Source organism: Aquarana catesbeiana, linkage group LG06 (genome assembly GCF_042186555.1).
Source record: "Aquarana catesbeiana isolate 2022-GZ linkage group LG06, ASM4218655v1, whole genome shotgun sequence".
Taxonomy (NCBI): Eukaryota; Metazoa; Chordata; class Amphibia; order Anura; family Ranidae; genus Aquarana; species Aquarana catesbeiana.
The window spans coordinates 75772682-76061039 of record NC_133329.1 but is presented as its reverse complement, the minus strand read 5'-3'; the positions used below and the strand labels follow the sequence as shown (position 1 = coordinate 76061039).

The 288358-nt window shown below is 43.3% G+C and overlaps 9 protein-coding genes, 1 long non-coding RNA gene and 1 pseudogene across 14 annotated transcripts; all 11 read right to left on the bottom strand.

Moving 5' to 3' along the window:
• Positions 1-17205: 17205 nt before the first annotated feature.
• Positions 17206-19877, bottom strand: LOC141148637 (E3 ubiquitin-protein ligase TRIM39-like). Its single transcript, XM_073636261.1, has one exon. The coding sequence runs from the start codon at positions 19760-19762 to the stop codon at positions 18176-18178; it is 1587 nt and encodes a 528-aa protein (XP_073492362.1). The 5' UTR covers positions 19763-19877; the 3' UTR covers positions 17206-18175.
• A 24384-nt stretch (positions 19878-44261) lies between these two features.
• LOC141148636 (E3 ubiquitin/ISG15 ligase TRIM25-like) lies at positions 44262-46638 on the bottom strand. The gene has a single exon (XM_073636260.1). It carries the CDS (start codon positions 46499-46501, stop codon positions 44945-44947), a length of 1557 nt encoding a protein of 518 aa, XP_073492361.1. The 5' UTR covers positions 46502-46638; the 3' UTR covers positions 44262-44944.
• A 16448-nt stretch (positions 46639-63086) lies between these two features.
• Positions 63087-67124, bottom strand: LOC141148635 (E3 ubiquitin/ISG15 ligase TRIM25-like). Its single transcript, XM_073636258.1, has one exon. The coding sequence runs from the start codon at positions 67038-67040 to the stop codon at positions 65490-65492; it is 1551 nt and encodes a 516-aa protein (XP_073492359.1). The 5' UTR covers positions 67041-67124; the 3' UTR covers positions 63087-65489.
• Positions 67125-77116: 9992 nt separating this feature from the next.
• Positions 77117-242719, bottom strand: LOC141148634 (uncharacterized). The gene is made up of 4 exons (XR_012245237.1): positions 242650-242719; positions 240419-240539; positions 77316-77432; positions 77117-77196 (listed from the first exon to the last, which is right to left on the bottom strand). It is a non-coding gene; the product is annotated as an uncharacterized lncRNA (long non-coding RNA).
• On the bottom strand, positions 80328-84813 carry LOC141148632 (E3 ubiquitin-protein ligase TRIM39-like). Its single transcript, XM_073636255.1, has one exon. The coding sequence runs from the start codon at positions 84625-84627 to the stop codon at positions 83071-83073; it is 1557 nt and encodes a 518-aa protein (XP_073492356.1). The 5' UTR covers positions 84628-84813; the 3' UTR covers positions 80328-83070.
• Positions 126205-128353, bottom strand: LOC141147626 (E3 ubiquitin-protein ligase TRIM39-like). The gene has a single exon (XM_073634855.1). It carries the CDS (start codon positions 128218-128220, stop codon positions 126670-126672), a length of 1551 nt encoding a protein of 516 aa, XP_073490956.1. The 5' UTR covers positions 128221-128353; the 3' UTR covers positions 126205-126669.
• LOC141147625 (E3 ubiquitin/ISG15 ligase TRIM25-like) lies at positions 156268-158542 on the bottom strand (annotated as a pseudogene).
• On the bottom strand, positions 188747-190748 carry LOC141147624 (E3 ubiquitin-protein ligase TRIM39-like). The gene has a single exon (XM_073634854.1). It carries the CDS (start codon positions 190683-190685, stop codon positions 189129-189131), a length of 1557 nt encoding a protein of 518 aa, XP_073490955.1. The 5' UTR covers positions 190686-190748; the 3' UTR covers positions 188747-189128.
• LOC141148629 (E3 ubiquitin-protein ligase TRIM39-like) lies at positions 212255-214728 on the bottom strand. Its single transcript, XM_073636248.1, has one exon. It carries the CDS (start codon positions 214503-214505, stop codon positions 212949-212951), a length of 1557 nt encoding a protein of 518 aa, XP_073492349.1. The 5' UTR covers positions 214506-214728; the 3' UTR covers positions 212255-212948.
• A 4992-nt stretch (positions 242720-247711) lies between the features above and the next one.
• On the bottom strand, positions 247712-267474 carry LOC141148633 (tripartite motif-containing protein 75-like). Of its 2 annotated transcripts, none has more exons than XM_073636257.1 (2): positions 267342-267474; positions 247712-252526 (listed from the first exon to the last, which is right to left on the bottom strand). In XM_073636257.1, exon 2 carries the CDS (start codon positions 252523-252525, stop codon positions 250999-251001), a length of 1527 nt encoding a protein of 508 aa, XP_073492358.1. In that variant the 5' UTR covers position 252526; positions 267342-267474; the 3' UTR covers positions 247712-250998. The 2 variants fall into 2 exon arrangements, with proteins under 2 accessions (XP_073492358.1, XP_073492357.1); XM_073636256.1 differs by lacking the exon at positions 267342-267474 and adding an exon at positions 256719-257406.
• On the bottom strand, positions 266044-282975 carry LOC141148631 (E3 ubiquitin/ISG15 ligase TRIM25-like). 4 transcript variants are annotated; one of them, XM_073636250.1, is made up of 4 exons: positions 282798-282975; positions 281677-281919; positions 280265-280494; positions 266044-268654 (listed from the first exon to the last, which is right to left on the bottom strand). In XM_073636250.1, the coding sequence occupies exons 3-4, from the start codon at positions 280300-280302 to the stop codon at positions 266962-266964; spliced, it is 1731 nt and encodes a 576-aa protein (XP_073492351.1). In that variant the 5' UTR covers positions 280303-280494; positions 281677-281919; positions 282798-282975; the 3' UTR covers positions 266044-266961. The 4 variants fall into 4 exon arrangements, with proteins under 4 accessions (XP_073492351.1, XP_073492353.1, XP_073492354.1 ...); XM_073636252.1 differs by lacking the exon at positions 281677-281919; XM_073636253.1 differs by lacking the exons at positions 280265-280494; positions 281677-281919.
• Positions 282976-288358: the final 5383 nt, after the last annotated feature.

The following is a 288358-nucleotide window of genomic DNA, read 5'->3' as shown; positions in this document are numbered from 1 at the left end:
GTCCTTTCAGCAGGGAGTTAAAAGCACTTGTTAACATGGGTGTCAAAATGTGTGAGAATTGCCTATAATAGATCGCCGAAAACCCATCGAGATGAACATCCATTTTCAAGCATTTTGATGCATTTTACTGCACATTTATGTGTAAACAGGCACTAAAGTTTGTGTATTAGAAATTTTCCAGCTTACTGGGTAATTTTGGTGCAACTCTTTTGCTTGAACTTTCTCTTTCCACCTTCCTTTATATTCCTTTTTTTTTCTTTTACAAAAGTTGACTTTCTGAAGATTACATAAATACCCAATAGTTTTATTACTCATTTATCAAACATAAAGTCCCTGTAGGTACCTTTTATTGGGTGCAGATGGAGCAAAAAGATAACAGCTTGTAGCCAGGATTGGTGGCTTAGCTGGGTTACACAGTACCAAGGACAATTTTACTTTCAGTTACATCTTTGTTTTATTGCCACTCTGGTAATAAATGATTTTTAGTGCAGTGAACTCTGATAACACAATAACAGGCAATGCTTTGAAGAACACGTACAGCTCATTGTAACCTGTCAGTAAAACACCTGAACAATCCTACACTACCTAAAGCTGAACTCCGGGTATGGAACTTATTGTTTTGAACTTATTGTGAGTAGAGGAGAGTCGATCAGCTGCTCCTCTGACAGGGGGGGTCTGCGCTGATTGATTATCAGCGCAGCCCCCTCCAAAGATGCCCACCCAGGACCACCAGGGACGCCACCAGGACCACCAGGGATGCCCACCACTTGTGACCACCAGGAATGCCACCCATGGCCACCAGGGATGCCAATCAGTGCCCACAATTGATGCCAATCAGCACCCATCACTAGTGCCTGCCAATCAGCGATGCCCATCAGTGCCATCTATAAGTGTACATAAGTGCCCATCCGTGCCCATCAGTGCCACCTATGAGTGCCGACTATCAGTGCCCATCAGTGCTATCTTTTAGTGCCCATCAGTGTTGCCTATCAGTGCCACCTATGCATGCCCATCAGTGCCGCCTATCAATGCTTATCAGTGCTGCATATCAATACCACATATCTGTGCCCATCAGTGCAGCATATTGTTGCCACCTCATTGGTGCCACCACATCGGTGCCCATCAGTGCCACCTTATCAGTGCCCGTCAGTGCAGCCCCATCCGTGTCCGTCAACGAAGGAGAAAACTTACTTATTTACATATTTACAAAGTTTTGTAACAAAAACGGAAAAAAAATGTTTCTCAAAATTTTCAGTCTTTTTTTATTTGTTTAGAAGAAAATAAAAATCCCAAAGCAACAGCGCTGAAAGCTGAAAATTGCCTTGGGCGGGAAGGAGGGAAAGTACCCAGTATTGAAGTGGTTAAAAAGCGGTGGTGCATTTAACAATTTAAGTAAACCAGCATGTTGTATAGTTGTGGTAAAGATGCAGCAACGGTGCAGTAAAGATGCAGTCAAAGTGCAGTATAGGTGCAGTGTAGACAGGTTGATATAACTGTGGTATAGGATTGGCAAGGGTGCAGTATAGGTTTGGTAGAAATGCGGTATGGGTTGGGTGCACTTGGTGTCCTGCTCCCAGTGGCTCAGTCTCTGCTAGCCGTATTAATAATGGACAGATAGCCCTCTTACCAGTTCCCAAGATGCTGCTGTGGATGCTCGCTGCAGAAGGGGACCCCCTCAGTCTCTCCCCAGAATCCTCTGGTGATCATTGGTGGGAAGGAAAGAGTGAATGGATGCTCCAATCTCCTGGCAGTGGTGCAGGAGTTGCATAGTTGCCAACATTGAAAAAAAAATATGTGGGACACTTTTTTGGCTGTAGGCGGAGCCGATCAATAATTAGGAGGCGGGGCATTCATTTGTAGGTGTGGTCTAGAAAAAAGTAATAGTTGCGGCGCGCAAAATGGGCGTGGCTTACGTGGAAAGTGGGCGTGGCTTACGTAGAAAGTGGGCGTGGCTTGCAAGAACAGTGGGTGTGGCTTGCATGAAAGTGGACGTGGCTTAAATTGGCGTGGCTCAAGAGGGTGTGGTTAGAGTCTGAGATGAATGAGGGATGGAGAGGGAGAGGGAAAGGGGGAGAGGGAGAGGGGGAGAGAGGAATGACGGGACAGCAGCCCCAGGTCCTACACAACAATAGAAATATGTGTATTCTAGAAAGTTTAACAATCAGCAGATAAAGATACTCCAAACACCTGGTGTTAACGCTTCAATCATCCTGGCACCATGGTTGTTATGGTGTCAGGATAATTGAAGCGCATTATTTCTATTATTACATTGTAATATAAAATTAAATCATTCAACTCACCATAATGCCGAATCAGTGGGATCCCTGAGCGTGTCACTAGCCACGTCACCTGCCACCAGCAGAGTCTGTCCTTGCATCAGGTGCCCCCGGCAGAGTCTGTCCTTGCATCAGGTGCCCCCGGCAGAGTCTGTCCTTGCATCAGGTGCCCCCGCCAGTGCAGCCCCCCCTCAGTTAGTGCAGCCTCCCCCCCCTCAGTGCAGCCCCCCTCAGTTAGTGCAGCCCCCCCTCAGTGCAGCCCCCCTCAGTTAGTGCAGCCCCCCTCAGTGCAGCCGCCCCTCAGTTAGTGCAGCCCCCCCTCAGTTAATGCAGCCCCCCCTCAGTTAATGCAGCCCCCCCTCAGTTAATGCAGCCCCCCTTCAGTTAGTGCAGCCCCCCCTCAGTGCAGCCCCCCTCAGTTAGTGCAGCCTCCCCCCCTCAGTGCAGCCCCCCCAGTTAGTGCAGCCTCCCCCCCTCAGTGCAGCCCCCCCCTCAGTTAGTGCAGCCCCCCCTCAGTTAGTGCAGCCCCCCTCAGTGCAGCCTCCCCTCAGTTAGTGCAGCCTCCCCCTCAGTGCAGCCCCCCCTCAGTGCAGCCCCCCTCAGTTAGTGCAGCCCCCCCTCAGTGCAGCCCCCCTCAGTTAGTGCAGCCTCCCCCCCTCAGTTATTGCAGCCCCCCCTCAGTGCAGCCCCCCCTCAATGCAGCCCGGCCCCCGCTCAGTGGAGGAGTGGCCGGTGTTCTGCCGAGAAAGTTCCCCTCTGCAATGGCGGACCCCCTGTACTGCGCAGGCGCAGCGCTTGCGCAGTACGGGGCTGGGGAACTTTCAGGAAGACACGGCGCCGGCGCCGTGTCTTCTGCTCGCTTCAGTGGAGAGGGGAGGGGCCGTGCAGCCAAAGAAGCCGCTTCATTGGCTGCACGGATCGAGCCCCCTTCCCCTCTCCACTCAACACTAGAGGTAGATAGAGCGGCGGCGGCCGCCGCCATTTTGCTGGAGCCCGCTGCTCCAAAAAAAAAAAAAAAACAACATTCCCGATTTTCCTTATGGAAAATCCCGATTCGGGACACTCTCCAATCGGGACGAGGGTCCCAAAATCGGGATTGTCCCGGGAAAATCGGGACTGTTGGCAACTATGGAGTTGTGATGTTGGCGGTGCGGTGCTGCGTAGTGAAAAGGTAGCTTAGTGTGCTGTCTCAATGGCAGCATTTATAGAAATAGATGCATTTGTAAGCCACGTACAGGCTTGGAACGCTAGACATCCCATATGCCAATGCCTCTCCAAAAACAAAAATGTGTTTGTCTCTAAATTTGACGTCATGGCTATTGAAGCCAGGGTGTTGAAGGATCGTGGCATCTCGGGACCAGTGGTATCTACCCTAGTGAATGCTAGAAAAGCTGTCACTAGGAAGATCTATTGTAAGGTCTGGAAGACTTATATTGCACTAGAAATTTTCCAGCTTGTATTTTTAGTACAACTTTTTTGCCTGAACTTTTTCTTTCCTCCTTCCTTTATATTCCTTTTTTTTTTTTTCTTTTACAAAGGTTGACTGTTATCTGAAGATTATATGAGTGCCACATTGTTTTATTACTCATTTATCACACATAAAGTCCATGTAGGTACCTTTTATTGGGAGTGGGGGAGCAAAAAGATAACAGCTTGTAGCCAGGATTGGTGGCCTAGCTGGGTTAGACAACACCAAGGACACTTTTACTTTCAGTTCTTAGTTTTATTGCCACTCTGGTAATAAATGATTTTTAGTGCAGTGAACTCAGATAACATAATAACAGGCAATGCTTTGAAGAACATGTACAGTTCATTGTAACCTGTCAGTTAAACACCTGAACAATCCTTCACTACCTAAAGCTGAACCCTAAAGGGTATGTAGTTTTTTTTTTACCAGCTTGGACCAATGTAAGTATGCATATGCCATATCTGTGGGACCGGTGTGGAAGTGGTAGTAGTCATATTCTCTGATTGGATGAGGTGGAGATAGCGACATCACTGCCCTGCCTCTCTACCTCATTCAATCAAAGATCGCTATGTATTGATTCAAAAAAATGCAAGAAGTTCTGTGAATTGCAGAAATGCCCCCCTGTGGATATTATGCAGAATTGCAGCCACACAGCAAGACCTGCTGTTATCCATATAATAGCAGCAACCACTCCAGTCATTCTCCACTTCCACAGCAGTTCAACTTATTTTGGACCAACATTGACCAATGTAACAATGGAAAAACCTGGACCTTTTTAAAACAGATGCAAAAAGAGGTTTCAAAAAACTTCTTTAAATGCTGAAATTTCCAGTAACAACCCTTGTAATGTTTGTTAAGGTTTTTTTTGTTATCCAAGTCATAGCTCAGCTAGTCGTAGTTAGTCATATTCAACTGGACTTGTTCTGTAATGTTCCGCTTTGAAACATATCATGACACCATGGTGAGCCAGTACTGGGAATCTGGTTAAAGTTGAGGGTCGCATGGATTCCACTCAATATCTGATTATATCAGATTCTTGTCACAAAGTTGAAGTTACGCCGGGGCTGGATATTTCAACAAGACAATGACCCAAAACACTGTTCAAAATCTACTTGGGCATTTATGCAGAGGAACAAGTACAATGTCCTGGAATGGCCACCCCAGTCCCCAGACCTGATTATCATTGAACATCTGTTGGGTGATTTGAAGCGGGCTGTCCATGCTCGGCAACCATCAAACCTAATGCCGCGTACACACGGTCGGACTTTTCGTCTACAAAAGTCCAACGGACGCTGACGGACTAAAGCTGGCTGGTAATCCGATCGTGTGTGGGCTTCTCCGGACTTTCAACGGACTTTTTCAGCCTCAAATCCGACGGACTTTAGATTTGAAACATGCTTCAAATCTTTCCGACGGACTCGAGTCCGGTCGAAAAATCCGCTCGTCTGTATGCTAGTCTGACGGACAAAAACCCACGCTAGGGCAGCTATTGGCTACTGGCTATCAACTTCCTTATTTTAGTCCGGTGTACATCATCACGTAAGAATTTGACGGACTTTTGTGTGATCGTGTGTAGGCAAGTCTGTTCGTTAGAAAGTCCGCCGCAAGTCCGTCGAAAGTCTGTCGGACAGGCTGTCGGACTTTTGTAGCTGAAAAGTCCGACCGTGTGTACGCGGCATAACTGAACTGGAGATGTTTTGTAAGGAGGAATGGCCCAAAATACATTCATCTAGAATCCAGACACTCATTACAGGCTATAGGAAGCATCTAGAGCAGTGATTCTCAACCTGGGGGTCGTATGATGATTTGCCAGGGGTCACCGAATCCTGCGCTGTTCCTGAAGCCCGCACCGCTCTCCCAGTCTTTTTGCGGCCGCCCAGCAGGGCTGATCCCTGGAGCCCATGGCTGCTCAGCAGGGCTGATCCCTGGAGCCCACGGCGACCCAGCAGGGCTGATCCCTGGAGCCCATGGCCGCCCAGCAGGGCTGATCCCTGGAGCCCACGGCCGCCCACTTAGCCTCTTCGCAGTTGCCCATTCAGTTCACCCCATGGCTGGGGGGAGAGACTAGAGGTCAGCTGACTGGTGAGGAATGTTAGGTGGGAGGGGCTGGAGGAGACCCTAACTCCTGATTTCGGCATAGGTGTCACTGCTACGAGACATCACAAAGTCGGAGCCACAGAGAAGCTGGAGACACAGTGAGTAACACTACCTGTGATTATAGTTGCCATTAAAAGTCCCCACTAGAGTTCTCAGAACAGCAGATGACCTTGATCACGAGCACGTAAACTGGCTGATCAGAACTTCCCCCAGCACTGCCACTGATCCCCCCCCACCACCACCACCACCACCAAGGAGTAAGAGAAGGAAAAAAAATAGAGAATACATGGAAGGGAGAGGAAAAGAGGGAGAGGAACAAAGAAAAAGGGATAGAAATAATAAGAGAAAGAATAAGAGAAAGAACAAGAAAGACGGATGGGGGAGACAAAAAAAAGAAATTTGGGATAGAGACAGATAAAAGGGAAAGAAGGGAAAGAAAGGAGAACAAAGAGAAAGAGTGGCACATCCTAAAATGTACCATAAAAGATTTTAATACTGTACGAGTGGAAGGGACTCAGGGAGCGCTAAATGTGCGTGGATTAGGGGCGCAAATTACTTGTCTTGCCTTGGGTGCTGACAACCCACGCTACGAAAATAATTTTATGGTTAGGGGTCCCCACAACTTGGTAAATTTTATCAAGGGGTCACGGCACTAGGAAAGTTGAGAGCCACTGCTCTAGAAGCTGTTATTTCTGCTAAAGTAGGCTCTACTAAATATTGATGTGATTTTTCTGTTGGGGTGCCCACATTTATGCACCTGTCTAATTTCATTTTGATGCATATTGCGCATTTTCTGTTAATCCAATAAACCTCATTTCACTACTGAAATATTACTGTGTCATTCAGTTATTTGATAGATCAAAATGAAATTGCTGATCCAAATACCAAAATATTTATAAATGACAATCATGGAAATTGTCAGGGGTTCCTAAACTTTTGCATTTGACTGTACTGTATATACTATTAGAAGAGATATACTGTATATACTATTAGAGGATATATATACTGTATATACTATTAGAGGATATATACTGTATATACTATTAGAGGATATATACTGTATATACTATTAGAGGATATATACTGTATATACTATTAGAGGGTGAATCTGGTAAATATCAGACTAATGGGGCGTACACACGGTCGGACTTTTCGTCTACAAAAGTCCAACGTACGCCGACGGACTAAAGCTGGCTGGTAATCCGACCGTGTGTGGTCTCCATCGGACTTCCGACGGACCGTTTCGGCCGGAAATCCGACATACTTTAGATTTGAAACTTGCTTCAAATCTTACGTCGTAACTCCGCCGGACTCAGTTCCTGATGGAAAGCCCGTTCGTCTGTATGCTGGTCCGACGGACCAGATACGACGGAGGAGCAGGTTACTGCATCTTGCGCTCGCTGCAATAGGAAAAACAAATTTTTACATTGCGGCGAGCGCGGGGGGCATCCCAGGCCCTTAGGTCTGGTATGGAACTTTAAGGGGAACCCCCTACGCCGAAAAACCGGCGTGGGGGTCCCCCCAAAATCCATACCAGACCCGATCCGAGCACGCAGCCCGGCCGGTCAGGAAAGGGGGTGGGGACGAGCGAGCACCCCCCCTCCTGAACCGTACCAGGCCACATGCCCTCAACATGGGGGGTGCTTTGGGGGAGGGGGCGCCTTGCGGTGCCCCCCCACCACAAAGCACCTTGTCCCCATGCTGATGAGGACAAGGGCCTCTTCCCGACAACCCTGGCCGTTGGTTGTCGGGGTCTGCGGGCGGGGGGCTTATCGGAATCCGGGAGCCCCCTATAATAAGAGGGCCCCCAGATCCCGGCCCCCCCACCCTATGTGAATGAGTATGGGGTACATGGTACCCCTACCCATTCACCTAGGGAAAAAGTGTAAATAATAAAACACAACACAGGTTTTTAAAATATTTTATTAAACAGCTCCGGGGGGGATCTTGCTCCGGCTTCGACCATGCCCCCTAAAACGTCACAGTCCCAGCATGCCCAGGGACTGTGACATCATATGGGGGCGGGGTCTCCGCCTATATAAGTCACAACGGAGCCCTCAGAGACCAGTCCAGCCGGAGAGAGCGTTGTGTCAACATCTGGGGAAGAGAAGAGAAGCCCAGAAGCCCAGAAGCCCGGACCTCCGCTGGCTAAAGAGCTACCTGAAGACAGCGGAGGGGCCGGCCGAAGACCTGGAACACCGGGAGAAGAGGCCGGAGAGAGCGTCATGTCAACATCTGGAGAAGAGAAGACAAGAAGTCTGGACCTCCGCTGGCAATAGAGCTACCTGAAGACAGCGGAGGGGCCGGCCGAAGAACCAACCGGACGCCGGGAGAAGAGGAACCGGAGGGACCCCCGAAGCCGGAGCAAGATCCCCCCCGGAGCTGTTTAATAAAATATTTTAAAAACCTGTGTTGTGTTTTATTATTTACACTTTTTCCCTAGGTGAATGGGTAGGGGTACCATGTACCCCATACTCATTCACATAGGGTGGGGGGGCCGGGATCTGGGGGCCCTCTTATTATAGGGGGCTCCCGGATTCCGATAAGCCCCCCGCCCGCAGACCCCGACAACCAACGGCCAGGGTTGTCGGGAAGAGGCCCTTGTCCTCATCAGCATGGGGACAAGGTGCTTTGTGGTGGTGGGGGCACCGCAAGGCGCCCCCTCCCCCAAAGCACCCCCCATGTTGAGGGCATGTGGCCTGGTACAGTTCAGGAGGGGGGGGCGCTCGCTCATCCCCACCCCCTTTCCTGACCGGCCGGGCTGCGTGCTCGGATCGGGGTCTGGTATGGATTTTGGGGGGACCCCCACGCCGGTTTTTCGGCGTAGGGGGTTCCCCTTAAAGTTCCATACCAGACCTAAGGGCCTGAGATGCCTGCGACGGGGCTCGCAAGGTTTCAATCTCGCCAAAAAAAGCGGCGAGATTGAATTCCTTTTCTAGTCCCGTCGTACCCGAGTCACGTTCAAAATGAACGGACTTGTCCGTGTGTGGGAAAGTCCGTTCATTCTGAAAGTCCGGCGGAAGTCTGGCGGGAAGACCGGATTCCGGAAAGTCCGGCCGTGTGTAGGCAAGTCTGGCCGTTCAGAAAGTCCGGCGGTAGTCCGCCGGAAGTCTGGCGGCAAGTACGTCGGACCTAGCTTTCCAGAAAGTCCGACTGTGTGTACGCCCCATAAGAGATCACATTTTTTTATTTAAAAATACAATGTCTTCCTTAAAAAAAATGTAATTTTAAGAACGTTCGTTCAATTTTCTAATCGTTAGTGGGGTCAAATCACATTCATTTTCAACCACAGTGACGGGAAAATGTGGAAATACGGTAATAGAAAACTTCTTGGTCAAAGGAATTTTCAGACAGTGTACGTGGTTTTCGTTCAGAAATTAAATTTTTTTTAAAAACAGAAATTTTCAACAACATTCTTTCATTCAGCGAATGTACAAAGATTTTTCGTCTGAATATACTAGTCTGAAAATTGATCCATGTGGCCAGCGTAAGGCTCGGTTCACACCTATGCAGTTTGCTTTTGACCTTGACTGCTGTTTTTGCAGTGCTTTTTGCTGTGCGTTTTGATTTTTGCGAACGTGATTTTGTTGTGATTTGCGTTTTTGCATTGTTTTTGGCCAATTTGTTGTTGGGCAGATTAAAAAACACAAATTGCTGCAGAAAACGCATAACATGCTTTTCTGCATCTTCTCCATTGAGGTATATTGAACCAAAAAAGCACCCTTTCCAAATACACAGCGGCTAAAAAAAGCATAGATGTGAACGTCTCTCATAGGAAACCTTGTAAATAAACTGTAGTGTGTTTCTGCAAAAAGCACCAAAAAACACATAGATGTGAGAACCAGGTCTAAGACGTTTAGTAACATAATGGGGTTAAAAAAACTAAAATTAGCCCTTTATAGCACAAAAAAAAGCAGATAATCACTACTGTAAGGGGTTCATTTTTTTACTGTAGAACTGTGAAAGTAATATTTACAGTAGCGATTATTTGCTCTTTTTGTACTATAAAGGGCTCATTTTAGTTTTTTTTTTTAACCCCATTATGTTACTGGCCGATTAATCGATTATGAAAATAGTAATCAATTAATTTCATAATCGATTAGTTGTCGATTAGTCAATTAGTTGTTTCAGCCCTAGAACCCCCCCCCCCCACACCAAAATTTTAAAAAAAAAGGCATGCCCCCCCCCCCAAATTCCATACCAGACCTTTATCAGAGCATACAGCCAGCCCGGCAGGTCAGGAAAGGGAGGGGACGAGCGAACGCCCCTCCTGAAATTAACCAGGCCGCATGCCCTCAACATGGGAGGGATGGGTGCTTTGGGGCAGGGGGGCTCTGCGCCCCCCCAAAGCACCTTGCCCCCATGTTGATGGGGACAAGGGCCTCTTCCCGACAACCCTGGCAGGTGGTTGTTGGAGTCTGCAGGCGGGGGACTTATCAGAATCTGGAAGCCCCCTTTAACTAGGGGCTTTCTTTCATGCCATCCATTGTGTACAATTGTGTTACTAGCTGTGATTTGTCAATCTGATCACATGGTACAGACAGGGCCAATCACAGCCCATCTGTACCATGTGATTAGCTTTGACCAATCACAGCTAATCACAACAAAACAAACAGAATTAATCAGTTTCATTTCGTAAAATGCTTGCTTATAGCAATGTAATTCAATGTAAATCCTGATCACATCCCCAGTAATACAATGTTACATTTTTTTAAAATTTTTGTACTATCACCAGTCAGTGTCTCTGATCACCACCACATCAGTTATATGATGACACTGTACTGCACTGGTGACAGTATGTAAAAAAGAAAAAAGTGAAATTATTTTTTCTTCATTTTCCAAAAAATTACAACTTCAAAAAAACTTGCCATAAATACTACTAAATACCTTGGACTGTCTATTATCCAAAATGGGGTCAATTTGGGGGTATCTGTACTGTCCTGGTGTTTTACGGCCTTTAAGAAATAAGATCGGCTAATACATCAGGACTGATCAATTTTCAGATATATACCACAGTTTGTAGACTCTCTAACTTTCCTGTAGACTAATTAATATACACTGATTTGGGTTATTTTCACCAACCAAATGTAGCAGAATACATTTTGGCCTAAATATATGAAGAACAATTATTTATTTGCTAAATTTTATAACAGAAACAAAGAAGAACATGTTTTTTTTTCTAAATTTTCAGTCTTTTTTCGTTAATGTAGCAAAATATAAAAAGCCCAGTGGTAATTAGATACCAACCAAAAGAAATCCCCAACAGTTTGCGCAGCGCTGTACGGCAGCACAGAAGGAACAAGGCTCTCTCTCATCCCGGATTGCAGAGATTAACCATGGCTTCTACTGTGACCCCCTGTGCCGGATTTACACATTGTTACATGTGAGTGCTTTTAATGCTTATTGTCATTAAATATTGCAGTCTTACTAAGAGGCGCCTGTTGCTGTTTTTTCTGTTTTTCTTATTGACACTTTTTCCCTAGGTGAATGGGTAGGGGTACCATGTACCCCATACTCATTCACATAGGGTGGGGGGCCGGGATCTGGGGGCCCTCTTATTAAAGGGGGCTCCCGGATTCCGATAAGCCCCCAGCCCGCAGACCCCAACAACCAATGTCCAGGGTTGTCGGGAAGAGGCCCTTGTCCTCATCAACATGGGGACAAGGTGCTTTGGGGTGGGGGGTCCGCAGGGTGTTCCCTCCCCAAAAGCACCCACCCCCCCATGTTGAGGGCATGTGGTCTGGTACGGTTCAGGAGGGGGGCGTGGTGCTCGCCCGTCCCCACCCCCTTTCCTGACCGACCGGGCTGCGTGTTCGGATAAGGGTCTGGTATGGATTTTGGGGGTGACCCCACAACGTTTTTTTGGCGCAGGGGGTTCCCCTTAAAATCCATACCAGACCTAAGGGCCTGGTATGCCCCTGAGGGGAAACCCACTCCGGTTTTTTATTTAAAATTTGGCATGGAGTTCCCCCTCAAGATTTATACCAAACAGTGCCGGGGATCCAAGTCGGATTCCCGTTCAATACGAGTCGGTACCCTGTCGGGTTGCCATGGAAATGGCAAACCGCAGCTAAACGCAACTGCAGCTAATTGCACTGTGCAATTGCAGCTGATCGCAGTGCCTGGAGTCTTGAATTTCACAGAAAAAAAAACATGCTTTTAACTGCGGCAGAATAGCCGTCCATGTGAAAGGCGCCTTATTGTAAAGATGAATGGGCATGCACAGAAAAAAAGGCATTAAAAAGAAACCTTGATCCTTACAATTAAGCACTTATGTGCAAAACTCATCAGTATCCGGCAGTGTTTTGTCTACCAATTGTTTTCATTCTTTCATGAAATCTGGTAAATAATTTTTGTACTGGCTTCTTCTTCTTTGTACTCATATTTTATATGTATATATGTTATATGTGTTTTGTGCTTACTTACAGTTTTAAGCTTACTTCCAGTGTGCCATTTTGTCACCTGTTTGGCATGAGTGCTCACTAGACCACATAAAACACTCCGTACTAGTATAGTCTTTACCCTCTTCCTGCTAAATTATACCTGTACATCATTTTGCTGAAGTGGTTGTACCGGGGTGATGCCCGTGGTACCGTTTTTTAGAGCTGGCGGACGGCTTTCTAGTAATAACAACCGATGCAGCTAAGCAGCCACTCAGCTGTTATTAAAAGGAGCAGAAGGGGATAACCCCCCCCTACTGCTGCCTTACGCTGCTCCCGCCCCACTGGGAGACCCAAGCCACCAGCGGGCACAGCTGGCCGGAGTCCCGAACAAAGCTGGATTTGGCTTCCGGTTTACTCGGCAGCCAACGGTGATTAAAAAAAAAAAAATTACAGTATTCAAAAACGCAGATCTTGGCATTTTGAATACTTTTAAGTGCAGAGGAGGGGTTTTTGGGTCTTTTAGACCCAAGATCCCTCCATAAATAGTACCTGTCACTGCCTATTACTGTCACAAGGAATGTTTACATTACAATAAAAGTGATCTGAATTTTTTTTTTAAAGGGACAGTTTAAAAAAAATAAATAAATACATAAAATGAAGGGAAAAAAAATGTTTAAAGCACCCCATCCCTCCGTGCTCGCGCGCCAAGGATAATGTAAGTCAAATGTAAACAGTGTTCAAACCACACATGTGAGATATCGTCATGATCGTTAGAGTAAGAGCAATAATAATGGTGTATTAGAGATCCGCGCTTAGGAGATTAAAGGGTTGCAGCCTCCCCCTGATTAGTTCCCACTGGGACCTATTTGAAAAAAGAGGAGTCCCTTGTTTCTTTTTCCCGGGAGGAGAGGACTGATTGGTGCAGATAAGGAAACGGGGGTGCCCAGGTCTGGAGCATATGCCGGGGGCCCTGAACCGGACTGCTGATGCGAGCTAACGGAGGTGCGGAGTACTAGGTGGGACATCCAAGGGGATCATCCATCCAAAGCCACCCACTCTATGCCTACTACCCCTGTAGGGGTGACTACTTCTGGTGAGTGGGGAAACACTGGGGGAGCACCTGAAGTCACCAGATTCTATGAGCACAGAAGTCACCGTTTTTTCCCTATTTTTCCTTCTCTGGATTGCACATGGTGGGCAAGATACCCTTGAAATCCCGGCTTGGACTTTGAATATACACTCTTTATGAGCTAATTAGATTTTCGATTATATAATTGTACATATATACACGTATTTTTTGGTTTAAGTTATAGCATTTGTTACACAATTAACCTCACCAGGATAAGAGGGAATTGGACTATACATATATAATTTTTGGACACTTAAACATTTACCTACACTGTGGTTTGCAATAAGGGTGTATGCACTGCAAAAAATTTTTGTGATATAGTTTATTGTATGCCTATATTATTTTCACGCACTTATATATCACCTATTTAAATACCTGTTCATTTTATATAGATTTGCACCTAAGATTGTGTATAGATGCACTGGGCTGTGCATTAATTATTTATTTATTTTAATATAAACTTATAAACTGCGTCACTACAGGGTAGCGCCATATCCCCATTTTTCCTTATTTAAGAGCAATAATAAGACCTCCTCTGTAACTCTAAACTGGTAATCGTTAATTTTTAAAGCGGCGCCTATGTACCGTAGTTTGTTGCCATTCCACGAGTGCGCGCTTTTTTAAAGCATGACATGTTAGGTACCTATTTACACGCCGTAATATCATCTTTCACATTATACAAAAAAAAATACAAAATCTTTACTGTTTATTTTTTTTAAAAATTAATTGAAGTGTCTTTTTTCCCAAAGAATTACATTTGAAAGAACGCTGCGCAAATTCAGTGTGACATAAAATATTGCAACGAATCTCTAGGGTTTCTCCTAAAAATAATTATATAATGTTTGGGGGGTTCTAAGTAATTTTCTAGCAAAAAATACAGATTGTAACTTGTAAACAACAAATGTCAGAAATAGGCCTGGTATTGAAGTGGTTAATGCAGGTTGTTGACAGGTGCAGTTAGCTTGCCTGCCATTAGGTGGCTCTGTTCCCAATATAGTGTGGTAAAAGGAATTACTGAACCAGATCTTGCAAAATGAAATATTTTTGTCATTAATATTCATTGTTTTAAGGTAACTTAGTCCTGGGAATTGTTTTATCGCTCGTTCACACCAGTGCAATTTGTTGTGCGTTTTGACAGTTCAAAATCGCATGACAAGTCAAACCCCATTGCCGGCAATGGAACTTTTCATATCGTTGCCACTCAAGTCGCAACAACTTTGAAAAAGGTTCCTGTTTTGCTTTGCATCTAGCTATTACATGTTCTTGTGGTAAAACCAAGGAAGCTTAGACTTCTGTAGTGTATCAATGCTTTACTAAGCAGGAAAAAATGCAGTTACAACTGTAGATTACACAATACAACACAACTCATAGCTTACAAAAATATGCCTACATATATAAGCATGTACAATATGTACGCATGAAGTAAACTAAACAGTTACTCAATTTAGGGTTTATAGATGTAATGTCCTTCATGGTTCCTTGCTCAGTCCAACTCAAAAGTGTCTCCAAAGTTATCCAGCCATGTGTTACTCCATCGTCCTTCCAAACACATCTTCTGTCCGAACACCAACTTCCTGCCTACCAACTTCCTCTGCTCAGCTCCAAAACCTATACACCTACTTTATTTACATAGAATCAGGGCTTTTTTTCTCAGACAATAGGTGCAGGAACTCCCCTTTTCCAAGTCACCCCTTTTCCCCGCCCCTACCCACCTCCGAGCACCGTCCCTTGGTTCAATCCCCTACCCACTTCTCAGTACCACCCCTTTTAGACAATACAAGACCAAGTATCATTTTGTGGTGCTAAGTAATTTGTATGGAATTTGGTAATGATATCAAGATCCCCTTCAGCCAGCAACAATAGATCCCCCTAACAACAATGTACCACCCACAACAAAATCCCCCCCCCCCAGCACTAATAGACTCCCGGCAGCATCAACAGATCTCCGCACAGCCAGCATTAATAGACTCTCTGTCAGCCATCAACAATAGACTCTCCTTCAGCAACAACTGACCCCCCCAGCAACATAAGACCCACCCCTAGCAACAATAGGTCCCCCACCAGCAACAATAGACCTCCTCAGCAACAATAGACCCTCCTGCAAAAATAGATCCCCTCCAGCTAGAATAGATCCCCCAGCAGTGAGCATCAATACCCTGCAGCACACCCCAGCACCCCTTGCCATTACATGCAGTCAGTCCAGGAGGTGCCGGAAATGCATTCCCCGCGTTCCCGCTGAAAAAAAGCCCTGCATAGAATTAAATTAAAATTACTGCGCTTATCAGACAAAAAGAGCAAGTGAACAAGTGAACAAGTGAATGGATGAAACATAAATATGTTTGTTTTTTTAGAAAACACAGCTGCAACTTCCTGTGAGATATGCACAAAATAAACAACTTTCTATATTAAGTTGCGCTATGCTCTCATGTGAGTGAATACTAGCAATAAACCTTAATAATGCTAGACTTTATATATAAAGTGACTCCGTACATAAATAAAAATTGACTGATTAATTGATTAGATCATGTTTTAAATAGTCCACTGTTTTAAGGTGATTTTCAAACGTGAAATGAACACACGATGCACCCAAGAGCTGTGGTTAAAAGAGATAAAGAGATAAAGACCTCCACCTCTGCACACACACTGCCGCTTACCGACTCCAAATGATCTACTATTACAGGAAATCACACTCGCTTGTGGCTTAATACCCAACCTGGGCCTTTTTAGAGATGTAACAATAATCCCAGCGTCTTCACGGAATGTAATCTTTCAGGGGCACGTGTTGCCCATTGATCCCCCAAAAGACATAAAAGCTTCCATAGTGTAAAATCCTAGGTTACTTTATTTAAATAAGAAAGTATTGCACTTACAATTGAAACAAAGATTGCAGTATAAATGAGCCGGCCGGCTCTCAATAGCAGCCTATCACTCCGGGACCTGCGTGAACGCGGTGACGTCAGCATGTCGCTCCTCCATACGCGTTTCATCACACGTGACGTCGTCCTGGGGCCTGTTGAATGCCACTATGGGTCCCACGATGGCTGTATTCAGAGCTCGCTCACCATCAGTCTTATTCACACAAAAAAGGAAACATGTTTTTTTTTTTTTTTTAAAGTGCAAAAATAAAAAATAAAAGGTAAAATAAATAAGAAAAATAAAATTTTTAAACGTGTCCCGTCCCACCGAGCTCACGTGCAGAAGCAAACGCATACGTGAGTAGCACCTGCATATGAAACCGGTGTTCAAACCACACATGTGAGGTATCGCCGGGATCGGTAGAGCGAGAGCAATAATTCTAGCCCTAGACCTCATCTGTAACTCAAAACATGCAACCTTTACAATTTTTTAAACATCGCCTACGGAGATTTTTAATGGTAAAAGTTTGTCGCCATTCCACAAGTGGGCGCAATTTTGAAGCGTGACATGTTGGGTATCAATTTACTCGGCGTAACATTATCTTTCACAATATAAAAAAAATTGGGCTAACTTTACTGTTGTCTTATTTTTTAATTCAAAAAAGTGTATTTTTTTCAAAAAAGTGCGCTTGTAAGACAGCTGCGCAATACGGTGTGACAGAAAGTATTGCAACGACCGCCATTTTATTCTCTAGGGTGTTAGAAAATAAATGTATAATGTTTGGGGCTTCTAAGTAATTTTGTAGCAAAAAAACTGTTTTTAACTTGTAAAGAACACATCTCAAAAAGAGGCTCGGTCCTTAAGTGGTTAAAACAGTGGACGTTTGAAAATCACCTTAAAACAGTGGACTAGTTAAAACATGATCTAATCAATTAATCAATCAATTTTTATTTATGTCACTTTATATATATAATTTTGCATTATTAAGGTCTATTGCTAGTATTCACTCACATGAGAGCATAGCGCAACTTAATATAGAATGTGGTTTATTTACATATCAATGAAGGGGAAGAGCCTCTGTAAACATATGCTCTTAAATAATATATCTAACATCATATTATTGCAAAGTCACTATACAAATGGCCATAGCAACACAGTTCCTGCACTACTTTTTTGCAATTTCATTGCGACTTACATTGACTTCTGTTAAATGAAGTCGCAAGCTGCAATGAAATTGAAGGTCCAAATCGCACTGATTGTGAGATTTCAAAGCTGCAGGGCTTAAAGTAACTTAGTCCTGGGAATTAAAATGTAACAGCAAGCCAACCTACATTGGCAAGTGGTGCCTCCTATCTTCACTATGGCAGCAAAAGTATCTTCAGTCTGGCCCCATTCTCAAATGTAGGGGTCCACAGGTGGAACCACAGTACTTAGCAGGGGATAAGGAATGTGACTTTCCCAGATGGATTTTGAATGTTGAGAATAAAGATAAGAGGCACCATGTGCCAGTGGATTATACTGGCCATACATCAGTAGAACACCATATGAAAACTTTAATTTTTGGGAATGTTCATTTTGATTTTCTAACAAGGAAAACATTTGAAGATGCATGATGGCAATTTTTTCTTGAACTACAAAGTTCTAACTGTGCATGTGGTTTTTTGTCAGGAAAAATCACACCTATTGTATTAAAACCTGTTTAATTCTTCTGGAATTCTATTCAAATAGCATCTCTGGATGAAATTTTAAGGGCTTTCAAGTTTAATTAGTTGACCCCATGATGGCAAGTCGGAATGTTCTCATGAGAATTTTTGGAAGAACATTCATATGAAATTCTATTAGTGTATGACCAGCTTTATTCCTCTTCTGTTGCAGGTTGGCTATCTGTTACATTTTCATTACCTGACTATTCCTGAGTCATTTTAAGGGATAGCCTTTCTGTGAAGACATCATGTTATTATGGATTTTAGTTTATAATTCTAAGTGAGGAATTGTTCTGTACAGAAAATGTGGCATACAGAGGCTCAGTGAAGGTGGTGGTGAAGGTGTGTAAGTGTCTAATGGAGTCACTTTGCTGATAGAAGGACAGATGACCAGAATCATAATCCAAATAGACCCCAACAACCCTCACAGGAGCATGTAACGTTAGCTCTTTATGCATATTTCTATGGGCTACCACAAGCTGATCTGCTAAATATAGAGACCAAAACTTGTTGCTACAACAAACGCCAGATGCAGTTTCTTCTTCCTTCCTCTCTATACTTTGACCAACCACCCCTACCAGCCAATCTTTCCTTCCGTTCACGTTCACTTCCCAGTAATGTTTTCCCGATGAAAAACTGCATGTACTTAGCACCTGAAGTGTCTCTGCGAATCTTTCTGGACCATCTGGTCTGTTCTGAGAGACCTCAGTATGAGTGACCGACTTGAGATCCTGAGATATAATAAGAAAATTATTAGCAGTATTAATGTCAAGAAAGATGTCTGACTTCTTCATCACTGGAAATTTTCTCTGTAGCCCGGGTTTCATCACACTTTTAGTTAAGTGAAGAAGTCCTCTGTGTAACAACAATGAGATAATCGCTTCATCCAGACTCCCAACCTCTTTTATATCACTGGCAATGTCACCACTGTTCTGTATGGAGTGATCACTCCCTGGGTCTTTTCTAAGGACAATTATTGGGTCTTGGATGTCACACAAGTCCTTTAATTGAGTGATCCTTCTGGACAGTCCATCCTTCTGTGTCTCCAGGTGCTGGATTAGTTTAGCCACAGACTGTGAGATCTGCTCCACCTGTCTGGAGATCTCAGTAAGGACTCCAGACTTTACATCATCAAACTTTTTTCCAATGACCCTAAATGACTCAATGAATCTCTCAGTGACAACAGCTGCTTTTCTTGTTTCTTCTGCCATATGAATTTGTAGATTTTGGATTCTCCTCTTAGTTTCTTCTCTCTCGGAGATCAGTTTCTCGGCTGTATTCCTCAGAATTGTTTTTTTCTTCTCAGAAGCCTCCAATGGAAGCTCCACCTGGTGTCCTCTGTGGGCTCCAGCCACCCAGCAGGACATACAGATACAGGTACCATCCATCGTACAATAATATTCCAGGATTTTTTTGTGCACAGAACATTTTCTGTCCGCAGACAAAGCAGTGGGTTCGGTTAAAAGGTGATCAACTGACTTGGATTTGACATGGGCCAGGAGATGTACTTCACACATGGAGGTCTCACATGACACGCATGTTTTAAACGCTGGTACAGAAGACTCAGTGCAGTAAGTACAGAAGATCTCTTGCTTTTCTTGCTTGCGTTGGATAGATTGGAAAATCTCAACAATGTTACAAAGCTTTCTGTTCTTCTCCAACACAGGGCACTCCACATACTCCTTTCTGCATTCCGGACAAGAATAAACGCCAACCTCTTCCTGATTATCCAGAGCACTTGCAATACAGAGCTTGCAGAAGATGTGCCCACATCTCAGCGATATGGGCTCCGTATAGAGGTTCAGGCAGATGGAACACTTCAGTTCCTCTCTGAGGTCAGCAAACTCCATTCTGGATAAAAAAATTCAACTTCTGAAGAAGCTTGGTGCAAAGGAAAAACAGTAAATACAGTGAACAGTGACCAGTCTCCTAGACAGAGCTGAAAACGAAAGTAGTTATAGGAATGCTTGACAGGAAATGAGCTTAACCGTTTGTTTGACTTCAGACACAAACTTCAGTGCAGTAATTCCACCACAATGACATCTAATGGAGGACTAATAGAACTAAAGCCATTGTCCACATGATTGTGTTTAACATGGCGTTCCGCTTGAAGGACACTTAAAAGTTGACTTTAGACTGTTTTGAAAAGAGAGCCAAGAATAATGGCAACAAAATGCATTGTTAAAGTGGTACTTAACCCAAATGATAAAAATAAAAATCTTTTTCTTTTTTTAATTAATGAGTTTTTATTGTGAAAGATGTGGCACTCTGACAGTAATAATAACATTTACATGGTTCGACTATAACCTCCAAAAATATAACATGCCCTCTTGTCCAACAATTGCAAAGCATAAAGTTAAACGATTGTATAGTAATTAAATATTTACCATCAAGGCCATATTTGCCAAACTTTAAAACGAAACCAAAATAATGAGAATAAGAAACAATATGATAAAAATAAAAATCTTTTATGGTTCAATACATTTTTATTAAAATATAAAACAACAATACAGGGGAAAAAAGATGTATATAGAGACATTTATACTATAGTAGCTATGAATATACATTATATGCTTATCATGCTATCAATTGTGGCACCCTCTACTGTGTGCTACTAGAGTGGGAGTAGGCAAACTATGCTCTGACTCATGCTTAGCCTGTGAGTCTGTAATGTAGGGAAGGGTTATTAGAGTTTAGACCAGCATGACTCATACAGACAGCTCTCTGGTGACCCCCCCCCCCCCGATCTAGAAAGTTGGAGAACGTTCTGGAAACTAGTGGACGGAGGTTAGGAGGGGCTGTTCTGCATATTTAGGGGCCCTTAGCCAATCCCCAGGAGTTGGACCTGGCAGGGGAATAAGTAAGCCCTTAAATAGACAAGAGTCACGCTGGGTGGGGAGTCGGGTGGAAAATGGAGATGGTGAAGAGGCAGCCAGGTGGGCCAGCATTTCCTGCAGTGGTAGAGCTAGGGCCAGTAAGAGTTCCTAGCCCATAAGGGGCATTTTCTAAGCTAACAAGAGACTGTTAGTTTCAGGTTCGGGTGACAGGTCCTCTGGCAGTGAGAGGGTCAGTATTCTGGCTACCTCTGTAGCGGTGGCTCCCCTAAAAGTGCCTTCTGCTCTGTTCAGCAGGGGATCTGTGAACTGATCCCCTGCTGATTGGAATGGAATCCACACAGAATCTGCCCAGTGTGAAAGGGGTCTTACTGTTATTCCCCTATACCGGGTCATTCGTTTTCTTAAGCTGGCCATACACTGTTTACATTTTCATCCAGTTGCTGAGGAAGATTTGCTTAGCAAGTGGCCCCCTTCTGCCTGACATCCTTTGATCTAAAAAGCCAGGTGGAATACTGTCAGCCGAACTGTGGCTTTATCCAATCAAATGCAGCCACTGTTGGGGTGTTCTGACAGCAACAGATGTAGTAGGAGATCTGTCCATCCTTGCTATATAGCAGTGGTCTCCAAAGTGCGGCTCGGGGGACAGATGTGACCCTTTGCTTGCCTTTATCTGGCCTTGCTAAGAATGAACTGCCCAGGTAAGAGACAGGTAATCATTAGTTATAACAAACTGTGGATTTCAATCATAAATTAGCACGGTGCTGTTTATGGACCTTATCAATGTAAAGGATTTAGCCAGATTGAAGAATTATTCTAGAACTGTAGATAAGTGTGTGGATTGAGTTAGAAAAAAAAAACAAGACAGTCAATTAATATATATAAGAAAGCTATTTTTCTATAACAAACATGTTTTGTCTAGTAAATTATCATCCATCATGAGGTGAATAAACTCTTTTGTATGTAGAATGTACCAAGGATTTCCAATCGTAATCCAGAATTATTTTCACTACATGTAAACATACAATCAATAACCTAATGATTTCCCCATTGTGGTGGTTCAAAATGTTGGTATCCACTCATATAAAACCAGGTGTCACCCATAGTCCACTAAAGATGGAATTTCCTAAATTCAATATGAGAATGTTTCTTTCCTTGTCCGACATTGGGGCTCGGTTCACACTGGGAACGGCCGCGGATCGCACAGGAACGCTGTGCGTCCCTGTTCTCAGTTTCAGGGACAAATTAGGGCTGAATCTTTGCCTGAATCCGGCCCTGAAATGGAGCCAAAGACACACAGCATTTCTGTGCAAGACGATCCGCAGCCGCAACGGAGATATGTGAACCGGCTCCATAGATAGCCGGTCACATTCTCCTGCTATGCGAATTGGATGCGGGGAAAACCTACATCTAATTCGCATAGGTGTGAACCCAGCCTAAAAGAAACCTTTCCCCACATTTTTCCTTCTGCAGTGAGTGATTATCACTTGCCTGATGAAGGGGCCCCTGGCAGTTCTGAAATATTGGCCTTTGCTATAAAACATTCTGAACCAATGTCATTAAAAGCGGTTCTTATTGCAGAAGATTGAGGTGTGCTGGCAATATTTTTCATCTGTTTTTCAGTGAACGGTCCACCAGTTGCTCAAGCACTCAGCAATTGGGTGTATACTGATCTAGTATGTGACAGAAATATCTCTCATGACCAGTTCCTGGCCCAAAGTCTATTCAGAATGAAAAACAAAAAAACAAAAAAAGTTTATTGAGCACAAAGCATAGAGCAACAATGCCAAACAATACATTGCACATTTTTACACACAGATATCCAATGCTACCAACATTATTTATCTAAAAACAAAAAGAATACTCAATGTTGCAAACAATAAAGGTGCACTCATGCGCCATCATGAATTACAATAACCAGTACCTCAATGTTTTCCTTGGCCTAAGACATCCTCATCCTGCATTAATTCTGGGCAACCTATCCATTATCAGTATAAAATATGTTGATGTGCTTATTAAACGCTCCCCATCTATTGGAGTGGTGCTTGTGTAGAAATTCCTAAACCATAAAAAATACCCCAATATCACAATTAGTAAAGTGAATAAGTGCAAATAAACATATCAATCAATAAAGTGAATAAATGCAAATGAATGCACCAAAAGACATATAGGGGAACACTTATCCCTAAATATATGTAGATAAAAGAAAAAACAATAAATGGTGTCTGTTTGTATTAATCCAGCTGAGGTCTAAATGTCCAATCCAATGCCTTTGATGAACTTGCTTATATTTCAATTATCACAGATCACAGTTGCATGATGGATTACATTTGCAAGGTGATTATTCACATAAAGATAAAAGAAAAACCTTCACTGTGCAGTGTTTTTAAATGCTGAACTGAACAATCAGTGTAATCCACTCACATATTCATAGTAGCTGAATCGCTTTTGTTACAATGGTCACTCAGCTTCACCGCTCGTACAGCTATCGCTGTGTTTGCCAAACACTATGCGATGACGTCACTGACTCCTCCTCCCCACGCGTATCGTCACATGCCACGTGATTTTCTCAAGGGTAGTCATGTGACCGGCCAAGCTTCCTATTTAAGCTATGGACGGTGTGTTAGTTGCCATAGTGATATCGGTAAATAAGCAAGTCATCATTCCATTAAACCTGCATTACAGCAATACTTATTTTTAGTAATAAATTACACAATATAACTTTTAATAATAAAACTTTGTAAGACACAAGTTAAAATCAAATTTGGAATTAAGAAACATTATTCACTAAAAGGATCTATTTAACACAAACTTCAGGCTCCCCCCTATGGTCAAACATGGTATTTATATCCAAAAAAAAATAATAGATGAAGATAATCCATAGTGCTATACCCTCCAGTCATGAGTATTGAGTATAACATTATGAACGAGAAGCATGCATAGATAAGTATAATTAAACCCCAAATAAATTTGAACTGGTTAAAATACACACATCACAGCCTTCCAATTATGATTATATAAAAACTTTATGATATTAGACCCATAATACCATTGCCTCCTGTAATGAGCCATGGGAAAAACCCACACTTAAAATAAATATATTTAAAAACCAAAGAGATAAAATTTAAAACCTAAAAATCTGAAATAAAACAATTCAAATCAAAATCAATATTCAAGCCCCTCAGCGATAAAGTGCACATTTCGAAGATCCATCTGGATTCGCTTTTACTTAATTCTCTGATCTTATTACTACCCCTCCAGTGGGGTTTGTACTTATCAATAGCCCATAATTTTATGTGAGTAGGATCTTTATTATGATGTAGTACAAAATGACGGGATACACTGTGTGTGGGGTAGCCACTTTTAATATTTTGTATATGTTCCCGTATGCGTTTCCATATAGTTCTTCCTATATACTGCAGTAAACATGTACATTGTCACACATACACCACCCCTTCTGTCCTACAAGAAATAAAATCCTTGATTACATGCTCTTTGTTGGTACTTGTGGAGATAAAATTTGTACATTTTTGACCATTAAGGTTTGTATTCCTGCAATCGTAACACCTTCTGCAGGGATAAAAACCTTTTCCCTGCCCTGAAAAAAAGTTAGGTCATTAGACCTCTTAGGTGGATCTGGGATATTTTTTGCAACTAAGTCCCTCAGAGTTGGAGCCCTCCAATAAGTAAAACGTGGTTTCTCAGGTAAAATGGATTGCAATTGTCTGTCAGCTAAAATAAGTGACCAATGCCTTTTGATAATCTGTTCAATTTGTTTATGTTGTGTATTAAAATTCATGATTAAGGGAATTTCTTGGTGATGTTTGGACTCCTTTACTTTATCCTGTATAAGTTTCTCCTGTGGAATTTCATATACTTCCTGTAATTTGTCTTCTATAAAGTTTTTGTTATATCCTTTACCTGTAAATTTATTTCCGATGATTTTTGCTTGTTCCAAATAATCATTTTGGCTGGAGCAGTTCCTTCTCAGACGTATCAACTGGCCTTTAGGTATGTTAATAAGCCAGGGCTCATGGTGACAACTGTCTACCGGTATATAACTGTTCCTTTCCACAAGTTTAAAGAAGGTTTTTGTAGTTAGTATTCCCTCTTCTTGACATATTTCCAAAACAAGGAAGTGAACCTTTTCATTGCTAATTTCATAGGTAAGTTTAATATTTTTCTGATTATTATTTAACTTTTCAAAAAATTGTACCAAACTATTTTCATCCCCTTCCATATGACTATACAGTCATCTATAAACCTTCTGTAAAGAATCAAATCATCAGGGAGGTCAGCATATATAGCCTGTTCCTCCCACTTCGCCATAAATATATTTGCAACACTTGGTGCATACTTAGCACCCATCCCAATGCCATTCAATTGCCTATAATATTCATTATTGTTCGAAAAATAATTGTGTTGCAAGCCAAAAGCCAAACACCTCAGAATAAATCTCTTTTTTTTCAAGATCAAATTAGTAAACTTATCCAGAGCCCATTTAGTAGATTGAATGGCTTCATCATGATCTATTATCGTATACAGCGATGACGCATCTGCTGTGGCCATTAAATACTTATGTTGGGGTGCCAAATCTGTTTCGTTTAATATCTGAATAAGGTGCTTTGTATCTCTCAAGTACACACATGTTTGTGGCACTAAAGGCTGTATGAATTTATCTACATATTCTCCCAGTCTGGAGTCTATAGATTGTATTCCATTAATTATAATTATAGGCCTTCCTGGAGGATTTAATGGATTCTTGTGGATCTTTGGTACTGTATATATATATAATGAGCACCCTGCACACCTCAGGTACCAAATATTTCTCTTCCTTCTTTGTTAGAATATTCTTCATACTTCCTTTTAATATAAGTTCACGTAACTCTTCTTTATATTGCCTTGTTGGATTACCCTTCAATTTTATGTAGGTACTAGTATCACTTAATTGGTCTATTAACTCCTTATTATAATAATCTTTTGAGAAAACAACAATTGCTCCCCCTTCAGCGGGTCTAATTATGACTTGTTTGTTTTCCTCCAATTCCCTAATTCTTCTTTTGATAGCTTGGGGCTCATGTATTTTTTAATTTTCAGTTTCTCGAGGACCACCCTGTTGAAAACTCTATATGCTCAATATTATGAACCGGCGGATTGAATAACGATTAATTTCTCAGTTGACTATGTACAATTTTTTCTGATATATCCGATCTTCCATTTTGAATATTTGGGGTCTTGTTGAGCATGTATTTTTTATATTTAATCTCCTTGTATATTTCTGAATATCAACATACACTTCAAATTTATTAAGATTCTGTTTAGGGGCATACTTCAATCCTCTATCTAATGTCAGCATTTCTGATCTTGTTAATTCTATTCCACTCAAATTGAGGATGCCTTCCCCTACTATTCTTTTTCTTTTGGACCTTCCGTCCTCCACGGCATCCTCGTTTGAGTTTGGACTTATTGCATCTAACATTTTGTCGTGCCTTGGTGGAGTTCGTTCGTTCCGACGTTGGTCTAAAAAAGAATGTGGCTGTTCATCATCTCGATAGTCTCTTAAGGCCTCATACCTATTTTGAGTAGGGATCGGACTTCTTCTGGAGTCATACTGATATTGATTATAATGGTTATGATTTTGTTGGCCATATTTTTGATATTGAGGATAGTCTCTATCATCTCTTCCTTCTGTCCAATCCTGATTTTGGTAATTATAGTTCCTATGATTCTCATGACCATAATTGCCTGAATTTCCATAATTACAATACGGCGGATTTGGATGTTTCTGATTGTTTCTATTTCCATTCTTCCAAAATGGCTTTCTTGGTGATATACTCTTATTCTTATTCCTCCACCAAGGTTTGGGTGTTCTTGGGCCATTATTTTCATCCCTAAATACTCTACCCTGTTGATTAGGGGTCTCTCTATAATATCTTGGTTCTTCAAGTGACCTAAATCTTCTTTCAGGTGATTTATATGCTTGGTCCCTTCTTGGGCTTACAATTCTAACCTCCCTTTCAGGTGATGAAGAAATAGAGCCTCCCTTGCCTTCTTTTAAATTAAGTTGCCATTTGAAAGTTTGTTCCAATTTATAGTCATTTGTGTCTCTTAAATACTTCCTTTTTTCCTTTGCTTTAATTCACTATCCTTCTGTTCCAATACTTTAATTAACTGTTTCGTTAGTACTCCACTTTCTAATGCTACTTTACAATCTGTGATTTTTTGATTAATTAATGCTAATTTCCTTTGTTTCCTTTTTAATACAAAATGCAACACCTCCAAACACTTCTCATTAAAAAACTTATACCGAGGGGCGTGACTGGAAGATGACCTAGATGGACACCTGATCTCCCTGCTCTCTAAGCCCGCAGCGTAAAAGGTACATTTGGGGATGATCCACTGCAAATTTATGGGCAGATCAAGAACCACCCGCTCCTCTAAGCCCAGGGGCACATCACAACCTCCTCCGGGCACTTCCATGGACCTCTGTTCCTTCTTTCTCCAGCCCGACAGAGAGGACAATATGGCTCTGGACGCCGCCACACTCCCGGAGCTCCACACAGACATCTCCGCCTGTCTCTACTCAGCATCGGATCTCTACAGGTCTTCCGCTGGAAGCCACAGATCTCCTGGAGCCAGCCCTGCAGAACGGAGCAGTGAGTCTCCCTATCCGCCTGGACTCTCAGGCAATTCAGCCACGTGGGCTGCAGCCCGCCATGCCGGACATCTCCAGCCAGCACTACACACAGTGCTCTGAAGCATTTCTGAGGCTGCTGAGAACAGCCTCGGATCCCTCTGTGCATGGGTCGGATCCTGCATCCCCATCCCGTCGGATTTCTCCCAGGAATAACCGGCCCTTCCAGGCCCTGCATATCCCCCCAGCAGAGTACACTCAGAACCAATGGATACTCCTGGGAGCTCTTGGGCCATGGCTGTCGCCTCTCCCCCTCCCAAAGCACAGAGACTGTCTCGTTCACAGGACCCCAGTATGTCCAGGCAGCAACTGGCTCCAACACCCTCATATGCGCAAAAGGCCAGCTCCCCGGCCACTCTCCCACCAGAGACTTGTAATGTGAGGCCTCCCCAACAAATACAGGGCTCACTGTGGTCGGACCCATGGGACCCTCCAGTAGCCGGACCCCATTTACCCCCTGAGGTGGTTACTTCAAATCCCTATTCTCTACCGTCCGGTCCACCATCACCACTCCAGCAATATGGTCCTGCACAGGCACCCCCTTTGCCCCCCAGTGGCATGCCTATTTACAAGCAATGCCAACTAAAGAGGACTTTAAGCAGTTAATAGAGGATGTGAAATCCACATGTCGCTCAGAAATCCAGGTACTCCAAACCGGCTCTAAACACTTGGCAGATAGAGTGGAAATGGCTGAGTAAGAAATCCAGGAAACAAAACTGGCCATTCATAGGACCCAACTCCAGGGGGCAGACCACCGATCACTGCTTAGAGACATGCAAGGACATGTAGAGGACCTGGACAACAGGGGGCTCTGAAACAACATCCGTGTGAGAGGAACCAGAGGGATCCGAGGACCTGCAATAAACTCTGCAAACCGTTTTCAATAATTTACTCTGTGAGCCATCCACAAAACACATAGAAATGGATGGAGCCCACCGAGCCCTGCGACCCAAAGGAGCCACCTCAAAACCTAGAGATGTTATCTGCAGAATTAGCTCCTTTCCCCTTAAAGAGGAAATTATGAGACAGGCTCGTCTGACATGCAAAGTGACTTTTGATGGAGTTCAGATACAACTATATCCTGACCTCTCCTGGATTACCCTGCAAAAACGCAGACTCCTCCAACCTCTGCTACACACACTGCAGGAAGAAGCCATCCCCTACCGCTGGGGCTTCCCTTTAAGCCTCACCATGAAACACCAAGGCAAATCCGCCATTTTGAGATATCCAGAAGATCTTCGCACTTTCTGTAACACTTTGGAGATACAAATTCCACAACTACCAGATTAGGACTTAGTGGCCACAACTCCGACGCCACCCACAGTCTGGCAGAAAGTGCCCACTTCCAATCGACCTCGGAACCCGGATGCCTCTCGCAAGCCCGCCAAGCACAAGAGCCGCTGAGCCATGCTAAATGCATTCCCAAGTGTCAGAGAGGTTACCTGGTTGGGCGTCGTTGCGTTCCGAGGCGCGTTGGTGCGTGCATTCCTGTGGGTGCTCGGGCGTCTTCCTCTATGGGCACTGGTGTTGGTGATCCGGCTGGCTATGGTGTGCGTAATGGTGCCCGGGCGCGCGTTTGCGTTAGCGTGGGTCCGCCCATGGGCGCTGTTATGCGTGTGCCTGGTGGTCGGGCGCAGGCGGGTGCGCGGGCGCCTGTGCATACTGGCGCGCACACGTGCGCGGTGTTTGGCGCCAATCAGCCTATTTAGGCTTCCCTCTCTCTCTGCCTGATCAACAGCTCCTGTGTCTAAGTTCCCGTTACCTGCTCCTTGCTCCTAAGTTCCTGTGTTCTGATCTGTTGACGACCCGGCTTGCCTATTGGACTCTCCTGACTTCCACCTGCATCTGACCCCGGCTTGTTTGACCCCGCTTCTGCCTGCTCCTCTTGTACCTCCGCTGCCCGCCTGTTGCCGAACCCTGCCTGTGTGTGACCAGTCTGTAAGCTCCTGCTCAGCATTTGTTGCCTGTGCTTCTGACTACCATCTGCTGTTTAAGGATTTCCTGTTTCCGGAATCCAGACTCCTGCACAGGCTCTCATACCACTCCGCACTCGTGGGCTTCCTGTCTGCTCTATCAGGGGCCGCGAGTCGGATACGTAAGGGAGCCTACCCTCTGCCCAAGCGGACTCACCGGTCTGGTAAGTGAGAGGCCTGACAGTATCAGGCAGCCATGACCGAGTCCGGGCAGGGGGCCTCCCTCATTGGTGAACTTTGTAGGCACCTAGCGGGCCTTACCCAAGCAGTTAAAAGCCTGCAAGAAGGCTACACCAGATTAGAGGGCCAGGTCCAAGCCCTCTCAGCAGCTCCTCCCCCTCAGGGAGCATCGTCTGCCGGAATATCCTCAACACCCTCTGTAGTAATGCTTCCCCTGGAGCTCAGGGTACCCACACTTGAAAAGTTTACTGGTGAACGTTGCAAATACTGGGCTTTCTGTAACGCCTGTGAGCTCTATTTTGCTTTACAACCCCGCACGTTTTCTCTGGATGCCACAAAGGTGGGATTTGTCATAGCACTACTGTCTGGCGAGCCTCAGACTTGGGCTCATCATCTACTGGAGCAGAAGTCTAGGTCCTTGGATACCCTGGATGCTTTTTTCCTAACGATGTCACAGTTATACGAGGACCCCCAACTAACTGCTACTGATGAGGCAGCCTTGCACTCCCTGCAGCAAGGTCGCAGAGCGGCCGAAGACTATGCAGTTGAGTTCCGACACTGGAGCTCTGATACAGAGTGGAACGATGCTGCCTTGCGTCATCAATTTCGGCTGGGGTTGTCTGATCCCCTTAAAGATGAGCTGGCATGTGTTGGGATACTGCAGACTCTGGATGAACTCATCAACCTATCCATTCAGATTGACCGTTGCCTGAGAGAGAGAGACGCTCTGAGAGATCCTCTAGTCACCCTCGTCCCATTTGGATGCTCCCCAAGGTTTCCAGTTCCCCCAACCAATTTCCTCCTGTCTCCTCTACTCCAGTCACAGAAGCGCCAGAACCCATGCAACTTGGTCTGCTCCGGCCATCCCTTACCCCGGAAGAAAAGATGCGCAGACGTACTCACAATTTATGACTGTACTGCGGAGAACAAGGACATTTTGTGAGGGCCTGCCCCAACAAGATACGTAAGTGCCTGACGTCTTCTTCTTCTTTATGTGCACCTGTCTTGCCCAAATCTGTTAACCATTTGACACTCTCTGTTATGTTACAGCTTCCCGGAAAGAACATCCCGGTGTCGGTCATTATTGACTCTGGAGCATGCAGTGGTTTCATTGACCAGACCTTCGTTAACAATCATGGCATCCCTCTTGAACCTAAGGCCCAGGGACTTGCAGTATTCTTAGCAGATGGCTCTACCCTCAGTTCTGGTCCAGTCACCCTTGAGACCGTCCCTCTATTGGCCACCATAGGCCCGGAACACCAGGAACTCTTACGCTTGGATGTCATCTCCTCTCCTCTCTTTCCAATCATCCTAGGAATGCCCTGGCTGCAGGCACACAACCCCAGCATTGACTGGTCTACGGGAAAGATTCAATTTCTATCTAATTACTGCAGGCAACACTGCTTACATGGAACACCCGTGACACCCTCTCAGTGTCTTTGCTTGGACTCTGATACCAAGCTTTGCTAATCCCTTCCCGAGGCCTACCGGGACTTCCAGGAGGGGACAGAGACCCTTCCGGTACACAGGCCTTACAATTACCCAATAGAACTCTTACCTGGAACCGAAGTTCCCTTTGGGAGGATTTTCCCATTAACTGAGCAGGAGCTGGGCACTCTGAAAATTTATATTGATGAGAACTTAAAGAAAGGGTTCATTCGCCCCTCCACGTCTCCAGCGGGTGCAGGCATCTTCTTCGTGGAGAAGAAGGATCATTCCCTACGCCCCTGTATCGACTACCGGGAATTAAACAAAATCACTATCAAGAACAGATACCCGTTACCTTTAGTATCTGAATTATTTCAAAGACTGGGAACCGCAACAGTTCTCCGCGGAGCGTACAACTTAATTCGCATAAGAGAAGGGGATGAGTGGAAGACGGCTTTTCGTACTCGATTTGGGCACTTCGAGTACCTCGTCCTGTGTAACGCACCAGCTTCCAACACTTCATCAATGACGTCTTCCGTGACTTCCTGGACCTCTATGTCATAGTCTATCTGGATGATTGCCTGATTTTCTCCGCTTCTCTGATTGACCACCGCAGGCATGTACGAAATGTTCTCACCCGACTTAGGCAACATGGGCTCTACGCCAAACTCGAAAAATGCGAGTTTGAGCTTCGATGTATTCAGTTCCTGGGCCTGGTCATCTCTCCTGAGGGTATCAAGATGGATCCCCAAAAGGTATCTGCTATCCTGGACTGGCCTGCACCTGTAGATAAGAAAGGGGTACAACGCTTTATTGGTTTTGCCAATTTCTATAGGAAATTCATAAAGGGTTCTCCTTGATAATCGCTCCCATTACTGAGCTCACCAGGCAAGGAAGCCGGTTCTGCTGGACTCCTAAGGCACAGTTGGCCTTCGAGGAACTCAAAGCTCTGTTTACCTCAGCCACCATTCTTAAGCATCCCAACCCAGCTCTACCGTTTGTGTTAGAAGTTGACGCATCTGAAATTGCGGTAGGAGCCGTGCTCTCGCAACGACAAGGCACCAAAGCCCTTCTGTACCCTGTGGGGTTTTTCTCACGTAAACATTCATCTTCTGAGAGGAATTACGATGTGGGAGATCGAGAACTTCTGGCTATTAAAGCGGCTTTAGAGGAATGGCGTTATCTTCTGGAGGGTGCTGCTTATCCCATCCTGGTCTACACGGACCATAAAAACTTAGAATACCTGAGAACAGCTAAGAGGCTAAAACCAGATGGGCATTTTTTTTTTCTCGATTTCAGTACCACATCACCTTCAGACCCGGATCCAAGAATATTAAGTCTGATGCACTTTCCCATATGTTCCATGATTCAGAAGAAACCTTACCTCCAGATACCATCCTCCCTTCTGGGAATTTCCTGCTTCTACAAGAAGATCTAGTCTCTCAAATCAGACAGTCCTCTATGGGGATGACTCTACCTGCTGGGGCCTGTGCCAAGGATGGCCTGTTTTGGCATGAAAACAAGATTGTGGTCCCTGAAGAACTAAGGGTACAGGTATTGGAACTTTGTCATGATCATAAACTGGCTGGACATTTTGGCACACGAAAAACAAGTGATTTGGTACAACGTACCTTCTGGTGGCCTCACCTTATTAGGGATTGTAAAATGTACGTTGATTCTTGCAATGGTTGCGCCAGAAGCAAGAACAGCCGGGCTAGAGCTTGGGGACTATTGAAACCTCTTCCAGTCCCAGAGAGACCTTGGAGCATGATTTCAATGGACTTTATCTTTGAACTCCCCCAATCAGAAGGCTTTTCCTCCATCTTTGTTGTGGTAGACAGATTATCTAAGATGGCCCATTTCCTCCCAATGAAGGGTACCCCATCGGCTACGGAGACAGCCAGTATTTTCATTAAGGAAATTGTCAGGTTGCATGGAGTTCCAAAGAATATAGTTTCTGACCGTGGTGTCCAGTTCACCTCCAGATTCTGGAAGGCCTTTTGTGGCTCCTTGGAAATCGAATTGGCGTTCTCCTCAGCCTATCATCCCCAGTCAAATGGGCAAACTGAGAGAACGAATCAAACTCTGGAGCAATATCTCCGCTGTTTTTCTGCTTTTTCCCAGGATGATTGGGCCTCCCTACTCCCTATCGCGGAGTTTTCATACAACAACTCCTTGCATTCAGCTACCAACCAGACTCCATTCTATGCCAACTATGGCTTTCATCTGTCCTTTTTGCCTGAGTGCTCTGTTCCTGCAGTAGCCGAAACCTTGAATTTCTTCTCAGTAAACAACAGACTATTACAGGATACCATGGCCAAGGCCCAAGAATGTTACAAGAAAATGTTCGATAAAAAGAGGCATGGAGAACTTGTTTTGGAACCCGGCAACCGAGTATGGTTATCTACCGCCAATCTGAAATTGGCTTGTCTGTCTAAGAAATTAGGCCCTAAGTTCTTGGGTCCCTTCCTGGTAAGGAGGAAAATTAACAACATCGCTTACGAACTTGACCTGCCTAACTCTCTGAAGGTGCACCCGGTCTTCCACGTGTCCCTCTTGAAGCCGGTTACCCCCAATTCTTTTGTTGGCTGTAGTGTCGGTCCACCCAAACCTATTCTTGTTGACAACAAGGAGGAGTTCGAAGTGGAAGCAATCCTAGAATGCAGAAGGAGGCGCAATCAAACTCAATACCTCATAAAGTGGAAAGGATATGGCCCTGAAGATAACTCATGGGAGCCAGAAAACAATTTGCATGCCAGAGAACTCTTGCAAGCATTCAAAGATTCGCATGCCTCCAAGTTAGCCCGGTTGGGCATCAGGTGTCTGCCCTTGAGGAGGGGGCACTGTCAGAGAGGTTACCTGGTTGGGCGTCGTTGCGCGCCGGGGCATGTTGGTGCGCGCGTTCCTGTGGGTGCTCGGGCGTCTGCCTCTATGGGCACTGGTGTTGGTGATCCGGCTGGCCATGATGTGCGTGATGGTGCCCGGGCACACGCGCGCGTTTGCGTTAACGCGCGTCTGCCTATGGGCGCTGTTATGCATGTGCCTGGTGGTGCTGGTGTGCGCGCCGCTGTCCGGGGGCGCCAATCAGCCTATTTAGGCTTCCCTCTCTCTCTGCTGCCTGATCAACAGCTCCTGTGTCTAAGTTCCCGTTACCTGCTCCTTGCTCCTAAGTTCCTGTGTTCTGATCTGTTGACGACCCGGCTTGCCTATTGGACTCTCCTGACTTCCGCCTGCATCTGACCCCGGCTTGTTTGACCCTGCTTCTGCCTGCTCCTCTTGTACCTCCGCTGCCCACCTGTTGCCGAACCCTGCCTGTGTGTGACCAGTCTGTAAGCTCCTGCTCAGCATCTGTTGCCTGTGCTTCTGACTACCATCTGCTGTTTAAAGACTTCCTGTTTCCGGAATCCAGACTCCTGCACAGGCTCTCATACCACTCCGCACTCGCGGGCTTCCTGTCTGCTCTATCAGGGGCCGCGAGTCGGATACGTAAGGGAGCCTACCCTCTGCCCAAGCGGACTTACCGGTCTGGTAAGTGAGAGGCCTGACACCAAGTCATCACAAGATTTGAACATTTCGACTCAGCAGATGTATCTGCCCAGGACGGTTTTGTCTTTGATAATATCAGCCTTGAGTCCCCCAGGTTGCCCCAATGTTAATTCCTAGTTTACTATAAGGGCATGTTTTAGATGAGCTCTGAGATTGTTGGCCTTCCATCACTCACCCGCCACCCCCTCTCGGTATATAGTTTAGAGCTATATATAGTTCACTAGTTTTTTCTAACCAGTTGCAGACTCCCAGGTGTCCCTTCCCGGCCAACTCCTTTGGAGTGGTGGCGGAGGGGTACTTGGGAATCCGTTCTAACCTAGGTTCATTGGCCTATCAAGGTTTAATAACAATGTATGCCTTTTTTGTCATCTTATGCTAACTAATTCCCTCTTTCTATTCCAGCACCCTTTCTTCTTCTTCTTCCCCAGTCATCATTCAGTGTGCAAAACAATCTGCATAGAATATCCTGGTCTCCTCCCGGGGAATGCCTGCTCCCGGACCTTGGCCTCAGAATCCTTTACGGCTCCATCAGGTAAGCACACGTGCCCACACCTGTTCCCAACATTATGGCTAGGATCTTATCCTTAAATGTACATGGCCTAAACTCCAATAAAAAAAAACATCTGGCACTAAGGGAGTTCAGACAATCAGGAGCTGATGTTATAATGGTCCAAGAGACCCACTTCGATAGAGGGGGCTCATTCGCATTCGCGTCCAAATAATACTCCCAAATCTTTATCTCATTGGGTGTCCATAAAAAAGCTGGGGTAGCCATACTCATTAAGCGAGGATCCCCCTTCATTTGCTTGACCCAGCATTGCAACCCCATGGTCACTTTATTATATTACAGGGACTGTGGCAAACACAAGAAGTTACATTCTGTACTCTATATGCACCAAATGCTAAACAGCACAGCTTTCTGGCCAAGGTATATGCCCGTATCTTTCAATTAAACCCTGGGGTTCTGGTGGTGGGGGGGATTTGAACCTCACTCAATCTGCAACTGAGGATCGTCATGTGGTGGGCCCCCGGGCGTCCTCACCTCGGGTCCTTAGGGACTCGTGGTTATTCTGACAAATCTCCAGACGATAAGCGCTCTTTGATGCGTGGCGGGCTCTCCACCCAGGCGATCCGCAGTATACAATCTACTCTGCCCACCACATACATTCCCGCATTGACTATTTTTGTGTTAATAACCCTACACTCAAAATAACACACACAGCACAAATACTTCCTATCACTTGGTCAGACCATGCCCCTAACCTGCTTACGCTGGACTTAGGCACCCCCCAATCGTAGGCCCTACAATTGGAGACTAAATACATTCCATCTCCAACATCAACCCACTCAAGTAGAATTAAGCTCCACTCTCAAACACTATTTCCTAGAGAACTCCACCCCGGAAGTTTCTCTCCCCACGCTATGGGAAGCCCATAAGGCAGTCCTCCGGGGTAAATGTATAGCACTGTCTTCAGCAATGAAGAAAGATGCTCTAGCCGCGAAAGTACATGTAGAACGAGAACTCCAGCTGCTTGAATGCAAGCTCCAAAACACCCCCACATTACCCCTCCTTAAAAAGATAACCAAACTGCGTACAACCCTTAATGACCTAGCCCTAGCCTGCGTAGAAAAGGCACTGACCAGACTGAAACAACTGTTCTATGATAAAGGCAATAAAGCACATTCCCTTTTAGCTAACAAGCTACGCGAACATTCCCACATGCAGTCACTACATCAGATGAAGAACAAATCGGGACAACTGCTATCCCACCCCACGGAGATTGCCCACATCTTCGCAGACTTTTACAAAGACCTCTATAACAATCCAGACATTCCCAGTAACCCCCCCTCCCTGGACCTATCCCAGAAGATGCGCGAATATTTGGAACCCAGTGGAATCCCCCAGCTTCAGCCCTCTAACCTGCTGTCCCTTAACACGCAGATCACTGATGAAGAGATAGAACTGACTATTAAATCCCTACCGTCTCACAAAGCCCCAGGCCCAGATGGGTGTCCCTATGAATACTATAAAATATTTCTCTCTCTTCTGCTCCCCCACCTGCGCAAACTATTTAATGCCTTTCTTCACGCCACCCCCATTCCACCAGACATGCAGCGCTCCTTTATTACCCTAATTCCTAAACCGGACAAGGATCCTTCCTTATGCGCTAATTATAGTCCCATCGCCTTACTAAATTCTGAGATAAACAGGATAATTACCACCGCTCTAGGTGATCGGGTTCAAGCTTCCCGTCCTCCGCTATGTGGATGATTGTGAGAGCCCCAGGTGCCGGCAATTGCTATTCCAATGGTATGTGTGTGATGGAAAAATCTGGACAGCCGCACTCCGGATTAGAAAAGTGAAAAATAAAATCCTCTTTATTGAAAAAGTAATAACATGATTAAAATCCGTACATGGCTTTGTTGAGTAAGCGCTCTATGGGAGCGTGAAACGCGTTAGCGGTTATGCTGCATTATCCCAACAAAGCCATGTACGGATTTTAATCATGTTATTACTTTTTCAATAAAGAGGATTTTATTTTTCACTTTTCTAATCCGGAGTGCGGCTGTCCAGATTTTTCCATTACTAAATTCTGACCTTAAAATTTTCATTAAACTACTCTCAACGCGCCTGAACACGATTCTCCCCTCTTTGGTCCATAAAGACCAAGTGGGCTTTGTCCCACTTTGACAAGCGGGCGACAACACCAGAAAAGTGATAGATTTGGTGGACGTGGCGAACAGGGAAAATTCGCCATCCTTGCCACTTAGCCTGGATACCGAGAAAGCCTTTGATCGATTAGGATGGCCTTTCCTGTTCGCCACGTTACACCACATGGGATTCCGGGGACCCTTTATGCAGGCAATCAGGCATCTATACTCCAATCCCTCCTCTCAAGTTAGGACCCCCTTTGTACTTTCCATATCTTTTTCAGTGGCAAATGGCACCAGACAGGGGTGCCCACTTTCACCCCTGTTATTTGCGCTTTGCGCTGAACCCCTTGCCGCTTCTATCCGGAGCAATCCAGATATACGGGGCATATCAGTTAGAGGTAGAGAGTTTAAAATCTCCCTTTTCGCCGACGACATCATTCTCACACTGACCCCCAGCCTCATACTACCCTCCCGATCCTGCATGCGAAACTAGAACGTTTCCGTGCCCTCTCGGGATATAAAAGCAACGCGTCAAAGTCAGAGGCATTGCCTATTACCATCCCCGAAGCAGAAGTCACACTTTTAAAAACCAATTTCCTTTACAGTTGGAAAACAAATGCCCTGAAGTACTTGGGGACCCACATCACCCCAAAATTTTCTACCCTATACCAAGAAAACTTCCCCCCCCTTTTCTGCTCAATTAGATCCCTACTGCTCCAATGGAAAAAACATCATATCTCCCTGTTAGGACGGATAGCTTCAGTTAAAATGACCATCCTCCCGAAACTGCTATATCTTTTCCAAACATTACCCATACCAGTCCAGTACAAACATTTGAAAAAGCTTCAATCAGATCTATTCCAATTTATCTGGAATTACAAAAGGCATAGGATACCAAGATCGGTGCTGATATCGGCACGTAGTGAAGGGGGCCTTGCATTCCCCAATATTATTAAGTACTATCAAGCAGCTCAGTTACTAGCAATTGCCCCGTGGTTTACCTACAAATCATACAATAAGTGGACAGAAATTGAAAAATTATGGCTAGCCCCGATACACCCGAATAATCTATTGTGGAATGCAAATGCGGAGGTAGCCCCCGAACGCCTGTTGGGCTCCATGGCCCAACTTAGGAGGCTGTGGCGTAAGCTAGCACAACCTCATGGGTTTTCGTCAGAGAAATCACTACTGACTTATTTTGTCTGTAATCCCAAGGTGCCAGATAGCCTCACACACCTGATGTCATATCCTTGGACATCACGAAACCTGTTTCACTTTGGGAACCTAGTGGACCCCAGGACACGCAAATTATTATCTTTTTCTGACCTTCAGACCAAACATGACCTACCAAGACAGGTCTTCTACGGGTATTTACAAATCCGACACTATGCACTCACTATAGCTCCGAACCTGCAATTTTCCCCTCCATCCTCATTTTAAAACTTAATCCTGGCAGGTACCGCACAGAAGGGTCTAATATCGGGTATCTATAAGATAATAAATACTATTTCCCTAGAAGAACAAGGCAAACATTCTTATATGATTAGATGGGAGTAAGTCCTCAAAAAAGAGATCCCCATAATACAGTGGCAGATGATATGGTCCCAAGCAGCAAAAAGTTCAATGTGCACACTTTATAAAGAAAACTCCTATAAAATCCTCATGTTTTGGTACATGACCCCAGATGTGCTCCATACCATATTCCCCACTAGCTCAGATAGGTGCTGGCGATGCCAGGGAGCGAAAGACACCCTCCTCCACATTTATTGCCCATTAATCAACCCATACTGGACCATGGTTCAGCAGCTGCTACACCACCTTCTGGAAACACAAGTCCAGGCGACCCCAAAATTCTTCTTATTAGGCTTATCACCGCTAAATCTCCCTACACCATATAAGAAATTAGTGCATCATGTACTCACAGCTGCACGCTGCCTCATAGCCCTAAACTGGAAACGCCGAACTCCACCCTCTGCTGCAGATCTTTGCTCCAGAATTAAAGATGTTGAACTGATGGAGAAAATGACGGCTAGGATGCAGGATAGATTGGAGGCACATAACAGGGTCTGGGAGCTATGGCATCTTCGGGAGGACCCACCATAACCAGGTAATAACCTCATCTAGATGACTTCTTTAACCCCTCTTCTCTTTCTTTCCCCCTTCTATCTCCTAATGCTGCATACTCTTGTGACAATTATAGTCAATGACAATGTGTTACAGTTTAATCAATGAAACAGCGATTCATACCTGACAAAAGAATTGATAAATGCTGGGTGATAACATGCCACTGTCAGTTAGCACAACCTCAGTAATTTCTTTTTTTGCATAAATGTTTGACAGCAAAAATGTATACTGCGATTTATACTTGTGACTTTATACGCTTCTTTATACTGTATCGCAAACATGGGCAATAATAAAATGTTATTTGAGAAAAAAAACAAACTTATACCATTCTTCTACTGAGTCTGGGTCTAATAGTCCATCATTTATAGGGACATCCCACCTTAAACTCCTCGGGGTAATACTCTCTTTTATATATTGTTCATGGGTGGCTATATCCCACCACAAACTGACCTTTTTCTCCATGAGATGACCAAATTTCCTAAATTTACAAACTTCCTAAGTTTGTGTCCAAATCACCTGTGTCAATGATCTGATTATTAAAGAAGAGTTACGTGAACTTATATTAAAAGGAAGTATTAAGAATATTCTAACAAAGAAGGAAGAGAAATATTTGGTACCTGAGGTGTGCAGGGTGCCCATTATATACAGTACCAAAGATCCACAAGAATCCATGAAATCCTCCAGGAAGGCCTATAATTAATGGAATACAATCTATAAACTCCAGACTGGGAGAATATGTAGATAAATTCATACAGCCGTTAGTGCCACAAACATGCGCGTACTTGAGAGATACAAAGCACCTTATTCAGATATTAAACAAAACGGATTTGGCACCCCAACATAAGTATTTAATGGCCACAGCAGATGTGTCATCACTGTATACGATAATAGATCATGATGAAGCCATTCAATCTACTAAATGGGCTCTGGATAAGTTTACTAATTTGATCTCGAAACAAAAGAGATTTATTCTGAGGTGTTTGGCTTTTGGCTTGCAACACAATTATTTTTGGAACAATAATGAATATTTAACAATTTAAATTTTTTGGGGGGTTTAATTATACTTATCTATGCATGCTTCTCGTTTGTGATGTTATACTCAATACTCACCACTGGAGGGTATAGCACTATGGATTATTGTCATCTATTATTTACTTTGGATATAAATACCATGTTTGACCATGGGGGGGAGCCTGAAGTTTGTGTTAAATAGATGCTTTTAGTGAATAATGTTTCTTTATTCCAAATTTGATTTTAACTTGTGTCTTACAAAGTTGTATTATTAAAAGTTATATTGTGTAATTTATTACTAAAAATAAGTATTGCTGTAATGCAGGTTTAATGGAATGATGACTTGCTTATTTACCGATATCACTATGGCAACTAATACGCTGTCCATAACTTAAATAGGAAGCTTGGCCGGTCACATGACTACCCTTGCGAAAGTCACGTGGCATGTGACGATACACGTGGGGAGGAGGAGTCAGTGACGTCATCGCATAGTGTTCGGCAAACACAGCGATAGCTGTACGAGCGGTTTAGCTGTCTGACCATTGTAAGAAAACAGCTACTATGAATATGTGAGTGGATTACACTGATTGTTCAGTTTTGTAGCATTTAAAAACACTGCGCAATGATGGTTTTTCTTTTATCTTTATGTGAATCATCACCCTGCAAATGTAATTCATCATGCAACTGTGATCTGTGATAATTGAAATATAAGCAAGTTCATCAAAGGCATTGGATTGGACATTTAGACCTCAGCTGGATTAATACAAACAGACACCATTTATTGTTTTTTCTTTTATCTACATATATTTAGGGATAAGTGTTCCCCTATTTGTCTTTTGGGGCATTCATTTGCACTTATTCATTTTATTGATTGATATATTTATTTGCACTTATTCACCTTAGTGATTGTGATATCAGGGGATTTTTTATGGTTTAGGAATTTATACACAAGCACGACTCCCCTATATGTCTTTTGGTGCATTAATTTGCACTTATTCATTTTATTGATTGATATGTTTATTTGCACTTATTCACTTTACTGATTGTGATATTGGGGTATTTTTTATGGTTTAGGAATTTCTACACAAGCACCACTCCAATAGATGGGGAGAGTTTAATAAGCGCACCAACATATTTTATATTGATTTGTAGTAACGGTGTCACAGCACTAACTGGGTGGTTGCAGCTCACATTGTTCCTGGTGTTTTGTTATTATATAGAGAATCCATATCAGCGCTTTAGTTTTCTTTTTCCACTATCCATGATCAGATCTACCGGGGCTAGTCCAGGAACCTCCAGCCATGGGGCCCAAAGTTTTTCATATTCATGCGAGCATCCCCTGTGCTGATATATAATTTTTTCCATCCTCAATGTGTTACCAACAGTAGTAATCCATTCCTTAACTCTCGGAGGGTCTTCCGACTTCTACTGTACCATTATTCACTTTCGGGCCACAAATAAGACCCTGACTATGGCTTCTCTGGTGTGATTTTCCCAAACTTATTCACCTAGCAAGTTAAGCAAACAAGGGATCTTATGGGAGAGACACTTGGAAAACCCTATGCACAGTATCCACCACCCCCTTCCAATAGGTGTGTAACTTTGGACATCTAGTAGAGTAGATGGATCAGGTCACTGTGATCGCATCTACATCTAGAGCAAGTAGGTGTGGGTAGTAAACCCATGACGTATAATCTATGGGGAGTGTAATAGACCCCCAAAAGGATGTATAGCTGAGTCAGTCTCTGTGTCACATTCAGCGAACAATTGGTCACTGATTGGAAAGCTTCCTCCCACTGGTTCCCAGTTAGCTGGTCCACATCTTTCTCCCATTTCTCGAGCACTTGTAGAGGGTGTTTTTTCAAAAAAGATTGGAGTAACATAGCATAGCATTGTGATATAAATCCTTTAGCGGATTCTGCGTCCTTAATTAGACTGAATAAGGAAGTTGGGGATAAGATCCAGTCAGAAGATCTACCCTGACCCACAATATCTTGTCTCAGCTGCATATAATAAAAGTTCATAGAGGGTGGTAAATGAAATTTCTCATGCATAGTATCAAAAGATATATTACACCATATTCTTTTCTATTTTGTGCCATGTTGCAATTTAGACAATTCAAGGTAGGTCTCATTTAGCCAAAGGGGACTGAATCCCGTAAATCCAGTTGCTCGCTGAAGGTATTTGGCTTTATTCCAAGTTTTCTGAATGAGGTTGTACGTCGGAAAAGATTTATGGCCATTTGTCTAAACTTCTCAACCACTCCCATCTCTACAACATAGACACTATGGGGTTGATTTACTAAAGGCAAATAAACTGCGCACTTTTGCAAATGCACTTGCTCCAGAGCTTAGTAAATGAGGTAAAGCTTCACAAAAAATACCCAATCACATGCCTGGAAAAAAAACAAAAAAACAAAACAGCATTTTTGGTTGCACGTGATTGGATGATGGATGTCAGCATTTACTAAGGCCTGGAGCAACTGCACTTGCAAATCTATTTGCCTTTAGTAAATCAACCTATAATTATTCTGTAGTCCAAGCAAAAAACTAAGAGGCCCAATTGGACTCCTTGAAATAACACAGGGAACGTGCACAGGACAGCTCTGAATTTCAAATTTTATTAACAGGTATATTTTGCAATTGTGAAACAAGCATAACAAAATCTCCTAATGGTATACAGTATTTAACAGTCCAAAAGGTAGAACGTAAGAGAAATTTATTGTTATGATTTGCATACACTGTAAATAATAAAAAATATAAATTTCACAATTTAAAACACTTTGCTAAAACTAATCATTAGAGTACACAAATCGCCCACACCAAAATCATTAATTTTATGGACATTATTTTAACATCAATTTCCTGTTTCTTGTGACATTGTTGGACTACACTTTTGTTGAGAAAAAAACATTCCCCTCTGGGTGATCTAAGTACATTGCAGGGATTTTAACAAACTTTGTTGCAGATTCCTACTTTTTGCTATTCTGAACAAATAGCTGTTTGTTTGTCTGTGTTCATGAGTGAATGCGTATGGGAGTGATTTTATAATTATCATTTAGCTGCTGCACTTGAAGGGTTCTAATGTGGAAAGTGGCAGCGTCTGCATTCCTTTAGATGTGATTTCCCTTTGGGAGTATCTCGCCAAAAATGTCATTTTTGTTGCAAAGGATGCCTTAAATTTGACTTGTATCTTAGTGCAGACTTCTGGGAAAATCAGTGAGCCAATCACACAAGAGGGAAATTACATTTCTGGGGCCGTTCTGTACACCATCTGTGTATAGAACGCCTCCAGGCTGCCATATTGCATTTCATTTTACAGAAAAATATAGCGCTGCAGACTGAAAAGGAAAGGTCAATTTTAATAACATGTAATTACAATATGACTTGTGTAGCAATTGTACATACCGTATATATACCGTATATATATTTTTTTATTTTTTATTTTTTATATGTCAGCAAAAATCCCCCCACAATATGACTTGTGTAGCAATTGTACATACCGTATATATGCAGTATATATATTTTTTTATTTTCTATTTTTTTATATGTCAGCAAAAATCCCCCCACAATAACACTGAGCACTAATCTGCAGGATTACCCCCTTCATCTTAAATTTCCCCTCCTCCCAGTACAAATCCACCCCCCTGCTGAAATCCCCCCCCCCGCCTTACCACAAATCTTTGACCCCTTCATCCCCCACATCTCCCCAGCTCAAATGCCCCCCCCCCCAAAAAAATCACCCCTCCTAGCACAAATCCACTACCCCTAAAATTTCCCTTCCTAGTACATATCTTCTCCCCTCCTCACTTCAAATACCTCCCAGCACAAATCTTCTCCCCCCTCTCATCACAAACCCCCTGGATGACCACACTTAGCACCCCCCCCCCCTCAAATGTTCCCTCCTAGAACAATTCGTTACCCCCTGCTACCACAAGTTCTCCCTTCCAACACAAATCCCCTCCCCCCAATCTCCTTGTGGTGCCCCCCACCTCACATGATACCACAGTGCCCAGGGCAGCCGCCCCTCCGGCCCTCCCCTTGTCCCGGCACTGGCACCAGCCGTGCTGCTTCGCCTGCAAGCTTCACCTTGGCTCTCTCAGGTAAGTGGTGGGAGAGCCCTACTGCATTGGGGGGCTCCTGTACTGTGTGCAGGGCTCTGTAATGTATATGCACTCCTGAACTGTGGAGGCTCTCTATACTGTAGTGGGGCCCTGTACTGTATGGGGCTCCTATACTGTTGAGGCACTATATTCTGTGGTGGGGCCCTGTATTGTGTGGGGGATCTGTACTGTACGGGGCTCCTATACTGTGGAGGGGCCCTGTACTGTGTGGTGGGTTCTGTACTGTATGGGGCTCTTATACTGTGGAGGCTCTCTATACTGTGGTGGGGCCCTGTACTGTGTGGTGGGATCTGTACTGTATGGGGCTCCTATACTGTGGAGGCTCTCTATACTGTGGTGGGGCTCTGTACTGTGTGGTGGGTTCTGTACTGTATGGGGCTCCTATACTGTGGAGGCTCTCTATACTGTGGTGGGGCCCTGTACTGTAAAATAACACTGGAGAGCCCAGCACTAAGAATACATTTTTACTCTATTATTCTAATGATGGAATTTTCAAACACAAAGAAAGCAGCATGGAGGGGCTCTGTGAAGGTGGCAGTGAAGGTGTGGAGGTGTCTTATGGGATCACACAGCTGGTAGAAGGACAGATATCCCTCATCATAATCCAGATAGATCCCAACAGTCTTTAGAGAAGAGTTGGAGTCTATTTTATAAACAGAGTCTTTGTGCCGGGCTTGGAGACATGTTCTATAAGTCAGACCCCATGACTTGTCATTATAACCTATGAAAGATTCAATTCCATCTGTCTTCCTCTCCATGCTTTGAGCGGCCACCCCAACCAGCCATTCCTTTGCTCCGCTCACATCCACCTCCCAGTAATGTCTCCCTGATGAGAAGCTCTGTGTACTTAGTACCTGTCGGACTGTAAACCTCTCTGGACCATCCAGTTTGTTTTCTGGTTTATTGCTACCAGAAGCTGATTTGAGATTTTTTGATATAAAAGTGCGATTGCTGGCTGTTTTTATATCCAGTAGGATGTCTGATTTCTCCATTATTGAGAATTGTCTCTTTGTCTTCAGACCTATCAGACTGTTGGTAAAGTGGTGAAGTCCTCTGTGGAGCATCTGTGAGATCATTCCTTCATCCAGACATCCAGCATCTCCTACATCACCGCTACTAGGACTGATGCCATCGCAGATCATTTCTTTTTTTAGCACAGTTAATGGATCTGTGATGTTACATATGGCCTCCATTTCATTAATCTTCCTGGACAGTTCATCCTTCTGTGTCTCCAGCTTCTGGATCATATCACAGACTGACTGAGAGATCTTCTCCTCCTGTCTGGAGACCTCAGTCAGGACTCTCTTCTCTACATCATCCAGATGTCTTCTGATGTCTCTAAACAGTTCAGTGACTCTCTTGGTGACATCAGCTGCTTTTCTTTTCTCTCCCGTCCTGTGATTTTCCATATTCTGCATACTCTTCTCAGTCTCTTGTCTCTCAGTGTTAAGTTTCTCAGTAACATCTTTTAGTTTCTCTTTTTTTTTCTCAGAGGCCACATTCAGAAGCTCCACTTGGTGTCCTTTGTGGTCTCCAGCCACCCAGCAGGACATACAAATACAGGCACTGTCCTCTGTGCAGTAATATTTCAGGATTTCTTGGTGTATGGGACATTTTCTGTCATCAAATGATGTTGTGGGTTCAGTTAAAATGTGGTGCAGTGACTTACTGTGATTACTTAGGTGTATATCACAAAATGAGGCCTCACATAGCAGACATGATTTAGTAGCTGATACAGGAGGATTACAATACGTACAGAAGACCTCTGTTTCCTCCGGGTGAGCAGATCTGAAATTATCCACAATGTTACACAACTTTCTGTTCTTCTCTAGTGGAGGGCGCTCTGTATATGGCTCTCTGCATTCCGGACAGGAATAAATAGCAGCCTTTTCCTGTGTATCCAGCACAGTCACTATACAATCCCAGCAGAAGTTATGTCCACATTTCAGTGATACGGGCTCCTTATAAAGGTTCAGGCAGATGGAGCAGCTCAGCTCCTCTCTCAGGCTAGAAGTTGCCATTCTGGTGAAAAAATAAACTTCTTCTACAACTTGATTCAGAAGAGAAGCTGGGAGCGGTTGATCTGCCCCATACACGGAGATGAATGTGAAAGTATTTCTGTGAACGCTTATCAGGAAGTGAGCAAAACAAGATCATACCAAACAAGATCCTCCCTGTTCACTTAACCCTCTATTTTTTCTAGTTTAATACAGCGACTCTACATGATATTGGTTGAGGAGGTCTCTTATATTATTTGCTTAAGGCCTCATACATACAGGGCATTTTTATAGCTGCTGTTAGCAGCATCAGATGGTTTTTTTTGCAGCTTAAAAACACCTCTCCATGTTATTCTATGTGTCCATGCACACACAGGGTTTTAGGAGCTGTAAGTGACATAGGCGTTTTCAAGCTGCAAAAAAACCCAGGGCCAGCGCTTTCTAAGGACCGGCGTTAGAGCTGTAAAAAATGTGTGACACTGGTAAAAGCTGCTAAACGCAGCTTGACGCTGGATACAGCCATGTTAAGCCTCGTCAAGTGTTTTTTTTTTACATGTCAAAACCAATGGTTCCCTATGAGAGCCCATTGATTTGTATAGATGTCGCACCAGAAGTCGGATCACGATGATCCCACTTCCGGTGCGGTTTGTGCGCTGAGGATCTTGAAGAGGAACCCCTCACCAAAATGAAAAAAAAAAAAAACTGGCGTGGGGTTCCCCCCAAAGACGATGCCAGACCCTTATCCGAGCATGCAGCCTGGCAGGTCAGGAAAGGGGGGGACAAGCCAGGCCACATACCCTCGACATGGGGGTGGGTGGGTGGGTGTTTTGTGATGGGGACAAGGGCCTCTTCCTGACATTCCTGGCCGTTGGTTGTCAGAGTCTGCGTGCGGGGGGCTTATCGGAATCTGGAAGTCCCCTTTAACAAGGGGGCCCCCAGATCCTGGCCCCCCTATGGGAATGAGTAAGGGGTACATTATACCTCTACCCATTCACCCAAAAAAGTGTCAAAAATAAAAACAGTTGTAGCACCCTGGAGATAGGCAGGATTGATCTTCACAAATTTACTTGCCAGGAATAATTATCCTGATTGATTGTTAGAGACCAACTGATTTCTCCCTAAGATTGGCCTTGTTGCACTTTTCTCTTCTACCACTAGGTGGCCAGGTACTTGGTGGTACTAGATACAAGAAGGGCAACGCAAGGTCAGGTTATGGGTATCTCAGCCAATGGGCAGGGGTTTTCTTGAATCCCTTGGCCTGCTGGGAGAGCCTATATATTCAGGTGGAGTCAGGTGATCTATGTTCTGTGCCACCTGGATGGCTGTCTGGGTGGACATGTGTTGTACTGCTTGGGGTGCTAGGCTGGAGATTAGGCCTATCCTGGGCACATCTGGCTGCTAGGCTGTCTGAGGGCCTATCCAGAAGCGAGAGAGCAGCGTAGGGTTGGGATTGCGGCTTGCAGTCCAACCAGAAGTGACAGTTCTACCGACGGAGAACCTGTCGTGGTTGGAGGTAGAAGGGAAGCTGTCGCTACTAAGGGACCAACCACCTTATTACCAGGGACCACAGTGGGTAACTGAAGCAAGTACCGGAGCAGCATTCTCACCAACCGGGGGGACAGTGAAGAATCGGGGAAACTTCAGTGGGTATCAAGCCAGGGACCAGCCAGCGGAGGTGATGCTTGCAGAGCAGCCTTTTGTGTCAAGCCAGGGACCGAGCAGACCAGTGGGGTGAAGCTTGAGTGGTATCTTGAGTGCCAAGCTAGGGACCCAGCAGAGAGGCGGGGGTGACCTTGAGGAAGATACCACTGTGAAGATTGGAGGAGCTCTAGCCATTCAGTGGCAGTGAATCAGCAGGTCTAGTGAAAGTCGGGAGCTCAGTGGGCTGAAGAACTACAAGGAGAGGTTGTAGTAAAGAGAAAGGAACTGTTACGTGTTAGGAACTGTTAAAGACTGTTGCCATAGGAGACAGCATTCCTGCACATGCAGAAGTGGCGTCTTGCTGGATGACTTTCCCTGCATGGCTGTCCTCCTGTTGAAGTCTTGGAGTCTGCCAGTCAAACTTGCAACTACCTAAGGGTGTCCTGGCCCTAACCCTCTTTCCCCCAAAAGTTTGTTAAGAGAAATAAACTCTCTTTTGCATTCAAGAAGTGTCTGGCGCGGAATGACTTTTTTTTTTTTTTTGCCACATCAGCGAGAAAATTTTCCCCCGGTAATAAATTTTTCAATTATTTAAAATTCAAAATCTTCCCAACTTGTCATCACATCATAGTGGCAATATAAATCTATTTTAAATAACAAAACCAGAATATTACACAAAATATTTACTTAAACAAGTTACAGTTACATCCCTTCCCAAACTCCACCTCCCCTATCCCCCCCCTCTCCCAAGACCGTACCCCACCTATTCCCCCCCTCTCTTCCTACAGGCTCCTCGTTTCTGCCCCCATTTCGGTTTCCCTATGCACCTTTCTATGGTGCGGCGCCCAGACCCCTAATCTAAGTAATCCATATCTCAACGGCTTTTGGGGATTCCTTGAATTCTACCCATGCTCTCCACTTTGTTTCATAAGCCCCCATTTTCATCCCTTCACTGAATCTTAAATATTCTAAAGTATGTATCTCATTGATTTTATTAAACCAGTCCCTCATCGTGGGTCTTTCTATCTTTCGCCAGTACTTGGGGATTAGGCTTTTGGCCGCATCGATAAGGTGTGGCAGAAGCGTTCTAAAGTAAGTTTTAGTGGGCATGTCACTCATATGAAATAGGCAGACCCAGGGGTCATTGGGTATGTCAAGACTTGTGATATCTTTAATATATTTTCTTACTTCTCTCCAAAATATTTTTATTTCAGGGCAGAACCACCATATATGGGCCATTGACCCTAGTTCTTTACAACCCCTCCAACAATATTGTGAAGTCTCATTTTGTAATTTATGTACCCGATCCGGGGTCAGGTACATTCTTGCCAGACACTTAAAGTTTAGCTCTACCATTTTACAGTTAACTGAGGTGGCCAAGACTCTCCTCAACATCATTGAGACTTCTGGGACTGTAAGCGTTCTTTCTAGTTCCTTTTCCCATTTCCCAATGAAGGTCGGGCTCTCTGGGCTTCCCAGCTCTATTAATATTTTGTAAATCCGAGAGAAACCCCCCTTCCCATTTTTATCTGTACATATTTTCTCTAATGGGAGTAGATTTTCCGATGATCTAATTGGTAGCGGTAAAGAATCTATAAAATGCTTTCGTTGGCTATACCGCCAACTATTGATAACTATCATATTTTTCTTATCTTTGAGCTCTTGAAATGAGCATATTCTATCCTGGCTCATTACATCTTTTAGTTGTATATTTTCTTCCAGTAACCACTTGCCAAACCACTCCTCTTTCCCTGGTGAAAAATAATCTGTCTTTAAGTGGCATTAAAGGTGAGTTAAACTCCCAGTGTTCCCTTTTGTGCAAAGTATCCCATATCTTAAGTGCATGTCTGGTGATATCGTGTGTTTCGGTGCTACATGTTCTTAACTGAGGTGAGATCCATATTATTTTATTTAATTTAGCGTCACTAATTTTATTTTCCATTTCTACCTAGTGTTTTTCTTTATTTTTGACCCAGTCTATAACCCTAGCAAGGGCAATAGCTTCGTAATATTTACGGACATCTGGTGCTCCCCATCCCCCTTTACTTTTAGCTTTTATCAGTTGCGTGAATTTTAATTGAGGCGTTTTCCCTCTCCAAATAAATCTTAAAAACATTGAGTGTAATCTTCTAAGGTATGTTTGCGGCAGCGTTATTGGAAGCATTTGCATTTTATATGTAATTTTTGGCAATAAAACCATTTTATAAATATTTATTCTCCCCGCCCAGGATAACTGTCCATGGGAGATTCTGTTTAGTTCTAACTTTACCTCGTTCAGGAGCAGTATGTAATTCGCTTGGTAGAGCGTATCTGTTGATGTAGTAATTTTAACTCCTAGATAATTCAATTCTTTTTTCCCCCACACAAAGGGGAAATGCTTTTGGTATGAGTGATCCCTCGCTTTACTGATGTTGATATCTAATGTTTCTGATTTAGTCGGATTAACTTTAAAGTTGGATAACTTCCCATAATCTGATAAGGTGGCCATGATATTCGGAAGGGAAGTTGTCAGACTTACCCGTACCAGACTGACGAACCCGATGTAGCAGGGGATGGCCTCCCGTACGTATCTGGTTCCCGGCCCCTGATAGAGTACACAGAAGGCACGGGAGCACAGAGTGGTATGAGAGCCTGGTGGGTGGTTTGCAGGGATAAGGCCCAGGATCCTGACACAAGCTGGCAGGTGGTAATAGGTAGGCTGGAGATCAGCTAATAGGTGCAGAGCAGGCAGATCCGGTCACTAGCAAAGTTGGCAGCAAGCAGTCAGCACGGTACAAAGGGAGCAGGCAGATACAAAGTCCAGGTCACAGGCAGGTTTTGGCAACAGGCAATCAGCACGGTACAAGGGGTCAGGCAGGTTCAACGTCAGAGGCAGGCCGGGATCAGTTTGCAGGCGGATAGCAGAGAGAGAGAGTCCAGTAAACAAGCCGGGTCACAGGGAGATCAGAGCAATACACAGGAAACAGGAAGTTCGGAAACAGGAAGCTGATGATCGGACAGAACCGAGCACAGTATCCCATCAGCTTAAATAGGGCAACCGGCGCCAAACACCGCGAGCACGCGCTCGCCGGCGCACTCCAGAGTGCCCAGCAAGTGTCCTGAACCAAGAACCTCTCTGACAGAAATCCTTGGGCTTGTTATATAAAGCAGAATGTCGTCTGCGAAAGCAGCTAGTTTGTATTCGACTTTACCTATCGTTACCCCACTAATATCCGGATTCTGCCTAATCCTAGAGAGAAGGGGTTCAAGGGATAATACGAAAAGCATAGGGGACATTGGGCACCCCTGTCTCGTGCCATTATACATATCGAAAGGCTCCGATAGGGTCCCATTTATCTTCACTCTCTCTGAGGGCCTAGAGTAGAGTGCCCCTATCCATTTGCGAATCCTCTCCCCAAAGCCCATCTCCTCCAGCGTACCCATCATGAAGTCCCAGTCTACTCTATCAAACGCTTTGGCGCGGAATGACTTTAATCATCTTGCACCCACCATGCCTCACAACTCACTATATACAGAAGTATGTCAGCTATCTCTGACCCTGGAGGTTCTCATTAGACTGAAGAAGGCCTGGGACCTTGCTACACAGTACACAGGTTTTTAAGTCCTTTATCAAAGCAGCTCCGACATATCTTCTCCCCTCTCCGGCTCTTCTCCCTCCTCCGCTGATATCTTTTCCCCTCTCTGGTTCTTCTCCTCTCTCCGCTGTCTTCTACCTCTGCCAGGTCTCCTCTCTCCGCTGTCTTCTCCATCTGTTCTTCTTCCAATGTTCTCTTGACGCTCTCTCCCTCTGTAATGCTAGGTCTGCCGTGTGCCATTACTTATATAGCCAAGGGACGGGGCCATCCGAAGATGCTATCCGGAGGCCCCACCCCCTTGTGACGTCACCGTTCGGGGCATGATGGCATTTCAGCTCGTTTTTTCTAACGGCCAGTGTGCATGAGGCCTTAAAATTAAGGAGACAGTGTAAAAATAAAAAATTAAATAAAAAAGAGACACCTTTTTTTTATACAGCACCCTCATCCCTCCATGCCCACTCTCAAATACGAATGCATGCGTCAGTCTTGCATGCCATGTAAATTGCATTCATCGCAAACGTCAGAGTGAATGCAATAATTCTAGCTCCAGACTTCCTGTGTAACTCTAAACCAGTAACCTGTAAAGGCTTTTAAAGTGTCGTCTAAAGAGAATTTTAGGTACTGTAATTTGGTGCCATTCCACAGGCACACTCAGTCTTAAAACGTGACATTTTTGGTATCTATTTATTATTTAAATTTTTATGTTTTAGGAAAAAAATGGGTGTTATATAGTGTTTGTGTGCACTAAAATTCAATGTATTCCCAAAAAACTGCATTTGAAAAAACACAGCACAAATACCGTGTGACATAAAAAATTGCAACACCCATTGTTTTATTCTCTAGGATCTCTGATTAAAAATATATACTGTTTGGGGGTTCTAATTACTTTTCTAGCAAAAAAATTTTTATTTTTACACATATGTGAGAAGTGTCAGAATTGGCCCAGAACTAAAGTGGTTAAACTAATAACCTCTAAAGGCTTTTAAAGCGTCACCTATGGATAAATTTAGGTATCGTAGTTTGTCACCATTTCACAGGCATGTGCAATTTTAAATCTTGACATGTTTGGTGTCAACAAAAAAAAAACCCGAACAAAATGAGTATTATATTGTGTTTGTGTGCACTAAAATGTATTTAACCACTTGACGCCCGCGCACCGTCAAATTATAGAGGAGCAGTGCAGCTCTCATATGATGCTGCCCCAGAACGGCCGCTCTCGCTCCCACGATCTCTGTAAAGAGCCGATCACGTGTCTCTATAACCATGTGATTGGTCACATGTAAACGCGGAAGTGCAGTTAATCGGCTCTCCTCGCCTCACATTGACAGAGTGTGTGGAGAGGAGAGCCGATCAGCTGCATCTCCTCTCAGGGGAGACCAGAACAGGTAATCAAGGCACTGATCATAAAAAATATGCATAGCAATTCACCCAGTAGAGTATGTGCAAATGGGTACATAAATGATGGTTATTGGGTTATAATCTGTGTCGGTTGAATGTTTTCCATTGATTTTCAATGGAAAATATCGCACTTGGCCACTAGATGTGTAAGGGCTGGCAAAGGAGGTGGTCGGAGGTAGAGGAGAAGCTCTCGCCAATAAGGGACCATCCCCCTTGCTACCGGTGACCACTGTGAGTAAGCTAAGGCCAGTTCCAGAGCAGACTTCTCTCCAACCGGGGATAGTGAAGAAGCGGGAAAATTTCAGCAAGTGCCATATCAGGGACCCAGCGTGACAGCAGAGGTGACACTTGTGGAGCATCAGTGAGCGCCAAGCCAGGGACCTAACGTGTCAGCGGGGTGAAGCTTGAGGAGTATCTGTGATTGCCAAGCCAGGGACCCAGCAGGGAAGCGGGGGTGACGCTGGAGGAAGATACTCAGTGCTAAAGTGAAAGCGCTCAAGGGATCTAGTGGCTAGTGGATCTGAAGTCTAGTGAGAGACTGGGAGCTCATTAAGTGAAGACCCACAGTAAGTGAATGTGGGGTAATCTGAGAACTGTTCGTGTTGAAAATAATTGAATACAATTAACGTTAGTAACAGCTACAAGATTGTTGCCACATAAAACAGCGGCCCTACCTATACAGAAGTGGTGTCCGGCTGGAGGCCTTCACCTGTATAGCTGTATGCCTATAGAAGTCTCGGAGTCTGCTAATCATCTTTACATCTACCTAAGGGTGTCCTGGCCCTAACCCACTCTCCCCCAGTTCTGTTTAAGTAACCATAAATCTCTTTGCATTCAAAAAGTGTCTGACGCCCACCTGTTCATCTTGCATTACACTCACCATGCCTTGTAACTCACTCTATGCTGAAGGATGTCAGCTTTTCCTAACTCTGGAGGTAACCATTGGGCCTGAAGAGGCCCAGGACTTTGCTACATTTAGCACCCAACCTGGGGCCAAAGTAACACCTTTACTTCGTATATACTGTGTTATTGTGCATTCCAACAATGTCGAGAAGAACCAGCATGTCTCATTGCTCATGGGAGAGTACCAGCCTGGCCTTTTGACACTTTACACCAGTGCTGCAAGTGTTAAAAATTAACTCCATTAAAGTTTTGGCGCGCTGCAAAAGAAAAGAGGCGGGCGTGGAAGTTTCCAGAAAGTTTCTGCACCAATCCGTTGGCAGCAGAAGGGGCCCCCGCTCTGTAGAGGAGCATAAGGAAGTGCTGCCACTTGTGCCTGGTTGTGGGTTGGAGAAGTTTGTGTGCTCCGGGTGTTGGCTTTGGTCTGAGTGAGTCAAAAGGTGTTCTGACTGACACCGCAGTGCGGTATACACCTAAGGGTCTTGCCCTGTACATGGCTGGAGGCTTTGAGGCCTTGGGACTGATCTGCGGGAAGTGTTCTGGTTTGGCCACGCATCTGAGGCCTTGGATCGTCTGTGGACGTTGCGGGGAACCCCTGCTTGAGGTTGTCTCACCAGCCCAACCTCCGCGGACACTGCAAGCGGATTGGAACAAGAATGTTGCTGTCCCGGCTGAGAGCGGCATTGAGAGTCCACCTGCTATCACCCGGCTCGTGAGAGAAGCTGCTCCTCTTTCTGTGGATGCTCCAGGACCCAGCACTCTGGTCGCCCCTCGAGGCCGTGGTTGGGCCCACCTGCTCTCCTTGATGGTGGAATCACAGAGGAAAAGAGTGCTGGAGTTGGGTAAGCCTGCAAGGGGTCTATTGTGAAAAAAAAAGCCTGCAAGGGGTGAAAGAGATATGCCAGTGGGGGGAGGTGATACCTATGGTCATTAAAGGAGATAATGCGGTTGTGCCAATTAAAGCCAGCTCCACGCGCAACCATTTCCCGGCCGAAGAATGCTCCACCATTTCCAATTCGGACATCCCCTCTGATGGAATCTCTGAACTGTTTTCAGACAATTTCTCATGGACTGGAATGTGGAGTGATACTGAAGAGGAGCAATTATGTGACTTGGAGGAGGAGGAGATTCCTCCGAGGCCTACTGCAAGTGTTAAGATTAATTTGTCTACTAATACCCCTCCAACTGTGTGTATTACTAAGTCTTTTGAGGAGGATTACTGGGAAAATTGGGTCTTTAAAGTTATTCCCACCAAACCGATAGAGGTGTTTGATTGCAAACCCAATGCTATTGCAGCATACCCAGTTCAGCGTGCTCCAGGCGCACAGGTCCTACCCAGGTATGGAGACCCTAAGACACTGCCTAGGCTGTCCAAAGTACAGCGTATAATTATTAAGAAAGTGACGGAGTACGGATATCTGTATTCCTATGTACCGGCCCATCTAGAGGAAGAGATCCAGGAAAAGGAAACCCAATAAATAGATGAAGCTGTGCGAAGTTTCCTTTGCATCCCTTTGCGGGTGGACTTTCCAAAGTTGTCATTCAAGATAGCTGAGAAGTATATTTCAGTACTGCACACTTGGGGCTATGGTCGCAAAATTAACTTAGTGTGATCATCCACAGGCCCAACACGAAAGACAATCGACACTACATTACCATGGTGAATGCTAAAGGAGAGGCCTTGAAGTTGCCAGATCCCAGATATTACTGGTATGAGATATCGGATCATGTTTCACTGATACCCTGTGGATTACAAATGTTTGCTTTGTGGAGTTAAGACGCTATGCTGAAAAAACACTCCACCCTTTGTGCAAGAATTGTTGCTAGTGGGGAACATTCCTATTGGCTCTATTACTGGGACTGAGCTGGACTAAATGCTTCCGGCAGATACAGGGAGTGCCCACTTGAGTCACCCTGGCTAGTGCTGTGGAATTTCCAGAGTGCCTCCCTCTGAAAAGTAATCTGTTGATGTGAGGTTCAACATGTTTGTTCTTCAACCAATGAGGATGCGTTTCTCAGTCCCCGGCTGTTATGCGGACAGACTGAGATTACCATTGCAAGAGGACCTGTGTTCAGAAGTGCGGTTCCTTGCACCATGTCCTGGCTTCTCACCAGCTTTTTTTAATGTTTTTGATTTTTTGAAAACAATAAATAAATAAATTAATTTTCTTTAAAAAAAAAAAAAACTCTAAAACGCTAAAAAACTATAAAAACGCTATTGGAAAAAAGTTGAAAAAAGTTGAAAAAAAAGGCATGAGGCCTGAAGCTTCAAGGGCACTGGGGTGTTTAGTTAATTAGGTAGAATAAGCTGTGGAAAAAAGGGGCAAATTCTCACCTTACACTTTGAATGATGGACTGTCCAGTGTACCAGGATTGTTTTAATATACTGGCCATCGGGTGGTGTGAGTAGTGCCAACCTGAGTGAGCCCTTATTCACATTACTGTATGTGTTTATCTGATAGTACATGCTAAGAAAGTTTCTGTAAGATAGCTGTGGAAGAGGGTGGCATCCTTGGATGAGGATGAGGCCCACTTTCATTTATATGTGTGTAGTTTAGACATATTATAGGGTGTATTTACACTGATATGCTGCTCTCGGTTGAGGGTAATTAACAGTTACTCAAGATTCACTAATGTATATATTGCACTGTGTTATTGTAGGGATAGGATGCATTTCTCTGCTGTCTGTGTTTTCTTCCTTTCAGGTGTTCCTGCACCCATTGCGTCTTCCTTGGATAAGGAGAGACAGTGATTTCAACTTGGATAGCACTACTAACCTTTTGTATGTTTTTTTTTCTCTGTGTATAGTAGATAGATAGTTAGGATAGGCTACTGTTTGCATTTTTTCCCTTAACTCCTCAGGTGGTACGCCACACGTAAAATTGTATATAATGTCTGTTATTTATTTGCCCATGTGTGAACTGCCACTTGTTCATGTATATGTTATGCATATTTGCTTCATGTGGTACACGTGTATTGTCTGTTATTATTATTCCTTTAAGCCCAACTTCAGCCTTTTGAAAGAAATATACATTTATTTATACAAAACATATAAAAAATGTTAAATTCAGTTTTGGCTGCAATACTCACTTTGCAGAAACCAACCATCCTCCAGCACGAATCTTCTTCTGGGTTGAACAATGCCCAGTGTTGTTTCAGAGGAGGGGAAAAAAGGGGTTGATTTACTAAAACTGAAGAGTGCAAAACCTAATATGACTGCACACAGTTGCCAAACAGCTTCTCATTTCAATTTGTTCAATTAAGCTTTGACAATAAAAACCCGGAAGCTGATTGGTTTCTATGCAGAGCTGCACCAGATTTTGCACTTTCCACTTTTAGTAAATCAACCCCAAAGTTTGCCACAAAACCCTCCTCCCTCCCCCCTAGTATATCACAGAAATATCTCATTCGCACCCCGGACCTATACACATCCAATCACTGGCTGCTTGAGCAACTGGTGGAGAATGCCACAGCAATCAGATAAAAAATATATTGCTAGCACACCTCAGCCTCAGCCTTCTGAAATAAGAACCGCCCTTACTCATGTTTTTTCAGCATGTCATGAAGCAAATTGCAACATTTCGGAACCGCCATTGCAGCAGATTACAGCTGAACTCCAGGATAAGAAAATATTGTCTAATTATTATATTATATTATTATTATTATATATATTATTATAGCAAATATGGTCTAAATACAAGAACAATTGTATTCTTCCTTAAATCTTGGTGTGTTTTGTATATTTCTTCCAGATCTGTGCAGTAATCCAGCGTGAGACTTTACCTCTGTGCAGGAGCTTCCTGTAATAAAGACCGCTCACTGCTGCTCTCTCTCCTTGTGCAGGGTGACTAGTCTTGTCCCCACCCTCTCCTGTCGTTTTCTGTAGGCAGCCTGTAGTGGGTGGAGCCTCCCGGGTCCCTCCCACAGTTCTTCTCTCTGCACAGGGTATATACGGCACAGTGATGATATCACCACAACTAGAGAAGTGTTTGGTTTAAATTTGTTTTTTTTTGGCTTTAATATTTTTAATGTAAGCCATTTTAATGCCAAAAAATACACGGATACATTTAAATGAACTAAGTACTCTGTTATGATTGTGCTGATCATAGGTATGTATTTAGAAGTTACATTTAGTAGGAATAATTCCAGATTACTATTGGAAAAGCCTTGCTACATAAGCAAAAATTCTAGTTACAAAAGAGTTTATTCACCTGATGGATAATTACTAGACAAATAAAGCATATATGTTTAGCACACCCCTGAAGGGGCTGCTGATAATTTGGATCCCTCACTTCTGCACAACGAGGCACACCAAGTCTTCACAAGCACTCAGAGGAAGAGAACAGTCCGTGACTTTGTTTTTGTGTTTTATTAGGGAGTTTCAATTTGAATAGGGATGGGAGATTATGGGATGTCCACTTGACTTCAACAACTTCAGGTTTAACTTCCTATATACAGTCTCTATATACAGCTTCCTCTTCTTCAGCCATCTGCATGCATGTGGTTCCTGCTGACACACTCCTTGAAGGGAGCTGACAGGGCCTGACTGTCAGCAATAGTCCATTAGAGGCAGGAACTCGCAGTCCCTTGAAAAAACAGCACACTGGAGTGACACAGCTTAGACTTTCACATCACTTCCTACCTGCGGTCACTGGTCCCAGCACCACCTCTTCAGGCACTGCCAACCCACCTGGCTGCAGCTGCCCCTTTCACTAGCCCCCCAGGCTAACTCTCCACGCCAGTCCTCCAGACGGACTCTGCACCAGCCTACCCAACTGACTTTCACCAGCCCACCCATCTGACCCTGCAGGAGATCTCCCAGGGAAGAGATGAAGACTTGGCACACCGTGGTCTTCATGGAGAACTGGCTACATATGGCAGTCTCCCCCCTTGTGAGTTCCCAGTAGTGCTGCTCTACTCAACCTGTCCTCTCTCTTGTTTCCATGCCTCCAGGAAGGGCTTCCTCCGTGTGTAATGGCAGGTTCTTCCCAGCACCCAAGCCATGGCCTAAGGCCACCCCCCCAACTAGGGGGTACCCCTGAGGGCCACCAACAGCCTCCACAGCACTATATCTCCATCTTCCACCCGACTGCCCCTGCTGGCATGGGCCATGTCTATTTATGAGGTGAACCTGCCCCCTGCCAGCCCTTTGCTGGGGATTGGCCTGAGGTCCTCATAAATATGCATGACAGCACCTCCTGCCCTCTAGTTCTAGAAGTTTCTACAAACTTCCGGACTAGGGGGAAGTGCCAGAGAGAGCTGCCAGATGAGTTATCCAGCCCTGAATTTGCATGACCCTGACCCAATTCACAGCTCAGGCTTAGCCCTGAGCTAACTACATTTACCTAAAGTAACAAACCTACACTATTTCTAGCACACAATAAAGGGTGCTACATTTGTTATAGAGAACTACACAACTCTCTTATACATCAATTTACTATCCTAGTTCTGTCTAATTTGGGCCACAGAAATGTATCTACAGCTCTAAAATAACTCTTCTGTCTGTCCTTTAGAAGGGTAAGTAGCAATTTGGTCTGAACCTGGGCTGGACCAAACCCAGGAGGAAGCTGTCATTCCTCCCAACTGCTGCCCAATCTACTGAGTCCAGGGCATTCTCCACACCATAGCTACACAAAGGGGTGGGCTGCCAGCTCACAGCATTTTTGTAGATTGAGAGGTATCAGCCGTGCCAGTTGTCTTTTGCTAAATTTCTCGACCACTCCCACTCCTTTCATCACAATAGATTTCCAAAAATATTTCTGTAGTTCAAGATAAGAAGTAGCTCCTTGAGATAAAACAGGAAAAATGCATAGGTCAGCTATGAATTTCAAATATTATCAGCAGCTATTTTTTGCACTGTGGTCACATAGAGCTTGTAGCATTGTTTAAAGGAGAAGTATGGGGATGCAAAAATAGGTAGTACATGCTAACCTCATACCTGCACTGTATTTCTTTCTTTCCTCAGTCCTTTAGTTTTTGCAGAATAGTCTTTTGAAGAGTCCAGAAGCAACCTCTAACAGTTCTCTCTCAGTTCAAAAGTTTCCAAGGGGTGGATAAAGATCCAGCCCCTCCTTCACTCCCTCCCTCTGGAGGACATGTGGGTGTGCTTGTGCACACCCAGGCTGCTATCTAGAACAAGCACGTTCTTCACGTGCCTCTGTTTCCATGGCAGTGTGTCCCCAGCTAAAACACAGGAGCAGAGGCAGCATGACAAGCAATGAAGTGTCCTCACCTTTACCTGGCTGTTTCTGCAAGCTCTCCGTTGCGAGACTCCAACACCTCTCCCCTGGGCTTTGATGTTCCTGTGTCCTCTGAATCCCCCTCACTCATTCAAAGTCCATATCAGTGTCTCCTCCAGCCAATGGGGGGAGGGGGGAGAGTCACTGAACACTTCTTATGTGCAGGAATGAACACAGGTAATCTCTCCACACATAGCACTGTGTTATTACAGAAGAGAAGACACGGTAAGGAACATAGTGACCTGTGCCCTTTGTCTGTTCCCTGAAATGAACACAGTGCTATGTGTAGAGAGCATAGATGTGTACAGTACATAGGAGAGGGAAACTGACAACTCCCCCACATCTAAAGTGACCCCTGATATGTCCCCAGAGTCTCCTGTATTGTACATAAAAAATAATCCCTCCCATCACTGATCCCATCCCCTCACCACCATCCCTCTGCCACTGATGTCACCCCTATCCTCAAATCCCATGTACTCCTATACAGTCCCATCATCCCCATCCCCTGTACTCCTATACAGTCCCATCATCCCCATCCCCTGTACTCCTATTCAGTCCCATCATCCCCATCCCTTGTACTCCTATACAGTCCCGTCATCCCCATCCCCTGTACTCCTATACAGTCCCATCATCCCCATCCCCTGTACTCCTATACAGTCCCATCATTTCCATCCCCTGTACTCCTATACAGTCCCATCATCGGCATCCCCTGCACTCCTATACAGTCCTGTCATCCCCATCCCCTGTACTCCTATACGGTCCTATCATTCCCTGTACTCCTATACAGTCCCGTTGTCCCCTGTACTCCTATACAGTCCCATCATTCCCATCCCCTGTACTCCTAAACAGTCCCATTATCCCCATCCCCTGTACTCCTATATGGTCCCATCATCCCCTATACTCCTATATGGTCCCATCATCCCCTATACTCCCATGCCCTGTACTCCTAGCAGTGTGAAACCAGCATATGTACATGGAAGGTTCCTTGACCTCAATCACATATAACAATCTGAATAACCAATAAAATCAAAATATTAGCTTTAATTGTTTTACAGTAAATGCAGGCAGTGCTGACAAAAGCCAGTGTTGTATCTTACTTTAAAAATGTATTATTTGCATTATGCCATTTTAGCAGGAAAGTAGAATATAATACACTGTACAGAGCACTATCCCTAACTTCTACACTCACCAATGCCTGCTGCAAATCCTGAATGTGTGCTGAGATTGTTGTGTCTGCAACAGGGAAGGGGGAGGAGGAGAGGGAGGGGGGAGGGGAGCAGCTCTGTGTGTTGTGAGAAATCTCAGGAATGAGCAGAGAGCCCAGAGCTGATATCAATCACAGAGAGGAGAAGGAAGGGGGTGGATTCAAACTTCCCATTGTCAGTATAACGCTTCAAGAATGTCTGTAGCCCCTCCCACAGGTAATTAACTATATTTTAACAGAAACTGTGCACTTCTCAGAGGGCAGGAAAGATTTGTAGATATTAGCAGCTCATAAGGATTAAGAGTTAAGCAAAAAAAAAAAAAGGAATCCCAAACTTCTCTTTTAAAGATGGAGAATACAAATTTCCCCACCGGGGTTCACAGTATGGGTTCACAGTATGGGAGCAGGTATCTGTTTACTGATCCATAAGTATAGATATACCAAAGAAAGACGCCACTCAAGCGACATTTTACTGAAGTCTTTACTGAAGCAAAAATGCAATATCAAATAAATGTAAAAAAATCTCCTGAGAATACATCTAACAGTTCAAAAGATAACATATAAGAGAAATGTATTGTTAGGATGATTGTAGATTCACTATTTAACCACTAGCTGCCCGCCCACTGTCATATGACTGGGGGACGAGGCAGCTCTTGTTCTGGGCGGACGTCATATGACGTAATCGCCCTCCCGAGCCACTAGGGGGCACGTGCGTGCCCGCCGCGACGCTCAGGACCCGATGCGCGTGTCCGGCGGCCGCAATGTCCGCCGGGCACCCGCGATTGCCGGGTAACAGAGCAGAACCGTGAATCTGTGTGTGTAAACACACAGATCCAACTCCTGTCAGAGGAGAGGAGACCGATGGTGTGTCCCTTGTACATAGGGACACCGATCGGTCACCTCCCCCAGTCAGTCCCCTCCCCCACAGTTAGAATCACCTCCCTAGGACACACATTTAACCTCTCGATCACCCCCTAGTGTTAACCCTTTCCCTGCCAGTCACATTTACACAGTAATCAATGCATTTTTATAGCACGGATCGCTGAATAAATGTGAATGGTCCCAAAAATGTATCAAAAGTGGCCGATATGTCCGCCGCTATATCGCAGTCACAATAAAAATCGCAGATCGCTGCCATGACTAGTAAAAAAAAAAAATAATAATAAAAATGCTATAAATTTATCCCCTATTTTGTAGACGCTATAACTTTTGCGCAAACCAATCAATATACGCTTATTGCGATTTTTTTATACCAAAAATATGTAGAAGAATACATATCAGCCTAAACTGAGGAAAAAATTTGTTAAAAAAAAAAAATTTGGATATTTATTATAGCAAAAGGTAAGAAATATTGTGTTTTTTCAAACTTGTCCCTATTCTTTTGTTTATAGCGCAATACATAAAAACCGCAGAGGTCATCAAATACCACCAAAAGAAAGCTCTATTTGTGGGGAAAAAAATGATAAAAATTTCATTAGGGTGCAGTTTTGTATGACCGCGCAATTGTCATTCAAAGTGCGACAGCGCTGAAAACTGAAAAATGGCCTGGGCAGGAAGGGGGTGAAAGTGCCCAGTATTCAGGTGGTTAAAGCATTTTGCTAAAACTAATCCCCCATGTCAAAATCATTCATTTTATGGACATTATTTTTACAACAATTTCCAGTTGCTTGTGACACCATTGGGCTTGTTTAATAAAACCAAATAAGGTACAGTTAGTGAAGAAGTGCAGCAACTGGTAACATCCAGATAAGTGAGTTCTGATTGATTACTGTGATATATGGTACCATACAGATCATCTTTATGGTCTGCACTGCACTATTAAATAAAGCGACATGTGTTGGGCTTAACAATAAATCAGGTTATGGAGTACAGGCAAGGCTTTTTTTTCCGAGCCAAAACCTTCAGCACTGCCCAGTCCTCACCAACTCTGTACTATGTGGGCTCCTGTCCTGTGGGGGGGGGGGGGGCACTGTGTTGTGTGGGGGGGTGACTCTGTACTGTGTGGGGGGCCCCTGTACTGGGGCGGAGCTCTGTACTCTGTGGGAAGGCTGTGTACTGTGGGGGTTCCGTACTGTGTGTGGGGGAGCTCCTGTACTATGGTGGGGGGGCTATGTACCATGTAGGTGGGGGGCTATGAACCAAGTGGGTGGGTTCCTGTTCTGTGTGGGAGCACTGTACTGTGGTGGGGGGCTATGTACCATGTGGGTAGGCTCCTGTACGGTTTGTGGGCTCTGTATTGTGGTGGGGGGGCTGTGTACCATGTGGGTGGGTTCCTATACTGTGTGTGGGCTCTGTACTGTGGTGGAGGGCTATGTACCAAGTGGATGGGTTCCTATACTGTGTGTGGGCTCTGTACTGTGGTGGAGGGCTATGTACCATGTGGGTGGGTTCCTGTTCTGTGTGGGAGCTCTTTACTGTGGTGGGGGGCTATGTACCATGTGGGTGGGTTCCTGTTCTGTGTGGGAGCTCTTTACTGTGGTGGAGGGCTATGTACCATGTGGGTGGGTTCCTGTTCTGTGTGGGAGCTCTTTACTGTGGTGGGGGGCTATGTACCATGTGGGTGGGTTCCTGTTCTGTGTGGGAGCTCTTTACTGTGGTGGAGGGCTATGTACCATGTGGCTGGGTTCCTGTTCTGTGTGGGAGCTCTTTACTGTGGTGGAGGGCTATGTACCATGTGGGTGGGTTCCTGTTCCGTGTGGGAGCTCTGTACTGTGGTGAGGGGCTATGTACCATGTGGGTAAACTCCTTTACTGTTTGTGGGCTCTGTATTGTACTGGGGGCTATGTACTATGTAGGTGGGCTCCTGTACTGTGTTGGGGGGCTGTACCATGTGAGTAGGTGCCTGTACTGTGTGGTGGCTCTGTACTTTGTGTGTGGGGGGGGGCTGTGTACCACGTAGGGGGGGGGGGGGCTGTGATGTGTGGGGGCTCTGTACTGTGGTGGAGGGCTATGTACCATGTGGGTGGATTCCTGTACTGTGTGTGGGCTCTGTATTGTACTATGTGGATAGGGGCTATGTACTATGTAGGTGGGCTCCTGTACTGTGCTGGGGGGCTATGTACCATGCGAGTAGGTGCCTGTACTGTGTGGTGGCTATGTACTTTGGGGGGGGCTTTGTATCATGTGGGGGGGGCTCCTGTGATGTGTGGGGGCTCTGTACTGTGGTGGACTATGTACTATGTAGGTGGGCTCCTGTACTGTGCTGGGGGGCTATGTAATGTACCATGCCAGTAGGTGCCTGTACTGTGTGGTGGCTCTCTACTTTGGGGGGAGGGGCTGTGTACCACGTGGGGGGGCTCCTGTGATGTGTGGGGGCTCTGTACTGTGGTGGAGGGCAATGTACCATATGGGTGGATTGCTGTACTGTGTGTGGGCTCTGTACTGTGGTGGGGTGGCTCTGTATTGTGTGAGCACCCTCTGCTCTGAGAGGCTCTGTACTGTGGGCTTTGGGGGATGATTCTCTGAGACCCTGAGAAAAACAGCCTTGAGTATGGTCATAGTTTCAAGATTTTATATAATTGAAACTGATCATTTTGATCATCCTCATCGGTGCATTATAAACAAAATTAAAATGCATTTGTTCCCTGATCCTGAGATTTCAGGAGCAAATTTATATCTAATTGATATATAAAAAAGCTTGTAAATTGAATATGTGATCTAAGGCCCCTTTCACATTGGGGCGGGGGGTGCGTTGGCGGTAAAGCGTCGCTATTATTAATGGCGCTTTACTGTCGTTTTAGCCGCGGTATACGGCCGCTAGCGGGGTGGTTTTATCCCGCGCTAGCGGCCGAGAAAGGGTTAAAAACCACCACAAAGCGCCTCTCGGTATAGCCGCATTGATTTCAATGGGCAGGAGCGGTGAAGGAGTGGTGTATACACCGCTCCTTCACCGTTCCGAAGATGCTGCTAGCAGGACGGAAAAAAAGTCCTGCTAACGCAGCGGCTGTTTCGGGTTGGTTTGCAGGCGCTATTTTTAGCGCAATATCGCCTGCAAACCGCCCCAGTGGTTACAGGCGCTATTACACTGGAGAGCCCAGAACAAATGTTATACATTCTTATTCCATTATTCTAATGATGGAATTTTCAAACACAAAGAAAGCAGCATGGAGGGGCTCCGTGAAGGTGGTGGTGAAGGTGTGGAGATGTCTGATGGGGTCACACAGCTGGTAGAAGGAAAGACGTCCCTCATCATAATCCAGATAGATCCCAACTGTCTTTAGAGAAGAGTTGGAATCTAATTTTTTAACAGAGTCCTTGTGCCGGGCTTGGAGACCGGTTCTTTGAGTCAGACCCCATGATTTATCATTGTAACCTATGAAAGATTCAATTCCCTCTGTCTTCCTCTCTATGCTCTGAGTGGCCACCCCAACCAGCCATTCTGTTGCTCCGTTCACATCCACCTCCCAGTAGTGTCTACCTGATGAGAAGCTTTGTGTACTCATTACCTGTCGAACTGTAAACCTCTCTGGATTATCCGGTTTGTTTTCTGGTTTATTGCTACCAGCAGCTGATTTGAGATTTTTCGATACAAAAGTGCGATTGCTGGCTGTTTTTATATCCAGTAGGATGTCTGACTTCTCCATTATTGAGAATTGTCTCTTTGTCTTCAGATCCATCAGACTGTCAGTAAAGTGGAGAAGTCCTCTGTGGAGCATCTGTGAGATCATTCCTTCATCCAGACATCCAGCATCTCTTACATCACCACTCCTAGGAATGATGTCATTACAGTTCATTTCTTTTTTTAGCACAGTTAATGGATCTGAAACCTTACGTAAGTCCTCAACTTCCTTAATTTTCCTGGAAAGCTCATTCTTCATTGTCTCCAGCTTCTGGAACAGACCACAGACTGACTGGGAGATCTCCTCCTCCTGTCTGGAGACCTCAGTCAGAATTCTATTCTCTACATTATCCAGTTGTCTCCTGATGTCTCTAAACAGCTCAGTGACTCTCTTGGTGACATCAGCTGCTTTTCCTTTCTCTCCCGTCCTGTGATTTCCCAGATTCTGGATTCTCTTCTCAGTCTCTTGTCTCTCATTGGTCAGTTTCTCAATAACATCTTTCAATCTCTCTTTCTTCTTCTCTGAGGCCTCATTCAGAAGGTCCACCTGGTGTCCTCTATGTTCTCCAGCCACCCAGCAGGACATACAGATACAGGCACTGTCCTCTGTACAGTAATATTTCAGGATTTCTTGGTGTATGCAACATTTTCTGCCATCAAATGATGTGGTGGGATCAGTTAAAACGTGATGCAGTGACTTGCTGTGATTTCTTAGGTGCATATCACAAAAAGAGGCCTCACAGTGTAGACATGTTTTAGTAGCTGGTACAGGAGGATTACAGTACGTACAGGAGACCTCCGGGTGAGAAGATCTTATATTATCCACAATGTTACACAACTTCCTGTTCTTCTCCAGCGGAGGGCGCTCTGTATACTGCTCTCTGCACTCTGGACAGGAATAACTGGTAGACTTCCTCTCCTGTGTATCCATCACAGTCACTATACAATCCCGGCAGAAGTTATGTCCACATTTCAGTGATACGGGCTCCTTATAAAGGCTCAGGCAGATGGAGCAGCTCAGCTCCTCTCTCAGACTAGAAGTCGCCATTCTAGGGAAAAAATAAACTTTTGCTACAACTCAGAACAGAAGAAAATCTGGGAGCGTCTGATCTCTCCAGTACACGGCACGGAAATGAATGTGAAAGCAATTCTGGGAATACTCCTCAGGAAGTGAGCTCATGTAGAATGAGATCCTCCCTGTTTACTTAACCCTTTATGTGCTCTGGTTTGACACTAGGGCTGCAACTAACGATTATTTTCATAATCGATTAGTTGGCCGATTATTGTTTTGATTAATCGGTTAATAACCTTAAAAAAAAGTGTGGTGTATAATTTAGTTAATATGTAAAGTTTAAAAAAAGGCAATTTATTCCTAAGTATCTCTATACGCTGTGGTAAATATAAATAACCAACTATATGGTTAGGGAGTAAAATCTTTAATCCACTCTGAGAATAACTGACAGAAGGGATATACTGTATATACTATTAGAGGAGATATACTGTATATACTATTAGAGGAGATATATACTGTATATACTATTAGAGGATATATACTGTATATACTATTAGAGGAGATATATACTGTATATACTATTAGAGGATATATACTGTATATACTATTAGAGGAGATATATACTGTATATACTATTAGAGGATATATACTAGGGGTGCGCATCTTCACTGGTCTCACGATTCGATTCCGATTATCTGGTCAACGATTCGATTCCGCGATGCATCACGATGCATCACAATTACCGACGAGCTCCCACTTCCGCTTGGGTCGCCTAGGCGGCCCTTCCTCCCTGCAATCTTCTGGGACATATCACAGTTCCCAGAAGATTGCCTGGCTATGCAGGACAGCGCAGTGAGACACGCACCCCCGGCTATGCAGGACAGCGCAGTGAGATAGGCGCACCCGGCTGTGAAGCTGCAAGCTGTCACAGCCGGATGCCCACAGTAGTATTGCCAGCGCAGGGGAGAAAATGAAGGGTTTGGGTGGCCACGCCACTGGATTGTGGGACAGGTGAGTGTCTTTTTATTAAAAGTCAGAAGATACACTTTTTTTGTAGCTGCTGACTTTTAATAAACAACAAATTTACTAGGCGGCCCCTCTCTGCCAGCGATCTTCTGGGTCCCAGAAGATTGGCCGGCCAATGGCAGAGCGCAGTGCGGCTCGTGCAGTCTGCGCCCGACTGTGAAGCCATAAGCTGTCACAGGCGGGTGTCACTGCCCACAGTAGATATGGCGGCGCCGAGGAGAGGGAGAGGAGCGAGGCTCCGTGCAGCCGCATCGATGGACCGTGGGACAGGTGAATGTCTGATTATTAAAAGTCAGCAGCTACACTTTTTGTAGCTGCTGACTTTTAATAAACTAAAAAACGGGTGGAACTCCACTTTACGTAGTGCACTAATCCGGTGCACTACAAGGTACAGGAATTCACACACACGGCTTCCCTGTACTGTCTCTGTGATGGCATTTCTCTGGACTTCCTCGTTTGCACCTTCCAGCACACTAGGAGTTAACACAGTGGAATGTGCAAACTGGGAGGGGGGCAGAGAAATAATGTCACACAGAGCACATGTAGGAGACAATGTAAATGAACTGTAGCGCGTTTCTGCAAACAGCACCAAAAAACACATGGGTGGGAACCAGGCCTAAGGCTCGATTCACACCTATGCATGTTGCTTTTGAGCGTTTCTGCAGTGCTTTTTGTGGTCCTCGCTGCGTTTTTCAACATGCGTTTTTGCTGCATTTTTGCCACGTTTTGCGTTTTTTTTTTTTACAGTGTTTTTTTTTAATACTGTATACAGTGTAAGAAAAAGGAAAGAAAAAAACGCAAAACGCGGCAAAAACGCGGTACTTGCATTTTTGGATGCGGGTCTATTGAATTCTATTACATGCAAAACGCTGCATTTTGCATGAAAAAAAGTCCCCGACCCTTTCCAAAAACGCAGAGGCACAAAAATGCACTGATGTGAACATGTTCCATAGGAACCCATGTTAAAAAATTCCCATGCATTTATGCAAAATGCATCAAAAACGCATTAGTGTGAATGGAGCCTTTGAAGACATATAGTAACATAATGGAGCTAAAAAAAAAAAAAAAAAAAAAAAAAAAAGAGCTCTTTATAGTACAAAAAGAGCAAATAATCGCTACTGTAAGGAGTTCGTTTTTTACTGTGCAACAGAGAAAGTAATATTTACAGTAGCAATTATTTGCTCTTTTTGTACTATAAAGGGCTACTTTTAGTTTTTTTAACCCCATTATGTTACTGGCCGAATAATCGATTATGAAAATAGTAATCGATTAATTTCATAATCGATTCGTTGTCGATTAATTGATTAGTTGTTTCGGCCCTATTTGACACAGCAACTCTACATGATATTGGTTGAGGAGGTCTCCTATATTACACGCTTCCCATGCAGCGTACACATCTATACATCCTGGACTGGAAACGGTTAAACCAGAATCATGGATCTAAAACTTGAAAGAAATCAGCACTTAGGGGAAAAAACTTTCTAAGATGTAGCAGCTAACACTATACCTGGATACAAGATATATACAAAATCAAACGGAAAAATGCAGCTTTATGTTACCCTCTTGCCGACCTCCCACAGTACTTTTAATGCGGACGGGTGGCATGTACAGGCAAACGCACGTCGCTTTGCCGGTAATGACACAGGGGTGCGCAGCGCCCCCCTCCCCTCCGATCGCTGTCCCTACCGGACACAGCGGATCCCGATACTCGGGACTCGTGATCATGTGATTGCTATGCGATGTCAATGTCAACAAAGCTGTTATGAATCAATGTGATTCATACCAGCTTTTCTTTCATCACTAGTGAGCCATGTGATTAGCTTTAGTCAATCGCAGATCACTAGTATTTGAACGGTCATGAACTTAACCCATTCATGACAGTTCAAAGCATTGCTTGTGCAACCATTTTTTTTTTTTTTTTTTTTTTTAGATCTGGACACATTTTAAAGCCCATCTTTATTGTATCCCTACCCCCTTCCCCCATAACTTTTTTAATACCACTTAAAGCGGAGTTCCGCCCTTTTTTGTTCTTTTTTTTTAAAGTCAGCAGCTACAAATACTGCAGCTGCTGACTTTTAACCACTTCAGCCCCGGAAGAATTTACCCCCTTCCCGACCAGTGCGTTTTTTGCGATTCGGCACTGGACCGCTTTAACTGACAATTGCGCAGTGGTGCGGACGTGGCTCCCAAACAAAATTGACGTTCTTTTTTTCCCCTACAAATAGAGCTTTCTTTTGGTGGTATTTGATCCCCTCTGCGGTTTTTATTGTTTGCACTATAAACAAAAAAATAGCGACAATTTTGAAAAAAACGCATTATTTTTTACTTTTTGCTATAATAAATATCCCCAAAAAATATTTAAAAAACATTTTTTTTCCTCAGTTTAGGCCGATACGTATTCTTCTACATATTTTTGGTAAAAAAAAAAATTGCAATAAGAGTTTATTGATTGGTTTGTGCAAAAGTTATAGCGTCTACAAAATAGGGGATAGTTTTATGGCATTTTTATTTTTTTTTACTAGTAATGGCGGCGATCAGTGATTTTTATCGTGACTGCGACATTATGGCGGACACATCGGACATTTTTGACACATTTTGATATAGGGCGGCGCGCACGCAATGGCACGGCGGCAAATTTAAAGGGACGTACGGGTACGCCCATTTGCCCAGCTGTGCCATTCTGCCGACGTACATCGGCGTGCGCCGGTCGGGAACCGGTTAAAATCTGGACACTTACCTGTCCAGGGCACCCGCGATGTCGCACCCCAATCCGATCTGTCCCTCGGCTCTCGGGTGCTGCCGCCGCCATCTTCGGTAAGGGAGTCAGGAAGTGAAGCCTTGCGGCTTCACTTCCTGGTTCCCTACTGTGCATGAGCAACTCGCACTGCACATCCTCACTGGTCCCTGCTGTCTCCTGGGACACGTGTGTCTCCCAGAAGACAGCGGGGGGAACGGGAAGTGGCATAGATACCCGCGGGTGGTGCGGTTATTTATGCCCAGAAGTGGGAGCAAAATACCTGTATTAGACAGGTCTCTGCTCCCCCCTGAAAGGTGCCAAATGTGACACCGGAGGGGGGGAGGATTCCGAAAAGCGGAAGTTCCATTTTTGTGTGGAACTCCGCTTTAAGCGCTAAAGGGTTTATTTGAATAATTTTTGTCTCTATTTTTACTTTTAAAATATTACATCATTAACCGCTTGCCGACCGCCGCACACAGATGTACGTTGGCAGAATGGCACAGGGAGGCAAATGGGCGGGCGTACCTGTATGTCCCTTTGAATTTGCCGTCTATCGGGAGTGTGCCTGCAGGTCCCGGGAACTCGATGTTCGCCGGCGGACTGTGATTGCGGTGTGGAGAGGCAGAATGGGGAGATGCCTTTGTAAACAAGGCATTTCCCCGTTCCGCCTTGTGACATGACAGGGATCAACTGCTCTTTGTCATCGGGAGCAGTGATCGCTGTCATGTCAGTGGTAGCCCCTCCCCCCCCACAGTTAGAACACCTCCCTAGGACACACTTAGCCCCTTGATCACCCCCTAGTGTTTAACCCCTTCCCTGCCAGTGTCATTTACACAGTAATCAGTGCATTTTTAAAGCACTGATCGCTGTATAAATGACAATGGTCACAAAATAGTGTAAAAAGTGTCCGCCATAATGTCGCAGTCACGATAGAAATCGCAGATCGCCACCATTACTAATTACAAAAAAAAAATTAAATATCAGAAGTACCAAGCAGTCCTGAACCCAGCTCTCAATCGAAAAAAGTTATCTGCACTTTCAGACGCTATTATAAAATACCAATCTATATAAAAGTATGCCCAATTTGTAAAAAATTTTAGGGCGTGACCACGCGACTTACCAGCTCCACACAGCAAGCGCGTCATCCCGGGACTCATCGCGGCAGGCAGTTCGTTTGGAACGCCGATCAGCGGTGAGCTTGATGCTAACACTGTGACATGCTGATTATTCACATCATTCTAGTAAGCTTAACTTGTATTAGGGGGGGATTGTTGTTTTCAATAAACGGTTTAACACTATGGAAAGCATCCCCTGGTATTCTTGCATGATAAATCCACCATATTGAACCGTTCCTGACATGGAGTGCTGAAGTTTCCAGCAAGAGAGCTGCAGACTCACGCTGTGAAGGATCTTACAGGCCCTGTTAACATGCACCTCTGGTAAGCAGATATACAAAGGGGTGTGCACAAGGTGGATCGGTGAGGGTGTAGCACAGGGATATGCAATTAGCAGACCTCCAGCTGTTGCAAAACTACAAATCCCATCATGCCTCTGCCTCTGGGTGTCATGCTTGTGGCTATCAGAGTCTTGCTATGCCTCATGGGACTTGTAGTTCGGCAACAGCTGGAGGTCCACTAATTGCATATCCCTGGTGTAGCAGCTTATGGTTCATGCACTTGGATCACTTTGGGATCAGAAGCCTTGTTTTCATGCATTCCACTGCACTGAACTGTCATTAGGAGGAGATGATTTTTTATACCTCTCTACACTAAGGTGACCAGATTTTTAAAATGAAATCCGGGGACATTTTTTTTTTTTCTTTTATTGGCAAATAGTAAACTATTTTATAAGCATATTTTCCTCAAATGATATATGCAGTATATGTGGTATGTGTTTATGTAATGATTGTATGATATATACATTATTTCTGGAAATCATTTCATACCAGCCCCATAGCATTATTATACCAGCCCAACCGCATAACGTCATTATTTTCTTGTTCATAAAAGGGAAAACCATGCATTTTAAAGCACATTTGAAGAGTGTATTATACTCACCAGTGCAGCCTCATCAGTGCCCATGAGCTCAGCCTCATCAGTGCCCATCATCGCAGCCTCGTCAGTGCCCATCAGTCCAGCCTCACCAGTGCCAATCAATGCAGCCTCACCAGTGCCCATCAATGCAGCCAGATCAGTTCAGTGCCCATCAATGCACCATGATCAGTGCCCATCAATGCAGCCTCATCACTGCCCATCAGCTCAGTCTTATCAGAGCCCAGCACTGCATAAGTGCCCATGAGTGCCGCCTATCAGTGCCATCAATCAGTGCCACCTATCAGTGTCTGTCAGTGTCCATCCATGCCACTGCATGAGTGCCCATCAGTGCCGCCTATCAGTGCTCACCAGTGAAGGAAAAAAATAACTTTTTATGTTATAATACACACAAACTCGCCTGCTTCTTGTGCTTGTGGCCATAACTGCCCCCTCCTCCAATCACTCTCCCGACAGCATAGGGGAGAGAACAGAGCACAGCGTTCCTCCCCCCTCCCTCCTGTACTGCAAGGAACTATGAATGTTGTAGTCCAAGGGGGCGGGATTGCCTGGAGTTACAGAGTGTAATCATTACACTCTGTAGCTCCAGGCAACCCCGCCCCTCTGGACTACAATACCCATAGTTCCTTGCAGTACAGGAGGGAGGGGGGAGGAACGCTGTGCTCTGTTCTCTCCCCTCTGCTGTCGGGAGAGTGATTGGAGGAGGGAGTAGAGGAAGGAGGAGAGGGGCGGAATGCTGGGAGAGGGGGCGGTCATGTGTCCCCGGGATCGCGGCAGATCTTCAACTGACAAATGGGTAGGAGGAGTGGCGGCTACAGTAGCACACAGCCACTCCAGCTCCTCCTCTCCAGCTCTGTAAATACTAACGCGACCACGAATCTGACTCCTCTCACTGCCAACACGGCCCATATCCACCGGGGGGCTGCCTGCCCAAGTGCCCGCGGCAAAAGAGGAGACAAAACCGGGGACGGACTGGGTCCGGGGACCGTACCCTCAGTCCGGGGACTGTCCCCGGAAATCGGGGACGTCTGGTCACCGTACTCTACACCTATCATTATGAGTTTTCTAATAGATTGATGGACAGTTTTAGTAGATGTTTTGTTGTAATTAGCAAAATATGAGAGTATTTGACCATTGCACGATATGAGATATTATATTGGTGAATACTTTTTATTCATATGAAGCGCTGTTGATAAAAAAAAAAAAAAATGTGTCAAAAATATCCGATGCGTCCGCCATAATGTTGCAGTCATGATAAAAATCACAGATCGCCGCCATTACTAATAAAAAAAAAAATTAATAATAAAAATGCCATAAAACTATCCCCTATTTTGTAGATGCTATAACTTTTGCGCAAACCAATATACACTTATTGCATTTTTTTTCCCAAAAGTATGTAGAAAAATACATATCGGCCTAAACTGAGAAAGAATTTTTTTTATATATATATTTTTTGGGAATATTTATTGTATTGCTTATTTTTCAAAATTGTTGCTCTTTTTTTGTTTATAGCGCAAAAAATATAAACCGCAGAGGTGATCAAATACCACCAAAAGAAAGCTCTATTTGTGGGGAAAAAAAAAGGACGTCAGTTTTCTTTGGGTACAATATCGCACGCCCGCGCAATTGTCAGCTAAAGGGACGCAGTGCCAAATCGCAAAAAATGCTCTGGTCAGGAAGGGGGTAAAATCTTCTGGGGCTGAAGTGGTTAATTGAAAAGAATGTAATGAATCCACAATTCATATATAGTACAATATTAGCCTGAGTTCGCACTGCTGTGACTTCCAAAGTCAAGTGGGCATCCCATAATACCCCTATCTCCATCCAAGTTTATTCCCCTCAATAAAACAAAAAAAACCCCAAAGCACTGGACTGTTTCCTGAATGCAGTGTGCTTGTGAAGATGCGGTGTGCCTGGCTGTGCAGGATGGGGGATCTCTTTCACCAGCATCTCCTGCGGAGGTAGCGCTACAACTGGAAGGAAAAATGTCCCTGCATTGGTGGTGTCACTGAAGGGAAAATTGTCTGATTCTGTAGTGCGACTCGAAGGAAAAATGTCCCTGTGTCTGTGGTGTCACTGAAGGGAAAATTGTCTGATTCTGTAGTGTGACTCGAAGGAAAAATGTCCCTGTGTCTGTGGTGTCACTGAAGGGAAAATTGTCTGATTCTGTAGTGTGACTCGAAGGAAAAATGTCCCTGTGTCTGTGGTGTCACTGAAGGGAAAATTGTCTATGATTCTGTAGTAGAAAGAAAAAACGATCACCGGCTTCTGTCAGAGGGACATTGGTCCCTCACACAGAGAGCCATGGCTGCCTCATCTGTGCCCACCAGTGCCACCTATCAGTACCCACCAGTGCCATCTACCAGTGTGCACAGTGCCACCTGCCAGTGCCCACAGTGCCACCTACCTTTGCCCAACAGTGCCACCTATCAATGCCCACCAGTGCTGCTAATCAATGCCTATCAGTGCCACCGATCAGTGCTGCCTATCAGTGTCACCTACCAGCACCCATCAATGCCACCCATCAGTGATCATCTGTGCCCATCAGTGCCACCTATCAGTGCCCTTCAGTGCCACCCATCAGTGATCATCTGTGCCCATCAGTGCCACTTATCAGTGCCCATCAGTGCCACCTATCATTGCCATCTATCAGTGCAGCCTTTCAGTGCCCATCAGTGCAGCCTCATCAGCGCACATCAATGAAGAAGAAAAATTACCTGTTTTTAACATTTTATAACAAACTATGAAACAGTTTATTCATTTTTTCGGTCTTATTTTAGCAAAAGATAAAAAACCCAGCAGTGATTAAATACCACCAAAAGAAAGCTCTATATGTTTGAAAAAATGGAAAGAAATTTCATTTGGGTACAGTGTTGCATGACCGCGCAAGTGGTTAAGCAAAAAACGATGAGTATCGCCTCCTCTTGGGGATTTTTTAACCTGTTCAGCACCAAGAAAAGAATATACCATGGCGTACTTCTCGGAAATGTTTTGACACATTTGATATTTCAAAAAAGTACACCACGGTAATCTTGACACTTATTCTTTGCTTGGTGCTGAACAGGTTAAAAAAAACCCAAGAGGAGGCGATACTCATCGTTTTTTGCTTAAACGTGAGGTATGGCGGATTCATTCCCTCAATACTAGAAAACCATATGGCTTGAATGATAGGATGGACATAAATCTTTTTTTAACATGAATTTTATTGTGTTGCTACATTAGTTGTAATAATGTTAAAACATGTTCTAAATGTTAATGATATATCTTTTATATGCCTGCTGTGTCTCTTCTTTCTCCATGTGTTTTTAATTGATTGATTGTTTCTAATTAGGATATACCCTCTTTTGTGGGCTTGTCTTGCTATAAATATCAGTTTTTAAATCAAATATGTGTGCTTTGATGAAGGCTTCATAGCCGAAATGTGTTAGGTCCACAGGAGGTGTACAGGTGTGAGAGCTGAAGGGGTTAACCCCTTCAGCCCCGGAAGATTTTACCCGCTTCCTGACCAGAGCACTTTTTGAGATTCGGCACTGCGTCGCTTTACCTGACAATTGCGCGGTCGTGCGACGTTGTACCCAAACAAAATTGACGTCCTTTTTTCCCCACAAATAGAGCTTTCTTTTGGTGGTATTTGATCACCACTGCTGTTTTTATTTTTTGCACTATAAACAAAAAAAGAGCGACAATTTTGAAAAAAAAGCAATATTTTTTACTTTTTGCTATAATAAATATCCCCAAAAATATATATAAAAAAACTATTTTCTTCCTCAGTTTAGGCCGATATGTATCCTTCTACATATTTTTGGTAAAAAAGAAAAAAATCACAATAAGCGTATATTGATAGGTTTGTGCAAAATCTATAGCGTCTACAAAATAGGGGATAGTTTTATGGCATTTTTATTATTAATTTTTTTTTTTATATTGGTAATGGCGGCGATCTGCGATTTTTATCGTGACTGCGACATCATGGCGGACACATCTGACATTTTTTACATCATTTTGGGACCATTGTCATTTATAGAGCGATCAGTGCTATAAAAATGCACCGATTACTGTGTAATTGACACTGGCAGTGAAGGGGTTAACCACTAGGGGGCAGTGAAGGGGTTAAGTGTGTCCTAGGGAGTGATTCTAACTGTGGGGGGGGGGGGTGGGCTTCAACACACAGGACAGTGATCACTGTCATGTCACTAGGCAGAACGGGGAAATGCTTTCTTCTTCCTCTCCGTGACACGATCGCGGGCATCCGGCAGACATCGAGCACGCGCTCGCGACACCGCTTCTTAAAGGAGACTTACCTGTACGCCCTTTTTCCTGCCAGTGCCATTCTGCCGACCGTACATCGGCATGCGCTGATCGGCAAGCGGTTAAACAAACTCTGTCAGGAGGAAAAAAATAAAAACCTACTAAATTGCAGGCGCCTACCATGCAGCAGTCTCCCAAGCCTTCATTTCATAGCCAATTCTTGAGCAAAGAAAAATCCAACAAGTCTGTTACCAGTGTGCTGGTAAGCTTCAATCATTCTCTTCCTTATGGAATGGGGAATAGGGATCTTCATACACCCATGCCACACCTAATGTCACAATGTGTTCAGAGTAAATCCCATGGTGGTTCCTAGATAACAGTAATGTGTTCAGAGTAAGGCCAGCCATAAACGATTCCTGGTGAACCTGGCCGAGATTCAAACCATGTATGGGCAGGCTGAAGGTATCAAGTTGATTGATCAACTTGGGTACAACCATTCTGCTGGATCTTTTTGTGATTATCGCTAGTGGCTACTATAGCAGGGGCCATTGGCTCCTCCTGCTGTCAATCACAGCCAGTGAGCCAATGCGGAAAGAGTGGGGGGGCAAGCGGGGCTCTATGTGTGAATGGACAGTGTCCATTCATAGGAGTGTGGCTCAGGAGTGCGCCTGATTGAGTGCCCCATAGCAAAAGGCTTACTGTTGGGGGCAGTTGGGAGGAGCCAGGACCGCCGGTGGGGGAACCAAAAAGAAGAGGATTGGGGCTGCCTTGTGTAAATCCATTACACAGAGCAGGTAAGTATAACATGTTTATTATTTTAATAAATAAAAATCAAAGCTTTAATATCACTTCAATGAAACCGAGTAAGTAGAGAGTTGCAATGTTACTCGTATCTGTCTATTTCACCTGTAAAAGCTGGAGCTGCTCTATTTACACAGCAACTCCCAGATTTCATTTACAAGCTTGGAATTGGCAGCAAGTGTGAAAAGGGGGGGGGGGGGAGGGGTGCAGCAGTAGCACAGAAGGACTGGATGTGCTCCACACACTCTATGTAATTCAATAAAATTTACAAGTTAAAGAGGACCTCTCATCAGATAGATTTTTTCATGGTAAACACGTGTATTATACTGGCTGGACATCTGGACCTTCCCAATCACCAGGGACGGAGATTTCTTGTTATCAGATATCAAAGCTTTATTTTAACAGTTGTGTGAGAACAAATAAAAATGATAATTAAAAATCAACTAAAAAGAGAAGTATGGGATTCCTTTTTTTTCCTTAATCCTAATCCTTATGAGCTGCTAGTATCTACAAATCTTTCCTGCCCTCTGAGAAGTGCACCGTTTCTGTTAAAATAGAGTTAGTTACCTGTGGGAGGGGCTACAGACTTTCTTGAAGCGTCATACCGACAATGGGAAGCCTGGATCCGCCCCCTTCCTTCTCCTCTCTGTGATTGACATCAGCTCTGAGCTCTCTGCTCGTTCCGAGACTTCACACAACATACAGAGCTGCTCCCCTCCCCCTCCGCTCTCCTCCTCCCGCCTTCGCTCTCCTTCTCTCTCCATCTCCCCCTCCTCTCTCCTCCTCCTCTCTCCTCCTCCCCCTCCTCTCTCCTCCTCCCGCCTCCACTCTCCTCCTCTCTCCTCCTCCCCCTTCTCTCTCCTCCTCCCCCTTCTCTCTCCTCCTCCCTACCCTCTCCCCTCTTCTCCTCCCCTCTCCTCCTCCCCCCTCCTCCTCCCCCTCCGCTCTCCTCCTCCCGCCTCCGCTCTCCCCCTCCCTACTCCCCCTCCCCTCCTCCCCCTCCGCTCTCCTCCTCCCGCCTCCGCTCTCCCCATCCCCCCTCCCTACTCCCCCTCCCTCTCCCCTCTCCCCTCTCCTCCTCCTCTCCCTCCTCCCCTCTCCTCTCCTCCTCCCCCTTCACCTCTCCCTCCTCCTCCCCTCTCCTCCTCCCCCTTACCTCTCCCTCCTCCCCTTGCCCTCTCCTCCTCCCCCTCCCCTCTCCCTTCCCTCCTCCCCTCTCCCTTCCCCCCTCCCCTCTCCTCTCCCTCCTTCCCCCTCTCCCTCCTCCCCTTGCCCTCCCCCCCCTCACCTCTCCCTCCTCCCCCTCCTCCTCCCCCTCCTCACCTCTCCCTCCTCCCCTCTCCCTCCTCTCCTCTCCTCCTCCTCCTCCCTCCCCTCTCCCTCCTCCCCTCTCCCTCATCTCCCCTCCCCCCTCTCCTCCTCCTCCTCCTCCCTCTCCTCCTCCTCCCTCCCCTCTCCCTCCTTCCCCCTCCCCTCTCCCTCCTCCTCCCTCCCCTCAAATTAGGGACAGTCCCTCCAAATCAGGAACAGTTGGGAGCTATGCTTTAAGCAGATCATCAATGGCAAAGAGAAGATACGCTTTTTTGCCAGCCTCCCTCCAGCCCCCCTCCCCAACAGAATTGGCTTTACAAAGCCCTTTGTAAATGATCTGTTTGTCCAAAAATATATACTTACCTTGGTCCTGGCCACTAATACTTTCTGGAGCTTATCCCTTGACACCATACTAACGATCGGGACCTGGAACTTCTGATTCCAGGTCACCTGACCGCTGTGATGGCCTCTAATTGGCTATCACAGTGATCAGTCACTGTGAAGCCCACCCTGTGTTTTCTCTCTCTGTGAATGGAGGAGAGAGATACATTGTATCTCTCTCTGTCCTTGCAGAGAGAGGAAAAAAAGTGTGTAAAAAAATAAATAAATAAAAAATAATAATAAAAAATAAAATAAAAACCTAGATCAGCGTTTGATCTAGGTCAGTGCCAGGGTTAGTATTTAGGTCAAGGTCAATGTCAAAGGTCAGGGTCACTATTTTTTTTCAACAGGATTTTTTTTTTTAATTAGTATCCGTGCCAATCAGTGTCAGTGTGTTTTTAGGTAGGATTAAAAAAGCAAAATGCGCACTATTGTTTCTGGGCTGTACTACGGGTACAAACAACAAATAACATACACATGTGATATCACTGTGATCCTCAGGAGCAGGAGAATTTATTTTGAGTTGTTCTTTGTTGGTACCCCTGTTTCCCCGAAAATAAGACCTGGCGTGATTGTCGGTGATGGCTGCAATATAAGCCCTACCCCCCAAATAAGCCCTACCCTGTTTCCCCAAAAATAAGCCCTACCCTGAAAATAAGACCTACAAGGACTTTAACTAGGGCTTATTTGGGGGGTAGGGCTTATATTGCAGCCATCACCGACAATCACGCTAGGTCTTATTTTCGGGGAAACAGGGTAGGTTATGGTAGTAGCAAGAAATATACAGCTAAATTTAAGAATTTTTTATTTTTTACTATTTTGTGCCAGTTTTCCTTTGATAATAAAAAAAAATCAGGAGATATCCATTACCATTTACCCCCCAAATGAAAGCCCAATTTGACCCGAAAAAAACAAGGTATAATCCACCTGGATGCACAAAGTAGTTGTGATGATAGGTACAGTTTTACTAACACATGTCAAAGTTGCAAAATTGTGCTTAGGCATTTAGGTTTGTTTTACCCTTGGGTGTGAAGGGGTTAAACTCCAATGATAATGCACTCTCTAATAGACTGGCGTGTGTTCTCATAGGATTTTGAGCTCCCCACTCTGCTAGAAGGCAATGAGCATCACCCGTGCCTCCTGAGAATGTAGGAGGTTGGAAGCTAAGTATATTTTTTTAACACATTTGTGATGGAGCCAGGAGGTTGGTAAAAAAAAATGTACTTTAATTTGCCACAGAAGGTCCATTTTAACCATTTGCCGACCAGCCACCGTCGTTATATGGTGGCAGGTTGGCTCCCCGTCGCAATTCGCCGTAGCTGTACGGCGGGCGCTTTAAGGGATATAGAGGGCGCGTGCGCGCACGCTGCCACGTCACTTACGAGCCGATGCGCGTGCCCGGCGGCCGCTATGTCCGCCGGGCACCCACGATCGCTCCTGACAGAGCCAGAATGGGGATCTGTGTGTGTAAACACACAAATCCCCGTTCTGTCAGGGGAGTAGAGACAGATCGTGTGTTCCTAGTATTTAGGAACAGCGATCTGTCTCCTCCCCCAGTTAGTCCCATCCCCCCACAGTTAGAAAACACACTGAGGGAACACACATTTAACCCCTTGATCGCCCCCTAGTGTTAACCCCTTCCCTGCCAGTGACATTTACACATTAATCAGTGGCTATTGTTAGCTCTGATTGCTGTATAAATGTCACTGGTCCCAAATAAGTGTCAAAAGTGTCCGATCCTGTCTCTACTTCCAGAGGTGCTTGGACAGTAACTGTGCAAGAGACCACCCTCGTCATCTCAGGATCCGCATACAGATATAGGACAAGTGATGTTGGCCCTGACAGTTGTTGCTGAACTTCTTCACTTCTCCCACCTCTGAAACATAGACACTAATTACTCTATAGTCCAAGCGAAGAACTAGGAGTTCTAATTAAACTCCTTGAAATAACACAGGGAAAGTACACAGATCAGCTCTGAATTTCCAATAAATTGTCAAACAAATATAACAAAATATCTTAACGGTATATCTACTAGTCCAAAAGGTAGCAATGTATTGTTAGGGATTAAATACACTTTAATAAAAAAAATATAAAATTCACTATTTAAAGCCCTTTAAATCTAATCACTAGAGTGCCCAAATCCCCCATCCCAAAATCATTTGTTGTATGGTCATTATTTTTACATCAATTTCCTGTTTCTTGTGACACCATTGGGCTTGTTTAATAAAACCAAACGAGGTGCAATTAGTTGAGCAACTGATCACATCCAGATACGTGAATTCTGATTGGTTCCTGTGATTTACTGAACACATCATCATTGTGACCTGCACTGCATTATTAAGAAGATGGCATGTGTTGGGCCCAACAATAAATCAGGTTGTGGAGTACAAGTCATAGATTCAAGATTGTATATGATTGAAATTGATTATTTTACCTCATCAATATTTTATAAACATAAATAAATTGTATTTATTTCCTGATACTGAGATTTTAGTTGCAGTTTTTTTTTTTTGTCTGATTCATATCGCACAGGTTACAGGATTAAAGTGACACTAAACTCTGATTATAAAATTTTTTTATGTTAAGTATTTATTATTAACTTAAAAAGTATTTTCTATTGCTGTCAGACTCCTCCAAATCCTTCTTTTTCTTTTGACTTTTTTCTTTGCTACTGTGATCTGACTTCTTGTTAGAAGGTGGCTACATCCATTCTCCATGGTCCCGCTATAAGTAAGATCATAGCCACCCTCTTTTACTTACTCCTGCATTGTACTATGGGAAACAAACAGGAGTGAGGGGCGGGGGGGGGGGGGGGTCGGTAGAGGTCCAGAAGCTCACAAACAGAAAGGGAAAAACACACAGTAAAAAATAATATCATGAAAAATAGATTACAGGCCTTAAAGCGGAGATCCACACAAAAGAGGAGGTTCAGCTTGTTTGCACTCTCTCCCCCCCCCCCCCACTGACACATTTGGCACTTTTGGGGGGGACGGGTACCTAGTTGACAGGCACCCACTACCACTTATGGCACAGATGGCTGCAGTGATTCAGAACCTGGAAGTTCGCCCCCCCTCACCTTCCCCCGCAGTCGTCAGGGACATGTCACAGGTCCCAGAAGACTACAGGACCATTCACAAGGCACAGCGCAGCTCGTGCATGCACAGTAGGTAACCGGATTTGGAGCTGCAAGGCTTTACCCTGTGTCTCCCTTACTTGCTATACTGGGGCCTACACCCGAAGCTGATTGCAGAATCGGTTCGGGTGAGGACATTGCTGGATCTCTGGACAGGGAAGTGTCCTTATATTAAAAGTCACCAGCTACAGTATTTGTAGCTGCTGACTTCAATTTTGTTTGGGGAGAGCCTGGAGCTCCTCTTTAAGTAGTGGATGTGTATGGATTATGTTTGAAAAACAAGCATATTGTTTATTGTCACTTTAAGCTAAGCCCCTCTGGTAAACTGAATAGGTGATCTGATCCAACACTGGAGAGCCCAGCACTAAGAATACATTGTTACTATATTATTCTTATGATGGAATCTTCAAACACAAAGAAAGCAGCATGGAGGGGTTCAGTGAAGGTGGTGGTGAAGGTGTGGAGGAGTCTGATGGGGTCACACAGCTGGTAGAAGGACAGACGGCCAGCCTCATATTCCAGATAAATCCCAACTGTCTTTAGAGAAGACTTGGAGTCTATTTTTATGCCTACGTTTTTGTGCCAGGAAAAGAGAGTGTCTCTTTGGGTCAGACTCCATGATTTGTCATTATAACCTATAAAAGATTCATTTCCTGCAATCTTCCTCTCCATGCTTTGAGCAGCCACCCCTATCAGCCAGTCCTTCGCTCCGCTCACATCCACCTCCCAATAATGTCTCCCTGATGAGAAGCTCTGTGTACTTATTACCTGTCTGCATTTAAACCTCTCTGGAAGATCCGGTCTGTTCTCTGATTTATTGGTGTAAGTAGCTGATTTCAGATCCTGTGATATAATAATGTAATTTTGGGCTGTTTTTATATCCAGTAGGATGTCTGATTTCTTCATCACTGTGAATTGTATCCTTATCTTCATATCTTTAAGACTGTCAGTAAAATGGAGAAGTCCTCTGTGGAGCACCTGTGAGATCATCTCTTCATCCAGACATCCGGCATCTCTTACATCACCACTCCTAGGAATGATGTCATCATTGCTAAATTCCTTCCTTAGCACAGTTAATGGATCTGTGATGTCACATAGGGCCTCTATTTCATTAATCTTCCTGGACAGATCATTCTTCTGTGTCTCCAGCTTCTGGATCATATCACAGACTGACTGGGAGATCTTCTCCTCCTGTCTGGAGACCTCAGTCAGGATTCTCTTCTCTACATCATCCAGATGTTTCCTGATGTCTCTAAACAGCTCAGTGACTCTCTTGGTGACATCATTTGCTTTTCTTTTCTCTAATGTCCTGTGATTTCCCAGATTCTGGATTCTCTTCTCGGTCTCTTGTCTGTCATTGTTCAGTTTCTCAGTAACATCTTTCAATTTCTCTTTCTTCTTCTCAGAGGCCTCATCCAGAAGCTCCACCTGGTGTCCTCTATGTTCTCCAGCCACCAAGCAGGACATACAGATACAGGCACTGTCCTCTGTGCAGTAATATTTCAGGATCTCTTTGTGTATGGAACATTTTCTGTTTTCAAATGTTGTGGTGGGATCAGTTAATATGTGATCTGCTGACTTGCTGTGGTTTCTTAAATGTTTATTGCAGAATGAAGCCTCACATAGCAGACACGATTTAGTAGCTGGTACAGGAGGATTACAGTACGTACAGGAGACTTCTCTTTCCTCCAGGTGAGCAGATCTGAAATTATCCACAATGTTACGCAACTTCCTGTTCTTTTCCAGCGGGGGGCGCTCTTTATAATTCTTTCTGCACTCCGGGCAGGAATAAATGGTAGACTTCCTCTTCTGTGTATCAAAAGCAGTCACTATACAGCCGCGGCAGAAGTTGTGTCCACATTTCAGTGATACGGGCTCCTTATAAAGGTTCAGGCAGATGGAGCAGATCAATTCATCTCTGAGGCTGGATGTCGCCATTCTTGGGAAAAAAATAAACTTCTTCTACAACTCGGTACAGAAGAGAAGCTGGGAGTGGCTGATCTGTCTCGAACACGGATGTGAATGTCAAAGTATTTCTGGGAATTTTTCTCAAAGGTAAACTGTGTCTCAGAAATATGAGATTCTTCCTGTTCAGCTAACCCTTTTTTTGCTCTGGCTTGATACAGAGACTCAACAAGATATTGGTTGAGGAGGTCTCTAAACCAAATTATAAAAATAAATGTCACCTTGCTTTCCCAGATTGCTAAAGTATATGTTTTTTTTTTTATCCTGGTGCAGGTTTGATTGATTAGATTGTAAACGCTTGCCCCAGCCATTTTCTGTAATAGGATGACAACGCTGTCTTTTTATGGTCAGCATGCAGAGGCAGTGTTGTCACCAATATCTTTATGCTCTCTTTGTGGACTATAACATAAAACGTACATGGGGGGATTTACTAAAACTGGTGTAGCTGTGCATATTAACCAATCAGCTTCTAGGATTTATTGTCAAAGCCTACTTGAATAAGCTGCGGTTAGAAGCTGATTGGTTACTATGTACAGCTGCATCAGATTCTGTGTGCACTAGTTTTAGTAAATCTCCTCCATGGCATGCCCACATATCCAGACTCAGCTGCCATCTTGTATTTGCATAAACTTTCTCAACACCCCCACCACTAATGTATTTGGTATGTAGTAGGGATGCACTGATACCATTTTATGTTTACGAGCACGAGTACCAATACTTATTTTTTTGTAGTATTTGTTGATACCAATTACCAATACCTACCACAACTGTTATTATTATTTTCACTTCAGCTATCAGCAATGGTACAAAGCATTGAAAAGTTATTTACAAATTAAATAGATTTTTTTCTTTTTATTTTGCGCTTTTTCAATGTGAAATGTGTAAATATATGTTAATATATATGTGTAAAAATATTCACTAACAAAACAAGCAAAAAAAGTTTTCATTGTTTATCATTTACAGTGGCTTGCGAAAGTATTCGGCCCCCTTGAACTTTCCAACCTTTTGCCACATTTCAGGCTTCAAACATAAAGATATAAAATTTAAATTTTTTTGTGAAGAATCACCAACAAGTGGGACACAATTGTGAAGTGGAACGAAATCTATTGGATATTTTAAACTTTTTTAGCAATTAAAAAACTGAAAAGTGGTGCGTGCAAAATTATTCGGCCCCTTTACTTTCAGTGCAGCAAACTCACTCCAGAAGTTCAGCAAGGATCTCTGAATGATCCAATGTTGTCCTAAATGACTGATGGTGATAAATAGAATCCACCTGTGTGTAATCAAGTCTCTGTATAAATGCACCTGCTCGGTGATAGTCTCAGGGTTCTGTTGAAAGCGCAGAGAGCATCATGAAGACCAAGGAACACACCAGGCAGGTCCGTAATACTGTTGGAGAAGTTTAAAGCCAGATTTGGATACAAAAAGATTTCCCAAGCTTTAAACATCCCAAGGAGCACTGTGCAAGCGATCATTTTGAAATGGAAGGAGTATCAGACCACTGCAAATCTACCAAGACCTGGCTGTCCCTCTAAACTTTCAGCTCAGACAAGGAGAAGACTGATCAGAGATGCAGCCAAGAGGCCCATGATCATTCTGGATGAACTGCAGAGAACTACAGCTGAGGTGGGAGAGTCTGTCCATAGGACAACAATCAGTCGTACACTGCACAAATCTGGCCTTTATGGAAGAGTGGCAAGAAGAAAGCCATTTCTCAAAGATATCCATAAAAAGTCTCGTCTAAAGTTTGCCACAAGCCACCTGGGAGACACACCAAACATGTGGAAGAAGGTGCTCTGGTCCGATGAAACCAAAATCGAACTTTTTGGCCACAATGCAAAACGATATGTTTGGCGTAAAAGCAACACAGCTCATCACACTCAACACACCATCCCCACTGTCAAACATGGTGGTGGCAGCATCATGGTTTGGGCCTGCTTTTCTTCAGCAGGGATGGGGAAGATGGATGCAGCCAAATACAGGACCATTCTGGATGAAAACCTGTTGGAGTCTGCAAAAGACCTGAAACTGGGACGGAGATTTATCTTCCAACAAGACAATGATCCCAAACATACAGCAAAATCTACAAAGGAATGGTTCACAAATAAACGTATCCAGGTGTTAGAATGGCCAAGTCAAAGTCCAGACCTAAATCCAATCGAGAATCTGTGGAAAGAGCTGAAAACTGCTGTTCACAAACGCTCTCCATCCAACCTCACTGAGCTCGAGCTGTTTTGCAAGGAAGAATGGGCAAGAATTTCAGTCTCTCGATGGGCAAAAATGATAGAGACGTACCCCAAACAACTTGCAGCTGTAATCGCAGCAAAAGGTGGCTCTACAAAGTATTAACGCAAGGGGGCCGAATATTTTGCACGCCCCACTTTTCATTTTTTTATTAGTTAAAAAAGTTTCAAAAATCCAAAAAATTTCATTCCACTTCACAATTGTGTCCCACCTGTTGGTGATTCTTCACAAAAAATAAAAATTTTATATCTTTATGTTTGAAGCCTGAAATGTGGCAAAAGTTTGAAAAGTTCAAGGGGGCTGAATACTTTCGCAAGCCACTGTATAAAATAGACGTGAACAAAAAAAAGCAGGAAAATAATAATTAAATGGAGGAGAATAGGGAGTTATTTTAAGGCTGATTAGAGTAAATTAAGGGTTAATAAGGGGTTAAACAGAGGAACATTTGTTCATCCCTTGATCTGCAGATGAAGAAACAGAAAGATACAAAAAGAAACAATGTTTCTTTTCATTTTAGTGTTTCAGGGGCTGAGCAATGTTGTTAATAAACATTGCCGGCTTTTTTTTTTTTTTTTTTTTGACAGCTCCAATTACCGGACTTCTTTAATACATCAGCTGTCAACAGGGGAGACCCACTGACAGCTCAAAGAACCAAGCCTGAAAGTATCGGTTTCTGGAATGGGTGCATTTGCACGAGCACCAATACTTGTGCAAATACTCGGTATCGGCACCGATACCGATACTAGTATCGGTGCAACCCTAGTATGTAGAATACAAATGGATCTTATAACTTTAGTCAGTGGGCAATATCTGCATGTCGTTGAATATTAAAGTGCATAGGCATGCACTTATACAGGAAGTTTATTGTGGTTAAAAAGCCATTTTGGATAGAGTAGGAAAGGGTTCATTTTTTTTAAGCCACCTGTGTCCCATTATGGGGAATTCCCTTCACTTCCTGTCCTGTAGACACAACGGGAGGTGAGTGGGATTTTTTCCAATATGAGCGAAATCTCCTCTCAGGCTGTTGTCACCAGAATAATGTTGCCGTTGGCTGATTTCCCCTCTATTACTTTCCTTGTGATAATTCAAAATGAAGGATTTTCCCTCACATTCAGCTCCGAGTACAGCAAACACCAAGGCACATAGAGAGGATGAATTTCCTTAGTGGGGGACACAGACTGCTAGACTGTCTGCTAGAGGTTCTTACCCTTCCCTACTCTACCCAAAACTACAAATAATACTAAAACAGCAATCCTGCAGAACAAAATGTGACTCCCTAAATGCTGGTCAGTCACCCCCCTCTGGTTCAGTGTTGCTCCAATACTTGTAATTGCACAGCCCATCTGTGGACGCCTGTAGGCAGGATACGGTTTCGTTGTTAACCCACTTAGGGACAGAGGGTCACAAGGTTCCAAGAAAAATAATGCAATATTATCAGGACACTGTACAGTATCTGGTTTTCACTCTGAAACACATGCACCCCAAGTGATCAGCGTATCCAAGCCATCCTGGGGTTGCCCCGCCCCTGCACCAAGAAGGATATGATGTCCTTTCTTGGCATGGTCAATTACTGTAGATAATGGATACCTGACTGCTCGTACTATGACAACATCTTATATCACTGTACTAAGGTCGAGGCACCCGACCTCATACAATGGAACCCAGAGCTGATACAGGCTTACAAGACCTTGAAGGGAAACTTAGTTTCGGCTTCCAGTCTGATTATAGAAAATGTTTTCATGTGAATGCTAGGGACAATTGTAAAACCATGGTGGTTCTCGTAGCACAGGGACATGGAGAAAACATGAGACCAACTGCTTTCTTTTCCTTCCTGGTACAGGGCATGCCAGCTTGCTTAAGGGCACTGGCTGTGTGTGCAATGGCCGTAGAGGCAGCATTGATGATAACCCTAGGTCATGACACAGTCTTACACACCACACATCATGTACTACATGTGTTAAAAAAAAACTCACTACACAACACATGATGCCACAAACAGTGGCGGCTGGTAGTTTTTTTTTGGGGGGGGTGGCGAGCAACCACCTCCCGGGCACCTCCCTAACCCCCCCCAACTCGCTCACTGTCTGCCGGTTGGTCCGGCACCTACCCCATCTAGGTGGCAGGCAGCGGCTCCTGTGTGATGGAGAAGAGCTCCATCATGGCAGCTTCTGCTGTGCGGTTGCTCCCCTCCTCCTAGGCATCCAATAGGATTGCCTGTCCTTTCCATTAATCGGGTGATGGGTCTCAAGACCCGCTTCCTGATTGGCCGGGAGGAGGATCAGTGTTACAATACCGAACATTTATTCACTTTTGTAACACACCTGGGCTTGTAGCGCAGTGCTCAGCGCCCCAAGCCCACCCTATTTTGAAGCCTATTAGAGCCTCTGGCCTGTAATCAGGGGGTTCAAAAAAACACCACCCCCATTGGAATCCATGCATCTGGCTAGACGCATGGATAGGGGGGGCAGGGGCCCGTGCGCCCTTAATGGACGGGCTGCCCCTGATCACAAAGATCTTCAGTACACGAGATGACCCTCATCTCGACCTCTAATTTATCCCTGAAATACTCTTTCCCCACGTCAGGGTTGTCACTGTACCAAAATGGTCTCATGACAAAAGGAGGGGTAGTAGGTTTATTGGAACATAGTGCCCCATTAATAATAACTCAGTTCCATGGTATTGGTCATAAAGGCAGAGCAATACCCCTGCAGGAAATCGTGAAAAGGTTTTGTCTTAATAATATGGAAAGTAGGATAGGAGCAGAGGCGTAGCTTGAAGCTTGTGGGCCCAGATGCAAAAGTTGACATGGGCCCCCCCCCCCCCCCCACTACCACCCACCACTTCCACCGTGCGTGCAGATACACCAATCGCATGCCAAGATACTCAAAGTGGCTTAAGAGTTTGGAGTTCCCAGAGTTCCACCTTACACCAGAGGACAGGGATCACAGCTGAAAAATCAGAGGGCAGGGATCACCGCTGGAGAATCAGAGGACAGGGACCCCTAGCAGGTCACTTGGCAGAGCTCCTTTCCCATCCCAGCACTGTATACAGCTCCCCCCCCCACACACACACACACACTACGCAGGGCTGAAATCACATTCCTTTACACACAGTCTGTCAGCCTTCACAGGGTATATCTGGCTTTTATGTTGCCGTTCTGACCTGTGAAATTCTCTGGTCGGAACGGCAGAGTAGTTGCAGTAGGCAGATACACCCTGTGAAGATTATGGGTGACTGGCTGTGTTGTAAAGGAATGTGAATTCAGCCCTGCGGAGGAGGAGCAGTATAGAATGCCGTAATGGGAAAGGAGCTCAGCAGCCAGGCATAGCATCCAGGATGGAGGGGGTGGTCAGGGGGCTTTGGGGGGGGCGCAACTTAGATGGGGGGAGCAAAGCCATGTGACACAAAATCTGGAGCCTGCAGCCCCTCAGGAGGTGTTAAGGGATTTGTTTTAGCAATTTCTGAAGGTTTCTTTGTCAGTGTTGGCAGGAGTTGGGGAAGGTCACCTCCCAGAGGTGTGTGTCTTTTCCCCAGTTGTCAGGGAAGTGGGGTAAGCAGACATCTCTGGGTGGGGGGTACAAAGAATCCCAGCGGGTGACTAGGAGACACTGAGCAGTGTCTTACCTCACCAGTAACATCCGTCCCATCATGGCTACAGGACGGCACTCTTCTCCTCTTAATTTGCTGAGCTTGGTTACCATTCCATGTTGCCAGCACACAGCACAGACACTTCCCCATTCTGGGCTGTTCTCACCCATGCTCCTCTCCATTCAGGAAATGGCTCACAACTTCTCCCCAGCCAATGAGAACAGAGGGGTGTGGACTGTGGAAGGCAAAGTGGAAGCCCAGTATTGGAGCGTGGCTGTGGGTCCCTAGAGCAGATCGGAGCTGGACTTTGTGGAGGATGTGATAATATGACAGGGAGGCTGCAGGGGCCCCCTGGAGCTAGGGGCGGGGTTGTGATTGTGACCCGTGCAACCCCTTATGCTACGCCCATGGATAGGAGGATAGTTAAGCAGGTGCATGAATTGTGTTAGGACCAATGTACAAGGACAGAGACATGGTAAATTGGAACATTTGCCACCCCTACAATTGCTGTTTCCAACCAGGAGACATAGAGGTAGTGAAAGCCTTGCATAAGCACAAGGCAACAGACCCCCCCTTATGGAGAACCAACAACAGTGACCGCAGTGATCAGAATGACAGTGTTAACAGCAGATTCAGATTCCTGGATACACGCATTGAGGGTCAAGAAAGCTCCAGACAGGCCCCACCCATTGGGCCAAGAAGATGTTCTAGATGCTCTATCTGGACCAGGCTTGCAAGAACTTTGGACTGATTATAGTAATCTCAGTGACAGTTTTCTCTATAGCAGGGGGCTCCAAACTTTTCACTTTGAGAGCCACATCATATATTTTACAGATATTTGTGGGCCAAAAGAAAAATCAGTAATTTATTTATTAAATGAATCTGCAGCCACAGAATAGAATAGAATTTGAAAGGCTGCCATCAGCTGGGCTAGATGGTGCTTCTTCTGCCAGTGTTCTGCCGAGAAAGTTCCGCTCGGCGGATAAGGACCCCCCTCTACTGCGCAGGCGCTGCGCCTGCGCAGTAGGATCCGGCGGAAATATCCGAAGGGGAATAGGTGAAAATCAGCTGTACACAGCGCCTGTAAGAGGGCCCCTTGCGGGCTCGCTTCACTCTCCACGCTTCGGGCACGGCCTCGCTTCGCTCATCACGCTTCGGGCACGGCCTCGATTCGCTCGCCACGCTTCGGGCATGGCCTCGCTTCGCTCGCCTCTTTTTTATTCCCCCTCTAGATCCACTTGGATGGTGGGGAAGGAACCTGGACCTAGGGCACAGGCGCCGTGTACAGCTGATTGTAGATTTTGAGCTTCGGCTATCTCCGGCGGCTGATAGTAGTTCGTACTGCGCAGGCGCTGCGCCTGCGCAGTACAGGGGGGTCCTTATCCGCCGAGGGAACTTTCTCGGCAAGACACCGGCACTAAACACTGGAGCCTCGTGCACCAGGGCTAAACATTCAGCGTTTCTCCATCAGAGCCTCCCTGCACACCTGTGTCCTCCACCAGAGCCCCCCTGCACACATGTGTCCTCCACCAGAGCCCCCCTGCACACTTGTGTCCTCCACCAGAGCCCCCCCTTGCACACCTGTGTCCTCCGCCAGAGCTTCCCCCACACACTCACCTGTGTCCTCTACCAGAGCCCCCCTGAACATCTGTGTTCTCTACCAGAGCCTCCCCTGCACACTTGTGTCCTCCACCAGAGCCCCTCTGCACACATGTGTCCTGCACCAGAGCCCCTCTGCACACATGTGTCCTCCACCAGAGTCCCTTTGCACACATGTGTCCTCCACCAGAACCCCACTGCAAACCTGTGTCCTCCACCAGAGCCCCCCCCCCCTGCACACCTGTGTCCCCACCTGAGACCCCCTCCTGCACACCTCCCCCACCAGAGCCCCCCCTGCACACTTGTGTTGTCCACCAGAGCCCCTCCTACCTATGTGTCCACCACAGCCCCCCCCCCCAGCAAATTTATTTCTCCATCTGTCTCCCAACACTGCCTTATATTTCCTGTGTACATCATATCCATTACCGCTGTAGTGATCCTCTGAAAGGCTGGCTTTAGTGCAGACCTAGTGCACTATCTGGCTCCTGCCCCGCTGTTACACAGACACACTGTATATCAAGTTACAGTGGTAAAGGGCACTGACTTTAACTGCGGGGTGGGAGCTGGGAGGGGCAGCAGGTGTGCACTGAAACAATTTGCACTTTGTCAGGTTTCTCAGGTTGCGCGACATGCGATGCACCCCCTCAATGCCTGTCAGTATGCAGAGCAAGTCCCACAAACCCGAGCAGAGACCGTCCCTGCAGTGAGTCTAAGGACTCTAGCTGCGGGCCGAAAAAAAACGGACTGAAATTAACCCTTACACAGCTCTCACATGATGTCACACTGCAATGCTTCAGGAACTTTGGAAGACCCTGTAGAGACCCCTGTAGGGGCCGCTGGTGAATGTGGTCATCTCCCACCCTGCACAGCCAGACACATGAATTTATAGTCTTTCAGGAACAAGAAGCAGTCCTTGCAGCTTTGTTTTTTATTTTTTTATTTGGGGAATTGACCGTGAATAGGAAAAGGGATGCCTATTTGATTGATGAACTCTCCTCTTCTACCTCCAGCACACGCTTGCTTGCAGATTATCACTCCCAGGACCAGCTAGCACAGGTTTCAGACTCAGCACAATCTCAGCTGAGTCTGGGCGAATGCCCTTTGCAGGCAGGGACCGCGGGCCCCATATGGTGTAGCAAAAATGGAAGTCTTTAGTGCTAGCTGTCCTATCTGTGGCTACTGCTCCCAGTACCACCTTTTCAGGCTTTGCCAGGCCTCCTGGCTGCAGATGCCCCTTTCCACTGCTCATGCCACCACAGTCCTCCTGACTGGCTCTGCACCCATCCCAGATTGCTCCATCCCAGTCCTCTCAAGCATGCCTCCCAATACTACTTGACTGTGTGTCACTCACCAGCCCTCTTGGCTGTTCCTGTTCCTCCTGGAGACTTGCCTGGCAGTGTTTTCCCACTGTCCTTAACTTACTCCCATGGCTCATGGCCAGGGCACCTTTATGTGTCTTGAAGAGGGTCCTTTCCACACCTCCCCCAGGCCAAGGGTCACCCCCCCTCCCCCAGACTGAGGAGCTCCCTCAAAGGCCACCGACAGCCTAACACTCCATCTCCAGCTTCCACCCGAACTCTGCTCCCCAGCTGGGCTGACCAAGAGTATTTTAGGGGGTCTGCCCCCCTGCCAACCCAGGTTGGGGATTGGTCAGGGCCCTTCAAATACTCTAGGGAGCTCCACCTTACCTCTCCTCCCATTCTTCCAGAAATTTCCAGCAAGTTCGAGAAGTAGAGGGAAGGTTTCAGTGATGCTGCCTGTGAGTCATCCAGCTCTCCCTGGATCTCTGCCCAACCCAGGAAAAACACACTGGTGGAACGCAATGCTGTTTGTCCTGGAAACAAATGGTTGGACAGCTGACGCCTTTTGGGGTCATCTCATAGAAAGGGGCATAACCCTTAAAACACATCAGCTGTTCAACCATTTGTTCCCAGGACGAACTGCATTGCGTTCCAGCTGGAGCGGATCTGTGTTGCTTGATGGTTTTACTTCCATGTGAGTATCCATTTGTCGATGTGGAAAAATAAAAATGATCTCAATGGTGATCCCAGCATAAGTATGAAACTTTTCAGTCCCGGGGAGTGTAAGAGGACACGGGGCCACACGATGAGACTGGAAGAGAAGCGGTTTAACCTTAAGCTGCGTAGGGGGTTTTTTACTGTCAGGGTGGTAAGGATGTGGAATCGGTGGTGTCGGCAGGAAGTATGGATAGTTTTAAAAGACATTTGGACTTGCATCTTAGCAAAAACAATATACGGGGATATGGCAAATGATTTTTCTACACACACACCTACACAGGTTGAACTGGATGGACTGTTGTCTTTATTCAACCTTACCAACTATGTTACTATGTAATGTACGAGGTGGTTGCACTATCCTGTGTTTTTTGTGATAGGAAAAACAGCCTTGATTTGGTGTTGTGTCACTGAAAGAAAAAATGTCCTGGCTTCTGTGTTGTGACTGGAAAGAAAAATGCCACTTACTCTATGGCAAAAAGATCCAAACACAATCTGCCAAAAACAATATATTTATTAAGCTACAAGGCACCACACAACAATACAAAAATTGGGCAAAATAGGGAAAATGTCAAATGACCATATTAAAATTGATAACGTTATCATTAAAAACACCGGAGCCGCGGCCAAACATACCCCATACACACACCAATCACAGCAGCAGATTCCTACTATATTGGCCGTTTGCTCCCCCTACTGTCTTCTACTTATACAACTGCTTTGCCTGCATGTCCTGGGTTACAACCACCTCCAGTAGTTACTGCCGGTCAGTTCAGCTGCCTTACTCACACTATGAGACCAGTTCCCGGACTGTTATAAATCTTTATGCTGTGCTGAATACGTCCCATTAATTATCCACAAACATCCATTCATCCACCCATACCCTCATACCGCCTTACTATCTACTCTTGGACTGATCTGAGGTCTTATTTTACAAGATATTGGCCAATATAGTAGGAATCTGCTGCTGTGATTGGTGTGTGTATGGGGTATGTTTGGCCGCGGCTCCGGTGTTTTTAATGATAACGTTATCAATTTTAATATGGTCATTTGACATTTTCCCTATTTTGCCCAATTTTTGTATTGTTGTGTGGTGCCTTGTAGCTTAATAAATATATTGTTTTTGGCAGATTGTGTTTGGATCTTTTTACCTTCTTTGGGGGAATCTCTTTTTCCTTGTTGTTTTGTATGCTTTACAAGGCAATCCAAACTGCATCCAACTCATTTCTTTGGATGAATATCTGATCTTATTATTTAATTCTTACTTTTTATTTGTGGTTGATCCAGGCAAAACTCCCCCCTTTTTTATAGGCACTTACTCTATGGGGTGACTGGATGCAAAAATGTCCCATGTGTCAGTGAAGAAGGTCTCAAGAGTAGATATTGTGCAAGGCGCAGACATGCGTATCACACAGGGTGCAAGGCTTATATCAGTGTATATATTGCAGTGTTTAAAAGCACTTATTGCACAGGGATCAGCAGTGCTTACAGTATAGGGCACAGGTCTCTGGCGTGCATATTGGGGGGAGATGCAGTAAACTTGCAGGGCTCAGGAGTGGGTAACACAACAGTAAAGAGTAAAGAGCTCTAACTGCACCCCCAGTACAGAACTTTTCCTTCTACCACCCACCCACTACAAAGCTCTTCCGTCAACCCTCCATCCCACATCTAATCTCAACCCCCATCCCCTCCAGGACAAAGTTTTCTTCCACCACCTTCCCCCAGCTACTCACCTATTGTTACATGCCCCTTCTTTTTCTTTCTTTAATAGGTAGAAAGGAAGGGGCTGACTAAAAAGAGGCTGCAGGGGATCAGGCAGCACTGAGATGTAACAAAGATGTTAATATTTTTTTATTTTTTAAATGTTATTTCATTTAGTTTGCATGCTTCTTTGAACTTCAAGTGCCAGAAATGTAATTTTACTGTTTTTCTGAATTATTTTTAAATGTGTCCACTGCCTTTTGCTGTAAAAAAAAAAATGTGTCCACTGCCCAAGGCAGAATCTGAGAACCTGCATATTTCAGGGAGAACATTTTACTTTACTTTGTTGGCTTATTTTTAATATGGATGGTCTGCATGAAATGACCACAGACTTGCCGCTAGGGATGAGCCGAACACCCCCCGGTTGGGTTCGCACCAGAACCTGCGAACGGACCGAAAGTTTGCGCGAACTTTAGAACCCCATTAAAGTCTATGGGACTCAAACGTTCGAAATCAAAAGTGCTAATTTTAAAGGCTAATATGCATGGTATTGAAATATAAATTAAAAGGGGTGTGGCGCTCCCTACAGGGTTTAGGGATAATGTAAGGAAGGGGACGGGATCTATAATAAATCCAGAAGTGGTGACCCCCACTCAGCCTAGTAAGTACCTGATATTGCCAAAAATTAAATATACACCAAGATTATTTAAACAAGAGTGATCTTCAGTGATTGTGTACAGATACAAAAATGCCTTATATAAAAGGATGTATACTGAGACCCCTACATCTGTGATAGGTCTGCACCATACATCGCCACAAGTGAAATAAGTATAATCCAAATCATAACTATAAAAAATCAAACATAGAACCGTAAACAGTGCTCTACCTATCCGGTGCAAGTATTACTATATAATGTAATCTACCTAAACTAGTGCCAAATATTTCACATTAGTGATCAGAGTCCAGTGAACAGGTGATTGCGTCTCACCCTCATGACTGCAAATATAAACCAATTAATAATATCATAGTCCTTAAAGTGGAAAAAACTCTTCAACCACAATGTTCCAAGGAATTTTCTTAGCAAAAGAAACCCGTGACAGGAGTGCTCTCAGGTGATTTCTGTGACTTTTGTGCTCCCCTTTTGGGTCCCCACTCACCGAATCCAACGACCCCAAGAGGGGCAAAACAGCATAGGGTATCTCGATCACGGTCAGCTCTCCACCACGATCATGTAGGGCATTCAGGTGGTTTCCGTGCTGTTGATTTAAGGTGTTCCCAATGGCTCCCCGGATCCACCAACCCCAAAGGAGGGGGCAAAAATAATGGGGTATCACGGTCACGATATCCTCTCCACCACAATCCTACAGAGCATCCAGGGTAATTTCTATAATGTTGAGTTGAAGTATCACAATGGCTCCCTGCGATGCTGCATTTAGAGGATGCAAGCAGATGCAAGTTTTAGTCCAACATGTGCTCTGATAGCTGGTTCCTTCTTTCAGTCTCTAAGATGGAGTCTGAGTTCCTTAGCTAAGGAAGAGAAACAGGTGTATCCTGGGAACTCAGACTCCATCTTAGAGACTGAAAGAAGGAACCAGCTATCAGAGCACATGTTGGACTAAAACTTGCATCTGCTTGCATCCTCTAAATGCAGCATCGCAGGGAGCCATTGTGATACTTCAACTCAACATTATAGAAATTACCCTGGATGCTCTGTAGGATTGTGGTGGAGAGGATATCGTGACCGTGATACCCCATTATTTTTGCCCCCTCCTTTGGGGTTGGTGGATCCGGGGAGCCATTGGGAACACCTTAAATCAACAGCACGGAAACCACCTGAATGCCCTACATGATCGTGGTGGAGAGCTGACCGTGATCGAGATACCCTATGCTGTTTTGCCCCTCTTGGGGTCATTGGATTCGGTGAGTGGGGACCCAAAAGGGGAGCACAAAAGTCACAGAAATCACCTGAGAGCACTCCTGTCACGGGTTTCTTTTGCTAAGAAAATTCCTTGGAACATTGTGGTTGAAGAGTTTTTTCCACTTTAAGGACTATGATATTATTAATTGGTTTATATTTGCAGTCATGAGGGTGAGACGCAATCACCTGTTCACTGGACTCTGATCACTAATGTGAAATATTTGGCACTATTTTAGGTAGATTACATTATATAGTAATACTTGCACCGGATAGGTAGAGCACTGTTTACGGTTCTATGTTTGATTTTTTATAGTTATGATTTGGATTATACTTATTTCACTTGTGGCGATGTATGGTGCAGACCTATCACAGATGTAGGGGTCTCAGTATACATCCTTTTATATAAGGCATTTTTGTATCTGTACACAATCACTGAAGATCACTCTTCCTTTCATGACTAAGCCTATTTTTGAAATTTGGTGTTTACAAGTTAAAATCCGTATTTTTTGCTAGAAAATTACTTAGAACCCCCAAACATTATATATATTTTTTTAGAAGAGAGTCTAAAGAATAAAATGGCGATTGTTGCAATATTTTTTATCACACGGTATTTGTGCAGCGGTGTTTTAAACGCAAATTTTTGAAAGTGACACTTTCATGAATTTTAAAAAATCCAAACAGTAAAGTTACCCCAATTTTTTTGTATAATGTGAAAGATGATGTTACGCCGAGTAAATAGATACCAAACATGTCACCCTTTATAATTGCACGCACTCGTGGAATGGCGACGAACTACGGTACCTATGAATTTCCATAGGTGACGCTTTAAAAATTTTTTACGGTTACCAGGTTTGAGCTACAGAGGAGGTCTAGGGCTAGAATTATTGCTCTCGCTCTGACGATCGCGGCGATACCTCACATGTGTGGTTTGAACACCGTTTACATATGCGGGCGCGACTTCCGTATGCGTTTTCTTCGCTGCGTGAGCTCGCGGGGACGGGGGCGCTTTAAAATTTTTTTTTTTTTTTTTTAATTTATTTTATTTATTTTTGTACTTTTATAAATTGTGTTTAAAAATTTTTTTTTTTTTTTTACTTTTATTGCTGTCACAAGCAATGTAAACATCCCTTGTGACAGTAATAGGTGGTGACAGGTACTCTTTATGGAGGGATGGGGGGTCTAAAAGACCCCCCATCCCTCCTTTACACTTCAAAGTATTCAGATCGCCGAAAACGGCGATTCTGAATACTGTGTACTTTTTTAAATTCGGCGCCATTGGCAGCCGAGTAAACGGGAAGTGACGTCATGACGTCGCTTCCGCGTTTACAATTAGAAGGCTGGAACGAAGCCGCTCACAGCTTCGTTCCAGCCCGCCCCCAGCTGCCGGAGATTCCCGAATGGACACCGGGCCTCCCGATCGCACGGGAGGCCTGGTAACAGCGGCGGGAGGGGGGGGATGTCCCCTCCCGCTCCTCCGGTATAACAGCCGAGCGGCTTTTAGCCGCATCGGTTGTTATATTCGGGTAGCCGATCGCCCGCTGAAAACAACGGTACCGGGATGATGCCTGCAGCTGCGGGCATCATTCCGGTATAACCCCGGAAAGCCGAGGACGCATATGTGCGTTTGGTCGGCGGGAAGGGGTTAAATAATCTTGGTGTATATTTAATTTTTGGCAATATCAGGTACTTACTAGGCTGAGTGGGGGTCACCACTTCTGGATTTATTATAGATCCCGTCCCCTTCCTTACATTATCCCTAAACCCTGTAGGGAGCGCCACACCCCTTTTAATTTATATTTCCTACTCTGTGGAGGATCCTTAGGGAAACTCCTTTAGGGGGGCTGCACACCTATACGTTTTGCCCTAAGCGCAGCTTTCATACTTAATAATATGCATGGTATTGTCCTAAAAAGGGTTTGGGGACCCGGGTCCTGCCTCAGGGGACATATATCAATGCAAAAAAAAAAGTTTTAAAAAGGGCCATTTTTTCAGGAGCAGTGATTTTAATGATGCTTAAAGTGAAAAAAAAAGTGAAATATTCCTTTAAATGTCGTACCTGGGGGGTGTCTATAGTATGCCTGTAAAGTGGCGCGTGGCTCACGTGCTTAGAACAGTCCCTGCACAAAATGACAGTTTTAAAGTAATAAAAGTCATTTAAAACTGCTTGCGGCTTTAATGTAATGTCGGGTCCCGGCAATATGGATGAAAATCAGTGAGACAAACGGCATGGGTACCCCCCTAGTCCATTACCAGGCCCTTTGGGTCTTGTATGGATATTAAGGGGAACCCTGCACCCAAATTAAAAAAAGGAAAGGTGTGGGGCCCCCAGGCCCTATATACTCTGAACAGCAGTATACAGGCAGTGCAAACAAGACAGGGACTGTAGGTTTGTTGTTAAGTAGAATCTGTTTGTAATTTTGAACGGGTACATTTTTAAAGTGTAGTTCGAGCCAAAAAATCTATTTTTAAGCTTTTTGGAAAACATAGGGGAGGGTTATCACCCCTGTAACATTTGTTTTGCTGTCTGTGCACCTCTTTAGAAGATTTCACCTCACTTTCTGTCCCAATGACAAATGTTTTTTGAAAATTTGTGGTTTTTTAGTGAAACAAGGATTGGTGATAAAGCATCAGTGGAGAGGAGACACGTTTTTCCCATATTAACTCTTACAGGAGAGAATTTCCCTTCCTAGGGGTAGATTTCATCTCACTTCCTGTTGTCTCCTTCCGTTTGCAAGTAGGAGTCATTTGTAAGTTGGATGTTTGAAAGTAGGGGTCTGCCCTATATACTCTGCAGAAATTTGGGCCTTAGGTGTTGGTGTTGCCACAACACTGTAAGCCCTCACAGTTACTCTTGGTGGGTGCAGGAACGGGCCCTGCTGTGAAATATTAGGTCAAGAATTGTAATTACATGCCATTGTTGAACAGGGGCACAAAAATTGGGCCTTTGGTGGTGGTGGTGGTGCTGGTGCCAAAACACTGTTACAAGCCCCTGCTAAACAGGGGCTGAAAAATTGGGCCTTAGTCACTGGTGGCGGCGCCCAGAACCAAACATTTTCTTACAAGCTATCAGCATGATCATTGAGGAAGAGGAAGAGGATAATCACTCAGCATAACAGAATAGTCACTCAGCATCAGCATAGACAGTCTTGAAGAGATCTGACATTTAAAAAAAAATGATTCGGTTACATCAGCATCAGGTCCTTGGTAGCTGGTGGTGATCCAAGACTGATTCATTTTTATGAAGGTCAGTCGATCAACCGAGTCGGTGGACAGACGCACCCTGTGATCAGTACACAGCCTCCATCAGCACTGAATGTGCGTTCCGAAAGAATGCTGGATGCAGTACAGGCCAGTAGCTCAATTGAATACTGTGCAAGCTCTGGCCAGTGATCCATCCTCAAAACCCAGTAACCCAGAGGATTTTCGGTGGGAAAGGTGTCCAAGTCAGATCTTGCCCCTAGGTATTCCTGCACCATGTAAAACAGACGCTGGCGATGGTTGCTGGAACCGATCATACCTTGGGGCTGCAGACTAAAAAATTGTCTGAACACATCGGTCAGACGGCCACCTTCTCCACCACTCCTTCTTTGACTGACCGAAGCCTCAGCAACACGTTGTCCAGGAACAGGAGTTTGTAACCTCCCAGTCTCTGGGAACGCGTCCCAGACCTTTCTGCAAGGCCTCTGCTCCCTCTGCGACGGCAACCTTACCCTTGTAACGTGGATCAAGGAGGGTTGCCATCCAGTATTGATCCCTCTCCTTGATGCCACAAATATGAGGATCCTTCCGCAGGCTAAAAACCATTCGGCTGTTATACCGGAGGTCATGACGTCACTTCCCGTTTACTCGGCTGCCAATAGCGGCGGTTTTTAAAAAATATACAGTATTCAGAATCACCGAAAACTGCGATCTCAATATTTTGAAGTGCAAAGGAGGGATCGGGCATCTTTTAGACCCCCGATCCCTCCATAAAGAGTACCTGTCACCACCTATTACTGTCACAAGGGATGTTTACAATTCAATAAAAGTGATCAAATTTTTTTTTTAAACACAATTAATATAAAAATAAATAAAATAAGTAAGAAAATTTTTTTTTTTAAAGCGCCCCCATCTCCGCGAGCTCGCATAGCGAAGAAAACGCATACGGAAGTCGCGCCGCATATGTAAACGGTGTTCAAATCACACATGTGAGGTATCGCCACGATCATCAGAGTGAGAGCAATAATTCTAGCACTAGACTTCCTCTGTAACTCTAACCTGGTAACCGTAAAAAAAATTTAAAGCGTCGCCTATGGATATTTTTAGGTACCGTAGTTTGTCGCCATTCCACAAGTGCGTGCAATTATAAAGCGTGACATTTTTGGTATCTATTTATTCAGCGTAACATCATCTTTCACATTTTTTTTTTAAGATTCATGAAAGTGTCCCTTTTCCCAAAAAGTTGCTGCACAAATATTGTGTGATATAAAATATTGCAACAATCACCATTTTATTCTCTAGATTCTCTGCTAAAAAATATATATATATAATGTTTGGGGGCTCTAAGTAATTTTCTAGCAAAAAATACGGATTTTAACTTGTAAACACCAAATGTCAAAAATAGGCTTAGTCATGAAAGGGTTAAGGACGTGAGCCAAACAGGGCACATGGGTCAGTTGTCCCGGTTGGAGGGTGGAGAGGAGGTTGCTGCCATTGTCGCAAACCACCATTCCTGCCTTAAGTTGGCGTGGCGTCAACCACCTCTGAGCCTGCCCCTGCAGAGCTGACAGAATCTCTGCCCCAGTGTGGCTCCTGTCCCCCAAGTACACCAGCTCAAGCACCGCATGGTATCTTTTGGCCTGTGTACTTGCGTAGCCCCTTGAACGTCTATGGAGCACCGCTGGAAGAGGCCATGGAGGAAGAAGAGCAGGGGGTGGAGGAGAGAGGTGTATCAGAATCACCAGTAGTAGCATTTTGGAGGCGTGGTGGCGGAACAACCTCCAACACTACTGCACCTTGTCCTGCATCCTTCCCAGCTGCCAGCAGAGTCACCCAATGCGCCGTGAAAGATAGGTAACGTCCCTGTCCATGCCTGCTGGACCATGAGTCAGCAGTAATATGCACCTTACCGCTGACCGCCCTGTCCAGCGAGGCCAAGACATTGCCTTCCACATGCCGGTAGAGAGCCGGAATAGCCTTCAGTGAGAAAAAGTGGCATTTGGGAACCTGCCACTGAGGAACCGCACATTCCACAAACTCATGGAAGGGGGCAGAGTCTACCAAATGGAAAGGCAGCAGTTGAAGTGCTAGCAATTTAGCCAAGCTAGCATTCAACCGCTAGGCATGTGGATGGCTGGGAGCGAACTTCGGCGGTGCAGCAGCTGGGGCAGGGAAATTTGCCTGGTACAATCAGACGTTGTTGTACCGATAGCAGATTGCCCGCAAGTACTTGGCTGTGACACACCTAATTCTACACCTTCATTCCTCTCAGTGCAGGTCTCAGAGAAGACTGAAGGTATAGTGGAGTTGGAGATCCCAGCTGATGAGGAGCAAGGAGAGGTCCTCTTTGTTCTTTGGTGTGGGTCTTTTAGGTATGCTTGCCAACGAACTGCATGGCAGGTCGACATATGTCTGGTCAAGCATGTGGTGCCCAAGCGGGTGATGTTTTGGCCACGCAAGATACGCTTGAGACATATGTTGCAAATAGCAGCGGTGCGATCTGATGCACTTGTCTCAAAAAAGGCCCACACCAAAGAACTTTTGGAATAACGCGCAGAGACAGCAGCACCCTGCACATGCAGAGCTCTGTGGTGTGCTGCCCTTAAGCTGGCCCCTGGAGGGCATCCTGCCTCGTTGGTGATGTGCCTCCTCCTCCTCCTCTCTCCTATCAGGCACCCATGTGGAGTCAGTGACCTCATCATCCCCTCCCTCCTCATCACTGGAGCAAACCTGGCAGAATGCTGCAGCTGGGGGAACATGACTGCCAGATTGCTGTCCTTCTTGGGCACCCCTCTCTTTGGGCTCACGTTACTGCCTTCCTCTAGCTGGGTACCATCATCGAGCCTTCAAAATGCTGGGCATCCTCCTGGAGCATGTACCCAACACTGTGGTCAAACAGTTCGGGGGATTCCTCAGGAGGACATGGTGGGGCTTGGGAAGGAGTGACTGATGCCATTGAGCCAAGGGAAGAGGCCGCGTTGGCAGCTGCTTTGCCAGACAAAGTACCCTGAGCCTGGGTGAGAGAGGATGAGGAGGATGAGGACGGCTTGGTCATCCACTCTACCAAGTCTTCTGCATGTTGTGGCTCAACACGGCCAGCTGCCGAAAAAAAGGCCAAGCGTGTCCCATGGCCACGTGCTGATGAGGATGCACCGTCTCCATGACCAGCACTGTTACCTCTAGACACAGAGTCTGCTTGCCCTCTTTTATTGGCTTGTGGATGTCTGCCTCTCCTTGTTGGCCTTCCAGACATACTAATGGCCTGCAGTGAGAGGTAGCTGCACAAAGCTGGGATGTATATATATACTGATACTGCAGCTAGCAGAATCAACTGCCTGCCTGTAGTATTATTAGTATGAGAACACCAGCAATTGTCTTCAGGTAGCTTTAGGTGCACACTGTACAGAGGACGCAGTACACTAACTGTAAATACTGCAGCTGCCTGCCTGTTGTTCTAATAGGATCAGAAGAACACCACCAATTTTCTTCAGGTAGCTTTAGGTGCACATTGTGCAGAGGACGCACTGCACTAACTGTAAATACTGCAGCTGCCTGCAGTACTAATAGGATCAGAACACCACCAATTTTCTTTAGGTAGCTTTATGTGCACACTGTGCAGAGGACACATTACAATAACTGTAAATACTGTAGCTGCCTGCCTGTGGTACTAATAGGATCAGAAGAACACCAGCAATTTTATTCAGGTAGCTGTAAATACTGTAAAAACGCCTGCCTGTCAGTAGGAAGAGAATAACAGGATTGGATCTAGCTAAACTGAATACAGTGTATAGATATATACAACACCTAGGATGCATATATATATACACAATACATTGTAAGTGCAGCTAACTGACTCGCCTGCCTACTCTAACTTAAATCAAATGACACTGTCTCTCTCACAACGCCGGAACACACTACACAGGGCCAATGTGCAGACGGCCTTATATAGTGTGGGGCGTGTACTAAACCCCCTGAGCCATAATTGGTCAAAGCCACCCTGGCTTTGGCCAATTACAGCTCTCTGTACAGACGGTGCTGTGATTGGCCAAGCATGCGGGTCATGGTGCATGCTTGGACAATCATCAGCCAGCATTGCACTGCGATGCTGCAGTGAATTATAGGCCGTGACACGCCACTCAAATTTGGCGTGAACGGCCCATATCAATCGCAATTCGACGAACGGTCGAACATGCGATGTTCGAGTCGAACATGGGTTCGACTCAAACTCGAAGCTCATCCCTACTTGCCAATTTCATTAATGACTTTAGGACCTTCCTTTTTTTTAAATTGTCAGCATTATCCAGGTACCAACATGGGAATTTCTCTGAAGACATTATCATTATCCAAGTATCACCATAGGAGTTTCTTTGAACCCATTATCATTATCCAAGTACCATTATGGGATTTACTCTGAACCCATTATCATCATCCAGATACCATTATGGGATTTACGCTGAACCCATTATCATCATCCAGGTACCATTATGGGATTTACTCTGAACCTATCATCATTATCCAGGTACCATCATGGGATTTACTTTGAACCCATTATCATTATCCAGGTATCCAAGTAAATCCCATGATGGTACCTGGATAATTATAATGGGTTCACTTGCTCATCCATGTCTATGGACCTTGCTTTGTGCACTGGTCCAAATCATTTGGTGGAGGGGGGATTATGGTGTGGGGTTGTTTTTCAGGGGTTGGGCTTGGCCCCTTAGTTCCAGTGAAGGGAACTCTTAAGGCCTCAGCATACCAAGACATTTTGGACAATTTCATGCTCCCAACTTTGTGGGAACAGTTTGGGGATGGCCCCTTCCTGTTCCAACATGACTGTGCATCAGTACACAAAGCAAGCTTTATAAAGACATGGATGAGCAAGTTTGGGGTGGAGGAACTTGACTGGCCTGCAGAGTCCTGACCTCACCCTGATAGAACACCTTTGGGATTAGAGCAGGGACTGTGAGCCAGGCCTTCTCGTCCATCATCAGTGCCTGACCTTACAAATGCGCTTCTGGAAGAATGGTCAAACATTCCCATAGACACACTCCTACACCTTGTGGACAGCCTTCCCAGAAGAGTTGAACCTGTTATAGCCGCAAAGGGTGGGCCAACTGAATATTGAACCCTACAAAATAAGACTGGGATGCCATTAAAGTTCATGTAAAGGCAGGTGTCCCAATACTTTTGACAATATAGTGTACCTTGCTGTTGTCCCCCCCATGTTTTACTATTAACTTCTAATATACCAAATAATAACAGTGCCATTTTACTTGATCTCTGTGTGCCTTACGCAGTGGAAGTGTTGTCACCGGAAGCTGCATGTTCTATTTGTGGATGATAACCAAAGGTGCTGATGCATAGTATGCAGTGGCGGCTGGTGCTCAAAATTTTTGGGGGGGCACAAACAAACTGAAAAATTCTGAAAAAAAAACCCCATCAATTGCAGCCTCACTGTGCCCATGAAACGCAGCCACTGTGCCATCAAACGCAGCCACTGTGCCCATGAAACGCAGCCACTGTGCCATCAAACGCAGCCACTGTGCCCACCAAATGCCGCCACTGTGCCCACCAAACGCCGCCACTGTGCCCATCAAACGCCGCCACTGTGCCCATCAAACGCTGCCACTGTGCCCATCAAACGCTGCCACTGTGCCCATCAAAAGCTCCCACTGTGCCCCCCCCCCACCAACCGTCTGCCCAGCACTTACCCTGTCTCGGTGGGGCAGCAAGTGACGGCGGAGGGCAGCAAGCGACTTCTCCCGTCCTCTCCTCCCATCCTCTCCTATGAGGAGCATGGCGCTCTCTGTTTACCTTTTTTGACGCCTATTAGAGCCTATGGCTCTAATCAGGTGCTTCAAAATCACCCCATGCCGAAAAGGAGCCTGAATGAATAGGGGGTGGCCAGAGAGAGGGGGCGGTGCCTGTGCTCCCTTATTAACAAAATATTACAGCGCACACATGCAAAAAAGACATTTACCTCCTGCAAGGCTTATTTAAAACTAGACATTTACAAAAGACATTATCAAAAAAAATTATCAAAAAATATGGGGATTTGGTCACACCATATTGCTATATGGTGCTTAAAGAGGGAGTCCCGCGAAAAAAAAAATGTAAAAGTCAGCAGCTACAAATACTGCAGCTGCTGACTTTTAAAATAAGGACACTCACCTGTCCCAGGGTCCAGCGATGTTGGCACCCGAGACCGAATCGTCCTTGGGTGCTGCCGCTGCCATTCTCTGTAAGGGAATCAGGAATTGAAGCGCTGCAGCTTCACTTCCCGGTTCCCTACTGCGCATGCGCGAGTCGCGCTGCGCTTCCTAACTAGTCCCCGCTGTCTCTGGGACCCGTGTGTGTCCCAGCAGACAGTGCGGTGGGGACGGGAAGAGGCATAGACTCCCGTGGGAGTCTATGCTGGAAGTGGGTGCAAATACCTGTCTTAGACAGGTATCTGCACCCCCCTCCCCCCTGAAAGGTGCCAAATGTGACACCGGAGGGGGGGAGGGTTCCGAAAAGCGGAGGTTACATTTTTGTGTGAACCTCCACTTTAAGCCCACTTACTGCGACAAAGTACCCCATGATTAGTGGGTCCTACACTATCCATAGACTGGGAGATCCTGCTTCTCTGAACCATGGGAGCAATACACTCCTCTATATGGGAGAACATGAGGTCTCCACCCATGATACAGGTGGACACTAAATAGAGGCACTGATGAGGGAGTGGGGTGCTCCTCACCCAAAGGGATTTCGTCAGAATCCATACAATAGACAAACAAGATATTTGGGGGGCATACCCTAAAAAAATGCATTAAGGATGGTGCAGCCATAAGACCATACAACAGAACAAAATATTACAGCGCACACATGCAAAAAAGACATTTACCTCCTACGAGGCTTATTTAAAACACCTAGACATGACACCTATTGCTCCCATGGTTCAGAGAAGCAGAATCTCCCAGTCTATGGATAGTGTAGGACCCACTAATCATGGGGTACTTTGTCGCAGTAAGTGGGCTTAAGCACCATATAGCAATATGGTGTGACCAAATCCACATATTTTTTTATATTGTTTTTTGAAAATGTCTAGGTGTTTTAAATAAGCCTTGCAGGAGGTAAATGTCTTTTTTGCATGTGTGCGCTGTAATATTTTGTTCTGTTGTACGGTCTTATGGCTGCATCATCTTTAACCACTCATATGACGGCGGGACGGTGCAGCTGTTATCCTGGGCCGCCACTATATGACGTGACGGCCTTCCAGGCCCCCCAGGGGGTGCGCGCGCGCCGCCGCGTCACTCGGGTCCCGGTGCACGTGCCCGGCGGCCGCAATGTTCGCCAGGCACCCGCGATTGCTCAGTAACTGAGCAGGACCGCGGATTTGTATATGTAAACACACAGATCCACGCCCTGTCAGATGGGAGGAGACCGATGGTGTGTTCCTTGTACAGAGGAACAGTGATCAGTCTCCTCCCCTTGTGAGTCCCCTCCCCCTACAGTTACAATCACTCACTAGGAACATAATTAACCCCTACAGCGCCCCCTCCTGGTTAACCCCTTCATTGCCAGTCACATTTATTACAGTAATCAATGCATTTTTATAGCACGGATCGCTGTATAAATGTGAATGGTCCCAAAAATGTGTCAAAAGTGTCCGATGTGTCCGCCGCAATATCGCAGTCAAGATACAAATCGCAGATTGCCGCCATTACTAGTAAAGAAAAAAATAATAATAAAAATTCTATAAATCTATCCCCTTATTTTGTAGACGCTATAACTTTTGCGCAAACCAATCAATATACGCTTATTGCGATATTTTTTGCCAAAAATATGTAGAAGAATACGTATTGGCCTAAACTGAGGAAAAGATTTGTTTAAAAAAAATAAAAATTTGGGTATTATAGCAAAAAGTAAAAAATATTGTGTTTTTTTTTCAATTTTGCCAAGCTTGTTTTGTTTATAGCGCAAGAAATAAAAACCGCAGAGGTGATCAAATACCACCAAAAGAAAGCTCTATTTAGGTACAGTGTTGCATGACCGCGCAATTGTTATTCAAAGTGTGACAGCGCTGAAAATTGGCTTGGACAGGAAGGGGGTGAAAATGCCCAGTATGGAAGTGGTTAATGCCTCTTTTAGGGTGTGCCCCCCAAATATCTTGTTTCTGCTCCCTTATGGCCACACCGCCACTGATAGTATGCCTAAATATCCAGCCTTAGCTGCCATCTTGTATTTGCAAGAACTTTCTCTGCAGCCCCCTACCTCTCCTGTAATTGGCAGATAGCATGCATTGGATCTTTAGTCCTGAGGCTTGTTTGCATGTCATTGAGTAGCAAAAGCCATTTTGGATACAGTAGGAAAGGGTTAATGTTTAAGAGGAATTGAGAAAAATATTTTTTTCCAGTCTGAGGGGAATTTGTCACCAGAATAACGTTACTATTGGCAGATTTCCCCTCATTTCCTTTTCTTGTGACATTTCAAAGCTTTTCCCCACATTTTCAGCTGTGGGGACAGTGGACACCAGGACAAATAGGGAAGATCATTTTCCTAGTGGGGGTACACAGACAGCAATAAAAACCTTCCAGCAGCTCTAAATCTACCCTACTCTATCTAAAACCATAGCTCCCAACTGTCCCTGATTTTGAGGGACTGTCCCTGATTTGGAGCAATGTCCCTCTGTCCCTCATTCCTCCTCATTTGTCCCTCATTTTGGTCTGATCTATATAGTTGTATATAAAATGCACTTTTTATCTTTCAAAAAGTGTTTCCCAGTGCTAAACCTTTCATCCAAATTCTACATTGCGGCATTTTTCAATTTTTAAATCCAATATAAAGGAATAGTAGTTGTAAACAAAAGCACTTGTGGATTTAATTAACCTGTTTTTTGTTATTTCACTTTTAAGAGGGTGTGGCAGGGGGTGTGTCCTATACCTACATACGTTTGCTAGTAGGTGTCCCTCATTCCCATCTCAAAATGTTGGGAGGTAAGCAAAAGTACAAAAAAATACTAAAACAGCAATCTAGAACCACAAAATGAAATTTATTTCACTTTTGTTTTTTGTAAAGTGGAACTTCAGTATATTTTTCAACTTTCCATCTATTAAATCTTCTGCCTTTGTTGTTGTTTTAACTTTGGATAGTAAAACATTTTTTTTCTGCCAGTAAATACCTTATACAGCCGTCTTCCTGTTTCTTCTCTGGTCATCAGCCTAGGCTTATGACATCATACACAGCTCTCACTATCACTCTTATGAAAGTTTGCCAGGAAGGGAGGGGGGTGAGTCATAAAAGGGCCAATCAGTGCTGGAGGTGTGCCTCTATGTGTCTGTGTAAATCCAGGAAGTTAACAGGCAGCAGCTTCAGATGCCCACAGTTAAAATGGCTGCAACCAGACTCAGTGGAGGGAGATTTCTGCAGCATACCTGGCAAGTACAGAATCACGGTATATATATAAAATAATATGCAAATTCATTGGGGTGAAGCTTCAGAATGACAAAGATGTTTTTATTACAAATTATCTGAGCAGACAAAAAAAAGGATCATTTCATTCTGACTGCAGGGGGTGTATTTATTAAAAACGAATTGCCTAGTAAAAGTGCATGTGCAAATGGGAGCAAAAAACAAATGTTAGTAGGCTATTTCCTGTGCTATTTGAATATTTTCCATTGATTTTGAATGCAAAATATTAACACTTTACCACTAGATGGTGCTAAGTATCATTCCCTGTGTTTATTTTTTGTTGATCAATCTCAATACATTAGGTATGAACAAGACCTTAGTAGTGTATGCAGGCTGGCAAAGGAGATACATAGATGATATAATAGATTCAAATCTTTCTAAAGTACTTTTTCTCTCAATAGTCCTGCAGGAGGAAAGACAGGAACAGCCAGTGAGCAAGGAGGAAATGACATCACACCAAGTTGTTGGGGGGGGGCATAGATTCACAGGTCAGAAATTCAATAAACGTAAAGCATAACTAAACCTGAAAAACAAAATTGTAATATATTGCATCTTCCCGATCCTTAGATGTTGTGGCTGCATTCGTTTTCTTTTTTCAGGATGAGAACATATTCAGCAAGTACAGAAGATTCCTGCTGATCCTGCCAGAAAATTACTTAGAACCCTCCAAACATTATATATGTTTTTTTTTCTAACACCCTAGAGAATTTTGACGTCGCTTCCGCCCAGCAGTGTCATGGAGACGAGTGGGCACCATCTTAGCCTCACTCGTCTCCAGGCACAGAAGGGAGACGGACACGATCGCCTCCGCCGCTACCGACGGCTCCGGTAAGCGGCGGAGGGCACCGGATCGCGGCGGGAGGGGGGGCCCTCTCCCGCCACCGATAAAAGTGATCTTGCGGTGAATCCACCGCAGGGACCACTTTTATCAGAAAGCCGACCGCCGCAAGAAAACGGGGATACCGGGGTTATGGCAGCTAGCTGCTGCCATAACAACGATATCCACCGGCAAAGTTTGGACGTACATCGGCGTGCGGCGGTCCGGAAGTGGTTAGCTTCCTTCTAAAAATTACTAATCCCATAAACCTTCACATAATGGAGATGAACAAAGGTACATATTTGTAGCTCAGCCTGAATGTTAACCATAGCTCCTCCATAGATACAGAGGAGGAGTGAGCATCTCCACTCCGGGGACAGAAGTGTATAATTCACAAGATCCCCAGGTGAAAATAAAAAAAGTGAAAAATGCAATACCTTATATATTTTAGATATAAATACACTTTAAAGCTCATCTTCATATAACCAGCTCCCATGCCATCCCCCATACAATTGTTTTCTTTTTTTTTAACCACCATGTATGCATACCTAAGTGCTAAAGAGTTTACAGTGGAACCTCGGATTGCGAGTAACGCGGTTAGCGAGCGTTTTCACAATACAAGCAATCATTTTTTTAAATCCTGACTCGGTTTGCAAGTGTTGTCTCGCAAAATTAGCAGGATTCAAGCCTCTGCGTTGTGCAATACCGCATTTGGCCAGAGGTGCGGGGGCGCCGGTGACACTCGGAATGGTTCGGAGCCGTTCGGAAATACTCAGAAACAATCAGAAGCGCTCGGAAACACTCAGTTCCCGAGTGTTTCCGAGCCTTACCGAGTGCAGCCGAGCGGTCTCTGAGTATTTGCGAGTCTCTCCGGCGCCCCCCCTCAACCTCTGACCACATGCGGTATTGCATGCTACAAAAGTCAATGCAGAACGAATTATCTTCGTTTCCATTGACTTCTATGGGGAAACTCGCTTTGATTTGCGAGTGCTTTGAATTACAAGCATTCTCCTGGAACAGCTTATGCTCCAGGAGAATATCAAGTCAAAATTTATCAAGTCAAAATTTATTAAAAAATGTTGCTTGTCTTGCAAAACGCTCTCAAACCAAGTTACTCTCAAACCAAGGTTTTACTGTACAGTAAAACCTTGGTTTAAGAGTAACTTGGTTTGAGAGCGTTTTGCAAGACAAGCAACTTTTTTAATACATTTTGACTTGATATACAAGCAATGTCTTGATATACAAGTAGCGTCATGTCACAGCTGAGTATAAAAGAGAAGAGAGGCGCCCCTAAGTGTAGCAATATGTTGCTAAATGTTGTACTTTCATTTAATATAACCATATTGCTACACTTAGAGGCGCCTCTCTTCTCTTTTATACTCTGGAGCTCCTGCTGAATTTTGCTTCTAATCCCCTTGTGGATGGACATTTCACAAATTGCTATAATCTTTTTATATGGACTATAAACTGAAGGACCTATGAATAAATGGTTGTGGAACGAATCATTTGAGTTTCCATTATTTCTTAAGGGGAAATTTGCTTTGATATACAGGTGCTTTGGATTACAAGCATGTTTCTGAAACAATCTATGCTCTCAATCCAAGGTCTTACTGTAGTTTTATTTTTATTTTTGTGTTTAAATGCCAAAATATTATATGGATGGAAACAAGTTAAATAAACTGTAAAATATTCAATTGTGATTGCGTTGATCACATTTATTTTCAGTCTGTTTCTCTCCTTGCCCCAACACTAAGATATATTCTGGATGACCCAATGAGTGAAATCATTCAACAATCTTAATAATGTACAAAGAGAAAAATATCATTATAAAAATGTTATCAATGACCTTGATTGTAAGTGGTAAAATCTTTTTCTATATTGATTAATAAAATAAGAATTTTTTGTACATTATTAAGATCGTTGAACAAATTCACTCATTGGGTCATCCATAATATATCTTTAAAGCGGGGGTTCACCCACACCGCCAAAAAAAAAAATATCAAAAGCCAGCAGCTACAAATACTGCAGCTGCTGACTTTTAATACATGCCCACTTACCTGTCCCAGGGTCCAGCGATGTCGGCAGGGGACGCCGAGAACCCGCTCGGTTCTCGGCAGCTGCCGCCGCCATCCTAGGTGAGGGAATCAGGAAGTGAAGCGTTGCGGCTTCACTTCCCGGTTCCCTACTGCGCATGCGCGAGTCGCGCTGCGCGTCTCTAGTGGTCCCCACTCTCTCCTGGGAGCTGTGTGTTCCCAGCAGACAGCGCGGTCGGGACGGGAAGAGGCATAGACTCCCATGGGAGTCTATGCCGGAAGTGGGTGCAAATACCTGTCTTAGACAGGTATCTGCACCCCCATCCCCCCTGAAAGGTGCCAAATGTGACACCGGAGGGGGGGAGGGTTCCGAAAAGCGGAAGTTCCATTTTTGTGTGGAACTCCGCTTTAATGTCGGACAAGGAAAGAAACATTCTGATATTTTAGGATAGCCGTCTTTAGTGGGCTCTGAGTGACAAATTATTTTATTTTAGCGGATACCAAAATTTTGAACAACCAAAGCCCTGAAAATCAATAGGTTATTGAATGTGTGTTTACATGTAGTATAAATATTTATAGATTACTATTGGAAAGTCTTGGTACATCAAATAAAATTCCATATACAAAAGAGTTTGTTCACCTCGTGATGGATACTTATTTACTAGACAAATAAAACATACACTATATTATCAAAAGTATTGGGACGCCTGCCTTTACACGCACATGAACGTTAATGGCATCCCAGTCTTAGTCCGTAGGGTTCAATATTGAGTTGGCCCACCCTTTGCAGCTATAACAGCTTCAACTCTTCTGGGAAGGCTGTCCACAAGGTTTAGGAGTGTGTCTATGGGAATGTTTGACCATTCTTCCAGAAACGCATTTGTGGGACAGGCACTGATGTTGGATGAGAAGACCTGGCTCCCAGTCTCTGCTCTAATTCATCCCAAAGGTGTTCTATCGGGTTGAGGTCAGGACTCTGTGCAGATCAGTCAAGTTCCTCCGACCCAAACTCACTCATCCATGTCTTTATGGACCTTGCTTTACTAATGCATTTATAGCACGGATCGCTGTATAAATGTGAATGGCTCCAAAAATGTGTCAAAAGTGTCCGCCGCAATATCGCAGTCATGGTAAAAATCGCAGATCGCCGCCATTACTAGTAAAAAAAATAATAAAAATGCTATAAATCTATCCCATATTTTGTAGACGCTATAACTTTTGCGCAAACCAATAAATATACGCTTATTGCGATATTTTTTTACCAAAAATATGTAGAAGAATACGTATCGGCCTAAACTGAGGAAAACATTTGTTTAAAAGAAAAAAAAATTTGGACATTTATTATAGCAAAAAGTAAAAAATATTGTTTTTTTTTTCAAACTTGTCACTCTTATTTTGTTTATAGCGCAAGAAATAAAAACCGCAGAGGTGATCAAATACCACCAAAAGAAAGCTCTATTAGTGGGGAAAAAAAATATAAAAATGTCATATGTGTACAGTGTTGTATGACCGCGCAATTGTTATTCAAAGTGCGACAGCTTTTGGTAATATAGTGTATTTTGTTATAGGAAAACTGTTTTTTTATATATCAATTCACAGTCCTGGTTCTTTCAAACTCATTCCACACACATAACTACAGTTCTAGAATAACTTCTACTTCTAAATCTTCTAAATCCTTTATATGGATAATGTCCATAAATAGTACTATGCCAGTTTATAGTTGCACTTCACAGTTCTTTTTTACAATGAATGTACCTGAGCAGTCCATTGTTACCATATGGAACCAAATGTTAAGACAAATCAACAGATACAGAGATAGCAGTAGCTGAATATATATTTAAATCATAACTTTTTCTATAAAACTGCAGTTTGTCCCTGACCCCTCCTGCCTTTAGATACCTCCTATTGGTATCTAAACCCAAGAAGAAAAATGTTATATATTGCAGATTACTAGTCCTTAGGTGTTTATGACTGCATTCATTTCTCAGGCTTTTTTTCCTTTCACCTGGTGATCCTGCCAATAATACACTTCCTGTCCCACCGTGACAATGCTCACCATACTATATCTATAGAGAAGCCGCATTGTCACCCTGGGACAGGAAGTGTGTTAGGACTACAGAACACCTTCTCTCCTTATCTTCATAACATAGGGGAGGGGGGTGTTGTGTAACCCATAGAGATAACTGGGAACAATGTTACTAATAAAAGTGCAGCACAGACAGGGAGCACAGGATGTTTTCAGATGGCAGGATCAACAGGTATGCTTTGAACAGATATAACAAAATGCTTTCAATGGTATATTTATTGGAAAAAAAGGGAGAAAAACAGGAGAAGCTTGTTGTTAGGGTCTACATACCCTTTAAAGTGATGTACATTCTTTTCAACCGATAGGAAAGTTCAGGACCTATGATTTGTTAGTGTGCCGCTCAGGCTTGATCACTGTGGGGAGTAGTGTGGTTAATAAGAAACAAATAGCTCCGCGCTTAGGTAGTAAAGGAACTGCAGCCCCCCAGCACAGAATAACACCAGTGTGAAATTCTAAGTAAAGTAGAGTCCCAAAAAGGGGTGATTGGCGCTGTTCCACTAAATATCGTCTAATGTGCAAAAGCTGATGTGGTGTATCAAGTAAAGTGTGAATAAATAAGATATATAAATAATTAAATATATAGGACTGATGAAATTACAGTTGTGTGGGAATTTCTGGAATATATGCGACGAATGCCCACATATATATAAAGTGCAACGTGTATTATCTCCTTACCAGACAAAAGATAATCAAAAACAAAACCTTATAAGTGGGTATAAAAAAGTGATATGAATTCCCAAAAAACCTTCAGAAAATCCTTAACCACTTAAAGACCAGCCTCGTTTTGGATTTTAGGTGTTTACATGTTTAAAACAGTTTTTTTTGCTAGAAAATTACTTAGAACCCCCAAACATTATATATTGTTTTTTTTCTAACACCCTAGAGAATAAAATGGCGGTCATTGCAATACTTTTTTTTGCACCGTATTTGCGCAGCGGTCTTATAAGCGCACTTTTTTTGGAAAAAAATCACTTTTTTGAATAAAAAAATAAGACAACAGTAAAGTTAGCCCAATTTTTTTTTATATTGTGAAAGATAATGTTATGCCAAGTAAATTGATACCCAACATGTCACGCTTCAAAATTGCGCCCGCTCGTGGAATAGCGTCAAACTTTTACCCTTAAAAATCTCCATAGGCGACGTTTAAAAAAATTCTACAGGTTGCATGTTTGGAGTTACAGAGGAGGTCTAGGGCTAGAATTATTGCTCTCGCAATACCGGTCGCGGTGATACCTCACATGTGTGGTTTGACCACCGTTTTCATATGCGGGCGCTACTCACGTATGCGTTCGCTTCTGTGCGCGAGCTCGTCGGGACAGGGCGCTTTAAATTTTTTTTTTTTTTTTATTATTTATTTTACTTTATTTTATTTATTTTTTCACTGTTTAAAAAAAAAAAAAAAATTGGATCACTTTTATTCCTATTACAAGGAATGTAAACATCCCTTGTAATAGAAAAAAGCATGACAGGTCCTCTTAAATATGAGATCTGGGGTCAAAAAGTCCTCAGATCTCATATTTAGACTAAAATGCAAAAAAAAAAAAAAAAAAAGTCATTTAAAAAAAAATGACACAAAAAAAATTGTGCCTTTAAGAGAAGTGGGCGGAGCCGTCGTAATGACGTCGCTCCGGCCGTCACATGGTATAGAGACGGGTGGGGGCCATCTTGGCCTCACTCGTCTCAGTACCTCAGCGGTGACAGGTCCCGATCTCCTCCGCCGCTACCGACGGCTCCGGTAAGCGGCGGAGGGTGCGGGAGAGCGGCGGGAGGGGGGGTGGCACCTCTCCCGCCGCCGAAAACGGTGATCTCGCGGCGAACCCGCCGCTGAGACCACCATTATCGTGTACAGAACCGCTCGCTGTAAAGATGGATATCTCGGTTGTGGCAGCAGCTGCTGCCGTTACCGAGATATCCATCTTTAAAAAAATGACGTATATATACAGTGAGCGGTCGTGAAGTGGTTAAAACATGGCATAAATGACATAAATATGTGCATAAAAAACGCAAATATGTGCATAAATTGCTCAAATAAAAATAAAAATAAAAACCCAATAATCATAAAAGTGCAAAAAAGAGTTTAAAAATAAATCATGAAATCATCAGTCCACAAAATGTCCCAAAAAAAAAAAAAAAAAAGAAAAAAGAAAAAGAAAAGGAAAAAATCTTGAGAACGTTCTTCCTAAAGTGCAAATGGTGAGTCTCTTCAAACTTCTAGCAGTGCTCTTAGTGATGTAAACTCTTCCAGCCTTCCAAAGGCCCCCCAATGTGCCCTCACTCACCGGAAGAATTCACCCCTGCAGGGGTATCAAGCCTGTCAGCCGTATCCTGCAGCACTGGTCCCTGGTGAAAGTCCCTCAATCGGATCTCCACTCCTGGTATCCGGATCGGTTCCAGTCACTCCCCGCAGACATATCACATAAAAATATAAATCCTGTTCACAGGCTTTCTCATGTCCTCATCCAACCTAAGCCTAGGTAGACAAGATCACATGGTGTCTGGAAACCAAAGGCCTTTGGTTTCCAGACACCATGTGATCTTGTCTACCTAGGCTTAGGTTGGATGAGGACATGAGAAAGCCTGTGAACAGGATTTATATTTTTATGTGATATGTCTGCGGGGAGTGACTGGAACCGATCCGGATACCAGGAGTGGAGATCCGATTGAGGGACTTTCACCAGGGACCAGTGCTGCAGGATACGGCTGACAGGCTTGATACTAGGGGTGTGGAATTTAATCGCTGCATCGATGCATCGCGATTCGGGGGTCCCCGATGCGGCATCGATGCAAGCACCCCTAAACATCGATGTTGGGTGTGACGTCATCCCGACTTGCCCCGCCCCTCCCGGAAGTGTACTCCAAGCGTTTTTTGTCAAAATGGCTTTTGCTATTAAATTCAATAGTAATCCATTCAGTGGTGATCGCTGTATGTGTTTTTTTTTTAAATATATGTAGCTTCATACCTCGTTTTTAGTTGTGTATATAACTGTATATCCGGCGTACATGTGACTGCTCGGTCCGGCCCGCCCCTCTCCTCTCTGTCCCTCCTGACGTCAGCCCCGCCCGCCTCTCTTCTGATCTGATAGCTACAGTTGGTGGGCGGGGCTGAGAACTCCCACTGACGTCAGGAGTGTCAGAGAGACCTGAGACTGAGAGGAGAGAGATGCGGGCTGGACTGAGCAGTCACATGACCGGCTTATACAGTTTTACACACAGACTAAAAAAACGAGGTATGATGCATATATTTAAAAAAAAAAACACACACAGCGATCACCACTTAATGGATTACAATTGTATTTATTAACAAAAGCCATTTTGACAAAGACACAGTTATTTATATTTACACAGACAAAAATAAGATATGAAGCTGCATAAATTTTAAAATGCAGATACAGCGGTGGGCACTTAATGGATTTTAACTGCATTTTTTTTACCACACAGGTATTTTATCAGCTGTATGTAGAGTACAAGTGTGTTTGTATTCTACTTACACTGTCTCCTACATGTGCTGTGTGACATTATTTCTTTGCCCCCCCCAGTTTGCACATTCCACTGTGTTAACTCCTAGTGTGCTGGGAGGTGCAAACAGGGGAGCCCAGAGAAATGTCACAGAGACAGTACAGGAACTTCACAGGGCTGTTTGTCAGTTGTGGATTGTAATCCCTCCTGACCTCCCAGCAGCCATGTGTAAGAATTTCTGTACCTTGTAGTGCACCGGATTAGTGCACTACGTAAAGTGGAGTTCCACCCGTTTTTTTAGTTTATTAAAAGTCAGCAGCTACAAAAAGTTTAGCTGCTGACTTTTAATAATCAGACATTCACCTGTCCTACGGTCCATCGATGCGGCCACCCCGGAGCCTCGCTCCTCTCCCTCTCCTCGGCGCCGTTATATCTACTGTGGGCAGTGACACCCGCCTGTGACAGCTTATGGCTTCACAGCCGGGCGCAGACTGCACAAGCCGCCCTGCGCTCTGCCATTGGCCAGCCAATCTTCTGGGACCCAGAAGATCGCTGGCAGGGAGGGGCCGCCTAGTAAATTTATTGTTTATTAAAAGTCAGCAGCTACAAAAAAAGTGTATCTTCTGACTTTTAATAAAAAGACACTCACCTGTCCCACAATCCAGCGACGTGGCCACCCAAACCCTCCATTCTCTCCCCTGCCTGTCCACGGCGCTGGCAATACTACTGTGGGCATCCGGCTGTGACAGCTTGCAGCTTCACAGCCGGGTGCGCATGTCTCACTGCGCTGTCCTGCATAGCCGGGCAATCTTCTGGGAACTGTGATGTGTCCCAGAAGATTGCAGGGAAGAAGGGCCGCCCAGGCAGCCCAAGCGTAAGTGGGAGCTCGTCGGTAATCGTGATGCATCGTGATGCATCGCGGAATCGAATCGAATCGAATCGTTGACCAGATAATCGTAATCGAATCGAATCGTGAGACTAGTGAAGATGCGCAGCCCTACTTGATACCCCTGCAGGGGTGAATTCTTCCGGTGAGTGAGGGCACATTGGGGGGCCTTTGGAAGGCTGGAAGAGTTTACATCACTAAGAGCACTGCTAGAAGTTTGAAGAGACTCACCATTTGCACTTTAGGAAGAACGTTCTCAAGATTTTTTCCTTTTCTTTTTCTTTTTTCTTTTTTTTTTTTTTTTTTTGGGACATTTTGTGGACTGATGATTTCATGATTTATTTTTAAACTCTTTTTTGCACTTTTATGATTATTGGGTTTTTATTTTTATTTTTATTTGAGCAATTTATGCACATATTTGCGTTTTTTATGCACATATTTATGTCATTTATGCCATGTTTTAAGGATTTTCTGAAGGTTTTTTGGGAATTCATATCACTTTTTTATACCCACTTATAAGGTTTTGTTTTTGATTATCTTTTGTCTGGTAAGGAGATAATACACGTTGCACTTTATATATATGTGGGCATTCGTCGCATATATTCCAGAAATTCCCACACGACTGTAATTTCATCAGTCCTATATATTTAATTATTTATATATCTTTTATTTATTCACACTTTACTTGATACACCACATCAGCTTTTGCACATTAGACGATATTTAGTGGAACAGCGCCAATCACCCCTTTTTGGGACTCTAGTAGTGTGGTTAATGTCGCATCCACACTTCTTTTCCATTTTATTTTATCCTAAATAGCTGTTCCCATCCCACTATCTTCATTTCATTTGCTTACTCAATACATTCCCTCACACACACATATACATTTGCATCTTTTATCCACATATTTTTTGTCATCTCACTCTTTTATCTCACATACACTTATTATTTTCATTCACTCCACATTCACTTCTCATTTTTCATTTATATTTTATATTTTTTTATTATTATTTTTATTATTTAAATTTTTTTATTGCAATTTTGTTTTTTACTATGTTGATATTAATTTTCATATTTTATTTTTCATTTCCATTTTTGTTCATTTGATTTTTTTATTATTATTTCATTTATTTTTTCCTTTATTCTTTGTCTGACAGTCTCATTTTTGACTTTTTCATTCATCTTTCCCTTTATACATATATACACTACTTTATTTTTTCACACCCATCTCTATTTTTTTTCTTATTTACAACTCTCATTTCCCTTTACATCCTCTTTTCTTGATTTCAGTTTCACCTTTCACCCTTTTCCCCACCTCACCTCATTATTCCTCCCTTACAGCCAGAAAGATCAACCACACACACCTGCCAGCCCTTTATACATCCTGAGTGACTTTCAATGATGCTTATTTACTCCCCACACGCATGGGATCTTATTCCACGTGACTATGCTCCGAGGGGTGGAGTGAAACGCGTTGGAGACGTGGCCTGGCAGGAGCCCAGGCTGAGGTGGTCTCTCCCATAAACATCACAGGACACTGTGGATGTGTGGCACCAGGGATCTTTTCTCTCGTCCTTCTAGGAAGGTTCAGGAGAACAAGGATCTCCAAACTACAGCCCTCCAGCTGTTTCTGAACTACACATCCCATGAGGCATTGTAAAACTCATTCATAGACATGACTAGGCATGATGGGAATTGTAGTTCCTGAACAACTGGAGGGCAGTAGTTTGGAGACCCCTGGTTTAGAATAACCTTAGTGTTTTTAGGAAAAAGAAATCAAACTACATATACAGTACATTTTTCTTTCACAATATTTTTATTGAATAATATATATATACTACAAACTAATAGGCCTATTACATGGTATAACCAGTAACAACAAAGAAAGATGAAAAGTAACCAGGTGAGGGTACCTCTGTACTATATATCGGTCTATTAGGGTAATAGCGAACCATGCTCAATGGTCAAATGGTCAAAGTCTAGAACAGTGTTTCTCAACTCTAGTCCTCAAGTGGTCCCAACAGGTCATGTTTTCAGGATTTCCCTCAGATGAAACGGCTGTGGTAATTACTAAGGCAGTGAAACTGATCAAATCACCTGTGCAAAATAATGGACAGCCTGAAAACATGACCTGACCTTGAGGACTGGAGTTGAGAAACACTGGTCTAGAGAATACACTAAGCAAACAATATTTCAGAAATCATCATGTAAAAAATACCATGCAGTACCTGAGATTGACCTTTGTTCATTTGTAAAGATAAAGTCCAAGAGCCCTCAGGGAATACTAAAAAAAAAAAAAAAAAGAGAGGGGGGGACTATCTTGTAAGCCTCCTGATGTACAAGAGGGCCGTACCCCCACCAAAAGGCATATAGGCTATAAGAATAAAAAAATGTAACCCAAAAGTGTGGTCAGAGAGCAGTTAACAGACTCAGCGTACTTGTATCTGGCGGTAAATACCTGAAAATAAATAGAAAGGAAAAAAAAAACAGAATAAAGAAAAGAACAGGGGGGGGGGGGGTAACAGAAGGAAACCAAAGAAAGAGGAGTCACGAAGAAGACTTGCTTGACTTGCAGGTGCAGTTCAAGTTCCTAGTTCAAGTTAACAAGTAGGAGGGCTAATTAAGCTCCTTGAGATAACACAGGGAAAATGCACAGCTCTGAATTTCAAATATCATCAACAGGTATTTTGTTTGCAATTATGAAACAATTATAATACAATCTCCTAATAGTATATCTAAAAGTCCAAAAGGTAGCAAGGAAGATAAATGTTCTGTTAGGATTTACAGAGACGTTAAAGTGGTTGTAAAGCCTAAGGGTCTGGTCACACGGGCTGTCCATTCAGGTCCGCCTGTCAGTCTTTCAGGCAGACCTGATGGGACCCTGCATTGTCCTCTATGGAGCGGCAGATATCAGCGGACATCCGATCTGATCCTGCCCGCAAAAACCCCACCCACCCCCCGCTGGTGGGTCAGTCGGTCGTCCAGTCAAATAACCCGCCCACCATCCCCGTCCCTTGCCTATCCCCCCACCAGCCCCGCACTTACCCCCTCTAGGTCCTGCGTCTCCTCCTCGGCAGCTTCCCTCCTTCTTCCCTCAGCAGCCAATAAGATCGCTTCTTCTCTCGGCCAATCAGTTCTTAAGACCCACTTCCTGATTATCTGGAAGGAGAATCAGGAAGACAATAGCGAATACTAATTCGCTATTGTCACACAACTGGGTGGGCTTAGGGTGCAGTGATCTGCGCCCCCCGAGCCCACCCTTTTTTGAAGCCAATTAGAGCTTCAGGCTCTAATCACGTGCTTCAACACATACAAAAAAAAACATTTGAATTTATGCTGTCGTGAATAATAAGTCAGAATAAGATGTGCCTTTTTATGGACAGGTTTCCCGCACAATAATATTATTGAGTAATTTTTAATGAGGATATTTTTAAGATACAAAATCAATCTATATGACACAGTCTATGCATGTGAAACTTATTCACGGAGACATGTGAGCATACAAAATAGTCATTTATTGGTTAACAAACACAAATAATCACATGAAATTAAGATACCGATTGCGTTACATGAATGTCTTGAAAATCAATAAAAACACTTTAAAAAATGGGCGTACCGTCCCTTTGACATAATACCACCATGACAACTTCTCGGTAGAATCAATAACCTTGTGAACTTGACAATTAAACAGAACGTCAGAATATCACACGTCCAACCGTTACTATCTGCAGGTAAGTAAATGGTTAACAATGTGAAATAAATTAGACGTTTGTTTTGTCAATAAATGTGGCAACTATGCAAAAAGAAAAATATAATGAAAAATTTGAATCTTTAGAGAAAAATCTACAAGGCGGTTATTGATTCGGGAGAATGATTATCAATTGTATAATATTCAATACATCAATATTTGAGGGAACATATCAATATTTGAGAGAACATACAAGATAAAATCAACATGACATAATTACCCATTCCAAGATGGCTACTATTCCTATTGGCTGGTTACCAGAGTTAAGATGGCTACCGTGGCTTTCAAAATGGATACTCTTAAAGATGATTTACTTCTTGTGACCTCCGAGCTCTAATTATTAGGTGTTGAGGAATCCTCATGAATGTAAAGATATGTATTCATGCATGGTGCATGAGTGTCAGTCTGGGAGTGTGTGTATCTCCCAGTGTCCCCCCTCAGGATGGATCCCTGAGCTTCCTTCTGAGCTCTCCCCCTGAGCTCACCTCCTCTCCATCTTTTTCCTCCTTTCCTTTCCTGGCATCTTACTTGCCTCTAAATACCAATTCACATAATAAGACCATAAAAATTCTAATGGCTCTGCCCAAAAGGACGTGGCTTCTTTTCTATTGGTTATAAACTTAATCATTTACCTTTCTCGTAAATTTAGTGAGTTCAAATAATACCACCTTCAACCACCAGGTGTCTCACATGTGTTTTGAGTCCATCCTTTTAAGTTAATACGTTCTATTTTCATAATGTGTATAATGGTAAGTATAGTATATACCTTTAAATATTCTGGTAATCGGTCTAATGTAAAATACACTCAGTATAAGTTTGATTAGTCACCATTACATAACTTGGTTATATATATGTATCTCTATAAATGTATGTCTAGCAAAACTGGTCTATCTATGAAATACACACGTTGTTATATATATTAATCAATACTACCTAAAAATGATTATCTATATGGATACCTGTATAATTCTGGTATCTCCAATGAATATCCGTTTATCTAAGCATAGGCTGCAGTCTTATATAGTTATAATCATAATTATATGTTTTTCCTAATACTAATTCGTTTCTTAAAACACTTCTACTTATAAAATCACACTTTCATATATATTTTCTTCATACCAAAGTTGTTGGGTCCGCAGATGCCAAAATTATAATATGTCTCTGTGACCTACAATGTCATAGATAGTTTGAAATGATTTATAATAACCTTATAAAATATTTTTGACTTGCACCAACTTCTAATCTTTCCCACTGGATGTTTAGAGATGACTTGTTTGTCTAAACAGTTCCTAAAAATTCACACAATGGGTTTTGTTAGCCAAGGTGTTAGCTATTTAAACAGTCCCTCACTTGAACACAATAGGTTTAGGCCAGGTGAGGTTATTTCTATGTGAGAATAGTCTGTATAACCTTGTTTCCTATGGCTGTAAGGGTAGTTTTCGTTTATTCACTAATACCATGTAAATATCTCCTTGTTTTGTGATGAGAGCAGCCATTGTTCCATCGAGTTTTCCTCACAATGCATGCTTGTAAAAGTCTTCAATATTTGATGTAGTAGAAAAACTTGGAAAAACATGAGAACGTCTATTTTGTTCTAAAGGTCTCCAAAAGGGCAACAGTTCAATAACTGCAATAATCATGGTTCATCTACTTTTTGAGGCCTAAGCAACTCTCATGTTTCTGCCAGTAAATATAAAATATATTTCTTCATGAATTCACAACAATGCGTCCGGCACCCTGCATGTAAATTAGGGGCCGGGCACATGGATTGGGGGGCGGTGCCTCTGCACCCCTAATGACGGGCCACCATTTGTCCCCACTTTCATTTTTTTATCAACTTGATTGCTATCAAAAGGGATTAACAGTATCCCTTGTGATAGCATAGGCCAAGACAGGTCCTCTTTATGGAGAGATCTGAGGTCTATTAGATACCAGATCTCTCCTCTGGCCTCCAAAGCATCTGATCAAACTGAGATCGGTTTGATCAGATTCTTTACAAGCTGCCAACAGCAGGTAAACTAAAGACCGAAACCAGAAGTGAAGAAATCCTGGTCACTTCTGGTTTCTGAATTCACAGAGCTGGAACGTCAGTTCCTCTCTCTCTCTGTTCAGTCCACAGGATGATGCCAGTGGGAGCAGTCCCTGGGCTCCCTGATCAGACGTGAGAGCCCGCGAAAAGCGGTGGCAGAAGGGGGGCACACCCTTCCGCCACCTGTAGAAGTGATCAAGTGGTTATATAGCCACTCAAATCACTTCTACATGAAACAGCATCGCTGGCTGAAAATCTTAATACCGGGATGATGCCTGTAGCTGCAGGCATCATCCTGGTACAACCACTTCAATCCTAGGATGTCATATGACGTCCACCCAGGGAGAAGTGGATAATAAAATATAATAAAACCAAAGAATGTACAATTAGTGGAGAAGTGCAGCAACTCATAATATCCAGATAAGTGAATGCTGATTGGTTCCCGTGATTTACTGCACCGTGCACATCGTCACTGCGGTCTGCACTGACGGCATGTGTTGGACCTAATAAATCCAGTTATGGAGTACAGTCACAGTTTTAAGCTTGTATATGTTTGTAATTGATAATTTTACCTCATCAATACTTTCTAAACATAATTAAATGTATTTGTTTCCCGATACTGAGATTTAGGATGCATTTTTATAACTAATTTATAACAGAAAGATTTTATGATTAAAGTGATGCTAAACACTGGTTTAAAAAAATAAAAATGTGTGTATATATATATATATATATATATATATATATATATATATATATATATATATATATATATATATATATCTATATATCTTATCTAATTATTCTTGTGTATTCTCAATACAGAAAGTCTCCGTTTTCCCTTCTATTGCTCTCAGCTTCCTCCAAATCATTTTTTTTTGCTGCTGTGATCTGTCATAGTGGCTGCGTTTGTTCTCCATGGTCCCATTGTAGGGGTGGCTCCCACGTAGCCACCGTCTTTCTCACTCCTGAGATGGACTATGGATGTGTAGTGTTCATAGAGAAGTAACATGCTATGCTTGTTCCAAACAAACAGAAGTTAGTGGGAAAATGAGAGGTTCGGGAGCTCACACTGGATGTTACGAGGAGGCAGAAAAGATAGATTACAGGCCCATTAGGTATTGGATGTGTATGGATTATATTTGAAAAATAAGGATATTGTTTATTCTCGCTTTAAGCTACACCCCTCTTGTAAACTGAATAGGTGATGTGATACTGGAGAGCCCAGTACTAAGAATACGTTGTTACTATATTATTCTTATGATAGAATCTTTAAACACACAGAAAGCAGCATGGAGGGGCTCAGTGAAGGTGGTGGTGAAGGTGTGGAGATGTCTGATGGGGTCACACAGCTGGTAGAAGGAGAGACGGCCAGCCTCATATTCCAGATAAATCCCAACTGTCTTTAGAGAAGATTTGGAGTCTATTTTTATACCTGAGTTGTTGTGCTTTGTAGTGAGAATTTCTCTTTGGGTCAGACCCCATGATTTGTCATTATAACCTATAAAAGATTCATTTGCTGCAATCTTCCTCTCTATACTGTGACTGACCACCCCTATCAGCCATTCCTTCGCTCCGCTCACATCCACCTCCCAGTAATGTCTCCCTGATGAGAAGCTCTGTGTACTTATTACCTGTCTGGATGTAAACCTCTCTGGAACATCCGGTCTATTCTCTAGTTTATTGGTGTAAGTAGCTGATTTCAGATCCTGTGATATAATAATGCGATTATTGGCTGTTTTTATATCCAGTAAAATGTCTGATTTCTCCATCACTGAGAATTGTCTCTTCAGATCTATCAGACTGTCAGTAAAGTGGAGAAGTCCTCTGTGGAGCATCTGTGAGATCATTCCTTCATCCAGACATCCGGCATCTCTTACATCACCACTCCTAGGAATGATGTCATCACTGATCATTTCTTTCTTTAGCACAGTTAATGGATCTGTGATGTTACATACGGCCTCCATTTCATTAATCCTCCTGGACAGCTGATTCTTCTGTGTCTCCAGCTTCTGGATCATATCACAGACTGACTGGGAGATCTTCTCCTCCTGTCTGGAGACCTCAGTCAGGATTCTCTTCTCTACATCATCCAGATGTCTCCTGATGTCTCTAAACAGCTCAGTGACTCTCCCAGTGACATCAACTGCTTTTCTTTTCTCTCCCGTCCTGTGATTTCCCAGATTCTGGATTCTCTTCTTGGTCTTTTGTCTCTCATTAGTCAGTTTCTCAGTAACAACTTTTAGTTTCTCTTTCTTCTGCTCAGAGGCCACATTCAGAAGATCCACCTGATGTCCTTTGTGGTCTCCAGCCACCCAGCAGGACATACAGATACAGGCACTGTCCTCTGTGCAGTAATATTTCAGGATCTCTTTGTGTATGGAGCATTTTCTGTCATCAAATGATGTGGTGGGATCGGTTAATATGTGATCCGCTGACTTGCTGTGGTTTCTCAAGTGTTTATTGCAGAACGAGGCCTCACATAGCAGACACGATTTAGAAGCTGGTACAGGATGATCACAATATGTACAGAAGACCTCTGTGTCCTCTGGGTGAGCAGATCTGAAATTATCCACAATGTTACACAACTTCCTGTTTTTTGCCAGCGGAGGGCGCTCTGTATACTTCTCTCTGCACTCCGGACAGGAATAACTGGTAGCCTTCCTCTTCTTTGTATTTAGCACAGTCACTATACAGTCCCGGCAGAAGTTGTGTCCACATTTCAGTGATACGGGCTCCTTATAAAGGTTCAGGCAGATGGAGCAGCACAGCTCCTCTCTCAGGCTACAACTCGCCATTCTGGGTAAAAAAATAAAAAATTAAGCTACAGAAGAGAAGCTGGGAGCGGTTGATGTGTCCCATACACGGAGGGGAAAGTGAAAGTATTTCTGGGAATGCTTCTCAGGAAGTGAGCTTCATATAAAATGAGATCCTCCCAGCCCATTTAACCCTTTATTTCCTCTAGTCTGATTCAGCGCCTCTACATAATATTGGTTGAGGACGTCTCCTATATTAAAGTGTATCTTAACCTAACTAGTAAAAAAAAAACTTGATTAGATTGTAAACTCTTGTCCCCTTCCATTTCCTGTGATCAGGTGACAACACTGCCTTTTATGGTCATCACGTAGTGCCCGATGCTATATGCTCCCCTTGTGGACTAGAATATTAGGTGCCGATGCACGGTGCGCCTATCCATCAAGCTGCTATCTTGTATTTGCATGAACTTTCTCAGCAACACCTACCACTCCTGTGATTGGCATATAGCATACAAATGGATCCTAGTACTTTAGTCCTGGGCATGTCTGTGTGTCACAAAGTAGCAAAGTGCACAGGCATGCCCTCGTACAGAAAGTTAAAGTGTTACTAAACCCACAACAGTAAAATCGGTGTGTATATGCAGTAAAGCATGCTTGTTATACTCACTGTGGAACCTAAGGGGTTAATCCTCTGCATTGTGTATGTGGCTAGGTTCACACTGCTGTGAATTCTATTACAAATTTGAGCTGTTGCGATCGCTCAAATTCGCAAGTCATTTAAATTACATAGATTAACATTAGTGCCTTTCACATCAATGTGTTGCGAATATAACCTGCGGGAAAAAAAGGTCCTGTGTGAGTTTGATCCGTGTGCGATGCAAATTCAGCTCCATAGACTGAAAAATTTGCAGTAGAATCGCAAGAACACACATAGAATTCGCAATGCAAATTCGCAATGCAATCGGAACAAAATCGCGCTAAATTCGCACTGCAGCAGTGTGAACCTAGCCTAAAGGCTGTTTGATCCTGTCTTCTCTGATCCTCCCCTTCTTCCACTGTCTCTAATGTATCTCCTGATATTTACAGAGCCAGAGGACAGGCTGCACATGCTCAGTTTGGTGTGTATTACTAGAGAGGTTTTTTTTTTGGAAAGTGCATTTGATCAGCACAGGGCCAATCAGCACTGTCCAGATAGAAGGTTTGGGGTCCTGCATTCTTATAGGACAATTGTGGGAGAAAAAAAACTCCTTCTACAAGCTTTAACCAGACACTGATAGAAATCACTAGACTGCTCTAACTGCTGATGAGAAAAGGTATTTTTCGGAATTTTAAATTTACTAAATTAATTGCATTTACATGTTCTGTGTAGTGTGGGAGACCAAATATACTGATTGCAGGGTCCTGGGTTTAGTAACACTTTAAAGCATAGGTGCTCAACCTGTGGCCCTCCAGCTGTTGCCAAACTACAAGTCCCATCATGCCTCTGCCTTTGGGAGTCATGCTTGTAACTGTCAGCCTTGCAATGCCTCATGGGACTTGTAGTTCTGCAACAGATGGAGTGCCACAGGTTGAGCACCAATGCTTTAACCAGTTGCCGACCGCCTCATGACCATATACGTCGGCAGAATGGCACAGGCAGGCAGAATCACTTACCTGTACGTGATCTGCCTCCCGCGGGCGGGGGGTCCAATCGGACCCCCTTCTGGTGCCCGAGGCGGTCGGCTTCTGTCCGGGAGCGATTAGACGTGAGGGGGAGACCATCCATTCGTGGCCCCCCCCCTCGCGATCGCTCCCAGCCAATGAGAATCTTCCTCTGCCTCTGTATAGTAAACAGAGGCAGAGGAAGTGATGTCATCGCTCCTCGGCTCGGTATTTTCCGTTTCGGCGCCGAGGAGAGAAGACATCCGAGTGTAAAACACACACACACAGTAGAACACGGCAGGCATACATTACACCCCCATCACCCCCCCCCCTGTCACACTGACACCAAGCAGTTTTTTTTATTTTTTTCTGATTACTGCATTCGTGTCAGTTTGTGACAGTGTGGTAGGGCAGTTAGTATTAGCCCGCCTTTAGGTCTAGGGTACCCCCTAACCCCCCCTAAGTTTTAACCCCTTGATCACCCCCGTCGCCAGTGTCACTAAGCGATCGTTTTTCTGATCGCTGTATTGGTGTCGCTGGTGACGCTAGTTAGGGAGGTAAATATATAGGTTCGCCATCAGCGTTTTATAGCGTCAGGGACCTCCATATACTATCGAATAAGGGTTTTAACCCCTTGATTGCCCCCTAGTTAACCCTTTCACCAGTGATCACCGTATAACTGTTACGGGTGACGCTGGTTAGTTTATTTTTTATAGTGTCAGGGCACCCGCCGTTTATTACCGAATAAAGGTTTAGCCCCCTGATTGCCCGGCGGTGATATGCTTTGCCACAGGCAGTGTCAGATTAGCGCCAGTACCGCTAACACCCACGCACGCAGCATACGCCTCCCTTAGTGGTATAGTATCTGAACGGATCAATATCTGATCAGATCGATACTAGCGTCCCCAGCAGTTTAGGGTTCCCAAAAACGCAGTGTTAGCGGGATAAACCCAGATAGCTGCTAGCACCTGCGTTTTGCCCCTCCCCCCAGCCCACCCAAGTGCAGTATCGATCGATCACTGTCACTTACAAAAACACTAAACACGCATAACTGCAGCGTTCGCAGAGCCAGGCCTGATCCCTGCGATCGCTTACAGTTTTTTTGGTAGTGTTTTGGTGAACTGGTAAGCACCAACGTCAGGTTAGCGCCAGTAGCGCTAACACCCACGCACGCATAGTGTTGGCTCAAACTTGTCTTGCATACACACGGTCGAACAAAGTTGTCGGAAAATCCGATCGTTCTGAACGCGGTGACGTAAAACACGTATGTCGGGACTATAAACGGGGCAGTAGCTAATAGCTTTCGTCTCTTAATTTATTCTGAGCATGCGTGGCACTTTGTCCGTCGGATTTGTCTACACATGATCGGAATTTAAAGGATCGGATTTTGTTGTCAGAAAATTTTATAGCCTGCTCTCAAACTTTGTGTGTCGGAAATTCCAATGGAAAAAGTCCGATGGAGCCCACACACGGTCGGAATTTCCGACAACAAGCTCCGATCGCACATATTCCGTCGGAAAGTCCGACCATGTGTACAGGGCATGAATTATTAGGGGGTTAAACAGAGACCAATTTTATTTGAAAAACACACATTTTTAATTGGCAGGTTGCTTTAACTGAAATGATCTACAGATGGAAGCTCATCCTTTTGATCTACAGATGAATGAAACAGATTAAGTACAAAGTAATAATGTTACTTTGTATGTCTCTATTTGGCATGTGAACAGTGTTGCTAAACATTGTGTCGGGTTGCCTTTTTTAACAGCTTGAGCTGTTGTATTTTATTTACACAGCAACTCCCAGCTTCTATTTTAACTGCGCATTGCCCAAAAACGTGTGCGTTTTCTGGGCATTGCGGTGCGAATTACAAGCACATTATCTTCTATGGGAACGCATCTGATTTGCAAATGCATTCCATTCTGAACACAAATTTTCTCCTTCTCCTCACTACACTTCTCCCCTCACCCCGCTCACTGATTCGCAGCAACAATGGAGAGGAACGGAGCTGGAAAACGGAGCTGGAATTCGCACCGCACATGTGTGAACCCAGCCTAAGAGGTAGTCAAGAAATTATATGTGTAATTTATGCTCCTAGAACACCTGATGGTGCTCCCTGAATGTTGGGCCTCTGTATGTGGTCAGGTTGTGTAAAAGTCTCACACATGTGGTATCGCCATACTCAGGAGTAGCAGAATGTGTTTTGGGGTGTAATTTTGGTATGCATATGCTGTGTGAGAGAAATAACCCATTAATATGACAATTTTGTGAAAAAAAAAAAAAGAAATTTTTTTTTTTAATTTTGCAAAGAATTGTGGGAAAAAAAATTACAACTTCAAAAAACCCACCATGCGAACTCAAGAGGGGGATGGACATGCAGTGAGACTGCTCCACTAGCCCAGGCAATCAGCTGCAGCAAGTCTCAATGATTTCCTAGACCTCCCCGGCCCTCCCTTTCAGCACACTGCCAGACAAGCAATCCCCTGCTTGCTGCTTTTTTGGGTGTCTGCCATCAGGACATGGAATAAGATTAAAGGAAAAAATTACCGGTGGAAACTTCCCTGGGGTCCCGGGGTGACTGCCAGACTCCCTTGAACCGGGGGACCCCGCTTGGTTTACGAGGAGGGAGGACGGAGGATCGCGGAAGGAGGAGATGGTGAGCGTGAGCGGTGGGATCCGAACCTCACCGGAAAAACACGAGGCAGGCCGAGTCCTGCCGAAGCCTGCCGAGCGATACCGAGTCCCACCAGCTAAACAATCGAGAGGAGTGGAACCTCACGGCTCGAGCAAGGCACATTTCCATTGATGTGGTTAAACTCATAAGTAAAGGAACAATAATTAGGCTCTAGCGGATGTTAGAGGAGATTGTATAGTTCAGTGGAAGATTGTAAAAAAGAGGTATAGGTGAGAGCTATACCCTCCTACTGCTAAATAGTCTAAGTAGATCATGCCTCCCAAAAGTACACACTCAGAAAACAAAAAGAGGATCATCAGGGGGGACATCAAAGAATCCCCATAAACCTGCGTCAGCACAAAAACCTGATATTAAGGGTTTTTTTCAACAACCACCAGAAGAGCAAAATAACTCTACTATAACAGAGCTAAATTTCTCATCTCCTGCTAGAGAAGTGGAACAGGGAACAGGTAACAGGTAACAGCCCCAGTGAGAATATACATCACCCTATGATGAATTTAGAGGGAGCAGATGGCGGCCCCATATGGGATCTACAGGCATATATTAAAGCCCTACCGACTAGGGAAGATATGGACAAATATATACACAGATTAGAATCTTATAAATCTGAGATACAAGATCTGAAAATATCTTTGACTAACACACAGCATAAGATCTTGGACATGGACACTAAAATTGCAAATATGGATCAAAAATTAATATTGCTAGAAGAGAAAAAGATAGAGCATGATCGATACTTAAGTTATATAATGAATATTACAGACGACCTCGAAAACAGAAGCAGACGAAATAATATAAAAATTAGAGGTCTTCCTGAGACGGTGAAGATAGAAAATCTTAAGAAAACTCTACAAGGTATATAACTCTTTACTAGAATGTCCAAGGGAGTCTGAACTCGAGATTGACAGAGCCCACAGAATCCAAGGTTTTAAAGTCTCGGATTCGGGAAAACCTAGAGATGTGATCTGTAGGGTGCATTTTTTCAGGTCCAAGAGAACATTATGGCAGCAGCACGGCGGCACCGAGATTTTGAATATGAGGGGGCGCAAATTATCTTTTTATAGGATCTGTCAAAATATACGTTGATAAGAAGAAAAGCAGTGAAACCACTATTTGATTTGTTAAGGGAGAGGGAAATCCTATTTAGGTGGGGTTTTCCCTTTCAGATTATGGTTCACCAAAATGGTAGAAAGATTATATTTCGTGACATGGCTGATCTTCCTGTCCTTTCTAGACACTTGCTTTTGCCCTTGATCGATTTGCCGGACTGGCCATACTCATATCAGGGACTGGATCAGAGACAATTTAGAGGAAGAAAAAAACAGCAGTAGTGGTGGAAGGGAGGGGGGGGGGTCTTTTTTTTTTCCTTTCCCTCTCCTCTTTGAGATCAGGTGGGGGATGGGGGGGGGGGTATGATATGTTATTGAAGTATTTTAAATATTTTTTTTTCCTTTCCCTCTCCCCTTTGGGATCAGGTGGGGGATGGGGGGGTATGATATGTTATTGAAGTATTTTAAATATTTATTTTTTTCTTTTTTTCTTTTCCCTCTCCTCTTTGGGATCAGGTGGGGGATGGGGGGTATGATATGTTATTGAAGTATTTTAATTTTTTTTTTTTTTTTTGCACAAGGAGGTGATTGATAATATGGTAAATAGAATGGGTTTCACCCATTAATATGGACATATGAGGGTTTTGTTTATAATATATTTGCTTAACACTAATAGAGGGGGGAGGGGGGGTTTAAACATGTGATGGTGATTGATTATGGGTTAATAATATGTTTTATATAATTGTTGGGGTGGGAGAGGGATAGGAATAAGAAAAATTATAAATTGGGGTGCATTTTTTTTTTTATTTTTTTTTTTTTTTTAGGAGGTGATTGATAATATGTTATAGGGTAATAAGAAGGTGTTTCACTCTGTACCATTCATATATGAGGATATTATTAACAATGTTTTTGATTTGCACTAATAGGGGGATGGGGTTAAAACATATGGTGGTGATTGAAAAATAATTTTTTTTTTTTTTACCTTTCTCTTTTCTTTCCCATTCCTTCATGGAATCAATAAAAATATGCTCTTATAATGTTAGGGGTTTTAACTCGGCGGTAAAGAGGTCAGAGGTTCTGTACTCTTTCCATAAACAAAAAGTAAAGGTGATTTTTTTTCAGGAGACCCATTTTCGGGTAGATCATATACCTAATTTACAGAAGGGACATTATAATGCATGGTATCATGATTCCTTCACTTATTCAAAATCGAGAGGAGTTTCCATAGCGATACATAAATCATTACCACACCAGGTTTTGGAGGAATGGAGGAATAAAGATGGTAGAGCATTACTTCTTAAACTCCTGATATATGGTAAGAAATATACATTTATTAATATATATTTACCTAATCAGGGACAATCTAGAGTGGGTGCACAATTATTAACAGAGCTTATGGAAAAAACAGAAGGGATTACGATAATAGGTGGAGATTTTAATCTTATTCTCGATAATGATAGGGATACTACAGCAACCTCAATAATACAGAAGGCTAAGGATAAGAGAGAATTTAAGGAAACATTGGTCAAGCACCACTTGGTTGATATATGGAGGGCGCTTCATCCTCTAGAAAGGGATTATACGTTTCATTCTAAAGTTCATGGTACATATCATAGAATTGATTTTTTTTTTGTGAATCAGTTGGGAGTATCTGCGAAATCTTCCTCCGTAATTGTAAGTGCCGTATGGTCAGACCATATGCCAATTTTTCTGGTAATTGATATTTCTAGGGAGAGGGGTTTAAGAGGTACATGGAAATTAAATGATAATTTGCTATACGATGAGATATGCGTTGCAGAGATAAGGAGCGCAATAACAAATTTTTGTAAGGATCACATAAACGACCCTACCCCCCTACCGATCCAATGGGAAGCGATGAAATGCGTAATCCGAGGCCTATTTATAAAGCATGGGGCAAGACTAAAAAAGGTAAAAGGGAATAGAATGTCCCAACTTTTGAAGGAGATACCAAAATTGGAAAAGCAACACAAGCAAAACCCTGGTAGGGATAAGTTAATAGCACTTACGGAAAAGAAAACAGAATTACAAAATTTACTTAATGAACAGACATTGCATATTAGGGATAAAAATCGTACGCTATACTATCAGCAAGGTAACAAACCTGGTAAATTATTGGCAAGAGCTCTACGCCAGCGAGTCAGTACCTCGTCTATTGTTAAAATTAAGTCAGAAAATGATGAAATGATCTATGACCCAAAAGGTATTTTAAAAACATTTCAGACTTATTACAGTAGTTTATATAACTTACCAAATCAACTAGAAAACTCAGACCCTGAAAGATTTCAACATAATATACTTCAATACATAAAAGATACGGCATTACCTTCATTGGTAACAGAGGAAATAGAACAGTTAGAACTAGAATTTTCGGAGGAAGAAATACAAAAAGTAATCGCCTCACTAGTGCCGGGAAAAAGTCCTGGCCCGGACGGTTTTACCCCGCTGTTCTATAAAACATTCCAAGATGTCCTAATTCCTATTATTAAGAGAACTTTCAATTCAGTATCTACCTCTGTACCGTTTGTCCCGCATAGTTTACAGGCTTATATCTCACTCATACCCAAGCCGGATAAAGATCCTTCTATTTGTGGTAATTATAGACCAATCTCCTTAACCAATATTGATATCAGATTATATTCAAAGATTATTGCCAATAGACTTACTCCCATAGTACCATCATATATACACTTAAACCAAGTGGGTTTCATAAAGGGACGAGAGGCGAGAGATAATACGCTAAAAACCCTGACATTGGTGGAATACGCTCAGAGATGCTCCATCCCATCCTGCTTACTGGCAGTAGATGCCGAAAAAGCTGTCGACAGGGTGGGATGGAGGTTTCTTAGAGATACTTTAGCGCAATGGGGGATTGGTCCTATACTGTTGGATAAGATAATGGCCTTATATCATAATCCAGTAGCTAGAATACGGGTAAATGGGGATTTATCTGATACTGTGCATATCACAAATGGAACTCGACAGGGATGTCCATTATCCCCAATTTTATATATATTAGTTATGGAACATCTCTTAATAGCAATTAGGAATAATAAAGATATAAAAGGCATTAGGGTTAGGGAGAATATAAAATGTCAGTATACGCGGATGACTTGTTATTGTACATCACAAATCCGTTGGTGACAATACCTAATCTAATAGCAGAATTTAAAAGATTTGGAGACCTAAGTAATTTTAAGGTGAATTATAATAAGTCTGAGGCTCTAAATGTGTCACTGCCTAACTCTATGGTTGAGCTCTTAAAGAAAAACTTTCCACTTAAATGGCAGGAGAGGCAATTGGGTACCTCGGAATCTCTATCCCTAGGGAGTTGAATAGGTTACAGGAATTGAACTATCTTCCACTAGTACGCAAAATAAGGACATTACAACTACATGATAAAGGGACCTTTTCGTGGATGGGAAGAATAAATATTATAAAAATGGATATACTACCTAAAATTATATATATATATTTCAGACGATACCCATATACCCTGCAAGAAACATACTGAACCAACTACGTTAGGTAGTTTTATCTGGGCAAATAAGAGTGCTAGAATCAAAAGGAAAACTTTATATAGATTAAAAAAAGATGGAGGGATGGCTCTACCGGATATTTCATTGTATCTTAGAACAATATTTATAGCCAGGATTGTGGATTGGTTCCATAATATGGATTGCAAACAGTGGGTAAAACTGGAGGAAGATGTCGCAGATATTAAACTGAGAGCCTTACCGTGGATTAAGAGGGAATGCAGACCCCAGGAAGGGGATATGCCCTCCTTGGTAGTATCAACCTTGAAAGTCTGGGATAATCTGATAAAGAGGGGGATAGGATCTACATTGAGAGGTCCAATGACACCCCTCTTTAGCAACCAGGAATTTCCACCCGCATTTAAAGCCAAGACTTTGCTTAAATGGCGGAGACGGGATGATACGAGGATAGTGGAAACTTTGGATGAAAATAAACTTCCCCCCATTAGATGCCCTTGGTATGGAACATAGAAATAAATGGATACAGTACGGACAACTCCAACAATATATTTCTTCTTTGAAGGAGTCTGTATTTAATAGACCATTTCTAGGGTTAGAAAAAATATTGGTACAGAACCACAGACCCACACATACTCTGTCTGTTGTGTATAAATACCTAAGCTCAGAGAATAAAGAGGAAAAAATATTTTACATAAAAAAATGGGAGGAAGAGCTAGAGTATATTATCCCCAGGGCTGATTGGGAAAAGGCATTTATAGTAGCACATAAATTGTCTATTTCTACTGGACATCAAGAAAGAAATTATAAAATATTAGCCAGATGGTACAAGTGTCCGGTAGATATGAATAATATTAGCTCAGATAACACAGATAGATGTTCGAGATGTGGTGTAGCAAAAGGCACAATGTCACATATATGGTATTTCTGTCCAGAAATCCATCTATTTTGGGAAATGGTATTTAAAATATATAGGGATATAACAGGTGTAAATTTACAAGCAGATATATCTGTGGCAATATTGTTAATGATCCCTGGATCAATAAAAAACATAAAAAAATTGAATCCTGAGGTATTTTTTAATGGCGGCACGCACTGTTATTGCCAGAAGGTGGAAAAATAGAATAGCCCCTTCTACAGAAGAATGGGAATGTGAAATAGGCATGATGCGTTTGTTAGAGGAGAGGATGATCAGGGATGGACATATTTAACCAATATGAAAGAAGAAGTGGGAAGAATGCAGAACATGGCCGATGAAACCAAGTGGGAGTTGTGATAGGAACTGAGAGGCATTATCGCAATTAATGGATGAAGGAATTAGAAAAATTTCCTTTGTTTTTTTTTGTGTATGGTTGTTTGGTATTTGGTTGTATGAAGGATGAGAGGATGGATGTACTGGTAGGATGGGATCAGTGGGGTTGGGGGAAACAGTGTGTTACAGGATTATGGGTTTAGCCAGTAGCAAAGTTGTTATATTTATTTAGTAAAGTATGTGGCTGGGGCTAATAACGACCCTAATGTTATATAAAGTGAACCAAATAGGAATGCAGAGTACAATTGTACACACTGCCAACAAATGTATGTATGTTTATATGTTTATAAAAAACTTAGTTGTAAAAATGTTTGATAAAGATTTAACCACTTCAGCCCCGGAAGGATTTACCCCCTTCCTGACCAGAGCACTTTTTACAATTTGGCACTGCGTCCCTTTAACTGCTAATTGCGCAGTCATGCAATGCTGTACCCAAACGAAATTTGCGTCCTTTTCTTCCCACAAATAGAGCTTTCTTTTGATGGTATTTGATCACCTCTGCCGTTTTTATTTTTTGCGCTATACACGGAAAAAGCCCGAAAATTTTGAAAAAAAAATGATATTTTCTACTTTTTGTTCTAAAAAAAAATCCAATAAACTCAATTTTAGTCATACATTTAGGCCAAAATGTATTCGGCCACATGTCTTTGGTAAAAAAAAATGTCAATAAGCATATATTTATTGGTTTGCGCAAAAGTTATAGCGCCTACAAACTAGGGTACATTTTCTGGAATTTACACAGCCTTTAATTTATGACTGCCTATGTCGTTTTTTGAGGTGCTAAAATGGCAGGGCAGTACAAAACCCCCACAAGTGACCCCATTTTGGAAAGTAGACACCCCAAGGAAGTTGCTGAGAGGCATGTTGAGCCCATTGAATATTCATTTTTTTTGTCCCAAGTGATTGAATAATGACAAAAAAAAAAAAAAAAAATTACAAAAAGTTGTCACTAAATGATATATTGCTCACACAGGCCATGGGCCTATGTGGAATTGCACCCCAAAATACATTAATCTGCTTCTCCTGAGTATGGGGATACCACATGTGTGGGACTTTTTGGGAGCCTAGCCGCGTACGGGGCCCCGAAAACCAATCACTGCCTTCAGGATTTCTAAGGGCGTAAATTTTTGATTTCACTCCTCACTACCTATCACAGTTTTGAAGGCCATAAAATGCCCAGATGGCATAAAACAACCCCAAATGACCCCATTTTGGAAAGTAGGCACCCCAAGCTATTTGCTTTGAGGCATGTTGAGTCCATGGAATATTTTATATTTTGACACAAGTTGCGGGAAAGTGACAAATTGTTTTTTTTTTGCACAAAGTTGTCACTAAATGATATATTGCTCACACAGGCCATGTCACAATATAAAATATTCCATGGACGCAACATGACTCAGCAAATAGCTTGGGGTGTCTACTTTCCAAAATGGGGTCATTTGGGGGGGGTTTTGAACTGTCCTGGCATTTTATGCACAACATTTAGAAGCTTATGTCACACATCACCCACTCTTCTAACCACTTGAAGACAAAGCCCTTTCTGACACTTTTTGATTACATGAAAAAATTATTTTTTTTTGCAAGAAAATTACTTTGAACCCCCAAACATTATATATTTTTTTAAAGCAAATGCCCTACAGATTTAAATGGTGGGTGTTTCATTTTTTTTTTCACACAGTATTTGCGCAGCGATTTTTGAAACGCATTTTTTGGGGAAAAAACACACTTTTTTAAATTTTAATGCACTAAAACACACTATATTGCCCAAATGTTTGATGAAATAAAAAAAGATGATCTTAGGCCAAGTACATGGATACCAAACATGACATGCTTTAAAATTGCGCACAAACGTGCAGTAGCGACAAACTAAATACATTTTTAAAAGCCTTTAAAAGCCTTTACAGGTTACCACTTTAGATTTACAGAGGAGGTCTACTGCTAAAATTACTGCCCTCGATCTGACCTTCGCGGTGATACCTCACATGCATGGTGCAATTGCTGTTTTTATTTGACGCCAGACCGACGCTTGCGTTCGCCTTAGCGCGAGAGCAGGGGGCGACAGGGGTGCTTTTTTTTTTTTAATTTTTTTTTGCTTTTTTATCTTATTTTTAAACTGTTCCTTTCATTTTTTTTTTAAATCATTTTTAATGTTATCTCAGGGAATGTAAATATCCCCTATGATAGCAATAGGTAGTGACAGGTACTCTTTTTTGAAAAAATTGGGGTCTATTAGACCCTAGATTTCTCCTCTGCCCTCAAAGCATCTGACCACACCAAGATCGGTGTGATAAAATTCTTTCCCAATTTCCCAATGTCGCTGTTTACATCCGGCGAAATCTAAGTCATAAAATGCTTGTAGCTTCCGGTTTCTTAGGCCATAGAGATGTTTGGAGCCACTCTGGTCTCTGATCAGCTCTATGGTCAGCTGGCTGAATCACCGGCTGCATTCTCAGGTTCCCTGTTGAGACAGGAGAGCCAGAGAAAAACCTGGAAGACGGTGGGGGGGGCATTCCCTCCCACTGCTTGTAAAAGCAGTCTAGAGGCTAATTAGCCACTAGGATTGCTTTTACATGAAAGCCGACCGCTGGCTGAAAAGAATGATACCAAGATGATACCTAAACCTGCAGGCATCATTCTGGTAAAACCACTCAAAGTCGTGAATGGCGTACCTGAAGACCAAAAAATAGTTAACAATAAAGCACAGTAAACGGTAAAGTATAAAAAATTGCATACCTGAAAAGCAAACATGATAAAACATAACAATAAAACATTGCAGAATAGAATACAGTAAAAAAGAGCAGAACAATAGAGAGAATAGAGAGAGAACAATAAAACAACAACTATTTTTTTTTATTTTATATTTTTGTTTGTGTGTTTTTTTTTTTTTACACTTTTTTTTGTAACTGTAACCAGTTCCAGGTTGAGGTCTCAAAATGCGATGGCATCTTGGGAGACCCTGTGAAATTGTGCCTAGTCTGTGCAATGCTGTACCCTACGCTAATACTCAACTAGTGCATGGTAGCGTTCAAAACATTCACCAATGCAAAGACCAGGATTGTCAGGACAGGAGGGACAATAATAGCGGGTGTCACGCCTATATCCGCTCTTGCTGCAGACACAACATCTTTTTTGGGGGGGTTCGTTGGGTAGGGGTACTCGGGAGGACAAAGAAAATGCCTCTCATGCAGCCGACTGCATTTGGTTGGGGATGTGAATGGGGGAAGTACGGGCGCTGCAGAAGCGGTGGGTTCCCAATTAGGATTGGCGAATGCAGCAGGAAGGGCACTATGGGCACGACGGGCCTGTGTTTGTCTTCTTGGTGGCAGCGGGACATTACTTGTGCTTGCCACCTCACCAGCTTGAACTGCACTTATGGGACTCGCCACGTCACCAACTGTTACTGCAGTGCTGGTTTGACTACGACTGGGGTGTACTAGGCCGCTGGTGCTTGCCAGTTCACCAGAAAATCTGTTAGCGATCGCAGGGATCAGGCCTGACTCTGCGAACGCTGCAGTTATGCGTTTAGTGTTTTGTAAGTGTCAGTGATCGATCGATACTGCACTTGGGTGGGCTGGGCTGGGCCGGGCGGAGGGGCAAAACGCAGGTGCTAGCAGGTATCTGGGCTGATCCCGCTAACACTGCGTTTTTGGGAACCCTAAACTGCTGGGGAAGCCATTATAGATCTGATCGGATCAGATATTGATCCGTTCAGATACTATACCACTAAGGGAGGCATATGCTGCGTGCGTGGGTGTTAGCAGTACTGGCACTAACCTGACGCTGCCTGGGGCTGGTGCTTGCCAGTTCACCAAAACGCTACCAAAAAAACTGTTAGCGATCGCAGGGATGAGGCCTGACTCTGCGAACGCTGCAGTTATGCGTTTAGTGTTTTGTAAGTGACAGTGATCGATCGATACTGCACTTGGGTGGGCTGGGCCGGGCGGAGGGGCAAAACGCAGGTGCTAGCAGGTATCTGGGCTGATCCCGCTAACACTGCGTTTTTGGGAACCCTAAACTGCTGGGGACACTAGTATAGATCTGATTGGATCAGATATTGATCCGTTCAGATACTATACCACTAAGGGAGGTGTACGGTGCGTGCGTGGGTGTTAGCGGTACTGGTGCTAATCTGACGCTGCCTGAGGCGACACATATCACCGCCGGGCGATCAGGGGGCTAAACCTTTATTCGGTAATAAACGGCGGGTGCCCTGACACTATAAAAAATAAACCAGCATCACCCGTAACAGTTATACGGTGATCAGTGGTGAAAGGGTTAACTAGGGGGCAATCAAGGGGTTAAAACATTTATTAGATAGTATATGGGGGTCCCTGTCGCTATAAAACGCTGATGGCGAACCTAAATATTTACCTCCCTAACTAGCGTCACCAGTGACACTAATACAGCGATCAGAAAAATGATCGCTTAGCGACACTGGCGACAGGGGGTGATCAAGGGGTTAAAACTTTATTAGGGGGGTTAGGGGGGTATCCTAGACCTACAGGGGGCTAACCCTAACTGTCCTAACACTTCTAACTGTCACAAACTGACACCATGCAGTAATCAGAAAAAAAAAAAACACTGCTTGGTGTCAGTTTGACAGGGGGGGGGGAGGGGTGATTGGGGGGGGATCGGGGGGCGATCGGGGGTGAAAAGTGTGCCTGGCATGTTCTACTGTGTGTGTGTGTGTGTTGGTGCACTCACATGTCTTCTCTCCTCGGCGCCAGAACGGAAACTGCCGAGCCGAGGAGAGATGACATCACATCCTCTGCCTCTGTGTACAATACAGAGGCAGAGGATGTTTCTCATTGGCTGGGAGCGATTGCGAGGGGGGGCCACGATCGGATGGCCTCCCCCTCATCTCTGAAATGGATAATATATGTATCAACGCATAGTGGTCATGCGGATACAGAATAGTTATGTGTGCCACGTCTAATATGAATAGATTGGGAAAACAAGAAAGTGTGGGCAGGCACCAAGACTTTATAGGCACAATAAGGATACTATATTATTAAAAGTATTGTTTTTATTTCAAAAATATTATATTAAAAAACGGGAAAGGACAAAAAGATAAAAACTAGGTATGACATACAATATGAACAGAATATGCACTCCATACACAATAGGTCAGTTAGTGTAGAAAGAGCAAAAAGATTGTAAGAACAACAAAAGACCAACACATCTTATTGATCTATATAGTTACAATACAAATTGTAGGGTTCAAACACTATGTGATGGTGGCAGTCAAATTCTGTGTAAGCTCATAAGCTCGACATGTTACGCGCCTTGTGCGCTTCTTCAGGAGCATAGAGTGGAAAAAACTGTAATAAATGATACAATATTATCAGAATTTCCAGAACATTTTTTTGTATGTACATTAACGTATACACCAAGAAAGAAGGAATTAGTAAATAAAATAAGTAAATGGAGGCTGTCTAGAGAAAGCAATAAGGGAGCATCAACCCTGCAGTAATCAGGCGGAGAAAAGGCAATGTGGGGACAGGTGTAACATAGTACAAATCTATAATAAAGAGTAAGAAAAGTAGAGAAGTGCAATATGAACTAATTAATAGGTAAAGTCAGGGAAGGGGAAGGAGGGGCAAGGGAAAAGTGAGATGGGCAGAAGGGAGGGGGGAGGGGAGGGAGGAAAAGGAGGAAGGAAAGGGGGGGGGGAAATAGGCAGGAATGAGGGAGGGAAGGGGGAGAAAGGGGAGGGAAGGGTTAGGAAAAGAATGACAGGAAGAAAGAAGGGGAGAAGGAGGAAGGGAGGGGGGGGGGGAAAGGGGGGGGGGGGAAGAGGGGGGGGGGGGAGAGGGGGGGGGAAAAGGGAGGAGGGGAGAGGAGGGGGAATAAAGGGAAGGGAGAGTGGGGGGGTGGGGAGAGAGGGAGGGGAAGAGAGAGGAGGAGAAAAGATGGGAGTGAAGGAGGAGGAGGGGGGGAGGGGAGAACACTAACAGGGACGGAGGAGGAGGAGGGGGAGAAAGGGGGGGGTTGGGGGGGAAAAAGGGGAGGGAGGAAAAAAGGGGGGCCGGAGACGGAAAAGAAGGGGGGAGGGGGGGGGGAAAGGGGGGAGAGAGGGATTAGGGTAAGTATTAAGTATAGTCTATAGGTAATATATGTAGAGGTAATTCCCAGTATATTGAATGGGGATGGCATATGTATTTAAAGGTGATTAGAAGGGGCAAAGATACACTTACCCTAGTCAATGTAGAAACTCATAATTAGGAAGGATAAAAACCCACAAACGTAACCGACTCTTTAGTAGATAGTAATAATTCCCAGCATTTTGGTGGAGAAGGCAGGGGAAAGAAACGGAAATGCTGTCGATCAAGGACAGGCTTGTAAATTTCATCAAGATATATGAACATTAAAGTTCCTTGCGGAGCTATGTAGTTCCCCCAATCTTGCTGAGTCTGTTAGATAAGTAGAAAGATTGTCATATATAATAGAATCTGGACTGGGTGGAATTGAAGAGGGATGCTGGAGGTGTGGACTTACCTAATTGTAGAGCATATAGGTCGCTGATCGCTGCCAGACAAAAGCCGACCGCCGCTGGCACCGGGGGGGTTCCGATCGGACCCCCCGCCCGCGGGAAGGCAATCACGTACCAGGTACTTGATTTTGCCTGCCCGTGCCGCTCTGTTCACGTATATATGCGTGAGGCGGTCGGCAAGTGTTTCAAAAAAAAATAACCCCACCATGCATCTTACTAAATACCTTGGAATGTCTACTTTCTAAAAAGGGGTAATTTGGGGGGTATTTGTACTTTCCTGGCATGTTAGAGTCTCAAGAAATGACATTCAGTACATCAGGTGTGATCAATTTTCAATGATTGGCACCATAGCTTGTAGACTCTATAACTTTCACACAGACCAAATAATTTACACTAATTTGGGTTATTTTTACCAAAGATATGTAGCAGTATAAATTGTGGGCAAAATTTAAGAAGCAAAATTACTGAATTGCTAAATTTTATAAAGGAAACAAAGAAAAATGCATTTTTTTGCAATTTATAGCGCAAAAAATAGAAAACCCAGAGGTGATCAAATACCACCAAAAGAAAGCTCTATTTGTGTGAAAAAAAAAGGCAAAGCTTTCATATGGGTACAGTGTTGCATGACTGATTAATTGTCATTCAAAATGTGAGAGCACCGGAAGCTGAAAATTGGTCTGGTTAGGAAGGGGGTTTAAGTGCCCAGTGGGCAAGTGGTTAAAGAGCCACCTCTGCAGGTACCTACTCCCACTTCCGCCCAGGCCACCTAGGCGATCCAATCGGAAGTTACCCTCTCCCCCTTTAGTCCACTCTCTGCTGAAAATGGGTCACAGGAGTGCAAAACGAATTGCACTCTTGTGACTTATAGAAGAAGCCCAGCCAAACAAGCCCAGGCTGGACTTCTCCTTTAACTGGCATTATCTGCAGATGGAAGCTGGATTAAACAGAATAAGTACAAAGTAACAATTATACTTTGTAGCTCTCTATTTGGCATGTGAACAGTGTTGATAAACATTGGGGGGGGGGTGTGATTTACAAAAGCCGCGTGCCATCAGTAGAGGCGCACGGCGAGGTGCAACGCACATTTCCATTTTTACAACATGGTGCGCTGGTAACAGAGCTTGAATCCCCCATTTACTATAGCGATCTCGGCGCATGGGAGGATGCAATCTGTGTGCCACTATGGACATGGCACACGGCATCTCCAATTCAATATTAACAGAAGATGGAGGTGCCAATATTATGGGGTGATGTGAGGAAGTTTAGTAACAATTGCCCAAGTAACAAATATGCCCAAAATAGAATGAGAAAGCCTGCTGCGCCTGCAAGTGCTTTTTAGAACTGCGTGGGATCAATGTAAGCACTGCGCATGCGCAAGCGGCTCTTGCACTTGTTCACATGAGTTTGTTCATTGCGCGGCCAAAATCTTAGTAAATGTTAAGCAATGTACATGCAATTGCATGGGTTGAACAGGCGCACACCTAATCTTGTCAATTTTTTTTTTAAGCTGGTTCACCTTTGTTTTTTTTTAAGGAGATTTACACACAGGTTATGTTAGCATGTTACGTTGCTAACATGTGACATGTACCTTGTTAGAAATATGTAAAAAGACTCCCTCTCCTCTAGTTCCTTTTTTAAAGCCTAAAAGGGCATTTAACCTTCCCCCTCTAATACATATGATTTCCTTGGGCTAGCTTTTGCTTTTAAAGGGGAACTCCACTCCACTCTCAAAAGGCCATGAGCTGCCTTCACCAATACAAACCACATCCTTTTCCAGAGCATACAACAGGGCCAGCTAGGAAAGGGGAGAGAAGAGCGATTGCCCAACCCCCTCCTGAACCATACAGGCCACATGCACGCTACATAGCTGTCTGCCTTTGGGGCATGTTGGGCTCAGCCCAATACCAACATAAACCACCTTGTACCCACTAGTTTAAAGGGGCTTTCCCCATTCCGTAAAGCCCCCTGTCTTCAGCCCCCCACAACCCCAGCCCAGGGTTGTGTGGAAGAGGCCCTTGTCCCCCTGAATATGGGAACAAGGTGGTTGACTTTTGGGGTGCCCGAGCCCCTCCTGCCCCCAAGCATACACCCCCCTTTCATGGGCTGGCTTGCTGTGTGTTTGGCTAGGGGTTTGTTAGTGTTTGGGAGGGACACAGTATTTTTTATTTTGGTGTGGGATTTTTCCTGTGGGGTTCTCATTTAAAGCCTTAACAGACACAAATGGCCTTGTATGTATTGTGGGGGGGGGGGGGGGCAGGCCTTTTTTAAAAAAAAAAAAAACGTATTTTTTAAGATTTTGCAGCTGCAATGTAGATGTTTAGGTTTAATTAAAGCCGTACATCTTGGAAGAAGCATTTTGGATACATGCTACAGATGCACCACTTTAGAGTAAGCCCCCCCCCCCCCCCCAAGTTACTAGCTTTTAAGCAATTTTGCATTTTTATAGGCACTTCTTGTTTCATTTTGGTGGTTGTCAAAATTGGTGACATTGATATATGTCCCTCAGGGTGGGACCTGGACCCCCATACCCATTTTAAGGGCAATAATTAGAATATAAGCCAGCCGTGTGTGTATGTGTGAGTGTTTCAAGAGAGTACATTTGGGTGTCCTTATAGAGTTTGTAACATGTATTTTCTGTTTGTAGTTTGTTTGTTATGTCTTTGCAAAACAGATGTGTTTTCGAGCAAGTATTTTTTAATGGTGTTTGTATTTTTTTTATGGGGGGGATATTTTTCCCAGAAATATTTGTCAATGTGTGTCGTTTGTAGGTTGTTCGTTTCACTTTGATTTAATTGTCTGTGCTGCATTATTTTGCAAAATCTTCCTCAAGATGTTGTGACTATAATGTTTAAATCCTTAAGAGACTGTCCGTTTGTGGGCGCTGTCCTTTTAACTCCTGTTAATTTTCTCTGCAAAATGGTCAGACCTCAAAACCATATTCTGTTAGTGTCTCAAATTAACAGACGTGTTTTTCCTTGCTCTTTTCCAAGTCCTTGTTTGTTGACCAATAAAATTTGTAGTGACTTGGTTAAATTGATGATAGGCAACTCCTATCCTCATATTGATTAGTGGTCCCAAATTAATAACTACTGCAGTAGGGAACAGACACAAAAGATACGCTCAGCATCTTTCCAAATAACTGTTCCCTACTGCAGTAGTTATTATTAATTTGGGACCACTAATCAATATGAGGATAGGAGTTGCCTATCATCAATTTAACCGAGTCAGCATGGCGAGCTTTGCCTTAGGAGGGGATTCCAGGTGACCCTGAGTATCCGAAACGAGGAGCTTGAGACAAAACCTGGGAATTTCTGATAATCAGCCGGCTGAGGTAAGCCTTTTGCTTACATTTGAGTTATCAGACTTCCTTGATCGGTAAGGCATTTTCGGGACAAAGGGTACCTATTTTACTACCTTTAATCGAACTGTATTGATTGGTGGTTATATGTTATGTTGTCCCTGTCTATTGTCCATCGGAGTTTTATAGATAAGAAAGGGAAGAATAGTGCTGTTCTCAGGTATATGTAGTTCATCTGCTAGATAAAGTAGTTTAGAGGCAAGAGGGTATAGGCACAAGTAGAGAGTAGAGATGACTGGCCAGTCATTATGGGCATTGAATTAAGTAAGGGAATGAAGGGTAAGAGACCCTCAAAAATGCCCAGCGCAAGAGGAGCGCTATATATGAACCGAAGGTGCGGTTCCGCCTATACTGAGCCCCTAGATTAATGGTTAAAGTGGACAGGGATCCACAATGGGTAACTGAGTTACCAAGGTCCACAGGGACTAAGAATCATGCAGAGTAAACAGCTAAAGAAACAGTTATCTATGTGAGCAGGATGGATCAAGGGTGACATTAACACAGACAGAAAGGGACATTTTCATGTTAAGTTGTGGGATGAATTTGGGGTCAGGCACTACAACTATTAGAATCAGAAACAGAGAAATGAGAGTTAAAACAGAATACTTTATATGTTGTCAGAAAGGGAAGATGGGATGAGCACTCTGGCTGCCCGTCTGATCATAGAAGCTAGATATAAAAGATATCTACACAAAATAAGAAATGCAGAATTTAGGCAGGGAAATATTAATGAGAGTTAAAAGAAAGTGAGAGAATGATATGCATGTGTAGTGTACAAATGGGAAAATGTAAGCGATTTTAGAGAGATATTGGTGTATGTGCGTGCGAATGCTGGGACCTTCAGTTCTATTGCTTGTGTGTGTCATGTACGCAGATGTGACCCCCTCCTTTGTGCTCTCATGAAAGAAATGTGGCTGAGATGAGAGGTTAGTGATAAGCTGGAAGGACACCATGCCAATTCGTTTTTTAGACAAAACATTTATAACAAAATGTGCCGGGTTAACGAATTTAATGGTAAACGATGTGATCAATTATTTTTTTAATCTGTTTTCCAGACATGGTAAAATGAAGGTTACATTTAACCGTGTATTACACAAATTGAAAAAGGGAAATTAAGTAAAATTAAGTAATAATGAGTATTCATTCCTAATATGAGTTTAACAATTTTATTAATAATATAGGTATATTGAAACTGGTTTAGACAACCTTTGGTTGGAAATGAAATTCAGGTTAATGGGGAAATTTGTAATGAATGGGATTAGTTTAGATTAAGATAACAATTTTGTAATTTTACATTTATACAATAAGCCCTTATTGAGAGAAAAAAAGATTAAGATGAGGTTAATTGGAATAAAGCTGCCATAATATTTAACAAAGCCAAGATGGATGGGATACATAAGTTTTTCTACAAAAATGACATTTTAAGGTTTTTGATAATACCTTGATGTCAGTCCATGATGTGAGAGTTATAATAAATAAAATTTAAATATAACAGACCCATCACATCAAGTCCACACACCCTGTTAGGATAGATGCCACCTGCAGCCAGTTGTTTTATAGTTGTTGATGCTTTCTGGTCCATCATACAGATTGTTGGTCCTTTTGTTTTTATTTATTTTATTTTTGAAATCCGAAGCAGAATGTGTGGATTGTGAAATGATGTGCCCCTTTTCCTTGTAAGTGCAGTGGTATAAGCAGAAGAAAATGGATTTTATGGACATCTCTCCATGACCGTAGGGTATTGTTATCATTTATTATAATATTGGCAGGAAAAAGTTGTCTTTTGAAACATGAAACTGGAGTTCTTACACAAACAGCATGATAGAAAACAAGCCACTGTAATATATTTATGCAAGCTGGACCCAGTAATGAAGGGTTCACCCCAATATATCAGAGCTGTAGCTTTATGCAAAGGTGCTATTAGACAAAGTTAGATATTGTTTTTGTCAAATATTTAATTAATGTTCTGACATTCTGTGCAGCAAATATACAGCTAACTAAATGTTTGTCTAATGAAAGGTTTAAAATATGAGTTTGTTTATGTACAAATCTAACAATGAAAAATGAGTACATTTGAATCCAGCCACCTTATTGCCTCTATTGGAGGAGGCTGGAGACAAAGGAAGACACATGTGTTAAATTGATGGTGTAGGAATCAGCTGCTGTGAGCCCCATGCAGGACACACTCCCTGAAGACCCAGATATTTAATTTTTTGTAGATTTGAGTATGCAGTTTATCACCCAGAAGGATACTCTGTATTCAAAGTCATTGGATCCTTTTTCCCCAGCTCAAGAAGCAGAGCTCCATGTTTTAGCAAAGCCTGTGAGCTATAAAAAGAGTGTATATTTATATAGACAGTCGAGATATCGAGAGCTTTTGGTTCCATTTGAAGGGCCAGAAGTTTGTTTTTACTTCGGCAGGTAAACCAATAAAGCATGCCAAGTTAATTTGATTGGCTGTTTTCAGCCTTCCAGGTTCTTGCTGAGGTAGCCATATTAATTTTCACACATGGAAGCAGACCAGGTGACTAAGGATGCTGCATTTACAGCCCCGGACACTTGATGGGTCTGTGCAACTCACAGATTCCACCCTAGTTCTGGCCCAGTATAGCTGGGATTAATAATTCAACTTTAAGGACCCCAGAATGAGAACAACAAGTGGTCCACAGGGGCAACTTCTTATGAAACAGGACTTTGGAAAAGGTGATCATTTATGTCTGCCAGCCACTTTTTTCCCTCCAGCTTGACACATGGACCGTGTCATCAGTCACAAGCAGTTATGGCTGCCTTAGTAAATGAGCGTGGGATAGAGCCAGGGTTCACCACAGTTTTTATAACATACCACTTCTTGTTTTACCTGTTACCAAAGGTGTTACCAAAAGCTGAACATCCCTTCCAGAGATCACAAAAAAGATATATCCAGATGCCCAAGTTAGGATCTTACGAGTATGCATTTTGTCTGTATGGACATGTTTTTTGGATGTCCAGTGGCAAATGCTACTGCAAAGGCCACAGTAAAAAGTGTTATCAGAAGTAATTTGTAAGTACAGAGTGCCAGAAAGTACAGAGAGTAACAGAGAAAATCATTTTTTATAGGAGAGTCCTTACTAGAAGTTTTGAGGTTTTATTTTTACACCCCCCACTGTCTACAATGTAGCGGACAAAGTAGAGTAAGAAACTAGAAAACTTTTGCCTGAATGTTTTCTTATATTTTATGAAGCCTCTAAGGGGGGTGTTGGACTCTCTCCCTATGGGATTTGGTTTGGGAGTGTGTTACTCACTTGCTTATATTTTGTCTTAGTAGCTGAAGCCATTCGGATCTCACAGAGAACGTTGCTCATCTTTTAAGGTTTTTGACAAACTAATTTATGTGTTTTCTCCCCAATTTCAGATCCTAAAAGTTTGGAAGGATCTAAAACTAAAGCCAGGTGACTTTTGGATTGTTAAGAGACATTTATATATAAGGAAATGTTTGGAGACTCAATACAGCATCTATTTCATGTACAGTTTTTGCAAAACTTGAAGGAAAAGGCACCTGGATCCACACCAGACACTGCAAAAATGACTAAATTAAAGAAATCTCTGTGTTTGATTTGTTTCCCTCTTGTGATCACAGTCTAGGGTACTTTTTGATTCAATTACTTTAATTGTAAGGGATATATATTTGAAAAGTAGTTTAGCCATGTTGAAGTCATATTTGTCTTTTGTATGTCTTCCATTTTATGTAGAATTGTCTGTGTTTACATATGCTGATAAGTCAGCATGCCCACAATTCAGCTAGAAGGCCATTCTGGCCACAGGAGTGTACAGCCAATACTCTGTAAATATGTCTTATCAATCATTTGTTTTTCACAATGAAAAGTCATTTTATAATGAAAAAGTTGCTCAACTATTATTTTCTCCACAATGGAGTTTTTTGCCTCTTCGACCAGGACTACCTCCACCTAAGCGTGTGGAGGTTCCAGGTTAAGGGTGATATCAGGTATGGTTAGTGATCAAAATATTGATCAAAAGAGGGGAGACTGTAATGGAAATTTGTATGTTCTGTATATAATTGTATTTTGTATGTATTGCACACTGCCCTCACTATGCACACAGCACTAATAATGTTTTCAGTAAATGTTTACATTTTTTCGAGTCCTGATTAGAATTAGCCTGCCTATGTAACGCCCCTTGTTACCATAAATGTACAATTGTAATATTAATGTGATACCTACGTAATCATGTGCATAAAAACCTTCAATTGCATCATAATAAAGCAGAACAGTTATTTGGAAAGATGCTGAGCGTATCTTTTGTGTCTGTTCCCTACTGCAGTAGTTATTAATTTGGGACCACTAATCAATATTAGGATAGGAGTTGACTATCAATTTAACCGAGTCAGCATACCTGCCAGTGACATTTACACAGTAATCCGTGCATTTTTTTTTTAGCTCTGATCGCTGTATAAATGTCACTGGTTCCAAAATAGTGTAAAAAGTGTCCGATCTGTTCCCCAGTGACTCGAAAGAATGTAAACATTTACTGAAAGCATTATTAGTGCTGTGTGCATAGTGAGGGCAGTGTGCAATACATACAAAATACAATACAATTATATACAGAACACACAAATTTCCATTACAGTAGCAAATTTTAATGTTTTATGTGTTTTGTTACTTGTTTTGCAGATGCATGCTCAATCCAAGTAATGCATTTTACACTCCCCCCCCCCCTCCCCTCCCCTCCCCCCCCCTCCCAAACAATTTTCATGGAACATATTTTCCAGTTGCAGCTTAACTAGGCTGATTGGCATGGCAAAAAAAGGTATGATTTGTCTAAAAGTTATTATCCTGGTGCTTTCATGGTAGCATATGCATGGATTGTGTGTATGCTGCCATGGATAGGCACCAAGAAATGAAAATTACAGAGAGGTAAGTATTCAATTTTCCATTTTAGCGCAGTGATTCTCAGCCTCAGTTCTCAAGTACCCCCAACTGGACATGTTTTGGGAATTTATCTTGGCTAAAATAGCTGTCCAAAATACCAAGCCGTTGACTGATTTAAGGCACCTGTGCAAGATGAAGGAAAACCTGCAAACATGGCCTGTTGGGGGTACTTGAGGACAGGGTGGAGAACCACTGATTTAGAGCACTGAGCTAAAACCTAGCTCAAGACAATCCTATTCTAATTGTGGGCATTTGAGGGAAACCAATTGAGTGTTAGAACCCCTGCTTGCCTTTTTAGGTTGGGCTTTGTGTCCTTTTCTGAAAATTGGCTTCACTTCACGCCAAACAGGAAGGGAGGGTAAAACTCTACCAATGTCTTTCCTTGGGGACACAGGTCAATTTAACTAGTGTCCCCATAAGGCAAATTACACTCTAGCACTTTGCTGTGTACACCCCAAATTATTAGGTATTTTGGGGTTTATTAAAGGCAAATCCACTCTGCACTACAAGTGTACTAGCTGTAAATCTGAGGGGAAGCACTGCTGATTTTATCATCCAATCATGTAGAAGCAAAAATGCTATTTTTATTTTCCTTGCATGTCCCCCTCGGATCTCCAGCGACTGCACTTCCAAGTGAAATTGTAGTGCAAAGTGGTTTTGCCTTTAGTAAATAAACCCCAAAGTCCAAGATACATAATTTGGGGTGTACACAGCAAAGTGCTAGCGTGTAATAGACCTAATGGGGACACTATTTATATTGACCGGTGTGTCCATGAGGAAAGACATTGGTAGGGTTTTACCCTCACTTCCTGTTTGGCTATGTGACAGGAAGTGAATACATTTGAAGGAGAAACTGGCAAAATTTGTGAGGTGTTTTCACCCTATCAGGGGTGCAGACATCCCCAAAAACTGACCAGACTTCTAATCCCTCTGCACTCTACCCCCAAGCAAAAATAGGAAAGGATTTCATTTAGTTTAACTTTGCAAAGACACATTCCTAAGTTCAACTGTGATGCCTGTCAATGGCCCATTTAGACCTTGTTTAATAGAAAACACCAGTTGCCTTTCACTATAAACAGTTGTTAGTCCAGTCCTCGAAATCTGCATCTGCTTTACTATTATTCGCCAATAAAGTTATGGGCCTGCACCTAGATGCATGTCCCCGTTGCGCATATCTGGTTCCCAGAAGCGGTGGACAGCACACAGGAATGACATCACCCCCCCTACAGGAAGTTGCTTGTACTGCTGCTTATTTCTTCCCACCACCATGCCCCGCTCACTGTTCTCTGAGGAAGAGATGATTCTTATTTTCAAATTAAGATCATTTTTTATTTATTTTTACATGGGGTGGTGTTTGTGTGGGTTATGTGTGTATGTCTAAATGATTTGGCCTCAAAACGCACACCTACTTCCTGTGTACAGATTCACTTGCAGGCCAATGTATATTGCTTCCTGCTTCAGTGTGTGTATCAGTGGCGGAATTTCCACGGTCGCACCAGTCGCACTTGCGACTGGGCCCTGGAGTTCTGCCCATGTGGGGGGGCCCTAAAGCCCTGGATGTGCCTCGGGGGTTGCTGGCTGCAGTTATGAGCAGAGAGTGTCTATTACACTCTGTCACACTGCTCAGAGCCCGCACTGACATAATCAAGGGCCCTGCGATAGGAGAAAAGGACACCAGGATCATTAGAAAGGGCCCCGGGACCAGAGGTCAGGGGGCCCTTCATGGCTCCTTGCACCGGGGCCCTGAAGGTTCTAGTTACGCCTCTGGTGTGTATATACAGGCATACCCCACTTTTAAGTACATAATGGGGTTTATTTACTAAAGCTGGAAAGTGCAAAATCAGGCTCACGTCTGCATAGAAAGCAATCTTAATTGAACAAGCTGGGGATAGAAGCTCATTGGTTCTATGCAGAAGTGAGCCTGATTTTGCACTTTCCAGCTTTAGTAAATAAACCCCATTGTGTACTTAAAAGTGGGGTATGCCTGTATAGATATATCTATAGATGTAGGTTCTTGTGTCCACCAGCAGAGAGAAGTTGGGTAGATGCCGCACTTCCAATTCTGGGGGCATAATAATGGTCTAGCACAGGGGTCTTTAACTACGGCCCTCCAGTTGTTCAGGAACTACAATTCCCATCATGCCTAGTCATGTCTGTGAATGTCAGAGTTGTACAATGCCTCATGGGACGTGTAGTTCCGAAACAGCTGGAGAGCCATAGTTTGAAGATTCCTGATCACTCTAACATGTCTTGAAAAAAGGCGGGTTCTCATGTGCCTTGTATAATGCCCAAGAAATATTGTTTGGTAAATACAAGTGGGTCATGGTACATCCACATTCCAAATTTGGCACTTAAGATGGTCATGCACTATGCAATCTGGTTGGCCAATCTCTGTACAACTCGATATTTCTGCAAAATAGGTAATAGGCAGCGTTGCCACCTCATCCCTTTAAAACCGAACACATTAATTACACAGGTTCTGTGGCTATTTAAACTCACTTAGTGCCTTATCTGCATTAAATTGGCTCCAGAACCTGTGTAATTCATATGTGTTTGGGTTTAAAGGAATGAGGTGGCAACTCTAGCAATAGGAAGATGCACTTGAACAATTAATTCAATTTATAGGAAATCAAACAGGCTCTTGCATTAAATCTAATTTATTTAAGATCTAACTGATTGCAGTGTATAGTCACCTTTAACCGCTTCAGCCTCGGAAGATTTTACGCCCTTCCTGACCGGAGCACTTTTTGCGATTCTGCATTGCGTCGTTTTAATTGACAATTGCGCCGTCGTGCACCGCTGCACCCAAACAAAATTTGACGTCCTTTTTTCCCCACAAATAGAGTCTTCTTTTGGTGGTATTTGATCACCTCTTTTTAGTTTTTGCGCTATAAACAAAAAAAGAGCAACCATTTTGAAAAAAACTCATTTTTTACTTTTTGCTATAATAAAAATCCCCCAAAAATATATATTAAAAAAACAAAACAATTTTTTTCCTCAATTTAGGCCTATATTTATTCTTCTGCATATTTTTGGTAAAAAAAAAAACACAATAAGCGTATTTTGATTGGTTTGCGCAAAAGTTATAGCGTCTACAAAATAGGGCCTAGTTTTATGACATTTTTAATTATTATTTATTAATTTTTTTTTACTAGTAATGACGGCGATCTGCAATTTTGTCCAAGAAAGATGCAAAGAGATGTCCCTCATAATCCAGATAGATCCCAACTGTCTTTAGAGAAGATTTGGAGTCTATTGTTTTACATGAGTTGTTGTGCTTTGTAAAGAGAGTGCTACTTTGGGACAGACCCCATGATTTGTCATTATAACCTATATAAGATTCCATTCCATTTATCTTCCTCTCTATGCTGTGGTTGACCACCCCTATCAGCCATTCCTTCGCTCCGCTCACATCCACCTCCCAGTAATGTCTCCCTGATGAGAAGCGCTGTGTACTTACTACCTGTTTGGATTTAAACCTCTCTGGAACATCCAGTCTATTCTCTGGTGTATTGGTGTGAGTAGCTGATTTCAGATCCTGTGATATAATAATGTAATTATTGGCTGTTTTTATATCCAGTAGGATGTCTGATTTCTCCATCACTGAAAATTGTCTCTTTATCTTCAGGTCCATGAGACTGTCAGTAAAGTGGAGAAGTCCTCTGTGGAGCATCTGTGAGATCATTGTCATGACCTTGCAGTAATACATTCATGACCTGTCTGTCTCTTACCTGGTCTGTGTATCAGCCTTGAGGCTTGTACTCTCACACCTGCATGCTTACGTAATCTTCCCTCTATGTGGCTCCACCCTAGCCTCAACAGGAACCACTATTTAACACCGTATTCTCCTAGCCTGCCTTGCCGTGCAATATTGTGTGTTTGGCTTCCTCTGTGTCTGTCCCCGATCTTGGCATGTTCCCGACTATCCCTGTTTGCCTGTGACCCTGACTTTTGGCGTGTTCTCTGTTATCCTTGTCTGCTAGTCGCCCCGACATTTGGCTACCTCCTTATTGTTCCTTGCTGTCCTGGGCTGCTGTTTCCTCTCCATCCTCCTGTAGCCTACCGTGAGCTGGAAGACCCTGGGGGCCGCGACCTGGAGCCAGTCCAATCCTCACCACTAGAGGCTCTGGTGAACACCAACTGGCTCTTAGACTCCACGCCCTGGGGAATCTATGCTCTAACTCACTGTGGGATCCGTGTTGGTGCTCCAGGGGACCTGCCTTCCTGAACCACCCCGAGTTCCATCTGCAGCAGTCAGCCTTAGGGTCTACTATCATAGCGGTGCACTCCTGACCCCAACGGGGTGCATCTGTCACCTGGATACAGGTGACCTGACAATCATCTCTTCATCCAGCATCTCTTACATCACCACTCCTAGTAATGATGTCATCACTGATTATTTATTTCTTTAGCACAGTTAATGGATCTGTGATGTCACATATGGCCTCAATTTCATTAATCTTCCTGGACAATTCATTCTTCTGTGTCTCCAGCTTCTGGATCATATCAGAGACTGACTGGGAGATCTTCTCCTTCTGTCTGGAGACCTCAGTCAGGATTCTCTTCTCTACATCATCCAGATGTTTCCTGATGTCTCTAAACAGCTCAGTGACTCTCTCGGTGACATCAACTGCTTTTCCTTTCTCCCCCGTTCTGTGATTTTCCAGATTCTGGATTCCCTTCTCGGTCTCTTGTTTTTCAGTGTTCAGTTTCTCAGTAACATCTTTTAGTTTCTCTTTCCTCTTCTCAGAGGCCACATTCAGAAGCTCCACCTGGTGTCCTCTATGTTCTCCAGCCACCAAGCAGGACATACAGATACAGGCACTGTCCTCTGTGCAGTAATATTTCAGGATCTCTTTGTGTATGGAGCATTTTCTGTCATCAAATGATGTGGTGGGATCGGTTAATATGTGATCCGCTGACTTGCTGTGGTTTCTCAAGTGTTTATTGCAGAATGAAGCCTCACATAGCAGACACGATTTAGTAGCTGGTACAGGATGGTCACAATACGTACAGAAGACCTCTGTGTCCTCCGGGTGAGCAGATCTGAAATTATCCAGAATGTTGCACAACTTCCTTTTTTTTGCCAGCAGAGGGCGCTCTGTATACTTCTCTCTGCACTCCGGACAGGAATAACTGGTTGCCTTCCTCTTCTTTGTATCCAGCACAGTCACTATACAATCCCGGCAGAAGTTGTGTCCACATTTCAGTGATACGGGCTCCTTATAAAGGTTCAGGCAGATGGAGCAGCACAGTTCTTCTCTCAGACTAGAAGTCGCCATTCTGGAGAAAAAAAAATAAAAAAATTAAGCTACAGAAGAGAAGCTGGGAGCGGTTGATGTGTCCCGTACACGGAGGGGAAAGTGAAAGTATTTCTGGGAATGCTTCTCAGGAAGTGAGCGTCATATATCCACAGTTATTACCTCTTGTATCTCTTGACCTTCCCTCTTAGATTGTAAGCTCTAAGGAGCAGGGCCCTCTAATTCCTACTGTATCAAAGTGTATTGTATTTGTACTGTCTACCCTCAAGTTGTAAAGCGCTATGTAAACTGTTGGCGCTATATAAATCCTGTATAATAATAATATATAATAAGATCCTCCTAGCTCATTTAGCCCTTTATTTCCTCTAGTCTGATTCAGCGACTCTACATAATATTGGTTGAGGACGTCTCCTATATTAAAGTGTATCTTAACCTAACTAGTAAAAAAACTGCATTTTTTTTTTTTTTTTTATTTCCACAGTATATATGGTTTCTTATTCCTGTGCAGGGTAGATTGATTAGATTGTAAACACTTGTCCCATCCATTTCCTGTGATCAGGTGACAACACTGCCTTTTATGGTCGTCACGTAGTGCCCGATGCTATATGCTCCCCCCTTGTGGACTAGAATATTAGGTGCCGATGCACGGTGCGCCTATCCATCAAGCTGCTATCTTGTATTTGCATGAACTTTCTCAGCAACACCTACCACTCCTGTGATTGGCATATAGCATACAAATGGATCCTAGTACTTTAGTCCTGGGCATGTCTGTGTGTCGCAAAGTGCACAGGCATGCCCTCGTACAGAAAGTTAAAGTGTTACTAAACCCACAACAGTAAAATCGGTGTGTATATGCAGTAAAGCATGCTTGTTATACTCACCGTGGAACCTAAGGGGTTAATCCTCTACATTGTGTATAAAGGCTGTTTGATCCTGTCTTCTCTGATCCTCCCCTTCTGCCACTCTCTCTAATGTATCTCCTGATATTTACAGAGCCAGAGGACAGGCTGCACATGCTCAGTTTAGTGTGTATTACTAGAGGTTTTTATTTTTGGAAAGTGCATGTGATCAGCACAGGGCCAATCAGCACTGTTCAGATAGAAGGTTAGGGGTCCTGCATTCTCATAGGACAATTGTGGGAGAATAAAAACTCCTTCTACAAGCTTTAACCAGACACTGATAGAACTAGACTGCTCTAACTGCTGATGAGAAAAGGTATTTTTCAGAATTTTATATTTACTAAAATAAATTGCATTTACATGTTCTGTGTAGTGTGGGAGACCAAATATACTGAATGCAGGGTCCTGGGTTTAGTAACACTTTAACCACTTCAATACTGGGCACTTATACACCTTCCTGCCCAGACCAATTTTCAGCGCTGTCGCACCTTGAATGACAATTGTGCGGTCATGCTACACTGTGCCCAAACTACATTTTTATTACAAAACAAATAGAGCTTTCTTTTGGTGGTATTTGATCACCTCTGGGATTTTTATTTTCTGCTAAACAAATAAAAAAAGACAGAAAATTTTGGAAAAAAAAAAAAGTGTTTTTTTTGTTTCAGTTACAAAACTTTGTAAATAAGTAAGTTTTCTCCTTCACTGATGGGCACTGATGGGGCTGCACTGATAAGGCGGTACTGATGGGCACCGATGAGGTGGCACTGATGAGGTGGCATTGATGGGCACTGATGATGGGCACTAATATGTGGCACTGATGGGGCACTAATAGGTGGCACTGATATGCGACACAGATGGGCACTGATAAGCGGCACGGATGGGCACTGATAGGGGGCACGGATGTACTGTAATGTATAGTACTGATGGATACCAATCAGTGCCAAACAATAATGCCTGCCAATCAGTGATGCCCATTGTGGGCACTGATTGCCATCCATTGTGGGCCCTGATTGGCATCCCCGGTGGTCTAGCGTGGCATACTTGATGGTGACATCCCTGGTGGTCCTAGTGGCGTCCCTGATGGTCCAGTGTGGGCATCCCCGGGGGGGGGGGCTGCGCTGATAATCGATCAGCACAGACCTCCCCTGTCAGAGGAGCAGCCGATCGGCTCTCCTCTACTCGCGTTTGACAGACGCGAGTGAGCGAAAGCCGATCAATGGCTCTTCCTGTTTACATCGTGATCAGCTGTGATTGGACACGGCTGATCACATGGTAAAGAGTCTCTGTCAGAGACTCTTTACCTAGATCGGAGTTGCGTTGTGTCAGACTGACACACCGCAACAACGATCACCGTGATGCGCGCCCCCAATATCCTGAAGACGTTATACGACGTCAAGTCAGGTTATTGAAACCGCTTTGCTGCCGTCATTTTGCTATATGGCGGGTGGCAAGTGATCTAAACCTAAACCCATTTTGCATACAGTAGGAAAGGGTTAATTTTTTTTAAGCCATCTGCATCCCATTAGGGAGAATTCCCCTCACTTCCTGTCCTGTAAGAAAGGATGGATTTCCAAAAATTTTGCATAGCAATTTGCCCAGTAAAGGTGAATATGCGAATGGGTACAAAACTGTATGTTGGGCTATTTTCTTGGCTGGTTGAATGTTTTCCATTGATATTAAATTGATTTTAAATGGAAAATATCGCACTTGCCGATGAGAGGAAATTTTTCCAATGTGAGAGAAATCCCCTCTCAGGCTGTTGTCACCATTCGCAGATTTCCCCTCTATTCCTTTTCTGGTGACAAATCAAAATTTAGTGTTTCCCTTCACTTTTAGCTTCAGGGAAAGTGATTACCAGAACAAAAAGAAATGATAAGTATTCCTAGTGGGGATACAGACAGCAATAAACACATGTCAGAGGTTCTACTCTATACAAAACTACACAAAAAAACTTAAAACAATAACAGCTAGTTTACACTTGCTTCAAAACAAGGCTTCGGACACTCTTTGTTAAAGCTCTCTGAACGTCAATCAAAGCCACTGTCACTAAATAAAATGGTTAGCTTACAGTGCTGTTTACACCTTGCGTTTGCTTTGCTTCGGCTTCGCTTCAAAACTTATACCCCATGTCGCTTTAGTGGTGCTTCAAATCATCTTCAGAGCATCCATAGAAGTTACATAGTTACATAGTAGATGAGGTTGAAAAAAGACACAAGTCCATCAAGTCCAACCCATGTGTGTGACTATATGTCAGTATTACATTGTATATCCCTGTATGTTCAGGTCGTTCCACGAACGTTAGAACCCCATTGACATCTATGGGACTCGAACGTTCAAAATCAAAAGTGCTCATTTTAAAGGCTAATTTTCATGGCATTGTCCTAAAAAGGGTTTGGGGACCCGGGTCCTGCCCCAGGGGACATGTATCAATGAAAAAAAAACTTTTAAAAACGGCCTTTTTTTCGGGAGCAGTGATTTTAATGATGCTTAAAGTAAAAAAAAAAAAAGTGAAATATTCCTTTAAATATCGTACCTGGGGGGTGTCTATAGTATGTCTGTAAATTGGCGCGTGTTTCCAATGCTTAGAACAGTCCCTGCACAAAATGTCGTGTCCTGGAAATATGGATGAAAATCAGTGAGACAAACGGCATGGGTACCCCCCAGTCTATTACCAGGCCCTTTGGGTCTTGTATGGATATTAAGGGGAACCCCGAACCCAAGTTAAAAAAAGGAAAGGCGTGGGGCCCCCAGGCCCTATATACTCTGAACAGCAGTATACAGGCGGTGCAAACAAGACAGGGACTGTAGGTTTGTTGTTAAGTAGAATCTGTTTGTAATTTTGAACTGGTACATTTTTAAAGTGTAAAGTGTAAAGCTCCAGCCAAAAAATCTGTTTTTAAGCTTTTTGTAAAACATAGGGAAGGGTTATCACCCCTGTGACATTTGTTTTGCTGTCTGTGCTCCTCTTCAGAAGATTTCACCTCACTTTTTGTCCCAATGACAAATGTTTTTTGAAAATTTGGGGTTTTTAGTGAAACAAGGATTGGTGATAAAGCATCAGTGGAAAGGAGAAAAGTTTTTCCCATATTAACTCTTACAGGAGAGACTTTCCCTTCCTAGGGGTAGATTTTATCTCACTTCCTGTTGTCTCCTTCCGTTTGCAAGTAGGAGTCGTTTGTAAGTTGGATGTTTGAAAGTAGGGGCCTTCCCTATATACTCAGCAGAAATTTGGGCCTTAGTTGTGGCCTCAACACTGTAAGCCCTCATAGGGCCCTGCTGTGAAATATTAGATCAAGAATTGTAATTACATGCCCCTGTTGAACAGGGCCAGAAAAATTGGGCCTTTGGTGATGGTGGTGGTGGTGCTGGTGCCACAACACTGTAAGTCCTCACAGTTACTCTAGGTGGGCGCTGGAACGGGCCCTGCTGTGAAATAATAGATCAAGAATTGTAATTACATGCCCCTGTTGAACAGGGGCTGAAAAATTGGGCCTTTGGTGGTGGTGGTGGTGCTGGTGGCACAACACTGTAAGTCCTCACAGTTAATCTTGGTGGGCGCAGAAACGGGCCCTGCTGTGAAATATTAGATCAAGAATTGTAATTACATGCCCCAGTTGAACAGGGGCTGAAAAATTTGGCCTTTGGTGGTGGTGGTGGTGCTGGTGGCACAACACTGTAAGTCCTCACAGTTAATCTTGGTGGGCGCAGAAACGGGCCCTGCTGTGAAATATTCGATCAAGAATTCTAATTACATGTCCCTGTTGAACAGAGGCTGAAAAATTGGGCCTTAGGCACTGGTGCTGGTGCCACAACACTGCAACCCCTCACAGATACTCTAGTTGAAGCGCAGGAACTAGCCCTGCTGCAAAAGAATTGCATCAAAAATTGTAATTACACGCCCCTGTTAAATAGGGGCTGAAAAATTGGCCTTAGCCACTGGTGGCGGCGCCCAGAACCAAAAATGTTCTTACAAGCTATCAGCATGATCATTGAGGAGGAAGAGGATAATTACTCAGCATAACAGGATAGTCACTCAGCATCAGCATAGGCAGTCTTTGAAGGGATCTGACATTTCAAAAAAAAATATTCGGTTACATCAGCGTCAGGTGCTTGGTAGCTGGTGGTGATCCAAGACTGATTCATTTTTATGAAGGTCAGTCGATCGACCGAGTCGGTGGACAGATGCACCCTGTGATCAGTTACAAAGCTTCCAGCAGCACTGAATGTGCGTTCCGAAAGAACGCTGGATGCAGGACAGGCCAGTAGCTCAATTGCATACTGTGCAAGCTCTGGCCAGTGATCCATCCTCAAGACCCAGTAACCCAGAGGATTTTCGGTGGGAAAAGTGTCCAAGTCAGATCTTGCCCCTAGGTATTCCTGCACCATGTAAAACAGACGCTCGCGATGGTTGCTGGAACCGATCATACCTTGGGGCTGCGGACCAAAAAATTGTCTGAACGCATCGGTCAGACGGCCACCTTCTCCACCTCTCCTTCTTTGACTGACCGAAGCCTCAACAACACGTTGTCCAGAAACAGGAGTTTGTAACCTGGTACAGGTTCAGGTATAGGATTAGGAAAACACCACCAACCTTCTACAGGTAGCTTTAGCTGAACACTGTGCAGAGGTCGCAAAAAACTAACTTGTAGCTTATTTAGCTGCCTGCAGTAGTGATAGGATCAGGAAAACACCACCAACCTTCTACAGGTAGCTTTAGCTGAACACTGTGCAGAGGTCGCACTACACTAACTTGTAGCTTATTTAGCTGCCTGCGGTAGTGATAGGATCAGGAAAACACCACCAACCTTCTACAGGTAGCTTTAGCTGAACACTGTGCAGAGGTCGCACTACACTAACTTGTAGCTTATTTATCTGTCTGCGGTAGTGATAGGATCAGGAAAACACTACCAACCTTCTACAGGTAGCTTTAGCTGAACACTGTGCAGAGGTCGCACTACACTAACTTGTAGCTTATTTAGCTGCCTGCGGTAGTGATAGGATCAGGAAAACACCACCAACCTTGTACAGGTAGCTTTAGCTGAACATTGTGCAGAGGTCGCACTACACTAACTTGTAGCTTTAGCTGAACACTGTTCAGAGGACGCACTACACTAACTTGTAGCTTTAGCTGAACACTGTGAAGAGGTCGCACTACACTAACTTGTAGCTTTAGCTGAACACTGTGAGAAGGACGCACTACACTAACTTGTAGCTTTAGCTGAACACTGTGAGGAGGACGCACTACACTAACTTGTAGCTTTAGCTGAACACTGTGAGGAGGACGCACTACACTAACTTGTAGCTTTAGCTGAACACTGTGAGGAGGACGCACTACACTAACTTGTAGCTTTAGCTGAACACTGTGCACTACACTAACTTGTAGCTTTAGCTGAACACTGTGAGGAGGACGCACTACACTAACTTGTAGCTTTAGCTGAACACTGTGCAGAGGTCGCACTACACTAACTTGTAGCTTTAGCTGAACACTGTGAGGAGGATGCACTACACTAACTTGTAGCTTTAGCTGAACACTGTGCAGAGGTCGCACTACACTAACTTGTAGCTTTAGCTGAACACAGTGAGGAGGACACACTACACTAACTTGTAGCTTTAGCTGAACACTGTGCAGAGGTCGCACTACACTAACTTGTAGTTTTAGCTGAACACTGTGAGGAGGATGCACTGCACTAACTTGTACCTTTGGCTGAACACTGTGAGGAGGACGCACTACACTAACTTGTAGCTTTAGCTGAACACTGTGCACTACACTAACTTGTAGCTTTAGCTGAACACTGTGAGGAGGACGCACTACGCTAACTTGTAGCTTTAGCTGAACACTGTGAGGAGGACGCACTACACTAACTGTAAATAATCTAGCTGCCTGACTGTGGTACTAATAGGATCAAAAGAACACCAGCAATTTTCTTCAGGTAGCTGTAAATACTGTAACAACACAAGCCTGCCTGTCAGTAGCAAGATAACAGGAACGGATCTAGCTAAACTGAATACAATATATATATATATATATATATATATATATATATATATATATATATATACCGTATTTATCGGCGTATAATACGCGCCGGCGTATAACACGCACCCCAAGTTTAGGAGAGAATTTTAAGGAAAAAAACTTTTAGGAGGGAAGTTTAAGGAAAAAAAACTTACATTAAAATGCCCATCAATGCAGCCTCATCAGTATTCATCTGCAGCCTTGTTAGTGTCATTGCAGCCTTTTTCAGTGTCAGTGCAGCCTTGACCCAGTGTCCATTGCAGCCTTGTCAGTGCAGCTTTGCCCCAGTGCAGTCTTGTCAGTGCAGCTTTGCCCCAGTGCAGTCTTGTCAGTGCAGCTTTGCCCCAGTGCAGCCTTGTCAGTGCAGCTTTGCCCCAGTGGTCAGTGCAGCCTTGCCCCCAGTGTCCATGCTTGCCGCCGCCGCCGCCATACACATACCTGCATGTAGTTTTAAATATGGCACCGCGGAGTTCGGAGGGACTCGGCGGAGCTGAACGAACGCTGCCGAGATACACATAGTCGAGTGTATTTGGCTCTTTCTGGTGCCGCTAACAGTCCCGCCCAGTCCCGCCCTATGATGGACATAACACAGGTTCAATGGCGGGACTGGGCGTGACTGTGAGCGGCGCCGGAAAGAGCCGAATACACTCGACTATGTGTATCTCGGCTCTGAGCAGTCACTGTGATTTCGGCGGCGCTCGTTCAGCGCCGCCGAGTCCCTCCGAACTCCGCGGCGCCATATTTAAAATGACACGCTATGTGAATAGATCACAATTAGCGGGGATCGGCGTATAACACGCACCCATGATTTTCCCCTGATTTTAAGGGGAAAAAAAGTGTGTGTTGTACGCCGATAAATATGGTATATATATATATATATATATATATACATATATACACACAACACCTGGGATGCATATATATACACAATACACTGTAAGGCTGCTTTCACACTGGGGTGGTAGGGGGCGTCGGCGGTAAAACAGCGCTATTTTTAGCGCTGTTTTACCGCGGTATTTGGCCGCTAGCGGTGCGGTTTTAACCCCCCGCTGGCGGCCGAAAAAGGGTTAAAACCCCTCGTATAGCACGGCTATAGCTGCGGTATTGCCGCGGTATAGCCGCGCTGTCCCATTGATTTCAATGGGCAGGAGCGGTGAAGGAGCGGTGAATACACCGCTCCTTCACCGCTCCAAAGATGCGGCTCGCAGGAGATTTTTTCTTCTCCTGCCAGCGCACCGCTTCAGTGTGAAAGCCCTCGGGCTTTCACACTGAACAAACAGCGGAGGCTGTTTTGGGGCGGTTTGCAGGTGGTATTTTTCGCGCAATAACGCCTGCAAACCGCCTCAGTGTGAAAGGGGCCTTAGTGCAGCTAACTGACTGACTGTCCTGCCTAATCTATCTAACTTAAATCAAATGACACTGTCTGTCTCTCTCTCTCTCTATCTATGAACGCCGGAACACACTACACAGGGCCGCCGTGCAGGCGGCCTTATATAGTGTGGGGCGTGTACTAAATCCCCTGAGCCATAATTGGCCAAAGCCTCCTTGGCTTTGGCCAATTGCGGCTCTCTGTTCAGACAGCGCTGTGATTGGCCAAGCATGTGGGTCATAGTGCATGCTTGGCCAATCATCAGCCAGCAATGCACTGCGATGCCGCAGTGAATTATGGGCCGTGACACGCCACTCGAATTTGGTGCGAACGGCCCATAATGTTCGCAATGCGATGTTCGAGTCGAACAAGGGTTCGACTCAAACTCGAAGCTCATCCCTACTTGCCAATTTCATTAATGACTTTAGGATCTTCCTTTTTTTTTAAATTGTCAGCATTATCCAGGTACCACCATGGGAATTTCTCTGAAGACATTATCATTATCCAGGTATCACCATAGGAGTTTCTTTGAACCCATTATCATTATCCAGGTACCATCAGGGGATTTACTCTGAACCCATTATCATCATCCAGATACCATTATAGGATTTACGCTGAACCCATTATCATCATCCAGGTACCATAATGGGATTTACTCTGAACCTATCATCATTATCCAGGTACCATCATGGGATTTACTTTGAACCCATTATCATTATCCAGATACCATCATCCAAGTAAATCCCATGATGGTACCTGCATAATTATAATGGGTTCACTTACTCATCCATGTCTATGGACCTTGCTTTGTGCACTGGTCCAAATCATTTGGTGGAGGGGAGATTATGATGTAGGGTTGTTTTTCAGGGGTTGGGCTTGGCCCCTTAGTTCCAGTGAAGGGAACTCTTAAGGCCTCAGCATACCAAGACATTTTGGACAATTTCATGCTCCCAACTTCGTGGGAACAGTTTGGGGGTGGCCCCTTCTTGTTCCAACATGACTGTGCATCAGTACACAAAGCAAGCTTTATAAAGACATGGATGAGTGAGTTTGGGGTGGAGGAACTTGACTGGCCTGCAGAGTCCTGACCTCACCCCGGTAGAACACCTTTGGGATTAGAGCAGGGACTGTGAGCCAGGCCTTCTTGTCCATCATCAGTGCCTGACCTTACAAATGCGCTTCTGGAAGAATGAATTGAAGCTGCAAAAGGTGGGCCAACTGAATATTGAACTGTACAGTACCTTGAACTGTACAGTAATATTGAACCCTACAAATTAAGACTGGGATGTTATTAAAGTTCATGTGCGTGTAAAGGCAGGTGTCCCAATACTTTTGACAATATAGTGTACCTTGCTGCTGCCCCCCCCCCCCCCCCCATGTTTTACTATTAACTTCTAATGAACCAAATAATAACATTTAGTGCCATTTTACTTGATCTCTGTGTGCCTTACGCAGTGGAAGTGTTGTCACCGGAAGCTGCATGTTCTATTTGTGGATGATAACAAAAGGTGCTAATGCATAGTATGCAGTGGCGGCTGGTGCTCAAAATTTTGGGGGGCACAAACAAACTGAAAAATTCTGAAAAAAAAACCCCATCAATTGCAGCCTCACTGTGCCCATGAAACGCAGCCACTGTGCCCATCAATTGCTGCCACTGTGCCCATGAAACGCAGCCACTGTGCTCATGAAACACAGCCACTGTGCCCACCAAATGCCGCCACTGTGCCCATCAAACGCTGCCACTGTGCCCATCAAATGCTGCCACTGTGCCCATCAAATGCTGCCACTGTGCCCATCAATTGCTGCCACTGTGCCCATGAAACGCAGCCACTGTGCTCATGAAACACAGCCACTGTGCCCACCAAATGCCGCCACTGTGCCCATCAAACGCTGCCACTGTGCCCATCAAATGCTGCCACTGTGCCCATCAAATGCTGCCACTGTGCCCATCAAATGCTGCCACTGTGCAATCAAAGGCTCCCACTGTGCCCCATCAAATGCTCCCACTGTGCCAATCGAATGCTGCCACTGTGCCCCCCACCCGCCGTCTGCCTGATACTTACCCTGTCTCGGTGGGGCAGCAAGTGACGGCGGAGGGCGGCAAGCGATGTCTTCTTCTCCCGTCCCCTCCTCCCATCCTCTCCTATGAGGAGCATGGCGCTCTCTGTTTACCTTTTTTGACGCCTATTAGAGCCTATGGCTCTAATCAGGTGCTTCAAAATCACCCCCGTGCTGAAAAGGAGCCTGAATGAATAGGGGGTGGCCAGAGAGAGGGGGCGGTGCCTGTGCTCCCTTATTAACAAAATATTACAGCGCACACATGCAAAAAAGACATTTACCTCCTGCAAGGCTTATTTAAAACTAGACATTTACAAAAGACATCAAAAAAAAATTATCAAAAAATATGGGGATTTGGTCACACCATATTGCTATATGGTGCTTAAGCCCACTTACTGCGACAAAGTACCCCATGATTAGTGGGTCCTACACTATCCATAGACTGGGAGATCCTGCTTCTCTGAACCATGGGAGCAATACACTCCTCTATATGGGAGAACATGAGGTCTCCACCCATGATACAGGTGGACACTAATAAGAGGCACTGATGAGGGAGTGGGGTGCTCCTCACCCAAAGGGATTTGGTCAGAATCCATACAATAGACAAACAAGATATTTGGGGGGCATACCCTAAAAAATGCATTAAAGATGTTGCAGCCATAAGACCATACAACAGAACAAAATATTACAGCGCACACATGCAAAAAAGACATTTACCTCCTACGAGGCTTATTTAAAACACCTAGACATGACACCTATTGCTCCCATGGTTCAGAGAAGCAGAATCTCCCAGTCTATTGATAGTGTAGGACCCACTAATCATGGGGTACTTTGTCGCAGTAAGTGGGCTTAAGCACCATACAGCAATATGGTGTGACCAAATCCCCATAGTTTTTGATAATGTTTTTTGAAAATGTCTAGGTGTTTTAAATAAGCCTTGCAGGAGGTAAATGTCTTTTTTGCATGTGTGCGCTGTAATATTTTGTTCTGTTGTATGGTCTTATGGCTGCAACATCTTTAATGCATTTTTTTAGGGTATGCCCCCCAAATATCTTGTTTGTCTATTGTATGGATTCTGACCAAATCCCTTTGGGTGAGGAGCACCCCACTCCCTCATCAGTGCCTCTATTTAGTGTCCACCTGTGTCATGGGTGGAGACCTCATGTTCTCCCATATAGAGGAGTGTATTGCTCCCATGGTTCAGAGAAGCAGGATTTCCTAGTCTATGGATAGTGTAGGACCCACTAATCATGGGGTACTTTGTCGCAGTAAGTGGGCTTAAAGCAGAGCTCCAACCTAAAGTGGAACTTCTGCTCATCGGATTCCTCCTCCCCTCCAGTGCACCTTTCAGGGGGGAGGGGGTTCAGATACCTGTACAATACATGTATCTGCACCCACTTCCGGGCATAGATAGCCACAGATACCCCCCCCCCTGTTGTGTTCTGGGAAACACACAGTTCCCAGAACACAACGGGTGCCCGGTGAAGACGCGCAGCGCGACTCGCGCATGTGCAGTAGGGATCCGGGCAGTGAAGCTGCAACGCTTTACTTCCTGATTGCCTGACCGAGGATGGTGGCGGGGGCAGGCGAGAGACGAACGATTGCTCGTCTTCTGCTTCCGACATCGATGGACCCTGGGACAGGTAAGTGTCCATTTATTAAAAGTCAGCAGCTGCAGTATTTGTAGCTGCTGGCTTTTAATATTTTTTTTTAAGGTGGCACTCCGCTTTAAGCACCATACAGCAATATGGTGTGACCAAATCCCCATATTTTTTGATAATGTTTTTTGAAAATGTCTAGGTGTTTTAAATAAGCCTTGCAGGAGGTAAATGTCTTTTTTGCATGTGTGCGCTGTAATATTTTGTTCTGTTGTATGGTCTTATGGCTGCACCAGCTTTAACCACTTGCTGCCCGCCCATGTCATATGATGGCGGGACGGTGCAGCTGTTATCCTGGGCGCGCCGCCGCGTCACTCGGGTCCCGGTGCGCGTGCCCGGCGGCCGCGATGTCCGCCGGGCGCCTGCAATTGCTCAGTAACTGAGCAGGACCGCCGATCTTTATATGTAAACACACAGATCCATGTCCTGTCAGATGGGAGGAGACCGATGGTGTGTTCCTTGTACAGAGGAACAGTGATCAGTCTCCTCCCCTTGTGAGTCCCCTCCCCCTACAGTTACAATCACTCACTAGGAACATAATTAACCCCTACAGCGCCCCCTCCTGGTTAACCCCTTCATTGCCAGTCAAATTTATACAGTAATCAATGCATTTTTATAGCACGGATCGCTGTATAAATGTGAATGGTCCCAAAAATGTGTCAAAAGTGTCCGATGTGTCTGCGCAATATCGAAGTCAAGATAAAAATTGTAGATTGCCGCCATTACTAGTAAAAAAATAATAATAATAAAAATGCTATAAATCTATCCCCTTATTTTGTAGACGCTATAACTTTTGCGCAAACCAATAAATATACGCATATTGTGATATTTTCTACCAAAAATATGTAGAAGAATACGTATCGGCCCAAACTGAGGAAAAAATTTGTTTAAAAAAAATAAAAATGTGGGTATTTATTATAGCAAAAAGTAAAAAATATTGTTTTTTTTTCAAACTTGTCACACTTGTTTTGTTTATAGCGCAAGAAATAAAAACCGCAGAGGTGATCAAATACCACCAAAAGAAAGCTCTATTAGTGGGGAAAAAATGATAAAAATGTCATTTAGGTACAGTGTTGCATGACCGCGCAATTGTTATTCAAAGTGCGACAGCGCTGAAAGCCGAAAATTGGCTTGAGCAGGAAGGGGGTGAAAATGCCCAGTATGGAAGTGGTTAATGCCTCTTTTAGGGTGTGCCCCCCAAATATCTTGTTTCTGCTCCCTTATGGCCACACCGCCACTGATAGTATGCCTAAATATCCAGCCTTAGCTGCCATCTTGTATTTGCAAGAACTTTCTCTGCAGCCCCCTACCTCTCCTGTAATTGGCAGATAGCATGCATTGGATCTTTAGTCCTGGGGCTTGTTTGCATGTCATTGAGTAGCAAAAGCCATTTTGGATACAGTAGGAAAGGGTTAATGTTTAAGAGGAATTGAGAAAAATATTTTTTTCCAGTCTGAGGGGAATTTGTCACCAGAATAACGTTACTATTGGCAGATTTCCCCTCATTTCCTTTTCTTGTGACATTTCAAAGCTTTTCCCCACATTTTCAGCTGTGGGGACAGTGGACACCAGGACAAATAGGGAAGATCATTTTCCTAGTGGGGGTACACAGACAGCAATAAAAACCTTCCAGCAGCTCTAAATCTACCCTACTCTATCTAAAACCATAGCTCCCAACTGTCCCTGATTTCCAGGGACTGTCCCTGATTTGGAGCAATGTCCCTCTGTCCCTATTTCCTCCTTATTTGTCCCTCATTTTGGTCTGATCTATATAGTTGTATATAAAATGCACTTTTTATCTTTCAAAAATAGTTTCCCAGTGCTAAACCTTTCATCCAAATTCTAAATTGCTGCATTTTTCAATTTTTAAATCCAATATAAAGGAATAGTAGTTGTAAAAAAAAAAGCACTTGTGGATTTAATTAACCTTTTTTTTGTTATTTCCCCTTTAAGGGGGTGTGGCAGGGGGCGTGTCCTATACCTACATACGTTTGCTAGTAGGTGTCCCTCATTCCCATCTCAAAATGTTGGGAGGTAAGCAAAAGTACAAAAAAAATACTAAAACAGCAATCTAGAACCAAAAAATGAAATTTATTTCACTTTTGTTTTTTGTAAAGTGGAACTTCAGTATATTTTTCATCTTTCCATCTATTAAATCTTCTGCCTTTGTTGTTGTTTTAACTTTGGATAGTAAAACATTTTTTTTCTGCCAGTAAATACCTTATACAGCCGTCTTCCTGTTTCTTCTCTGGTCATCAGCCTAGGCTTATGACATCATACACAGCTCTATCTCTCTCCCTCTTATGAAAGTTTGCCAGGAAGGGAGGGGGGATGAGTCATAAAAGGGCCAATGAGTGCTGCAGGTGTGCAGAGCTGGAGGTGTGCCTCTGTGTGTCTGTTTAAATCCAGGAAGTGAACAGGCAGCAGCTTCAGCTGCCCATAGTTAAAATGGCTGCAACCAGACTCAGTGGAGGGAGATTTCTGCAGCATACCTGGCAAGTACAGAATCACAGTATATATATAAAATAATATGCAAAGTCATTGGGGTGAAGCTTCAGAATGACAAAGATGTTTTTATTACAAATTATGTGAGCAGACTAACAAAAGGATCATTTCATTCTGACTGCAGGGGGTGTATTTATTAAAAACTAATTGCCTAGTAAAAGTGCATGTGCAAATGGGAGCAAAAAACAAATGTTAGTAGGCTATTTCCTGTGCTATTTGAATATTTTCCATTGATTTTGAATGCAGAATATTAACACTTTACCACTAGATGGCGCTAAGTATCATTCCCTGGGTTTATTTTTTGTTGATCAATCTCAATACATTAGGTATGAACAAGACCTTAGTAGTGTATGCAGGCTGGCCAATGAGATACATAGATGATATAATAGATTCAAATCTTTCTAAAGTACTTTTTCTCTCAATAGTCCTGCAGGAGGAAAGACAGGAACAGCCAGTGAGCAAGGAGGAAATGACATCACACCAAGTTGGGGGGGGGGGTAGATTCATAGGCCAGAAATTCAATAAACGTAAAGGATAACTAAACCTGAAAATCAAAATTGTAATATATTGCATCTTCCCGATCCTTAGATGTTGTGGCTGCATTCGTTTTCTTTTTTCAGGATGAGAACATATTCAGCAAGTACAGAAGATTCCTGCTAATCCTGCCAGAAAATTACTTAGAACCCCCAAACATTATATGTGTTTTTTTTTCTAACACCCTAGAGAATAAAATGACGGTCGTTGCAATACTTTTTTTTTGCACCGTATTTGCGCAGCGGTCTTATAAGCGCACTTTTTTTGGAAAAAATTCACTTTTTTGAATAAAAAAATAAGACAACAGTAAAGTTAGCCCATTTTTTTTTTTTTTTATGTTGTGAAATATAATGTTACGCCAAGTAAATTGATAGCCAACATGTCACGCTTCAAAATTGTGCCCGCTCGTGGAATGGCGTCAAACTTTTACCCTCAAAAATCTCCATAGGCGACGTTTAAAAAATTCGACAGGTTGCATGTTTTGTGTTACAGAGGAGGTCTAGGGCAAGAATTAAAGAATTATTGCTCTCGCTCTACCGGTCGTGGTGATACCTCACATGTGTGGTTTGACCACCGTTTTCATATGCGGGTGCTACTCGCGTATGCGCTCTCTTCTGCGCGCGAGCTCGTCGGGACGTGTGTCCAAGCCTTACCGAGTGCAGCCGAGCGGTCTCCGTGTATTTGCGAGTCTCTCCGGCGCCCCCCCAACCTCTGACCACACGCGGTATTGCATGCTACAGAAGTCAATGCAGAACGAATTATCTTCGTTTCCATTGACTTCTATGGGTAAACTTGCTTTGATTTGCGAGTGCTTTGAATTACAAGCATTCTCCTGGAACAGCTTATGCTCCAGGAGAATATCAAGTCAAAATTTATCAAGTCAAAATTTATTTAAAAAATGTTGCTTGTCTTGCAAAACGCTCTAATTTTTTAATACATTTTGACTTGATATACAAGCGATGTCTTGATATACAAGTAGCGTCATGTCACAGCTGAGTATAAAAGAGAAGAGAGGCTCCTCTAAGTGTAGCAATATGTTGCTAAATGTTGTACTTTCATTTAATATAACCATATTGCTACACTTAGAGGCGCCTCTCTTCTCTTTTATACTCTGGAGCTCCTGCTGGATTTTGCTTCTAATTCCCTTGTGGAGGCTTCCATTTGTGGATGGACATTTCACAAATTGCTATAATCTTTTTATATGGACTATAAACTGAAGGACCTATGAATAAATGGTTGTGGAACGAACCATTTGAGTTTCCATTATTTCTTAAGGGGAAATTTGCTTTGATATACAAGTGCTTTGCATTACAAGCATGTTTCTGAAACAATCTATGCTCTCAATCCAAGGTCTTTACTGTAGTTTTATCTGTTATTTTTTTTATATAAGCAGTTTTCTGGATGACACAATGAGTGAAATCATTCAACAATCCTAATAATGTACAAAGATTAAAAATATTGTTAGCAATGACCTTGATTGTAAGTGGTAAAATCTTTTTCTATATTGATTAATAAAATAAGAATTTTTTGTACATTATTTGTACATATTCACTCACTGGGTCATCCAGAATATATCTTTAGTGTCAGACAAGGAAAGAAACATTCTGATATTTTAGGATAGCCCGTCTTTAGTGGACTCTGGGTGACAAATTATTTTATTTTAGCAGATACCAAAATTTTGAACAACCAAAGCCCTGAAAATCAATAGGTTATTGATTGTGTGTTTACATGTAGTACAAATATTTATAGATTACTATTGGAAAGTCTTGGTACATCAAATAAAATTCCATATACAAAAGAGTTTGTTCACCTTGTGATGGATACTTATTTACTAGACAAATAAAACATACACTATATTATCAAAAGTATTGGGACGCCCGCCTTTACACGCACATGAAATTTAATGGCATCCCAGTCTTAGTCCGTAGGGTTCAATACTGAGTTGGCCCACCCTTTGTAGCTAAAACAGCTTCAACTCTTCTGGGAAGGCTGTCCACAAGGTTTAGGAGTGTATCTATGGGAATGTTTGACCATTCTTCCAGAAACGCATTTGTGGGACAGGCACTGATGTTGGATGAGAAGACCTGGCTCCCAGTCTCTGCTCTAATTCATCCCAAAGGTGTTCTATCGGGTTGAGGTCAGGACTCTGTGCAGACCAGTCAAGTTCCTCCACCCCAAACTCGCTCATCCATGTCTTTATGGACCTTGCTTTGTGCACTGGTGTGCAGTCATGTTGGAACAGGAAGGGGCCATCCCCAAACTGTTCCCACAAAGCTGGGAGCATGAAATTGTCCAAAATATCTTGATATGCTGACACCTTAATGCCGTGTAAACACGATTGGTTGGGGGCGTGGCCAAGATGGCGCTGTGAGCGGCAGCTTTTTCTGAGAGCTCCGCTTTTCTACATCCAAATCCGGATCCATCATTAATAAAACACCCTGGAAACAACACCGGGTTGCTCAGGGGGCTGTGGAGATCTTCCGACTGCTGCGGGGAGACCAAGATTTCGACCCCGGGCCGCGATCAGCATTCCTTGGCCTACCTCGGCCGACTAGGCCGCAGCCGCGGCCTTTCCTGATGGGCCCGGCCGCGAGCCGGAGGACCCTTGGCGCGATCGGCCATACAGACCGGGATTCCCAGATTGTCAAGAGCCGCAGACGGAGGCCGGAACATTAGGCCTAGCTTAAATACAGGCCGATCCCAGACTAATCTCTCATCCAGCGAGATACTAGGCCGCAGCCGCGGCCTTTCCTGACGGCCTGCGGACTCTGGACCAGCCTGGAGTTGGAATCGAGCCCTAGCCCTGGGACAGGGTGGCCTGAGTGGACGGGTGAGTGCCTTCTGGGAGGGCCTGAGGCTTCCCCCACCCTAGACACCCTGAGTGAGACAGGCTGGGGACAGACTGTAAACCCCTGTAGACCCCTGGAAGCCTGGAGACAGCTTTTGTGATCGGTGGGCCGCAGCTGGGGGATCTGTCTTGAGGGACACCTGCTATACTGCACCGTTTGACTATCCATGTCCCCCCCTGTTAGACTCCCGCAGATACCTACTGATTACTGCACAGAGCAAGACCCCGGACAGCTGAATGAGGCGCAGGAACTCTAGTGCAAAGTATAGTAAAGGGGGGCAAAAAACTGACCTTTCCGCCACGGTCGGATTCCCCTCCGACACCCACCTACCCCTGTCCAGCGGCTCATTCCACCCGCAGCGCCCATAGAGCCTCACAGATGAGCCTCAAGGAGTCGGACGATTCCCGACCCCCCTGGCTGGTGGACGTAATGGCGGCCATCGCCACTTGCCAATTAACGCTCACAACAAAAATTGAGGCTGTTCAGTTGGATATGGGACTAATCCGCCAGGATATAGACAAACTCAGGTCGCGAGTCACTGAGTCGGAGCAAAGACTGAGCACCACTGAAGACACTATGGCGGAGCATGGAGTAGCTCTCCGCACACTTCAAACCAAAGTAAAGGCCCTAGAATACAGAGCCGAAGACGCGGAGAACAGAAATCGGTGCAACAACCTCCGTATTATTGGCTTACCAGAGGGGGCGGAGGGAAACAATCCTACCTCCTTTATAGAGGGTATGTTGCGTGACCTTCTACCCGAGGCCCGTTGGTCCCCCCATTACACGGTTGAGAGGGCACACCACATCCCGCCTAAGCCGGGGCCTCCTGGATCCCCCCCCCCGCACCTTCATTCTCCATCTCCTCAATTTCAGAGACAGAGACTAAGTCCTCCACGCCTCCAGAAATGTTGGTGACCTCAGATACCAAAATGCTAAGTTGATCTTCCCTGACTATTCAGTGGAGACCCAGAAGCTCAGGAAATCTTTCGATCAAGTCAAGGCGGCATTGAGATCACGCAGCATTCGCTACAGTGTACTCTTCCCTGCTCGCCTGAGAGTCCGAAACGGCGAGACAACTCCATTCTTTAGTACACCAAGAGAGGCCTCTACCTGGCTGGACTCGTTACCACAGATCCGTTGATCAGCTAACCAGTATGTGCCGCTTGACCTCCTTTCATTGCTTATTCACGGTGACCTGGGCTCAGGTCTGAGTTTCCACAAGAATTACCCTATGGATGCCTAGTTCTGTTGCACTTGTTATGCCCAGTTTTAACCCATGGTGTGTGCGGACTTGATGAGGTAGCTAATTATCCCTACCAGAAACATCTAAGTTTGTGCCCCTGCCAGAGGATATGGGCAGGAGACTGTTGAGATATGAAGCTCCTTTGTTCTTACTTGCTCCCTTTCGTGGAGCACTGGGGTTCATGCTATGTGCCCTCCTTTTGCTGGATCGACTTTACTGTGGGGAGGCAACATGGTTTACTTTTCTTTGGTTGACTCTTACATCCTCACAGCCTGTTATATTACAACAGCGGAGATCTTACACTAGGAAAGCTGCTTGAACTGCTGCTTGCCCCCCCCCGTAGGAATCTTGGGGGGTTGGGGCTCGCCTCTTCCACGGACCCCCTGTTGCAGCCGGCGAGCTGAATCGGTTTGGGATTGAAACCCGCCTCAGTTTGGAGGGGTTGGGTGGGGAGGGGTGGGGTTAAGTTCCCCTTACGGGGCTAGCTCAATTTACTGTAGATATTGGGCTCCTATGTTTGTTTTTAGTTTGGTTTTGTTTTTGTTCTATATTTGCACTAAAATAATTGATTTATCAGCATTGCATTGTTTCCAGTTGTGTCCATTTTGGGTTCGGGGGTCCAATTCAGGAGCCGTGACCCATACTGATCCTAATATTCTTATCATCTCTAGTAACCATGTCCTCCCTTAACCACTTGACCACTGGGCACTTAAACCCCCTTCCTAACCATACCAATTTTCAGCTTTCGGTGCTCTCACACTTTGAATGACAATTACTCAGTCATACAATACTGTACCCATATGAAATTTTTGTCCTTTTTTTCACACAAATAGAGCTTTCTTTTGGTGGTATTTAATCACCGTTGGGTTTTTTATTTTTTGCGCTATAAAAGAAAAAAGACTGAAAATTTGGTAAAAAAATGAATTTTTCTTTGTTTCTGTTATAAAATTTAGCAAATTAGTAATTTTTCTTCGTAAATTTTGGCCAAAATTTCTACTGCTACATATCTTTGGTAAAAATAAGTACAACTTTGTGTATATTATTTGGTCTTTGTGAATGTTAGAGAGTCCAAATGCTATGGTGCCAATATCTGAAAATTGATCACAACTGAAGTACTGACAGCCTATCTAATTTCTTGAGACCCTAACATGCCAGAAAAGTACAAACACCCCCCAAATGACCCCTATTTGGAAAGAAGACATTCCAAGGTATTTAGAAAGATGCATGGTGAGTTTTTTTGAAATTGTCATCTTTTCCCACAATTCTTTGCAAAATCAAGATTTTCTGCATCGACGCGCCTCGAGAAACTCCCGGACACAATGAGTGACGCGATTATAGTGGTGATCCCCAAGCCAGGGAAAGATCCCACATTATGCTCCTCATATCCCCCCATATCCCTTCTGAGTGTGGATGCAAAAGTACTGGCAAAAGTTTTGGCCAATAGGCTTAATTTGGTTATTACTGCCCTGATTCACAGGGACCAAACAGGCTTCATGCCCAGAAGAGGCACTGACATCAATATCAGACGCCTTCATACACACATAGACAGGTCAGACGAGAAGACTAAAGGAATGGTGGCCTCGACGCGGAGAAGGCTTTTGACTCCGTCGAGTGGGGCTACCTGTGGGAGGTGCTCTCACGATTTGGGTTTGGCCCGGGTTTCACGAACTGGCTCCGTATGCTATACCGTAGTCCTTCAGCTAGAATTCGTACTAATGGCTGCCTATCAGGGAAGTTCCAATTATCTCGGGGCACGAGACAGGGTTGTCCCCTCTCCCCGGGCTTATTTGCTTTGGCAGTGGAGCCTCTGGCTATATTGCTGAGGGCGGATCCTGGTGTAAAGGGTCTCCAGGTAGGTCCAATAGAGGAAAAGATATCGCTGTATGCGGACGATGCTCTGCTTTATTTAGCGGACGCGTCGTCCTCTTTACAGACTGCACTGGAACTAATCGATTCCGCGGGTACTCATGGATTCGCATCAATTGGGACAAGTCGGTTCTTTTCCCGCTCCATCCCTCCACCCCTAGGGTGCCACATCCGCAGCTCAAATGGGTAGATGACTTCAAATATCTAGGGATTAAAATTAGTGGTAAGGTACAGGACTATTTGGAAAATAATCTGCGACCACTCATGACACATCTAACGGCTAGGTGTGCTGCATGGCGTTCCCTTCCATTGACCCCCGTCGGCAGAGTCAATCTGCTAAAAATGAGCTGCCTTCCCAAATATCTATATTTCTTCCGCAATACCCCCATTCACATCCCCAAGGCTTTTTTCCGGAGGTTAGAGAGTCTGCTGATACACTTTGTCTGGGCGGGGAGGCCGCCTAGGGTGGCCAAACAGATCCTCTATCTCCCACTTTCGGTGGGTGGATTGGCACTGCCGAACTTTCAAATTTACTATTGGGCGGCTGTCCTGGTCACAATTCGGTGGTGGTTCTCCCAGCCCGCACAGAACCCAGCGGTCACTCTGGAAGCAGCCATTCTGGGATCCTTCGCTGCCCTGAGCAATCTCCCGTTTCGTGGACTTAGGGCCAGTTCGTCCATGACAACTCTAATGCGAACCACCGTGAGGGTCTGGCAGGAGGCTAGAAAGAAATACGCAACACATAATCACATTTCACCACACATGCCCCTTTGGGGTAACCCTATGCTTCCTCACTTTTATAGTATACCGGACCCCTCTCTGTGGGCAGGGAAGGGAATCTTTACCTTAAAATATATAGTTCAGGACGGTAGGCTTATGACTTTTCAGGTTCTGAGGCAGTCGTTTGGTATCCCGTCCTCCTTTCAATTCAGGTACTGGCAGCTGAAGCACGCCTTTGAAGCCCAGTTCCCTGCCCCCCTCACTTTGGAACCTGACTCCATTGAAAGAGTCCTGATATCCAGTGTGATGGGGAAACCTCTCTCAACACTATATCTATACCTTACAGTGGAGTATGACACCAAATTGACTAAAACCTGGGAAAAGTGGAGGATGGATATTCCTTCTTTGGACAAGGAAGAGTGGAAAGAGTGTTTGATTTCCTACATTCCTTCCATGATAAATAGTGGCTACCGGATGATGGTAGAGATTTTATTGTTCTTATTATTTTTGTACTGAATGCACTAATTCAATTTGTATTGTAATGCTGATTTGTTCAATAAAAAAGTTTCTGTTAAAAAAAAAAAAAAAAAAAAGAAGATTGTTTTTTTCGTCGGAAAAAAATATGATGGCTTTTCTGACGGGATTCCGCTCAAGTTTGCCTTGCATACACACGGTCATGCAAAAGTTCACCGAAATTACAACCTTCAAGAAAGCGGTGATGTACAACACTACGACGAGCCGAGAAAATGAAGTTCAATACTTCCGAGCATGCGTAGGGATTTTGTGCGTCAGAATTGCCACAGACGATTGCATTTTCGGATAGGAACTTTTCCTGACCGAAAAATTAAGAACATGCTTTCAATCTTTTGCTGGCTGGAATTCGGCCAGCAAAAGACCGATGGAGCACACACACGGTCGCATTTTCCGACAAGAAACTCTCATCGGTCTTTTGCGAGCCGAAATTCTGATCGTGTGTACGCAGTATAAGAGTTCCCTTCACTGGAACTAAGGGGCCAAGCCCAACCCCTGAGAAACAACCCCACACCATAATCCCCCCTCCACCAAATGATTTGGACCAGTGCACAAAGCAAGGTCTATAAAGACACGGATGAGCGGGTTTGGGGTGAAGGAACTTGACTGGCCTGCACAGAGTCCTGACCTCAACCCGATAGAACACCTTTGGGGTGAATTAGAGTACAGACTACGAGCTAGGCCTTCTCGTCCAACATCAGTGCCTAACCTCACAAATGCGCTTCTGGAAGAATGGTCAAACATTCCCATAGACACACTCCTAAACCTTGTGGACAGCCTTCCCAGAAGAGTTGGAACTGTTATAGCTGCAAATTGTGGGCCAACCCAATATTGAACCCTAATGCCGCGTACATACGAGCGGACTTTACGGCAGACTTTGCCTGGCGGACTGGATTTGGTCGGACAATTCGATCGTGTGTGGGCTCCAGCGGACTTTGTTTGCTCAAAAGTTGGACGGACTTAGATTTGAAACATGTTTTAAATGAATCCGTCGAAATCGAGTCCGGTCGAAAAGTCCGCCGTCTGTATGCTAGTTCGACGGACAAAAAGCCACGCTAGGGCAGCTATTGGCTACTGGCTATGAACTTCCTTGTTTTAGTCCGGTCGTACGTCATCACGTACGAATTCGACGGACTTTGGTGGATTGTGTGTAGGCAAGTCCGTTCATTCAGAAAGTCCGTCGTAAAGTACGTCGAAAAGTCCGCCGGGCAAAGTCTGCCGTAAAGTCCGCTCGTGTGTACGCGGCATAAGGCTACTTTCACACTGAGCAGCACCGTCGACGGTAAAGTGCCACTATTTTTTGCGGCGCTTTACCATAGTTTTTGTGGCCCTTTTCGGCCGCTAGCAGGGCGCTTTTAACCCCCGCTAATGGCCGAGAAAGGGTTAAATGCACCCGCAAAGCACTTTGCTGACACTTCGGCGGCGCTGCCCATTGATTTCAATGAGCAGGGGCGCTTTAGGAGTGATGTATACACCGCTCCTACAGCGCCTCAAAGATGCTGCTTGCAGGACTATTTTTGGCTTCCTGCCAGCGCACCGCTCCAGTGTGAAAGCACTCGGGCATTCACACTGGAGTGACAGGAGAGGAGCTTTACAGGCGCTATGCAGGTGCTACTTTTAGCACTATAGCGCCTGTAAAGCGCCTCAGTGTGAAAGCAGCCTTATGCCCTGTACACACAATAGGATTTTCCGACAACAAATGTTTGATGGGAGCTTGTTGTCAGAAAATTCCGACAAACAATGTGTGTAGGCTCCATAGGACATTTTCCATCGAAATTTCCCACAAACAAAATTTGAGATCCAGATCCAGATGTCAGAAATTCCGATCGTATGTACACAATTCTGACGCACAAAATTCCACGCATGCTCGGAACCAAGCAGAAGGGCCGCACTGGCTATCGAACTTCATTTTTCTTGGCTTGTTGTACGCGTTGTGCATCACCGCGTTCTTGACGTTCGGAATTACCAACAACATTTGTGTGACCGTGTGTATGCAAGACAAGTTTAAGCCAACATCTGTTGGAAAAAATCCATGGGTTTTGTTGTCGGAAAGTAATGTAACAAGTAATCGGCGCAAATAATGACAGCTGTATCCAAATTACAGTAATGTACAAGAATAAGTATCAAAAAATATATCATAGATAATACATGAGAAATGAGTCCGTGATGTAACACTGTAAGTGGAGGGGGCAGGAGTAATGTGTAGAGTCCACATTCAATGCAGCCTTCCAGTAGGGGTGAAAGCCATTATCCCAAGAGTACTGCAAAACAAGGAGAAGGAGGCGCCTCTGGGTGCAGAAGGAGAAACACAGCATGAGAGGAATAGAACGGGGACGAAGGGGGGAGGGAAGAGGGGGAAAGAAGACAGAGTAGTGCATCGTTCCCCTTGTTTCCCTTCATTGCTGACACTTCCACACACAGGACCTTTGGTCACTCCCCTCTCCCTCACCATCCCCTCTTGCACTCTCCTCCCCATCACTGTCTTACATATAAACATCCTGTTCAGCTCCCAGCCAATCAGCTTGACAAAGGAGTGCCGCCGTCACACCATTCACGGCGTGCCAGCTTAGGAAACGCGTCGCATATCGTGTGACGTCATCATCCCTCGACTGGATCGGCTGCCATCCAAGCCTCGCTCTGGTGCCTGTCTCCACTGCTCGGCCGAGTACATCCAGCGCCTTGAGGCTGCCCAGACCCCTTACATCTACCAGCAGAGAAGAGATGACTCCACGGACTCCACGGACTGGACTGACCTGGGACATTGTTATGCTTAATATCGACCACACAGTGGGAGTGTATTATCAGCTGTTGCTATTTTTGTTGTCGGGAAATCCTATCGTGTGTACAGGGCATTAGACTGGGATGTCATTAACCACTTGCTGCCCGCCCACCATCATATGACAGCGGCCCTTCCAGGTCCCCTAGGGGGCGCGCGCGTGCCACATCACTTAGGTCCCGATGCGCGTGCCCGGCGGCCGCGATGTCCGTCGGGCACCCACGATTGCCCGGTAATCGAGCAGGACCGTGGATCTGTGTGTGTAAACACATAGATCCACGTCCTGTCAGATAGGAGGAGACCGATGGTGTGTTCCTTGTACAGAGGAACACCGATCTGTCTCCTCCCCTTGTGAGTCCCCCCCCACAGTTAGAATCACTCCCTAGCAACATGATTAACCCTACAGCGCCCCCTCCTGGTTAGCCCCTTCATTGCCAGTCACATTTATACAGTAATCCATGCATTTTTATAGCACGGATCGCTGTATAAATGTGAATGGCCCCAAAAATGTGTCAAAAGTGTCCAATGTGTCCGCCGCAATATCGCAGTCATGGTAAAAATCGCAGATCGCCGCCATTACTAGTAAAAAAAAATAATAATAAAAATGCTATAAATCTATCCCCTTATTTTGTAGACGCTATAACTTTTGCGCAAACCAATAAATATACGCTTATTGCAATATTTTTTACCAAAAATATGTAGAAGAATACGTATCGGCCTAAACTGAGGAAAAAATTTGTTTAAAAGAAAAAAAAATTTGGATATTTATTATAGCAAAAAGTAAAAAATATTGTGTTTTTTTCAAACTTGTCACTCTTATTTTGTTTATAGCGCAAGAAATAAAAAATGCAGAGGTGATCAAATACCACCAAAAGAAAGCTCTATTAGTGGGGAAAAAATTATAAAAATGTCATATGTGTACAGTGTTGTATGACCGCGCAATTGTTATTCAAAGTGCGACAGCTTTTGGTAATATAGTGTATTTTGTTATAGGAAAACTGTTTTTTTTATATATCAATTCACAGTCCTGGTCCTTTCAAACTCATTCCACACACATAACTACATTTCTAGAATAACTTCTACTTCTAAATCTTCTAAATCCTTTATATGGATAATGTCCATAAATAGTACTATGCCAGTTTATAGTTGCACTTCACAGTTCTTTTTTACAATGAATGTACCTGAGCAGTCCATTGTTACCATATGGAACCAAATGTTAAGACAAATCAACAGATACAGAGATAGCAGTAGCTGAATATATATTTAAATCATAACTTTTTCTATAAAACTGCAGTTTGTCCCTGACCCCTCCTGCCTCTTGATACCTCCTACTGGTATCTAAACCCAAAGAAGAAAAATGTTATATATTGCAGATTACTAGTCCTTAGGTGTTTATGACTGCATTCATTTCTCAGGCTTTTTTTCCTTTCACCTGGTGATCCTGCCAATAATACACTTCCTGTCCTACCGTGACAATGCTCACCATACTATATCTATAGAGAAGCCGCATTGTCACCCTGGGACAGGAAGTGTGTTAGGACTACAGAACACCTTCTCTCCTTATCTTCATAACATAGGGGAGGGGGGTGTTGTGTAACCCATAGAGATAACTGGGAACAATGTTACTAATAAAAGTGCAGCACAGACAGGGAGCACAGGATGTTTTCAGATGGCAGGATCAACAGGTATGCTTTGAACAGATATAACAAAATGATTTCAATGGTATATTTATTGGAAAAAAAAGGGAGAAAAACAGGAGAAGCTTGTTGTTAGGGTCTACATACCCTTTAAAGTGATGTACATTCTTTTCAACCGATAGGAAAGTTCAGGACCTATGATTTGTTAGTGTGCCGCTCAGGCTTGATCACTGTGGGGAGTAGTGTGGTTAATGTCGCATCCACTCTTCTTTTCCATTTTATTTTGTCCTAAATAGCTGTTCCCATCCCACTATCTTCATTTCATTTGCTTACTCAATACATTCCCTCACACACACATATACATTTGCATCTTTTATCCACATATTTTTTGCCATCTCACTCTTTTATCTCACATACACTTATTATTTCCATTCACTCCACATTCACTTCTCATTTTTCATTTATATTTTATTTTTTATTATTATTATTTTTATTATTTACTTTTTTTATTGCAATTTAGTTTTTTACTATGTTGATATTAATTTTCATATTTTATTTTTCATTTCCATTTTTATTCATTTGATTTTTTTATTATTATTTCATTTATTTTTTCCTTTCAGTCTTTGTCTGACAGTCTCATTTTTGACTTTTTCATTCATCCCTTTATACATATATACACTACTTTATTTTTTCACACCCATCTCTATTTTTTTTCTTATTTACAACTCTCATTTCCCTTTACATCCTCTTTTCCTGATTTCAGTTTCACCTTTCACCCTTTTCCCCACCTCACCTCATTATTCCTCCCTTACAGCCAGAACGTTCAACCACACACACACCTGCCAGCCCTTTATACATCCTGAGTGACTTCCAATGATGCTTATTTACTCCCCACATGCATGGGATCTTATTCCACGTGACTATGCTCCGAGGGGTGGAGTGAAACGCGTTGGGGACGTGGCCTGGCGGGAGCCCAGGCTGAGGTGGTCTCTCCCATAAACATCACAGGACACTGTGGATGTGCGGCACCAGGGATCTTTTCTCTCGTCCTTCTAGGAAGGTTCAGGAGAACAGGGATCTCCAAACTACAGCCCTCCAGCTGTTTCGGAACTACACGTCCCATGAGGCATTGTAAAACTCTAACATTCATAGACATGACTAGGCATGATGGGAATTGTAGTTCCTGAACAACTGGAGGGCAGTAGTTTGGAGACCCCTGGTTTAGAATAACCTTAGTGTTTTTAGGAAAAAGAAATCAAACTACATATACAGTACTTATACATTTTTCTTTCACAATATTTTTATTGAATAATATATATATACTACAAACTAATAGGCCTATTACATGGTATAACCAGTAACAACAAAGAAAGATGAAAAGTAACCAGGTGATTGTACCTCAGTCGGTACTATATCGGTCTATTAGGGTAATAGCGAACCATGCTCAGTGGTCTAATGGTCAAAGTCTAGAACAGTGTTTCTCAACTCTAGTCCTCAAGTGGTCCCAACAGGTCATGTTTTCAGGATTTCCCTCAGATGAAACAGCTGTGGTAATTACTAAGGCAATGAAACTGATCAAATCACCTGTGAAAAATAATGGGAAGCCTGAAAACATGACCTGTCGGGGCGCCTTGAGGACTGGAGTTGAGAAACACTGGTCTAGAGAATACACTAAGCAAACAGTATTTCAGAAATCATCATGTGAAAAATACCATGCAGTACCTGAGATTGACCTTTGTTCATTTGTAAAGAGCCCTCAGGGAATACTAAAAAAAAAAAAAAAAAAGGGGGGGGGGGATTATCTTGCAAGCCTCCTGATGTACAAGAGGGCCGTACCCCCACCAAAAGGCAGATAGGCTATAAGAATAAAAAAATGTAACCCAAAAGTGTGGTCAGAGAGTAGTTAACAGTCTCAGCGTACTTGCATCTGGCGGTAAATACCTGAAAATAAATAGAGAGAAAGGAAAAAAGAAAAAAAAAAGAATAAAGAAAAGAACAAGGGCGGGGGGTAACAGAAGAAAACTAAAGAAAGAGGAGTCACGAAGAAGACTTGCTTGACTTGCAGGTGCAGTTCAAGTTCCTAGTTCAAGTTAACAAGTAGGAGGGCTAATTAAGCTCCTTGAGATAACACAGGGAAAATGCACAGCTCTGAATTTCAAATATTATCAACAGGTATTTTGTTTGCAATTATGAAACAATTATAATACAATCTCTTAATAGTATATCTAAAAGTCCAAAAGGTAGCAAGGAAGATAAATGTTCTGTTAGGATTTACAGAGACGTTAAAGTGGTTGTAAAGCCTAAGGGTCTGTTCACACGGGCTGTTCACACGGCACAAAATCGCTTCTTCTCTCGGCCAATCAGGTCTTAAGACCCACTTCCAAATTATCTGGAAGGAGAATCAGGAAGACAATAGCGAATACCAATTCGCTATTGTCACACAACTGGGTGGGCTTAGGGTGCAGTGATCTGTACCCCCCCGAGCCCACCCTTTTTTGAAGCCAATTAGAGCTTCAAGCTCTAATCAAGTGCTTCAACACAAAAAAAAACCCCATTGGAATTTATGGGTCCGGCGCCCTGCATGTAAATTAGGGGCCGGACATATGGATTAGGGGGGCGGCGCCCGTGCGCCCCTAATGACGGGCCACCATTTGTCCCCACTTTCATTTTTTTATCAACTTGATTGCTATCAAAAGGGATTAACAGTATCCCTTGTGATAGCATGGGCCAAGACAGGTCCTCTACATGGAGAGATCTGAGGTCTATTAGATACCAGATCTCTCCTCTGGCCTCCAAAGCATCTGATCAAACTGAGATCGGTTTGATCAGATTCTTTACAAGCTGCCAACAGCAGGTAAACTAAAGACCGGAACCAGAAGTGAAGAAATCCTGGTCACTTCTGGTTTCTGATTTCACGGAGCTGGAACGTCAGTTCCTCTCTCTCTCTGTTCAGTCCACAGGATGATGCCAGTGGGAGCAGTCCCTGGGCTCCCTGATCAGACGTGAGAGCCGGGAAAAGCAGCGGCAGGAGGGGGGCACACCCTTCTGCCACCTGTAGAAGTGATCAAGTGGCTATATAGCCACTCAAATCACTTCTACATGAAACAGCATCGCTGGCTGAAAATCTTAATACCGGGATGATGCCTGTAGCTGCAGGCATCATCCTGGTACAACCACTTCAATCCCAGGATGTCATATGACGTCCACCCAGGGAGAAGTGGATAATAAAATATAATAAAACCAAAGAATGTACAATTAGTGGAGAAGTGCAGCAACTCATAATATCCAGATAAGTGAATTCTGATTGGTTCCCGTGATTTACTGCACCGTGCACATCGTCACTGCGGTCTGCACTGACGGCATGTGTTGGACCTAATAAATCCAGTTATGGAGTACAGTCACAGTTTTAAGCTTGTATATGTTTGTAATTGATAATTTTACCTCATCAATACTTTCTAAACATAATTAAATGTATTTGTTTCCCGATACTGAGATTTAGGATGCATTTTTATATCTAATTTATAACAGAAAGATTTTATGATTAAAGTGATGCTAAACACTGGTTTTAAAAAAATAAAAATGTATTTATATATATATAATCTAATTTTTCTTGTGTATTCTCAATACAGAAAGTCTCTTTTTTCCCTTCTATTGCTCTCAGCTTCCTCCAAATTTTTTTTGCTGCTGTGATCTGTCAGAGTGGCTACGTTTGTTCTCCATGGTCCCATTGTAGGGGTGGCTCCCACGTAGCCACCGTCTCCTTCTCACTCCAGAGATGGACTATGGATGTGTAGTGTGCATAGAGAAGTAACATGCTATGCTTGTCCCAAACAAACAGAAGTTAGTGGGAAAATGAGAGGTTCGGGAGCTCACATTGGATGTTACAAGGAGGCAGAAAAGATAGATTACAGGCCCATTAGGTATTGGATGTGTATGGATTATATTTGAAGAATAAGGATATTGTTTTTTCTCACTTTAAGCTACACCCCTCTTGTAAACTGAATAGGTTATGTGACTCTGGAGAGCCCAGTACAAAGAATACATTGTTACTCTATTATTCTTATGATGGAATCTTCAAACACATGGAAAGCAGCATGGAGGGGCTCAGTGAAGGTGGTGGTGAAGGTGTGGAGATGTCTGATGGGGTCACACAGCTGGTAGAAGGACAGAAAGCCAGCCTCATAATCCAGATAAATCCCGACAGTCTTTAGAGAAGATTTGGAGTCTATTGTAATACCTGAGTTGTTGTGCTTTGTAAAGAGAGTCTTTCTTTGGGTCAGACCCCATGATTTGTCATTATAACCTATATAAGACTCATTTCCTGCTGTCCTCTCTATGCTGTGACTGACCACCCCTATCAGCCAGTTCTTCGCTCCGCTCACATCCACCTTCCAGTAATGTCTCCCTGATGAGAAGCTCTGTGTACTTATTACCTGATTGGATTTAAATCTCTCTGGAACATCCGGTCTATTCTCTGATTTTTTGGTGATTTGGCGAGCAGCTGATTTCAGATCCAGTGATATAATAATGCGATTATTGGCTGTTTTTATATCCAGTAAAATGTCTGATTTCTCCATCACTGAGAATTGTCTCTTCAGATCTATCAGACTGTCAGTAAAGTGGAGAAGTCCTCTTTGTAGCATCTGTGAGATCATTCCTTCATCCAGACATCCGGCATCTCTTACATCACCACTCCTAGGAATGATGTCATCACTGATTATTTCTTTCTTTAGCATAGTTAATGGATCTGTGATCTTACATACGGCCTCCATTTCATTAATCTTCCTGGGCAGCTCATTCTTCTGTGTCTCCAGCTTCTGGATCATATCACAGACTGACTGGGAGATCTTCTCCTCCTGTCTGGAGACCTCAGTCAGGATTCTCTTCTCTTCATCATCCAGATGTCTCCTGATGTCTCTAAACAGCATAGTGACTCTCCCGGTGACATCAGCTGCTTTTCCTTTCTCTCCCGTCCTGTGATTTTCCAGATTCTGGATTCTCTTCTCTGTCTCGTGTCTCTCATTAGTCAGTTTCTCAGTAACATCTTTTAGTTTCTCTTTCTTCTTCTCAGAGGCCACATTCAGAAGCTCCACATGGTGTCCTCTATGTTCTCCAGCCACCCAGCAGGACATACAGATACAGGCACTGTCCTCTGTGCAGTAATATTTCAGGATCTCCTTGTGTATGGAGCATTTTCTGTCATCAAATGTTGTGGTGGGATCAGTTAATATGTGATCCGCTGACTTGCTGTGGTTGCTTAAGTGTCTATTGCAGAACGAGGCCTCACATAGCAGACACGTTTTAGTAGCTGGTACAGGATGATCACAATATGTACAGAAGACCTCTGTGTCCTCCGGGTGAGCAGATCTGAAATTATCCACAATGTTATACAACTTCCTGTTCTTCTCCAGCGGAGGGCGCTCTGTATACTGCTCTCTGCACTCCGGACAGGAATAATTGGTAGCCTTCCTCTCCTGTGTATCCAGCACAGTCACTATACAATCCCAGCAGAAGTTATGTCCACATTTCAGTGATACGGGCTCCTTATAAAGGTTCAGGCAGATGGAGCAGATCAGCTCCTCTCTCAGACTAGAAGTCGCCATTCTGGAGAAAAAAAAATTTAAAAATTAAGCTACAGAAGAGAAGCTGGGAGCGGTTGATGTGTCCCATACACAGAGGAGAAAGTGAAAGTATTTCTGGGAATGTTTCTCAGGAAGTGAGCTTCATATAAAATGAGATCCTCCCAGCCCATTTAAACCTTCATTTCCTCTAGTCTGATTCAGTGACTCTACATAATATTGGTTGAGGACGTCTCCTATATTAAAGTGTATCTTAACCTAACTAGTAAAAAAAAAATTTAATTTTTTTTTTTTTTTTTTAGATTACCACAGTATACGTGGTTTCTTATTACTGTGCAGGTTAGATTGATTAGATTGTAAAAACTTGTTCCATCCATTTCCTGTGATCAGGTGACAACACTGCCTTTTATGGTCGTCACGCAGTGCCCGATGCTATATGCTCCCCTTGTGGACTAGAATATTAGGTGCCGATGCACGGTGCGCCTATCCATCAAGCTGCTATCTTGTATTTGCATGAACTTTCTCAGCACACCTACCACTCCTGTGATTGGCATATAGCATACAAATGGATCTTAGAACTTTAGTCCTGGGCTTGTCTGTGTGTCACAAAGTAGCAAAGTGCACAGGCATGCCCTCGTACAGAAAGTTAAAGTGTTACTAAACCCACAACAGTAAAATCAGTGTGTATATGCAGTAAAGCATGCTTGTTACACTCACTGTGGAACCTAAGGGGTTAATCCTCTACATTGTGTATAAAGGCTGTATCTCCTGATATTTACAGAGCCAGAGGACAGGCTGCACACACTCAGTATGGTGTGTATTACTAGAGAGTTTTTTTTTTTGGAAAGTGCATGTGATCAGCACAGGGCCAATCAGCACTGTCCAGATAGAAGGTTGGGGGTCCTGCATTCTCATAGGACAATTGTGGGAGAATAAAAACTTCTTCTACAAGCTTTAACCAGACACTGATAGAACTAGACTGCTCTAACTGCTGATGAGAAAAGGTATTTTTCAGAATTTTATATTTACTAAAATAAATTGCATTTACATGTTCTGTGTAGTGTGGGAGACCAAATATACTGAATGCAGGGTTCTGGGTTTAGTAACACTTTAACCACTTCAATACTGGGCACTTATACACCTTCCCGCCCAGACCAATTTTCAGCGCTGTCGCACCTTGAATGACAATTGTGCGGTCATGCTACACTGTACCCAAACTACATTTTTATCACAAAACAAATAGAGCTTTCTTTTGGTGGTATTTGATCACCTCTGGGATTTTTATTTTCTGCTAAACAAATAAAAAAAGACCGAAAATTTTGAAAAAAAGGTTTTTTTTTGTTTCAGTTACAAAACTTTGTAAATAAGTAAGTTTTCTCCTTCACTGATGGGCACTGAGGGGGCTGCACTGATGGGCACTGATAAGGCGGCACTGATGGACACCGATGAGGTGGCACTGATGAGGTGGCATTGATGGGCACTGATGGGGCACTGATAGGCGGCACTGATAGGTGGCACTGATAGGCGGCACGGATGTACTGTAATGTATAGTACTGATGGATACCAATCAGTGCCAAACAATAATGCCTGCCAATCAGTGATGCCCATTGTGGGCACTGATTGGCATCCCTGGTGGTCTAGGGTGGCATACTTGATGGTGACATCCCTGGTGGTCCTAGTGGCGTCCCTGGTGGTCTAGTGTGGGCATCCTCGGGGGGTGGGCTGCGCTGATAATCGATCAGCACAGACCTCCCCTGTCAGAGGAGCAGTCGATCGGCGAAAGCCGATCAATGGCACTTCCTATTTACATCATGATCATCTGTGATTGGACACGGCTGATCACATGGTAAAGAGTCTCTGTCAGAGACTCTTTACCTAGATCGGAGTTGCAGTGTGTCAGACTGACACACCGCAACAACGATCACCGCGATGCGCGCCCCCAATATCCTGAAGACGTTATATGGCGTCAGGATATTGAAACCGCTTTGCTGCCTTCATTTTGCTATATGGCGGGCTGCAAGTGGTTAAAGTATATCTAAACCCATTTTGCATACAGTAGGAAAGGGTTCATTTTTTTTAAGCCATCTGCATCCCATTAGGGAGAATTCCCCTCACTTCCTGTCCTGTAAGAAGTGAAAGGATGGATTTCCAAAAATTTTGCATAGCAATTCGCCCAGTAAAAGTGAATATGCGAATGGGTACAAAACTGTATGTTGGGCTATTTTCTTGGCTGGTTGAATGTTTTCCATTGATATTAAATTGATTTTAAATGGAAAATATCGCACTTTCCGATAAGAGGAAATGTTTCCAATGTGAGAGAAATCCCCTCTCAGGCAGTTGTCACTATTTGCAGATTTCCCCTCTATTCCTTTTCTGGTGACAAATCAAAATTTAGTGTTTCCCTTCACTTTTAGCTTCAGGGATAGTGAACAACAGAACAAATAGAAATGATTTGTATTCCTAGTGGGGATACAGACAGCAATAAACACATGTCAGAGGTTCTACTCTATACAAAACTCCGCAAAAAAACTTAAAGCAGTAACCGCTACTTTACACTTGCTTCAAAACAAGGCTTCGGACACGCTTTGTTAAAGCTCTCTGAACATCAATCAAAGCCCCTGTCACTAAATAAAATGGTTAGCTTACAGTGCTGTTTACACCTTGCGTTTGCTTCGGCTTCGCTTCAAAAATTATACCCCATGTCGCTTTAGTGGTGCTTCAAAGCATCTTCAGAGCATCCATAGAAGTTACATAGTTACATAGTAGGTGAGGTTGAAAAAAGACATCAAGTCCAATCCATGTGTGTGATTATATGTCAGTATTACATTGTATATCCCTGTATGTTCAGGTGCTTATCTAATAGTTTCTTGAAACTATCGATGCTCCCCACTGAGACCACCGCCTGTGGAAGGGAATTCCACATCCTTGCCGCTCTTACAGTAAAGAACCCTCTACGCAGTTTAAGGTTTAACCCGTTTTTCTTCAGTTTAATGAGTGGCCATGAGTCCTGTTAAACTCCCTTCCGCGAAAAAGTTTTATCCCAATTGTGGGGTCACCAGGACGGTATTTGTAAATTGAAATCATATCATATCCCCTCTCAAGCGTCTTTTCTACAGAGAGAATAAGTTCAGTGTTCGCAACCTTTCCTCATAACTAAGATCCTCCAGACCCTTTATTAGTTTAGTTGCCCTTCTTTGTACTCGCTCCATTGCCAGTACATCCTTCCTGAGGACTAGGGATGAGCCGAATACCCCCCGGTTCGGTTCGCACCAGAACCTGCGAACGGACCGAAAATTCGCACGAATGTTAGAACCCCATTGACATCTATGGGACTCGAATGTTCGAAATCAAAAATGTATCAATGCAAAAAAAACTTTTTAAAAACTGCAGTTTTTCGGGAGCAGTGATTTTAATGATGCTTAAAGTAAAAAAAAAAAAAAAAGTGAAATATTCCTTTAAATATTGTACCTGGTACCTAGTATGCCTGTAAAGTGGCGCGTGTTTCCCATGCTTAGAACAGTCCCTGCACAAAATGACATTTTTAAAGGAAAAAAAGTCATTTAAAACTGCTAGCTGCTTTAATGTAATGTCGGTTCCCGGCTATATGGATGAAAATCAGTGAGACAAACGGCATGGGTACCCTCCAGTCCATTACCAGGCCCTTTGGGTCCTGTATGGATATTAAGGGGAACCCCACACCCAAATTAAAAAAAAGGAAAGGCGTGGGGCCCCCAGGCCCTATATACTCTGAACAGCAGTATACAGGCGGTGCAAACAAGACAGGGACTGTAGGTTTGTTGTTAAGTAGAATCTGTTTGTAATTTTGAACTGGTACATTTTTAAAGTGTAGCTCCAGCCAAAAAATCTGTTTTTAAGCTTTTTGTAAAACATAGTGAAACAAGGATTGGTGATAAAGCATCAGTGGAAAGGAGAAAAGTTTTTCCCATATTAACTCTTACAGGAGAGAATTTCCCTTCCTATGGGGTAGATTTCATCTCACATCCTGTTGTCTCCTTCCGTTTGCAAGTAGGAGTCGTTGTAAGTTGGATGTTTGAAAGTAGGGGCCTTCCCTATATACTCAGCAGAACTTTGGGCCTTAGTTGTGGCCTCAATACTGTAAGCCCTCACAGGGCCCTGCTGTGAAATATTAGATCAAGAATTGTAATTACATGCCCCTGTTGAACAGAGCCAGAAAAATTGGGCCTTTGGTGATGGTGGTGGTGGTGCCACAACACTGTAAGTCCTCACAGTTACTCTTGGTGGGCGCAGAAACGGGCCCTGCTGTGAAATATTAGTTCAAGAATTGTAATTACATGCCCCAGTTGAACAGGGGCTGAAAAATTGGGCCTTTGGTGGTGGTGGTGCTGGTGGCACAACACTGTAAGTCCTCACAGTTAATCTTGGTGGGAGCAGAAACGGGCCCTGCTGTGAAATATTAGATCAAGAATTGTAATTCTTATAAGAGCCCCCTTAGGCAATATTGTGATGAAATAGGATTGGTAGACATCTGGAGGAGGAGGCACCCTGGGGAGAAGCAATACTCATGCCACTCCAGGACCCATGCCACCTTATCCAGAATCGACCTGGTTCTGGGAAACAAGGAAGCATTAAATGTAGTGTAGGAAATAACGTATGAGCCAAGGGCCGTCTTGGACCACACGCCTGCTATTACTGCTGTGAAGGTAGGAGAGCATCACATCAGGGGGAGCTGGAAGGTCAATCCCTTCTGGCTTGATTTAATAGGAGAAGAGGAGAGAATGAAGGAGAGCCTATCGGAGTTTGTTAAAATAAACTTGGGCTCGACCTCAGTGGGGGTAGTTTGGGACTCCCTGAAGGCATATCTCCGGGGAGTACTAATCCAGAAAATTGCATTTAATAAAAAGCAATCGCAAGCAGAAGAACAAAAAGCTAAAGAGAGTGTAAAAGTAGCATAGGCGCAGTACGTAGTACCATCCCAATCCAGCTACGAGCTCTGGGTGGAGAGACAGGACGAGTACAGTAGGGTGCTCCGGGAAGGGCTGGAAAAGAAGAGATTATTTCAGAGGCGGAGCTTTTTCGGAGAGGGGGAGTGAGTTGGGAAGGCTCTGTCTCTGATAATCAAGGCAAACGGCCCCCTAGGTACAATAGCAGCAATTAAGGGGGGGGATGAAGTAATGAAAAAAACCACTCCCGATATACTGTGTGAATTTAGGACATACTTTGAGAAGTTGCACAGCTCTTATAGAGTAAATGTGGAGGCGGAAATGCAGGTTTTTTTTGAGAGGTTAAGGATAACCCCATTAACAAGTGAAGATAGGGAAATGCTGGATGCTCCACTTACCCTTGCAGAATTGCAGAGGGCAGTGGGAGATATGGCAGGCCAGAAGTCACCGGGCCCCGATGGCCTGCCTATAGAAATATTCAAAAAATATGGGGAGGTATTACTGCCCCTACTCTTGGAGGTGTTTAACGGTGCCAGGGAGGACGGGGTCCTGCCTCCATCCATGGCAGAAGCTACAATAATAACCCTGTTGAAAGAAGGGAAGAACCCAATAGATATGACCTCATATAGGCCTATCTCGCTCTTATGTTCGGATGTGAAGATTTTGGCAAAAGTAATGGCCGCAAGGCTGAATAAGATAATTTCCAAACTAATACATACGGATCAGACTGGGTTCATCCCGAATAGATCTACGAGTACGAACATAAGACGAGTGTACCTGAATATGCAAATACCTGTGGAAAATAGTGGGGGGAGAGCGGCCCTTTCATTGGACGCGGCCAGAGCCTTTGATTCCCTGGAATGGCACTATCTGTGGAAGGTACTAGCGGAGTACCAGTTTGGCGCTGGGTGCTCAGTGCTCGGAGGGGTTCCAGCTGAGCAGGGGTACGAGACAGGGGTGCCCTCTGTCCCCCCTGCTCTTTGCCCTGGCAGTTGAGCCTTTGGCGATAGACCTGAGGGCGGCACAAGGGGTGCAGGGATTTAAAAAAAGGAAGGGGACGGACAAAGTAGCTATGTATGCAGATGACATCCTGCTGTTCTTGGCAGAAACAGCCATAGGGATAGTTGAGGAATTTGGCGTTTTTTCCGGGTTGTTGATTAACTGGGAGAAATCAGTAATCTTACCCATAGATCCGCTGAACGAACTCCTTCCTTGTCAAGTATCTCAGGTTAAAATAGTCAGCCAAATGAAATATCTGGGTATCAATATAACCAGTGACCCAGGACAGTATATATCCGGTAACTTAGTCCCACTTATGAAAAAATTGAAACAGAAGTGCCGGGTGTGAGGTCGCCTGCCCCTCTCGGTCGTCGGATGCTGCAACCTGATCAAGATGGTCTGGCTACCCCAACTTTTATATGTTTTGCAGAACTCCCCTGTGTGGATTCCTAAGCACTGGTTTAAAAAAATAGACAGTGTGTTTGGAGAACTTATTTGGAAAAATGGGACGGCCAGGATCAGTTTGCGGACATTGCGACAGCCAGAGGCGAAGGGCGGCCTGGCAGTACCGGATCCGTACGGATACTTTCTGGCCTCCCAATTGCAGCAAATGGGAGGCAGTAATAGGCCATGGGAGGAAGGAGTGGGCAGTAGCATCTTGTGGAACGACATCGGTCATGATACGATCGCAGAGGCATTAGAGGCAGACTCATTTGGTACTAAATGCCCCACTACCCAACTGATGGTTAAGGCTTGGGTGCAAGCTAAAAGAACTCTGGGATATACTGGCTTTGTGGAATTTTCCCCACTCTGGGATAATAACAACCTCAATTAGCTTAAAAAAATGGGACACTTTGTGGAGTGGGACCGCCAGGGTATCCATTGCCTGGCACAGGTATATAGAGAGGGGAGGTTAAAATCTTTTAAGGAGTTGGTAGAGGAGTTTGCAATTTCTAATAGATCTTTTTATAGGTATTTGCAACTCAGGCATGCCCTAGAGGCACAATTTGGGAAGGATGCGCCAGTGTGGTCCGAAATGACCTCTTTGAGAAAGCTTATTGATGTACATACTACGAAGGGGTTGATTTCTGACGTGTACGGATGCCTGAAGGCATCAGCCCAGGGGGGCATGGTGGAAAACAAAAATAGGATCAAATGGGAGGGAGATGTGGGAGCACTGTCTGATGATCAATGGAAGCAGGTTCTGTCGCTGGGGCCCAGGGTCACTCTCTCTCCTTCACAGGTGATGTCCCATTTTTATCTTTCCTATAGGGCATATTACACACCATTGAAATTATTTAAGTGGGGTAAGAGGCCCGATCCAAAGTGCCAGAGGTGTGGGGGAGGGTATGGAGACCTGATCCACATGTTTTGGCGATGCCCCAAACTACATATATATTGGAAAGGGTTCGTGGAAAGGATAAATCTGGTGTTTGGGACGTCATTGAGAGTAGAGGCGAGAGAGTGCCTGTTGGGATTAACGGGGGATAAGGTGGCCTCGAGGGATATACAGACAGCAAGGATTAGATGCCTGTTTCAGGGTAAAAAGCTTATCGCACAGTATTGGCAGAGAAGGGAGGCACCGACGGTTTCAGAATGGGTGAATGCAGTTAGAGAGGTGATCTGCAGAGAGAAATATATATACAAGAAGAGGGGTAACTTTAAGAAATTCGAAAAAATATGGAAAGCATGGCTGGACCTGGAAGGAGTTGGATTGATAGGAGGGGTGGGTTGTGGATGATTTGGGGAAGGGGGGATGGTTGAATGAATAACAAAATGTATGGCAAAGTGTATGATGGGGTGTGGATGGGGGGTGGGAGAGTGAACGGGGGGAAAAAGGAAGAAAACTATTCTCGAAGCCTACAGCATAAGGGCGAGTTGAACCGACGCACATTAGAATGATAATATAGGGATAGGTATTAATGTGTTTTTACTTATGATAACATCCCTTGTTCCTTTATTATATGTTTGTTGTAATGGAAAAAAATGTTTTCAAATAAAAAGACTTTATATAACTTGTAGCTTATTTAGTTGCCTGCAGTAGTGATAGGATCAGGAAAACACCACCAACCTTCTACAGGTAGCTTTAGCTGAACACTGTGCAGAGGTCGCACTACACTAACTTGTAGCTTATTTAGCTGCCTGCGGTAGTGATAGGATCAGGAAAACACCACCAACCTTCTACAGGTAGCTTTAGCTGAACACTGTGCAGAGGTCGCACTACACTAACTTGTAACTTATTTAGCTGCCTGCGGTAGTGATAGGATCAGGAAAACACCACCAACCTTCTACAGGTAGCTTTAGCTGAACATTGTGCAGAGGTCGCACTACACTAACTTGTAGCTTTAGCTGAACACTGTGCACAGGTCGCACTACACTAACTTGTAGCTTTAGCTGAACACTGTGCAGAGGTCGCACTACACTAACTTGTAGCTTTAGCTGAACTCTGTGCAGAGGTCACACTACGCTAACTTGTAGCTTTAGCTGAACACTGAGGAAGACGCACTACACTAACTTGTAGCTTTAGCTGAACACTGTGAGGAGGACATACTACACTAACTTGTAGCTTTAGCTGAACACTGTGCACTACACTAACTTATAGCTTTAGCTGAACACTGTGAGGAGGACACACTACACTAACTTGTAGCTTTAGCTGAACACTGTGCAGAGGTCGCACTACACTAACTTGTAGCTTTAGCTGAACACTGTGAGGAGGACGCACTACACTAACTGTAAATAGTCTAGCTGCCTGACTGTGGTACTAATAGGATCAAAAGAACACCAGCAATTTTCTTCAGGTAGCTGTAAATACTGTAACAACACAAGCCTGCCTGTCAGTAGCAAGATAACAGGAACGGATCTAGCTAAACTGAATACAGTGTGTATATATATATATATATATATATATATATATACACACACACACACACAACACCTGGGATGCAGCTGACTGTCCTTCCATAATCTATCTAACTTAAATCAAATGACACTGTTTGTCTGTCTCTCTCTCTCTCTCTCTCTCTCTCTCTCTATGAACGCCTGAACACACTACACAAGGCCGCCGTGCAGGCGGCCTTATATAGTGTGGGGCGTGTACTAAATCCCCTGAGCTATAATTGGCCAAAGCCTCCTTGCGGCTCTCTGTTCAGATGGCGCTGTGATTGGCCAAGCATGCGGGTCATAGTGCATGCTTGGCCAGTCATCAGCCAGCAATGCACTGTGATGCCGCAGTGAATTATGGGCCGTGACACGCCACTCGAATTTGGCACGAACGGCCCATATTGTTCTCGATGAGATGTTCGAGTGGAACATGGGTTTGACTCAAACTCGAAGCTCATCCCTACTTGCCAATTTCATTAATGACTTTAGGATCTTCCTTTTTTTTAAATTGTCAGCATTATCCAGGTACCACCATGGGAATTTCTCTGAAGACATTATCATTATCCAGATATCACCATAGGAGTTTCTTTGAACCCATTATCATTACCCAGGTACCATCAGGGGATTTACTCTGAACCCATTATCATCATCCAGATACCATTATGGGATTTATGCTGAACCCATTATCATCATCCAGGTACCATTATGGGATTTACTCTGAACCCATTATCATCATCCAGATACCATTATGGGATTTACGCTGAACCCATTATCATTATCCTGGTACCATAATGGGATTTACTCTGAACCTATCATCATTATCCAGGTACCATCATGGGATTTACTTTGAACCCATTATCATTATCCAGATACCATCACCCAAGTAAATCCCATGATGGTACCTGGATAATTATAATGGCTTCACTTGCTCATCCATGTCTATGGACCTTACTTTGTGCACTGGTCCAAATCATTTGGTGGAGGGGGATTATGGTGTGGGGTTGTTTTTCAGGGGTTGGGCTTGGCCCCTTAGTTCCAGTGAAGGGAACTCTTAAGGCCTCAGCATACCAAGACATTTTGGACAATTTCATGCTCCCAAGTTCGTGGGAACAGTTTAGGGGTGGCCCCTTCCTGTTCCAACATGACTGTGAATCAGTACACAAAGCAAGCTTTATAAAGACATGGATGAGCGAGTTTGGGATGGAGGAACTTGACTGGCCTGCAGAGTCCTGACCTCACCCCGATAGAACACCTTTGGGATTAGAGCAGGGACTGTGAGCCAGGCATTCTCGTCCATCATCAGTGCCTGACCTTACAAATGCGCTTCTGGAAGAATGGTCAAACATTCCCATAGACACACTCCTAAACCTTGTGGACAGCCTTCCCAGAAGAGTTGAAGCTGTTATAGCTGCAAAAGGTGGGCCAACTGAATACTGAATCCTACGAATTAAGACTGGGATGTCATTAAAGTTCATGTGCGTGTAAAGGCAGGTGTCCCAATACTTTTGACAATATAGTGTACCTTGCTGCTGTCCCTCCCCACCATGTTTTACTATTAACTTCTAATGAACCAAATAATAACATTTAGTGCCATTTTACTTGATCTCTGTGTGCCTTACGCAGTGGAAGTGTTGTTACCGGAAGCTGCATGTTCTATTTGTGGATGATCACAAAAGGTGCTGATGCATAGTATGCAGTGGCGGCTGGTGCTCAAAATTTTTGGGGGGCGGAAACAAACTGAAAAATTCTGAAAAAAAACCCCATCAATTGCAGCCTCACTGTGCCCATGAAACGCAGCCACTGTGCCATCAAACGCAGCCACTGTGCCATCAAACGCAGCCACTGTGCCCATCAATTGCTGCCACTGTGCCCATGAAACGCAGCCACTGTGCCCATGAAACACAGCCACTGTGTCAAACGCAGCCACTGTGCTCCCACTGTGCCCATCAAAGGCTCCCACTGTGCTCCATCAAATGCTCCCACTGTGCCCCCCCCCACCCGCCGTCTGCCGGGCACTTACCCTGTCTCGGTGGGGCAGCAAGTGATGGCGGAGGGCGGCAAGCGATGTCTTCTTCTCCCGTCCTCTCCTCCCATCCTCTCCTATGAGGAGCAGGGCGCTCTCTGTTTACCTTTTTTGACGCCTATTAGAGCCTATTAGAGCTTCAAAATCACCCCCGTGCCGAAAAGGAGCCTGAATGAATAGGGGGTGGCCAGAGAGAGGGGGCGGCGCCTGTGCTCCCTTATGAACAAAATATTACAGCGCACACATGCAAAAAAGACATTTACCTCCTGCAAGGCTTATTTAAAACTAGACATTTACAAAAGACATTATCAAAAAATATGGGGATTTGGTCACACCATATTGCTATATGGTGCTTAAGCCCACTTACTGCGACAAAGTATTCCATGATTAGTGGGTCCTACACTATCCATAGACTAGGAAATCCTGCTTCTCTGAACCATGGGAGCAATACACTCCTCTATATGGGAGAACATGAGGTCTCCACCCATGATACAGGTGGACACTAAATAGAGGCACTGATGAGGGAGTGGGGTGCTCCTCACCCAAAGGGATTTGGTCAGAATTTTAGCTGTGTGCTTAGGGTCATTGTCTTGTTGGAAGGTAAACCTTTGGCCCAGGCTGAGGTCCTGAGCACTCTGGAGAAGGTTTTTGTCCAGGATTTCCCTGTACTTGGCCGCATTCATCTTTCCCTCGATTGCAACCAGTCGTCCTGTCCCTGCAGCTGAAAAACACCCCCACAGCATGATGCTGCCACCACCATGCTTCACTGTTGGGACTGTATTGGACAGGTGATGAGCAGTGCCTGGTTTTCTCAACACATACCGCTTAGAATTAAGGCCAAAAAGTTCTATCTTGGACTCATCAGACCAGAGAATCTTATTTCTCACCATCTTGGAGTTCTTCAGGTGTTTTTTAGCAAACTCCATGCGGGCTTTCATGTGTCTTGCCAGAGGAGAGGCTTCCATCGGGCCACTCTGCCATAAAGCCCCGACTGGTGGAGGGCTGCAGTGATGGTTGACTTTCTACAACTTTCTCCCATCTCCCGACTGCATCTCTGGAGCTCAGCTACAGTGATCTTTGGGTTCTTCTTTACCTCTCTCACCAAGGCTCTTCTCCCCCGATAGCTCAGTTTGGCCAGGTGGCCAGCTCTAGGAAGGGTTCTGGTCATCTCAAACACCTTCCATTTAAGGATTATGGAGGCCACTGTGCTCTTAGGAACCTTAAGTGCAGCAGACATTTTTTTGTTACCTTGGCCAGATCTGTGCCTTGCCACATATCTGTCTCTGAGCTCTTCAGGCAGTTCCTTTGACCTCATGATTCTCATTTGCTCTGACATGCACTGTGAGTTGTAAGGTCTTATATAGACAGGTGTGTGGCTTTCCTAATCAAGTCCAATCAGTGTAATCAAACACAGTTAGACTCAAATGAAGGTGTAGAACCATCTCAAGGATGATCAGAAGAAATGGACAGCACCTGAGTAAAATATATGAGTGTCACAGCAAAGGGTCTGAATACTTAGGACCATGTGATATTTCAGTTTTTCTTTTTTAATAAATCTGCAAAAATGTCAACAATTCTGTGTTTTTCTGCTTCTCTGAACCATGGGAGCAGGATCTCCCAGTCTATGGATAGTGTAGGACCCACTAATCATGGGGAACTTTGTCGCAGTAAGTGGGCTTAAGCACCATACAGCAATATGGTGTGACCAAATCCCCATATTTTTTGATAATGTTTTTTGAAAATGTCTAGGTGTTTTAAATAAGCCTTGCAGGAGGTAAATGTCTTTTTTGCATGTGTGCGCTGTAATATTTTGTTCTGTTGTATGGTCTTATGGCTGCATCATCTTTAACCACTTGCTGCCCACCCACCGTCATATGACGGCGGTACGGTGTAGCTGTTATCCTGGGCCGCCGTCATATGACGTGACTGCCTTCCAGGCCCCCCAGGGGGCACGCGCACGCCGCTGCGTCACTCGGGTCCCGGTGTGCGTGCCCGGCGGCCGTGATGTCCGCCGGGCACCCGCGATTGCTCAGTAACTGAGCAGGACCGCGGATTTGTATATGTAAACACACAGATCCACATCCTGTCAGATGGGAGGAGACCGATGGTGTGTTCCTTGTACAGAGGAACAGCGATCAGTCTCCTCCCCTTGTGAGTCCCCTCCCCCTACAGTTACACTCACTAGGAACATAATTAACCCCTACAGCGCCCCCTCCTGGTTAACCCCTTCATTGCCAGTCACATTTATACAGTAATCAATGCATTTTTATAGCACGGATCGCTGTATAAATGTGAATGGTCCCAAAAATGTGTCAAAAGTGTCCGATGTGTCCGCCGCAATATCGCAGTCAAGATAAAAATCGCAGATTGCCGCCATTACTTGTAAAAAAAAAATAAATAAATAAAAATGCTATAAATCTATCCCCTTATTTTGTAGATGCTATAACTTTTTCGCAAACAAATCAATATACGCTTATTGCGATATTTTCTACCAAAGATATGTAGAAGAATACGTATCGGCCTAAACTGAGGAAAAGATTTGTTTAAAAAAAATTAAAATTTGGGTATTTATTATAGTAAAAAGTAAAAAATATTGTGGTTTTTTTCAAACTTGCCACGCTTGTTTTGTTTATAGCGCAAGAAATAAAAACCGCAGAGGTGATCAAATACCACCAAAAGAAATCTCTATTAGTGGGGAAAAAATGATAAAAATTTCATTTAGGTACAGTGTTGCATGGCCGCGCAATTGTTATTCAAAGTGCAACAGTGCTGAAAACTGAAAATTGGCTTGGGCAGGAAGGGGGTGAAAATGCCCTGTATGGAAGTGGTTAATGCCTCTTTTAGGGTGTGCCCCCCAAATATCTTGTTTCTGCTCCCTTATGGACACACCGCCACTGATAGTATGCCTGAATAGCCAGCCTTAGCTGCCATCTTGTATTTGCAAGTACTTTCTCTGCAGCCCCCTACCTCTCCTGTAATTGGCAGATAGCATGCATTGGATCTTTAGTCCTGGGGCTTGTTTGCATGTCATTGAGTAGCAAAAGCCATTTTGGATACAGTAGGAAAGGGTTAATGTTTAAGAGGAATTGAGAAGAATATTTGTTTCAAGTCTGAGGGGAATTTGTCACCAGAATAACGTTACTATTGGCAGATTTCCCCTCATTTCCTTTTCTTGTGACATTTCAAAGCTTTTCCCCACATTTTCAGCTGTGGGGACAGTGGACACCAGGACAAATAGGGAAGATCATTTTCCTAGTGGGGGTACACAGACAGCAATAAAAACCTTCCAGCAGCTCTAAATCTACCCTACTCTATCCAACTGTCCCTGATTTCAAGGGACTGTCCCTGATTTGGAGCAATGTCCCTCTGTCCCTCTTTCCTCCTCATTTGTCCCTCATTTTGATCTGATCTATATAGTTGTATATAAAATGCACTTTTTATCTTTCAAAAATTGTTTCCCAGTGCTAAACCTTACATCTAATTTCTAAATTGCTGCATTTTTCAATTTTTAAATCCAATATAAAGGAATAGTAGTTGTAAAAAAAAGCACTTGTGGATTTAATTAACCTTTTTTTTGTTATTTGTTTTTTAAGGGGGTGTGGCAGGGGGCGTGTCCTATGCCTACATACGTTTGCTAGTAGGTGTCCCTCATTCCCATCTCAAAATGTTGGGAGGTAAGCAAAAGTACAAAAAAATACTAAAACAGCAATCTAGAACCACAAAATGAAATTTATTGCACTTTTGTTTTTTGTAAAGTGGAACTTCAGTATATTTTTCATCTTTCCATCTATTAAATCTTCTGCCTTTGTTGTTGTTTTAACTTTGGATAGTAAAACATTTTTTTTCTGCCAGTAAATCCCTTATACAAGCGTCTTCCTGTTTCTTCTCTGGTCATCAGCCTAGGCTTATGACATCATGCACAGCTCTCTCTCTCTCCCTCTTATGAAAGTTTGCCAGGAAGGGAGGGGGGGTGAGTCATAAAAGGGCCAATCAGTGCTGGAGGTGTGCCTCTGTGTGTCTGTGTAAATCCAGGAAGTGAACAGGCAGCAGCTTCAGCTGCCCACAGTTAAAATGGCTGCAGCCAGACTCAGTGGAGGGAGATTTCTGCAGCATATCTGGCAAGTACAGAATCGCGGTATATATATAAAATAATATGCAAAGTCATCGGAGGGAAGCTTCAGAATAACAAAGATGTTTTTATTACAAATTATGTGAGCAGACTAACAAAAGGATCATTTCATTCTGACTGCAGGGGGTGTATTTATTAAAAACTAATTGCCTAGTAAAAGTGCATGTGCAAATGGGAGCAAAAAACAAATGTTAGTAGGCTATTTCCTGTGCTGGTCGAATATTTTCCATTGATTTTTAACATAAAATATTAACACTTTACCACTAGATGGCGCTAAGTATCATTCCCTTGGTTTAGTTTTTGTTGATGAATCTCAATACATTAGGTATGAACAAGACCTTAGTAGTGTATGCAGGCTGGCAAAGGAGATACATAGATGATATAATAGATTCAAATCTTTCCAAAGTACTTTTTCTCTCAATAGTCCTGCAGGAGGGAAGACAGGAACAGCCAGTGAGCAAGGAGGAAATGACATCACACCAAGTGTGTGTGTGTGTGTGTGTGTGTGGGGGGGGGTAGATTCACAGGCCAGAAATTCAATAAACGTAAAGGATAACTAAACCTGAAAAACTAAATTGTAATATATTTCATCTTCCCGATCCTTAGATGTTGTGGCTGCAATCGTTTTCTTTTTTCAGGATGAGAACATATTCAGCAAGTACAGAAGATTCCTGCTGATCCTGCCAGAAATGACCTTGTTACTTCCTGTGAGTTTTACAGCAAAGCTCAAACATCCTTAACTTCCTTCTAAAAACTACTAATCCCATAAACCTTCACATAATGGAGATGAACAAAGGTACATATTTGTAGCTCAGCCTGAATGGTAACCATAGCTCCTCCATAAATACAGAGGAGGAGTGAGCGTATCCACTCCGGGGACAGAAGTGTATAATTCACAAGATCCCCAGGTGAAAATAAACAAGTGAAAAAAAAAAACATGAAAAAAATAAAATAAAACAAATGCAACCAGCACATCTAAAGACTGGTAAATTGCAATACATTATATATTTTAGATATAAATACACTTTAAAGCTCATCTTCATATAACCAGCTCCCATCCCATCCCCCATACAATTGTTTTCTTTTTTTTAACTACCCTTATGCATACCTAAGTGCTAAAGAGTTTACAGTGGAACCTCGGATTGCGAGTAACGCAGTTAGCGAGCGTTTCGCAAAACAAGCAATTATTTTTTAAAATCCTGACTCAGTTTGCGAGTGTTGTCTCGCAAAACTAGCAGGATTCAAGCCACTGCTGTGTGCAGTACAGCATTTGGCCAGAGGTGCGGGGGCGCCGGTGACACTCGGAACGGTTCGGAGCCGTTCGGAAATACTCAGAAACACTCCGTTCCCAAGTGTTTCCGAGCCTTACCGAGTGCAGCCGAGCGGTCTCTGAGTATTTGCGAGTCTTTCTGGCGCCACCCCAACCTCTGACCACATGCTGTATTGCATGCTACAAAAGTCAATGCAGAACAAATTATCTTCATTTCCATTGACTTCTATGCAGAAACTCGCTTTGATTTGTGCGTGCTTTTGAATGCTTACAAGCATTCTCCTGGAACAGATTATGCTCGTAATCCAAGGCTCCACTGTACAGTAAAACCTTGGTTTGAGAGCGTTTTGCAAGACAAGCAAAATTTTTAAATAAATATTGACTTGAAATACAAGTAGCGTCATGTCACATCTGTGTATAAAAGAGAAGAGAGGTGCCTCTAAGGCTCGGTTCAAACTAGGGACGGCAGGACTTGCAGGTCGCCTCACCGAGGCGACCTGCACACAACTGCCTGGGCGACTTGCAAAACGACTTCTGTATAGAAGTCTATGCAAGTCGCCCCAAGTCGCCCCCAAAGTAGTACAGGAACCTTTTTCTAAGTCGGAGCGACTTGCGTCGCTCCCCTTAGAATGGTTCCATTGTACAGAATGGGATGCTACTTGTCAGGCGACTAGGTTGCCTGACAAGTCGTCCTAGTGTGAACCGAGCCTAAGTGTAGCAATATGGTTACATTTAATGAAAGTACAACATTTAGCAACATATTGCTACACTTAGAGGCGCCTCTCTTCTCTTTTATACTCTGTAGGTCCTGCCGGATTTTGCTTCTAATCCACTTGTGGAGGCTTCCATTTGACATTTTATGGTTACACAACCTATAACATTGCTATCATTTTTTTATATGGGCTATAAACTGAAGGACTTATGAATAAATGGTTGTGGAACGAATCATCTGAGTTTCCATTATTTCTTATGGGGAAATTCTTTGATATACAAGTGCTTTGGATTACAAGCATGTTTCTGGAACAATCTATGCTCTCAATCCAAGGTCTTACTGTAGTTTTATTTTTATTTTTGTTTTTTATATAAGCAGTTTAAATGCCAAAAAAATTATATGGATGGAAACAAGTTAAATAAACTGTAAAATATTCAATTTGATTGCGTTGATCACATTTATTTTCAGACTGTTTCTCTCCTTGCCCCAACACTAAGATATATTCTGGATGACCCAATGAGTGAAATCATTCAACAATCTTAATAATGTACAAAGAGAAAAATATCATTATAAAAATGTTATCAATGACCTTGATTGTAAGTGGTAAAATCTTTTTCTATATTGATTAATAAAATAAGAAATTTTTGTACATTATTAAGATCGTTGAACAAATTCCCTCATTGGGTCATCCAGAATATATCTTTATTGTCGGACAAGGAAAGAAACATTCTGATATTTTAGGATAGCCTGTCTTTAGTGGGTGACAAATTATTTTATTTTAGCGGATACCAAAATTTTGAACAACCAAAGCCCTGAAAATCAATAGGTTATTGAATGTGTGTTTACATGTAGTACAAATATTTATAGATTACTATTGGAAAGTCTTGGTACATCAAATAAAATTCCATATACAAAAGAGTTTGTTCACCTCGTGATGGATACTTATTTACTAGACAAATAAAACATACACTATATTATCAAAGGTATTGGGACACCTGCCTTTACACGCAAATGAACTTTAACGGCATCCCAGTCTTAGTCCAAAGGATTCAATATTGAGTTGGTCCACCCTTTGCAGCTATAACAGCTTCAACTCTGGGAAGGCTGTCCACAAGGTTTAGGAGTGTGTCTATGGGAATGTTTGACCATTCTTCCAGAAGTACATTTGTGAGGTCAGGCATTGATGTTGGATGAGAAGACCTGGCTCTCAATCTCTGCTCTAATTCATCCCAAAGGTGTTCTATCGGGTTGAGGTCAGGACTCTGTGCAGACCAGTCAAGTTCCTCCGACTCCGACACACTCCTAAACCTTGTGGACAGCCTTCTTAGAAGAGTTGGAGCTGTTATAGTTGCAAATTGTGGGCCAACTCAATATTGAACCCTAAGGCTACTTTCACACGGAGCAGCACCGGGCATCGGCAGTAAAGTAGCGTAGTTTTTGTGGCCCTTTTCAGCCGCTAGTGGGGTGCTTTTAACCCATGCTAATGGCCGAGAAAGGGTTAAAATTCGCCCGCAAAGTGCTTTGCTGACATGTCGGCGGTGCTGCCCCATTGATTTCAATGGGCAGGGGCGCTGTAGGAGGGGTGTATACATCCCTCCTACAGCGCCTCAAAGATGCTGTTTGCAGGACTTTTTTTAGCGTCCTGCCAGCGCACCGCTCCAGTGTGAAAGCACTCGGGCTGACAGGAGAGGCGCTATGCAGGTGCTATTTTTAGCACTATAGCGCCTGTAAAGCACCTTAGTGTGAAAGCAGCCTTATGCCCCGTACACACGATAGAATTTTCCGACAACAAATGTTCGATGGGAGCTTGTTGTCGGAAATTCTGACCATGTGTAGGCTGCATCGGACATTTTCCGTCGGAATTTCCGACAAACAAAATTTGAGATCCGGATCTCAAATTTTCCGACAACAAAATCCGTTGTTGGAAATTCCGATCGTGTGTACACAATTCCGGCGCACAAAATTCCACGCATGCTGGGAATCAAGCAGAAGAGCAGCACTGGCTATTGAACTTCATTTTTCTCGGCTCATTGTACGTGTTTTAAGTCACCGCATTCTTGACGTTCGGAATTTCCGACAACATTTGTGTGACCGTGTGTGTGCAAGACAAGTTTGAGCCAACATCCGTCAGGAAAAAATCCACGGTTTTGTTGTCCGAAAATCCTATCGTGTGTACAGGGCATTAGACTGGGATATCATTAAAGTTAATGTAATATAGTGTATTTTGTTATAGGAAAACTGTTTTTTTATATATCAATTCACAGTCCTGGTTCTTTCAAACTCATTCCACACACATAACTACAGTTCTAGAATAACTCTTCTACTTCTAAATCCTTTATATGGATAATGTCCATGAATAGTACTATGCCAGTTTATACTTGCACTTCACAGTTCTTTTTTATAATGAATGTAATGACTCATACTTGAGCAGTGCATTTCCTAGCATATGGAACCAAATGTTAAGACAAATCAACAGATACAGAGATAGCAGTAGCTGAATATATATTTAAATCATAACTTTTTCTATAAAACTGCAGTTTGTCCCTGACCCCTCCTGCCTCTAGATCCCTCCTATTGGTATCTAAACCCAAGAAGAAAAATGTTATATATTGCAGATTACTAGTCCTTAGGTGTGGTGATTGCATTCATTTCTCAGGCTTTTTTTCCTTTCACCTGGTGATCCTGCCAATACCACACTTCCTGTCCTACGGTGACAATGCTCACCATACTATATATATGGAGGAGCCGAGTTGTCACCCTGGGACAGGAAGTGTGTTAGGACTACAGAACACCTTCTCTCCTTATCTTCATAACATGGGGGGGGGTGTTGTGTAACCCATAGAGATAACTGGGAACAATGTAACTAATATAAGTGCAGCACAGACAGGTAGCACAGGATTTTTTCAGATGGCAGGATCAACAGGTATGCTTTGGACTCATTGAACAGATATACCAAAATGCTTTCAATGCTAAATTTATTGGAACAAAAGGGAGAAAAACAGGAGAAGCTTGTTGTTAGGGTCTACATACCCTTTAAAATGATGTACATTCTTTTCAACCAATAGGAAGGTTCAGGACCCATGATTTTTTAGTGTGCCACTCAGACTCGATCACTGTGGGGAGTAGTGTGGTTGATATCACATCCACTGTTCCCATCCCACTATCTTCATTTCATTCACTTACTCAATACATTCCCTCACACACACATATACATTTGCATCTTTTATCCACATATCTTTTGCCATCTCACTCTTATCTCACATACACTTATTATTTCCATTCACTCCACATTCACTTCCCATTTTTCATTTTTATTTTTTATTATTATTTTTATTTTTAATATTTACATTTTTTATAGTCATTTTGTTTTTTACTACTATGTTCATATTAATTTTCATATTTTTATTTTTCATTTTCATTCATTTGATTTTTTTATTATTATTTTTTTATATTTATTTTTTCCTTTCATTCTTTGTCTGACAGTCTCATTTTTGACTTTTTCATTCATCTTTCCCTTTATACATATATACACTACCTTATTTTTTCACACCCATCTCTATTTTTTTTTTCTTTTTTTAAAAACTCTCATTTTCCTTTACATCCTCTTTTCCTGATTTTAGTTCACCTTTCACCCTTTTCCCCACCTCACCTCATTATTTCTCCCTTACAGCCAGAAAGATCAACCACACACACACACAACTGCCAGCCCTTTATACATCTCTCCCTCGGCGCTCACGGTGAAGATACAATATCAACCAAGCTGCTACTATAATAAAAAACAATGTAACAAAATTGTGTCCAAAATAAATATTTAAACACTAATAGCACTTATATATTCTGAAAGTCTTTCAAACTTGATACACAGTCCACTTTTAAGAAAATAGGCAGCCAAAATGTGAAAAAGATGAAGGAAAATCCGCTCCAAAAGAGAAATGTTCACGGTAAATTATAATTAATTACTCCAGACGATTAACCATCATCGCGATGCTTGAATAACAATCCCCCAAAAGAAATTTACTTACCAGATATTACTGGATTTATTGCATATCTCTGGGTATGTTGTTATCAGCAAGCCTGATCCAATTTTCCAAAAGGTATGTTTATTAAATAAACATACCTTTTGGAAAATTGGATTACGCTATATGCACCCTTATTTTCTTGCTTGTCACGAGCAACATACAGATGGAAAGATGCAGTGATTGCTGATTTTAGCCACCTGACATCCACACACCTTCCCACTAATATTAGATGACGATTCACAGAGGCTTGCTGATAACAACATACCCAGAGATATACAATAAATCCAGTAATATCTGGTAAGTTAATTTCTTTTGGGGGACTGTCATTCAAGCATCGCGATGATGGTTAATCGTCTGGAGTAATTAATTATAATTTACCGTGAACATTTCTCTTTTGGAGCGGATTTTCCTTCAACTTTTTCACATTTTGGCTGCCTATTTTGTCAAAATTGGACTGTGTATCAAGTTTGAAAGACTTTCAGAATATATAAGTGCTATTAGTGTTTAAATATTTATTTTGGACACAATTTTGTTATATATATATATATATATATATATATATATATATATATATATATATATATATATATATATATATATATATATTATATATAATTATTCTTGTGTATTCTCAATACAGAAAGTCTCTTTTTTCACTTCTATTGCTCTCAGCCTCCTCCAAATCCTTTTTTTTTTTTTTCCTTTTGCTGCTGTGATCTGTCAGAGTGGCTACGTTTGTTCTTCGGGCTGTGTTTCCACTATTGTGTACCCAAAGTCATGTGATTTTACAGCAATTTTTTTACCGCGACTTGAAGAAATGCCTGTGTATTCTTGAGGTCTATAGACCTCAAGTCGCATCAAAGTGGGACCAAAGTAGTGCAGAGACTACTTTGAAGTCGCCCAGATATGAACGGTACTCATTGGAAATCATGGGGTACGACTTGTCATGCGACTTTTCAGTCCCAAATCGCATGAAAAAGTCGCACTAGTGGAAACCTAGCCTCATGGTCCCATTGTAGGGGTGGCTCCCGCGTAGCCACCCTCTTTCTCACTCCTGAGATGGACTATGGAGGTGTAGTGTTCATAGAACAGTAACATGCTATGCTTGTTCCAAACAAACAGAAGTTAGTGGGAAAATGAGAGGTTCGGGAGCTCACACTGGATGTTACAAGGAGGCAGAAAAGATAGATTATAGGCCCATTAAGTAGTGAATGTGTATGGATTATATTTGAAAAATAAGGATATTGTTTATTCTCGCTTTAAGCTACACCCCTCCTGTAAACTGAAAAGGGGATCTGACTCTTGAGAGCCCAGCACTAAGAATACATTGTTACTATATTATTCTTATGATGGAATCTTCAAACACATAGAAAGCAGCATGGAGGGGCTCAGTGAAGGTGGTGGTGAAGGTGTGGAGATGTCTGATGGGGTCACACAGCTGGTAGAAGGACAGACGTCCCGCATCATAATCCAGATAAATCCCAACTGTCTTTAGAGAAGATTTGGAGTCTATTTTTATACCTGAGTTGTTGTGCTTTGTAGTGAGAGTGTTTCTTTGGGTCAGACCCCATGATTTGTCATTATAACCTATAAAAGATTCATTTTCTTCTATCTTCCTCTCCATACTGTGACTGACCACCCCTATCAGCCATTCCTTCACTCCGCTCACATCCACCTCCCAGTAATGTCTCCCTGATGAGAAGCTCTGTGTACTTATTACCTGTCTGGATTTAAATCTCTCTGGAACATCCGGTCTATTCTCTGATTTATTGGTGTAAGTAGCTGATTTCAAATCCTGTGATACAATAATGTAATTATTGGCTGTTTTTATATCCAGTAAAATGTCTGATTTCTCCATCACCGAAAATTGTCTCTTTATCTTCAGATCTATCAGACTGTCAGTAAAGTGGAGAAGTCCTCTGTGGAGCATCTGTGAGATCATTCCTTCATCCAGACATCCGGCATCTCTTACATCACCACTCCTAGGAATGATGTCATCACTTATAATGTCTTTCTTTAGCACAGTTAATGGATCTGTGATCTTACATACGGCCTCCATTTCATTAATCCTCCTGGACAGCTCATTCTTCTGTGTCTCCAGCTTCTGGATCATATCACAGACTGACTGGGAGATCTTCTCCTCCTGTCTGGAGACCTCAGTCAGGACTCTCTTCTCTACATCATCCAGATGTCTTCTGATGTCTCTAAACAGCTCAGTGACTCTCCTGGTGACATCATCGGCTTTTCTTTTCTCTCCCATCCTGTAATTTTCCAGATTCTGGATTCTCTTCTCATTCTCTTGTTTTTCAGTGTTCAGTTTCTCAGTAACATCTTTTAGTTTCTCTTTTTTCTTCTCAGAGGCCACATTCAGAAGCTCCACCTGATGTCCTTTGTGGTCTCCAGCCACCCAGCAGGACATACAGATACAGGCACTGTCCTCTGTGCAGTAATATTTCAGGATTTCTTGGTGTATGGAGCATTTTCTGTCATCAAATGATGTGGTAGGATCAGTTAATATGTGATCCGCTGACTTACTGTGGTTTCTCAAGTGTTTATTGCAGAACGAGGCCTCACATAGCAGACACGTTTTAGTAGCTGGTACAGGATGATCACAATACGTACAGAAGACCTCTGTGTCCTCCGGGTGAGCAGATCTGAAATTATCCACAATGTTACACAACTTCTTGTTCTTCTCCAGCGGAGGGCGCTCTGTATACTGCTCTCTGCACTCTGGACAGGAATAACTGGTAGCCTTCTTCTCCTGTGTATCCAGCACAGTCACTATACAGTCCCGGCAGAAGTTATGCCCACATTTCAGTGATACGGGCTCCTTATAAAGGTTCAGGCAGATGGAGCAGCTCAGCTCCTCTCTCAGGCTAGAAGTCGCCATTCTGGAGAAAAAAAAATAAAAAATTAAGCTACAGAAGAGAAGCTGGGATCGGTTGATGTGTCCCGTACACGGAGGGGAAAGTGAAAGTATTTCTGGGAATGCTTCTCAGGAAGTGAGCTTCATATATAATAAGATCCTCCCAGCCCATTTAACCCTTTATTTCCTCTAGTCTGATTCAGCGCCTCTACATAATATTGGTTGAGGACGTCTCCTATATTAAAGTGTATCTTAACCTAACTAGTAAAAAAAATAACAGTGTGGTTTTTTTTTTTTAGATTACCACAGTATACGTGGTTTCTTATTCCTGTGCAGGTTAGATTGATTAGACTGTAAACACTTGTCCCATCCATTTCCTGTGATCAGGTGACAACACTGCCTTTTATGGTCATCACGTAGTGACCGATGCTATATGCTCCCCTTGTGGACTAGAATATTAGGTGCCGATGCACGGTGCGCCCATCCATCAAGCTGCTATCTTGTATTTGCATGAACTTTCTCAGCAACACCTACCACTCCTGTGATTGGCATATACATACCTCCCAACATTTTGAGATGGGAATGAGGAACACCTACTAGCAAACGCATGGACACGCCCCCTGCCACACCCCCTTAAAGGAGAATTAAACAAAAAAAAGGTTAATTAAATTAAACAAGGGCTTTTTTTACCACTACTATTCCTTTATATTGGCTTTTAAAATTTACAAATGCAGCCATTTAGAATTTGGATGAAAGGTTTAGCACTGGAAAACACCTTTTGAAAGATAAAAAGTGCATTTTACATACAACTATATGGAACAGACCAAAATAAGGGACAAATTAGGAGGAAAGAGGGACAGAGGGACATTGCTCGAAATCAGGGACAGTCCCCCAAAATCAGGGACAGTTGGGAGCTATGCATATAGCATACAAATGGATCTTAGAACTTTAGTCCTGGGCATGTCTGTGTGTCACAAAGTAGCAAAGTGCACAGGCATGCCCTCGTACAGAAAGTTAAAGTGTTACTAAACCCACAACAGTAAAGTAGGTCTGTATATGCAGTAAAGCATGCTTGTTATACTCGCTGTGGATCCCAAGGGGTTAATCCTCTACATTGTGTATAAAGGCTGTTTGATCCTGTCTTCTCTGATGCTCCCCTTCTTCCACTGTGTCCAATGTATCTCCTCATATTTACAGAGCCAGAGGACAGGCTGCACATGCTCAGTTTGGTGTGAAAGTGCATGTGATCAGCACAGGGCCAATCAGCACTGTCCAGATAGAAGTTTAGGGGTCCTGCATTCTCATAGGACAATTGTGGGAGAATAAAAACTTCTTCTACAAGCTTTAACCAGACACTGATAGAACTCACTAGACTGCTCTAACTGCTGATGAGAAAAGGTAATTTTCATAATTTTAGATTTACTAAAATAGTTGCATTTACATGTTCTGTGTAGTGTGGGAGACCAAATATACTGAATGCAGGGTCCTGGGTTTAGTAACACTTTAAAGCATAGGTGCTCAACCTGTGGCCCTCCAGCTGTTGCCAAACTACAAGTCCCATCATGCCTCTGCCTTTGGGAGTCATGCTTGTAACTGTCAGCCTTGCAATGCCTCATGGGACTTGTAGTTCTGCAACAGCTGGAGTGCCACTGGTTGAGCACCTATGCTTTAACCACTTCAATACCGGGCACTTATACACCTTCCTGCCCAGACCAATTTTCAGCTTTCAGTGCTGTCGCACTTTGAATGACAATTGTGCGGTCATCCAACACTGTACCCAAACTAAATTTTTATCATTTTGTTCGCAGAAATAGAGCTTTCTTTTGGTGGTATTTGATCACCTCTGGGATTTTTATTTTCTGCTAAACAAATAAAAAAAAGACCGAAAATTTTGAGAAAATTTTTTTTTTTTGTTTTCAGTTACAAAACTTTGTAAATAAGTACGTTTTCTCCCTCACTGATGGGCACTGAGGGGGCTGCACTGATGGGCACTGATAAGGCGGCACTGATGGGCACCGATGAGGTGGCACTGATGAGGTGGCATTGATGGGCACTGATGATGGGCACTAATATGTGGCACTGATATGCAGCACGAATGGGCACTGATAGGCAGCATAGATGGGCATGGATGGGCACTGATAGGTGGCACTGATGTACTGTAATGTATGGTACTGATGGATGCCAATCAGTGCCAAACAATAATGCCTGCCAATCAGTGATGCCCATTGTGGACACTGGCATCCATTGTGGGCACTGATTGGCATCCCTGGTGGTCTAGGGTGGCACACTTGATGGTGACATCTCTGGTGGTCCTAGTGGCATCCCTGGTGGTCCAGTGTGGGCATCCTCGGGGGGGGGGGGGGGGGCTGCGCTGATAATCGATCAGCACAGACCTCCCCTGTCAGAGGAGCAGCCGATTGGCTCTCCTCTAGTCGTGTCTGACAGAGCAATAGCCGATCAATGGCTCTTCCTGTTTACATTGTGAACAGCTGTGATTGGACACGGCTGATCACATGGTAAAGAGTCTCTGTCAGAGACTCTTTACCTAGATCGCAGTTGCGGTGTGTCAGACTGACACACCGCAACAACGATCACCGCGATGCGCGCCCCCAATATCCTGAAGACGTTATATGGCGTCCGGTCAGGTTATTGAAACCACTTTGCTGCCGTCATTTTGCTATATGGCGGGCAGCAAGTGGTTAAAGTATATCTGAACCTAAACCCATTTTGCATACAGTAGGAAAGGGTTCATTTTTTTAAGCCATCTGCATCCCGTTAGGGAGAATTCCCTTCAGAAAGGATGGATTTCCAAAAATTTTGCATAGCAATTCGCCCAGTAAAAGTGAATATGCGAATGGGTACAAAACTGTATGTTGGGCTATTTTCTTGGCTGGTTGAATGTTTTCCATTGATATTAAATTGATTTTAAATGGAAAATATCGCACTTGCCGATGAGAGGAAATTTTTCCAATGTGAGAGAAATCCCCTCTCAGGCAGTTGTCACCATTCGCAGATTTCCACTCTATTCCTTTTCTGGTGACAAATCAAAATTTAGTGTTTCCCTTCACTTTTTTAGCTTCAGGGAAAGTGATTACCAGAACAAAAAGAAATGATAAGTATTCCTAGTGGGGATACAGACAGCAAAAAAAACATGTCAGAGGTTCTACTCTATACAAAACTACGCAAAAAAACTTAAAGCAGTAACAGCTAGTTTACACTTGCTTCAAAACAAGGCTTCGGACACGCTTTGTTAAAGTTCTCTGAACGTCAATCAAAGCCCCTGTCACTAAATAAAATGGTTAGCTTACAGTGCTGTTTACACCTTGTGTTTGCTTTGCTCCGGCTTCGCTTCAAAAATTATACCCCATGTCGCTTTAGTGGTGCTTCAAAGCATCCATAGAAGTTACATAGTTACATAGTAGGTGAGGTTGAAAAAAAGACACAAGTCCATCAAGTCCAACCTATGTGTGTGATTATGTGTCAGTATTGCATTGTATATCCCTGTATGTTGCGGTCGTTCAGGTGCTTATCTAATAGTTTCTTGAAGCTATCAATGCTCCCCGCTGAGACCACTGCCTGTGAAAGGGAATTCCACATCCTTGCCGCTCTTACAGTAAAGAACCCTCTACGTAGTTTAAGGTTTAACCCGTTTTTCTTCTAATTTTAATGAGTGGCCACGTGTCTTGTTAAACTCCCTTCCGCGAAAAAGTTTTATCCCTATTGTGGGGTCACCAGTACGGTATTTGTAAATTGAAATCATATCCCCTCTCAAGCGTCTCTTCTCCAGAGAGAATAAGTTCAGTGCTCGCAACCTTTCCTCATAACTAAGATCCTCCAGGCCCTTTATTAGTTTAGTTGCCCTTCTTTGTTCTCGCTCCATTTCCAGTACATCCTTCCTGAGGACTGGTCCCCAGAACTGGACAGCATACTCCAGGTGCGGCCGGACCAGAGTCTTGTAGAGCGGGAGAATTATCGTTTTATCTTTGGAGTGAATCCCCTTTTTAATGCATGCCAATATTCTGTTTGCTTTGTTAGCAGCAGCTTGGCATTGCATGCCATTGCTGAGCCTAACATCTACTAGGACCCCCAGGTCCTTTTCCATCCTAGATTCCCCCAGAGGTTCTCCACCCAGTGTATAGATTGCATTCATATTTTTATTATTTAAAATTTTTCTACATTGAACCTCATTTGCCATATAGTTGCCACCCCATTAATTTGTTCAGATCTTTTTGCAAGGATTCCACATCCTGCGGAGAAGTTATTGCCCTGCTTAGCTTAGTATCGTCTGGAAATACAGAGATTGAACTGTTTATCCCATCCTCCAGGTCGTTTATGAACAAATTAAATAGGATTGGTCCCAGCACATAACCCTGGGGATCCCCACTACCCACCCCTGACCATTCCGAGTACTCCCCATTTATCACCATCCTCTGAACTCGCCTTTGTAGTCAGTTTTCAATCCATGTACTCACCCTATGGTCCATGCCAACGGACCTTACTTTGTACAGTAAAAGAGGTCTCTGACAGGGAGTAGTACTAAGCAGAGGGTGTGCCACATCCCAAAAATCCAAAAAGACCAAAACATTCCCCTAGAGCGGGACTTTTGAGGCACTACCATCAATTATGCAATGTAAGTAAAAAATATATAATTTTATTACAAAAATTACTATGTGGCTGGGCGGTCCTCAATGTGATACAGCACCTCATCCCAAAAATCTAATGATAAAGTCAGAGGAAGGGAATATGGGGATTATGACGGTGCCAGGAAAAACACAGTATATTTATTTAAAATAAATAATTTTTATTGAGACATATCATGTATATAAAAAATATAAACAGAAGGATTACAAAATCAAGGTGTGCATAAATACTAAAAACATATCTGTAGTGAACTTCACAGGGCTTGGCCTCATGGGTGTGACGGCCAATGCGAAGGGTAGGTATTTTAATTATCCGACATGTTTCGCCAGTGTTGGCTTCTTCAGGGATAGGTTGTTAATACCTAGAACGCTACAATAATTCTGTGAAAATGACATAACAATCAGTAGATGTAATCGAATAAATGATACAATAGAAAAAATATCATTTAAGTAGATATATATATATATATGTTTGCGAGCTGACAGTATAGACTGACCTCCACCACCACCCAAAGGGCACCAAGAGAAAGTCCCCACACAACATCGGGCAGCCCAGAGATCCCCATCCCGAAACAATCACCCAACCAGACATTCTATAGATGGAAATGAGATACCTGCAGGTCACCAAGGGGGGCCCCCACACACCTCCAGCACTAAACCTCCAGCCAAGATCACAATGAGTAGCTGCAGGGGGCAGTAAAAAGGACCTGGCCAAGTATGTATCTAAAGAGGTATAAATTATTTAGAATAAGATCATTTATCATAATGTCATATTTTTTCAAAGAAGTCATATAAGTTCAAATAGTTGGTGGAGAAAATTCATTATATGGGACTAAAGAGTCTCCAATTAATGTACTTACAAAAGTAGTGCTCTTTAAAGTGAATGGCGGGACACCGATAAGTCCTTCAGTTTAGAGAGAAACTTTAAGCAACAATAGGAGACGTATCTCTATGATTTGCATAAACAGGAGAAGAGTTTATATGCCACTTGTAAAATTATCTGGGGGGGAGAAGGTATAATCACAAAATGCACTTTGGTTGATCCATAGGTAGATTACACCAGCAAAAAGCAAGGTAAGTACACACTTACCATTAAGTAGATATAGAGCGAAATGCTGGGCTAAGTAAAGCCTGCAGCCAGTGATAACACTAAATAGGAAAAACCAAAAAGCAAAAGATAGTAAGAACAAAAAGTAAGTCTATTAAGGCGCCAAGCAATAAGGGTCCATATCCTTCCCTCCTCCCTTATGCTTCAAACCCAAATCTACCAATTTCCCTAACCTTTCCACGAATCCCAACATCTGGGCATTCGTTGAACAAATAACTAAGACCATCAGAGATACCGATTTTTCCACTTCACGTTCCTCCAATTTGTCTGGAGCCCAAAGACAGGCCTTGAGATCTCTTCAAAACCACGCTGGCTTAGTTATAAAGCCTGCGGACAAAGGTGGTAATGTGGTTGTCATGGATGTTGCGGCATATGAAACCATGTGCCGCAACATCCTTGACAACCCTGATTGGTATAGACCCATCTCACGTACACTTATTGAAAATTACGCTTGCGAATATTATGAACTCATCTTTTCTGCTTACCAGAAGGGAATCATAGACATTAACACCTGGAAATTCCTAAATGTCAAAGATGGAAGAATACCCACGTTCTATGCCTTGCCCAAACTTCATAAGTCTCTAAAAAATCCCCCTGGGCGCCCAATTATATCAGGATGTTTAAGCTTGACAGAAAATGCGAGTGCTTTGGTGGACAAGTACCTGAGCCCACATGTTCAGGCTCTTCCTTCATATATACAGGATACAGTACACCTTCTCCGTGTTCTTGAGAATCTAAAGCTTCCAGGAAACACGTGGATGGTGGCTTTGGACGTAGAAAGTCTGTATAACACAATACCCCATGATACTGGTACTCAAGTTATTTCTAAACTGCTACAAGACAGAGGCCCTAGCTCTGAGGCATACAACCAATTTGTTGTTGACCTCCTGAAATTTATCCTAACACGTAACCACTTTGTATTTGGTACTTCCCACTTCCTCCAGGTACAAGGCGTAGCCATGGGCACTAAATGTGCGCCATCCTACGCCAACTTGTACCTGGGGGGGTGGGAAAAAGACCTTTTTTCCAATCATGATTTGGTCGATTTCCTGTGCCACGTTACCTCGTGGCACAGGTATATAGACGATATCATTTTCTTTTGGACAGGTACTCGAGAACATCTCTCGAGATTTATAGACACTCTTGCGGTTAACTCGTATAATCTTAAGTTCACAATGGAGTGTAGCCAGACAAGGATCACTTTCCTTGACCTGGAAATACGATTGGACTCTGAAGGAAATCTTTCCTCGTCTCTGTTTCGCAAAGAAACATCAGGGAACACTATTTTACATGCAGACAGTGCCCATCCCAAACCATTGCTCAACAGCATTCCTTACAGCCAATACTTGCGTATTAGACGAAACTGTACGGATGAAGGTGACTTCTTTAAGGCCTCACATGAACTTTATGAAAGACTAAAAAGAAGAGGTTACAGTCATAACTTGCTTAAGCAGGCCTTCAACAAAGTTAGAAAATTGGATCGTAAAAAACTGATATTTTCTACCAAAAATAGGGATGATGTCCAGCCTGTCCGGGTTATAACCCAATATTCCCAACATCACAAGGAAATAAGAGACATTTTATGTAAATTTTGGCCTCTCTTGACAGCAGACAATACCATTAAAAAATACATCCACTCTCAGCCTCAAATTACTTACCGTCGCTCCCCATCCCTACGGGATAAAGTCACGATGAGTCACCATACATCTAAACTTGAGTGCCTTTCAACTGTGCATGGCACATTTCCTTGTGGCCACTGTGACACATGTGAGTTCATCTACGATACACGCGAGAAACCGCTTCCCAATGGCCAAACATACAAAATTAAACATAAAGTCACGTGCCAGACTATTGGTGTAGTATATCTTGCCACATGCCTCTGTGGCAGTTACTATGTGGGTAAAACCAAACGCCAATTTTGTGTGAGGATTCGAGACCATATCAAGCCCTTATTGAAAGGGAAGACTTCTACCTCTATTAATCGACATATAGCACAGCATCATGAGTTTAATCCCCATGTCATAGGATTTACAGCATTAGAACACATCCCTGTACATGTAAGGGGTGGAGATATTGATCAGAAACTTTTACAGTTAGAAACCAAGTGGATACACATTTTGGATGCCACCAGATATCCTGGGCTCAATGAAAATATTAGTTTCAAACCCTTCTTATAAAACACTCCTCTGTGATGTGGACTATATTAAGTTTTACTGCATTCATTTACTTTATTTATGTGTTTTCTTCATAATCCTCCCTTTAGCCCTCCCCATGCATAAGTTGGCTGTGTTGGATTGGGACACAGCCCCCCCCCCCCCCCCCCCCTTTCCCTTCTTTTTCTTTTTTTCTTTTTCCTTTGGGAGAAAAAAATATACTTTCTCTTATTATGGGATACTTCACGGTATATTTATGTTCAGTTAAGACACTTATTTTATTATCTTGTACATTAGTGTAAATTATATGTTGACCTCTTTGTTTGATTGGTAGTTTATGAACCTTTATCACTATTACCTATGTATGGTTTTTGCGAGCTGTCAGGGCGACTTGTGTGAGCACACTCCAGGGACAAAAAACCCCCCCCCCCCTTCTTCATTTTTCCTTCTGTAATCTTTCCCAATTTCATGCCTTGTGTGCAGGCGCTTCTTTGGGGTTTTACACATGTCCCTGGAGTGTTCTCGCCCACCTTTACCTTCTCCCTCTGTGTGCCTCGATGACGTCCCCGTGCCCTCGGATGCTCGGGCTTTCTCTTTCCCTTCCCATTCCCCTTCTTCCCCTTCTTTCTCTTCTTTTTCCCCCTCTCCCTTGCCTCTTTCCTCTCCTGTCTTTCCACTTTCCGGCCCATCTCCTTCCTTTTCTCCTTCTCTTCCCTTATTCCCTCTCAATCCCCTTTCTGGTTTCTCTATTGTCCCCGAGTCCCTGCTTCCTGATGTGGGGTTTATGCACTTTATCCGGTACTTTTAGCCTCCTACCGGGGACACACTTAGCTGTATGGACACCCAAGGGCGTAGGGAATTCCCTCTGCCCACTTTAGCCACGACGCATTGGAAATTTCTATTCTTTTCCAGGTATCACTCCGCTCTATGCGGCGTCTGACACCGCGTCCTGTCTGTGATGTTGATCACATCACCATGGACACCACCGCAATGCCTTCTGGACCTTGTAGGCCGGGACGGATTTGCGATGCGCGCATGCGCCGTGGCTTCCTTTGTCCGCTCACACGTGCGGTGACGTCAGACGCCGCGCGTGTGTGGGGGGCATAAGAACGCCGGCATCCCAGGCCAGCACACTCGCCAGGGATGTTACAGGACACCGACGTATCAACTACCACTTGACTGGGTAGGTACTAGTATGGACCCTTATTGCTTGGCGCCTTAATAGACTTACTTTTTGTTCTTACTATCTTTTGCTTTTTGGTTTTTCCTATTTAGTGTTATCACTGGCTGCAGGCTTTACTTAGCCCAGCATTTCGCTCTATATCTACTTAATGGTAAGTGTGTACTTACCTTGCTTTTTGCTGGTGTAATCTACCTATGGATCAACCAAAGTGCATTTTGTGATTATACCTTCTCCCCCCCAGATAATTTTACAAGTGGCATATAAACTCTTCTCCTGTTTATGCAAATCATAGAGATACGTCTCCTATTGTTGCTTAAAGTTTCTCTCTAAACTGAAGGACTTATCGGTGTCCCGCCATTCACTTTAAAGAGCACTACTTTTGTAAGTACATTAATTGGAGACTCTTTAGTCCCATATAATGAATTTTCTCCACCAACTATTTGAACTTATATGACTTCTTTGAAAAAATATGACATTATGATAAATGATCTTATTCTAAATAATTTATACCTCTTTAGATACATACTTGGCCAGGTCCTTTTTACTGCCCCCTGCAGCTACTCATTGTGATCTTGGCTGGAGGTTTAGTGCTGGAGGTGTGTGGGGGCCCCCCTTGGTGACCTGCAGGTATCTCATTTCCATCTATAGAATGTCTGGTTGGGTGATTGTTTCGGGATGGGGATCTCTGGGCTGCCCGATGTTGTGTGGGGACTTTCTCTTGGTGCCCTTTGGGTGGTGGTGGAGGTCAGTCTATACTGTCAGCTCGCAAACATATATATATATATATCTACTTAAATGATATTTTTTCTATTGTATCATTTATTCGATTACATCTACTGATTGTTATGTCATTTTCACAGAATTATTGTAGCGTTCTAGGTATTAACAACCTATCCCTGAAGAAGCCAACACTGGCGAAACATGTCGGATAATTAAAATACCTACCCTTCGCATTGGCCGTCACACCCATGAGGCCAAGCCCTGTGAAGTTCACTACAGATATGTTTTTAGTATTTATGCACACCTTGATTTTGTAATCCTTCTGTTTATATTTTTTATATACATGATATGTCTCAATAAAAATTATTTATTTTAAATAAATATACTGTGTTTTTCCTGGCACCGTCATAATCCCCATATTCCCTTCCTCTGACTTTATCATAATTTTATTACAAAATTCAAAAGTACAACAAAAAATATACAAAAATACAAATCAAACACAAACAATATATACAATGGGATACATCAAAAAGCAAGGACATGTAATTTGGACACAACTGCATCACATTGAGAGGAAAACCAAAAGTGGAAATGTAATAAGTCTCACTAAACTGACGCGTTTCGGAGAATCCTTCATCAGGGTTCATTAAGTGAGAGTTACCATTTCCAAAATACATGTGCTATAGAAGTATCCAAGGCATAAAATCAGCTTCACAACGGTCTCCCAGGCCATGTGCATACAAAGAGAGCCAGATCGCGGAACATGTAGAGTGAAATTGTAATGACTGGTGCATATAATGCAATCCCAATGGGTGCTGAAAACCGCCGCGCCTAAGATTTGGCGCGGCGTTTGTGCGCGGGCTGGGGTCCAAAAATTAACCGGACCTGTAAGCTAGATCCAAACGGGGGAGACCTACAGGTTGTGATGTAGGGGGAAGGAGGAGGACTCGGGGTCCGGGCTGACAACCATAAAGCTGCAGATAGTAAAGGAGAGAGAGGGATCTGTATAATCAGTCCAACAGCATAGTATCACCTCGCCTCGTTGATACTATGCTGTTGGACTGATTATACAGATCCCTCTCTCTCCTTTACTATCTGCAGCTTTATGGTTGTCAGCCCGGACCCCGAGTCCTCCTCCTTCCCCCTACATCACAACCTGTAGGTCTCCCCCGTTTGGACACTGCTCTTTCTTTACATATAGTCTAATTTATTTCCCGAATCCAATCTCTCGCTGTAGGGGTTGTTCTAGATTGCCATCTAGTTGCAATAATTTTTCTGGCTTGGAACAAACACCTTAATATTGCAATTGTGGTACTCTTCCTCTCCCCCCATTCCTTCCCGTACCCCAATATGCATACCACAGCATCCATATTCAGTGTTATTTCAAATGTTTAACTTATAGTTTTAAGCACTTCCTCCCAGTACCGATACAGTTTGGGGCACCTCCACACCATGTGTATAAGATCACTGGTTCCCTGACATCTGTGGCATTTGTCGTCTAATCTTCTACCAAACTTAAACAACCTCTTAGGAGTATAATAAGCTCTATTTATCAACATCAGGTGGGATATCTTCTGCGGGGGTGAGACAGATACCTCTGGACCCATTTCCAGGATTCTTTTCCACTGCTCCTGTGTTATTATCCCTATATCTAGATGGCAACTCACCTCCTCATAGAAGGCTAATAGATTGGTTCGGCAAGAAAGATTCTTCATAAATGCATGCTGATTACTGCTAAGGATACCGTTTTAGTTAGTAAAATCTTGCGTATATATAGTTCCTTATCATCCCCTCCAAGAGCTTGCATACTATTGATGTTAGGCTAATTGGTCTGTAATTCCCAGGGATGTATTTTGGCCCTTTTTTAAATATTCGTGCTACATTGGCTTTTCTCCAATCACCTGGTACCATTCCAGTCAGTAGACTGTCAGTAAAAATTAGGAACAATGGTCTGGCAATTACTTGACTGAGTTCCCTAAGTACCCTCGAGTGCAAGCCATCTGGTCCCGGTGATTTAGGTTCCCCAAGTCTATTTCTAAGTCTATGACAAAGCTCGCTTGAAGCCTCACCGAAGCATCAAAAACACATTAAAAGGCGCTTTAATGTGTGTTGAAGCCGAAGCAAGTGTAACTGAGCCCAAACAATATGAGATTGAATGCACTGTTTTGTTTTTTATGCAATCAGATTTTATTAACAGAGCTCCTAATACAAATTGAAAAAATTAAGAAAAATCAAGAATATGGGGTCCAGAACTTAGGAGTCCATTCACACTTGTGCGACCGACTTAAAAATCATGCGATTTTTATTGCAACTTTACCCTGAGACTTGATGCAACCTTAATGCGATGTTAAATGAGTGCGGCTTTGTTAAGACTTTGGCTTCGACCAATATGATTTTGATCATTTTGTTTGTGCTCTACAAATTCAATAGACATGTGCAGAATGGAAAAATGTGTTTCGTTTGGTTTCTTTATTCTCGAATGAATTCCAAATTTTCCTTGTCAAAAGAAGTTTATTGAGTATACAATGTTATAAAGATACATAAAGTAAGTTTACAAGGATCTATAAAGTAAGCTCATTGTTTTACAGTAGGGTTTATATAGGTAAATATCATGAAATTTCAAATATTAAACATTGGGTTCACGTAAACCTAAATTAAAGATATATATCATTTCCTTAGTTACTTTTGTAGGTATTTAAATGATTTATACCTACTATACATATTGTTTACAAGTAGAGTGTATATAGGTCAAATAAATTCTGATAATGAGCTTCAATCGTAAGGTGGAGAAAAGGAAAGAGAAAGAAGAAAAAGGGTTGAAAGGTAGAGGTATGGTCCTCAAGGTTGTCCCGCTCGTCAGTTTATTATTCTTTTTAGTTCTCTTTGAAGCCTTAGAATGGGTGTCTCTGTAAGTCATTTAATCTGTTACCATGGCAACAGGACAGAGTCATTGAAGTTTGACAGGAACTGTTGTTTTATCCAAGGATGCCAAAGTTTTTCAAATTTTGGAATTTGATTTTGATCGATGGCTACCATCTTAGCATGGGACATTGTATTATTCATTCTGTGAATTGTTTCTGCTAGTACCAATGTAGGAGATTTCCATGCCTTGGCCACTGTTTGTTTTGCAGCCGTTATTAGTTGGATCATAAGTTTGAATTGAGAGAGTGTTAACCATTCCGGTTTTAGATTAAGTAAAGTTAAATATGGATCTGGTTGTATTATTTTTTAAAATATTTTAGATGCAATCACGAAGACTTCCTTCCAGAAGGTTTGGATTACTGGGCACGTCCACCATATGTGTAAATATGTGCCTATTTCTGGGCATCCTCGAAAACAAAGAGCTGAGGTATTAGGTGAATATTTTGCCACTCTAGCGGGTACAAGGTACCAGCGAGTTAGGACTTTATAATTTGTCTCCAGTGCTAAGATGTTGGGTGAAGATGACTTAGATGTGAGCCATATGTTAGACCAGTCCGTGTCTTCTAAAGTTCGTCCCAGGTCCTCCTCCCACCTCTGAACGTAAGAGGGTCTATTAAGATTTGCTACTCCATATAATTGATTATAAAGTGATGAAATTGTACCTTTAGCAAATGGATCTTTTGTACAGATTGATTCAAAAATGGATAATTGGGATAATGGTGTATCCCCCTTTTAGGAATGGTGTATAGAAATTTTTGATTTGGAGATATCTAAATATCTCAGAGTTTGGTAGATCATATTTTTCTCTAAGCGATGGGAATGAAAGGAATGATTTAGATGCTATGAAGTCATTTAGTGTCTGAATGCCTGATGTTGTCCAAGCTTTAAAAGAATTTGGGTAGATCCATGCCGGATAAAAGGCCGGATTTCTGATAAAAGAAAGGAGAGGATTGTGTGGAGATTGTAACTGATATTTGGTTTTTAGTTTATCCCAGAGAGATAAGAAGTGTTTAGTTATGGGATTATGAATTTTAAAGCGGTCTTTAGGATCAAGCCATAATAAATTTGATATTAATAGAGGGTCATTTTCTGAAGCCTCTATAAATACCCATAATGGGATTTCCTGTTTTGCATGGTATTTGGACAGACTGGCCAAATGTGCTGCTCTGTAGTAGTTAGTAAAATTAGGGTATCCCAGGCCTCCTTTATTTTTAGGAAGATGTAGTGTGTGTATAGGTATACGTGGTTTAGAAGAGCCCCATATAAACGAAGTTGCTCTTTTTTTGTACTATTCTCAAAAAATAGGAAGGGATTGGAATAGGGAGGACTCTGAATAGATAAAGCAATTTGGGTAGAATAGTCATTTTGATTGCATTAATCTTCCCTATCCAGGATAAAGGAAGTTGCGACCATTGTTTTATTAGATTTGTGATCTGTCTTAATACAGGAGGATAATTGGTTGAGAATAAGTCAGAATGAGATGCTGTTAAATGAATTCCAAGATATGGGATTGATTTTTCTGCCCATGTGAATGGGAGTGCAGCCCTAGCCGGGATCAATTCCATGTTTGTGAGTGAAATATTAAGCACTAGGCATTTCTTAGGATTAATCATAAGGCCGGATAGGGCTGCAAATCCATCAAGAGTTGGTATTAAGTTAGGACCAGAGACCTGTGGTGATGATAGAAAAAGTAATATATCGTCTGCAAATATACATAGTTTGTGTGTAATACCTCCTACTTCAATGCCAGTTATAGTTTGGTTTGTTCTGATGTATTGGGCCATGGGTTCGAGTATAAGGGCAAATAATAAGGGAGATAATGGGCAACCCTGTCGGGTACCTCTTTCGATATTAAAGGCTTCAGATTTGTATCCAGCATATTTTATATAGGCTTGGGTTTATTATATAATGCTTTGATCCATGTTAAAAAGTGGGGTCCAAAACCCCATTTTTGTAATGAATATTGCATATATTGCCAGGATACTGTGTCAAATGCCCTCTTAATATCGAGAGATAGAAAACATAAAGGGATTTTCCGTTTTTTAGCAATATGTGCCAATAACACTGCCCTGCATATATTATCGCCTGCCTGTCTATTTGGCATGAATCCTACTTGATCTCTATGTATTAATTTTCCTATAATGCTATTGAGGCGTTTTGCTATTATTTTTGCTAATAATTTAATATCGAGGTTTAACAGAGAGATAGGCCGATAATTCACACAGGAAGTATCATCAGAAAGGGGTTTTGGGATCAACAAAAACAATTGCCATTAGTGTTTCTTGCCGAAAAGAATGTCCATCTAGAAGTTTGTTAAAAGTTTCAGTGAGAATGGGAGAGAGTATTTCTGAGAATGTTTTATAGTATAAAGCCGAGTAGCCGTCTGGGCCTGGTCTTTTGTTAAGTTTTAGGTCTTTTATGGCGTTAGCAACTTCATCTATAGTTATAGGCTCATCCAAACTGCTTTTTTGATTCTGAGATAACTCAGGTAAGGTTATTTTTGAGAAGAAGGATTCAGCCTCTGTAGGATTAAATTCATTGTTTGTCTTGTATAAAGTTGCGAGATGTGAGTGAAATTTATGGACTATTTTAACTGGATTACAAGTGTAAACATTTTTTGATAATTTCAAACGTATTGGTTTGAAAGATTTGTTAGTTGAATTTAATGCCCGAGCCAAATATGTACCTGGTTTGTTTGTATTCATGTAGAAATTGTGTTTGGAGCGTTTGAGGGATTTATCAACTGACTCAGTGAGAAATAGATCGTATTCCAATCTAGATTTTTCCAGATGAGATTTTGTACTCTGAGATGGATTATCTTGAAATGATATGTAGGCTGCATTAAAATTGAGTTCTAGTTTTTTTGCTAGATTTTTGCGTTCCCGTTTAAATAGTGCCATTTGTCTTTGTATTGTACCACGCAAGACAGGCTTATGAGCTTCCCACAGTGTTATTGGGGAGATGTCTGTTGTATTATTAATTGATATGTATTCCTTTAAAGCTTGTTCAATGGCCATCTGATGTAGTGGGTGTTTGAGCATTATGTCCGGTAAGTACCACGTTGGGTCATGCGCTTTTGGTATGGCTGAGGCTATAGTAGTGTATACTGCATTATGGTCAGACCACAGAATCGGAATTATATCTGATGCAATAATTTCTGGTATCATTCCTATTGTTAGAAAAATATGATCTATTCTGATGAAGGTTTGATGAGGGTGGGAGAAATAAGTGAATTTCTTTTTCATTGGGTTACTTTCTCTCCACGAATCTACCAGATTGTATTTGGAAAGAAGTTGAGAAAAAGGTAATCTAGAGGTTATTTTGGATGGTGTAAAAGGTGATTTATCTAGAAATGGGAGGAGGACCTGGTTCGAATCCCCACACATTATCACTGTTCCTATTTTGTGTGTATTAATCACTTGTAATATATGTGAGAGGAATGGTGTAGGTTGTTTGTTAGGAGCGTAGTAGGAAATCACCGTGATTGCTGTATCCATTATATAACCCATGAGTATCAGGTATCTACCTTCTGGGTCTTTAATTTCTGATGATAAGGTGAATGGTGTGGATCGGTGAAATGCAATTAGAGTTCCCCTTTGCTTGGTACAGGCAGAAGCCGTGTAAATTTGTTGATAAAAAGGAGAAATATATTTTGGAGTAGAATCTTTGGTGAAGTGTGTTTCTTGGAGGCATACTATGTGAGCCTTCTTGTTATGGAAAGTACGGAAGGCTTTGGTCCTTTTTTGAGGGACATTTATTCCCTGAACATTCAAGGAAAGTATATTCAGTGGTGCCATGGCAATAGATCAAATAGTTTTGACTTACTTTTTGTTATGCAGAGCTGACTGCGCAGATCAACCTGTGTGGACTGAAGAGATGAATAGATAGAAAAGAAACCAGTGAATTCTGGAGTAAAGAGTAAACAAAAAACAGATTAGATGATACATTGTATAAATTATTTTTTGCAAGTAATCACAATTTACGCGTGAAAGAGAATAAATATCTCTCTCAGGGGAATTTATTTATTTATTATTTATTTATTTATTAATAAGTGCCTTCGTCACACTCCCACATAATATGGTTGGGAGAATGAGGAGGGCTAATGGGGGTACACGGATCTTCCGCTTACAGGAGAGAAGTGCTATGTCAAAAGACATCAAAATGATGTTTCATTAATTGGAGTGCAGAATATAGTTTTTGTTGAAATTATTTATTCCAGGGTGGTTGTGTATGGTTAGTCTTGCCCTAGGCTAAATAATTCAGTTAGAAAGGTACTGTTAATAACTTTGGTATTGATGAAGATAGTTTGAATTATTTTGGGATTTTAACCCTTTTAGAGTAAACAATTACATATTTTATTCATATGTAACTGTTTAGATATGTTAACTCATAAAATTGAGGTTGTATTGCTTCAGATTAGAATAAACAAAAACATAGTTCTAGGAACTAGTTAGGTAATAATATATTTGTTGTAAGAAAAGAAAGAAAAAGCTTCCATTACTTCTGGATTATTGAACATATTTGTCCTAAAAAGTAATAAATCTATTGTTATTACCTGATAATATATAACTGAACAAGAATTTCCTTATTTCACTTATATATTCTAAGGCTATATGAATCAGAAGTAATAAGAAATATAACTGGAATGTAACATGATCCCACACAGTGTGTGACTATCATAATGCAGTTACATTCAGTTATAAATATAGGTTTTTTATAGTGAACCATCTCTTAGTATAATAAATGAAGAGATATCAGGAATTAGGATGTCAGTCCATTGAATCGTCTTGGTCCATGGATGATGTGGCATAACGGCCTCTTTTGTGAGATTGATGATTCCCATTTTGTTCTGAAATTTTCTGGGTGCTGCCTGAAGGTGAAGATGATGCCATTCTTCTGCGTGTGGGAGTGTTGCTGCTTGTGGGTTCTGTCAGATTTAATTTTAAAAGGGTTTGTTGTAGTTCATCTGCTGATCTGCTTCTGTAAATTGTACCTTGGTAGTTAAATCTGACTGAAAAGGGGAAGCCCCATTGATACATAATGTTGTGGCGTTGCAGTTCCATTAGTTGGGGTTTCATGGATCTTCTTTTAGTAATAGTAAGTTGGGATAGGTCAACAAAAATTTGATAATTGTGTCCTTGAAAATTAAGTTCCTTTTTTTCTCTTGCAGCAATTAGTATTTGTTCTTTCGTTCTGTAATAATGAAATTTTGTGATTATATCACGTGGGGGTCCATCTTTCTTTTTGGCTGTGAGGGTTCTGTGTACTCTGTCCAGTTCTAAACGTTCAATAGGGATATCTGGCTTTAGTTCTTGTAATAGAGCAGTAATAGTAGATTGCAGGTCTGTCACAGTTTCAGGTATTCCCCTTATGCGCAAGTTTGAACGTCTGGCTCTATTTTCGTAATCTTCTAGCTTAGTTTGAAGTAATAAATTCTCTTTTTTTAATTGTTCCAATTCGGTTATATTTTCTTGGGTTCTAATTTCAATTTCATCCATTTTTATTTCTAAGGCTGCGGTGCGGTTTCCCAGCTCTCTTATTTCTTTGGTTAGGCTTTTTGTTATTTGGTCTGAGGTTTGTTTTAAAGCCTTATGAAGCATCTTTTCAAATTGTAATAATATTACTGGGGATACTGAGGAGGCTTGTGGAGAAGTTTGTGAGAGGATTTGTTCTGTATCTGACTCAAATGGAGAGTCTTGCTGTGACATTTTCTGTCTGTGAGAGCGCCCTGATGCTGTATCTTGTGAGGTGACTGGAGCTGCTTTAGTTGCAGTGAGTGCCTGTGAGCTCTTTGTGAGGTGATTTTTATTTCTGCCACGGTTTCCTCCCAGTACCATATTTCCTGCCCAAACTTTCACAGTTTGTTCCCTGGGGCAAAAAGGTTCAAATGGATACCTTTTGAGCCTGCAGGCTCCGCTTTGTCCTTCTCGTCTCTCCTCAGCGGTGTGGAGCTCTAACAATGCATGTCTGCTCCGCTAGGCTCCGCCTCCTGCCCCCGAATTCCAAATTTTCAATCCGATCTGAATTCTGTGTGAAGAATAGCTGGTCGTGAAGTAGCGGGCCGGGAAGCCGGCCGCCACATCCTTAACAGATGACATTGTGATCATGTGATATAGCAGTTATGGGAGCAATGCACTGCATGCCCCAGGGGGCGCGCCAGTGCGCATGTGTACATACTGTATATATTCATTGGTGAACCTGCTCTGGCCGCTGTGCCACAGTATTATTACCAGAGGCCGGTCTTAAAGTGGTTAAAATGGAAGCTAGGAGTTGCTGTGTAAATAAAATACAACAGTTCTAGCTGTTAAAAAAGGTAACCCAACACAATGTTTATCAACACTGTTCACATGCCAAATAGAGACATAAAAAGTAACATTGTTACTTTGTAAAAAAAAAACAGTAAAAAAAAAAAAAGTGATTAGGGTAAATTTATGCCCTGTACACACATTCGGACATTGATCGGACATTCCGACAACAAAATCCATGGATTTTTTCCGACGGATGTTGGCTCAAACTTGTCTTGCATACACACGGTCGCACAAAGTTGTTGGAAAATCCGATCGCTCTGAACGCGGTGACGTAGAACACGTACGTCGGGACTATAAACAGGGCAATAGCCAATTGCTTTCGTCTCTTAATTTATTCTGAGCATGCGTGGCACTTTGTCCGTCGGATTTGTCTACACACAATCGGAATTTAAAGGATCGGATTTTGTTGTCGGAAAATTTTATAGCCTGCTCTCAATCTTTGTGTGTCGGAAATTCCAATGGAAAAAGTCCGATGGAGCCCACACAGGGTCGGAATTTCCGACTACAAGCTCTGATCGCACATATTACGTCGGAAAGTCAGACCGTGTGCACAGGGCATGAGTTATTAGGGGGTTAAACAGAGACCAATTTTATTTGAAAAACACACATTTTTAATTGGCAGGTTGCTTTAACTGAAATGATCTACAGATGGAAGCTCATCCTTTTGATCTACAGATGAATGAAACAGAGTAAGTACAAAGTAACAATGTTACTTTGTATGTCTCTATTTGGCATGTGAACAGTGTTGATAAACATTGTGTCGGGTTGCCTTTTTTAACAGCTTGAGCTGTTGTATTTTATTTACACAGCAACTCCCAGCTTCCATTTTAACTGCGCATTGCCCAAAAAACGTGTGCGTTTTCTGGGCATTGCGGTGCGAATTACAAGCACATTATCTTCTATGGGAACGCATCTGATTTGAAAATGCAATCCATTCTGAACACAAATGTTCTCCTTCTCCTCACTACACTTCTCCCCTCTCCCCGCTCACTGATCCGCAGCTACAATGCAGAGGAACCACTGAACAGATGGTTTTTTCTCTTCGCAGAGAAAACGGAGCTGGAATTCGCACCGCACATGTGTGAACCCAGCCTAAAAGATAGTCAAGAAATTTTATGTGTAATTTATGCTCCTAGAACACCTGATGGTGCTCCCTGAATGTTGGGCCTCTGTATGTGGTCAGGTTGTGTAAAAGTCTCACACATGTGGTATCGCCATACTCGGAAGGAGTAGCCGAATGTGTTTTGGGGTGTAATTTTGGTATGCATATGCTGTGTGAGAGAAATAACCCATTAATATGACAATTTTGTGGAAAAAAAAAGAAAAAGAAAAAAAAAATCTTAATTTTGCAAAGAATTGTGGGAAAAAATTACAACTTCAAAAAACCCACCATGCATCTTACTAAATACCTTGGAATGTCTACTTTCTAAAAAGGGGTAATTTGGGGGGTACTTTCCTGGCATGTTAGGGTCTCAAGAAATGACAGGCCGTCAGTACATCAGTGTAATCAATTTTCTATGATTGGCACCATAGCTTGTAGACTCTATAACTTTCACACAGACCAAATAATTTACACTGATTTGTGTTATTTTTACCAAAGATATGTAGCAGTATAAATTTTGGGCAAAATTTAAGAAGCAAAATTACTAATTTGCTAAATTTTATAAAGGAAACGAAAGAAGAAAAGAAAAATGCATTTTTTTGCAATTTAGAATTTTTTCATTTATAGCGCAAAAAATGAAAACCCCAGAGGTGATCAAATACCACCAAAAGAAAGCTCTATTTGTGTAAAAAAAAAAGGCAAAGCTTTCATATGGGTACAGTGTTGCATGACTGATTAATTGTCATTCAAAATGTGAGAGCACCGGAAGCTGAAAATTGGTCTGGTTAGAAAGGGGGTTTAAGTGCCCAGTGGGCAAGTGGTTAAAGAGCCACCTCTGCAGGTACCTACTCCCACTTCCACCCGGGCCACCTAGGCGATCCAAGCGGAAGTTCTCCTCTCCCCCTTCAGTTCGCTTTCTGCTGAGAATGGGTCACAGGAGTTCAAAACTAATTGCACTCCTGTGACCCATAGAAGAGGCCCAGCCAAACGAGCTCAGGCTGGACTTCTCCTTTAACTGGCATTGTCTGCAGATGGAAGCTGGATTAAACAGAGTAAGTACAAAGTAACAATTATACTTTGTAGCTCTCTATTTGGCATGTGAACAGTGTTGATAAACATTGGAGGGGTGATTTACGAAAGCCGTGCGCCATCAGTAGAGGCGCATGGAGAGGCGCAACGCATATTTCCATATTGACGACATGGTGCGCTGGTAACAGAGCTTGAATCCCCCATTTACTATAGCGATCTCAGCGCATGGGAGGATGCAATCTGTGTGCCACTATGGACATGGCACACGGCATCTCCAATTCAATATTAACAGAAGATGGAGGTGCCAATATTATGGGGTGATGTGAGGAAGTTTAGTAACAACTGCCCAAGTAACAAATACGCCCAAAATAGAATGAGAAAGTAACTTTTTCAGAGATAGCCTGCTGCGCCTGCAAGTGCGTTTAGAACTGCGTGAAATCAATGTAAGCACTGCGCACGCGCAAGCGGCTCTTACACTTATTCACATGAGTTTGTTCATTGCGCGGCCAAAATCTTAGTAAATGTTAAGCAATGTACATGCAATTGCATGGGTTGAACAGGCGCACCTCTAATCTTGTCAATTTTTTTTTTTTTTAAGCTGGTTCACCTTTATGTTTTTTTTTTTAAGGAGATTTGCACACAGGTCATGTTAGAGTGTTATGTTGCCAACATGTGACATGTACCTTGTTAGAATTATGTAAAAAGACTCTCTCTCCTCTAGTTCCTTTTTTAAAGCCTAAAAGGGCATTTAACCTTCCCCCTCTAATACATATGATTTCCTTGGGCTAGCTTTTGCTTTTAAAGGGGAACTCCACTCCATTCTCAAAAGGCCATGAGCTGCCTTCACCAATACAAACCACATCTTTTTCCAGAGCATACAACAGGTACAGCTAGGAAAGGGGCGAGAAGAGCGATCGCCCAACCCCCTCCTGAACCATACAGGCCACATGCACGCTACATAGCAGCCTGCCTTTGGGGCATGTTGGGCTCAGCCCAATACAAACCATAAACCACCTTGTACCCACTAGTTTAAAGGGGCTTTCCCCATTCCGTAAAGCCCCCTGTCTTCAGCCCCCCACAACCCCAGCCTAGGGTTGTATGGAAGAGGCCCTTGTCCCCCTGAATATGGGAACAAGGTGGTTGACTTTTGGGGTGCCCGAGCCCCTCCTGCCCCCAAGCTTCCACTCCCCTTTCATGGGCTGGCTCGCTGTGTGTTTGGCTAGGGGTTTGTTAGTGTTTGGGAGGGGCACAATATTTTTTATTTTGGGGAGGGTTTTTTCATGTGGGGTTCTCATTTAAAGCCTTAACAGACACAAATGGCCTTGTATGTATTGGGGGGGGGGCAGGCCTTTTTTTTTAAACTTATTTTTTAAGATTTTGCAGCTGCAATGTAGATCTTTAGGTTTAATTAAAGCCGTACATCTTGGAAGAAGCATTTTGGATACATGCTACAGATGCACCACTTTACAGGAGTAAGCCCCCCCCCCCCAAGTTACTAGCTTTTAAGCAATTTAGCATTTTTATAGGCACTTCTCCTTGTTTCATTTTGGTGGTTGTCAAAATTGGTGACATTGATATATGTCCCTCAGGGTGGGACCTGGACCCCCATACCCATTTTAAGGGCAATAACTAGAATATAAACCAGCCGCGTGTGTGTCAAGAGAGTACATTTGGGTGTCCTTATAGAGTTTGTAACACATGTATTTTCTGTTTGTATTTTGTTTGTATTTTGTTTGTTATGTCTTTGCAAAACAGATGTGTTTTCGAGCAAGTATTTTTTATGGTGTTTGTATTTATTTTTTGGGGGGGGGGGGATATTTTTCCCAGAAATATTTGTCAATGTGTGTCGTTTGTAGGTTGTTAGTTTCACTTTGATTTAATTGTCCGTGCTGCATTATTTTGCAAAATCTTCCTCAAGATGTTGTGACTAATGTTTAAATCCTTAAGAGACTGTCCGTTTGTGGGCGCTGTCCTTTTAACTCCTGTTAATTTCCTCTGCAAAATGGTCAGACCTCAAAACCATATTCTGTTAGTGTCTCAAATTTAACAGACGTGTTTTTTGCTTTCCTTGCTCTTTTCCAAGTCCTTCTTTGTTGACCAATAAAATTTGTAGCAAATTTTAATGTTTTATGTGTTTTGTTACTTGTTTTGCAGATGCATGCTCAATCCAAGTAATGCATTTTACACTCCCCCCCCCTCCCCCCCAAACAATTTTCATGGAACAGATTTTCCCGTTGCAGCTTAACTAGGCTGATTTTCATGGCAAAAAAAGTCTAAAAGTCATTTTGCTGGTGCTTTTATGGTAGCATATGCATGGATTGTGTGTATGTTGCCATGGATAGGCACCAAGAAATGAAAATTACAGAGAGGTAAGTATTCAATTTTCCATTTTAGCGCAGTGGTTCTTAGCCTCAGTTCTCAAGTACCCCCAACTGGACGTTTTGGGAATTTATCTTGGCTAAAATAGCTGTCCAAAATACCAAGCCATTGACTGATTTAAGGCACCTGTGCAAGATGAAGGAAAACCTGCAAGCATGGCCTGTTGGGGGTACTTGAGGACAGGGTTGAGAAGCACTGATTTAGAGAACTGAGCTAAAATCTAGCTCAAGACAATCCTTTTCTAATTGTGGGCATTTGAGGGAAACGAATTGAGTGTTAGAACCCCTGCTTGCCTTTTTAGGTTGGGCTTTGTGTCCCTTTTCTGAAAATTGGCTTCACTTCCTGTCACATAGCCAAACAGGTGGTGGTAGGGTAAAACCCTACCAATGTCTTTCATTGGGGACACACAGGTCAATCTAACTAGTGTCCCCATTAGGCAAATTACACTCTATCACTTTGTTGTGTACACCCCAAATTATTAGGTATTTTGGGGTTTAATAAAGGCAAATCCAGTTTGCACTACAAGTGTACTCGCTGTAAATCTGAGGGGAAGCACTGGTGATTTAATCATCCAATCATGTAGACAGTAGTGTATTTAGGTTTCGTGCTGCCCTAGGCCTCACTAAACTCACACACCCCTAATTTAAATATGACCCACCCCTTCTTGTCAAGGTCACACCCCTTTCCGTTTATGACCCGCCCTGTCATCTGTAAACTACACACCTTCCTTTTTAGGCTCCACCTTTTAGTCTTAGATCTCCACCTCTTCTTCTCTCCACATTAAAAGTGGGTACCAAGTGTAGCCTCCTCACTGTCCTTCAATGCAGCCTCATCAGTATCCATCAATGCAGCCTCACTGGTGCCCATCAATGTAGGCTTACCGGTGCCCATCAATGCAGCCTGGCCGGTGCCCATCAATGCAGCCTCACCGGTGCCCATCAATGCAGCCTCACCGGTGCCCATCAATGCAGCCTCACCGGTGCCCATCAATGCAACCTCATTGGTACCCATCAACGCAGCCTCACCGGTGCCCATGAATGCAGCTTCCCCAGTGCCCATGAATGCAGCTTCCCCAGTGCCCATAAATGCAGACTCACAAGTGCCCATAAATGCAGCCTCACCAGTGCCCATAAATGCAGCCTCACCAGTGCCCATCAATGCAGCCTCACCAGTGCCCATCAACGCAGCCTCACCAGTGCCCATCAATGCAGCCTCACCAGTGCCCATCAATGCAGCCTCATCAGTGCCCATCAATGCAGCCTCATTAGTGCAGCTTATCAGTGGCCATCAGTGCAGCATATCAGTGCTGCCTTATCAGTGGAGCTTAAGGCTTTCACACTCTGGCGCTTTACAGGCGCTATAGCGCTAAAAATAGTGCCTGCATATCGCCTGTAAAGAGCCTCTCCTGTCTCTCCAGTGTGAAAGCTCGAGGACTTTCACATTGGGTGGTGCGCTTGCAGGACGGTAAAAAAAAGTCCTGCAAGCCGCATCTTTGCAGCGCTGTAGGATCGGTGTATACACCGCTCCTAAAGCGCACCTGCCCATTAAAAACAGTGGGGCAGTGCCGCCAAACCGCCGTATGCAGGCAGTTTCAACCCTTTTTGGGCCGCTAGCGGGGGTTAAAACCGCCCCACTAGTGGCCGAATAGCACCGCCCATTTACCGCCAACGCCCACCCCAGTGTGAAAGTAGCCTAAGGCTCTGTTTCCACTAGTGCGACTTTTCATGCGACTTGGGACTGAAAAGTCGCATGACAAATTGTTTCCCATGATTTCCAATGAGTACCGTTCATATCTGTGTGACTTCAAGTCGCAGCGACTTCAAAGTAGTCCCTGCACTACTTTGGTCCCACTTTGATGCGACTTGAGGTCTATAGATACAGGCATTGCTTCAAATCGCGGTAAAAAGTCGCGGTAAAATCGCGGTAAAAAATCGCGGCAAAATCGCGCGACTTTGGGGACGCACTAGTGGAAACCTAGCCTTAGAGTGCCGCCTAATCAGTGCAGCCTCAACCTCTTTAATGAGTTGGCATTGATTTCAGCATGCATGGAACACTTTTCAAATGCTGAAATTAAACAGACCACATTCAGTGAAAGTTCATGAATATACAGATCATGCTATTGCAATGAAGTGATCCATGCTGCAAACTCATTAAACAGTCCACCTTCAGTGAAAGTTCATGTACTGCAAACTTTGCAGTACACATACCTCTCAACTTTGGAACTTGAGAATGAGGGACACCTAGGGATGGAAAAGACATGCGGAGAGCATCGCGACAATAATGGGCGTGGCTTAAATGCGTTGAATTTTGAGGTAGCTTAAAGGAACATGGTTAAATAGAGTCTAAAAGCGGTATTAAACCCACAAGCAAACATTTATTATATTTCAACTTACAAATTCTTAGATGTGATGGCTGCATTAGTTTTCTTTTTCTTTCTTTTTTAGGCTTTCTTCTTTTTTCACCTGGTGATCCAGCCAGTATGTTTTTTTTTGTGTTTCAAAAGAACAAGCTGTCCTGCAGATGTAGCCATTAGAGAGTAGAGACAAACCATTTACCATTGACAGGGGTGCTTACAATGATCAGCTTTTATTTATGTAAGATCCTGAAAGAAAAAATATGTTTGCTGGAATTGCTTATAAAGTGTTAGTGTATTTAAATCTTCTGGTCCATCTAACACTCCCCTCCCTCCAGATTGACAATGCTGCTGTTCAAAGGTGCCCCCATTGCTCTTTCATCCAGAGTTGTATCTCACTAATACAGGAGGTGTGTTACTGACCAGATCACCAGGTGAAAATCCTAAAAAAAAAAACCGAATGCAGCCACTAATGATTACTAAGCTGCAATATATTACATTTTTAAATTTGGGTTTATTACGGCTTTACAGTGTTATATACTGTACACAGTCGTCTGCAGTCCTTGTACCCACAAAATACCACAAAATACTCCCAAATCTCTATGAGTGATAGGCCCACTGACATAAATATACACCATGTATACACTCAGATACAGTCACGGACTGAGGTATAATTAGTCACCCTTTATGTCAGAATGCCCCCTTCACATTAAAGTCCCCTCCTTCACACCAGTAGTTCCCCTTTACATCAGAAGATTCCTTACATTAAGAGCCACCCTTTCACATCAGAGTCCCCTTTTACAGCAAGAGTCCTCCTTTACATCTGCAACGGCCCTTAAATTTGGGGCCCCTTTCTCATCAGAGTCCCCCTTTAACATTGGTAGTCCCCCTTTAACATCAGTAGTTTACAATTACATCAGCAGTCTCTCTTGACATCAAGAGTCCCCCTTTACATCAGGCACTGGGGGGTGTTAGGAGGGGTGATCCAGGGATATGAAATCCATAGACAGGGATCCTAAGCCTAGGATGAAAACAGCTATGAGGGAGATAGTGCAGGCTGGATTACAGTGTGAAGTGGAGGGAGTTGGGCTGTAGACAGGAGAAGTATCTGGGGAATGGAGGAGCCCAGGAGTCTATCAGGAACTTGTGGCAGGGAAAGGGTGCAATGCAGGCATTTAGTGAAGAGGGAAAGGAGGTCTGCTGTGTGGGGATAGGAGTGACTGATAACAGTGAAGAGGAGATGAGTATTAGGATCAGAGATGCCATCGGGGGAGGAGAACAGTAATCAGAGCTGGGGGACTTGAATCACTGATTGCAGGGAGAGGAGTAGCAGAGCTGGAGCTGTCAGTGGTGGGGAAGGAGAGGGTGGGTAAGCAAAACTGTAAAGTTCCAATGTGACAGTGGCAATACAGGGGTGCTACAGTGACATCATGAAGCTGGAGAGGAATGAGAGCACATTCCGCACTCTCTCCTGTTCTCCTGATTTGATTTTGCTCATCCAGAGCTAAGCTGACAGGAGTAATGATGCCGCTGTCACTACTCCTGTCAGCCTTGTAGTGGCAGAAACGCTCCACCCGGCACCCCCAGCTCACATGTTGCCATCATATTTCTGCTTCCCCCTTGTCCCTGCTCTGTGCCCCTGCCGCAGCCACTGCTGCCTAGATGATAATCCCTGAACAGTTCATACACCCTCCACGTACCTTTCCTTTACAGTCACCGCTGGCTGCAGTCCTGCCTTCTGCTCTCAACACTTCCTGAGAGAGTGAGGCAGACAGGCATCCCCTCCATATCATTCCGCCAGGGAGAGATAGGCTGGGGGCCGGAACTTTAAACTAACTGTCGCCAAATGCGGCTCTAGCTGCCTCCGCCCCTACATAAAAAAAAATAGTTCCCGCTCTGCTACTGCCACCTGGGGCCCCACTGATGGAAGGATGGGCCCCCGAAAATGAAAATTGGTCAATCTATTAGCTGGCCTTGAAAACTGCCTGCACTTTACAAGAGTGAGTGGCAGTGGAGGCAATGCGGGAAACAGCTCAGCTGAGCGGGACTGCGGGACATAAGTCCGAATCCGGGGCTGTCCCGCAGAATCCGGGACTGTTGGGAGGTGTGCAGTACATGAACTTTCACTAAAGGTGGACTTTTTAATGAGTTTGTAGCATGGATCACTTTTATTGCAATAGCATGATCTGTATATTCATTTCCATATTAAGCACAGATTGGCTGCTTGGCTCACGCACATTACAAAAGCAAGAGTCATTTATTCAATTGTACCTGCTGTCCTGGCCAGGGGGTTCCCCTCGTGGTTCTTTCTCCTCCTCCTCCTGTCATCAGACAGACCCTGCCCCAGTAGACAATGCAGTGAGCAAAAGCCGCACGGAGGAGGGTAGACAGAGCTTTAGGCTCCACCTCTGCCAGTCCAATTACATGCAGACAGTCACCGGCCGCTCTGCCTCCCCCCCACCAAGCACACTGTCGCTGCCGATACACCATACTACAGTACCGCTGCAGCAAGCCGGCCGCCGGGAGCTGCATGTATGCGGGAGACGGCCGCGGGAGCCGGGACTCGGCGAGGAAGGTCGGGGGGGGCTTTTCGCCACCCCCCCGCAAAGTGCCGCCCTAGGCCTGGGCCTTGTCGGCCTAGGCCGAAATACAGCACTGCATGTAGAAGCAAAAATGCTATTTTTATTTTCCTTGCATGTCCCCCTCGGATCTCCAGCAACTGCACTTCCAAGTGAAATTGTAGTGCAAAGTGGATTTGCCTTTAGTAAATAAACCCCAAAGTCCAAGATACATAATTTGGGGTGTACAGAGCAAAGTGATAGAAGGTAATTTACCTAATAGGGAAACTATTTAGATTGACCTGTGTGTCCCCAAGGAAAGACATTGGTAGGGTTTTACCCTCACTTCCTGTTTGGCTATGTGACAGGAAGTGAATAAATTTGAAGGAGAAACTGGCAAAACTTGTGAGGTATCTTCACCCTATCAGGGGTGCAGACATCCCCAAAAACTGACAAGACTTCTAATCCCTCTCCACTCTATCCCCAAGCAAAAATAAGAAAGGATTTCATTTAGTTTAACTTTGCAAGGACACATTCCTAAGTTCAACTGTGATGCTTGTCAATGGCCCATTTAGACCTTGTTTAATAGAAAACACCAGTTGCCTTTTACTAAAAACATTTATTAGTCCAGTCCTGGAAATCTGCATCTGCTTTACTATTATTCGCCAATAAAGTTATGGGCCTGTACTTAGATGCATGTCCCCGTGGAGCATATCTGTTTCCTGGAAGCGGTGGACAGCACACAGGAATGACATCACGCCCCTACAGGAAGTTCCTTGTACAGCTGCCAATTTCTTCCCACCACCATGCCCTGCTCACTGTTCTCTGAGGAAGAAATTATCCTTTTTTTTTTTTACATGGGGTGGTGTTTGTATGGGTCATGTGTGTATGTCTAAATTATTTGGCCTCAAAACGCACACCTACTTCCTGTGTATAGATTCACTTCTGGGCCAATGTATATTCAGTCTGAGGACTGTCACTCTGATGTCTGCACCTCTATCAGCACAGTGAAAGACAGCAATACTCCTTTGCTGGTTTAACACAGAGAGCTACACAGTGGCTAAAACTGTGAGTGCCGGTTGAATTTGTTCCCTTTTTTTGTCCTGTGTGAGGTGCGAATTTACTGCGATTTTAAGGCGAATTTCAGGAGTTGGTCATAGCTGCGATTAATGTTCTAGCCAATGGAATCATAATGGAAAAAAAAAAAAAAGGTGTTAACTTCCTGTGTACTTCCTGGTTTTTGTGGAGAGTAGTGTGGTGGAATTCGAAAATATCTGAACCAACAATGCGATTCCAGAACGATTTACATTGATGTCTATGGAGGCTAAATTCGCAACGCAGTAAACTCGCACAAGACCCTTTTTTTTATCGCATCGCATTCGTAGGGGAATCGCAACACATGTATGTAAACGACGGTCATTGAAAACTTGCATCAGTGTGAACCGGCACTGAATGTCTAATACCCCTGGAGGGTAATGCGATCTGGTGAGTGCTATCTGGTGAGTGCAATATATTACCAGCACCGAAAAGTCACTTGGCACTATTGTCACCTGAGAGAAAATAATCAGCACTAAACCTGAACAGTCACTGAACACAGTTTGAAGCACAAAGTCACTTTTAAAACAGTTGGACTATTTTTCCACATTTTTTGTTTTTTATTTTTTATATTCAATATTTTATATTCAATATCTAACTGTTTATTATGGAATATTCACTATTTACATCTGTGGTTATATGTTTATGGTTTGAATTCTGATACAGAGGATCAAACACACATTACTTTGCTTGCAAAAAGTGTTTCCTTTAAACATCCTCTATTCCCAGAGGGTGTAACACTTCTAGTTTATTATCATTTTTTGTTTCATTCACTGCATGATTATTGTATGGCTGCAATTCATCACTTTGACACCCACCAGAGGGTGTAACACACCTATTCTATTTGTGATTTTTGGCGTACATTTTTATTTTTTGGTTTATCGCACAACTTTATATTACTAGGAACATTAAATTGCACCATTTGCACACATCTACTAGCTTTGTCACAGGCAGGGGGTGCAACACACCTTACACCAAATCTTCTGATTTTAAAGCTGGTTTGAAATCCGAGTTTATCACTTTTTCCAAGGAGAGCAACACCACTACATAAATCTTTCTGGCCTAGGGCCTGACCCTATAAGTCAGAGGGTATAACACCGGGTTTTACAGCTTCACCACATCCTTATTTTTATCTTATATTTTGACATCTTAATATCTCTGCATAGGATTAGTGTTAAGCCAAAGGTACAGTTAAATTATTAGGCACTTTATTAAGAGGAGAATAGCGCCATTTCTACACCTTACCATTCAATGTATATTGCTTCCTGCTTCAGTGTGTGTGCATATAGATATATCTATAGATGTAGGTTCTTGTGTCCACCAGCAGAGAGAAATTGGGTAGATGCCACACTCCCAATTCTGGAGGCATAATAATGGTCTAGCACAGGGGTCTTCAAACTACGGCCCTCCAAGTTGTTCAGGAACTACAATTCCCATCATGCCTAGTCATATCTGTGAATGTCAGAGTTTTACAATGCCTCATGGGACGTGTAGTTCCACAACAGCTGGAGAGCCGTAGTTTGAAGATTCCTGATCACTTTATCATGTCTTGAAAAAAGGTGTGTTCTCATGTGCCTTGTATAATGCCCAAGTAATATCAATAGGAAATTACAAGTGGGTCATGGCACATCTACATAACAAATTTGGCACTTAAGATGGTCATGCACTATGCAATCTGATTGGCCAATCTCTGTACAACTCGATATTTCGGCAAAATAGGTAATAGGAAGACGCACTTGAACAATTAATTCAAATTATAGGAAATCAAACAGGCTCTTGCACTAAATCTAATTTATTTAAGATCTAACTGATTGTGGTGTATGGTCACCTTTAAAGATCAAGATCGGAAAATATTAATTTATTCGGTTTAGAAACTCCTCTCTGTTCTTTGTTATGTATTCAAAGATTTGGGTAAAAAAATTAAAAAAACACACTTCAAAGATATATTAGAAGTAATAGGAATGAGATTAGCATCAAAAGGGTTAATTAACTGAGAACACCTACTAACTGCCTAACAAGACCCATCCAATTACAAGAAATTAACCAATTGTATTGGGCGTTTGCTATTATCAATGAGAAAACTGCAGTTACCCTGGCACCAGTTGCAGTTAACATATATTTATTATCGTTATTTGCGCTTCAATGTGCGTTCGATTAATGACTTCTCCGGCGCACCAATTAATGTATGAACAGGTGCAGCGCCTTCTTCTTAGTGAATGACCCTCCCTGTGTCATTTTCTAATTTTCACAGTGGCAGCAGCAGCTCGTAATATACACTATATTATCAAAAGTATTGGGACACCTGCCTTTACACACACATGAACTTTAATGGCATCCCAGTCTTAGTCTGTAGGGTTCAATACTGATTTGGCCCACCCTTTGTAGCTATAACAGCTTCAACTCTTCTGGGAAGGCTGTCCACAAGGTTTAGGAGTGTGTCTATTGGAATGTTTAACCATTCTTCCAGAAGCAAATTTGTGAGGTCAAGTACTGATGTGGATGAGGCCTGGCTTGCAGTCTCCACACTAATTCATCAAAAAGGTGTTCTATCGGGTTGAGGTCAGGACTCTGCAGGCCAGTCAAGTTCCTCCACACCAAACTTGCTCATCCATGTCTTTATGGACCTTGCTTTGTGCACTGGTGTGCAGTCATGTTGGAGCAGGAAGGGGCTTTCCCCAAAAGGTTCCCATAAAGTTGGGAGCATGAAATTGTCCAAAATGTCTTGGTATGCTGACGCCTTAAGCGTTCCCATCACTGGAACTAAGGGGCCAAACCCAACCCCTGAAAAACAACCCCACATCATAATCCTCCCTCCACCAAATGATTTGGACCAGTGCACAAAGCAAGGTCCATAAAGACATGGATGAGTGAGTTTGGGGTGGAGGAACTTGACTGGCCCGCACAGAGTCCTGACCATAACCCCCAATAGAACACCTTTGGGATGAATTAGAGCTGAGACTGCGAGCCAGGCCTTCTCGTCCAACATCAGTGCCTGACCTCACAAATGCGCTTCTGGAAGAATGGTCAAACATTCCCATAGACACACTCCTAAACCTTGTGGACAGCCTTCCTAGGAGAGTTTAAGCTGTTGCTGCAAAGGGTGGGCCAACTCAATATTGAACGCTACGGACTTAAGCCTCGTACACACGCTTAGATTTTCGGACGACCGAACGTCCGTTTTTCTTGTGGCATGCTAGTCTCATGTCGAAAGCGAAGAGGTTACTCGCAATACGAACATTTTCGTATGACAGAATACAACGTGAGAAGGGACGCAATGTGTTGAATAGTTTTGTATGTATTCTTTCGTTTCTGCGCATGCGTAGTCTTGCTCTTACGATTTTTTTCGTACAAAAACCGTACTAATGAAACGAAAACCGGATGTTGTGTTCACATCCGACAAAAATGTTATAGTCGGCACGTCCAGATTTCGTCTGACGAAAAAAGCGAAATCGGCTGTCGAAAGCACCGTACTAACGATCCGAAAATCGGCAGACAGCTCGTCGTACGAATGTTTCCACCTGATTTTTGTATGGTGTGTACGGGCCTTAAGACTGGGATGCCATTAAAGTTCATGTGAGTGTAAAGGCAGGCGTCACAATACTTTTGGCAATATAGTGTAAAGTATATTGTACTGGCTGGACGTCTGGACCTTCCCAATCACCAGGAACAGAGACTTCATCAGATATCAAAGCTTTATTTTAACACATATGTGAGAACATTTAAAAATGAAATTGCTGAACTTGTTACAGTGAGTACATTAGGTTTTAATACATGTAGGTTGGCATTGTAAATTAGCTACGAAATTGAGGTTACCTATTAGAGAAATACATAGTTGGTTGAAAAGCTAAAGATTTAACTATCATATTCCCACCCAAAACTATAGGCTGACACCCATTTTGTAGATTTCATCTAGGCCCCTTTCGTTCAGAAATGGAATCTGAGTCTGTAGTTCAAAGGTACCGTGTTTCTCCGAAAATAAGCCCGGCTCTTATATTAATCTTGGCAAAAAAGACCCAGTAGGGCTTATTTTCAGGGTAGGGCTTTCCATGTGCTGTCTTCTCTCCCCATCTCCCTCCCTGCCTGTCAGGAATCCCCAGTGGCAAGTAGAACTGAGTTAACCACTTCCGGACCGCCGCACGCTGATATACGTCCTGACTTTGAAAGAGGATATCGTTGTTATAGCATAACCGCTGGTATCCTCTTTTTTGGTCGGCGGTCCACTTCAAGGTAAAAGTGGTCTCTGCGGCAGATTCGCCGCAACATAATTTTTATCGGTGGCGGGAGAGGCCCCCCTCCCGCCACGCTCCGGAGCCGTCGGCAGTGGCGGAGGCGATCGGATGTTGTGCCTTCCTTGGCATGGAGACAAGTGAGGGGAAGATGGCCCCCACCCATCTCCATGACATTGCAGGGCGGAAGCGACGTCCAAACGTCACTTCACCCATAGCCCTTAAAGGGCCATTTTTTTTGTATTCTTTTTTTAAATAACAATTTTTTTTTTTTATTGCATTTTAGTGTAAATATAAGATCTGAGATCTTTTTGACCCCAGATCTCATATTTAAGAGGTCCTGTCATGCTTTTTTTCTATTACAAGGGATGTTTACATTCCTTGTAATAGGAATAAAAGTGACACAATTTAAAAAAAAACAAAAAAAAAAACAGTGTAAAAATAAAAGGTAAAATAGATAAGAAAAAAACATTTTTTAAACGTGCCCCGTCCCGCTGAGCTCGCGTGCAGAAGCGAACGCATACATGAGTAGCGCCCGCATATGAAAACGGTGTTCAAACCACACATGTGAGGTATCGCCGCGATCGGTAAAGCGAGAGCAATAATTCTAGCCCTAGACCTCCTCTGTATCTCAAAACATGCAACCTGTAGCATTTTTTAAACGTCGCCTATGGAGATTTTTAAGGTTAAAAGTTTGTCGCCATTCCACGAGCGGGCGCAATTTTGAAGCGTGACATGTTGGGTATCAATTTACTCCGCATAACATTATCTTTCACAATATTAAAAAAAATTGGGCTACCTTCACTGTTGTCTTATTTTATTCATTCAAAAAAGTGTGTTGTTTCCAAAAAAAATACGACCTCTGCGCAAATACGACCGCCATTTTATTCTCTAGGGTGTTAGAAAAAAATTTGACAGCTGGCAGAAGGAGGAGAGCAGCGGCGGATCAGCTGAGCGCCAAGTGGCGCCACAACAAAGGTATTCACCACAAACAGACCACAGAAACGTACACAGTCTAGGCCACACAACACTATAATACAGTGCATTTTAGGACTTCACAACCCTTCCAAACTAGGGCTTATTTTCGGGGTAGGGCTTATATTGCAGCACTCCCTGAAAATTTACAGTAGGGCTTATTTTCGGGATAGGTCTTATTTTCGGGGAAACACGGTCGTTTTTGAGACATACAGGGGTATATTAAAAAAAAATAATAATAATTCATAGAAACTCGCCCGGTGAATGTACCACCTTACTAGCTAGGTAAAAAAAAAAGACGTGTTTCTAACTTTCTATAGTATAAGTTGTTAAGTGGCAGGATGTGTCTTTGCAGTATACGTTGCCAAGTGTCAAGGATTAAAGGAAATGTGTCTGCGTGGTTATTATTAAGCTGGCTGCAAGAATACATGTCAGCAATGCAAGTTCTATGATATGAACTATACAAGGTGCTGTATATACTAAGAGCAAAATATCATTGTTTATATTGCTTCTTTATACAATAGCTGACCCCTGTAATATTATGGATATATCTCTCATACCACAATGAGGGCAAAAAGCCTTGCAGGTTACTAATTTCAACACATTCACTGACCTCACTGCTCAACATTCTGAAATAAAAAAGCTATTGGTGAGATCAGCAAGAGGATAGAACACCGGTCTCATAGCCGATAGCATGAGAGACGGGAAGAGAGCACCATGGGGCAGATGGCGGGCACCTACATTTTTGGCAGATTTAAGTCAATTGAAAGACTCTCGGCCATCAATTTGCTAAAAATTTATAGTTTCATAGAGTAAAAGAATGCAACCACCATAAGAGCCCTTTCACACCGGGCCGCCCATAGCGTCGGCGGTAAAACGCCGCTATTTTTAGCAGCGCTTTAACGTCGGATTAGCGGCGCATTTCGGCCGCTAGCGGGGCGCTTTTACCCCCGCTAGCGGCCGAGAAAGGGTTAAAACCGCCCGCAATGCGCCGCAATAGCGGCATTTTGCCGGCGGTATCCCAGTGCTGCCCCATTGATTTCAATGGGGAGCAGCGGTGGAGGAGCGGTAAACACACCGCTCCTTCACCGCTCCAAAGAAGCTGCTGGCAGGACTTTTTTCCTGTCCTGCCAGCGCAGCACTCCGGTGTGAAAGCCCTCGAACTTTCACACTGGAGACAATGCTGCAGCTGTTTGAGGGCGGATTGCAGGCGCTATTTTTAACTCTATAGCGCCTGCAAAAGGCCCTCGGTGTTAAAGGGGTCTAAGGGTTGTTTACACCGCCGGTTTGTGACATCACTGTCCCACCCAATCAGAGAATGCCTTATATTCATTTAAAAAGATACAAGGCTTTCACTGTTTGGTGGCAGTGCTAAGCTAGCAACACCCTGTGGTTACTATGCACAATTGCAGCCTCTCTGCACTGGACACTGGACAGTCACTACGGTTATCTCTGGACCAACGTAACTTTGCAAAAAATTATGTCCTCTTTATGGAAAAGTATAACATATAGTCACTTTGTCACTTTATACACTTTAAAATCCTCAAAAAAACAAACAAAACAACAACAAAAAACATTACATTTAACTGACCTGACCACCTGAGCTCACTTTAGTAGGTCAGTAACATTTCCTAACAGGGTTTACCCATAATATAGTCTTGTTAGAGGTCCCATTCTAAAATCCATGGGCATTAATATGGCATTAGGAAGGTGTGATGATTACGTGTCCACATGGATATGGTCCATAGAGTGTATTTGCTGAATTATTATTTTAGGATTGTGATTTCAGAACCCTCATTTACATAGAAGGCAGCATTGAGGGGATCGGTAAAGGTGGCGGTAAAGGTGTGAAGGTGTCTAGTGGGGTCACATAATTGGTAGAAGGACAGACGTCCAACCTCATATTCCAGGAATATCCCAAATGACCGCACAGGGGAATCTGTGGAGATTTGGGTTTTAACATTGTTGTGCCACACGCTAAGGTTGGTATCTACACCTAAACCCCAGGATCTCTGATTGTAACCAATGCGTGAGTCGTGTCTTGTTGACTTCCTGTCCATATTATTGTAGGCAATGCCAATGCTACATTGTTTTCCCTTCACCTCCACCTCCCAGTAGTGATTCCCCGATGAGAAGCTGCACTCACTTAGTACATGGTGGGATCGGAACCTCTCTAAACCAATGTCTCTAGTCTGACGTTTTTCTGTATAAATGGCAGATCTGAGATCATCTGTTATATTAATTTTACAATGAGCTGTCTTTATGTCCAGGGTGATCTCTGACTTCTTCATCTTTGGAAAGGCATCCTTCAGCATCTGTTTATTTAGACCATCAGAGAATTGTAGGAGTTCCTTGTGCAGCATCTCAGAGATTGGTGTTTCATCGAACACATCACCACTTATTTGGCCATGTTCGACATTGAAGATCCCGATTAAATCGGTTCCCAGTACGCTCTTGATAAAAGTTAATGGATCACTTATCTTAAATAGCTTCTCGACATGATCAATCTTTTTGGACAACTCTTGGTTCTGCATCTCCAGCTTGTTTCTCCTTTCAAATATTGAGCCTGAAGCCTTTTTTTTCTGTGTGTAGACCTCATTCAGGACCTTGCTCTGAAGCTTCTCAAGGTCCTTTTTGATGTGTTGGATTTGGGAAACGACTCTTTTTCTGCAATCATCTGTTTTCTTTCCCTGCGCTGCCTGCTGGGCCTTCAGTCTACGGATCTGATCCTCAGTTTTATGTCTTTCCTTTCTCAGATTCTTTATAATTGGAATTAGGTATTCTTTGCCCTTCTCAGCAGAGTTTACATTCAGAGACATCACCTCGTGCCCATTGTGGTCTCCAGCTACGTAGCAGAGCAAACAGATGAAGGCGTCATCCTCTGTGCAGTAATGATTCAGGAGCTGCCGGTGCTCGGTACATTTCCTTTTCTCTGGGAATGCAGTAGGCTCTATCAGAACATGTTCAGGTGCAGTACTGTGCTTTGTTAGGTGTTTGCCACAAAGGGAAGCATCACAATGCAGACACGTCTTCTGTGCAGGGGCAGGGGCATCACAATAAGTACAAGGGACTATCTGTTCCACTGACATCCGCATTTTCTTATGGAGCATTGGCGGGCGTTCCTTAAATTGTGTCCTACATTTTGGACAGAAATAAACTTCAGAACTTTTCTGGGTGTCCAGCTCATATGAAATACAGGGTCTGCAGAATCTGTGTTCACATGGCAGTGACACCGGGTCTGTACAGGGGTCCAGGCAGATGGAGCAGCTCAGATCTTCCTTCACAGCTGCCATTCTGAAAATACACAGTAGACGGAAATGCACTGAGTACACAGTGTACAAGGGGTGGGAAATTAACCACTTTCAGCGTAAGCAAGATCAGGAAATTGCATAATCAGTCAAGCGTTAAACACACGTGTGTAGCAATTTATCCAGCAATAGAGATAGAGAAAAAGAAATATAGATACTAGGTTTATCCAGTCCTGTTATAACCCTTCCTTTTAGAAATATCACAAATTTCAAACACAAAAAACAATTATTTTTGTGTAGCAAGGTCTCCGGCCTCCTTCAGCCTAAAGTGATTGTAAGGGTTCGTTTTTTTATTTTTTTTAAATAACAAATATATCATACTTACCTCCACTGTGCAGCTTGTGGCCCCGGACATCCTCTTCTGGGGTTCCTCGGCGGCTCTCGCGGCTCCTCCCCACATCAGATATCCCCCTAGGAGAAGCACTCTCCTGAGGGGGTTACCTCTCGAGTCCAGCATTCGGCGTCCACAGCCGCCGTATGTATGACTCGGCCCTGTCCCCCGGCGCCTGCGTCATTGGATTTGATTGACAGCAGCAGGAGACAATGGCTGCGCTCCTGTCAATCTATCCAATCAATAGCCAAGAACCCCGGGCAGAGAGACAGCGCGTCCCCGCCAGGTCAAGTTCCAGGGTTCAGGTAAATAAAACGGGGGGGCTGGGGGGCCGGTCACTGCCAGGTGTTTTTTCACCTTAATGCATAGGATGCATTAAGGTGAAAAAACACTAAGGTTTACAACCTCTTTAATGAGAACCTGCAGAGCCAGAGATAGCTGACATCCTTCTGTTGTGAGGCATAGTGGGTGTGAGGTGGATAAAGTTATTGGGTGCCAGACACTTCTTGAATGCAAAAGATATTCATTTCTCTTACAGACTTTTATGGGGGAAAGAGGGTTGGGGCCAGGACACCCTTGAGTAGTTGCAAGTTCAATTAGCAGACTCCGAGACTTCAATAGGAGGACAGCCATGCAGGAAAAGGTCTCAGCGAGAAGCCACATCTGCACGTGCAGGAATGCTGTTTTTTGTGGCAACAGTCTTTAACAGTTCCTAACACAAACGTCTTTTACCTTCACTACAATTTCTCCTTGTAGTTCTTCAGCACACTGAGCTCCCGGTCTCTCACTAGACCCTCTGATTCACTGCCACTGAATCCCTTGAGCTCCTCCAATCTTCATGTATCTTCCTCAAGCGTCACCCCCGCCTCTCTACTGGGTCTCTAGCTTGGCACTCCCGATACTTCTCAAGCTTCACCCCACAGGCCTGCTCGGTCCCTGGCTTGACACACAAGGCTGCTCTGCAAGCATCACTTCCGCTGGTTGGGTCCCTGATTTGATCACCGTCTGAAGTTTCCAGATTCTTCACCGTCCTTGTTCGGTGAGAATACTGCTCCATTACTTGCTTCAGTTACTCACTGTGGTCCCTGGTATAAAAGGGGGTTGGTCCCTTAGCGGTGACAGCTTCCCTTCTACCTCTGACCACGACAGGTTCTCCAGCCGGCAGAACCGTCACTTCTGGTTGGACTGCAAGACGCAATCCCAACCCTGCGCTGCTCTCTTGCTTCTGGATAGGCCCTCAGACAGCCTAGCCACCAGACGCCCCCGGGATAGGCCCAACCTCTGGTCTAGCAGTGGCACATGTCCACCCAGACAGCCGTCCAGGTGGCACAGAACCCAGATCACCTGACTCCACCTGAATATATAGGTTCTCCCAGCAGGCCAAGGAATTCAAGAAACCCCCTGCCAATGCGCTGAGATACCCCACATACCCATAACCTGACCTTGGGTTGCCCTTCTCATATCTAATACCACCAAGTACCCGGCCACCTTGTGGTAAAAGAGAAACGTGCAATAAACGTAGGGAGAAATCAGTGGATCTCTTACAATCAGCCAGGATAATTATTCCTGGCAAATAAATTTGTGAGGAGCAAGCCTGCCTAAGCTCCAGGGTGCTACATTTGTAAAAAAAAAAAAAAAAAAAAGGGATATGTAAAAGTATGGTAGATAAGATAGTGGCAGGCTATGTACTGCATTGTAGTGTGTATCCAGTAGAGTGGAGAGCAGTATATCACACAGGGGTACAGGGTACAGATTGGAGTGCAGTACAGAGCACACAGCACAGTATATATAATGGAGTAGGGTGCAGTATAGAGCGCACAGCACAGTGTATAGAATGGAGTAGGGTGCAGTATAGAGCACACAGCACAGTATATAGAATTGAGCAGGGTGCAGTATAGAGCGCACAGCACAGTATATAGAATGGAGCTGTGTGCAGTATAGAGCACACAGCACATTATATATAATAGAGCAGGGTGCAGCATAGAGCATACAGCACAGTATAAAGAATAGAGTAGGGTGTAGTATAGAGCACACAGCACATTATATATAATGGAGCAGGGTGCAGCATAGAGCACACAGCACAGTATATAGAATGGAGTAGGGTGCAGTATAGAGCACACAGCACAGTATATAGAATGGAGTAGGGTGCAGTATAGAGCACACAGCACAGTATATAGCATGGAACGGGGTGCAGTATAGAGCACACAGCACAGTATATAGCATGGAACAGGGTGCAGTATAGAGCACACAGCACAGTATACAGAATGGAGCAGGGTGCAGTATAGAGCACACAGCACAGTATATAGCATGGAACAGGGTGCAGTATAGAGCACACAGCACAGTATACAGCATGGAACAGGGTGCAGTATAGAGCACACAGCACAGTATATAGAATGGAGCAGGGTGCAGTATAGAGCACACAGCACAGTATATAGCATGGAACAGGGTGCAGTATGGAGCACACAGCACAGTATATAGAATGGAGCAGGGTGCAGTATAGAGCACACAGCACAGTATACAGAATGGAGCAGGGTGCAGTATAGAGCACACAGCACAGTATATAGCATGGAACAGGGTGCAGTATAGAGCACACAGCACAGTATATAGAATGGAGCAGGGTGCAGTATAGAGCACACAGCACAGTATATAGCATGGAACAGGGTGCAGTATAGAGCACGCAGCACAGTATACAGCATGGAACAGGGTGCAGTATAGAGCACACAGCACAGTATATAGAATGGAGCAGGGTGCAGTATAGAGCACACAGCACAGTATATAGCATGGAGCAGGGTGCAGTATAGAGCACACAGCACAGTATATATAATGGAGTAGGGTGCAGTATAGAGCACACAGCACAGTATATAGCATGGAGCAGGGTGCAGTATAGAGCACACAGCACAGTATACAGAATGGAGCAGGGTGCAGTATAGAGCACACAGCACAGTATACAGAATGGAGCAGGGTGCAGTATAGAGCACACAGCACAGTATATAGCATGGAACAGGGTGCAGTATAGAGCACACAGCACAGTATACAGAATGGAGCAGGGTGCAGCATAGAGCACACAGCACAGTATACAGAATGGAGCAGGGTGCAGTATAGAGCACACAGCACAGTATATAGCATGGAACAGGGTGCAGTATAGAGCACACAGCAAAGTATATATAATGGAGTAGGGTGCAGTATAGAGCACACAGCACAGTATATAGCATGGAGTAGGGTGCAGTATAGAGCACACAGCACAGTATATATAATGGAGTAGGGTGCAGTATAGAGCACACAGCACAGTATATAGAATGGAGCATTAATTCGCTAATGTCATTCAACTGGCAATCCATGCATCTGGCACTCTGCATGGAGATTAGGGGGGTGGCGCCTCTGCGTCCCTAGTGGATCAGCTGCCACTGCTCCACACTGTACTCTGTGCTCTGTGCTCTGTACTCCACATCACACTACAAATGGCCGCTATGGGAAGAATATTTTTATAGTATGGGGTGGGATTAAGAGAAATGAGCCATGATTGGATGGAGTCATCATGACAGTGTTCAGTGATGGCTCTGACATTGTTCTGTGCCCTGATTGGGCAAAGCTTTAATTTCTTCAGCCAATCAGGGCTTTCAATGCACTGTGCGGCAGCGCAGTGCATTGTGGTCGTTCGGGGGGCTGAACGCCCCGACAATTCGGTTGTTCGTCGAACGGGCAAACAGCCAATGTTCGACACAAACTCACGCTCTGGCTGAACCGTTCGCCCAACTCTACTTGCTACGCATTGTGTATTTAATGCATTGCCTACATTAAGGTAGAAAACTCCTTACTGCTTGTTCTACCCCCAGCCCTGAACACTTACCTGACTCTTCTCACTGCTCCTGCACTGTCCTCACTGCAACACCGCTCCCCTGAGGAAGGAAGTCTATTTTGGTTTCTAAGACCTGTAAATAGGAGAAGGGAAAATGGAAAATATCTCCTCCCTTAATCCTATATCTGATAGTTACTTTTGTTTCTTATTCCTAGAAATAAGTGAAGAGAAAAATCAGTTTAGTTTCCTCCTCCCCTGTAGCGATGAGGACAGAGAATTTAGTTTCGTTTCTTACTCCTTTATGTGAAGAAGTGGAACTTGTTTTGTTTCTCATTTAAGATTCATCGTGTAAAACGTCATTGCTTGAGGCTTCCTTTCTAGAAGTAGATGTTTTTATTTAGAAACATAGAAAAGTGGCAGCAGAAAAAGTGTTTCATTGAGTTTGCCCGTTTTTGATTTTTTTTTTTTCTTTAAACTTTTTGTCTGAGTATAGATCCTGGGCTTGTTTAAATTTGTTTATTGTTGACTGACTTGCTACCTCTGCTGGAAGTCTGTTCAATGCATCAACGACTCTTTGTAAAAGATTTAAATAGCAAGCATAGAAGCCTATTGTCACATACTAACATCACTGTACCAACATCCCAAGAATGCCAAGGTAAATGTATGTTTCTGCAGGATTTTTACAAGCGCCAATCATCACATTGTCACATTTAAAGACATCAAATAATAGAGTACAGATGAGCTGGGAGGCTACATTTTTCTTTTCGTTGCTCGACTTTAGGAATTTATTCAAGGTGGTCTAGAATAAATATATATATTTATTTACACTATATTATCAAAAGTATTGGGACACCTGCCTTTACACACACATGAACTTTAATGGCATCCCAATCTTAGTCCGTAGGGTTCAATATTGAGTTGGCCCACCTTTTTCAGCTATAACAGCTTCAACTCTTCTGGGAACGCTGTCCAAAAGGTTTAGGAGTGTGTCTATGGGAATGTTTGACCATTTATCCAGAAGAGCATTTGTGAGGTCAGGCACTGATGTTGGACAAGAAACCCTGGCTCGCAGTCTCCATTCTAATTCATCCCAAAGGTGTTCTATAGGGTTGAGGTCAGGGCTCTGTGCAGGCCAGTCAAGTTCCTCCACCCCAAACTCATTCATCCTTGTCTTTATGGGCCTTGTTTGTGCACTGGTGCGCAGTCATGTTGGAACAGGAAGTGTATCCCCAAACTTGGGACATCGCACAAAGTTGGGAGCATAAAATTGTCCAATTGTCCATTGCCTGACGCCTTAAGAGTTCCCTTCACTGGAACTAAGGGCCAAGTCCAACCCCTGAAAAATAAACCCACACCATAATCCCCCCCCCTCCACCAAATGATTTGGACCAGTACACAAAGTAAGGTCCATAAAGACATGGATGAGTGAGTTTGGGGCGGAGGAACTTGACTGACCTCAACCTGATAGAACACCTTTGGGATGAATTAAAGAAATGAAGGGTCTATAATTGTTATCATAGGTACAGTATCTCACAAAAGTGAGTACACCCCTCACATTTTTATAAATATTTTATTATATATATATATACTGTATATATATATATATATAAAGAAATTACACTTTGTTATAATGTAAAGTAGTGAGTGTACAGCTTGTATAACAGTGTAAATTTGCTGTCCCTCAAAATAACTCAACACACAGCCATTAATGTCTAAACCTCTGGCAACAAAAGTGAGTACACCCCTAAGTGAAAATGTCCAAATTGGGCCCAATTAGCCATTTTCCCTCCATGTGACTCATTAGTGTTACAAGGTCTCAGGTGTGAATGGCGAGCAGGTGTGTTAAATTTGGTGTTATCGCTCTCACTATCTCATACTGGTCACTGGAAGTTCAACATGGCACCTCATGGCAAAGAACTCTCTGAGGATCTGAAAAAAAAAGAATAGTTGCTCTACATAAAGATGGCCTAGAATATAAGAAGATTGCCAAGACCCTGAAACTGAGCTGCAGCACAGTGGACAAGACCATACAGCGTTTAACAGGACAGGTTCCACTCAGAACAGGCCTCGCCATGGTCGCCCAAAGAATTAGTGTTACACTAATTGAGTGCAATGTGAGTGCAGGTGCTCAGGGTCATATCCAGAGGTTTTCTTTGGGAAATAGACGTATGGGTGCTGCCAGCATTGCTGCAGAGGTTGAAGGGATGGGGGGTCAGCCTGTCAGTGCTCAGACCATACGCCACACACTACATCAAATTGGTCTGCATGGCTGACGTCCCAGAAGGAAGCCTCTTCTAAAGATGATGCACAAGAAATCCCGCAAACAGTTTTGCTGAAGACAAGCAGACTAAGGACATGGATTACTGGAACCGTGTCCTGTGGTTTGATGAGACCAAGATAAACTTATTTGGTTCAGATGGTGTCAAGCGTGTGTGGCGGCAACCAGGTGAGAAGTACAAAGACAAGTGTGTCTTGCATACAGTCAAGCATGGTGGTACCAGTGTCATGGTCTGGGGCTGCATGAGTGCTGCCGGCACTGGGGAGCTACAGTTCATTGAGGGAACCATGAATGCCAACATGTACTGTGACATACTGAAGCAGAGCATGGTCCCCTCCCTTCGGAGACAGGGCCGCAGGGCAGTATTCCAACATGATAACGTCCCTAAACACACCTCCAAGATGACCACTGCCTTGCTAAAGAAGCTGAGGGTAAAGGTGATGGACTGGCCAAGCATGTCTCCAGACCTAAACCCTATTGAGCATCTGTGGGGCATCCTCAAACGGAAGGTGGAGGAGGGCAAGGTCTCGAACATCCACCATGGAGGAGTGGAAGAGGACTCCAGTGGCAACCGGGAGAAGTTCTGGTGAACTTCATGCCCAAGAGGGTTAAGGCAGTGCTGGAAAATAATGGTGGCCACACAAAATATTGACACTTTGGGCCCAATTTGGACATTTTCACTTAGGGGTGTACTCACTTTTGTTGCCAGCGGTTTAGACATTAATGGCTGTGTGTTGAGTTATTTTGAGGGGACAGCAAATTTACACTGTTATACAAGCTGTACACTCACTACTTTACATTGTAGCAAAAAGTAATTTCTTCAGTGTTGTCACATGAAAAAAATGATAATAAAATATTTATAAAAATGTGAGGGATGTACTCACTTTTGTGAGATTATATATATATATATATATATATATATATATATATACAGCCCTCAAATTTTCCACTCGCCTAATCGCATTTTGCAAATGGAAAATGAGGGCTGGCGGGGAGCTGGGCTGCCTGGGAGCAGGGGGGGCAAGCTCCTCCTGACCCTGCGCCTGTCATAAAACGCGGGTCCAATGCTGGGATGTGTTCTGTCTATGCAGGTGCAGGGATAGGAGGAGGCGGGGCTGTGTATGATGGCGAGCAGAGTGGAGGCAATTGTAAAGTAAGATGTCCCGGCGTGCTATCCTGCTCTGTGATCCCGTGGCTCTCCTGTTCCTCCAGTCATGATTCGGCTGCCTTCTCTCTTCCTCTGCCCAGGCGAGGCTGCAATGGTGGGCACAGTGTGGCTGCAATGGTGGGCACAGTGTGGCTGCAATGGTGGGCACAGTGTGGCTGCAATGGTGGGCATAGTGTGGCTGCAATGGTGGGCATAGTGTGGCTGCAATGGTGGGCATAGTGTGGCTGCAATGGTGGGCACAGTGAAGCTGCTATGGTGGGCACAGTGAGGCTGCAATGATGGACACAGTGAGGCTGCAATGGTGAGCACAGTGAGGCTGCAGTGGTTGGCACAGTGAGGCTGCAGTGGTGGGTACAGTGGGGCTGCAATGATGGGCACAGCGAGGCTGCAGTGGTGGGCACAGTGAGGCTGCCATGGTGGGCACAGTGAGGATGCAATGGTGGGCACAGATGAGATGGCACTAGTAGGCACAAATGAGACGGCACTGGTGGGCACAGTCGAGACTGCACTAGTGGGCACAGATGAGACTGCAGTGGTGGGCATAGATGAGATCGCACTAGTAGGTCAGTGTATGTCAGGTAGGTCAGTGTGTGTCAGGTAGGTCAGTGTGTGTAGGTCAGTGTGTGTAGGTCAGTGTATGTCAGTAGGTCAGGTAGGTCAGTGCATGTCAGGTAGGTCAGTGTATGTAGGTCAGTGTATGTCAGGTAGGTCAGTGAATGTCAGGTAGGTCAGTTTGGGTCAGGTAGGTCAGTGTATGTAGGTCAGTGTATGTCAGGTAGGTCAGTGTATCAGGTAGGTCAGTGTATGTAGGTCAGTGTGTGCCAGGTAGGTCAGTGAATGTCAGGTAGGTCAGTGTATGTAGGTCAGTGTATGTCAGGTAGGTCAGTGAATGTCAGGTAGGTCAGTGAATGTCAGGTAGGTCAGTGTATGTAGGTCAGTGTATGTAGGTCAGTGCATGTCAGATAGGTCAGTCTATGTAGGTCAGTGTGGGTCAGGTAGGTCAGTGTGGGTCAGGTAAGTCAGTGTATGTAGGTCAGTGTATGTAGGTCAGTGTGTGTCAGGTAGGTCAGTGTATGTAGGTCAGTGTGGGTCAGGTAGGTCAGTGTGGGTCAGGTAAGTCAGTGTATGTAGGTCAGTGTATGTCAGCTAGGTCAGTGTGGGTCAGGTAGGTCAGTGTATGTCAGGTAGGTCTGTCTATGTAGGTCAGTGTGTATCAGGTAACTCAGTGTATGTAGGTCAGTGTATGTCAGCTAGGTCAGTGTGAGTCAGGTAGGTCAGTGTGTATCAGGTAGGTCAGTCTATGTAGGTCAGTGTGGGTCAGGTAAGTCAGTGTATGTAGGTCAGTGTATGTAGGTCAGTGTGGGTCAGGTAGGTCAGTGTATGTCAGGTAGGTCAGTGTGTGTCAGGTAGGTCAGTGTGTGTAGGTCAGTGTATGTCAGGTAGGTAGGTCAGTGTGTGTATGTCCGGTAGGTCAGTGTGTATATCAGGTAGGTAGGTCAGCATTGATGGGCACTGGTAAGCCATGCAGCAACCAGCAAGTCAGCCTACCCCCCGCCACACAACCCCTCCGCCCAACCAAAAAAAAACAGCGCCACTAGGGGCCCCCCCTTGTGCCGGCCTTGGACTTTGGGCTGAAGCCCCTGGTCTTTTTGCCCCCTAGCAACGCACCTGGGGACACCTATCAGCAAAAGTATGCAGGCATAGGACACACCCCTTGCCACACCCCCTTAAAGGAGAATTGTACAAAAAAACAAGATTGGTTAAACCCACAAGTGTTTTTTTTATCACTACTATTCCTTTTTACAAATGCATTTAGAAATCAGATGAAAGGTTTAGCGCTAGAAAACACTTTTTGATAGATAAAAAGTGCATTTTATATACATCTATATAGATCAGACCAAAATGAGGGACAAATGAGGAGGAATGAGGGACAGAGGGACATTGCTCCAAATCAGGGACAGTTGGGAGCTCTGTAGAAGACAAAAAATGGGAAAAGATTAAGCAATGGTCAAACAGATCCTAAGGATCTGTTTGACCATTGCTTAATCTTTTCCCATTTTTGTCCCATAGTCGTCTTTCTTCATGGATTATGGATCTATATAGTGTGAAAAGGCCCTAAATAGTCCTGCTCCTTCCCCCAGCTAAACAGATGGGGCCCAGGGAAGTTTTTTCTGTAATTGCTGCAGACCATGAGGTTACTCAGCAATGTCCCAAAGTAAACATTATTAGTTGTGTTCCTGTCCCCAGTTATCTACTGAATTGAAAGAAAATACTGGAATGGCTGAACAGACTTAGGGCTCATTTACACATGTGGTGCCCTCTGAAGAGCAATCCACATTTGGATTGCTCTTCAGAAGGCATCTGACAGGCAGGGAGGAGGTGTTATATCGCTTGCTCGTTACATTTGATTAAATGGAATGGGTTAGGCGAACAGTGCCACCTGTCCGAGATTCACCCGGCCAGTCCAGGTTTTGAATCATGTATCCACTCTCATACTGGTGCCATCCACTTCTCTACTTCTACCATCCAATGCCCTACTGACACTGTCCACTGTTTTGTTGACTGACGCTGTCCACTTTTAAGGTAGCAGTGACATTTGTTTTTTTAATCAAAGAATATATTATGGATACAAAAATACTTTTGTTTTATTTAACCATGTCACTATAAGCCCCTGACACTGTTAATGCAATTTGGACACACCTTCTGTTTGCCATGGTGCGCATAGCACGCCGCATTACTACTCTCATTGGGACACCCAACAGTGCCCCGGGTCTTTTACAATCTTAGTGTACACTACAAAAAAAAAAATTGCCGTGCGACACTAAAGTGTTAGGGTTGCCACCTTTTCTTCAAGCCAAACCCGATGTACTGTGGGAAAAAAACAGTTCCTGATCTCTGGGGGAACACTTTGGGGTTTATTTACTAAAGCTGGAGAGTGAAAAATCAGGCTCACTTCTGCATAGAAACCAATCAGCTTCAAACCTCAGCCTGTTCAATTGAGCTTTGGTAAAGAAAAAAAAAACCCTTGTTCCCTCTCATAGCTGATCACATGAGAGGAATTAGCACTGGCTGCAACATGCATTCTTTGTTTACAAGTGTGATCCTTGTGATTGGTCACAGCAATCATATGGTACAGGGTCAATTCCAATGGACACAGCAATTACAGGGCAGGCCAGAGCATCCCCTCCTGTCCCCAGAAGTGACCTGTCCAGCCGTTTATCTACAATGGCCAGAAGGCAAGTGGTTCATGTAGGAGACACCTGACTCGACTCTCAAGCGGTGGATCTTCACTAATTTATCTGAGGTTGATGTGGCCCTCCTAAATAAAATTTCAGGGGTTACTCTTTCTGTAAAATAATACTTTCCACGGTTAGTTTTGAACTTCGCTCTGGCTACTTTTCTTTGGCTAGTTTGAGGTCATGTCCCTGTGTTCTTAAAGCAGTATTATGTTCAAAGATATACATTTATTATATTGCAGTTTACCTTAGATATCATGGCTGCATTAGTTTTAGTTTTTAGGCACTCTTTCCTTTATTTTCATCTTGTGATCCAGCCAGTAAGTCTGTTGTCTTTCAACAGAACAAGCTCTCCTGCAAATGTATACCGTTTACAACTGACAGCGGTGCTTACAATGATCATCTTTTATTTATTCATGTAAAAACTTTATCCTTAAAGCCGACCTTTATTAATTTTTTCAACTTTCCATCTATTAAATCTTCAGCCCTTGTTGTTGTTTTAACTTTGGACAGTAAAACATGTTTTTTATGCCAGTAAATACCTTATACAGCCCACTTCCTGTTTCTTGTCTGGTAAAAAGCCTAGGCTTATGACATCATGCACAGCTCTCTAACTCTTGTGAGAGTTTGCCAGGAAGGGAGGGGGGTGAGTCATAAGAGGGCCAATGAGAGCTGCAGGGCTGCAGAGCTGGAGGCGTGCCTCTGTGTGTCTGTGTAAATCCAGGAAGTGAAGAGGCGGCAGCTTCAGTTGCCCACAGTAAAAATGGTGGCAAAGATGTTTTTATTACAAATTATGTGAGAAGACTGCAGTTCCTCTTTAAAGAAAAAAACTGTTGATGTAACTGCTTGTGTAAGTCCCCTTTCACACAAGAAGACCAATTGAGTGTGCCTTTTTGTTTTTCAGGACCACCCATGGGGAGGCGGATGTAAACGGCGGATGTAAACGATCATGTGTCCGTTTACACCCGTCTGCATCCGATCCCCCAAAAACAGATAGATGCGGGATCTGTTCCCCATCCATCTAGCGGATTGGATGACAGTTGGATGTAAATGGGCAGGTGGTTCCATTTACATCCGACCGCCCCATAGAGAACTGCGGGCTGTGTCCATGTCTGTTCTGCACAAGCGGAGCGGACACAGACCTGTCGTCAGCAGACAGATCCCCCGCTAAGCAGGCGGATCCATGTGAAAGGGGCCTAACTGCAGCGTGAACTGGAGTTTGGCTTCAATTTGTTAGTGTATCTAAATCTGTCAGTACATCTAACACTCCCCCCCCTTAATTGACAATGCTGCTATCCAAAGGTGCCCCTGTGTTCTTTCATTCAGAGTGGGGGCACTCTAATACAGGAGATGTGTTACTACTGGTAATATGTAAATTGCTGTGCTTAATGTGATAATATACTGTATAAACAAATAAAGTGAGTCAGAAAATGTAAAAATATAACATATAAACTGCATATATGTGCATGTGTGCTATAGAAACATGAATAAAAGTCCAAATAGAGTCTTCAAAGCACCTCTGTGGCACTTTGCAAGGAAAAAATGTTCAATCTGCTTTAGCGATCACCACGTGAACCATCAACAACCATAAGAAATGGAGTCTTACCAGAGTGTAAGCACTCCACTACAGAGTCAAATCAGCTCGTATATGGCAATCCCTTCAAACGGAAAACCGGCTCATGCTGCTTGGCTGGAGTTCCACAGTATATCTTATATACCAATAGATAGTAGCATCAATGGCAACCATATACTACACGAAATTCCACATACAATCAAGATGGAAGAATCCACATAGTGTAAATCCAACTAAAAAGCTTTATTTCACTTCAAAATATGATGCCCCCGATGACGCGACATATGACAAAACGCATTGGGGGGCGCTAATGCACGCGACGTCGTCACACCTATCTGGACTGGTAACTTTGTGAACCATTGTCTAAAAGTTTGTACCATGCATCCCGGGAATGTTTTATATACAAAGTGCATATCTGTTTTATCCATGTGAGTGGTATTCATATTCAGTATTCTGTAGTGGAGCCCTTGCACTCTGGTAAGAGCCCGTTTCCTATGGTTGGTGATTTTTCACATGGCGATCGCCAAAGCAAGCAAATTCATTCATCTTCAATTCATGGCGGACAAAATCCCATCATGTATGAGTACCTAAATCTATTTATTTTAATGAATCAAACCATATGACAGCATTGTTAGGTAAACATAATATTGATGTAAATTAATTAAATAATACAAAAAGAGAAAAAGGTAAAGAATGAGTACACATTTGTCCTTTAAATATTCTATCCACCAGCCTAATTGGTAGCCGCCTGCCTAAATACATTCCTTTGCATGGCCCCAAATGTTGGCACCACACAGCCCAAAAGTCCTTGCCACGTCCAGTTCTTACGGTACATGTGTGCTGCTTTCCCCATTGATTCCAGCGGCTGATCCGTACTCATGGAGGCCCCCAGCCATCCAGAGGAGTGTAGCTCCAGCCATAGGAAAGAATAAACCAAACAAAGTGTGTGCACAGTAGAAGCCGGAAAGAATTGGAACTTATGAGGGCGCTGCACAGAGCCCTGACCTCAACCCTACTGAACACTGAAAGGAAATAGTAGGTATTCTGGACGACCACCCGTCTATAGGTACACCAAAAGGGCCCTCAGATATCTGGAGACACCGAATAAAACGAGAGGCAGGTTGTGCATTTGTAAAATGTCTGCCTTTATTAGGTGTGTTACAGCTTATATATGGTTCAACATACCAATAGAAAGAGGGGAGTGGTTAGTAAATGATGTATTTGTATAGAAATATGTAGTTATATGGTTATACAAGTCAGTGACCCTTTAAGATACATTATCATGAGTTAACACGGGTCAACAGGCCATCTGGTTATGAGTCATAAGTCATGCATCCTGTCCCATGGCCTACAGAACAGAGAACAGGAAAAGACAAACTAACCCACAATGATATATATAGAGAAAAATACTTGTGTTTTCTAAGCATTCTTTTATAGTTGCAGATTTAAACTATCTTGTATACTAAAATGGCAGAGCATATCAAAGCATATCAAAGCATATCAGTCACAGTGGTTTTGGGCATATTATGACAAACACATTTGTGACAAATTGGAATGTTGATGGCGAGACAGATCTTTACATCCAAGATCAGTTCACCAATGTTCTATTGGCTGAACTGACACAGAATCCCATAGACCCGCTTTGAAAATCTCATAGAAAGCCTTCCCAGAAGAGTGGAAGAGGAATGTGGGAGAAAGTAAGATGCCTGTTCAGAACCTTGACCCTAACTCTACTGATCACCACTGTAATGAATTGGAACACCGATGACATAACAGATCTTCACGTCCAACATCAGTACCTGACCTCACAAACGTTCTTTTGGCTGAATTGGTACAAATTCCCATAGACCCACTCCAAAAACTCATAGAAAGCCTTCCCAGAAGAGTGGAGGCTGTTGGAGACAGAATGAGTAGGGGGGCAACTCAGTATTAATGCCCATATTATAGTCTTGTTGAAGATCATACTCCAAAAACTATGGACATTAATATTACTCTAACACTCTTACATCTGTGATGGTCAGAGTGTATTTGTTGCAGTATTAATTTAGGATTGTAATTTTGGAACCATCACCAAGATAGAAGGCAGCATGCAAGGGTTTGGTGAAGGTGGTGGTGAAGGTGTGGAGGTGTCTGATGGGGTCACACAGCTGGTAGAAGGACAGGCGCCCAGCCTCATATTCCAGGAATATCCCAAATGACCTCACAGGGGAATCCGTGGGGATTTTTGTTTTAGTATAGTTGTGCCACGCGCTAAGCTTGTCATCTATGCTGAGAGCCCAGGATTTCCTGTTGTAACCAATGCGTGAGTTATCTCCTGTTTTCTTTCTCTCTATATTATTATAGACAACCCCAATGCTACATTGTATTCGATTCACCTCCACTTCCCAGTAGTGATTCCCTGATGAGAATTTGCACCCACTCAAAACATGTTGGGATCGAAACCTCTCTGGACCACCGCGTCTAGCTTGACGATTTGCAGTATAATAGGCAGTATTAATGGGTTTTCTTCTTATAATAATTTTACAATGAGCTGTCTTCATGTCCAAGGTGATCTCTGATTTCTTCATTTTTGGAAAGACATCCTTCAGCAAAAGGTTAATCAGACGGTCAGCAAATTGTAAGAGTTCCTTGTGCTGCATCTCTGAAATTGGTGTTTCATCAAACCGATCAGTTCCCATCACTATCTTGAGAAAAGTCAATGGATCGCTAATATTACAGAGCTCCTGCGTCTTTGGAAAGGCATCCATCAGCAACTGTTTATTAAGACCATCAGTAAACTGTAAGAGTTCCTTGTGAAGCATCTCTGAAATTGGTGTTTCACAGAGCTGATCACCACTTACTTTGATTTGTTCTACATTGAAAATCCCGATTAAATCAGTTCCCATTACTTTATTGAGAAAAGTCAATGGATCCCTTATATCATGTAGCTTCTGTATTTCACTAATCTTTCTGCACAGCTCTTGCCTCTGGTCCTCCAGCTTCTTTTTGCAATCAAGGACTGATTCTGCAACTTTTCTTTTCTGTGTGTCGACCTCATTCAGAACCTTCTTCTGAAGATCCTCAAGGTCTTCTTTGATGTTTTGGATTTGGTCAGTGACTCTTTTGCTGACATCATGTGGTTTTCTTGCCTGTGCTGCCTCTTGATCCTCCAAGCTATTGATCTGAGTCTCAATGTTCTTACTTTCCCATCTCAGATTCTTTATAAGTGGAATTAGATATTCCTTCCCCTTGACAGCAGAATCTATATTCAGAGACATCACCTCGTGTCCCTTGTGGTCTCCAGCTATGTAGCAGAAGAAACAGATGAAGACTTTATCCTCTATGCAGTAATGGTCCAGGAGCTGTCGGTGCTTGGTACATTTTCTGTCCTCCAGGGATGCCGTAGGCTCTATCAGAACATGTTCAGGTGCAGTACTGTGTCTAGTTAGGTGTTTGGCACAAAGTGAATCTTCACAATGTAGACACGTCTTCTCTGCAGGGGCAGGGTCATCACAGTATGTACAAGGGACTGTCTCTTTCACATACAGCCGCCTTTTCTTATGGAGCATTGGAGGGCGTTCCTCGAATTGCATCCTACATTGTGGACAGAAATAAACTTTAGCACTTTTTTGGGTGTCCAACTCGTGCAAAATACAGAGTCTGCAGAATCTGTGTAAACATGGCAGCGACACCGGGTCTGTACAGGGGTTCCCGCAGGTGGAGCAGCTCAGATCTTCTGTCACATTTGCCATTCTGTAAATACACAATAGAATAAAATGAGTACACAATGTACCGGGGTGGGAAAATTGCCTTCACTGCAAACAAAATAACGTATTCCCACAAGTCAGCCAAAAGTCAAACACAACAGGTAGCAACATGTTCAGCAATAGAGGAAAATAAAAAGAGACAGATACTTGTAAATAGGTCCAGTCCAGCAGCTAGTGGTGCAGTGTGGAGTATAGAGCACACAGCACTAAGGACAGTATATAGAATGGAGCAGGGTGCAGTATAGAGCACACGGCACAGTATATAGAATGGAGCAGGGTGCAGTATAGAGCACCACGGCACAGTATATAGAATGGAGCAGGGTGCAGTATAGAGCACACAGCACAGTATATAGAATGGAGTAGGGTGCAGTATAGAGCACACAGCACAGTATATATAATGGAGTAGGGTGCAGTATAGAGCGCACAGCACAGTGTATAGAATGGAGTAGGGTGCAGTATAGAGCGCACAGCACAGTATATAGAATTGAGCAGGGTACAGTATAGAGCGCACAGCACAGTATATGGAATGGAGTAGGGTGCAGTATAGAGCACACAGCACAGTATATATAATGGAGTAGGGTGCAGTATAGAGTGCACAGCACAGTATATAGAATGGAGTAGGGTGCAGTATAGAGCACACAGCACAGTACATAGAATGGAGCAGGGTGCAGTATAGAGCACACAGCACAGTATATGGAATGGAGCAGGGTGCAGTATAGAGCACACAGCACAGTAAATGGAATGGAGTAGGGTGCGGTATAGAGCACACAGCACAGTATATAGAATGGAGCAGGGTACAGTATAGAGCACACAGCACAGTATATGGAATGGAGTAGGGTGCAGTAGAGAGCACACAGCACAGTGAATAGAATGGAGCTCTACTCCACACTACTCCACTCTGTGCATTGTGCTCTATCCTCCATACTCCTCACTGATCCACTTTGGATACTATGCTTAGTGTTCTGTAGTGCTACCCTGCAGCAGGCGCTGAGTGTAACAGGCTCTTTCCTATAATAGTGCAGAGGCAGCCAAGCACACAGCAAAAAATCTTTCACTCCGCTAGGGGATGTCTTTTTAGGGCCCTTTCACACTGCTCTGTAGCAAAAAAAGGTTTTGCTGTATTTCATATGCTCTTCCTGTGCATTTCTAGTGCGTTTTTGGGTCACGGCACCTGTCAAAAATGGGCGTGACTCAAAAACACACCAGAAACACAAACTGTGGTGCATTTGTACATCGAATTTACCGCTATTTTGAGGCGATTCCTATTCATTCAAAAATAATGAGTATATACTGTGTATATAAATAGAGATGAAGATAGGAATGAAAAAAAAAAATAATTGTTAGAGAAACAAAAAGCAATGAACAAAAAAATATATTAATAATGAAAAAAATAATCATAAAAATAGAATTAAAAATGAAAATTATATGGTGAAAAAATCTATTTAAAAAAAATCTAAAAAAAATGTATATGAAGCATGTATGGGGAAAATAACTAGAATCACTAGAAAAATAAATAAAGAAATCAATAAAAAATCAACAAAAATGTATTAATAAAAAATAATAATAAATAAAAATATATATGTGAGAAAATAATAATATATGTAGAAATTACAAGAGGAGGAAATGAAAAACTAATGTTAGAGGAGAAAAATGAAATATAATGATAAATTGACTAGAGAGTGGGCATGAATGTATATATATATACGGTATATATGTACAGGAAAGCATACTCATGCATATGGATGAAAAAAGGAAACGATTGGAATAATGGGGCGGGGAAACAACCAATGATGAGATAGTGATAATGAACGTGATTAGAATTATCATGAGTGCTAAATATGGGTATGAAGAGGCCTAAGAGGGGGGACTGTAGAAAAAATGTAGAATGATAGAGGAAGTGTGAGGGGGTAGGCTACAAAGACAGGAAAAAGAGAACGGAAAGGGATATAGGCCTAAATGAGCATAAATCATGTACAATATACATCTTAAAACAATACATTTGTACACAGATGGTTCTTATCAGAACCTGAAGACAGAGGACATATTATATTACTGTATTTATCTCTATTTCTTCATTGAGGCCATTAGGTGTCATACTGTTTAGAGTGTATATCCAGAAAGTTTCTTGCCTACATAGGCGTTGGAATCTTTCAGCTGGGGTAAAATGATCTGATATGGATTCAATGACCCACACATTTAGGTCTGAAATATTTTGTTGGTGATGAGTTGTAAAATGACAAGCAGTGCTATATAGGGGATTGTTCGCTTGGACTGCTCTTCTATGCATCCCAAACCTGGCGCGTAGAGTTCTGATAGTTCTACCTACATATAAGAGCTCACAAGGGCAAGAGATGCAGTATATAATGTAGGTCGTTGAGCAATTGAAAAAGGATTTGAGGGTGTATTGGTTGCCATTGATGTTAAAGGTTTTTCTGCCATGTGTGACATGGGAGCAAGTGAGACTTAATGCTTTATTGCACCAGTACATGCCAACTAATGGAATGAGGGTAAGTTGTTTAGGTATAAGGGATTTTTTCTGAAATTGGATTTTGCTCGGAGCAATTTTTGTCTTGACATTGGGGGCCCTACGATAAGCAAATTGGGGAACAGTAGGTAAAGAAGATGCTAAATGAGGATCCAGAGTAAGAATGGACCAATGTTTTTTGATAATCTGTTCCATATTTTTGTGACTCGCATGGAACTGCATAATAAATCTAGTAGTTGGTTCTGTTTTCTGTATTTTCGGGTTGGGTAAGGTATCTGTCAGGTACAAGGAGGCAGCTTCACTGATGGTATTAGACGGGTAACACTTGTCAATGAATTTTTTAGAAAGAGTGGTGCATTGGGAACTGTAGTCCTCTAGTCTAGTACAGTTTCTCCAGAGCCGATGGAACAGGCTTTTGGGTATATTGTTCACCCACCTGGGATGGTGACAACTGGAAAAATGCAGGAATGAATTTGCGGCTGTAGGTTTAGTATAGTTCTTAGTGGCAATCTGGTTGTTAATATGGAATAATTCCAAATCCAAAAAACAGATGGGTTCTGGGTCCATAGCTGAGGTAAACGATAAGCCAAATGAGTTATTATTACAGTGGGTAATAAAATCATGCACGGAACTAGGGGGACCATCCCAGATGATGATATCATCTATATAGCGACCGTAGAAGACCAGGTGTGCAGAAAAGGGATTGTTATCCCAGATGTACCTGGTCTCCCACAGTCCCATGGTCAAGTTGGCGTAGCTCGGTTCAAAATTAGCACCCATGGCTGTCCCCTGTTTCTGTAGATAAAATGTCGCAATACCGCTAAAAATCGCAGATCACCGCCATTACTAGTAAAAAAAAAATAATAATAATAAAAATGCCATAAAAATGCCACAAATCTTTCCCAAAGTTTGTAGACGCTATAACTTTTGCGCAAACCAATCAATATACTCTTATTGCGATTTTTTTTTTTACCAAAAATATGTAGAAGACTACATATTGGCCTAAACTAATGAATTTATTATAGCAAAAAGTAAAAAATATTGTTTTTTTCTTTTCAAAATTGTCGCTCTTTTATTTAAATTTATAGCAAAAAAATAAAAACTGCAAAGGTGATCAAATACCACCAAAAGAAAGCTCTATTTGTGAGGAAAAAAGAATGCAAATTTTGTTTGGGTATAGCATTGCATGACCGCGCAATTGTCAGTTAAAGCAACGCAGTGCCAAATTGTAAATAGTGCTCTGGTCAGGAAGGGGGGGATTACTTCCGAAATTCTTCCGGGGCTGAAGTGGTTAAACGTGTCCAGACCATGGCAGAGACAGTAGGAGTGGATCTGGCTGACCGCACTAACGTTACTGCCATAGGTTGTAAGAATGCTGTTGTGCTGGGACTCAGAGAAGCAATAAGGAAAGGTATATGGCAGCAAAACCAGAATGGAAAGGATTTGAATGGGCTTTGCTAAGAGAAGTGTGCAGTAGCATTGAGGCTCATGAAGAAGAAAGAAAAGAGAAAAGGCTGAATGCTTTTGTAGCCCAAAATGATGGTCAAGAAGCTGTTTCTCAGAAACTAGAAAATGCAGATTGCCTGACAGACGTAGCAGAAGAAAGAGGGAGATGGTGATAAATGACTAGTAAAGCAGCATTAACTTTTTGGAGCACACAGAAGTTAATTTGTGCATCTCTGAGATGGATGGTAAAGACGCTTTTGTAACATTATGCTTTCCACAACTTACAGATCAGGAAATTTCATGCTTAGTCGATTGTGGCCCTGCCAGGACTATAATTCAAAAGTCCGCCTACCAAAAGACATCCCCCTTACATCTGGGTCACTAGAAGATGGAGTGGGAGGGAAATCTACCCCTCTCATGAAAACGCCCCCCATACAAATTGGAATTGGAAGCCACAATATGTTTCATAAACTGCTTGTCTCTGACACTGTACCATGCAACCTATTGGGAAGAGACCTACTGAGTTACTTACAAGCCTGTGTACAATATACACCCAACCGAGTAGAAGTACATGTTGGAGAATTAGATGAAGATATGTGGATTGACAGCACTTGAATTAGAGCAAGAGATTGAAGGTAATATTCTACCTGCAATTGTTGCTCAAATACTTGACATTCTCTGGGCCAAGGGAAAATATGATATAGGACTTCTACAAGTCCCTCCGGTTAAAGTCAAAATAAAAGCAGGAGCTCAAATCCCACGCATACCACAGTATCCACTGTCACCAGATCAACTCGCTGGTGTACGAGTACAAATAAAATAATTACTTGAAGAAGGTGTCATAAAGAAAACAGAAAGTAGAGCACAGACGCCATTGTTTCCTGTAAAGAAAAAGGTCAAAAAGGGAGAAAAGCCAGTATATCAAATGGTACATGATTTAACAGCCATCAATCAAATCATTGAGGAAGGCACTCCTGCTGTCCAATATCCCAGTACTTTGCTCAATGACATACTTACAGGAACACGGGTGTACACCATAATAGAACTGGCAAATGCTCTCTTCAGTGTCGCCTTGGAGGAAGAGAGCCAAGAACTCTTTGCTTTCCGGTTTGAAGGAACAAATGTTTATGCTCATCTGATGCTAGAGACCAGCAACACAAAGAAAAAGATGGTGATGAAGGCAAAGATGGGACTGGTGCCAGTACTTTAGCATTAAGTTCAACTGAGAGGAGTCCAATTTGTCTGAACAGTCTTTCCCTGGAGGCTGGCTTTCCAGAAGGATGTTGTCACATTTTCTGTATATCCTGCATTTTTAAACGGTATGAAACCTCCTCATCCTGCCCTGTTAACCGCAAACCCTTTCAAACCATGTATGAAATAGATCCGGTTGGTGGATGCACCAAGATCCATGTCATGGCAAGAACATAAAAAGAAAACTGCAGCTGCAACCTGTACCAGTGGTGCTGTACAAACGATATGTTTTAGAACGGATGTTATGAAGAAATATGCAAATGAAATCTTGAAAAGAGCAATGACAAAACATTTGTCATCAGCAAAGCTGAGCGAGCATGAAGCAATCCTGCTTGAATTAGGAGAAATAGAAGTGAAAAGATGTACTACAATCATCCTGCCAGCTTTTTTAATGAGAGAGAAGAAGACCTCGAAGAGGGGGGCAGGGGCGGACTGATAACTCATGGGGCCCCCGGGCAATAGGAGATTATGGGGCCCCCAGGCAATCAGAGATTATGGGGCCACACAGTATACACACACACAGTATACAATCACACAGTATACACATACATGTACACACAGTATACACAGACAGATGTAAAAAAAAACCACAGATTTATACATACTGTCCCTGGTTTCACTGAGACTGGCAACCCTGATGGGGCCCCCTAGTGCCCAGGGCCCTTGGGCAGTGCCTGAGTGGCTCAATGGTCAGTCCGCCCCTGGAGGGGGGTGACCACATCTGCTTAAGACTTATAGAAGAAGAAATGCAGCAAATCTCCCCAGTAAAGGACACTCCTCTTGAAAGTTCTGATCTGATCCTGTTTGCAGAGGGTTCCCGCCTATACAAAGATGAAGTGCCCAAGAATGGCATATGTGGTGATAACATTGGAGGACGTGTTTGAGACCCAACTACTCCCTTCATCACTTTCAGCGCAGGTTGCCAAAGTGGTAGCACTCACAAGAGCCTGTGAGACCGCAAAGGATCAAACAGCCAACATCTACACTGATAGCAAGTATGCTTTAAAAGTAGTCCATGATTATGGACCCATAAGGAAGAACAGAAGATTCACAACTGCTGCAGAAGAACTAATTCAAAACTGGAAATATGTTCAAGAGCTTTTTGAAGCAGTCACCCTCCCAAAGGAAGTAGCCATCCTGAAGGTCAAAGCGCATACTGGAGGACAACTCATGGAAGAAAAATGAAACTAATTGGCTGATCCTACTGCCAGGAAGACTGCTGAAACACCAATGGAAGCAATCATGACCCTAATCACTGATTTTGCAAAGGAATAAGAAGAAGCCAGTAACAGATTGAAGAAAAAGAAGGGGACAAATACTCAAAGTAAAATAACTGATTAGGAAATTGCAAGAATCTGCACCTGATGATTGGAATTAAATCATGGAAAGGGACAGAGCAAAGAAGAACAAAGAAGGACTCTTGTGCAAGGAAAATGGAATATGTGTCCCACCCCAAACGGAGAAGATGATCATGCAACTAGCCCATGGCCCGAGTCATGTAGGCCCTAAGGCAATGGAGAGAAACATAAGCAAGACTGGATGGTTTATTCCAGGGATATACAATTAGCGGACCTCCAGCTGTTGCAAAACTACAAGTCCCATCATGCCTCTGCCTCTGGGTGTCATGCTTGTGGCTGTCAGAGTCTTGCAATTGCTCATGGAACTTGTAGTTCTGCAACAGCTGGAGGTCCGCTAATTGCATATCCCTGGTTTATTCGATACACTAGAAATGCATGTCAAGACTTTCTTGAGGGATGCCAAATCTGTGCTAAAAACAACCCAGGATAACTGACCAGAGTAACACAAAGACATTTGGCCAGGCCACTATTCCCTTTCCAAAGACTTCAGATTGATTACATCCAATTGCCCATATCAGCCCAATACCAATATGTTTCGTTGTGCATAGACATGTTTTCAAGCTGAATAGAAGCCTGTCTGGTGGCTAAAGCAAACGCCAAGACAACAACAAAGAAGCTCCTTTCCGAAGTAATATGCTGCTTTGGAGTCCCTGAAACCATAGAGAATGACAGAGGAACACATTTCACTGGACAGATCATGCAAATTGTATGCAAAGACTTGGCAATTGAGCAGGACTTCCAGGCCCCTATAATCCTCAGAATTCAGGGAAGGTAGAAAAATATAGTGGATTCATTAAAGGCTAGCTAAATTATTGCAGGAATGGGAGGAAGGGTCAGCAAAGAGACAGTGGCCAGAACTGTTGCCTCTGGTTCTTTACAGCCTCAGGACTACCCCTACTTATAGGTCAGAGGACTTGAGCCCTTATAAAATTTTGTTGGGGAATCTAAGACAGGGTTGTATTTTCCACATCAGACTGCTGAAATGTATAATGATTATGTTTTGTTATGTAATTGTCTAATACAAGCAACTAACTGCAATGCACAAGTTTGTTTTTGATTCAATTCCAGATCCAGATCAAGTAACTGGAAAACATGATTTACAGCCAGGTGATTGGGTCCTAGTAAAAGTACATGTGAAAGTATCTTTGGGACCAAAGTTTGAAGGACACTTCCAAGTGCTCCTGACAACTGCTACAGCTGTAAAGTGACGTGGATATACGCCAGCCATTGCAAGAAAGTACAGCTAATTTCAAAAGATGAGTAAACTACTGTTATGCCTTTGCTTGATCTTAGCAGTCAAGCCTATAGAGGAAAATCACCTGTACAAATCACACATGCTAACAGGCATAAGGAGTAATTTGAGTAAATGCTAAATATGTTCACATAGGCCAGACAGTTCAAAAAAAGGCACACACCTGGTACCTATTTACTTTCATTTTGAATGTAAGCCATACAAAGCTGCCCAAAATACCAGTATGTCTAGAAATACCATAAATGTTCTATTATTGTGAAAATACATTTTATTTTAAATATAACTTAAGGCCTTTGGGAAGATCCCCTTGTTTAGTAAGGGAAAGAGGTATACAATGTGACATTATGATAGGAAATATGACAAACCCAGATTACACTTTGTTTAGAAATGGTAAATTTTTATGGATTCAACAGAGATTTTCTTTTTTGTCCTTATAGAAATCATCGTTATAGGATTGCTTGTTTTATTAGTTTTTTTCAGGTGTGCTAAATATGAAATACAAGGATTACTACAATGGCAGTTAGAACTGAGGAATAACTCCTAGAAAGAGATAGAGTGTTATCAGATAGTCAGATTAGCAGATTTGTATGATGCCGAGATGGGTGATTTGAATAAGTAAAGATATGAATTCTCATACACCCTAAGAAGAACTTTACTCCACATAGATGTGAAGTAGTACTGTGGACCCTCTGGTATCATACTAGGTAGGGAAGATATGGTAGTGACCCCTCCATAGGTGTCAAGAGGAGGGAAATGAGTAGAATTATAGGGGTCTGATAATGTTGAGTTATATATATATATATATATATATATATATATATATATATATATATATATATATATATATATATATATGTATGTATTTTTAGAGACTGTCGCTTTAAGTATTTACATTATGCTTGATTTGTTTTTTGTTTTTTCCTTCTTAGATGGCTTGTTTCAATTCCTACGAAACCGAAACTACTGGATATGTGACGACACAGACTACTGAAAGGAACCCAGAAAGCTGCTCAAAATAGGCTTTCGTACCAAAACCAGTCTGAACTGACCAGATACGGTTGAATTCTATTTTTTTTGCCATTCACATCGTGTAACCACCCATTTAACTGTTCCCTTGCTACTAAGAAGATATGAATGCTGATTGGACTAAACTATACGATCACACTTATAACACGCCTAGTGCTTATGCATATTCATAAAGTATATATCGTTAAACTTGATGTTTTTAAGTCAGAGACACTTCCTTCTTTGTTCGGCCTGGTAGTGCTGAATATCAGTGTGTGTTGTGTCTCTCCACTGCAGTGAATAGAAAAGCACCTACTTATCTTAAGATCTGGAGTCACTATCTCATCATCTAAATGTCCTGTTTAGAGACTCCCTAACCTGATTCAACAACTAGCAGCCCCCTGAATTCCAAGCAGGTTCCAGCCTATTTTCTCCCTCTCTGACCACCTACTGGGCACACCTCCCCAGGGATTGGCTAAAGGGTAGTAAATATTCAGGTGAGAGATTTTAATTTTTCCCTCCCTAAACTCTGGAAGTTTCTCATCCAAGACAGGGGAAAATAATCAATCTCACCAACGGGGAAACCACAATCAGAACCAAGCAATCAAATCAGCTTCTCAAACTACAGAGCAAGCTAAACACTAGATTTACCTAGCAGTCTGCCTAGAAGGGTGCTACAGTTCACTGCTCTTTACTGTGCTATAAGCTCTATATCTCACATATCTCTATATTCCACACTGCTCCACTCTGTATACTGTGCTGTGTGCTCTATACTCCACGCTGCTCCACTCTGTACACTGTGCTGTGTGCTCTATACTCCACACTGCTCGACCCTGTACACTGTGCTGTGTGCTCTATACTCCACTCTGTATACTGTGCTGTGTGCTCTATACTCCACACTTCTCCACTCTATATACTGTGCTGTGTGCTCTATATTCCACCCTGCTCCACTCTGTATACTGTGCTGTGTGCTCTATACTCCACACTGCTCCATACTGTACACTGTGCTGTGTGCTCTATACTCCACACTGCTCCAATCTGTACACTGTGCTGTGTGCTCTATACTCCACACTGCTCCACTCTGTACACTGTGCTGTGTGCTCTATACTCCACACTGCTCCACTCTGTACACTGTGCTGTGTGCTCTATATTCCACCCTGCTCCACTCTGTACACTGTGCTGTGTGCTCTATACTCCACACTGCTCCAATCTGTACACTGTGCTGTGTGCTCTATACTCCACACTGCTCCAATCTGTACACTGTGCTGTGTGCTCTATACTCCACACTTCTCCACTCTGTATACTGTGCTGTGTGCTCTATATTCCACACTGCTCCAATCTGTACACTGTGCTGTGTGCTCTATACTCCACACTGCTCCACTCTGTACACTGTGCTGTGTGCTCTATACTCCACACTGCTCCAATCTGTACACTGTGCTGTGTGCTCTATACCCCACACTGCTCCACTCTGTACACTGTGCTGTGTGCTCTATACTCAACACTGCTCCACTCTGTACACTGTGCTGTGTGCTCTATACTCTGCACTGCTCCACTCTGTACACTGTGCTGTGTGCTCTATACTCTGCACTGCTCCACTCTGTACACTGTGCTGTGTGCTCTATACTCCACACTGCTCCAATCTGTACACTGTGCTGTGTGCTCTATACTCCACACGTCTCCACTCTGTATACTGTGCTGTGTGCTCTATATTCCACACTGCTCCACTCTGTACACTGTGCTGTGTGCTCTATACTCCACACTGCTCCACTCTGTACACTGTGCTGTGTGCTCTATATTCCACCCTGCTCCACTCTGTACACTGTGCTGTGTGCTCTATATTCCACACTGCTCCACTCTGTACACTGTGCTGTGTGCTCTATACTCCACACTGCTCCAATCTGTACACTGTGCTGTGTGCTCTATACTCCACACTGCTCCACTCTGTACACTGTGCTGTGTGCTCTATATTCCACCCTGCTCCACTCTGTACACTGTGCTGTGTGCTCTATATTCCACACTGCTCCACTCTGTACACTGTGCTGTGTGCTCTATACTCCACACTGCTCCAATCTGTACACTGTGCTGTGTGCTCTATACCCCACACTGCTCCACTCTGTACACTGTGCTGTGTGCTCTATACTCAACACTGCTCCACTCTGTACACTGTGCTGTGTGCTCTATACTCTGCACTGCTCCACTCTGTACACTGTGCTGTGTGCTCTATACTCTGCACTGCTCCACTCTGTACACTGTGCTGTGTGCTCTATACTCCACACTGCTCCAATCTGTACACTGTGCTGTGTGCTCTATACTCCACACTGCTCCACTCTGTACACTGTGCTGTGTGCTCTATACTCAACACTGCTCCACTCTGTACACTGTGCTGTGTGCTCTATACTCAACACTGCTCCACTCTGTACACTGTGCTGTGTGCTCTATACTCCACACTGCTCCAATCTGTACACTGTGCTGTGTGCTCTATACTCAACACTGCTCCACTCTGTACACTGTGCTGTGTGCTCTATACTCAACACTGCTCCACTCTGTACACTGTGCTGTGTGCTCTATACTCCACACTGCTCCACTCTGTACACTGTGCTGTGTGCTCTATACTCCACTCTGTACACTGTGCTGTGTGCACTATCTTCCACACTGCTCCACTCTGTATACTGTGCTGTGTGCTCTATACTCTGCACTGCACTTTGCAATGTCACAACTCACAAACTAACATTTGTTATTTTACATCTCTTACATCTGAAATAATAAACTAACCTGTGTGGGTCAGATTAACCTGCTCACCTGTCCTGACGAAGGGGTTCAGTGTGGCTTGGAAACATTGCGCTCTTCTGTTTGTGATGTTATCGTTCTTTGAAGATCCGTGGTAAGCTGGCAAATATTTACACTGCACTATGCATGCTCCAGTCTTCAGCTGGTGGTTGCTGCAGCACTCATTGTTTTAGAGCCAGTCCCAGGAATGTGTGTGATGGGAATATGGACGATTACCTTAGTGACGGAGGGTAAAACAAATCCTAATCAAAAATATCAAAAGAAATAGTGTTTTAAAATAGTGAAAGCTGCATGCAATAAGGGTTGATAAGGGTTGATTTTAAAATACCTCTGATCAATGTGTAAGTAAATTGCAGCACTAAAAATAATACAGTGCTCTAATAAGTAAAAAGTCAACAAAAACAGCAAAAATAAATGTCAGTTTCAAAATAAAGTCCACTGTACTATAAATTACACTATTTTACCAAAAGTATTGGGACGCCTGCCCTTACACACACGTGCGTAAAGGTTACTCACTGGACTGCAACTCAATTTATAACATTTGTATTGTGTGTGTTTTTCTGGATTTTTGGTTGATATTCTGTCTCTATTATTTAAGATGCACCTATGATAAAATTATAGACCGTTCATTTCTTTGTAAGTGGGCAAACTTACAATATCTTCAGGGGATCAAATAATTATTTCCCCCACTCTATGCAGTGTAGGGATTCTACCCTGACTACCAATGCAAGAGAGGATTCTTCACTGACCACCAATGTAATGGGGATTATACACTGACCACCAATGTAATGGGGATTATACACTGACCACCAATGTAATGGGGATTATACACTGACCACCAATGTAACAGGGAGACTTGTATACTGAACACCAATGTAAGGGGGGATTTACACTGACCACCAAAGCAAGGAGGGATTCATACTGACCATCAATGTATAAGGGGAGATTTGTACACTGGGCACTAATGTAAGGGGGAATTCTACACTTACAGGGACATTTACACTGACCACCAATGTAAGGAGGGACTTATACCTAGCACCAATGTAAGGAGGGATTTACACTGACCACCAATGTAAGGAGGGATTTATACTAACCACCAAGGTAAGGAGGGATTTACACTGACCACCAATGTAAGGAGGGATTTACACTGACCACCAATGTAGGGAGGGATTTACACTGACCTCCAATGTAAGGAGAGATTTATACTGACCACCAATGTAACAGAGAATTTCTACACTGATGCAAATGTAAAGAGAAGATTTACATTATATATTTGTGCAATGTGGGGGAGCAGTTAGATGCCCCTGTAGATGTCCAATTAGGACGAAATGCGTCGGGCAAGGCTCATCGCTCTCCACATTGCTTTTATTTCCACGTGATCACCATTTTAACCATTTTATGCTTGTCGGTTTCAATAAACCTACCTTTTTTGACCTGCACTATTGGAGCACTCCTTCTCTTCTTTTCCTATACATTACGGTTGGATGAGAGTTGTTGTGGTGTTCCTATTGGATAAATCGCCCCTCCAGTTTGGTTGATACTGCTGAGGTTATTCCAGCCAAGAGGAGACGCCATCTGAGATCCGGGGTCCTCACTTTCATCTGGGAGAGCCACCTATCTGGATTTCCAGGCTTGTCTGATTCAGTGTCGCTGACATCCTGATCCATCTGTTCCGGTAAGAGTGTTCAATCTCTTTCACTTTAAGGATTCACCAGTTTTGGTTTATATGTTATATCGGAAGATCCTCACTTCACTGTTGGACTTCTATATTTTTTCCTTACAGGATTGGTTTTATTATAGGACTTTAATTATATATTTTTTGTTCTACACATTCATTCATTGCACCATGTTGGACTCTAATATTCATTTTTTTCACTTTTGAGCATTAGTACTCTCCCACTATAACAGGGCTATTGCCACTAACCATCAATATAACTGAGACACATAATTCTGACCAGCAATGTAACATGGGTTTTATAGTGACCCTCTACCCCCTGTGCTAAACTCTGCATCCTTATCAACTACCTCTGTGATCACCTTTGCATCATAATCCCCCCCCCCCCCGCAAATCTCTGCCCCCAAAATGCCTTTTCTGCTCTCTTTTAAATGCCTCCCCTTTTGCTTCCCTTTACACCCCCCCCCACACACACACACACACACACACACACTTACTATACCTCTGCACATCTGTCCTTGCTCTCTTTGCACCCCAACAACAACGCACTCACCTTTGAACCCCATATGGTAACCTCTATCTCTGTATATCTCTGCACCTCCCCCTTTTTCTCACATTTTAACCCTAAATGTTAACCTCCCTTTTTTATAGTCCTCTTCACCCCCCCTTTTCTTGCTTACATTTGAACCCCAAAGGGTAAGCCCTCCTGTATACCTCTGCACCCCCTTTTCTTGCTCACATTTGAACCCCAAATGGTAACCCCCCTCTCTGTATATCTCTGCACTTCCCTCTTTTTTCTCACATTTAAAGCCTTTATGGTAGTTAACCCCCCCCCCCCCCCATACACCTCTACTCCCCATCCTTGCTCACCTTTGCACTCTGTTCATCTCCAAGGCAGGGCTGCAGCATCTTCCAGTTCTGTATTCGGTGTCATGCTCAATAGGCGAGGAGGGATTCCAAAGCTGCCTGAAGTGAAAGATCAGTTTTGTTTCCTCCCCCTGTGACTACGAGGACGGAGAATTTAGTTTCGTTTCCTCCACCCTTGCTGTAAAGGAATTCGTTTTTTCTCATTTCAGGTATAAGCATGTGATTAATGATCAGGGCATTGCTTGAGGGGTCCTTTCTAGAAGCAGATCTTTTTATTTAGAAACATAGAAGATAGAAACATCAAATCTGAAACCGTCTTATTTTTTTTTTTCTTTTAGGTTTTTTTTATTTTTTTTTTTAACCTTTTGGTCTAAGTAAAGATCCATGTTTACCATAAGCTTGATTAACCACTTGCTTACCGGGCACTTAAACCCCCCTCCTGCCCAGACCAATTTTCAGCTTTCAGCACTGCTACTATTTGAATGACAATTGCGCGGTCAGGCTACAGTTTACCCAAATCAAATTTTTATCATTTTTTTCACACAGATAGAGATTTCTTTCGGTGGTATTTAATTGCTGCTGGGTTTTTTATTTTTTGCTAAATAAAACAAAAAAGGACCGAAAATTTTGAAAAAAAAACAAAACTGTTTCATAGTTTGTTATAAAATTTTGAAAACAGGTAATTTTTCTCCTTCACTGATGTGCGCTGATGAGGCTGCAGTGATGGGCACTGATAGGCGGCACTGATGGGCACTGATAGGCGGCACTGATGGGCACTGATAGGCATCGATAAGGTGGCATTATTGGGCACTGATAGGTGGCACTAATAAGCACTGATGAGGCGGCACTGAGAGGTGGCACTGATGGGTGGCACTAAAGGGCATTGATAGGTGGCACTGAAGGGCACTGATGGGTGGCACTGATAGGTGGAACTGATAAGTGGCATTGATGGGCACTCATGATTACTGATGGGTGGCACTGATGGGCACTGGTAGGCACTGGTAGGTGACACTGATAGGCAGCACTGATCTGTGGCACTGATTATGAGACACTGGTGGGCATTGATTGGCAGCACTAGTGGGCATTGATGGGTGGCACTGTGGGCACTGGTGGGTGGCACTGGTGGGTACTGATGGGTGGCACAATGGGCACTGGCAGCTGACACTGGTGGCACAGAAAATGCAGACGTGGCTTTCTGTGTGAGAGACCGATGTCCCTCTGACAGAAGCCGGTGATCGGCTTTTTTTTCCCCTCACGCTGATAGCGTGAGGGAAAAAAAAATACTGGTTACCAAGCTTCTGTTTACATCACGTGATCAGCTGTCATTGACTGACAGCTGATCACATGGTAAGGGGCCAGGATAGACCCCTTACTCGGATCTGTGATCAGCTGAGTCTCATAGACTCGGTGATCACAGAGCGCGCCGTGCGCGACCCGCAGCGCCTGCTCGGGAGAACATCCAGGGACGCTCTCCCGGCAATTAAGGCCCGCACTGCAGCCGTCTTTCGGCTATAGCGCGGGCGGCAAGTGGTTAAGCTCATATACAGTTGACTGATGCACCAAATCTGCTGGAAGTCTGTTCCAAGCGTCAACTACTCTTTCAGTAAAAAATACTTTACAGGGTTAGTTCTGAACTCTCCTCCTAGTTTAAGGTCATGTCCCTGTGTTCTTCATCATAGCTTCATATTGAAAATACTGCCCTCCTGAACCTTATTCGCCCCATGGGCAGATCCACTGACTGATACAGTTCAATATTCGTCCCATGTGCTCCTCCCAGGATCTCCTGCTCTCTAGCTCCCTTGTTACCTCCTCTTATGCTCGCCTTCAGGACTTCTCGAGAGCCTCTCCCATCCTCTGGAACTCCCTGCCCCGGTATGTCCGATCAGCCCCTAACCTCTCCCCCTTTAGGAGATCCCTGAAAACTCATTTATTCAGGGAAGCCTATCCCACACCCACCTAACAACTGTTCACGAGCCACCACCATCAAATCATTCTCTGCAGCTATTACCTTTTGTACCACCACCCCCTCTCTTTAGATTGTAAGCTCTACGAGCAGGGCCCTCCTGTACCTTCTGTATTGAACTCAACTGTAATTGTGCTGTCCCCCTCTACATTATAAAGCGCTGCGTAAACTGTTGGCGCTATATAGATCATGTATAATAATAATACAAATAATAATATTGAGTTGTTTTTTAGGTGAAAACATCTTAAAATTTTATTGATGCAAAAGACTAAAAAACATAACCACACCCAATAAAGAAAAGATTCAATTCTGGCATAAACCTTACATAGTACCTGTTTCCCATATTAAATATACAGTTTACAATATCATCCATTTACTGACATAGTTTCCGGCATGGCATAGATTTACTGTTTATATCCTATGCATATACTCTGATCAGCCATAATATTATGACCACTGTCGGGTAAAGTAAATAACATTGATTATTTTGTAACAATGGGACCTTGGTGGGATATATTAGGCAGCAAATAAACATGTTGTCCCTGAAGTTGATGTGTGAAAAGTGGAAAAATGGCTATTGCACTTTGTTGTGTATGGGACTAGGCATGAGCCGAACACCCCCCCCCCCCCCGGTTCGGTTCGCAGCAGAACACGTGAACAGGCAAAAATTTGTGCGAACACCCTTAAAGTCTATGGGACACGAACATGAAAAATCAAAAGTGTTCATTTTAAAGGCTTATATGCAAGTCTTTGCCATAAAAAGTGTTTGGGGACCCGGGTCCTGCCCCAGGGGACATGTATCAATGCAAAAAAAAGTTTTAAAAACAGACGTTTTTTCGGGAACAGTGATTTTAATAATGCTTAAAGTAAAACAATAAAAATTAAATATTCCTTTAAATATCATGCCTGGGGGGTCTCCTTAGTCTGCCTGTAAAAAGGCGCATCTTTCCCATGTCTATAACAGTACCGCAGCAAAATGATATTTCTAAAGGAAAAAATGTCATTTAAGACTGCTCGCATAGCTCACAACTCCCCCTGGTTTCGAGGGACTGTCCCTGATTTGGAGCACTGTCCCTCATTCCTCCTCATTTGTCCCTCATTAGGGTCTGATCTGTATAGATGTATATAAAATGCACTTTTTATCTAAATTTTTAAAAGTGTTTTCCAGCACTAAACCTTTCATCTGATTTCTAAATTGCTGCATTTGTAAATTCCAAAAGTCAATATAAAGGAATGGTAGTGGTAAAAAAAGCACTTGTGGGTTTAGCCAATCTTGTTTTTTATATACAATTCTCCTTTAAGGGGGCGTGATCTATATAGTTGTATATAAAATGCACTTTTTATCTTTCAAAAAGTGTTTCCCAGTGCTAAACCTTTCATCCAAATTCTAAATTGCGTCATCTGTAAATTTTAAAAGCCAATATAAAGGAATAGTAGTGGTAAAAAAAAAAGCCCTTGTGGATTTAATTAAGCTTTTTTTTTGGTTAATTCTCCTTTAAGGGGGTGTGGCAGGGGGCGTGTCCTATGCCTACATACGTTTGTTAGTAGGTGTCCCTCATTCCCATCTCAAAATGTTGGGAGGTATGTGCTCGTGGCTGTAATGTATTGCTGGATCCCGGCATTATAGATAAAAATCATTGAAAAAAACAGCATGGGTTCCCCCCCAATCCATTACCAGGCCCTTCACTCCTGGTATCAATATTAAGTGGAACTCCGCGCAAAAAAAAAAAATGGCATGGGGGTCCCCCCCAAAAATCCATACCAGGCCCTTCAGGTCTGGTATGGATATTAAGGGAAACCCCGCGCTCACAGATTGTGCTTGATTAGCTATTTCTCAGGCTACAGTAGTCAGGGAATGACAACTCTGAAATGGGAAGAGATAAAGTGCTCATCGCTTCAGGGTTCATTAGTAACAAAGGAGATCAGAAAATGGATCTTCCTTCTCCCACTGTCTGCCCAGTTTACTGTGGTCCTGGGCTTCCTGGAGGAATGGGAGAGCCTGGGAACCACTGTTGGTAGCTGTAGATAGCAGGAAACATGAACTGTGAGACAGGAGAATTTGGTTGGTGGCAGGCTGGCTGGCAGGTGAGCTGGGAATTGTTTTTTTTTTTTTATATTTTCCTTAAGCCCCGTCCCTCAGAACCAACAGTTCTGGCCACATCCAATAATAATCCCAATAAGTGTAAATGAAATGGTTTGTGTAAAAGTTTCAGCATCTACAAACTATAGTATATACAGTATATATTTGAAAATTGATCAATCCTGATGTACTGACGGTCTATCCCATTTCGTGAGGCCCTTAAAATGCCAGGACAGTACAAATACCCCCCAATAACCCCTTTTTGAAAAGTAGACAGTCTGAGGTATTTAGTAAAAAGGCATGGTGAGTTGTTTGAAATTGTAATTTTTTGTCACATTTCTTTGTAAAATTAAGAAATGAAATAAAATTTGTTTGTTTTTTTCACTATTTTTTTTACATACTGTCACCAGTGCAGTACAGCATCATCATATGACTGGTGTGGTGGTGATCAGGGATACTGACTGGTGACAGTATGTCAAAAGAATAATAATAATAATTATTCAATTTTTTAACGTGTATTAACTTTTTTTCCTTTTTTTTTTTTTTTTTTTTTACATACTTTCATCAGAGTAGATCAGTGTCACCATAGTAAAAAGATACCCCCAATGACCCCTTTTTGGAAAGTAGACAGTCTGAGGTATTTAGTAAATGGCATGGTGAGTTTTTTGGAGTTGTAATTTTTTGTCACTTTTCTTTGTAAAATTAAGAAATCAAATAAAATTTGATTTTTTTCACAACTATTTTTACATACTGTCACCAGTGCAATACAGCATCATCATATGACTGGTGTGGTGGTGATCAGGGATACTGACTGGTGACAGTACGTTAAAAGAATAATAATAATAATAATTATTAATTTTTTTAACATTTATTAACTTTTTTTCCTTTTTTTTTTTTTACATACTTTTACATACTTTCATCAGAGTAGATCAGTGTCACCATAGTAAAAAAAATACCCCCCAATGACCCCTTTTTGGAAAGTAGACAGTCTGAGGTATTTAGTAAATGGCATGGTGAGTTTTTTGAAGTTGTAATTTTTTGTCACATTTCTTTGTAAAATTAAGGAATTAAATAAAATTTGATTTTTTTTCACAATTCTTCTTACATACTGTCACCAGTGCAGTACAGCATCAGCATATGACTGGTGTGGTGGTGATCAGGGATACTGACTGGTGACAGTATGTTAAAAGAATAATAATAATAATTATTCAATTTTTTAACGTTTATTAACTTTTTTTCCTTTTTTTTTACATACTTTTACATACTTTCATCAGAGTAGATCAGTGTCACCATAGTAAAAAAAATACCTGATTGCGCCCCCCCCCCCCCCCAGAGTAGTACAGCGTCACTATAGGGACACTGTACAGCTCCGCGTGGGGGGGAGCAAGATTTTTTTTCTATTCGTTTCTTGTTTTTTTACACTTTGATTGTTGTCACAGTGATGATTACTGCAACAGCAATGTTTTGAACTGTCACAAATGGTTTACATTCATAAATAACAGCTGTGATTACTATTGTGTG

Excerpts from the sequence above, each read along its gene's own strand:
- LOC141148637 (XM_073636261.1), bottom strand. The coding sequence starts at position 19,762 with ATGGAGTTTGCTGACCTCAGAGAGGAACTGAAGTGTTCCATCTGCCTG.
- LOC141148636 (XM_073636260.1), bottom strand. The coding sequence starts at position 46,501 with ATGGCAACTTCTAGCCTGAGAGAGGAGCTGAGCTGCTCCATCTGCCTG.
- LOC141148635 (XM_073636258.1), bottom strand. The coding sequence starts at position 67,040 with ATGGCGACTTCTAGTCTGAGAGAGGAGCTGAGCTGCTCCATCTGCCTG.
- LOC141148632 (XM_073636255.1), bottom strand. The coding sequence starts at position 84,627 with ATGGCGACATCCAGCCTCAGAGATGAATTGATCTGCTCCATCTGCCTG.
- LOC141147626 (XM_073634855.1), bottom strand. The coding sequence starts at position 128,220 with ATGGCGAGTTGTAGCCTGAGAGAGGAGCTGTGCTGCTCCATCTGCCTG.
- LOC141147624 (XM_073634854.1), bottom strand. The coding sequence starts at position 190,685 with ATGGCGACTTCTAGTCTGAGAGAGGAGCTGATCTGCTCCATCTGCCTG.
- LOC141148629 (XM_073636248.1), bottom strand. The coding sequence starts at position 214,505 with ATGGCGACTTCTAGCCTGAGAGAGGAGCTGAGCTGCTCCATCTGCCTG.
- LOC141148633 (XM_073636257.1), bottom strand. The coding sequence starts at position 252,525 with ATGGCAGCTGTGAAGGAAGATCTGAGCTGCTCCATCTGCCTGGACCCC.
- LOC141148631 (XM_073636250.1), bottom strand. The coding sequence starts at position 280,302 with ATGTTTCCAAGCCACACTGAACCCCTTCGTCAGGACAG. Across the intron at positions 268,655-280,264 it reads GAACCCCTTCGTCAGGACAG|AATGGCAAATGTGACAGAAG; the intron begins GTGAGCAGGTTA and ends GTGTATTTACAG.